The 288358-nt window shown below is 42.5% G+C and overlaps 2 protein-coding genes across 3 annotated transcripts; one reads left to right on the forward strand and one right to left on the reverse strand.

Annotated features, from left to right (window-relative positions):
* The first annotated feature begins 432 nt into the window (after positions 1 to 432).
* On the forward strand, positions 433 to 122846 carry LOC126426766 (zinc finger protein 816-like). 2 transcript variants are annotated; one of them, XM_050088751.1, is made up of 10 exons: positions 433 to 655; positions 982 to 1051; positions 15984 to 16061; positions 24004 to 24072; positions 25023 to 25079; positions 28763 to 28831; positions 30255 to 30311; positions 47374 to 47433; positions 75503 to 75540; positions 120843 to 122846. In XM_050088751.1, exons 1-10 carry the CDS (start codon positions 633 to 635, stop codon positions 121528 to 121530), a joined length of 1209 nt encoding a protein of 402 aa, XP_049944708.1. In that variant the 5' UTR covers positions 433 to 632; the 3' UTR covers positions 121531 to 122846. The 2 variants fall into 2 exon arrangements, with proteins under 2 accessions (XP_049944708.1, XP_049944709.1); XM_050088752.1 differs by having other exon boundaries at positions 631 to 750.
* A 139065-nt stretch (positions 122847 to 261911) lies between these two features.
* Positions 261912 to 264803, reverse strand: LOC126426654 (uncharacterized). Its single transcript, XM_050088540.1, has 3 exons — positions 264241 to 264803; positions 263908 to 264042; positions 261912 to 263502 (listed from the first exon to the last, which is right to left on the reverse strand). Exons 2-3 carry the CDS (start codon positions 264027 to 264029, stop codon positions 261912 to 261914), a joined length of 1713 nt encoding a protein of 570 aa, XP_049944497.1. The 5' UTR covers positions 264030 to 264042; positions 264241 to 264803.
* Between the last annotated feature and the right edge of the window lie 23555 nt (positions 264804 to 288358).

Consider the following 288358-nt stretch of genomic DNA (forward strand, 5'->3'; position numbering starts at 1 on the left):
CGCGTCGGCAAGAACGCGGAAAGCTTAACATTTCCGTGTCACGCGAAGGTACTCCCATCTTTTGCGTTAACATCTGTCGTTCCGTTTTGTGGCGAATCAAAGGGCGTGGACCGCGATCCTTGGTCGAACAGACTGTAGTCTTCAATCTTGATTCCACTGCCCCATGCTTTTGTCTCTGAATTCATTATTCTCGTCGGTATATATATTTTCTTTATGCTTCTGCTACGATTTTTCGGGGTCACCACTATGGGAGCCTTTATATTTTATGAAGTAACAGCTTTTTCATGAGATGAGAAAACATTTTATTTTCCAAGCACATATCAAAAACTAACAAGAATAAACAACTCGTAACCAAGCCGACTACGGCAAAGATAGATATCTATCAGCTGCAGCTTTCACCCGCTGTTTTTGGCGCAGTGGAAAACGACGTCTCCACAATCTCTTTGTATGATTTCAGCAGATTTGTCGTTTGGTATCTGTTTTGGATACTTGTGAACATTATACTTGTAAATGTGATTGTTTCCCTGTTCCTGTTAGTACGGTGTACATTTGATACGCGAAGAAATTTTAGAAGTATACCGTGAAATTTAGACCCGAAAGTGTGGCTAACCTGAAAATGAACTCCTAGGATCATGCCGTACCTGAGTAGCAGAAGGTTCGATATTTAAAAATTGGTTGAGTTCGTGTGGTTTTTTGTTGTTCTGATTTCTTCTACAAGTCTTTGTGTGTTTGTTATTTTCGTGTTTGCGCGTAAGTATAGTTGAGCTGGAATCCTGATTTATGAGAGGCACATTTAAAGATTTCAGCATGTCCAAGTAACAGTGAGATGTAAAAGTTGTATCAGCGTTGTCTTAGGAATCGGTTTCAAGGCGTTGACTAAATCGAGGATTGTTTTGTGAAAATTATACGTCTTTACTTGCAGACGAGGATATCATATTGTAAACCCATTTATAAACTTACACCTGTCTTTTTCTGTTTCAGAATGTTCAACGCGGGTTTGAACGATCATTCAGCTAAAGGCATTATGGGTTATGTGAAACAGGAGGACATGGTATGTTTTCACATCCTTAGTGGCGGGATGAGCTTGTTTAATTAAACTATGTGGCTTAGATATTGAGGTTGTGGGACATTTGTAACTTCCTGAAAATCACATTCAGCATATGAACAGGTGGATTGCTTAGATTGAGAATGGGGACCGCCTTGGTTGTAGCCATTTTCACTTCGTTACCACAAAATGTTTCTTAGCAACGGACCGCACTCCCCTCTGGCGAAGCAATTTGAAAAATCAAGCAGCAAATTTCTTTGTTGTGGTTTAATGGTAGAGTAAACCCCTTTATGCACAGAACGCCACCACTTTCAACACTAATTTTTTATTTTTTTATTCTATGCTTGGGTATAGAGCATTTCATACTTCATTTGTGTTTTAATGAGAAACTTTGGTATAGTTATCCACGTTTAGATCAATACATAGGCTGTATGGATGCCATCAATTGGGGGTGCAATATTTCTTATCTGATAAACGTTTCATAGTCTTACAGTATTTATAATAATGTATTCTTGCTTAATTCATGGGGTATACAGGAATATTAACTGGCTGTCTACAGTTACATTAAATACTCATGCACAATGTAACAGCTGTTTGGATGATGTATTCACATGGTACAGTCAGAATTTCTAGATTTTTGAATGAACCTGTACAGTGGCCTTGTTGCTACTATTTGTTATACACAGAGACCTTTTCTGTATCTTGAAGAGTCCGTATAACTGAAGTATTTGTATTGTAACAAAAATAGGTCACTTTGGGGCATGAAATATTGGAAACTGGTGCAAGGATTCACAGAGCACAATATTCTGTGGATAGTCTTTTTTACCGAAGCCTTTACATTTTCTGTTGAAATCTAGCAGTCTAAATTCAATCCAATACATCATCCTTTGCACTTGTTGTATGATCATTGTGTGCTTTATTGAACTAGAAGCATATAGAATCAGTTTTCTTTTAGATTTAAAGGTATGTTATTTTTTAGTGAGCAGGTGAGGCCATTTTCAGGGCTGCATTAGAATTTTCTGTGAATTGTGTTGGAGCTTTAGCTGTGCTAATTATGTTGCTGTCATCAGAAAACTGTATTCTTTCTCAGCATCTGAACCTTGGGAAATTGGTAACATCCTTGTCCGTGGGACTTTTATGGTATTCATGCATTCTTTGACACAAACTGGGATTTCAGCAACACCAGTTGACCTCGTATTTTTATTTTTTAGTTAGCATATTATTCTTGTCACCCCCCCCCTCCCCCCCACCATCTCTCTCTCTCTCTCTCTCTCTCTCTCTCTCTCTCTCTCTCTCTCTCTCGACAGACTACAACTGAGTTTGGTTGCTGATCCAGGGTGGGTAAGATGTACGTGTCAGAAAATTTGTTTTAATTTCTTAACAATGTTATTGAAGTGCTTATTCACAAAGTTTGCTATTTCTTTTGGATGGTTTGACTGTCTTTGTTTTTAATTTGTTAATTTTTGTTTGCACAATCTTGCCGTTTTCTATGTTCTAATATTGCAGGCTTCTTTACTTTTAGTTTCTGTTATGAATAGTATTGATGGCTTGTAAGGTTTATTAGTGGATAGCAGTAGCTTACTATAAAATCTCCCAAAGATTTCATGAAATTGCAAAAAGGCTGTGTCTGTGAGACTAGTTTTCATGGAAGTGAGGTAACTAAGTGTTTGAGGATTTGTTGATACGTCTACTCATCCATGTATTTCTCTCTGAAGTTGGGATGGAATGCAATGTTTTGAGAAATTTCTCTTCAAATTTTAATTTAAATATGGACAGTAAAACATTTTTTTCTGTTATTTCAACATACACTTCCTCCCACTCTACATATTTCTACATACATTTTTACTTCTAATATCTGATGCAGATGACCTAACAGGCCTAGATTTTGATCATTATATATAATCATTTATTCTTGTCTTTACCTGTTGCTACATTGTCTGTAAGAGTAGATGATTGAACCCCTACCTTTCAAGGAGAATCTACTGTGGAAAGATGCAAATTCATATGAGGTTAAAGCTAAATACAGAATTTCGTTTACTGTCCACCTATGGTCAGTAAGATGTACAATTGAACTGTATGTTTGTATTTGCATTTATCAGCATCTCGTGGATGTTTATTTTGCGACGTAGCTGCTGAACTTGCTTGGCATCTGGACAAAGCATTGACATTGTTAGTCAGTAGTGACGTGTAGCTAGCGTGGCACTAACTCCTGCATCGGGGGAAGGGGTGAGGGGTGTAGAGTCTGGTTTTAGGGAGATTCGGGTATGCACAATGTTGTTGGCTATAATATTACTTGAGACACTCAAAATTGGTAATTAGAGCTTCCCCCTGTACTTTCATGCTTTCCCATTATGGCAATGTATTCTTTATATGCTATGGTTTTCGTTTTATTCCCCATGATTGTTCTCGTTGTTAATGTAAGCATCTTATCGGCAATTTTTAGAACAGCAGTCATCTGTAATTACTGTCATGGTTTGCTTTTATGATGAGATTTAGCAATTAAACACTATCATAGCTCACAACCTGCAGGTGCCATCTGCTGAGGGCCTCATGTTCTGGTCTTAGGGGCCTTGTATGTTTCCATATCCAGTGTGATGCATGCAGCCAGAATATGCACAACATTGTTGGCATGTTTTTGATGTAAAGATTTACTGTAAGCCTGATACTGTTTGGTTTGCATTGGACTGTGCCATACGGCATAATATGGTAATCTGCTGCTTTCTTCTTATTTCTAGTGTAGATTGTCACTTTGGGGACAAAGCAGGTTACACATTTAAAAAAAAACCTTTAGATCATCTAGTGTTTTATTCTATTCTATAGTACTGCACCCAGTGTTTTTAAACCTTTGACAAGGGTATTTACGTACTGGGATATTTTATGCACTGTATCCCAAGTAACCTTTTCTACCAAATGCTAGTAAGTTCTTATATGCCTTCTTGGTAATCCAATCTCACTAAATGGGCTCATACCACTATTATGAAATTTTGTATTTCTTCCGGTTAGGGCAGTCAGAAGGTGCCTAAATAAAGATGAAATGAGTCAGTGGGAAATAATAAAAAATTTGAACACTGCAACTGAGGCTGCTTGTTTCTTCACCTGAAGTACATAGTGTTCACAAATGTACTTCTCGTTGCTGAGCATTATTTTTTATGATTTGATGGAATACTGTTTAACATTTAGTTGTACTTTTTGTGGTGGTCACCTAATTTTTAAGCTTGAGGTAACAAAATCCTTAAGATGGGATGGAACCACTGCTTTTGCCTGCTTGCTACACTGCACATCTCATGTGCTGCTATTTGTTCCTCTTCTGGCGATGCCTCGCCTTCTGTTGCTTCCACTCACTGGCTTGACAAATTGCCGGTACATAACCCTGGGAATTTGTATAGTGCGTTTAAAATAAGTTCCAAATTTTGACCTCTGGCTCACAGGAAGAGACGAGATGCCTTAGCTGAGGTAACACTGATGGCGTGTCTGCTTTCCGTACCGCGCTGCTGTCGGTGTGCTTGCTAATGCACCACTGTTGATAAACAGAACCAAGTGATACACCTATGTTCAACAGCTCTACTGTAGTTGTTCATTTTCACATTGAATTGTTTGGCAGTCATCAGGTGTTGTGGACAAGTGTTTTGTGTTGGTGTTGCATTAGTAATAACAGTGCGGCATGTCTGAATGTGCAATTCTCAATAAGAGAGGTCTTCTAAGAACACGTTCACCGGCTGTGAAAATATTGAACATTGGAAGCGGGATACTGATTCGTGGACAAAGTCATGAATTTGTGTTCTGTGTGCAGTTATTTTGCAGTGTGTGCAGTAGTGGCAGTCTGATTCTGAATGTTACAGAATAGCTGCTACTCTTTACAGTCAGCAATCTAGATTGCTGAGAATTGGGAAGGAGAAGAGAAGGAAAGAAAGGAACATATGAATGACAAAAGAACATCAGCTCATTCTTCACTTGAAACTGCGGCCCAGAAATGAGGTTAAGATATGTGGACAACAAAGATAGGCATGGCGAAGAGTTCTCGGGCTTCCAGCCGGGTGGCAGTGTCTTCAAACTGCGACGTTTCGACGAGTGACATACTCGTCATCTTCTGGCGAAGTGCCGAGACTTTGCGGATGCCGGTCCCTTTATACCTGCGGTGTGCCCCCCCACCACCTGGCCGCGGGAGGCTGGGTCCAGAGGAGCCGGCGGGTGAGGTGGAGGGGGAAGTGGGTGCGCCGTTCGTGTCTCCATCAGAGCATTCTGATCGCGTCTCGTGAGCTGGACGGTTCTTGTTGCGTTCCTGGTGTATTGTGGCTAATGCTGGATTCCAGGCCGCACTCAGTTGATAGCCTTCGTCCCTGTTCACAAGATTCTCGTGGATCCGTATTTCTATTGATTCTTTAATGACCCTATCCCAATAGCTTCCGGCTCGGCACAGCACTCTGGTGTTTTTGAAATCAAAGGTGTGGTTTTCTTTGATGCTATGTTCAGCTATAGCAGATTTCTCTATCTATCCAAGTCGAACACGCCTGATGTGTTCCTCGCACCTTTTAGAGATGCAGCGCTGCGTTTGACCAATATACTGCACGCCACATTTGCAGGCAATGCTGTATATACCAGGTGTGTTTAGTCTGAGTGGGTCTTTAGCTGAGCCCAGCAGCTCTTTCGTCTTCGGCGGTGGTCGGAAGGCGGTATTTATTTTTGATTTGATAGGCATATTAAAGCAGGATGCAATGTGCAGATGTGTGTTTGCTTATCAATACCAGGAGTACCCTACAAATAAGCTTCTTTTCAGCCATGAAGCTGTGGAGCTGTTTGTTAGGAGGAGGTTGTCAGTTTGAAATTATCTTTACGAGCTTGGTTTCTGGAAGAACAAATTTTTGTCTTGAGAATCTATCTACATCCGTACTCTGCAAACCACTGTGAGGTGCATGACAGACGGTACTTGTATAAGTTACTAAGGTTTCTTTCTGTTTCACTCACATATGGAGTGCAGGAAAAATGATTATTTGAATGCCTCTGTGTGTGTGTGTGTGTGTGTGTGTGTGTGTGTGTGTGTGTGTGTGTGTGTGTGTGCAGTAATTATTCTAATCGTCTCCTCACGACCCCTATGTGAACGATATGTGTGGGTTTGCTGTTTATTCCTAGTGTTATCATTTGAAGTTGGTTCTTTAAACTTTGTTGGTAGACTTTTTCGGGCTAGTTTACATCTATCATCAAGCGTCTTCCAGTTCAGTTCCTTCAGCATCCCTGTGACACTGTCCCATGGATCAAACAAACCGGGGACCATTTATGCTGCCCTTCTCTGTATGTGTTTAATATACCCTGTTAGTTCTGATTGGTACAGGTTCCACACACTTGAGCACCATTCTAGAATTGGTCACACAAGTGATTTATAAGCAATCTCCTTTGTAGACTGCCTTGTACTCTACCAATAAACCGAAGTTCACAGCCTGCTTTACCCATGACTGAGCCTATGTGATCATTCCCTTTCATATCCCTACAAAGTGTTACACCCAAGTATTTGTACGAGTTGAGATGGCCGATTCCAACAGTGACTGACTGATATTATAGCCATTGGGTACTAAGTTTCTTTGTTTTGTGAAGTGCAAAATCTTGCATTTAGAGCAAGTTGCCAACCTCTGTAGTGGTGCACATCAAAGGCAAGAAACTGGCATCATTGAGTACTTCCAGATTCCTCAATTATTCTACAATTATGGGCAACAACAACAACCACATCATTATCCCTTTGTGACCTTTCATATTGGTAGAAGATTATTCAGTTCTTTCCTGTTTTGTCTGAATGCCTCCAATCACGAATTCCAATTTTCGCTAATTCCTTTTTGACACATTCCTCCCACCTCAGCTTGCTCTTTAAACCCTTGCGATTCCTTCACACACTGCATTTAATATTGTCTTAATCATTCTATCCTTAGCTCCGAGTACCACTCGTGCCCTTTCCAGTCTTTTAATCTTAGTGCAACTAATAACATCTCGTTCTCCGTATTTGAATCTCCACCACCACACATTTTTTCCACTGGTCCCAGAATTTGTCTCAAGAGCTTTGTTTCAAATATGCCAACTTGCTATTCATCAAATTATGATACTGTCCAGATTACAATACCTGGTCTCACTAAAATCTTAACTAGCATTCCCAAGCAACAACTTGCCTTTCAGATGTTTTCTGAGGGCACGGTAGAAGTTGGATGACATTACCTGTTTTTGGATTTCCGAGCTTGGAATTCGTGATTGGAGGCATTCAGACAAAACAGGAAAGAACTGAATAATCTTCTACCAATATGAAAGGTCACAAAGGGATAATGATGTGGTTGTTGTTGTTGTTGTTGCCCATAATTGTAGAATAATTGAGGAATCTGGAAGTACTCAATGGTGCCAGTTTCTTGCCTTTGATGTGCATCACTACATTTTCAATATCTTGTGCAACTGCACTGCACTTCTTTTGGTATTTACTGAGCACTTCTCGGTTAAGATTAGATTCTTCAGCAGAAGCACTTTTTTTATTTGTTCATCATTTTTGCACCATAAGGCAAATCCCCCCCCCCCTTCCTTCCGCCCCCCCCCCACCCCAAAAAAAAAAAAAAAACAAAAGAGGGAAGCAATTTTTATTTACTAAAAGCTACCATATTTTAATAGTGGTCACCTTCTCGAAGTTTGTGAGTGGTATAAGTTGTTGTTTGTTGTTGTGGTCTTCAGTCCTGAGACTGGTTTGATGCAGCTCTCCATGCTACTCTATCCTGTGCAAGCTTTTTCATCTCCCAGTACCTACTGCAGCCTACATCCTTCTGAATCTGCTTAGTGTATTCATCTCTTGGTCTCCCTCTACGATTTTTACCCTCCACGCTGCCCTCCAATACTAAATTGGTGATCCCTTGATGCCTCAGAACATGTCCTACCAACCGATCCCTTCTTCTGGTCAAGTTGTGCCACAAACTTCTCTTCTCCCCAATCCTATTCAATACTTCCTCATTAGTTATGTGATCTACCCATCTAATCTTCAGCATTCTTCTGTAGCACCACATTTTGAAAGCTTCTATTCTCTTCTTGTCCAAACTATTTATCGTCCATGTTTCACTTCCATACATGGCTACACTCCATACGAATACTTTCAGAAATGACTTCCTGACACTTAAATCAATACTGGATGTTAACAAATTTCTCTTCTTCAGAAACGCTTTCCTTGCCATTGCCAGCCTACATTTTATATCCTCTCTACTTTGACCATCATCAGTTATTTTGCTCCCCAAATAGCAAAACTCCTTTACTACTTTAAGTGCCTCATTTCCTAATCTAATTCCCTCAGCATCACCCAACTTAATTAGACTACATTCCATTATCCTTGTTTTGCTTTTGTTGATGTTCATCTTATATCTTCCTTTCAAGACACTGTCCATTCCATTCAACTGCTCTTCCAAGTCCTTTGCTGTCTCTGACAGAATTACAATGTCATTGGCGAACCTCAAAGTTTTTATTTCTTCTCCATGAATTTTAATACCTACTCTGAATTTTTCTTTTGTTTCCTTTACTGCTTGCTCAATATACAGATTGAACAACATCGGGGAGAGGCTACAACCCTGTCTTACTCCCTTCCCAACCACTGCTTCCCTTTCATGTCCCTCGACTCTTATAACTGCCATCTGGTTTCTGTACAAATTGTAAATAGCCTTTCGCTCCCTGTATTTTACCCCTGCCACCTTTAGAATTTGAAAGAGAGTATTCCAGTCAACATTGTCAAAAGCTTTCTCTAAGTCTACAAATGCTAGAAACGTAGGTTTGCCTTTCCTTAATCTTTCTTCTAAGATAAGTCGTAAGGTCAGTATTGCCTCACGTGTTCCAACATTTCTACGGAATCCAAACTGATCTTCCCCGAGGTTGGCTTCTACTAGTTTTACCATTCGTCTGTAAAGAATTCGTGTTAGTATTTTGCAGCTGTGACTTATTAAGCTGATAGTTCGGTAATTTTCACATCTGTCAACACCTGCTTTCTTTGGGATTGGAATTATTATATTCTTCTTGAAGTCTGAGGGTATTTCGCCTGTTTCATACATCTTGCTCACCAGATGGTAGAGTTTTGTCAGGACTGGCTCTCCCACGGCCGTCAGTAGTTCCAATGGAATATTGTCTACTCCGGGGGCCTTGTTTCGACTCAGGTCTTTCAGTGCTCTGTCAAACTCTTCACGCAATATCATATCTCCCATTTCATCTTCATCTGCATCCTCTTCCATTTCCATAATATTGTCCTCAAGTACACCGCCCTTGTATAGACCCTCTATATACTCCTTCCATCTTTCTGCTTTCCCTTCTTTGCTTAGAACTGGGTTTCCATCTGAGCTCTTGATATTCATACAAGTCGTTCTCTTATCTCCAAAGGTCTCTTTAATTTTCCTGTAGGCGGTATCTATCTTAACCTTAGTGAGATAGGCCTCTACATCCTTACATTTGTCCTCTAGCCATCCCTGCTTAGCCATTTTGCACTTCCTGTCGATCTCATTTTTGAGACGTTTGTATTCTTTTTTGCCTGTTTCACTTATTGCATTTTTATATTTTCTCCTTTCATCAATTAAATTCAATATTTCTTCTGTTACCCAAGGATTTCTACTAGCCCTCGTCTTTTTACCTACTTGATCCTCTGCTGCCTTCACTACTTCATCCCTCAAAGCTACCCATTCTTCTTCTACTGTATTTATTTCCCCTATTCCTGTCAATTGCTCCCTTATGCTCTCCCTGAACCTCTGTACAACCTCTGGTTCTTTTAGTTTATCCAGGTCCCATCTCCTTAAATTCCCACCTTTTTGCAGTTTCTTCAGTTTTAATCTACAGGTCATAACCAATAGATTGTGGTCAGAGTCCACATCTGCCCCTGGAAATGTCTTACAATTTAAAACCTGGTTCCTAAATCTCTGTCTTACCATTATATAATCTATCTGATACCTTTTAGTATCTCCAGGGTTCTTCCATGTATACAACCTTCTTTCATGATTCTTAAACCAAGTGTTAGTTATGATTATGTTGTGCTCTGTGCAAAATTCGACCAGGCGGCTTCCTCTTTCATTTCTGTCCCCCAATCCATATTCACCTACTATGTTTCCTTCTCTCCCATTTCCTACACTCGAATTGCAGTCACCCATGACTATTAAATTTTCGTCTCCCTTCACAATCTGAATAATTTCTTTTATTTCATCATACATTTCTTCAATTTGTTCGTCATCTGCAGAGCTAGTTGGCATATAAACTTGTACTACTGTAGTAGGCGTGGGCTTCGTATCTATCTTGGCCACAATAATGCGTTCACTATGCTGTTTGTAGTAGCTTACCCGCATTCCTATTTTCCTATTCATTATTAAACCTACTCCTGCCTTGCCCCTATTTGATTTTGTGTTTATAACCCTGTAGTCACCTGACCAGAAGTCTTGTTCCTCCTGCCACCGAACTTCACTAATTCCCACTATATCTAACTTCAACCTATCCATTTCCCTTTTTAAATTTTCTAACCTACCTGCCCGATTAAGGGATCTGACATTCCACGCTCCGATCCGTAGAACGCCAGTTTTCTTTCTCCTGATAACGACATCCTCTTGAGTAGTCCCCGCCCGGAGATCCGAATGGGGGACTATTTTACCTCCGGAATATTTTACCCAAGAGGACGCCATCATCATGTAATCATACAGTAAAGCTGCATGCCCTCGGGAAAAATTACGGCTGTAGTTTCCCCTTGCTTTCAGCCGTTCGCAGTACCAGCACAGCAAGGCCGTTTTGGTTATTGTTACAAGGCCAGATCAGTCAATCATCCAGACTGTTGCCCTTGCAACTACTGAAAAGGCTGCTGCCCCTCTTCAGGAACCACACGTTTGTCTGGCCTCTCAACAGATACCCCTCCGTTGTGGTTGACCTACGGTACGGCTATCTGTATCGCTGAGGCACGCAAGCCTCCCCACCAACGGCAAGGTTCATGGGGGGGGGGGGGGGGGGGGGGGGGGGTGTATAAGTTTGCTAGTTAAATTCCCATGTATTGTATGTAACCTTTCTCAGATTAAAGATTTGGCTGGCTGTAGACATTTTAATGCTGCAGCTCCCCATGTCCATTTAGAAATCATTGATACAACATTTGATGCTAATTAAATGTATTTTTAAGCTAGTCATATAGCTATGTATATGTGTATAGTGTGTGTACAATAAGTCCAGTACGGTGCGAGTGGAGGGAAGTGTAGTTGCCAGTGTGTGCTGGGCATGTCAGCAGGTGACTGCAGTATTTATATCTGCATGGATACTCTGCAAATCACATTCAAGTGCCTGGCAGAGGATTCATCGAACCACCTTCACAATTCTCTATTGTTCCAATCTCGTATAGTACGAGCTCTGATTTCCCTTATTTTATCGTGGTGATCGTTTCTCCCTATGTAGATCAGTGTCAACAAAATATTTTTGCATTCGGAGGAGGAAGTTGGAGATTGGAATGTGAGAAGATTCCGTCGCATCGAAAAATGCCTTTCTTTTAATGATTTCCAGACCAAATCCTGTATCATTTCAGTGACACTCTCCCCCATATTTCGCGATAATACAAAACGTGCTGCCTTTCTTTGAACTTTTTCCATGTACTCTGTCAGTACTGTCTGGTAAGCATCCCACACCGTGCAACAGTATTCTGAAAGAGGACAGACAAGTGTAGTGTAGGCAGTCTCCTTGGTAGGGTTGGGTTGTTTGGGGAAGGAGACCAGACAGCGAGGTCATCGGTCTCAGCGGATTAGGGAAGGAAGTCAGCCGTGCCCTTTGAAAGGAACCATCCCAGCATTTGCCCGGAGCGATTTAGGGAAATCACAGAAAACCTAAATCAGGATGGCTTGATGCGGGATTGAACCCTTGTCCTCTCGATGTCTCCTTAGTAGGTCTGCTACATTTTCTAAGTGTCCTGCCAATAAAATGCAGTCTTTGGTTAGTGATCCCCACAATATTTTCTGTGTTTTCCTTCCAATTTAACTTGTTCGTAATTGTAATACCTAGGTATTTAGATGAATTTACGGGTTTTAGATTAGACTGATTTATCGTGTAACCAAAGTTTAACGAGTTCCTTTTAGCACTCATGTCGATGACCTCACACTCTTCGATAGTTGTGACCAACTGGCACTTTCGGACCATTCATATATCTTTTCTAAATATAGTGCCAGGTCTACTTGGCACAGAACCAGGCATGTTCGCTTGATTACGTGAACGGTAAGCCGTGCAAGCCGGCCGATCTCCCATCTTTCTCAAACAATTTTAAAGAAGCTATGTAGTAATAAACTCTTATTCTCGCGCATCTTATGATTTAATTCATCAGCTTTGTGGTGAACCCTGTCTCATTTCTTTAATGGTCACAGTTATTGTGATATTTCGATAGTATGTAAACTAATGCAATAAATTCTTATTTTGTAATGAAAAATAAGTATTGTTATGAATTTGTGTTTGGTACTTGTTAGGTTGCATGTTACTGCATATTAGGTCTAGATTATACATTGAATTATTCTTTAAACTTGAAAGGCTATTGTTGTCTGTTTCCAATCTCGTGAAAATGGAATGTATGTAAAGTGCTTCATCACAGACTCGTGCAGTGGTGAAAAAATTAGAACAAAATATTGATAAATTCCTAATATCTCATAAATGGTTTTTGTAGATGATAGTGGGCAAGGCGAGTGCGTTTCGGCGTATGATTAATATGCGAAACTTCCGTGTCTCTCGTGACATTCGAGTAACTACATATTTTTTCAATGAAATAGCATTATTATTGAGAACCGTCAATAGCTTGTGAAATGAGAACTGCTGTGGTTTTGTACAATATAAATGACACATATTTATTTTTATACTGAGAATGAGCTGTTTCGTAAACTATTGACCTGACTTGGACTCAGTTGTTTGTTTAATAATACACTATTTCAACATTGTCACAGTTTCAACTGCGCTAGATGTTAGAGGGATGAATATTTCTAAACTCCGGTTTGTTTTGACAAAAGAAGCAGATTTAACATGGCAATAAGAGAAGTTATGTATCCCTCAAAACTTGTCACAGTCGTTCATGAATCAGTCTCCTCAACTATCTTCATTCTGTGGATGACAACTTGAGACCAGTCCTGTCATATAACATTCGCAGTGGCATCTTTCGTCAGCATTTCGACCTCAGTGAATGTAAACTTTGTGCTGTTGTTGGCCACATTTTTTGACCTAGTCCCATATATTCTGTCGGATTTAAATGAGCACGATACAGAGGAAGCCTGATTAAACTGTACAGTTTGCCTACAGCTAGTTCGTCGACCTGGTAGTGTGAAGTTTTGGCTTGTACAACACTCCAGGTTCCATGAACGCCACCTTGTAGATGCTAATTTCAACTTTATCTCGTGGAACATTTCTTTGTACCCAGAGCAAAATATCCACTTTCCTCCACAGCATTGTTGGAGATTTACACATCACAACAGAGGGGTCGACAGAAGCGTCCGATCCCACGCGTCGGCTTTGACCCGTGACGTCATGGCGGCGCGGAGTTTGGTTTGTGAGTGTGGCATGTTTGTAGATGTCGTCGTGTTGTGGTTTGTTGTGCTCTCTGGTGGTATGTTCAGGGTTTTCGTTTGTGTGGTGTAATGGGCTCAGTTTGCTTTTGCTCATTATCCAGAATTGTTAGTGTGTCGGCTGTGTTTGTAGTGGAATTTGTTTCAGTGAATTAACGATTTTGTGTGAAGGTTAATTTAGTGTTGTTCGCTGTACATCGTGTGGTAATTTCAGTAGAATTAATAGATTGTTGTTTTTGTTCAGGAATGGATATGACGGATAAAATTAACAGTGCGCAGGTCAAGGGAAGTGTTCGATCCCAATGTGTGGCTGTGTATGTTGATATTGGTATCGGGAGATGTTTTTGAGCTATATAGGCCAAGGGAAGTGTTGGACGCTAATTTATGGGATCAGGAGCTGCTGTTGAGCTATATAGGTCAAGGGAAGTGTCCGATTCCAGATGATATTGTGTTTAGTGGTATTTGGGGAGTTTTGTGAAGTCGGTTTTTTCGTCATTTTGTGTGGTTTTATATGGGGGTGAGTGTCTAAATTTGTTTATATTTAGTTTGCCCCCACCCCAAAAACACCCCATTTTCCGCCCTTGTCCTGTTAGTGTCATTAGGCTTTTTGTGGAAAGTGTGTGTGTTTGTTTTTCTATGTATTTTCGTCCTTATAACGTGTGCATACCGACTTTATGTGCACCATATTGGAATCGTGATTTATGGTCGTTTCCGCCATATTTGTGACGTCATGGGTCAAAGCAGACGGGTGGGATCGGACACTTCCGTATTTCCCAACACAGAATTCCGAGGAATGTTTCGCAGCAGAATATTATCTTCACAGCTGGTGAACATTTTCCTGGAGGACACTTTTATTGCAAATATCATATTCAGATGTACTGAACTGTTGTTATTAATTCAAATCAAATCCAAAACACTTAGTCACAATACCTGATGACAACAGAGCATTCCGATGCCACAAAATGCGGCTTTGAGACCTGGTGAATGTTGATGCATCTAATGCGTGTGGTACAGTTTATTTGTGGTGTGGCAACAGGGGCACATTACCGGCAGAACGACTGGCAGCTTGTTAGGGAAAGCTGGCTCAACATTGCTGTCTCATGGGCAACGGTGTCATGTCCCCCTCCAGGTAGCCAGATGTAAAGAGTCGGAACTAATTTTAAAAGTTCTATAGTTATATAGCACAAGACACAGCAAAGTTATAAAAAAAGCTCTAAAGTAGTTTTACAATGAGAGATATATTTTAATGCTCATCTTATTTTGTGGATGTATTTGTGGCTTCAAATGTTAAATTCTCTAGGGGATGATGTGAAGGTCCAGGTCTATTGAATGCTAGTGAAGATATTTATCCACATTTTATTTCCCATCTAGTCGTGGCAAACAGCGATACCTATGCATCAGCTCTTTGCACATCGCTAACTGGTCTTTCTGCTAGCATCTGCAGGTATCATTTTAATCACTGTCCTCAGTTAAGTTCTTAAAACCTTTCAAATGCATTTTCAATATAAATCCGTTTTCAACATAAAAAGTGACATGTAGAGCACATACCATTCAGAGCATGATGAATCTAACATAAAACTCCACATGTAGACAGAGTATGCCCCATTTCAGCCTGAAATAAAGACTAACTTGCTTTTGGTGCGTATGATAAATGATGTAGTTCAGTATGAAGTTATAGATTGTTCCAGAGCTGGTAATTGGTCAAATTAATTTACATACATAGTTTTGTGCATCCATGAGTGAACAGTTACAAAGAAAACATTCCTCTCGATATAAGAAAATTTGTAAAAATAATTATGTTATTCTACGTAACTTTCAAACAAAGCTTTTGTAAAAATTACTGACAGTGTCCCATCACCAAATTAATACACACTTTGTATTTTCTTCTATATGATTGTTCTTTTTTTTTATGAAAAATTGAGTTTACTTTTGGAAAGATATGACGGTTCTTGATTTAAGGGGTAATAAAATGTTAGAAGAGGTACCGCAACCAAAATATTGTAAAGTGTGAAATACGTACCATTTCTGGTCAAATTGAACAAACGGAACCTATAAAATAATTAATTTCTTTTAAATTTAAAAATAAAAATGTTCCGTGAAGTGTCACAGAAAAATCTGGAAAAGAATGAAATTATAATAAATATTTCCATACAATACACCAATCACATAGGCACCTTTTTGTACCTCAGACTTGAAACTTCAGGTAAAATGTAACTGAAAAAAGTGCAGTCATTAATTCTGTAAAACAGTATCTTAATCTACTGTTCAGCAAATGTCCCTGCAATTGTTTCATTATGACATACTCTTAAATATACCTTGTTGCCAAATGTTTCATCAATATATGATTGCTGTTACTGCTGTGTGTGTATACACACCACAATTACAGGAAAAAATAACTTATTTTCTAGGATACTGGCATTGTGACGGTGAAAAAAGAACTCGGTCTGGAATTTGAAGAACTGGAATTCGAAGATTACAGACCAGAGGTATGTGTTCGCTACATTAGTATTTTAATTTTTCACAAAAGTTGCTGTTTGTTTAATAATCGTATTCAACAGATGTAGGATTATCAGTTTACATATGTAAGGTCTTTAGTGTGTAACTTTTAATGGATGTTTGCAGGGTATGTATTGAATTATTTTTTAACTAAACTATGAGCTCTGTGCTTCTTTCCTATTTCCCTCTGAGAAGAAGGGGAAAAAAAATACACACTATGAAGCAGTTACGCAAATTGGTCACAAACTGATAATTGTAAAGGTATTGATGGAAGATGTAAAACTGTATACTGTGGTTGCCAATGGATGAATGTGTGATACTGCAGCACAGTTTCACCGCCCAACTGGCAAGGATAGTAAACAGGGAACATATTGATACCAAGGCATAAGGACTTCGTGAATTTCATCCTGTGTACTCAGCTGGACAGTAACTATGCCTCACAGACAAGTATGTGAATAATATATGCAGGTGTCAGCCTTTGAGACAGGGCATGTAATTGGCCTCAAAGAACCCAATTGGAGCAATTGTCAAAACACTCAAAATTGAAATTTGAGCAATGCCACTATTCGAACGGTGTTGGCAGAAATGGGTGAATCGTGGCCAAACACAATGTCAAGTTGGAAGCAGTCAACCTAGAGACAACAGAACACAAGAATAGAGCAATCATCAGAGTGGAACTCGAAGTCCCACATCAGTATCATCATCGATTTGATCTCCCCAGGGGGGTTCACTGCTCTTTGTCGTGCTTGTGCTCGGCTACTGAGGGGCCCCACAGCGTTTGCAGCATCTTTTCGCTTCCGTCTATCCTCTTACTATTCCTTTTCCCTTGGGAAACATGTCTGAGGTGTTTTTGGGAATGTGTTCCCCATTTTCAGTAGTAGACATAAGAACAGTTTCACCAGTTTTTCATTCCATTTTTCCTTTCTTCATTTACCTTCTCCTATCCCTCCTCCACTTTAGGTTGTTTTTTTTTTTTTCTCCCTGTGCTCTCCCAAAGGCTGACCCACGCGTCTGAGCCAATCATCTTCAGTCAGTGGCTACGTAACGTAAGTGGAATGAGGCTAATGATTCAAAGACCCTCCCAACTGTTCCACGGTTTCTCGTGGTTTCACCTACTGAAGATCATCAGTCCTTTGCAATGGGAAATAAGTTTCTTAATCAGAAAGGTGTTGATGTAATTGCCAGCCCTGTGAAATCTTGCTCTCGTTTACCGATGGCACTTTGCTTTTGGATACTACTTGTGATTCTCAAGCACAACTACTGCTTGCCACTTTTCCACAGTTATTATGATCATGTTGAGGCCCATAGAACTCTGAATTCTTCCCTTGGTGTATTTTACACTAGACTGCTCGACGGTCTGACTGAGGCACAAATCCAAACGTAACTCTCTGATCAGGTTTTCATTGCCGTCCATGGGGTAATGAAACACGTAGATTCCTCCTTAGTGCCAACCCACACTTCTTCTCACTTTTGATAGAGTGGTGCTTCTGTCCAACATGAAAGCAGGCTACAAAGTTACCACAATCCCACTGTACTTTCCGAACCTGATGCACTGCTACCATTACCATCGTTTCCATCACACTCGAATGTCTCGTTGACACCCGGCCAAATGTGTAACCTGTGGTAGGCATGTTCACGAAGGTGGTTGTCCACCTCCATTTCTGCACATAACTGTAATGACGACCGTGCTGCCTCGTCTCGAGATTGTCCCGCGTATCTCGATGAGCGGGCTGTTCAGGTGATCTGGGTAAAGGAAAAAGTGCCTTACCTGTCACTCGCAAGGACTGGCTAGTTGCAAACCCTGTGTTCTACCATCTGGCACTTACTGTATTGTGCTTTATGGATTTCGGTCCACGGAGGACGTGGCCATGCAGAGGTGCGATCTCAAATTCAGCTCTGACGATGTGAAATTGCGCAGTGTCACACTAGTATCGCTGTCTCCTGTTTCAGTTGTGCAATAAACCACCAAACATTTGCCTCCCAGGATGAAGCCTCCTGCTCCACAACCAACTGGCCAGAAAGGACAGAAGGAATACTCCCTCAAAGACTTCTTACATCCCTCCAGCTAATAAACATCTGAGTCTTCCTCTGTCAAGCCGAAAGGTTCCAAGAAGTCAAACAGTCAAACGGTCTTCTCCTTCTCCGACTCGGAGACCCTCTTTGACGGTGTTGCCACGTGATACCCTCTTTTGGCTGACCTCCCTGCCTCCGGTGTGCGCCGACAACCGTTTCTCTGCCCTCGACTTCGCATATCGACAGAGGGAGAATGCCTACGCCTCTGTAGATCTGATGGAGCAGGATCCTCCAGTCTCCGTGTCATGTAACAGTGTCTTTGAAGGCTGGCACTTGGCAGCTGCCGAGGTGACACTCCTTCATTTTTTCCTTCTTCCCCTTTCCTCATTATGACTCCTTCAATGGAACGTTTGTGGCCTTCAACGAGGATGTACGGCTTCTCTTAGAATTGCAACATCGATTAGTTCTCTGCCTACAGCAAGCAAAATTGTCCCCTCTGAGCTTTCTTTCACATTCCCCCCACCCACTCAGAGGATGGCATTCCACCTCACGGGGAAGTCATACTGCTCATATGGGATGATGTTCATCTCCTAACTGTGGACCTTCAAGCTGTTGCAGTTTGCCTTTTCTTTCCTCACTTGTATCACTTACATCCCTCTGTCATTCGACATTCAGCATGGCAGATTTCCTCCTACTTATTGGACAGTTACCTCACCCCTTTCTGCTGCTTGGTGACTCTAATGTGCACCATCCGCTTCGGGGTTCGCCCGGGACCTGTCAGAAAAGTGCCCTCTTGGCTGACCATTTCAAGCAACTTAACCACCTCTACACAGGAGCACTCACATTCCTTTCAGACTCCACACACCTATTCCCAACTGGATTTATCCTTCTGCACTGCCCAGCTTGCCCATTATCTCGAGTCGTCTGTTGTCTCTGACACATATTAGTGACCATTTCCCGTGTGGTATCCGTTTGCCGACTCCTACCTAACCTATGTGCATACCCAAATGCCAGATTACTAAAGCCGACTGGAGGCTTTGCTCCTCCCTGGCAACCTTCGATGAACAAAATTTCCCCAGTTGCATTGACCAGGTGGAATATCTTGCAAACTTTATTCATACTGCCGCGGAATATTCCGTTCCTCGCACTTCCTCTTTACCACACCGTGTCCCTGTCCGTCGGTGGACTGAGGCGTGCCACAATGCGATACACGTGCGGAGACGTGCTCTCCGTGTTTTTAACCGGCATTCTATGATGGCAAAATGCATTTATTAAAACAGTTTGTGCATAGTGTTGTCGCATTCTTCGGTATAGGAAAAAAGATAAATGAATTTCATCCACTAGTTCTTTCAACGGTTCCACTCCCTCTTCCATCCTATGGACCAACCTCCGACAGCTCCCCGTGACAGAGATCCGTTCCCCAATCTCCGTCCTGATGGTAGCAGATGATCCCATAGTGGACCCTATTGCTATCTCCAATGCCTTGGGCCTCCATTTTGCAGACATTTTGAGATCCTCCCATTATCGCCCTGCCTTTCTCTATCGGAAAAGAGTGGAGGCAGCTCAGGCGATTCGCTACTCTTCTCAGAGTTGTGAGTACTACAATGTCGCCTTTACTATGAGGGACATAGCTCATGCTCTCGCTTCATCCTGATCCTTCGTCCCAGGGATGATGTGTTCACATTCAGATGTTGCAGCACCTTTCTCTTGTGGGCAAGCACTTTCTGTTTCATTCGTACAACTGCATCTGGGCGGAGGCACATTTCCCAGATGTTGGCGTGGAGCCACTGTCGTACATGTTCATGAACCTGGAAAAAGTCAGTCCATAAGTTTTAAGTAAACGCTATGAGCAATATAATAAGAATCAGCTTAATTTTTCAAGGAACTCCTCGACAGAATATGAGGAGTAACACATGAGGAGACTCTTCAGTTTCGATTTGAAAGGGCGTAGATTACTGCTAAGATTTTTGAATTCGAGTGGCAGCTTATTGAAAATGGATGCAGCAGTATACTGCACACCTTTTTGCACAAGAGTTAAGGAAGTCCGATCCAAATGCAGGGTTGATTTCTGCCAAGTATTAACCGAGTGAAAGCTTCTTATTCTTGGGAATAAAGTAATATTGGTAACAAGAAATGACAATAAGGAATATACATGTTGAGAGGCAAATGTCAAAATACCCAGACTCGTGAACAGAGGTCGACAAGAGGTTCGTGAACTCACACCACTTATTGCCCGAACCGCCCGTTTCTGAGCCAAAAATATCCTTATAGAATGGGAAGAGTTATCCCAAAATATAATACCATCCGACATAAGCGAATGAAAATAAACAAAGTAGATGAATTTTCGTGTCGAAGTATCACTCACTTCTGATAGCGTTCAAATAGTAAAAATGGCAGTATTAAGTCTTTGAACAAGATCCTGAATGTGGGCTTTCCACGACAGCTTACTATCTAATTGAACACCTAGAAATTTGAACTGTTCAGTTTCACTAATCTATGCCCTTTCTGTGAAATTAAAATGTCAGGTTTTGTTGAATTGTGTGTTACAAACTGTAAGAAATGAGTCTTACTGTGATTTAACGTTAGTTTATTTTCTACAAGCCATGAACTGAGGTCATGTACTGCACTACTTGAAACCGAGTCAATGTTGCACACAACATCCTTTACTAGTGTCATCAGCAAACAGAAATATTTTAGAGTTACCTGTAACATTAGAGGGCATATCATTTATATAAATAAGGAACAGGAGCGGCCCCAACACTGATCCCTGGGGCTCCCCCCACTTGACAGTACCCCACTCAGACCCCACATCACAGCCGTTATCAACATTGTGAGTAATGACCTTTTGCTATCTGTTGCTAAGGTAAGAGGTGAACCAATTGTGAGCTACTCCCCGTATTCCGTAATGGTCCAAATTATGGAGCAATATTTTGTGATCAACACAATCAAACGCATTAGTTAGATAAAAAATGTGCCAAGTGTTTGAAACCTTTTGTTTAACCCATGCAGTACCTCACAGAGAGAAGAGAATATAGCATTTTCAGTTGTTAAACGACTTCTAAAGCCGAACTGTACATTTGATAGCAAATCGTGTGGTATAAAACGATCAATTATCCTTACATACACTGCCTTTTCAATATCTTTTGCAAACACTGATGGCATAGAAATAGGTCTAAAATTATCTGCGTTACCCCTTTCACCCTTTTTATAAACCGGCTTTACTACTGAGTATTTTAATTGCTCAGGAAACTGACCATTCTTAAAGGAAAAATTACAAATATGGCTAAATACAGGGCTAGTATGTGCAGCACAGTACTTTAATATTCTTCTAGACACTCCATCATAGCCATGAGAGTCCTTAGTTTTCAGTGATTTAATTATTGACTCAATCTCTCTCAGTTGTCTGTATCACACAGGAGTATTTCAGACATCAATCTCGCAATGGCATTTGCCAAGAAAGCTATGATTTCCTGTAGAAACTAAATTTTTATTTAATTCACAAGCAATGCTCAGAAAATGATTGTTAAATATTGTGCATGTATCTGATTTATCAGTAACATAAATATTTTTACTGCGAACTGACTTTATATCGTCGATCTTGTGCTGCTGACCAGACACCTCCTTCACAACTGACCGTGTGGTTTTAATTTTATCCTGTGAATTAGCTATTCTATTTGCATACCACATACGCTTTGCCTTCCTAAGAACATTTTTAAGCACCTTACAATACTGTTTGTAATGGGCTACTGTAGCTTGATTGTGACTGCTTCTGACATTTTGATATAATTCCCGCTTTGTTCTACATGATATCCTTATCCCACTAGTCATCCAACCAGGCTGTCCATTACTGCTAGTACACCGTTTAGAATGTTCTAATGGAAAGCAACTCTCAAAGAGCAAGAGAAATGAGAAATGTGTTAAGGAAAGTATTAATATTTGTCATCTATATTATCGGCACTATAAACATTTTGCCAGTCTTGTTCCTTGACAAGTTTTAAAAAAACTGTCTATTGCTGTTGTATTAACTTTCCTACATAGTTTGTAATTAAATATAACACTGGTTTGAGTATAAAAGCCTTTTAGTGTTAAAATTAGTGCATCATGGTCTGAAAGGCCATTCACACTTTTACTAACAGAATGCCCATCTAGTAATGAAGAATGAATAAAAATATTGTCTATGACAGTGCTACTGTTCCCCTGCACCCTATTTGGAAAACAACACAGTTTGCATCAGATCATATGAATTTAGGAGATCTACCAACATCCTTTTTCTTGCACAATCATATACAAAATTAATATTGACATCACCACTTATAACTACTTTCTGGTACTTCCTACAAAGTGAATCAACAACCCTCTCTAGCTTGAGCAGAAATGCTCTGAAGTTGGAGTTTGGGGACCTATAAACAACAACAATTAGAAGTTTAGTATCACTAAATTCAACTAACGCTGCACAACTTTCAAATATCTGTTCAGTGCAGTGTCGTGATACATCTATGGACTCAAATGAAATACTGTGATGCAAAGTATGCTTCATGCCTGGCTGGTATGGTGGCTCGAGTTTCACAATTTACTAACTACTGCACAGTGTGGGTTTCGAGCGTGTCGTTCTGCAGTTGTGGCAATGTTCAAAGAATTTTGTTATGAAGCAATAAAACCAGGAGTCGTGACATGATGCCCTTTGTAAACAGCTGTGTCAGTCACTCCGTTAATGTGGCAAAAAGTATAATTGCTTCATTTCAAATTGGCTTGCAAAGGCTATGTGATGGAAAAAGGTTAGAATCAATAAAAAAGAAAACTGAAGATATTCAGAAAATGGTTAAGTACATCGATGGAGATGATGCTGAGTTTTTTTAATTTTTATTTTTTTATTTTTTATGAAGAGGTATAGAAATGACCAACTGCAAGTGATAACTTGCCATGACAAATTATGATCATCCAGAACTTTGAATTCTATGAAGCAGCTGTTTTCATGTTCAGTTGAAAATGATTTTCAATTAGTTAGTTAATGAATTTGAGCTTTAGTCCAGAATGTGTAATTTTGAACATAGCCATAAAAGTGCTAAAGTCCCTTGTTGACTGGAGAAAGGAACTATGTTATAAATTTTCAATTTTTTTTCACAAGGTATTTTTAGTAGACATGAAAATTATTTTCATTCACAGTATGTATGAGTAGCGAGCAACAAATGTCAAAAATTTCAGTTCAGTCTGTCAAGTAGTTTAACAGTAACAGTTTCTTGTCCCTCCTGAAAAGTAACAAAAATTTACACAGTTCTTTTTCCCACAAACCAATTCAGTTTATGAAGACATTCTGAATCAAACTGAGGAGAAAGCAACATTACAGCACAATGTGGCCAGAAGAAGCAGTTGGTCACTAAGACACATTCTGAGACACTGAGGAATGCTTAATTTGGTAGTGGAAAGAAGTGCAGGGGTAGAAATTGTAGGAGGAGACTGAGACTGGAATACATTAAGCAGCTTCTAATTGGTGTGGCATACAGGAGTTGTGCAGAGATGGAGAGGCTTGCAAAGGACAGACTGGTGCGAAGAGCTGCATTAAATGCAGACCGAGACTGAAGTATAAGGAGTAAAGCTAACTAGTTACTTCCCAGTAGAGGTGGAGTTTGTTGACAAGCACGTAAATGAGGCTGAAATCACCAATGAGCTTTTGCTCAGTATCATTCCTCATCGTTTATACTCCATGCAGAACAAATTGTGTGTGTGTGTGTGTGTGTGTGTGTGTGTGTGTGTGTGTGTGTGTGTGTGTGTGTGTGTGTTCTGAATGTTAAATTGTTCAAATATACGAATATCAGATCGAATGAACCATTTACCATTGCTTCCACACATAAGGTGTATACTTTCTAGATTTTAGCCAATGTAAGGGGTGAGCCTTTACTAAGGAAAGACATTTTGTTTCAGGAATTTGGGGATAAGGTGATAGAGCTGTTTGGTCTCGATAATGTATCGGCTGATGCAAATAGTCTCAAGGTAAGCTATGTCCCTTCCGGATTTAAACTTCTGTATGTAATATGTAAGAAGCATATTAAGTTGTGAATAGTAGATTGGTTCATTAAGAATTAAATTGGGGAACACTTAAATTTTTATAATTTATGTACAATACATGTACAAAATGTGCATCAAAATACTCGTCAGAGACTTTTCCCGTTATCTGAAGCAGGTTTTCTGCATTTATCTTGGACTTTAAAAGTTTTTGCAACGCAAAGTGGTGAAATTTATAGATCAGGTTAGTGGTGTACGTGAGTATTATGCACAACAGTGTTGTGAGCATTAGCTGAGAGGTGTGATGGGAAGAAGGGGGTGTGTCAGTAGCCAGCTCTGCACGACCAGTGAGGGAACAGTGGGCAGATGTGTTTCCAAACAAGAGACAAAGGAATAGTGGCACATTCTCACATCAATGTAGATGTGAGATCTGCTGTGTATGTGAAAAAAGCAGCTATGCTCTGATTGCACTGTTGACAACCACCTTAGCAATCACGACGTACTCAAAAGAAACAACCAAGTATTCGTGGCTACCAAGTATATAGATTCCAATGCTGCTCATAGAAATAAGTTGCCTCCTTTCTTGCCTCCCTTTGGTTATGTGAAATTGTTGTCCCATTGGGTATGTGAAGCTGACGATTGCTAATTTGTCAGCAGTAAAGAAACACTACTGTGGCTGATTCTGGTGCCGATCTACACTTTAGCCTGAGAACGTTAGTGTGATATTCACATCTGCAGCTTCGCCAACTGGCTACCAAATGCTGCCTTCCAACATAACCTAGACAACCAGTTACGCTAAAGATTGTTCTGTCACCAAAACCGGGACTTGAGGGGTTGATGTCCAATACCACACTCCTGCCATTGATTCTTGTTCAGTTAAAGAAGCTCCCAATCTGTAGAGTCAGTCTTACCATACTCTCTTGTTTTGTTGTTTGCAGATTTCGACACGCCAGAATGATCAAGATTCAGCACAGATAATAATCAAAGAGGAAACTGTAAGTACAGCTGTGTTTTCTCATTGCAGTTTTTTATTTTATGTTCTATTTATTTATGCAGGAGTGGGTTTAATAATGAATAGGAAAATAGGAATGCGGGTAAGCTACTACAAACAGCATAGTGAACGCATTATTGTGGCCAAGATAGATACGAAGCCCACACCTACTACAGTAGTACAAGTTTATATGCCAACAAGCTCTGCAGATGACGAAGAAATTGAAGAAATGTATGATGAAATAAAAGAAATTATTCAGATAGTGAAGGGAGACGAAAATTTAATAGTCATGGGTGACTGGAATTCGAGTGTAGGAAAAGGGAGAGAAGGAAACATAGTAGGTGAATATGGATTGGGGGACAGAAATGAAAGAGGAAGCCGCCTGGTAGAATTTTGCACAGAGCACAACATAATCATAACTAACACTTGGTTTAAGAATCATGAAAGAAGGTTGTATACATGGAAGAACCCTGGAGATACTAAAAGGTATCAGATAGATTATATCGTGGTAAGACAGAGATTTAGGAACCAGGTTTTAAATTGTAAGACATTTCCAGGGGCAGATGTGGACTCTGACCACAATCTATTGGTTATGACCTGTAGATTAAAACTGAAGAAACTGCAAAAAGGTGGGAATGTAAGGAGATGGGACCTGGATAAACTAAAAGAACCAGAGGTTGTACAGAGATTCAGGGAGAGCATAAGGGAGCAATTGACAGGAATGGGGGAAATAAATACAGTAGAAGAATAATGGGTAGCTTTGAGGGATGAAGTAGTGAAGGCAGCAGAGGATCAAGTAGGTAAAAAGACGAGGGCTAGTAGAAATCCTTGGGTAACAGAAGAAATATTGAATTTAATTGATGAAAGGAGAAAATATAAAAATGCAGTAAGTGAAACAGGCAAAAAGGAATACAAACGTCTCAAAAATGAGATCGACAGGAAGTGCAAAATGGCTAAGCAGGGATGGCTAGATGACAAATGTAAGGATGTAGAGGCCTATCTCACTAGGGGTAAGATAGATACCGCCTACAGGAAAATTAAAGAGACCTTTGGAGATAAGAGAACGACTTGTATGAATATCAAGAGTTCAGATGGAAACCCAGTTCTAAGCAAAGAAGGGAAAGCAGAAAGGTGGAAGGAGTATATAGAGGGTCTATACAAGGGCGATGTACTTGAGGACAATATTATGGAAATGGAAGAGGATGTAGATGAAGATGAAATGGGAGATATGATACTGCGTGAAGAGTTTGACAGAGCACTGAAAGACCTGAGTCGAAACAAGGCCCCCGGAGTAGGTGTTGACAGATGTGAAAATTACCGAACTATCAGCTTAATAAGTCACAGCTGCAAAATACTAACACGAATTCTTTACAGACGAATGGAAAAACTAGTAGAAGCCAACCTCGGGGAAGATCAGTTTGGATTCCGTAGAAACACTGGAACACGTGAAGCAATACTGACCTTACGACTTATCTTAGAAGAAAGATTAAGGAAAGGCAAACCTATGTTTCTAGCATTTGTAGACTTAGAGAAAGCTTTTGACAATGTTGAGTGGAATACTCTCTTTCAAATTCTAAAGGTGGCAGGGGTAAAATACAGGGAGCGAAAGGCTATTTACAATTTGTACAGAAACCAGATGGCAGTTATAAGGGTCGAGGGACATGAAAGGGAAGCAGTGGTTGGGAAGGGAGTAAGACAGGGTTGTAGCCTCTCCCCGATGTTGTTCAATGTGTATATTGAGCAAGCAGTAAAGGAAACAAAAGAAAAATTCGGAGTAGGTATTAAAATTCATGGAGAAGAAATAAAAACTTTGAGGTTTGCCGATGACATTGTAATTCTGTCAGAGACAGCAAAGGACTTGGAAGAGCAGTTGAATGGAATGGACAGTGTCTTGAAAGGAGGATATAAGATGAACATCAACAAAAGCAAAACAAGGGTAATGGAATGTAGTCTAATTAAGTCGGGTGATGCTGAGGGAATTAGATTAGGAAATGAGGCACTTAAAGTAGTAAAGGAGTTTTGCTATTTGGGGAGCAAAATAACTGATGATGGTCAAAGTAGAGAGGATATAAAATGTAGGCTGGCAATGGCAAGGAAAGCGTTTCTGAAGAAGAGAAATTTGTTAACATCCAGTATTGATTTAAGTGTCAGGAAGTCATTTCTGAAAGTATTCGTATGGAGTGTAGCCATGTATGGAAGTGAAACATGGACGATAAATAGTTTGGACAAGAAGAGAATAGAAGCTTTTGAAATGTGGTGCTACAGAAGAATGCTGAAGATTAGATGGGTAGATCACATAACTAATGAGGAAGTATTGAATAGGATTGGGGAGAAGAGAAGTTTGTGGCACAACTTGACCGGAAGAAGGGATCGGTTGGTGGGACATGTTCTGAGGCATCAAGGGATCACCAATTTAGTATTGGAGGGCAGCGTGGAGGGTAAAAATCGTAAAGGGAGACCAAGAGATGAATACACTAAGAAGATTCAGAAGGATGTAGGTTGCAGTAGGTACTGGGAGATGAAAAAGCTTGCACAGGATAGAGTAGCATGGAGAGCTGCATCAAACCAGTCTCAGGACTGAAGACCACAACAACAACAACAATTTATTTACTTTCTGTAATTCTGGTCCCTGTGAAGTAATGTAACACAACTGAATACTGTGTGACAAATTTTGTTAAAATGAATTCTATGCACACCTTATATAAAAATGTGAATCTCATTATCAGTATACAACACCATTCATCAAGGGGTGTGGTGTTGGGAACTTAAAAGTGTATTTACAAATTTTCTTGGCATAAAGGTGTATACTTCACTATATATTTATATGTAAAAAGGTAGCAGCACCTGTTGGACAATGCATTCAATTCAGTTATATTCTTTATTCGCCATTAACATTTTATAGAAGAATAGGTTTAGACATTAAATGTACAGTTAACAACTTTACAGTGAGGTTCTTATAGTTCAATTCCTGATCTTTAAGAAATATTGGTAATGTTTATTTTAAATGTTCTGATATCTTGTAAAATGGGTTTTCAGTAACAAGTCGTAATTCAGAAACTTGAAAATATTACATAGCAAGTGCTGAGCAGATATTGGAAGTTTACAAAAAACTTATAAGCATGTTATTTTATGTGAATTTGCAGTGTGTCAATCTGTATTGGGGTATTGAAGTCCAGTTTGTCTTTAGCTCTCTGAAGTTGTATATTTTCTCTGGTGTAAAGTGGTTGCAGCTTTGCAGAACTCATGCAGAAATAAAGAGGCATTATGTGGAACTCCTTTTAGATGGAGGACAAAATGCAAGAAGCGAAGCTAACTGTATATTTCACAGTAGACGAGGCATTTGTTGACAAACGTGTAAATACGGCTGAAATCAGTGATAAGCTTTTGATCGATATCATTATTCAGAAATAACTGCCAACTTAAGGTGTGGTGCTGGGACAAAGTAACTGTGTTAGTTTGTAGTTACTTTTACTATTCCAATATTTGTCTTCTGTGCAAAAACACGTATGTTGCTAGTAATGATTGCAAGTGTGTGTTTAGTGATAAAAATATTAATCAGATGAATGAATAAATGAACTATTTATCATAACTTTCACACGTAAGGTGTGCAGTTTTAAGGTGTGCAATTTGTAGATACTAGCCAATGTCAGGGTTGAGCCTTTACTGAGATAAGACCTTTTGTTTCAGGAATTTGGGGATAAGGTGATAGAGCTTTTGGGTCTGACAAGTGTATCAGCCGATACAAATGGTGCAAAGGTAAGCTATGTCGCTTCCAGATACAGTACTTCTGTATGTAATATACAGGGTGTTCATTTTTACTGAAAACATTGAAATATCTCAAACTAAAAATTAGATCAAAAAAAGCTACAGTTCCAATTTGTTTATCTTGGAGGGTGACTTTCACTGATACTACAATTCCCCCCACACCACCACCACCACCACCACCACCACACATGTGGGTGGGGGGGGGGGGAGAAGTTTTGAAATCTTCAATGGGGACCCCTGTTTTTATTGCAGATTAAGATTTTTACAGCAAAATCTACGTATGTTTCGTCTGAAGCATTTTCTTCGTAATTCCATAGAGGGCAGTGTAATCGGAGGAATAGAAATGGATAAGCAGTCGTAATTTGTGACATGTTACTCAATAGCCTTTTAATATTCAGTGGCACGTGGACCCACCTCTGTGCTGTGAGGGTAGTACATGCCAATATTCAATAACTTCTAATTGGAAATCCCATCTGCAATGTTGTATTCCCTCAACATATCAAACTTTTTTGGATCTGACGTGTAGTTCTCGAGATATTTCATTGTCTTTACTTAAAATGAATGCCCTGTATAAGAAAGTTATTAAGTTGTGCATTGGTTTGGAAGAAGTTATTTAGTGGGCTATTGCCCCATTCATTTTCCATTGTTTACGAATGATATAAGTAAATAATACGCATAAAAGTACCCTTTGGGACTTACCCATTATCTAATATAGGTTATGTCAATTTATCTTGATACTTACTACATGCAGCAGTATTCTCAACACTCGCAGTGTCATATTGGGGTCGTATTGGGGGGGGGGGGGGGGGAGGGGGGGGGGGCTGGGGGAAGTAAAGGAGTTGTGTTAGCTACTGCCTCTGTACCACCACTGAGAGGGCAATGGGCAGACTACATTTTTCCAAGCAAGGTATGGAGGAGTATTGCCATATTCTCACGTCAATAGTGATGTGGAATCCACTACGGAAAAATGATCTGTGCTCCCAGGTCCCATCTTAACAACCGCTTCAGACATTGTGACATACTCTGAAGAAACAACCGAGATTATAGATTTCAAAGCAGCTCGTACAAATATATTATCTTTTCTCACCTCTCGCTGGTTATGTGAAACTATCATCCCATTGGTTACATGCAGCTGTCATGTTGCCAACCTATGAGCAGTAGGGAAACACCGTTGTGAGCAGTGCTGTCTCTGATCTAGACTTTAGCCTGACAACCTTTATAGCTTCACCAACTCGTAACTAACTTATTACGTGCTAACTTAATCCAAACACTCTACACCACAGATCAGGCTGTCATCACAACAGATATTTCCGGGGGGTGGGGACCATTACCACACTCTAGCATTTGCTTACATTTCAGTTAAAGCAGCTGTAATTCTGTAGGAGGCTAATCTACTCATTTGTTTTGTTCACAGGTTCCTACATTTCAGAATGATCATGAATCAGCACAGATAATAATCAAAGAGGAAATTGTAAGTACTTTTGTTTTGTCACTCATTGAAATTTTTTATTTCATTAAAGTCGATTTATTTATTTTCTTAAATTCTACTCGCTGTAATATTCTTCTAACTGTATTTGGTACAGAAAATTTTGCTAAATATTTACAGGCATCTAATTTAAAAAGCCTGCATCTTAATACCAGTGGTCCACTTTGTGTATAGTCATCGGTGGTCTGGAGTTGAAGAACCTCACAGATTTTCGGGCCTTTTTTTATATTTATATTTTTTTAATTTTTTTATTATACAAAAATTTAGTGATAGGACTACTCTTATGCACAGGATTTGTATAGCGGCATGTGATTCCATTGTAGCCAAGTACAAGAGAGGGAGGGTGGGGTAGGGCAATATACTAAAAGTTTAAAACTCAAAACTATTTTTATTATGCATTTTGAATGTGAAGTCGATAACTGATTGGTGGCGGCATCGGAATACTACCCCAGAGAGATCCGTCAGGCATGTGACCTCTTTCAAGTAAACTTCCACGAGGTACATGTGGAAAAGCTGCTTCTGCAAATTTTTTGATGTTGAAGTGCCCCCCAGCAAGACTTCCAGAAGTAACTTCTGCAAATTAGTGGAAGTGTTTTCTTGCTGCAAGTACCTGTCAGTTGCTGGAAGTTTTCTCACGCTTCCAGAAGATTTGAGAGTTCAATATCGGTTTGAACATCTCTGTGTCACAAAGGAGAAAAGCATAAAGTTGGATGGGCCAAAATGAATGTAATATTGAAACCCTGAAGCATACATAATGGCCAGTTCAGCCAATGAAGTGAGAAGTGACTTTGCCATTGCCGATTACTTTTTTTTTAAAAAAAAATACAAGAAGCAGTAGAATAGCAGTACAGGTGTCTTAAAATTTTAGTTGTTGTTGCATTTTTGTGTCCTGTTTTCAATTATTTTATCGTAAAATGGAGAAGAGGTATTTGAAATTTATGTAAGACATTCCCAGAAAGATACTGTAACCTTGCTCTTGTCTACCCATGATTCAACTAACACACTTCAGCAAATATTCCCAAGTTCCTGGAACATAACCTGTGTGAACTTCTGCTGTAACGTGAACACTTCAGCAAATTGTTCACAAGCTGCTTGTGGAAGTTACATGGTAGTGGATACATGCCTCGAATGAAACAGGCTTAAATAGATTAGTTCACTTACACCTTTTCTTAGTAGCATTCAGTTTCATAAAGTGTGTGTTTGCATTTGGAATACCTTTAAATGTCACTGTTACTGCCATGTTGGTGCAATGTGGCTAACACTACGGAATAAATGCAAGATTTAGAAATTTGCTTACAATAAATCCCAAATATAGGGTAATTAATCTGAATTACTTTGAACTTGTAATTGTGAAGCAGTATGTTTTTAAAATGCAAGACTATTAATTGAACAATAAGTATAGCCTCTACCATGAACAGGCATTGGAAAAGATTAGTGATGTATTGCAGTAAGAGGTTATTTTTATGGCAAACCGTATTCAAAGAATAATTTTGACTTTAAAAGGGGTGTAGTTAAAATTAGATTCTTACTAATGCCATTTGGTAATTACTGTGAAAGCAGCAGTGGGCACACGTCATATTTCAACAACAGGTCACATTATCTTCTTTGTGCTCTCATTTCAGAGCTACAACTATGCTCAGCATGCTAGCTGCCACTGGACTTCAGTAAAGGTTGCTGTCAGGCAAAGATAACTTTCAACATTTTATCACACACGCACACGCACAAAACACACAGTGAAGAGAAACACTGTTAGCAAACAGAAAAGTTGAAAGTTGTATTTATGGTTCGAATACTACTACAGAATCCAGGTTTGCAATAACAAATAAGGCTTGAGGTGAGAGAGGATGTGGAGAGAGGAGATGGACAGAGGGGTTCGAGGAAATGGACATACATTAATTTGTGTGTCTAAACATTTATTACAGTAACGTGTAAGAATTTGAAGTACATTTTGAGAATTGTTGTAAGTTTTATACATTATATGTATTTATATAATATATGTATAATATATGTATATATGTATAATATGTATAATATATGTATATGTATAATATATGTATAATATATGTATTTATATAATATATGCATTAAAACCATACATAAATTAAAGTAGTAGATACCTAAAGACACCCATATTAGAATTCAACATATAGTCAAAATTTTGAAGCAGTCATTCCGGAACTTTTGGAGATTCACGGTTTTGAACAAACGAACATTAACATATTTATATATATTAAAAGTTTTGAGAACCAAATATCTTAAGTTAAAACAAAGCACTCATACATAATGTACATAGTAAGGTTCAACAGTTTTCACAAAATTGTCACCTTCACTCCCTGGCTCATTCACAGCTTACAGGCCATTGGTTATGTAATGTGCAACCAACTTAAGTAAAATCCACTAGCCACATGGGAACTGTACCACTATAGCAGTCACGGTACCTGTACGTTACATCCTCTGAACGACAGGCAGTTAGTTTCTATTATTTTTACCAGCAGAGTAGTAGTGCATAAATATTTAGTAAAACAAAACTTCCCGCTCAGTGGAAAAAATGGAGACGGGCATGCTAGTCAAGATTGGAATGACAGTTCTATAAATAAAATATATGGTGCGCAGCACAATTTGAAATCTCAGAAACTGTCAGCAAAATGTAATATACAGTCAGAGTAACAACAACGAGATTCTTCCCTAAAATAGAGCATAGAAAAGAGTATATTAACATTCAGTACCCCAAACTTAACTAATGTCAATACAGTTAGTAGTAGGCATAACCAATATACAGTAAAATGCAAACCCACAAAAATGGTCAATCTGAAAGCCATGTACACAACATACCGACAAGAAGTCATGCAATATAGCTGATGGCCCAATACATATGCTAGCTGCAGTAACATGTGATGTAAACAGCACCACCAACACTGTAATTTCCCTTCCAACACAGCACAGCTCCTACATGTGAAACATTTTGCACCAGGAAATGAGTTGGGAAGCGAAACCTGGATCACCATGACAGGTCAAGACAAATGGTAGTATCCAAAGACGTGGGTACAAAGTTCCTTAAACACAACTTGTAACTTTCAACCCAAATAACATGATACAAAACATTTTTGGCTGCAGACAGTGTAATCTCATTCTGGCAGTGTTGTAACTTAATCCTTTGACTGCTGGAGACGCACCACTTGCTTGGCATGCTGAGGCGCTGCGGCCTGCGGAATAATCTGGCTGCCTGCACTAAGTGCCTGTCCCTCGGACCCCGCTGTCCAACCTGCCCTGTGCTGAACACTTCTGGACTGATTACAATTTGTGCAGAGCCAGCATGAATGTTTGACGACTTTGAGCTGTAATACCTTGGGCAATAGTTTTTGTACAGAAATAAAATTTGGCCATATTGCACAACTTTGTGTTCTCTGAAGAAGAAGAAGAAGAAGAAGAAGAAGAAGAAGAATGAAAAGAATTTCATGAGCCATATTGAGACAGAAAATTGTAGGTAAAATTGGCCAAAAAAATACTTACTGTGTTGGCTACACAAACCGTAGTCAGTCTTTGGCCACACCAATTGGCCTCGTCTAGCGTCCTCGGTCTGTATATTCTTCTTCAGACAGCCCCAGCATACTCGTATCCTCTCTGACCTGATCGATCCATTGGAGTCGTGGTCCTTTGCCTCTAGTATCTTCCTCCACTACCTGCTTGACGATCTGGCCTTCTCGACACGTTAAGTGTCCGTACTACTTAAGTCTTCTTTCTTTGATCACTGCCACAATGTCCATCGATTTGTATACCTCCTGAAATTCACAGTCCTTTATTTTCCTCCAATCATCTCTGTCCTTCACTGGCCCAAAAATCTGTCTGAGGATGGCATTCTCAAATGTCAAGAGTTTTCTTTCCATTGTTTGGACGATGGTCCAGTCCCTGCTCCATGTGAGACTACAGGTTGTATTATTGTCGTGTACATCTCGGTCCTTGAGGACATCGATGAAAGCCGGGACTTTAACAGCTTTCCCAGAGCTAACCTTGACCTGTTTCCTGCTTGTATTTGTGTGGTAATTTCCTGGTCTATCTCATTCCTTTAATTGAGTATAGTCCCAAGATATTGAAAGTCTTTTACCATTTCAAAGATTTTGTCCTCCACCTTCAGGGGGTCTGTCATTTTCTCTCCATTACCAGGTTAAACGGAAGACAGAGAGGCAGTCTCCTTGTTACACTCAAGTCATCACCTTGAACTTTGTTGATATGTTTCTGTTTACTTTCACCATGCATGTTGTCCTCTGGGTGTGTATTTGTGTCAGTTTTATGAGTTTTGTGGGAACTTGAGCCCTTTAGAGTTCTTGCCATATTGCTTGTCTATTCACACTATCACATGCTAATTGGAAGTCTACATAAAAGCAGTGACCATTTTTGCGGAATTACCAGCTCTTTGATAGCACTTGCCGTATTGTATGTAAATGGTTTACAGTTGACTTTCCCTTTCTGAAACTTTCTTGACATGTGGTGTTACTCGCTTCAGTAACAAAATGCTAAAGATCTCATTGGGTCTCCTTTCTTTGATATAGGGCAGATGACAAGACTCCTACCATTCTTCTGGGATCCTTTCCTTCTTCCAAATTAAGTAGATTAAGTGGTATAGACTCGCCAAAAAAATAGTTGCTCGAAAAAATTTCAAAGTTTGGCTTCTTGCATCTCCTGGACTAAAGCTATGACTAACATGAACCTTGGCATGTAGTAACCTAACAACACAAGGTTCTCAAATATAAAGTTTTATTTGCGTAGAACTTTCCAGTACTGAATGAATCGAGCACAAAATTGAAGATTTTTCTAAAAATGTCAGAAATGCGGTATTTTTGTTCTGATTTTGCTAAAAAAAACTATGTTCTATAAAACATTCCAAGTTATATAATTGGAAAAAATATAGGCTCAAAAATCAGCCCCGAAAACAATGTAAACTTCAGATTCGCATATTTATTGGAATGAATGCATGATGAAAATGAAATTTATAGTGCAATAGATTAGTAGCACAAAGATAGGGAATAAAAATTTTTATTTCCCAACTATTTTTCCAATAATCTACAAATAAGTGTAAAAGATGTTGAATTTTATGAAAACGTGAAAACAGGGTATATTTGATACTTCTTTTACAAATACCGGTTTCTATTATTGCTTCAAAGCCAGTCTCATTTGAACAACCTATTTTAAGCCCCCCGCCCTCTCCAGAACAGTGAGTTTGTTTCCAGTATTGGCTAACAACAGAGGAAAAGTAGTAAGAATTAACTTTGACGTGTTATTTCTTGTTGATCGAAGGTGTTTGAAATCAGTTACAGAAAACAGGTTTTATACAAACAGACGGAATGTGATCTATATTTGTACTACGAAGGAGAAAATAATATAACTGTGTATGTTACGTGTTAATAATTTGTGTATCGTATGTAGGTTAATATATGGGTTTTGTTTTACTGGCACAATCTACTCGGTGTAATTAAATTTGCCATAGTATAGATACTTCGCCATCTTAATCACGAGATCAGTTTGTTTGCCAGGAAACTACTACACATGAAGAAGTCAGGCATTGTTTGAATAACACTTAATGGAATGTTGTGAGTTTTGCATTGGTATTTAGTTTCCTGGCACACTTTGTTTCGTGCAAACCACGCATATGCGCATTAGCATACTTTTCTGCGGATGTTCACTCACAGTAATAGCTGGAAAATGTTTTCCAGTGAATCGCAGAGGATTCTCTTCGTAGTAGCTCCTTCCCCTACCAGCTTTTTTTTCTGTTCTTTAGTATATTTTTCTACAGTCTCCGGTACGAGAGAAAGGTGAAAGTCTGTGAGTGCTATTTTTTGCCCTGTTACTGACCGGTGGAGAGTATGAGCCTTTAGAATGCACAAATCCAGAATGTGAAAAAAAATATTTCTTGTGGCATTTCACAGTCTTCTGCACTGATCCCATTGAGCTCAGTAACATGTCACAATGGTCAACTGCACCCATACTCTATTTGTAATCTACGATACGTTGTGGTTTCTTTATATTTTTGGCAGGGTTTCTGTCAGTCTTCTCTGTTTCAACCATTTGTGTTGTGTGACATACGGTCACCATGCATGCCTCTCTCTTATCGCAACACTCAATAGTAAGGATCTTGTCAGTGGACTTACTAAGTGTCTCCTGGTTTTAATTTCTTCTGCAGTTTTGAAATGTTGTGCCTATTATTATGAACAGTGCAACATGCGGCTGCTCCGTGGTTGTGAAGCCGGAGGAAGAGGTCCGAGCTGGAGTATCAGTTATCGACATACAGAATATGACCCTGTTCTAAATGCCGCCCCATAAGAGTTGCCACTACGTCGCCACTTTTCCCAAAATTGTGGAACCCAATTTCTGTTGTGCATGTACATACAATAAAATCCAAAATATGCTCACTCTGACAGTCAGACGGTACAAATGGCTTTATTCCGAATCTGCTTCGCTTGATTGGAATAAATTGCTTAAAAGATAATCATCCTTTGAACAGCAAGAGACTTTCATCTATACAAAGCTTGTGATGGTTACGAAATGAATTATGAAACGTCTTATGAACTTTGTCAACAATCGTCGTAATTTTAAATAGACTGTCACTTCCAGTACTTGCAGGGCTATCACTGAAGTGTAGCATTCTCAGAAGTAGGCAAAAATGGTCTCAGGACATAGTTCCGCTGAAAAATCGTGTGTTCAAAAGTGTGTCGCTGGACCAATAAACACTTAATTTTAACTTCTTAACTTGCGCCATTAGAAGGCAAGTAGCAACAAAAAATAAATTTCCTCAAATCCAGTGTCTTTCCACTCTGACAGTTGAGAATTCACAGATTCCGTATTATTTTCTCTGGTGTAAATGTAAGAGAGATTTGTTGTGTCTGCTATAAATTGCAACATTTCTTCAGTTATGAATATCACAAAAATGAAAGAATGCTGAGGTCAGTATCTAGTTCACATTTTGTCCTGAACTCATCATCAAAGTAATGGTTTAACGGCTGAAAATCAGTTTCTTTCCAGTCAAACGTGTCATTTACGTGTGGTCTTTTCCGAACCGTTTCACTGTCACTTTGATTCCTCGGATTCAGAGAAACTGATGACTGTAATTCTTGCTCTCCCCTCTGATGCAAAGGACTGAGGACTACACCTTCGAGATTCTGTCGAAGACTCATCACTGCTACCAATGTCAGATAATTCATTCACTGTCGCTCATGGTGAGCGTATCCAGGATCTCTCTATCTGTGCAACCACATCAATGTGACATTTCTCCCGTAGAAAACAAGAAAACTGATGAAAATACAGGAAGCGAAGTCAAATTCTGCAAAAAGGGAACACAGCAACATACATGTATGCACTATCGAACCATCCAGTCAGACCACTGAACAGCTACAGGAAGAGCAGGGCGGAAAGACAGTTGTGCGCATTTAAGTGTCTGTCACGCTCAGGTAGCTGTGACTCGGTGTGTCTTTGTCCCTAACGGTGAAACGGCCAGTGGCACGGTACGTGTCAACACATCCTTAGTGCTGTACAGAAACTGAGGGCCGCGCTTAAACACGTCAGGTGCGCCAGGGAACGGTGAGGCATGATGAGTTAAAACGTCCCCAGCAGTTGAAGGGTTAAACTACCGAAGTAGTTGCAACTTAACAGTTGCCAAGGACATAGGTAGTGAACAAAATGGAACATACCAGCTGTGTTTAGTAAATTGCCGAGTGAATTCTCTCGCCCCTCAAACATGTTCCCTCCTAGAAATTCAACTACTAACGGACTATAACTGCCCTCGTAGTTATTTAACAAATTTCTAGGCTATTGGACAACTAAGAGGAAGAAGTTCGTGATTACATCCAGATATGTAGGTGGTTCTTTACTTATACCGTGGGCCTGAAGTCAACCTATGCACCACTCCATAAGATTATAGTGATGTATACTTAACAATTTTCTGGATTTGCAAGTCACTCAATGGAAACAGCTTGTTAACTCTCAAGACAAGTAAAATGTTCCCTAAGCAGTTCATAGCTGTCAGTCTGTCTACCCACAAAGTAAAATTTAATTTGAAAATTACAGTATGAAGGGTCAAATTGATTGACTGACTCACAATAAAACTTCTTTCAAGATACAGTAAACAGTAACTTTGTTAACGTTGAAATACCCACGTGGCATTAATGACAGCAACACACACAATATCTGGAAATTTCACATATCTTGATAATGTGCAAATAATTTGACGAAACTTATTCCACATTTATATAATTACTAGCTGCAGTACCCAGCATTGCTTGGGCTGTTTAATATCGCCACACAAGGTGATTGACCCACGTGCCTTGTTGATAGTTGTAGCAAAGGCAAACTGCATGGGAAACTACAGTTGCTTTAAATAGAAGAGCATATTTGAACCACTGGGTGTCAAAAGAATGCGATGACTGGGTGTATACGACCCGGGACAACCGGGAGATCTGGGAAAAACCTGGGAATTTTTTCATCCGGGAGAAAAGCGGGAAAAACCCGAGAATTGTTTAGAACTCTGAGAATTATTCATTGTATTAGTTTTCAGTTAAATTTTTGTGTTTTTTGACTGGTAAGAACCAATACTCTAACAAAGGATATTACTGTATCCCACTACTGCAGAATGATACTGCAGCAACAAAACATGAATGAGAGAAAGAGAAACGAAAATAAAACGTAAGTTGCAAAGGAAATGCGCCGTGTACAACAACACAACACAGTGCTCATACAAGCGTCTGCCAACAGCGAAGTGTGTCAAAAGCTTTAGGAAGCCTATGCAATGCTTCATAACAACAAATTCCCTCTGATGAGAGTGACGTGACAACTGTTTAAATTAGATTCGTTTGAGCAGTTGCGGGCGGGCTCTTGCGCATGCACAGTTGAGTCTCGTATGAGCAGTACCTTCTCTCGCTTCTGGTTACAGAAGTGTGGCTGGGTGCCACTATCTAATATTGCCTCAGTTCGGAAATATAGTAAATCTGGGGCTGATGCACAGAGCAGTCTGAGTTGTGGTGGAGAGGTGGGTCGTCGCCACGTGACCTGTGTTTACGTTTAGTGATTTTGTTGCTTCCTCTTCGTTTATTGCTCTCACGTTAAATAATAACAAACTGATTTTTGCGGCGGGTAGCTATCAAATGAATTAAAATACGTTGGAATAATTATGGAAGGCAAAATATGTTATTAGTTTTAGATTTTATTTCCACCTTCCTGACAGTCAAGCATTAATTGCCTTGCAGAACAATGAAGTTATTTTTGTCGGTTTTCTAAAGAGATTTGACTTTTTATTAATCTTTTCTACCAGGTAGTCAATTTATTTCAAACAAAGTGTTTAATTACACACTATTGGCTAGTTTCAACTGTTCGCTGCATTTCAAGTGCTCGTATGGCATTATACCATAATATAGAACGAAACATGAGATAATACAGTACTGGTACTCCAAGGAAATTTACATACGAATCTGGACATACGATTGTGCATTTTAAGCCAAATTATGCATTTTAGTATGGTTCACGAATTTCCGATGGTCTTGAAGTATCCTCTGATGTCTTGTTTCTTTTATGACATGATGTGAGATCTTTTAATGTTTTACACGCACGAACATACTGGCTTCCTACGTCATCATAACTGCGCAAGTGCGGTAACACCTAGTATCTGGTGCTCTCTGACAACTACTGAAATGAACCTATTTCTAACAGGTCATGGGAAAATATTGCGAATGGTGGTTTGAAACCAAATTTCCTTTTATGCAAGATGAACTATATGCGAGAGTGTACGATGAATTTCTAAAATCACAAAGCGTTTGACTCACTTAAAAATCAACTCTTTGAGGACAACCATTTAGAAGAATTTCGAGTCCAGAAGATCAAACATTTACGTCGTTATTACAAATTTTACTGGCACATTTGTGTGATCTATCTAAAAGTGTAACACGCACAATAAAAGATTAACATTATATACGGAAACTTAGCTTCTCTTACAGCTTATTAATCTTAGAGACCAATATTATATGTGAATGCTATGTATATTAATTGAAACAATTAACTTTTCTTATTTGTGTGTTCGCACTACTTAAGAGTGATATTGCTATTGGCTGACTACGTCGTGTGTCCTATGCTGTCATCAGCTGGCAAGATCACATGACATGAGCTATGACTGGATTACAAAAGCACGTCGCAATCTCGATTTCAATGCTTTGGAAAGTGACATACGGTATTTGGTGGAATTCAAATTTATACCTCCGTAATACGGAAATATGCAGCGTACAAGTTACTGCACATCAAAGGTTTTTCAGAACATGTTTCCCCCCCCGAGTTTCGTTTCCTAAGTGCCAGGAAATTCCACGTCGGTATATAAAACCATAAACATTCAAAGGACTGATGAGTTTCACAGTGCCAAGGAAGAGTATACTGTCACTTAACACGGTAAAAGTGTATTTTCACCCAGGAGAAAGTGTATTTTTAACCGGGAAATCCCGGGGAATTTTTTTTTTTTTTTTTTTTTTTTTTTTTTTTTCCCCCCCCCCCCTTCCACGTATACACCCTGGATGAATGAATGTGTCTTAACCTGTGGCAGGGTTCCCCCCCCCCCCCCCCCCCCGTACACTTTTTCTTTGGCAGTGTTTAAATAGGCATGAATTGATATCTACCTTAACTAACCTTGTCTTCTTCCAGTACTTGCTTATATAAACAAATCAGCACTTAAAAGTACTAAAAATTTGCATAAAGAAACCAAGGAGACTTCACTGATAGATGGTAAAGCTAATAGTCATGCTTCCTAATGACCAGACTAAGTGATGCTCAAATAAGAAATGGTGATGTAAACTACTTTAAAACATTTGTTTCCAGAGAAAGTGCTCTGTTATCAGTATTTGATAAACTGAAATTTGATGTTTCTGTTAAACTTTGAGAGGAGCAAAATGTTTTGCTGATAGCATTTTTAATTAATTTCTTTGAACAAATTTTTACAGACTTTATATGTAAGGGTTATATGAAAAGGTTGGTCCAGACTAGTTACCAGAAATGATACCGGTATTACCTCAGCATATCACAAAACGCCCAAAGGCTTAAGTGGAAGGACTGGACCGTAGGGCAGAGGAGCATTCACCTTTTATTCTTCACAATATTTATTGAAAGTCAATCAACAGAAATAACAATTATCATAAACTTCAAGTGAGAGAACATTTGTACATGAAGCTCATCAGTTGGCCTTAAATACCAAAGAAAATATAGAAGTTCTGCAAGGTATGTAGGAGAGCTTCTGTGAAGTTTGGAATGTAGGAGACGAGGTAGTTGCGGAATTAAAGCTGTGAGGATGGGTCGTGAGTCGTGCTTGGGTAGCTCAGTTGGTAGAGCACTTGCCTGCAAAAGGCAAAGGTCCTGAGTTCGAGTCTTGGTCCAGAACACAGTTTTAATCGGCTAGGAAGTTTCACAGTCCACTGCAGAGTGAAATTTTCATTCTAGAAGTTTCAAAGCATAACAACTTTTCAAATGCGAAAGGTAATACCATTTTTATAGAAAGTAGAATACACTCGACGCCTAAAGGTCTATTGTAAGTTTACTTACAGGCAGTTTCAAAACCTTGCCCAAATATATTCGTTTAAAAGAAACAGTAACCTTACGTACGAACTCCAAACTAGACAGGCAGTAATTTACATCACACACTACTCTTGCAAATAGTTCCCAGCTCACTGCATCTGCCAAGTGCGGACATGAACGTCCTGCAGAGCAGCCGACACGGGCCACACCTGGCTGTGCCGCGCGGGCCTGGTTTATCGGTCTGACAGAGGGCGCGAAGTACAGTAGATGCATCTGACTTCACTTCCCCCAAATGGTTAACTCGGAGGGCTGTCATTGTGTGCACTTAGACCTTAATGGAACATTCAATTGTGTCAGATGCAAGAACAAGTGCACTACACGCAGGAAGCGGCTACAAGGGTAGCAGAGTACGTGTGGAGTGCACATGTGGGTTTTTTAGGTTAGAGAATTCCCTCCCTAGGCCCGACAAGATGCCTCCTGGGACGTGGCAAGGTAGGAGTAGGCAAAGTGCAACAGGGAATAACAATATTAATGTGCTAATAGTTAACTGCAGGAGCGTCTATAGAAAGGTCCCAGAACTGCTCTCATTAATAAACGGTCACAACGCCCATATAGTACTAGGGACAGAAAGTTGGCTGAAACCAGATGTAAACAGTAATGAAATCCTAAACTCAGACTGGAATGTATACCGCAGAGACAGGCTGGACAGTGAAGGGGGAGGCATGTTTATAGCGATAAGAAGTGCAATAGTATCGAAGGAAATTGACGGAAATCCGAAATGTGAAATAATTTGGGTGAAGGTCACGGTTAAAGCAGACTCAGACATGGTAATTGGATGTCTCTATAGGCCCCCTGGCTCAGCAGCTGTTGTGGCTGAGCACCTGAATGATAATTTGGATAATTTTTCGAGTAGGTTTCCCCCACCACGTTATAGTTCTGGGTGGAGATTTTAATTTGCTGGATATAGACTGGGATACTCTAACTTTCATAACGGGTGGCAGGGACAAAGAATCCAGTGAATTTTTTTAAGTGCTTTATCTGAAAACTACTTTGAGCAGTTAAACAGAGAACCGACTCACGGCGATAACATACTAGACCTTCTAGTGACAAACAGACCCGAACTATTTGAAACAGTTAACGCAGAACAGGGAATCAGCGATCATAAAGCGGTTACTGCATCGATGCTTTCAGCCGTAAATAGAGATATTATGAAAGGTAGGAAGATTTTTCTGTTCAGCAAAAGCGACAAAAAGCAGATTACAGAGTACCTGAACGGCTCAACACAAAAGTTTTGTCTCAAGTACAGATAGTGTTGAGGATCAGTTGACAAAGTTCAAAACCATCGTACAATATGCGTTACATGAGTATGTGCCAAGCAAGATCGTAAGAGATGGAAAAGAGCCACTGTGGTACAACAACCGAGCTAGAAAACTGCTGCGGAAGCAAAGGGAACTTCACAGCAAAAACATAAACATAGCCAAAGCCTTGCAGACAAACAAAAATTATGCGATACGAAATGTAGTGTGAGGAGGGCTATGTGAGAGGCGTTCAATGAATTCGAAAGTAAAGTTGTATGTACTGACTTTGTAGAAAATCCTAAGAAATTTTGATCTTATGTCAAAGTGGTAGGTGGCTCAAAACAAAATGTCCAGACACTCTGTGACCAAAATGGTACTGAAACAGAGGATGACAGACTAAAGGTCAAAATACTAAATGTCTTTTTCCAAAGCTGTTTCACAGAGGAAGACTGCACTGTAGTTCCTTCTCTAGATTGTCGCACAGATGACAAAATGGTAGATATCGAAATAGACGACAGGGGGATAGGGAAACAATTAAAATCGCTCAAAAGAGGAAAGGCCGCTGGACCTGATGGGATACCAGTTCGATTTTACATACAGTACATGAAGGAACTTGCCCCCCTTCTTGCAGCTGTGTACCGTAGGTCTCTAGAGGAGCGTAGCATTCCAAAGGATTGGAAAAGAGCACAGGTCATCCCCGTTTTCAAGAAGGGACGTCGAACAGATGTGCAGAACTATAGACCTATATCTCTAAAGTCGATCAGTTGTAGAATTTTGGAACACGTATTATGTTCGAGTATAATGACTTTTCTGGAGACTAGAAATCTACTCTGTAGGAATCTGCATGGGTTTCGAAAAAGACGGTCATGTGAAACCCAGCTCGCGCTACTCATCCACGAGACTCTGAGGGCCATAGACACGGGTTCCCAGGTAGATGACGTGTTTCTTGACTTCCACAAGGCATTTCATACAGTTCCCCACAGTCGTTTAATGAACAAAGTAAGAGCATATGGACTATCAGACCAATTGTGTGATTGGATTGAAGAGTTCCTAGATAACAGAACGCAGCATGTCATTCTCAACAGAGAGAAGTCTTCTGAAGTAAGAGTGATTTCAGGTGTGTCGCAGGGGAGTGTCATAGGACCATTGCTATTCACAGTATACATAAATGACCTTGTGGATGACATCGGAAGTTCACTGAGGCTTTTTGCAGATGATGCTGTGGTGTATCGAGAGGTTGTAACAATGGAAAATTGTACTGAAATGCAGGAGGATCTGCAGCGAATTGACGCATGGTGCAGGGAATGGCAATTGAATCTCAATGTAGACAAGTGTAATGTGCTGCAAATACATAGAAAGATAGTTCCCTTATCATTTAGCTACAAAATAGCAGGTCAGCAACTGGAAGCAGTTAATTCCATAAATTATCTGGGAGTAAGCATTAGGAGTGATTTAAAATGGAATGATTATATAAAGTTGATCGTGGGTAAATCAGATGCCAGACTGAGATTCATTGGAAGGATCCTAAGGAAATGCAATCCGAAAACAAAGGAAGTAGGTTACAGTATGCTTGTTCGCCCACTGCTCGAATACTGTTCAACAGTGTGGGATCCGTACCAGATAGGGTTGATAGAAGAGATAGAGAAGATCCAACGGAGAGCAGCGCACTTAGTTACAGGATCATTTAGTAATCGCGAAAGCGTTATGGAGATGATAGATAAACTGCAGTGGAAGACTCTGCAGGAGAGACGCTCAGTAGCTCGGTACGGGCTTTTGTTAAAGTTTCTAGAACATACCTTCACCGAGGAGTCGAGCAGTATATTGCTCCCTCCTATGTATATCTCACGGAGAGACCATGAGGCTAAAATCATAGAGATTAGAGCCCACACAGAAGCATACTGACAATCCTTCTTTCCACGAACAATACGAGACTGGAATAGAACGGAGAACCGATAGAGGTACTCAAGGTACCCTCCGCCACACACCGTCAGGTGGCTTGCGGAGTATGGATGTAGATGTAGATGTAGATGTAGATATTTTAGAAGTTTGCAAGACAACAACCATCTGTACCAACAGTTCGACGACGTTTGTAGCAGCACGGACTATCAGCTTGGAGACCGTGGCTGCGGTTACCCTTGACGCTGCATCACAGACAGGAGCTCCTGCGTTGGTGTCTTCAGCGATGAACCTGGGTGCACGAATGGCAAAACGTCATTTTTCCGGATGAATCCAGGTTCTGTTTACAGCATCAGGATGGTTGCATCCGTGTTTGGCGGCATTGCGGGGTATGCACATTGGAAGCGTGTATTTGCCATTGCCAGACTGGCGTATCACCTGGCGTGATGGTACGGGGTGCCATTGGTTACAGGTGTCAGTCACCTCTTGTTCGCATTGACGGCACTTTGAACAGTGGATGTTAAATTTCAGATGCGTTACGACCCGTGGCTCTACCCTTCATTCGATCCCTGCGAAACCCTACATTTCAGCAGGATAATGCACGACTGCACGTTGCAGGTCCAGTACGGGCCTTTCTGGATACACAAAATGTTCGACTGCTGCCCTGGCCAGGACATTCTCCAGATCTCTCACCAATTGAAAACGTCTGGTCAATGGTGGTCAAGCAAATGGCTCGTCACGGTACCCCAGTCACTACTCTTGATGAACTGTGGTATCGTGTTGAAGCTGCACGGGCTGCTGTACCTGTACACTCCATCCAACCTCTGTTTGACTCAATGCCCAGGCGTATCAAGGCCGTTATTACGGGCAGAGGTGGTTGTTCTGGGTACAGATTTCTCAGGATCTATGCACCCGAATTGAGTGAAAATGTAATCACATGTCAGTTCTAGTATAATATATTTGTCCAATGAATACCTGTTTGTCATCTGCATTTCTTCTTGGTGTTGCAATTTTGATGGTCAGTAGTGTATATGAATGCACGATGTCTGTTCTTTTGGGCATGTCTGAAATAACGGACATCACATGGAATCCACACCTGTAATACACATTATGTAAATTAAGGTGGAGGGGGGAGAAAGGAAAGGGCAGGAATTATTGTCAGCTGCACCAATACTTTACGTGAAAGTGGTGGCGACGAGTGAACGTGTGTACCAGACTGTCTCTTGGCCGCTATATCTCCTGCTTACTAGGTAGTCGCATCCAGACACGGTGTCTATCAGAATTGTGTGCACTGTCTCGGCACACCTCGGTGCCGACCCACGTTTCCACAGGATGCCACTTATCCACAGTCCTCTTCAGTGTCCTCCACACTCACTAGTTTGAGATTCCTGCCGAGGTCGAACGGAATTATGCTTCCCCATTGAAGGTGGTGGATTCGTGGCCCGTAGAGGCAAATCGATTATATAAACGCCCGATGTCTGTCCTTTGGACGTGAAAGAACAGACACTGAGCAGAATAAGCAGCCGTGATTTGTATTACCTAAATGGAGGTAGAGAAGAGATCAAGAGTACTTCGATGTCCCACTTGGCTTTCCGTACGGTGTCAGTAGCTTTGTGCGGCACCTGTTGTGATGTGGACTTTTGCCGACTGAATCTGTCTGTGACACTCGCCTGAGAAGTTCCTCCAATGAAATAGTAAAACAAAATGAGAATTTTATCTGCATATTCGTGGACTCTTGCACATTTTCATCTCTTTCAGCACCTTCGCTACTTGTGTCTTTTGGGTGGTGGGATGTTATTTGTTCTAGTTGTGTGTGAATATCGTGATAATTTAGGCTGACACCTTTTAACTCTTGATGTGTGCGTACTTTGAACTAAGTAACTCACAACTTTTATTTAAAATGTCATTGAGAGTGCAAACTATACTTACTATGCTCGTGTCAACCAATTTTTATGGATATATTTTGATACCATTTCCTTTCTTGTCTGAGGGAAGTAGTATAACTCTTCTACTGGTGTGCTAAATTGACAAACGGTTTGCATTTGTAGAGCTGAGGGGAAACACTCCCAGAAAGCAAAATAGTGGTGACACACTGGCGCCATGTGACGTGTACAGCTCGAAAAGTGGGGCCAGACTAATGTTTCGCCAGAATTTTGACACACAATTTAATTAGAATTCTTTGCCAGAAGAAAATTAAACATGAATTTGCATCCAAGGTGCAGAAGTCAGCTTCCATTGAAAGCTGAGAAACCTAGTTTGTGTTTCTCTTGAAGCACCTGAAATTTTGGATGTTGTTAGATGTGTTGAGACATTGTTTGTTGCAGGATTGTGACATTGACAACGGCTCTGTCAAAGACTTGGATTCTCCGCATTTTGCAGATGAGGTGAGTTCTCATTTGAAAGTTACCTGATGACCTCTAACGTATGGCGTTTCTTTTCTATCTGTTGCATGTACTGTAACTGTTTTGGCTTTCTGTGGTTACTGCCACATAACGTTTTGGTCTCATTTTATGTATGGAACTGTAAATAAAAATTATCTAGCCAGCAAAGAACATCAGTAAGAGTTAAGTCATACAAATAACTGATTGTAATAATTGGTGGGGATATAATGTGGAAAAACACATGGGATCCGTCCTAATAAAAGCAGGATCCAGATTTCAGGTCTTCAGTAGGATCCTGATAAAGTGCAACCTTTCTGCAAAGCCGAAGAATTTCAAAATAGAGCAGCAATCCATCATAGAATACAAATATTAAATGTGAATTTCAGACAACAGATGTCGTACCAATGCAGTTAAAGATTTGACACTCCGCCATTTTGTTGTCACCAAGTGTCGGATGCACACGAGTGATAAATTGGAAAAGTGTGTGCATAACCTTGTGTTGTTGTTCTCAATATGTTGAAATTTATTTCAAACAAAGAGCATTCACATACAGCAATAACTTTTTGTTTTCATATGAAGAAAACTGCTGTTGAATCAAACTGATTCCTTCAGAAACTTACGGTAAACATGCTCCATCACAAGATAAGTGTCAGTGATAGTTTCGACATTTCAAAAATGGTGACTCCAGTCTTGCAGACAAAGAATGTGGAAAACCACAAAAAAAAGATGTGGAATTCTGAGCATCGTCGAACGAAGATGATTCACAAACATAGTAACAAGTTGCTGCGCAATTGGGTGTTAGTCGACAAGCTGTTCCCAGTCGGGTACAAGAAATGGGTTGAACAACAGGCAAAAGGAAAAGCGCAAAAACTTGAGTGATTTTGATTGCTCGGTACAAAAGGAAGTCATTTAGGCATTGTATACTTCAGGGGATGAAAAGTGGATTTACAATGAGAATCCCAAGCACAAAAAATTGTGAAGGGAGCACACCGTCCATATCGAACACGGGACTGAATCACTCTGGCAGAAAGACAATGCTTTATCTGTGGAAGCACCAGAGCTGTTAAAACTTCGGGAAACAATAGTTGACTGATTTGAACCATTCGCTGCTTGAAACAAGGACACAGTACCTGAAGAGATAAGTCACTTTTCTTCATGACAGTGCTCGTTCACATATGGGAAAACTCAGCCTGGATGTTCTACACCATGCGGCTTATGGCGTACTCACCAGACTGGGCTCCTTCTGAGTACCACTTGTTTGCATTGACAGGTAACGCACTTGCTGAGCAGTGCTTTGGTTCTTGTGAAGATGTGAAGAAATGGCTCGATGAATGGTTCGCAACAAAAGGGGAAAATTTTTGCTGATGTAGTTTTCACAAATTGCCCGAAAGATGGGAAAAATGTATAACAAATGATGGGGCATACATTGAATAAAGCACTATTTATCAGTCTTCTGAATTTAATATGTATTTTAGACCAAAAAATCTGCATTTCGTACTTGTACACCTGGTAGAGCTTGAGTGTGCTGTCAGTTTAAATTTGGTCCGTTTAGCTTGGTTTGAACTGTAAGGATCTTGGGAAAGACAGGACAAAAAATAGACATTTGCAACAAGAGTTGCCATGATGTGAACATGTATGGCTAAGCCAGTGTTGTTGTGTAATGGTCCTGTCAGATTTCGAAGTTTAGAGTTTGTTGACCTCAGTTGGTGGAAATCGTTCATTATTCTGCTTACCTCAGTCTTCCATGTAGACTGTAATTGTAGATGCAGCAATTGAAGAGATGTTATCCTTATCATGCAGTGTATGTTGGAAGGTAATGGCATAAACTATTTCTACTTTCCTTCAGTAATTTTACTGACACTTCTTGTACATGTTTCATTTGTTCTCAAAATCATTGTAGTATTCTTCATATAACAACTAGTTAAGAATACAGAAGGGCAAAAAATGTACAATGGAATGTTGTCTTTTTTTTTTTTCCAAACTTATTACGGTCATTTATGTTTGCCTCCATTTATTTTTTGGATAATATGCTACTGCAGCATAGGCCAGTGATTCACAGGGCCATCTGCACAGATACTTCTCTACAATTGCTGTCTTAACTTGAAGTACATATCATCCCTTGGGCTGGCCTTGTAATGATCTCTACTTCTATATTTCGTGTGTGTGTGTGTGTGTATGTGTGTGTGTGTGTGTGTGTGTGTGTGTGTGTGTGTTTGGATTACGATCGTCATAAATATATCCTGAACTGTTACTTCTTGACCCAACATTCAGGATAATGGCGTTAAATTTTTCCTTTGTGCTATGGGGTTCTTCACATCTGCAACTTTTCCTGTGTTGGAATCTGTAAAGTTTTCTTGAACTTCAGCTCTCTACTAAAGAATAGAAAGCACCTCTTCATAGGTATTGATATATTGCTCTTTCCATTACAACACGTAATCACTTCTTATAAACTATGTGAACATTAATCGATCTTGACACTTAATCTGTAAGATGTTCACTGTGTACAGCTCGGTACAAAATCTGAAAGCTAATCGTAGACAGTCTCCTGTGATGTCACCACATTGTCACGGTATTCGATGTTCCGTGGCACATAGAGCGTGCCCAAGCCAAGACATGGCAGCACAGAATAAACCACCTAACCAACAGCTACTGCAATGTGCAGAAAATGTGCTATCATTGTCCCACAACAGGAGTCATTTCCAAACGCATCTCTTAACAAATAAAAATACTTCCAAATGTCACAAACACCATTCATCGATTAGGTAAAAAAGGGGTAACACCACTTTCTCAAAGTGATATTACACCCCATATTGCTCCTCTTAGACAAATGATGCCGTCATCATCTTATTACACAAATAAACAAAGAATATTTGTAATTAACAGCTTTGGACAATTACAAACTGAAAAGTACGACCAAGTAGCAGTTCGGTCAATTTGGTTAAGCAGTTGTTCGGTTGACCTATGTTGCGATAATAAATAGGTGCTGTACTGTAAGTCAATTTCCAGCCATTTCCAGTGCTGATAGAGAACTCAGCTTGAACGTTACATGTGGACTACCCACTTATTACTATCTTTTACAGTTAGTTACTGCAGTTTACCTGACATTGAAGTAACCTGATCAAAATTACATAAACAATGTGACAGAGTAGCATACTCATTCAGTATGCATTTAAGATCTTGAGGTAAGATTTGGTCCTCCAAAGTTAGTGGAAAACTATTTTTACATTGTCTGTATTGCTCTATAGTTAAGGACTAGTAACAGAGTAACTGTCAGTTATCTAGATACACTGGATGGATATTCAGTTTCTATAGTTCAATTCTTTTATCTTGGCGGCTCGCGCATGCCCACCCAGACGCGGGAGATTGCTGCTTTGCCAGTTGCACACAACACACACGCCAATAGAAGCAGCGCCATAGCATAGCATAGTTCGCAAGCTTACGTGTAGCGGGGAGCGAGCAGTTCATGAAGTAAAGCCACCACGGCCGCATTAACCCTTTCGCTGCTACAAAGACGTGCTCCCTGCATTCCGCGCTGTGGGCGATTTTGTCACTGCACTGCTCGCCTGTGCAGACACATTGTGTTCAGACTGCTTTGACACTCTTTATCATTCGATTCCACAAAAACTATTTGGCTCAAAAATTAGATTTTTAGCTATCTTCTTGACTGATACCTTCCCCCCATAAATGACTTAATTTTGTTTCGATGTTCAATGCAGTTATTATGCAGCATTAAATATAGTAAACCTTTGCACGAAATTTTGAAGAGTTTGCAGAGGTAAAAGTCCATAGAGTATACTATCCGTATGGTCGATTTTAGTTGCCACAATGTTGAGAATGAAATGTGGACAAGATACCTATATATTTCATTTAATTTAAGTACCACGTAAGTGTCGTATGTAATATTGAGAAATATTCCACCTTTCGCGACTGTAACAAAAGTTTTACTTACACTGGGCACGTTTGGCTTTATTTTAAAGCACTTCAATCAATCAAAAGGAAGTAGACAAAATACATTAAACAAAACTGTGGACTTACAAAAACATTAGGACTTGAATATACCGTCTGTCAGTGAAGTGCTCAGAGCTATGTCAAATATAATTTTGTGTGTGGCACACACAAACAGCATTTATTTACTAAAACACTGATGAGCCAACACAAACATTGAATATTGTGCTACCGCAGCACAAAACTACGAAAGCTGACTTGGCAATGGAGGACACAAAATACAGTCCTCTTATGATGCTTCAAAAGAGAGAAACGCGTCTGGTCTAAAGAGACGCTTATTACAGGTGCAGAAGAGGGATATATTTCAATACCATTGGTAAAACTGCGACTGTGGAACAAAAACAAGAAATAGAACATGAATACCATTGTGTATGTGCCATACCTTTCACCGATGGAAGTGCTTTAAAATAAAGCCAAACGCGCCGTGCGTATATAAAACTTATTACAGTTGCGAAAGACGGAATATTTCTCAATATTACATACGACACCTATGTGGTACTTAAATTAAATGAGATATTGTTATACAGTAAATTTTATATGAAATTTAGGTATCTTGTCCACATTTCATTCTCAACATTGTGGCAACTAAAATCGACCATACGGAAAGTATACGCTATGGACTTTTACCTCTGCAAACTCTTCAAAATTTCGTGCAATGGTTTACTACATTTAATGCTGCACATCAAAACAAATTTAAGTCATTTATGGGGGGAAGGTATCAGGCAAGAAGACGTGTAAAAATCAAATTTTTTGGCCAAATAGTTTTTGTGAAATTGAATGATAAGTGTTTCAAAGCAGTGGGAACACCATGTGTCTGCACAGGCGAGAAGTGCAGTGATGACAAAATCGCGCACAGCGCGGAATGCGGGGAGCACGTGTCTGCAGCAGCGAAAAAGTTAATGAAGAGGCAAAGCACTAGAAATTTGATTCAAACGAATAAAATTCGTGAAGTAAGGCACTCCAATATTGTTTTTAAATAAAGAAAATATTAAGCATCGCACAAGGTTTGAACTCATAACCTTTCACTTGACATCCCAACACCTTAACCGTTCCGCTACCTCACCTCAGCGAACAGTGTAACTCCATAAGGACTCTAACAGCTCACGCAACTACTTATAAACACTGTTGGTATGACTATGAATTACTCACGCTTCGTCGAAGTACAATAGGAAATAAACAATTACCGCTGTTCTTTATTGCGAAAAAGCAGTTCGTGAGATTGAAACAAACACCTTTCCTAGCTATCGCCTGAATTACGAGTCTTATTGCTTGTTTGGTTTAATTAATTAATAGAATATGAAGCAATTGGTATAAAGAATGCTTTTTCCAAACTTTCTATAAAAGAATGCTATCAAGACATTGCTTTTGTTCTATTACTTTATTTATGACCGAACGTTTCTAAAACTGAAGACACTCGTCCATGCTCTGCACTGCAGTCGAGATGTGGCAACGTCGTTCTCTGTTCATTGGCTGACTGTGTTTTGTGACGTCAGATGCGCAGAACGAACCTAAACTCGGCCGCCAAGATATATGACGCGCACTTTAATCAGTCATAAACAGTCCAGTCGCTTTATTGTGACCGACTGTCAGAAGCCTGAATAACCACCTCTTTCAGCAAGGACATGTAGGAAGGGTCTGTGAGGTTCTGGAATGTGTTGAGGGGGATGTGGAGAAGCTGACTCCAGTGTTGTGGCCAGCTGTGACAGCTTTCTCAGTTGACGATCCACGGCTCAAATGGCCCGATTGAGTTGGTCCTACAGATTCTGGATCCTAGTAACTTTCATTATAGGGCAAAATCAGTAATTGTTTCGTAACTTAAATTCTATTGTTGACATATAAACAAATATAAATTCTCTAATAATTGTAAATATTTGGAAGATGAAATGCTATTAATCTTAAAATATCTATTTAGATCTCTTCAAAAACATGTTAGCAAAACCAGCTCTTCATTAATTCCAAACTAATTAACGGTTTTGTCAAAAGTATTGTTTGCATAACTATATTTGTTAATTTTGTGATTTAAGCAAATAATTTGGCCTAAACCTTGTAATAAACGGAGCTGTTAAAAAGACGCAATTTTTTTATGTATTCAGTTAATTTAATGAGTTAAGTTTTAATTGTAACTTCTGTAAATTTATCTTCAAACAATGCGTAGTTTCAGTACCGTTTATTGTGACGATATATAAAGACCCGATTTTTGCCCACGAAACAGTCAGTCCACGGCCGAGAATCGGACTAGTAACCTGTGCTGGTTAGAATAACAACAATGCTTCGACTTAACAGTGTAATAAGTGTTAAACGATTATGCCGTGTGTAAACCAGCGAGTGTCTGCTCCATACGTACCTGATTATTCTTAAAAAACTGTGAACTTTGTGGTTCGGTTATACTGGTCGTAGACGTTTGACAAGAAACATACTGTAGGAGTATGCGGAGTTTCGCCTGCAAACTATTAATGAGGTTTATCGCAAGTTAAACAGTAGTGCACTGGCCGTATAACTGTGTATTATTAGGGAGCTGTGAACAGTGAAATTAAAGTGCTGTAAAACGTAACTGTGCATATGTCAGCTACATCATTTAAAGTAGTCAGTGTCTGAATCCACAACCCATTTTTCAGCCAGTGTAGCAACACAGTACATCGACACTGAGGACAACAAACAACCGCCAACAAAAAAAATTAAAAGCAGGTGGAACTGCCACAGAATGTCAAGATCATCCAGGGAATGCCATGAAAATATTTCCAGATAACACCACTCCTTCCTGTGACTTCGACTCTTCTGATTGTACACCCTAATCACCATCTATCCGATGGAGCATAAAATGCCGATTCATCTGAGGCGGCCACCTCTCACCGCTCGTTGGACATCCAATTGCAGTATTTGTGTGCAATTTCCAGCATTCGTCTCCGATGAACAGAAGTCAACTTGGGTGCACAAACCAGGCACCGACTGTGGAAGCCACTATGCAGCAGTGTTCACTGAACAATTATTTGTACACCTGGGTGGTCATTTGCTCATCGATTCGCCTGTATGTATCTCCACAGCTGTTATTTGCTCCTGTTGTCTGTGGTGCACTACAGTTACCAAATGCCGGTTTTGGAAAGCGCGATTTTGCCATGCACAGTATACTTTAACCGTGGTGGCGTGGAACTGGATTGCAAACTTGGCCATTTTGAAAACGCTTACACTCTTGGCCTGAAAGCAAATGATCATTTGCTCTTGGGCATCAGATTAACTGCTGTGTTTCTGCATTATGACAATTACTGCACTGTTTTCCACATCCCCCGACACACTTTATATACCCTCCACTGCTAGCGCTGTCATCTGCCATCTGTGAGTAGTTCTTGCATGCTGACATTGAATATCGGCAGTGGTCACGTTAATCACTTTACAGGTGCGCCATATTTTCGTAATGAGTGTGGGTGCGAGGCGTACTTCGTACGTGTGTAAAGAATAGCTGCCTTTGTTACTGAGGTAAAAATTTATAAGCAAATCACACTTCAATCTTGGTTTAATTTAACAATGATAAAATAAGCTTACATCATGAGCTAAAGCACTATTTAATCAAACAATAATAAAATAAACTTTAAAAATAGGTTAAGGAAAGGCAAACCTACTTATATAGCATTTATAGATTTAGAGAAAGCTTTTGATAATGTTGACTGTATCACTCTCTTTCAAATTCTAAAGATGGGAGAGTAAAATACAGCGAACGAAAGGCTATTTACATTTTGAACAGCCGTAACATCAGTGGAGTATGAAAGGGAAGCAGTGGTCGAGATGGGAGTGACACAGGGTTGTGGCCTATCCCCAATGTTATTCATTCTGTATTTTGAGCAAGCAGTAAAGGAAAAATTTGGAGTAGGAATTAAAGTTGGGGGAGTAGAAATAAAAACTTTGAGATTTGACAATGACATTGTAATTCTTTCACAGACAGCAAAGGACTTGGAAGAACAGTTGAATGGGTTGGAGAGTATCTTGAAAGGAGGATATAAGATGAACATCAACAAAACGATAATAATGGAATGTAGTCTAAATCTAGTGATTCTGAGGGAATTAGATTAGGAAACGGCACACTTAAGGTAGTAAATGAATTTTGCTATTTGCGAAGCAAAATAATTTGAGGTTCAAAGTAGGGGGGATATAAAATGTAGACTGCGAATTGCAAGAAAAGCATTTTTGAAGAGAAATTTAACATTGAGTATAGATTTGTCAGAAAGTCCTTATTGAGAATATTTGTGTGAAGTGTAGCCATGCATGGAAGTGAAACATGGATGATAAATAGTTTAGATAAGAGGAAAATAGAAGCCTTTGAAATGTGGTGCTACAGAAGAATGCTGAAGATTAGATTGATAGGTCACATAACAAATGAGGAGGTATTGAATAGAATTGGGGAGAACAGGAATTTGTGGCATAACTTGATCAGAAGAAGGGATTGGTTGGTAGGACACGTTCTGAGGCATCAAGGCATGACCAGTTTAGTACTGGAGGGCAGCATGGAGGGTAAAAATCGTAGATGGAGACCAAGAGATGAATACACTAAGCAGATTCAGAAGGATGTAGGTTGTAGTAGTTACTCAGAGATGAAGAGGCTTGCACAGGATAGAGTAGCATGGAGGAGAGCTGCAGCAACCCGATCTTTGGACTGAAGACAACAACAAACAAACAAAATAAACTTTTACTATATCACTCTGTTGGCATGTGCAAGTTCTACCACTCACTGATCCACTCGAAGCATTAAACAGTGCAGTTGCATCAGGTCCCAGCCAACCACTTACTAGATTGCTAATTATCTTGTAGGCAACTGCATCATTATGGGATTGCACTGCTAGCTTGTAATCTAGGTTGTTTTCTCACACAAATTGTAAATTTTTCTTCACCCATCTCACTGTTTATTTTATATTGCCACTGCTGACTTGGAATTCTGACGGAATAACTTTGGGCTCACAAATGTCAAACAAGAACTGAATGGCACAAGAAAATTTATTTCAGTTGGCACACACATAGGTGCATCTGCTTAAGGATCAGTGTTGCTGGGCTGTGTAAAATCCTTCAGTATCATCTTCTGTTATCCATTTAATGTTTAAATTCTTTGGGAAGTGGTAAAAACAGGTTTCTAAACACCAGGAGCATGTACTGGATATTGACATCTGTAATACGTCCTATGTTAATTCGTGGGGCTATAGTATGGTGGAACACAGCAGAACAAAAGGTGCCTGCTAAGGATTTTGGGAAGATGCAGAGACTGGCCTCCTCATCTGTAACAGCTGGAACTCACAGCACACCCATGGCTGGAATGGACACTGTGCCGGCCAGACGTGTCCCTGTTACGCCATCGCCACAGTTGAGGCAGCAGCACTGGCACACAGGCTAAAAACTGAATCTCTCATAAAATAGTGGTAGTGAGAAATAAGGTATGGTCGGGGAAATGTTGGATGACTCTACAGTAACTTCCAGCTGCTTCAATAAATCTTTCTAAGTAACAGTCTAAAGTAGTGTGTAGTGGTGTAGTGAACCATGGTACTACACAGAAGATATTCTGGTTTATTGACTGATGGAAAGCACACTCCGGTGCCAGGGCTGGGATAGGGGGATACAGCCTAGACTGGAGAGAGCAGTCTCTCTAGAGAAGCTGGCCATGGTAGTTCAGGTGGAAATATTTGCTGTCAGCTTGTGTGGAGGAAAATCTACATCTTTTGATCAGAGATTGCTGCAGAATGCCATGCAACCTTGTGAGGCTATGGGAAAACAACAGGGTAAACACTGTGGTGATCCCGGTCACTCGGGAAACAGGAAAGATGATTCAGTTTGTTAGATTGGAACACATCCTAACCTTCACTAAGGCAGCGGTAAAGTAGAAACTACATTAGGAGGCAACATGCGGATTATTGGACTAAGATCCCAAACCAAAAATGTGGAAGCCAATGATGCCGAAACTATGTTTGAAGAGACGTTCTGCAATCCTGAGCTTGAACAGGAGGCAGGTGAATCTTGTGGTAGGACTAAAGACTAGTTGTGGGAAATGAGTGACAGAAATGGGAGCTCCACATGGCCAAGTACTTAAAAAAAGAAAGTAACATTTTTAGTGCATGTTGGGTGAAGCATGAGCCATTTATGTTGGCATAGTTTGTAGGCAGCAGATGGTACAGCAGAAAAACTACAGAAAAATAGTCAGTGTGTCGTTGGGTTGAGTCACTGTGCAGGAACTTTATTTTAATATTTAATTTTTCTGTTCCACTACAAATAACCAAAATTATCCTCAGTGTACTGTATTTAGTAATTCTTTTATAAGGTACGAAAAGGAAAGATGAAGAAAAATTTGACATTGAAAATAAATTAACAGGAGGGGATTGTAAGATGTACACAGGAATTTCGTATTGATTAGCTGCCCCAACAGACGTTGGCCTGTCCAAATTTCAGTGAATTTATTTGCAATCTTTTGTGGATTTGTGAAAAGCTATTGGAAATGTGTAAACAAAATTAAAATGGAGAAAAAATGTATTTTTGAATAATCATTATATCAGTGATTGTCGCCGTGGATACTCATTTTGAGGAGTAGCACATTCAGAAGTATTCCAGTGGAAAATTTGTCATGCAGTTGGAATGTGGTCAATCTGGAACCACACGATTTTGTTTCATTGAAGTCTCGATTGAATTAAGTCAGAATTTAATGTCAAACAAATGATTTATTTTCTTCCATTAAATATGAAGTCGCAATGAATATCACTCAGATTTAGACTGCAAGATCAATGTTAAAATAAACAACTAACACAAAGAAATCTCTTGTTTCGATTGGCTTCCTCTGACGTATCATCCATTGCTGTGCTTATGACACACAAAATTTTTTGTTTTGTTGTCTGCTGTGAAAACAAACAAATCTGATGATTTTCTGGCATTGCAGCAGACAACATATAATTGCCCGTGTGAGAAGTGTGGATTTTCTGGGTTAATGTCGCAAATACTCAATGACTGCCCTTGTGAATAGTTTGTCATTGCGAATGCAAGCTGCTCTGATGAGTTATTTCCATTCCAGGAGTACACCGAACAAAACAAAAAAAGCATCAACCAGGTAAGTCATCGTGTAGCCCATCATCAGTTAAGCTAGTGTGCATACGGAAATTTGTTCAAATTTTCAGACATTCCTTTGCCGTTGTCCCAAATTTTATTACCCTGAAAACTTTTCCAGGATCACTACAAAAAATAAAAAAAGAATTACACATATCCACCATTTGAATTGTGAGTTTTAGCCTTGAGTTCATAGAAGTATCCAATGGAAACAAGCCGTTTCATGTTTTCCTGAATTTTCTGAGCAACTTTTCCAATTTTTCTTTCCCTAAAAACCTTATTGGGCTATTATGAACCCTTTTTCTGCTGTTCTCAATTGATGTGCTTACTGACAAACATTTAATTTTTATTTATGTGGATTATTTTGCAGTTGTTGATTTAGACGTGTTGGGGCAAAACAGGAATTAGTAATTTTCTGAGCATCTTGGGCACTTTATGAATGTGACATACTTACATTTATGGGGTTGATTCAAAACGTTTGTGTAGTAAAACATACTTGGGTTGCATTCATAAAAGATTCTCTCTTATCACACGTTGTCAACGAACCAAGTGTAATGCTTAATTTTGCCAAATCTTGTGATGAGATAAGAACAGATTTGAAGTTTCTTGATCAAAATCTTTACCTGATGATAAAAATACATATCATACAGCACTAGCAGTGTGTGTTTGGGAAAAATTACTTTCGTACTGTACAATGACAAATCTTCATCTTCTTGAAAATTTTCATCATATCATTGTAAATTTTTTGTCCTTGCTGAGAGCCAGTTAACAGAATAAATTTGTTCTCCTGCATGTGGGGGCTTTGTTGTTGTTGATGATGATGATGCTGATGCTGTTGCCTTCAGTCCTGAGACTGGTTTGATGCAGCTCTCCATGCTACTCTATCCTGTGCAAGCTTCTTCATCTCCCAGTACCTACTGCAACCTACATCCTTCTGAATCTGCTTAGTGTATTCATCTCTTGGTCGCCCTTTTCAATTTTTACCCTCCACGCTGCCCTCCAATACTAAATTGGTGATTCCCTGAGGCCTCAGAACGTGTCCTACCAACCGATCCCTTCTTCTGGTCAAGTTGAGTCACAAATTGTTCTCCCCCCCCCTCCCCCCCAATTCTATTCAGTACCTCCAGATTAGTTATGTGATCTACCCATCTAATCTTCAGCATTCTTCTATAGCACCACATTCTGAAAGCTTCTATTCTCTTCTTGTTTAAATTTGTTATTGTCCACGTTTCACTTCCATACATGGCTATTAGAGTGCTGCAACGCTCCATGTTTGACCGGTCACGGCTCGCCTGTTGACGGGGGGACCGAGCCGCTCGTGTCCGGCCCCATACGACTCTGCTCGGTCACGTACTCGCGCCATGTCTGATGTCCGGATTCCGGACACGCGGATAACCGAGCATGACCGGTCACCGCTGACGTCTCACCTCGCCTCGCCACGGCTCACTGCTCTGTACTGTACAAATCCAATGTCTCTCTCTCTCTCTCTCTCTCTCTCTCTCTCTCTCTCTCTCTTTTAATACAAAAGTAACGTTTCCAAGGACGGGTACGTTACACAGCTAAATTCATAGAGCACTTTCTTTTATAATATTTACTCCCGTCTTCCTAGCGTCTGGGAATTTTGTTGTAAATAAAACATTGATCACAAGAGACCAATCTGTGTTAATGTAATGAAATGTAAGCGTCAAATAGTGCACCTGATTATGATTATGCGAATCAGTCCACATATCAGCTGTCGCGGCACATGTTTTATTAATAACTTCCGCAATAACAGAAGGCATTATACTGCTTCGTATTGCATCAGCTTGTTCTTTGACATGTCTGCTTATAGTAGAGGGATGAGGCATGACATCTGCCACGTTAACTTTTCCATAATGCGCACCTAGATGTATTAATTCTTGGCCTAGTTCTCTGAAACCTTCACCGCAAACAGCATTAAAAGGTCTCATATCTTTAGCACACATTGCAACACACTTTGCTGTAATACTATTTTTTATTACTGCCGGTATTCCTGAAGGAGCTGTATCTTTGTGAGGTTTCTTGCAACTGTGTTTCTTTAAAAGAGTGGTTCGCGATTGGAAACACAATAATGTGGAGCAGTTTATGCACGATACGTACCCAGTAGACGCACTGTTTTCGTCTACAACCACCAAAAATATGCTCCGTACTTGGCTTTTTAGACCTTCCCATCTCTTCAACGTGCAAACATTGATTTCAATCTTACGTCTTACTGCACTGGTTTCCTCGCACTGCATGATTACAGAGAGAGAGAGAGAGAGAGAGAGAGAGAGAGAGAGAGAGAGAGAGAGACCAAAAATGAGAAGCCCGTACTGGCTGTGGTCTCACACGGATAATGACACGTGTAATGTGTTTGAAGTTACGTGCTACGCATTCGGTCACAGCTTCTATGCTCGGTCACCAGAACTAGTGCAGGCAGCCTATCCAGTTAGGGTGTGCTCGCCCCATCTCGTATTTTGTGCTCGCGTACTCGGTCATGCAGGACTCTAATGGCTATACTCCATACAAATACTTTCAGAAACAACTTCCTGACACTTAAATCTATACTCGATGTTAACAAATTTCTCTTCTTCAGAAACGCTTTCCTTGCCACTGCCAGTCTACATTTTATATCCTCTCTACTTCGACCATCATCAGTTATTTTGCTCCCAAAACAGCAAAACTCCTTTACTACTTTAAGTGTCTCATTGTCTAATCTAATCCCCTCAGCATCACCTGATTTAATTAGACTACATTCCATTATCCTAGGTTTCTGAACGGTACATTCTGCTGGGTTTTATAAGTTAATAAATTGTGCATCATGGTCTGACAATCCATTTATCACAGGGAAAGCATGTGTGAGTTTTTCATCCTCATGCTGTACAAATACACTATCTACTGTCTTGAGCTATACTTGTAGGAAAGTTGATCACTTATTCTAAATTATATGTCATTAGTAACACTTCTAGTTCACTTTTCCTATCAGAATGCCCAGAAAGTTTACATTGAAATCATCACAGATTAATAACTTCTTTTTGTCTGACAGACAGCATAATATGGAGTCTACTTTTTTATGAATAGCTTCCAATCTTCTAATGGGGACCTGTACACTGTTGCTAATATCAACACTACATTATCTTGCTGTAGTTCACATGGACAAACTTCAAAGTGCTGACCGCCACAAAATTTACTTACTTCTACAGTTTTGTACTTTTATCCATGTTTTGCGTCAATAGCAACTCCTCCTTTATCCTTGCTAGATCTGCAAGTGTAAGACTCTAAATTATACCCGTTTATACTGTCATTTCCATTCCCACAGTTACGTGTTGTTCAGACAAAGTATATAAATGTCATTCTGATTTTTGACATCATCTAAACACACTAACAGCTCATCTACTTTATTTTTTATTCTCCTGATATTTTGATGAAGTGAATTGATACTACCCTTTGCTTTCTCCCTATTTAGAGTACATGGAGCTTCTTTTATTTTATTTTTCTTGACTGTTGTCTCTGTGGACTTTGGCTTTAACCTAAAAACCTGTCTGCCTGGTACCATTAACCACAGGGATCATCCCTTGTGTGACTGTGCCCCCCCTTACTGTATCTGCTAGTAAAGAAGCTAACTTATCTTTCCCCTTCCTATTTAGGTGCAGGCTGCGTGCAGTGTATTTCCACCCACCAATAGAATCAACTGGATCAACCCTTCTGCGAGATTTTGCCGGTATCTGGAGAACCCTGTTCAGCTCAGTGTTGACATGCCTTACAGCAGTGTTTACCCAGGGCCGATCACGGCACTGGAAGACTTCCACAAACCCCGCATTTGTGTGCTCAGTTTCTGCTCCTATTTCGTCCAGGTCACTCGTAATACTATATCTTTGATTCATAGCCAGTAATCAAGTTTCTTAACTATTTGTGTTACATTAGATGGTGAAAAGAATGAAACGTATCTACATTTTCTGTATCTACATGACTAAAGTACATTGCATTTCACATTTACTTACTTGGCACAGGGTTCATAGAACCACCTTCAGATTTCTTTTCCCATTTGCTGTTATAGAGTGGAGCATTCAAAACATAAGGATTTTAAATCCTTCCACGAGAGCTCTGATTTCTCTTACTTTATTCGAATGGCAATTTATCCCTGTATAAATGTGAGTTAACAAAATATTTTCATTTTTGTGGGAGAAAGTTGGTGACTGAAATTTTGTGAGAAAATCTTGCCACAACAAGAAACTTCTTTGCTTGAATGATTGTCATACCAACTGACATATCTGTGATACTCTCTCCTCTACTTTGTGGTAGTAAAGAACAAGCTGCTCTTCTTTGAAATTTCTCAGTGCCCTCATCTACTGAACACACCACATGAACAGCAGTACTCCAGAAGAGGACAGACCAGGGTATTGTAGGCAGTCTCTATATTAGGTTTGTTGTAGCATCATAGTGCCCTGCCAGTGAAATGTCATCCCCACAATTTGTATGTGATGCTCTACCGTATCTTCCTTCGCCGTCGGCGTTGTCGTGGTTACCATGAGACACCGTTATACCAAGAGAAAGGCACGTCGATCTTAGAGCATGAGATATGATGACCTTAAGCCATTGACAACACACAACGGCCACGGTAGCACCTGATTCCAGAATAGCTGCAGTAGTTAAGATCTACGAACTATCCCCTGTTGACCAGGTCCCCAAAACTTAACTCGTAACGAGATCCCTTCAAAGCAAATTGTCATAACGATCGTCTATAAAGGCTTCGTACAACGAGAATAAATGTTACAGTTTATGGAATAATAACAGATACGACCAAACTGTCTTGTCTCTTCTGCTTTATTTAACATAACTTCGTTCACAGTTTCATTTCGCATTCACCACTCATTCACCGAAACCCTTTGATGAACAGTTTTGGTTGCTTAACACCACAAGTCAATGATAATGCTACAGCTTTTCTCCTTTTTATAAATTGAAGCCTGCTCTCCACGATATAATAAAAAAAAAAACGGTCTCAATACCGCGTCCCTCGTGAGATGCGAATAGACTTATCCCGGAATTGACCGCCCTGTAGGTGTACTCAATTTAATGACCACACTTCGCTGTCCGCTATTTCGCGTAACTGAATGTCCATTTGTTAGTCTGATTATACACTGTAGCTATTTAAAATTCGCCCCTATATTTTTCACAACACACAATTAGCACTTCGTTACTTGTTTTCTTTTTTTTCTTCTAAGAGTAAATGGGGAAAAAAAAAGACACCATATCATCGGCTTAGTCGATATAAAGCAAAACACCTTAATATGCCCAATTCTACCTCTTCTTATAGGGTCGGCTACCTTACTCATTAATTTATTACATATTATTTCCAATAACGCTAAACAGGTATCGCCGTTATATTTTAATTGTATTCGAAAGCATGTTACTACTATTACGACCGACCAAATCGTAACAAATTGCGCGGCGTGCATTTTTAACGATAACTTTACGCTATTCAAGTTCCGTTACAGCTGTCTTGACTCGTAATGTTACAATGCTTCCAGTTTAAAGTTGTTTGTAACAGTAATCCTGAGGAATTTACTTAAATCTACAACCATTATATTCTTTATTTACATGTAACTGATTCTTAATGGAATTTCTTTTAGTACTCACATGGAGGACATCAGACTGCTTATATTTAGGGTAATTACTGCTGCGCAATTACTGTTTTTTGCACCATGCTGGTATCTTGTCTAATTCATTTTGCAATTCATGCTGGTTATGTGTCAATAACTTTCTTAGTCAGTTTTTGTAGTCTTTGAACAGTGTTTGATCTAAAACACTACTGTAAATTTGTCAGTGATAGTAATGCATAATTCACTGGATTACTTCTGTTTCCTTTCCTGCTTATTGATGTGACCTGTGTGTCTTTCCAGTGAGCAGGCACACACATTTTGTAGAGCAAGCAGTGGTATCTAACAGCTAAAAATTGACATTGTTTCATCGCCATACTCTGAAAGGGACCTAATTGGATTACACTTTGGAAAAGATTATTTGTGTGTAACTGACTTCGGTTGCTTTGCTTACTGAAGATACGTACTTCTAAAGGAGTTATTTTAGCAGCTGTTCTTGACTTGAATTCTGGAATATATAGTGCTTTGTCTTTGGTGGTGGAATTTCAGGAACCCGTCTTAAGTAATTCCACTTTAGTGATGCTGTCATTGGTAACATTACCGTTACTACTTTGCGGTGAAGGTATCTGTTCCGTCTTGCCATTTGGTATACTTCGTACAGCCAAATCTCATTGGATTTTCTGCCAACTTTCAAAACAAAATTTCGTTGTGGAAACTAACTTGCATTGAAGTTTGTGCTAAGTTTTGAGCTTCTGTAAATAACTATTACTTGTAAAAGCCATCTCTTTGCTTGCCCACGCTCGTATGTGTCTCGTTTGTCATTCCTAATGGTGCCAGGGGTGCCTTATACACTTGGTATTAAAATATGTCATATACATACCAAATGTGGTTAAAATTACTGCAAGTGTTTTGATTACATGCTTGACCCCACAAATTGAAGTGCTAAGTGTATCCCAGCCTCACAGTATTTATTCCTAGGTAGTAAGCCACATGTTTATTTATGTCTTTGTACATACTATGTATTCAATCTGTATATTGAGCAAGCAGTGAAGGAAACAAAAGAAAAATTCGGAGTAGGTATTAAAATCCATGGAGAAGAAATAAAAACTTTGAGGTTCGCTGATGACATTGTAATTCTGTCAGAGACAGCAAAGGACTTGGAAGAGCAGTTGAACGCAATGGATAGTGTCTTGTGTTACAGAAGAATGCTGAAGATTAGATGGGTAGATCACATAACTAATGAGGAGGTGTTGAATAGGATTGGGGAGAAGAGGAGTTTGTGGCACAACTTGACTAGAAGAAGGGATCGGTTGGTAGGACATGTTCTGAGGCATCAAGGGATCACCAATTTAGTACTGGAGGGCAGCGTGGAGGGTAAAAATCGTAGAGGGAGACCAAGAGATGAATACACCAAGCAGATTCAGAAGGATGTAGGTTGCAGTAGGTACTGGAATATGAAGAAGCTTGCACAGGATAGAGTAGCATGGAGAGCTGCATCAAACCAGTCTCAGGACTGAAGACCAAAACAACAACAACATACTATGTAAATCACCATAGTGCCTAGCACAGGGGAATTAGCATGTTACTGCATGTTAGGGTTTAGGCTGTTGCCACGGCATACGAAGCATGAGAGGGATGACTCTCTCTCTCTCTCTCTCTCTCTCTCTCTCTCTCTCTCTCTCTCTCTCTCTCTCTGCTGTGTGCGTGTGCGTGCGCGTGCGGGTGCGGGTGTGGTAAGTAGGGGTTAGGAGTTTGAGGAAGAGTCTAATTTCTTCACATAATACTGGTTCTCAAAATTTTGTTAGTAGCCTTTTACAGTATGATTTGCATCTGTCTTAAAGAACCTGCCATTTCTGTTTCTTCATGTTCTGCATAATGTTTCTCCATGGGTGTAACAAACCTGTGACCATTTGTGTTGCCAGTGTTCGTATATGTTCTGTATCTGCTGTTAGTAGTATCCAACATGGGTCAGACACACTTCAACAGTATTCTGTCCACAGCTCGTGGTCTAGTTTGCATTGCTGCCTCTGGATCACGGGGCCAGAGTTCGATTCCCGGCCTGGTTAGGGATTTTCTCTGCTCAGGGACTGGGTGTTCCTGTTGTTCTCATCATTTCATCTTCGCTATTCGAGACAGTGACTAGATTGGACAAAAATGTGGACTGTTTAAAAATTGAAACTTTGTATGGGTGCTGATAACGCAGTTGAATGCCCCACAAACCAATAATCATAAACAGCATTCTACAGCGGGGCCCTCAAGTGGTTTGTAACCTATTTACTTTGTGGACTGTCTGGTTAACTGCAGGACACTGGGATAATGCAAGGTCTGGTCTTCTGCCTTACATACAACTGAGCTTATGTGATCGATCCATTTCCTATCACTACACGTTCTTACAGGTAGGTGTTTGTATGAGTTGATCAGACTCGTATTGTGATTCAATGATGTAGTCATAGGATTTTACTTTTTTCTTAGTGTGTAATGCATGATTTTACATTATTGAACATTTCAACTGCAATGGCAGTCTTTGCACCATTTCGAAATCCTGTCATGAAATGATTAGATATTTTTGCAGTTATATGCAAATAGTATATCATTAAAGGTAACTGCATCCTGCAAATTGTCTGAGGTTGCTATTATAGTGTCTGGGAAGTCATTAGTTTCAGCACGAATAGCAAGGGTCCCAACACACTTCCTTGCAGCCAGCACTATGTTATTTCTACTTACACCAATGATTCTCCATTTGAGTCGACACACTGTTTCCTCCCTATTGAGAAATCCTCAGTCCTGTAACAAATTGTGTGATACTGCACATGATAGTACTTTCGTGTGCAAAGTGTAGTATAAATTTCTTCACGCTTTCCAGAGCTAAGCTTACATGTCACTCCTTTTTGTTCTGTGCCCTCAGCCCCATTCTTTGGTATGCTAAGCATTTCCTAGTCCCATGCATTCATACCAGCACTCCTATTACCAGGACTTAACATTCAGCACAGCCATCCAAAAAACTGTGGATTCGATACTTAAGATGTTAAAGATCAATTTTTCAAGTACATCGCACTCCACCATTAACAGTATTGTCCAAGTTTTACCTCAACAGTAATTGATGCAAGAATAAGTTGGCTGGGTTTACTGGATTGAGCACAGTTGCACAAGTTAGACAGTACTGGCTATCCCCGTTGTGGGTGGTTAGCTGTGCATTTTATTTCTGAGCCGTTTCCATTACAGAAGTTTGAGTATTGCTCATTGGTGCCTTACCAGGTAAGATTGCTGGTGGAGATAAAAATACAAAAAAGAGTAATAGATCTTTTAAAGGGACACTAGCCAAACACGCTGTAAATCAGAGATTTAGTATTATGTTTCTGATCCTACCTTCTGAGTACTTCAGTAACATATTTCTTTCTCCCACACATTTCTCCAGGAACGATGCTGATGATAAAAATTTGTGAAATTAGAGCTTGTATGAGGTCTTATTGACTGATGCGTTTCCAGTAGACTCTTCTCAAATGGAACAGTCAAGGAGGGTGAAGATGGTATTGGCAAATTAAGTATTCTCTGCCATATTACGTAAGCTATCTTCTGGAGGACAGAGGGTCTGTCGGCTAGGAGTCACCGGGCGTATTTTCTCTGGGGTTTCCGTCAATATTTGCAGTTTTGTTTCTACAGTGTCGTGTAGCTGGAGTAAGCCCGAAGAAATTATTCATTACGTCTTTTCATGTGTCGCCGAGTGTACACGGAAGGCATTGGTCCCTTTCCCTTTACAAACAAAATTATTTTTAAGCCAGGATTTCATGTGCCCAACCAATAGAGCAATCTTAAACGAATCTAGTGTGATATTTGTTTTATCGATATTTACACCACTGGCCATTAAAATTGCTACACCACGAAGATAACGTGCTACAGACGTGAAATTCAACCGACAGGAAGAAGCTGCTCTGATATGCAAATGATTAGCTTTTCAGAGCATTCACACAAGATTGGCGCCGGTGGCAACACCTACAACATGCTGATATGAGGAAAGCTTACAACCGATTTCTCATACACAAACAGCAGTTGACCGGCGTTGCCTGGTGAAATGTTGTTTTGATGTCTCGTGTAAGGAGAAGGAATGCGTACCATCACGTTTCAGACTTTCATAAAGGTCGGATTGTAGCCTATCGCGATTACGGTTAATCGTATCGCAACATTGCTGCTCGCGTTGGTAGAGATCCAATGATGTTAGCAGAATATGGAATCGGTGGGTTCAGGAGGGTAATACGGAACGCCGAGCTGGACCCCAATGGCCTCCATATCACTTGCAGTTGAGATGACAGGCATCTTATCCGCATGGCTGTAACGGATCGTGCAGCCACGTCTCGATCCCTGAGTCGACAGATGGGGACGTTTGTGAGACAACAACCATCTGCACGAACAGTTCGACGACGTCTGCAGCAGCACGGACCATCAGCTCGGAGACCACGGCTGCGGTTACCCTTGACGCTGCATCACAGACAGGAGCGCCTACGATGGTGTACTTGACGACAAACCTGGGTGCACAAATGGCAAAACGTCATTTTTTTCAGATGAATCCAGGTTCTGTTTACAGCATCGTGATGGTTGCATCCGTGTTTGGTGACATCACAGTGAACACACATTGTAAGCGTGTATTCGTCATCGCTATACTGGCGTACCACCCGGCGTTATGGTATGGGGTGCCATTGGTTATACGTCTCGGTCACTTCTTATTTGCATTGACGGCACTTTGAACAGTGGACGTTAAATTTCAGATGTGTTACGACCCGTGGCTCTACCCTCCATTCAATCCCTGCGAAACCTTACATTTCAGCATGATAATGCATGACCGCGTGTTGCAGGTCCTGTACGGGCCTTTCTGGATACAGAAAATGTTAGAGTGCTGCCCTGGGCAGCACATTCTCCAGATCTCTCGCCAGTTGAAAATGCCTGGTCAATGGTAGCCGAGCACTGGCTTGTCACAATACGCCAGTCAGTACTCTTGATGAACTGTGGTATCGTGTTGAAGCTGCAGGTACACTGTATACGCATGTCTGTTTGAAATCAATGCCCAGACGTATCAAGGCCGTTATTACGGCCAGAGGTGGTTATTCTGGGTACTCAGGATTTATGTACCGAAATTGTGTGAAAATGTAATCACATGTCAGTTCTAGTATAATATATTTGTTTAATGAGTACCCGTTTATCATCTGCATTTCTTCTAGGTGTAGCAACTTTAATGGCCAGTAGTGTAGTTACGGAGACAAAAATGGGAAGTATAACGAGTACTCGAGCAGTGACAGCCCCACCCTGGCCTATACTGACTGCTGCCGCCGTGCAGCAGCACTGCCCAGTCGCTACTGCAGCACTGGTTATTCCTCGTGTCTTGCTGTCCCTGTCAGTACGTGTTAATATAACAAAAATTGCGCTAGATTAATTTGAGACTACCCTATTGAATAAACACGTAAAATTCTGCTTTGCAAATTAATTTGTCTAAAATGGAAAAGAAACCGCTGCTTTCCATAGATGCTGGCTGTCACATGTAAGACGTGGTGACCAATACTTGCTTGGCCGATTCCAGCTACACATTGCAAAAATAAAGTTGTGTGTATTTGCTGATATACTAGAGAAAATTTGCACGGTGACTCTTTAAGAGGCAGACCCTGTAGATGCAGGTATCACTAGGTACAAGAAACGGCCTCGTTAATTTCTTGGTATTGCTCCAGTTGTTGGGAATTCAAAGTAGCTATTTGTTCTGAAATATTTGAAGCTGTGTTCTGTCAGTATAGGTCAGCAGGAAATCGTAAAGCTGTCAGTAACGCACGGTAACCAAAAGTCTGTATGTTATTGTCACAGAAAACGACTGATCTTTAAAATGAAGGTACAGATTTGCCAGCCAGTGCACATCTTCAAGAGACAAAAATTTAGTATCCCAAATACACACATAAAAGTACAAGAAACAGTTTTCCTTCAGAACTACTTGTTCCTTCTTTGGGGAGGAGATGGGGATAGGTAGGAGGTGGTTTGAAAAGGAAAGACTGGTGACTCTAGCTTCAGCATGGGGGGGCACAAAGACCACTAATATTTATGCTCTGTTGATGAATTCTGACATTACCACAACACGAAATTGCAATTGTAAATGTATTTTAACTGTGAAATCAGAGTATGATGAAAACAAATAGTGAGAGGTGGGAGAAAAGAAGAAAATTAATCAGGGTTTGGCACTTCACAACCTGTTAATAGTAATATTTAACCGATTGCTTATCATCAAAATTTAAAGATACATCTTAATACTTTCAATCTTAGTTTTTATCTCTTGATTAATACCTCTCGTCAACCATGAAAAATGTTGTTTAGAAGCATAATATTTTGTAAAATAACAATTTTTCAGCTTCTGTCACATTTTCCAACATTTACTTGGACAAAACTTACTGGAAGTTTGCTACCATCGTGAAATGTGCAACCGTAACATCATTTCTGTCCTTCTAATCGCTCATAAAAACCAGAGGTTACATGCTGTGCCACCTTACAGCGAGGCCTTCAGAGGTGATGGTCCAGATTACTGTACACACCAATACCTCTAATACCCAATGGCACATCATCTTGCATTGATGCATGCCTGTATTCATCGTGGCACAGTATCCACAAGTTCATCGAGGCATTGTCGGTGCAGATTGTCCCTCTCCTCAATGGCAATTTGGCATAGATCCCTCAGAGTGGTTGATGGATCACATCATCCGTAAACAGCCCTTTTCAGTCCATGCCAGGCATGTTCAATAGGATTCGTGTCTGGAGAACATGCTGGCCACTCTAGTCAAGTGATGTCGTTATCCTGAAGGAATTCATTCAGAAGATGTACACGATGGGCACGTGAATTGTCGTCCACGAAGACGAATGCCTCGCCAATATGCAGCCGATACGGTTGCACTATCGCTTAGAGGATGGCATTCACATATCCTACAGCCGTTATGGCGCCTTCTGTGACAACCAGCGGAGTACGTCGGTGCCACATAATGCCACCCCAAAACAGGGAACCTCCACCTTGTTGCACTCACTAGACAGTGTGTCTAAGGCGTTCAGCCTGAACGGATTGCCTCCAAACACGTCTCCGATGATTGTCTGGTCGAAGGCATATGCGACGCTCATCAGTGAAGAGAACGTGATGCCAACCTGATCAGTCCATTCGGCATGTTTTTGCCCAACCTGTACAGTGCTACACGGTGCCGTGGTTGCAAAGATGGACCTCGGCACGGACGTCGGGAGTGAAGTTGTGTATCATACAGCCTATTGTGCACAGTTTGAGCCTTAACATGACGTCCTGCGCCTGCACAAAAAGCATAATTCAACGTAGTGGCTTCATTGTCAGGGTTCCTCCGAGCCATAATCCGTAGGTAGCGGTCATCCACTGCAGTACCAGCCCTCGGGCGCCCTGAGCGAGGCATGTCAGTTCCTGTCTCTCAGTCAAAGGGGCTGTGTCTGTGATACAATATCCGTGGTTAAAGTCCAGGAGTTCTGGGAATTGGGGTAATGCAAAACTTTTTTGATGTGTGTATGATCAGTTTTCTCACTCATTTGATGCAACCTCGTCATGTGAGAGTAGCACTTGCACCCGTTGTGTTCAGGTATTTGTTGGATATGCTCAAATATCTACCTTCTGTAGTTTTTACCCTCCACATCTCCCTCTAGTACCACGGAAGATATTCCCTGATGCCTCAATACATTCTATCGTCTTGCAGCTTCTCCTTGTCAGTGTATTCTACACACACCTTTCTCTGCCAGTTTTGTGGAGAGCCTCCTAGTTTCTTATCTTAGGAGTCTGCCTTCATTTTCAGCATTCTCCTGTAACACCACGTCTCAAATTCTATATTCTTTTCTTCCTCACAGTCCACGATTCACTAATGCTGTGCTCCAAATATACATTCTCAGAAATTTCTTTCTGTAATTAAGACCTTTGTTCGATACTTATCGACTCCTAGTGGGAAACCAGTAAACCTCCCCAATTCTTTGAAGTGTCGGACTCCTGTGCAGTAAAACAGTTTCAAACCTGTGATTACTTTACAGATGTATCAGTGTGTTAAAATACTTGATATTACACATGTAAGCAAGGAAAAACTTTAGAAAATGTTTGAAATTATGCTTAAAGTTTGTTGAAAGTTGCTAAGTACTCTTATTAGAAACACTGGATGAGTAATACAGTCAGGATAGTTTACTCTCTCGTTTTTCAGGCATCTTAGTGTTTGATGTCCTGTCTCCTGACCTGTCTCTTACAACAATATAATTTTTCAGATACATTCAGTGATGTGTAGATACTGCCCGCAAAGTGTTCTGCGAATACAGTTAGTAGTAAAGAAGTAATAAATTAAAACTTTGTGCCTGACGTTGAAGTTTTACCGCGAGCCATTTTAAGCAGTAGCTAGTTTCCAAGCATCTCCATGTCTGATGTCATATCTCCTGAATTTCTTAATGATGAATTATGAAAGAATTTTAAATATTTAAATTTGGTCAACAACAATGCAAAATATTGAAAATAAAATTTTTGTTGCACCTGGAAGCCATTAGATCAGCAGCCTGCCTGCAGCTATTACTGGGTTGCAGGTACTAGGATAGTCACTTGGTAGTAAGAGGTAACACAAAAAAAACTAGACTGAGAGTGTGCTATCATTCGTAGTGCAGAGTTCTCCCAACAGACAGGGTTAGTAGAGGCCTTTACAAAATAACTGCACAGACGGCATCAGTGTGTAGCTGAGCGTGTGAGCGTAGTGTTTCTCTGACTTTCGGTGTGCTCTGCTTGTGAAGTTGTTATGGCAACTTTAAGAGAACAGAGTGTGTATGAAATTTTGTTTCCTGCTTTAAAGAAATCGACAACGGAGACTCACCAGACACTTATAGTGGCTTTCCAGGATGATTCTAAGAGCCACATGAACATTTTCAACTGGTTTGGGCACTTTTGACTTGATGAGACGAGTGTTGAAGAGCAAACTCATCCTGGATTTCCTGCAACATAGCCAAATTAGGGGAAATGTTGAAAAAATCTGACAAAAAATCGAGAAGCATTGTTACACGAGTGACCAAATTTCGTCAGACGTGTGTATGGGTTGGATCTTGTGCCAGTGAAATTTGAGTGAAAATTTGCAGAAGAGACGACCTGCCACTAAATTTGCTGCGTGTCTTCTCACACAGGAGCAAAAAACCGTGCACGTGAATGTGTACCAGGACTTGATAAGAGATTGAAAGTGACCCAAACTTTTTGAACAAAGTCTTTACAGGTGAGGGGAGCTGGTGTTACATGTATGACCCAGAAACCTAGCACAGAAACCTAGCAAGCATCAGACCAGTGGAGGACTCCCAGCTCTCCTAGACCAAAAAAGTAACCTGGGCAAGTGAGGTGGAATTTGAAGATGATGATCATTGTACTCCGGGCAGACTGTTAATCATTAGTTTTATTTGGAAGTTTTAAGACATCTGCGAGAGGCTGTGTGGAGGAAATGCTCGAAACATTGGCAGTCAGGTGATTGGTTCGTTTGTCGTGACACTGTTCCCACACACATACCCTTATGAATGACTCACTATTTGGCATTTGATGATGTTGATTTTTGGTTTGTGGGGTGCTCAGCTGCGCGGTCAACAGCGCCTGTACAGAGTCCCAATTTCTAGTCACTCCCTTTGGCATTTGATGGATGGTCTGCCACTCCACCTTCCATATTCCCCACGCCTAGCCCCGTGCAACTTTTTCCAATTCCTGTAAATGAAAAAAATTTAAAAGGGAAGTGTTGCAATGTGGAGGCAGCAAAAACAGCTTCGCAAAGAGTAGTGGACAATGTCAGAGTTGAAGAGTTCCAGGCATGATTCAAGCAGTGGGGAAAAAAGACTTGACAAGTGCATTGCCATCTGATGGAAAGTACTTTGAAGGTGACTGAAGGAATTGTATATAAGTTTATGAATGCATGTTTTATAACAAAAATTCAGTTTCCTTTGGGTCTCCCCCTTGTATACATGTCCTGTTCATGTATTTCTTATGTTCTCCTTGCTTCATCTGTCATGCATTATACTCCTTCCAGAGTACAGTTGGCTTAATTCAAACCTCGATAAACGAAATTTATTGTTAATCGAACTTGTTGTCGCTTCCCTTGAAAAAACTTCAGTAAATCAAACTAATCCTGTGTTCCTTCTGATCCTGTGTAGTAAGTCTCCCCTGACCGGCAGTTGTGGGTGACTTTCCTGAAATCTACTCCTTTCCTTAGACCTCTCCAGTCCTTTTCCTTCACCCTTCTGCCTGAAGGAGCCACTGGCTCCAAAAGTTGACAATTACAACTGTCTTCTGTGTGTGTGTGTGTGTGTGTGTGTGTGTGTGTGTGTGTGTGTGTGTGTCCTGCCACCACTTGGTGAATGGATTTTTTATACATCCAATTAAATTATTTTATCAATAATTGATTGTTTTCATTGTTACAATCCTGTGTTTTGGTGTACTTGAAATGTTGAAGTGACTGTCATGAAAAATGCCCTGCAAATACTCTAATTTGAGATTGGCAGCTGTCTATCACTAGTTAATTCAAACTGTCAATTGTTCAAGTGTTCATCTCTTCGTGACACTCCTGTGCTCTCTCAACACAGCGCAACTTCATACAGCATATAGATCAGTTGTAAAAATGACTTCTTCAAAGTGTTTGACTTTCACAGATAAAGTGGTGGTTATTGAGGCTGTTGATTGAGGAATGACGAAAAAGCATGTAATGGAAATTTTTGGGGCTGCACATTCGGGCTGTCAACAACTCCGAAAGATTACTGAAAACGTATCATAAGCGGTGAGGAAGTGAACCCCGTGAGATAAGTTTTTGTTTCCTGAAGAATCCTTGTGGAAGTGTATTTGTCACTGTAGAGGACAAAAAAAATCTCTTCGAGCTGACGTGCTTGAAAAGCTTCAGTCATTGGCTGTTGGTCTGGGCACTGAAGGCTTAGCTGCTAGTGTGCTATGGCTTACAAAAGACATAAACTTTTTTTTGTGGAGAAAATGACAGTGTTGACACAGTTTGTTCAGCATGGAAAAATGAATGAAATTGACACTTTCTTATGTAATTTCAAAAATGTGTGTCTTTCTTTGAAATGCTAAAACAAATAAAAAAAATTTTGATAAGTTTAATGCTAACCACATTTATAATACTTTTCATGACTCACCTTTTTGTGGATTACTCTTTGCGTATTCTGTGCTCATTGTGTTAGGTTTATTTAACAAATTCTGTAATTCTTTTGCATAAACCTGAACAGAGGAGTGCTGTCATCATTTAGTAGCATTGATATCCTTGCATCGTAAATTTTAATCTCACTTCTAGAACATGGGGGAGAGGCTGCATTCATCTCTTATGTGCTTTAGTGTGATATGCTTGTTGTCTGTCATCATACAACTGAACTAATTTTGGAAATTGTTGCAGGTACCGGGTCCAACACTCAGGAGGTCATCAAGGAGGAGGTAAGTTCTGTGCCCAGCTCTTTTTTTTGTGTGTGGGGGCAGGGGGGGGGGGGGGGCTGATGCAAGCTGTCGAATGTAGACATAGCAGTTTCCCTCCTACATAAAACCTGCTGCTAGGCAGCATCCGTTGTTGTTTTCTACACCCTAGATGCCTGGAATACAACCAAACTAAAGTACAGGGTGGCAATAATCAACCTTTTGCTACTTGACAGGGCCCTTGTAAAATGAATGACTGTAGGGCAATGAAACTTTATGGAAACGTTTGTAAGGACATATAGAAGAGAATTAATGAATAAACCATTGAAAGAAAGATGTTTCAATTTCCACGTGTGAGAAGGTAACTTTCGTCACTTGGTTACCGTGTTTACGTTCCAGTGTACAGACGTTACTCCGTGTGATGACAGTCTACATCCCTGACAACCTGAATGTTTGTACAGATACCATTTCACATGGGCTGTTGACATCTCCCTGGAGCAATTCTCAAATTGCTGGCTAATTGTAACTTTGAAATTGTGTTCTGCAATCCCATTGTAGGAACAGGACCTCCCTGTACTCCTTTAACGCATCGCAACTCTCAAAGAGCAGCAGCACGGTTCTTTTGCTTAAACAGCTTCAAGCATCTAACAAGAAGTCAAGGCACTGACACTAATAACAATGCAAATCCTGTGTTGCACAGTCTGAATGTCATTTATATAAAGTTGGGTATCCATGTGATAAATAGTTTTGTCTACTAGCTCAAGTTTAATAAATTAATACAAATTAAGTTGCTTGGATTTAGAATGCACCCCCCCCCCCCCCTCTCTCTCTCTCTCTCTCTCTCTCTCTCTCTCTCTCTCTCTGTCTGTGTGTGTGTGTGTGTGTGTGTGTGTGTGTGTGTGTGTGTGTGTGTGTGTGTGTGTGGACAATTTTAGTACTCCAGTAGGAATCCCTCGACAGAAGACAGCATTCTTTTCGTGAAATGCTATCAAGAAAATTTAGAGAACTGGCATTTGAAGTTTGCTGCACAATGACTCTACTGCTACCAATGTACATTTCAAGTAAGGACCATGAAGATAAAAAATAAAATAGGGCTCATAAACTTGCATCTAGACATTTACTCTCGCTCTCTTTGCCATAGGAGTTGCAATAAAAGGTAGCCTCTGCCACGAATTATATAGTGGCTTGTGTAGTAGGTATGTAGAGGGAGATGGAAGTGTTGACATGTGGGTGTTTAGAAGAGAGTGTGTGAGCGATGACAGATTGAGCTGAGGTGCTCCTATGCCTGTGCACATTCGGAAACAATTGTGCAACTGTAATCATCTGTATTTCGAGTTTTTGGTGGATATACAAGGTGTACACAAAGACTGGGAACACTTTCAGTTATTTATGGCACAAGAACCAAATGTTGTACAGATATCTGTATATGTCATTTTGAAGAGAAACCCTGAAAGTTTTTTTTCGTGTATACCACCACAGCATAGTTTGGTAATTTGCCGATCGGTGCTAGTCGCAAACGTGGCGAATTTAGGTGCGACGTGAGTTTTCTGTGTGTTGGAGTCTGACAAAAACAAGTGTGCTAAAACTGTTCAATGGATGTTTAGAACTGTGCACAGTAAGAAGCCACCAACAAGGAAGGCCATTTACCACTGGCACAACAAATGGGTTGCTTGTGCCCACCAAAGAGAAGTGGACACCCCAGTGTGAGTGAAGTGAATGTGGAGCACATACGAGAGACATTCGTAAGGAGTCTGAAGAAATAGGTGTGTCGTGCATCCCGTGAACTTGAAATGGCTCCAGTGGCAGTGTGGAAAGTCCTGTGACAGAAGCTGTCTATAAAAAACCATTCAAATTGGAGCTAGTGCTGCATCGACAGATCGGTCGTGCTACAGAAGGGAACAGCTGTTTTACGAAGTGGCCTCCCCGATGACCAGATCCCACTCCGTGTGACTCTTTTTCTGTGAGGACACATTAAAGATCTGGTGTGTGTACCGCCTCCACCACGTGATGTAGCAGAGCTCCGGGAGAGAACACGGGAAGCGACTGCCACAGTCGACAATGCAATGCTGGGAAAGGTATGGCAAGAATTCGATTACCGTATTGTCGTCTGCTGGTTCCCTCGTGGTTCACATATCGAGTGTTTGTAAGAAAACACTTTCAGCATTTCTCTTCAAAATGCACTATGTATGACATCTGTACAATATTTAGTTCATGTGCAATAAATAATTGAAAGTGTTCCCGGACTTTATGTAGCCCCTGTATCTGCAGTTCACTGTGACCTGGTTAATTAGCAAATAGTTTCCCTCAGATCTATTGGATTTAAAGGATGCAACCAGAGATACTCCATTTCAAGAACAAATGTTTTGAGCATATATTTCTCTTCTGTATTCTGACTGAACTGACACTGAAACTTTAGCAGTCGCAATGATTATTTTAAACGAGGGCCACAGAATACCGGAGGGGCCAGAGATGTCATTGAGTGGTAAATAGCTTTGCAGGAACTGAATCTCCTGTTAGCTGCTCGGTCTGTGCTGGAGTATCAGTGGCTTGATAGGAGCTCCACTGTAGCCATGTCTTTCTGATCTGATTGAAAAACATTCTAGATTCTGTTGTTTGTCCGAACTGGAACAACTACCTCTATTAATTAAACCCTTTGCTAAATGAATTTAGGCTGCGTCCTTCACAACATAGGCCCAGAATGAGAAAAGGAGACAGTAGAATTTCGACACAGTCATACAGTATAGAGTGGCCAATATCCATGAAGTACTCTGTTACGGGTGATTTATTGGACACTAAGAGCCTGACGTACCTTTGGTGCTCTGCGCATACCTTGCAAACTGGAGACATCTTCTGCCCGGCGTTGTGGATCAGCCAGCCCTGATAGCCTCTGAAAATGGTGCTGTCTATAGTGGAGGGCAAAAGATAACTTGAAATTTAAAATGAGTATCTGACTTATTTTCAATGAGACTTCCTGCGTATTCTTTGTCCTACTATGTTTAAAATGACAGTTGCAAGTTCTTTTCAGTTTGTCAGCTCTCTTGGAAGATGGCTGATAGCTATACAAGAAACATCGGCTGAAGAAACTAAATTCCTGTGGTTTCACATCCAAAATACGGGGTCAACATTGCTAAAATCAACAAACTGCAGGGACAGATTCCAGACCGGAAAAGGAGGAAAAATTGTTCTACGAACGTGTGTCCGGAAATGCGTTGTTGCCCCAGTGTATGGTGCTGACGAATGAAAGTACCTCTGACAATGTGCCACATGTTCCTTGTGTGTTGCAGGCTGTGTGATTGATGTAGCACGCTGTAAGCAGCAGAATGGTCTGGTATTCATTTTGGGGACAGTCGGAGATGGTGTTTGTGGCTGGCCGAGCAGATGGAAATGGTTGAAAGGCAGCACAGCTATACCGAAGCAGGTACCCTCACAGACACCAGCCACATCACACACTTAAAGTCCTTTCTGGGCATTTGTGTGACCACGGGACCCTTCAGACGAACGTGCAAGGAGGCGGACTTCTAAGAAACCAATAGTCTAATTTTCTAAATGCTTATTACTTTTTGGAGGCCTGGTAACTGTAAAATGGTCCACACAGGAATTTTTTCACTTCATTTCTTCACCATTGAGAACATTTGAATCATTATGGGCAGAGCCCTCCAACCTGGTCGGGATTTTGATGATCTAACACGGCAATTGGAAATAATTTTGTACGGTACCACTCAGGAGGATATCCAACTACTTTTCCAATTATTGACTTCCTCAGTTTGTGAAACTCTTCCTCTTTGAATAAATCGTGCAATTTTTCTGAAATAGTAATCATCTGTTTGTCTGTACATCACATCTGCAGATTTCCATTCCATTTGGATAATTCCTTCATCGTGCATATATTTTTGTCTGAGGCTGTGCTCGAGCGTCGATCTGACACATTGGCAACGTATCAGACAGCGTGCCTCTGACTTGCTTAAATTTCTTCCTCTAAGGCAACCTGGCGAGAACCCCAAACGCTAGAGTGGTATTTGAGAATGAATTGCACAAATGTTCTGTGTATATTCTGCTTGTATTCATTCCACTTCATCTCTCTTTGCAGTATTAAGCTTAGACGTATAATTAGTGTGTGTGTGTGTGTGTGTGTGTGTGTGTGTGTGTGTGTGTGTGTGTCGAGCAGCACACCACTGCAAGTGGAAGCATGTATCCTGTAAATTTTCACTTGTTTATGTAGAATTTGTCAGTTACCACCATAAGCTATGACAACTCACAACAGATCGAATAAAAATTCACTGAACAATTCACCACAGGCTGGCCGCGGTGGCCGAGCAGTTCTAGGCGCTTCAGTCCGGAACCGCACGACTGCTAAGTAGTTCGAAGTTCTAGAGGAGTGATGACCTCAGATGTTAAGTCCCATAGTGCTCAGAGCCATTTGAACCATTTTTGAATTCACCACAATCGCATTCAATGCTCGGAGTGGCAAATACATTAACAGAAGAGTGCTCAGTACACAACTAAACGTGCACTGGCTGTTGGAGAATATGTGATGTCATGTGTGCAGCATGTACTGGTTGTTACCTATCTCGTTTCTTGATAACTGAATGATGTGGAATCTTTCGCGGTATATTGTGGTAGGACCACATTCGCACCACGTGTATGTAATTGATAATAATACGAGTAGTTCCAGCACAATTTCAGCAAGGCTTATTTATTAGTAGCTGCTGAAAGATTACACACTGCAGATCTCGTTTGTCTAGGGGTTTTGTCTGCAAAACATTACTCTAACAAGCATGGCCTGGGTTTTCTTCTTGTTTGAAATAAACACTACCGGATTCGAATTACTTTCGGCTAAAATAATATTTATTCGTACTCTTTGTTTAGTAGCTACAATATTTTCACTTCGAACATTGATACCCTAAAAATGCATTACACTGTACTGGTCACTTAAACACGTCCATCTCCCTCCAATACCGACAAAGAAGTGGCGTGCAAGCCAACATGTGCCCGGAAGTTGCAGACATTCCTGCATTCCAGATTCTTTGGTCTTCTGACCTTAATACACTCCAAAGACACATATAAATAAATACATATAAATATACAACATTTATCATCTCAAACAAATCCATTATTTATCATAAAAGAAAATATTCATAAATAAATAAATTAAATACATTGTATGGCAACATAATGAAGTTATCTTAACTCTTTAGTGTGGGCATCGTACTTTTCACATGAGATAAACTTTATCTCCGACATTTAATTACATTACAATAGCCCACCAGGACTTACAAGTGTACCCTGGTCCACTTGTCAGTCCGATACAGAAATTGCATCATTGTCTTGTATACAACTTTTTATCACAACTGTAGTAAACTGTTTATTCTTTCATCAACCATTGACTTCCTACTTTGTCTCACAACATAGATTACATAAATACATATGTCGATTTGTTGCCCAGAAATTTACTATAAAATAATACTAAAGTTAAAACATTTTCTCATAGTAGAACAAACATAGTACTAACTCCTATATTATCAGTGAGGTTGCAAAAGTATTTCAATTCAACAACACTATTCTCTCATGAGCCTTGTAAATTATGTGATATCAAAAGTAAGAGGCAAAATAAGCCAACAAAGTATCTTTATGGGGTTATACACAGAGCTGAATAAAAACAGTTATGGTGAGCATGATGTAAAACAAAAGCACACTTGCATATACAAGAAAATATATTCTATTAACTATACAATTTTTTTACGCATTATGGTCTATTTAAGTGAATGAACAAGATTTCAAAATTTATGAGATTTGCTATTCTCAAACTGTGAGGGTGGGTGACGTGTCTTGTCTCCTAGCATCATCAGTAAAATAAAATCCCTTATTTATCAAGTTTACACATTTTGCAATTCATTAAATACTGTAAAATTACTTAAAAAAACACATAGGAATCATGAAATCTAATCTTATAATAGAATTATGTGACAACCAGTCTAGATACAACATCGTTTCGCATGACATGAGATGTGTTACATGGCATAGTATGGTGACTGCAAATTTTTTTTTTTTTTTTTTTTTTTTTTACTTCCAGTAAAATTCTTTCCAGATAAAGGCATGTTTGTAGGCTCAGTTTGCTCTTTTCTCAATATAAGGCTTCAAAGAAACAACATTCCTAAGACCAAACAGCTTTCTCGACTTGGGATATACTAATCGGTACGCATTTGGATGGGGGTTCTCAATAATCTCAAATGGCCCAATGTAAATGTCAAAGAACTTCTTGAGTTCCGCTGTTAGCAACTTAGATCGTTCGTGGGATTTCACTAAGACATGGTCACCTACTCTGAATGTGGTAGCCTTTATTTTTCTATTATGTCTGTTTTTCCTAGCTTCACCTAGTTTCTTCATGGTTTTCTTTACAATCTCTTCACGTTCTTTCATTGATATTAAGCTACATTGTGGAAAGTCTATTAATTCAGAAATAAGATTTGCTGGTCTGAGGTGAAACATAATTTCATATGGTGAAAACCCAGTAGAGCTATGCTGCAAGCTGTTCATGATATCCTCGAAGTTGTTTACATGGTCGGACCAACTAGGGTGTTTGTGACTACAATACGTCCTACAAAGTCTCCCTATTTCTCTCATGTACCTTTCTGCTGGGTTTGAAGATGGGTTGTACACGGATATCAAGATATGTTTTGTGTTAGTTTTTTCCATGAATGCTTTCCAGTTTTTTGAAACAAATTGTGAACCATTATCCGATAGTATAGCTTTAGGTTTCCCTACACTCTTGAAGTAATCTCTCTCAATTTTTGCAATGATCTCTTTACTTGTAGCTTTTCGCACAGAATAAAGTTTAATTAGTTTGGAAAATACATCAACCATGACGAATATAAAACAATGGCCACCTTTGCTTTTAGGTAAAGGTCCATAAAAGTCTACAGCTACTAAATCTAATGGTTTATCTGGAATGATGTTCTGCATTTCTCCCTGACATGTTCTGTTGCTTACTTTTACTCTTTGACATTTGTCACATGTTGATATTTCGTTCCTAACCTTCTTTACCATGTTATAAAAGTAGATATTTTCTTGTAACTTTTTTACACATTTCTGTATTCCACAGTGACCATAACTCTCATGGGTGTACTTTATTAATTTGTCTGCCTCACACTCTGGCCAACATAGCTTCCAATTGTCAGAGTCCACATCTGTTCTTCTAAAGAGTGTTCCCTTAAAGACCTTATAGTACTTGTCAAGTTTATCATACCCTCTTTTGCCTAAACAGTCCTTAACCAATTTCCAATTAGGATCGTTATTCTGTCCCCTCCTGATGTTATTGCAAAGTGTCTTTATGAGCTTTTCATCCTGGATTCCCTTCATGTATCTTATTTTAAATTCCTTTTCTTCCTCTTGATCAAACATTTCCTGATCTCCTCCTACTGGTAACCTGGATAAAGCATCAGCTACTACATTTTCTGATCCCTTAATATACACAATTTCGTAATCAAACTGTTGCATGAACATTGCCCACCTGGTTAATCTACTGTGATATAGTCTACACTCCTGCAAGTAACTTAAAGCTTTGTGGTCTGAATAGACTTTTATCTTGTGTCCTAACAGGTATGTTTTAAATTTTGTAAACGCCCAGTGTACTGCGAGTAATTCTTTTTCTGTGACAGTGTACGTTCTCTCATGTTTAAGTAACATTCTGCTGGCAAATGCAATTGTACAATGAAGATTTTCTTCATTCACAATTTTCTCCTGAAATAGTTCTGCTCCTAGTCCATAATCACTACTGTCAGTGTGAAGACAAAATGGCAAACTAAAATCTGGTCTGTGTAAAAGACTGTTCTTACAAAGTTCATTCTTAATTTTATCAAATGCTTTCTGGCACTCTTCAGACCAATTCCATGGAGTATTTTTTCTAAGTAAATTGCTTAAACATGTTACATTAAGGCATTGTCCATTTACATATTTTCGATAGAATCCACAGAGTCCGTAGAAAGACTTTAATTGTTTCCGGTTTCTAGGTGATGGAAAGTTTACGATAGATTTTATTTTCTCCGGATCTGCACTTATCCCTTCCTTAGTAATGACATGACCTAAAAATTTGAGTTCTGACACACCAAATTTACATTTTTCCAGTTTTAATGTCATACCACCTCTTCTGAGTTTCTCACACACCTTTTTCAATAACTTCAAATGATCCTCCCAACTTTGATTTGAAACTAATATATCGTCTACATAAATTGTTAATTCTGACACAACTTCTTGGCCAAGTACATAGTCTAGTGCCCTTATAAATTCGGCGACTGATGAGTTTAATCCGAAAGGCACTACACAATACTGGTAACATCTCCCATTGTATAAGAAAGCAGTGTACTTTCTGGAACTAATTGCAAGAGGTACTTGATGAAAACCTGAAGTTAGGTCAAGGCTTGACATAATTTGGATATTTTTAAATTTATATAACAACTCATCGATGTTCTCTGGGTGGTCAGTTTCTCTGTATAAACATTTGTTTAACTGTCTGGAATCTAGTACTAGTCTGACTTGTCCATTAGGTTTATTTACAGTGACTAAGGGATTATTATAAGGGCTTATACTCCTCTCAATGATTTCACACACTTCCATCTTTTGCAATTCTTTCTCCACTGCTACCCTTTTCGAGATTGGAATACTGTATGGTTTTGTAAAGAAAGGTTCATGTGGCTTCAACTGTAAAGTACATTGCTATCCAATTACTTTACCTGGTATATTGCTAAATACATCACTATATTCCCACAAAAATAATTTCAAATCTTGTTTTTGGTTCTCAGTTAGTTCTCTAGCTTCGGCTACTTTTTTATTTACCAACTTTTCAAACTCTATCTCGTCTGTATCAAAATCTGTGACATGGCTTTCAATGTACTTACCTTCTTTTGTAACTTCAATACTGTTCACAGTCTTACTTATACAAAACAAATTTGATTGAAGTAGTTTCGTAGTGATGACTTCACCACTTGGTAGAGTCATCATTAATTTCTGCCCTGCCCAATCAAATGCTGCACTTACTTTTGTTATCCAAGACATGCCTAGGATAAAATCCTCTGTGAGATCAGGGATGACAAGACACCCATGTGACCATGATACTCCTTCAATTTCAAAAGTAATAAAAGCCTGACTCCTTATTGATTTACTGTGCTTCCCGGTAGCACCTCTTATTTTAATTCCTACCACAGGTAACTCGACATAATCCTTATTAGTTTTCAGTTTTTTACTTAATGATTCTGATATCCCAGATACTTGACTTCCTGTGTCCACTAAACACTTTCCTTTCCATGATCCTATCTGCACATCAATAAACGGACTGCTTACATCAAAGTCAAATTTTTTGTTAATATTCTCATGTAATAAGTCATCTTCAATTTCACTGAATCCATATCCCTTTCCAGTATCCTTACCTGTATCATTACTACCAGAGTTATATGCTGTTATTACCCTAATTGCATTTTCTTTGGCCTGATTACTATTTCTGAATATTTCATTAATCCAACTGCATTCATTTGTGCTATTGTGTGTCTCTCCTTTATATTTCTCTCTTAACATTTGTGCAATGTGATACTTAATTCTATGCCACCAGTCTGGATACAAAGTTTCACATATATCAAGTGTTACCGTTCTGAAATTTTCATCATCCTTAATGGCACTACTGTTAATCCATAAGTTAAACAAAAATTGCTCACTATCTGACATTTCATCATCTACTCCCCTAATGCTGTTAAGATTACCTGCTGTCAATTCCTTCTCATTTTTCTTCCATGTATCAAGATCAAATAACTCATTGGCTGAAATTCTGGCATCCTTATCATTCAAATTGTCAACTGTATTCATGTGTACCTTGCTAATTTCATTACTATCCTCTTTTATATTAGTAATCCCTAAAGCTTCCAACTCCTCACTTACACCAATAAAACATCTACCTTCGCTACTACCCTCAATCTCCTTTTCTTCCCAATCAACATCACAAAAATTATCATCTTTATCCTCTGCACTCTTACCTTCAGTATGCAGATACACATTTAAATCATCCTTACTAGGTGCTCTTTTCATTCCTAGCCCACCAGACTCTTCCATAAGTTCTCTAATTCCTAATACACTTTGATCATTTGAACAACTATTTTCCAGCACGGTGCTCCTCTCAGCCCACTCATAGAATGAATCTAAGTTTACTTCTTCACAGTTTTCTAAGCAATCAGTGTCTTTAAATAACTTACCTTTTGTTTCTGGTTTATTTGTATGACATATATTATTTGTAACCGATACTACATTAATGGGATAACACTTCTCTTTAAAATAATTACTCATTATGTCAGAGGTATCTTTCTGTTTAGTTAGACAGTTTGGGTTGGCCCTTTCCATTTGTGTATAAGTAGCTCCTACCTTGCGGACCGCCAATGGAGCCCTATTCAGTTTTTTAACTCTTGTTCAGTTCTCCCCATACCATTATGACTATTCCACTCCTTTGGTTTATTTCCAAAGTGCCTGTTACCAAATTGATTATGACTATTTCCATATTGACCCTTGTAATGGTAATTGTGTCCTTGTGATCCCTTGAAGTTGTGCTGGTGATTTCTCTGATGAGAATCACTACTTCCAAAACTGTGTGGTTCCTTTTTATCATGTGTGTTTCCCCAATTTGTATGCCCTGTCTTTTGAAAATGGTTTTGACTATGGTGTGGTGGTTTACCTGTTTTCTCAATAATTCTGTCTAGTTTGTCAACATATTTCAAAAACTGATCAATTGTGTCATCTGGGCCATAAGCTAACTCCCACTGTAGTTCACACGGTAGCCTCCTTTTAAGTGCATCAATTTGAGTGAGCTCGTCAAAAGGTTTGCTTAGGTGAGTGAGTTTCCTTAACTGATTTCTGCAAAATTGCTTCATGCTACCAAATTCATGTTTATAAACAGGTCCATTCAAGAATTCGCTTTTTATTCTTGCTTGTTCCGTCTCTGACCAGAATTTACTTAAGAACCTCTCCTCGAATTCTGCAAAAGACATTCCCTCGGTACAATAATGATTAGTCCATGACAATGCTTCACCTTCTAGAAATCTTTTCACAAATTTAATTTTCAAATTATCATTCATATTTGGAAAAAAGTTATCCTTGCAATGCTGCAGGAAATCTACCGGATGCATACTGCTCTCATCTGAAAAGTTTTTTACTGGAATATTGTACCACAAAGTGCCAATATTGTTCGGCAAACTATTCGTGACCATATTGCTACTAACACTTTCAAGTTTCTTAGTGATGTCATGAATACTACTTTCTAAACTCTTGACTTCATTTTTGTTTATCTGATTATTTACATCTATTTTTTTCGGTAATAATTCCTATCTTTTGTTCAAATTTACTTTCTACTTTAACAATTTTATCATCTACAAGAGAAATACGCTCAGATACTGTTTCTTCTACATGTTTGATATCTGAATGCACAACGTTAAACGCATTATGGATTTTCTCTCTACCTGTAGTAACTTCAATTTTCAGATTTTTTACTTTTGCATCTACATTTTTAACTTTTCTCCCGACATAATTGACCTTACCCGTGATCTTAACCATATTACGACTCAAACTGGATATTTTTGCTTCTACTTTTTGAAAGTGATCGTCATTTTTCTTTTCATATTCTTTGAATTGTTTTTCAAATTTATCACTCATGAGCTTAAGAGTCTGGTCTAACTGAGCAGCGTTGTTTTGCTCCATTTGATCCAAACGAATCTCATTAGCATCGAGTCTGTCTTTAATATTTCCTAACCACTGTCTGTTAGTGTCATCAATTGCCTTAAATTTTCCCTCCATATAATTCATTATTTTTGATAGCATGTCTTTAACTTCATTCTGTCTTTCCGTATGAGTTTCAACTTTGTCTACAGGATTCGGACTATTACTGTTGCATTCAGTTTCGTATGATAAATTTACATCTGTACTAGCGTTGGCGACACCGTCGTCAATACTTTCCTCTTTTACAATAGTCATCTTTTTACACAGGAATAAACAAAACACAACAAATTTATCTTTTCTAAAGGATACTAAACTATTTTACTCACAGTTTACTTATTTTCTTATAAGGTCTTCTTTGTTGATTGGTGCGTGATGGAATTCACAACACTGAAACACTACACTTATATGAATATTGCTTTTTTGGTTGCACAACACTTTACACTTTTTTCTTCTTTCGTGATTTATTGCGCCGTTATTCTTGCTCCAGTAACTGCATCCCGTTGTCTTGAAGGTATCAGCATTCGATTTCCTTTGTCTTGAAGGTATCAGCATTCGACTTCCATTAACATTTTCAGCCAGGATGTACGAATTCTGTAGTTTTCTTCGCAATCTCGGTGGTAGTTTATTTCGGTAACATTTTCAATAATCCCGGACGACGCGACCATATTGTACTGGTTGTTACCTATCTCGTTTCTTGATAACTGAATGATGTGGAATCTTTCGCGGTATATTGTGGTAGGACCACATTCGCACCACGTGTATGTAATTGATAATAATACGAGTAGTTCCAGCACAATTTCAGCAAGGCTTATTTATTAGTAGCTGCTGAAAGATTACACACTGCAGATCTCGTTTGTCTAGGGGTTTTGTCTGCAAAACATTACTCTAACAAGCATGGCCTGGGTTTTCTTCTTGTTTGAAATAAACACTACCGGATTCGAATTACTTTCGGCTAAAATAATATTTATTCGTACTCTTTGTTTAGTAGCTACAATATTTTCACTTCGAACATTGATACCCTAAAAATGCATTACACTGTACTGGTCACTTAAACACGTCCATCTCCCTCCAATACCGACAAAGAAGTGGCGTGCAAGCCAACATGTGCCCGGAAGTTGCAGACATTCCTGCATTCCAGATTCTTTGGTCTTCTGACCTTAATACACTCCAAAGACACATATAAATAAATACATATAAATATACAACATTTATCATCTCAAACAAATCCATTATTTATCATAAAAGAAAATATTCATAAATAAATAAATTAAATACATTGTATGGCAACATAATGAAGTTATCTTAACTCTTTAGTGTGGGCATCGTACTTTTCACATGAGATAAACTTTATCTCCGACATTTAATTACATTACAAGCAGCAGCCTAAAATTGACAACCTTTTCCTGTGACTCTGACTATAATATTGTACTTGAACATGAAAGTATTGTGGTGTGTATACGTCTTCATTAAGGTACATTTTTCACATTTAGAGCTAACTGTCATCACACCAAAATGACATTCTATCATAGTCGTCCTCTCTCCTACAGACACCAATAATGGCAGATCATTTATGTGTATAGAGGACAAGAGCGGCCCTATCACACTCCCGTGGGCACTCCTGATGATTTTCTTGCATGTGGTGAACACTCACCGTCAAGGACAATGTACTGAGTTCTGTTACTTAATCTTGGAGCCAGCCAAGTTTCTGAGAACCTGTTTCGTATGCTCAGACCTCCTTTAAGTCTGCAATGTGGCACTGCGTTAGACACTTTAGAGAAATCTAGGAATTTAGAATCTGCCTCTTGCCTGTTGTAGGTGTTTCTCATGAGAGTGCTAGAAAGGGCCAGCTGAGTCCTGCATAAGCAATGCTTTATCTGTGTTGATTAGTGGATAGCTTTCCTACTTGGGACATTTATAACTTTCAAACTTAGACATGTTCAAAAATTTTGCATTGAAGTAATGTTCAGTATATTGGTCAATAATTTTGTGGGTCTGTTCTTCCACCCCTCTCATATACAGCTATCACCTGGACACTCATAAATTGCTCGTGCTTCTGCACTACGCGAGACACCCCTGCACGGGTCTGGGGGTTAGAATAGGCCCGAGGTATTCCTGCCTGTCGTAAGAGGTGACTAAAAGGAGTGTCTCACGTTTCAGCCTTTATGTGATGATGGACCGCTGTAGGGTTTGACCTCCATTCTTTTAAATTTTCCTGAAGAGCTAGCCAATTGGGGAAGGGTGCATCATTCGTGGGTGCATTTTCCTCCATCCACTGTGCAGTATTGTTTTCTGCACTCGTGACGACAATGGACTTGTTTGCACCTGATATCCAGCACAGTGGCCAGACCGTTGTGGTGGGGCTGCAATGTACCCTGTCGGTTGTAGCCCCCTGACAACACAGGGATCTCTCTGCTGATGCCCGAGCTATTAACTCCCCACGTATGCCGAGGGGTAGATGCACGTCTCCCTGGGGCATCGGGACTCGCGGCAGTGGCCCTCCTGCCAGGTGGCCTTCGCTGAGGCTGGGTGGCGCCCGTGGGGACAGCCCCTGGTCGGAGTGGGAGGCATCGGGGTGGATGACACGCCGTGAAGCGTAGTACGTCATCCCTTGCTGATGGTCCACCACCAGCAATCTCTAAGCGGTCGAGGTCTAACTTCAGTGCTAAGAAATACGACCCCAAATCGTTTCCCTCTCTGGCCACATTGTGGGAGGAACGCCAGGCTAAGGCTGGCAGTGAAGCTTATTTGCCCGGATACCTCGTATGTATGAGAGTTGATAGCAAGCTGCACACCAACTTAGAGCAACGAGGTGTTCATTTTGTTTGGCGTGTCCATCAGGATCCGAAGGATAATAAAGTTGCCACCGGTGCCTTTTTCTTGGCCTTAGAGGGTGACACATTACTTGAAAAAGTCAAGGTGATGGTTTACTGCTGTGATGTGAAACTGTATATCCATCCTACAATGTGGTGCTTTAAGTGCTGGAAGTTCAGCCACCATCTTCCCACTGTACTTCCAGCATCACCTGTCACGATTGTGGACATTCTTTACATCCGAATACTCTGTGCCCTGCCTCCCATCTGTGTCAACTGCGGAGAGCACTGTTCCCCGTGCTCGCCGGACAGTAGGATTCTACAGAAAGAAAGGAAAATAATGGAATAAAAGATCGTGGATCGGCTGGCCTACACTGAGGCTGAGAGAAAATATGAAAGGCTGCATCCTGTGCATATGACACTCACTTATGCCTCGGTGACAACAACAGTTCTAGCAGCTATCCGCCATGTACAGACTACACCCTTCCCCTTGATCGTGGTGGACACTCCTATCCCTGTTGCTCTGTGCTCTGCCCCCCCCCCCTCCCCCTCCCCCACTCAACCATCAGGGACATCAGTTCTCACTTCTCAGCCAGTGAAGTGCAAGTCTTCTTCACCACCTCTTGCTAGAAAAGGATCCCTTGGGTCACTCCCTTCCCAGGTTCCTACCAGTGGCAAAGCTTACATCCACCAGTGGCTGAAACACGCACAGGTAGCTGGTTGTAGGGCTTCACAATCCTCTTCAGTCCCCGAGACTGAATCAGTGAAGCCCTCCCAGCCGGAAAAACCTAAGGAGCAGTGAGAGAAACCAAAAAAGAAAAAGACCCCCAAGAACAAACACATTGCGGTGGCAGCCAAACCACCGCTACCTACAAGCTCTGCGTCTGAGGATGAAGTGGAGATTCTGCCGTGCGCCGAGGACCTAGATCTCACTGGGCCCTGAGGCACAGTGGATGTCGATCGCACAGGTACTCAATCGTTGGCAGCAGGTGACATTGAGGTGTAAACTGCCTCATTGAGTGTATCATACCTTTTGTGCCTCACAATAACGTCATCCTCCAGTGGAATTGCTATGGTTATTTCCACCGTCTGGCTGAGCTGCGGCAGTTGTTAAGCCTTACACCTGCTTTCTGCATTGCCGTCCAGAAAACCTGGTCCCAGGCAATGCAGACCCTGCCTTCTGTGGCTATAGGGGATGTTACAAGAAGTGTAGCAAATATAATAGTCAGGTGGAGTTTTCGTCTATGTCCTGAACTCTATATATAGTGAACCTGTGCCCCTTCGCACTCCCTTTGAAGCTGTGGCTGTCAGGATAAGGACAACACAGGAAATAACTGTGTGCAATTATATCTTCCTCCAGATGGTGCAGTTCTCCTGAATGTCTTGGCTACACCTATTCATCAACTCCCTAAACCTTTCCTACTTTTGGGAGATTCTAACGCCCATAACCCCTTGTGGGGTGGCACCATGCTTACTGGCTGAGGTAGAGATGTAGAAACTTTACTGTCTCAACTCGACCTCTGCCTCCTAATTACTGGGGCCCCCACACATTTCAGTGCGGCTCATGGTATTTACTCATCCATTGATTTATCACTTCGCAGCCCGGGACTTCTCCCATCTGTCCACTGGAGAGCCCACGATGACTTGTGTGGTAATGACCACTTCCCCATCTTCCGGTCAAACCTCCGGCATCATGCCATGGACGCCTACCCAGATGGGCTTTAAAGAAGGCAGATTGGGAAGCTTTCACCTCTGCTGTCACCATTGAATCTCCACACGTGGTAGCATCGATGTGGTGGTTGAACTGGTCACTAGAACGATCGTTTGTGTGACAGAAAACGTGGTCCCTTGTTCCTTAGGGTGCCCCAGCAAAAGGCAGTACCTTGGTGGTCGCTGGAAATTGCTTACGCCGTTAATGGGCGTAGGTGAGCTCTACAGCGACATAAGCAGCACCCTTGTCTGGAGCACGTTACAGCTTTTAAACGGCACTGTGCCTGCATTTGCCAGCTTATAAAAAGACGGAAACAGGAGTTGTGGAAAAGGTACGTTTTGACCATCGGGTGCCATACGTCACCTTCCCAAGTCTGGACAAAGATCAGACGTATTTTTGGGTACCAGACCCCAACAGGTTTCCACGGCATTAACATCGATGGCGTGTTATCTACCCACACAAATGCGATTGCCGAGGGCTTTGCCCGAGCCTCTGTGTTGGAGAATTACCCCACAGCCTTTCGAACCCTCAAATGGCCGATGGAAGGGCAAATCCTCTCGTTCACTACACGCCACACTGAACCCTGTAATGCCCATTTAGGGAGCAGGAGCTCCTCAGTACCCTCACACATTGCCCCGACACATCTCCTGGTCCAGATCAGATCCACAGTCAAATAATTAAACATCTCTCTTCCTATTACAAGAGACATCTCCTCACGATCTTCAATCAGATCTGGTGCAATGGCGCCTTTCCATCGCAATGGCGGGAGAGCACTATCATTCCCGTGCTCAGTCCCGGTAAAACCACACTTGATCTGGATAGTTGTCAGCCTGTCAGCCTCACCAACATTCTCTGTAAGCTGCTAGAACATACGGTGTGTCGGCAGTTGGGTCGGGTCCTGGGGAGTTACGTGGCCTACGGGCTCCGTGCCTGGGTGATTTCCGCCTGCTGAGCGGCACCTACAGGGAGCCACACACAAGGTGCAGTCAGCCGCAAAGTCGTGTGCCGTGCACTTCAGTCGGCATTATATCGTTAATCCAGAACCAGACAGTCACTCTAGTGGAGACATATCGATTCTTAGGACTGGTTTTCGACGCTAGATTGATTTGGCTTCCTCACCTTCGTCAGCTTAAAGTGCCCTCCGCTGCCTGAGCAACACCGACTGGGGTTCAGATCGCTCTACGCTGTTGCTGCTATACAGAGCCCTTTTTCAATCCCGCATTGACTATGGGAATGGTTTGGTGTCACCCTCAGCATTGCGTTTACTCGACCCAGTGTACCACCGTGGAGTTCGACTAGTGACAGAAGCTTTTCGGACGAGTCTGGTGATCAGCGTCCTGATGGACGCTCGTGTCCTTCCGTTGAAGGTTAGGCGTGCACAACTGCTAGCCAGTTACGTCACACACTTTCGTAGTTCTCCTGAGCATCCCAATTACCATTTTCTTTTGCCACATACGGGGGTTCATCTCCTGCATCGGTGTCCCATGTCAGGGCTTAAGATTGCAATTTGTGTCCAATCCCTTCTGTCTGAACTGGAGTTCTTCCCTTTACCACCCCTACTCGAGATCCGTTCGTGAAGCCCTTCACGGTGTAAACCTAGGCCAAAGCTTCGTCTGGAACTTTTGCACGGCCGTAAGGACTCGGTTAATCCCACGGCTCTGTGCTGTCGCTTCCTCTCGATTCTTGACATGTCCCGAGCTCTGAAGTTGTTTACACTGGCAGCTCTGTTGGCTTCACCTACGATCAGAGGCCACGTCGAACAGCATTCCTTGCCTGATTGCTGCAGTGTTTCCAGTGCAGAACTGGTGGCTATATCTCGTGCACTCGAGTGCATCCATTCGCGGTCTGGCAAATCGTTTCTTCTGTACTGACTACCTGATCAGCTTACAAGCTATCGAACAGTGCTACTTTTGCCATCTGTCGGTAGGGCCATCCGCGAGTCCATCTGTGCCTGGGACGACCCCGTCGTTCAGTGGTGTTTGTGTGGACCCCGGGACATGTCAGAATCCCAGGCAACGAACTTGCTGACAGGCTGACCAAACAGGCTACGCTGGAACCTCTTCTGGAGATCACCATCTCTGAATCTGACCTGCATTCAGTATTACGCTGCAAGACTTTTCACCTTTGGGAATAACCTTGGTATGCACGACAAACTGCATGTCATTAAGGAGACTACGAATGTGTGGAAGTCTCCCATGTGAGCTTCTCTCAGGGACTCTGTGGTTCCCTGCCGGCTCAACATTGGCCTTACGTGGCTAACACGTTTACCTCCTCCGTCGTGAGGACCCACCTTAGTGTCACTGCGGCTCCCCTATGGCAGTCGTCCATCTCTTGCTGGGTTGCCCAATTTTAGCCGCTCTGTGGCAGACTTTTAACCTTTGCAGTACCCTACCTTTGGTGTTGGGCAACAATGGCGCAACAGCAGATTTAGTTTCACATTTTATTCGTGAGGGGGGGGGGGGGGAGGGGGGTTTATCATACCATTTCAGGGTGTCTCTTTGGCATTCTCTCCAGGGCCTCCACCCTTCCTCCGGTTTAACTCTGTTACCCTTTCTTTGCATTTGTTTGTTCTGGTGTTCGTCTTTTCTCTTCATGTGTTCATCTTGCCTTGTCTTTTGGGGTGGACAGTTCAGTGTGTTGCAGAGTGGCTGGCACATCCTCTTTTATTCTTGTGATCAGCCAGCCCGGACCTTGTGCTCAATGGTTTTAATACCTTCTTCTACTTTCGCTTCTGGTGTACATTTTTCCTGTTTTTTGTTCGTTCCATTCATTTTCTTTTTAGGTGTGGTTCCACATTCCTTTTCCCCCTTTTACTTTCCCAAACGTACTTTGGGTGTTGCTTTACCATAAGCCTTCTTTGCACCAGGGAATAGGGACTGATGACCCTGTAGTTTGTTCCCTTTATACCTCAAACAAACAAACCAATGAACCAACCAGCTATGCGAGAGATTTTCAATAGATGCAAGCTAAGCATGTGGCCATTTGGATTTTGCAACTACTTGTTTTTGCCTGCTTTTCAATGACGGGTATACTTCCTTCTCTGTCCTCCGTATAGGAGTTTGTGAGGTTGTCAGTTGTATATCTATATGATCCTCTATGTAAATGACAAATGCAAAGTTTTAAACTTAAACCTGTCCTGTCCTGCTACACCATACTGGTCCAAGAGTAAAAAGAAACCTAAGATTTTGTTTAGTAGCGTATTTTCTGGGATACTTGGCCAACATGTAATTGTGGAAGTTGTATGTTTTGTGCAGCAATATTTTTCTGTTTGTTGTGATGTATATTATGTCTATGACTTTTTTGGAAACACCGTTTTTGACTCATCGAAGTTCTGGACTCGGCCAGTTAGTGGCTGTGGTTTTGGACTTGTAGTGAAAGAATTTGGGGAAGCAAGGTGAATCCAGTTTGGATGTGGACGGTTATCAAGGTGGTAACTGGATGACGGTGAGGTGTGTGCTAATAAACAGTTACAGGTCTGAGCAGATGTAGATATCCTCAGTAATACTGACTTTGCATATAAAAGTCTGAGCCGATGAGGATATCTGCAGTTCCCCAATAGTGTTTACTACTTTGTGTGCAGTCTCCATATTTAGATTTTAATCAAGAAGCAATCGATAATAGTGATTTTGGATGAATTACCTCAACATTGGCTCGAATGCACTGTATCCTGGGGAGTGTAGATTTGTTGTAAATGTCTGCAGTGTCATTCCGATCCCCCTGATTTTCTGTGCACTTACAAATACGTTCCATTCCGGTTGTACTAGCAACTGCACTACATCTGGATATTCCTGTTTTGTGCATATTAATGTAGGTCACTTAAATAATTACTGAAAACAGGCGTTCAGTGAGAAAAAGGCTTCTCTAGAACCCTCCATCAATTTAAATGATCGCTTTACGGTCTGACAATTGTTTATCACTACAGTGTAATGTTCAGTGTAAAATCAGTTAATTTATCTGTGTTCCTTTTAACTTTGTATAAAAATGTGGTCCATTTTCAGTCCACTGAGAGGTGTGATTTCAACAAATGAAAATTCAGGCCACATACTAGTTTACGATCAGAGCTCCAGCATACTGAACACGTTAAAGTAGTTTACCAGATTGTAATATCGACCATTGTGGATAGGAAGGATGGAGATAAGGAGAGCGTTTTTATTACCTACACAGATTTCTGTTGACTGTGAAGAATGGCTGCTGTAGGAGGAAATGAATAAAGGAAAGCTGGTACTTCCGGAGTGCTGTACCGTCACCTCGGCGTGAGGGCGGACAGCGAGGCTGTTAGTCTGAAATGAGACCTTCGTAGAGGTCAGATGGAGGGCGGTAGTGGGAATGGATAGAAGGTGTTGAGAGAAGAGTGTTTTGTGGGCACGATTTCTGGAAGTGTGGGTGACACGTAGGTGACAGTGGCTTCAATTAGGAGCTGTCAGGGTTTCACCTGTAGTGATGGGTTAACAGATGCACGTTTTTAAACAATTTCCTTATATCAGACACACACTTGTATTTGTGTAAAACTGTTTCAGTGCCACATGGAAGCTTTGCATGAATGTGCTTTTGAACATAGTATCACAACCAGCCAACTTCTTTATTCCATTATCAGAAGAAAGCTGCTACCTCATTGGGAAACCACTGTTCAACAACCATTGTGAGGTTGTCGTTACACTGCTGACCACTTAAACGCTTCCTCAAGTGCTGGATGGCAGAGCGGGGCTATACAGGAGGTGATAAAGCTGGTACCAACTGTTTAGTGGAGGTTTCACGAAATGAGGTGTAGTAGTAGTTTTAATTATCGCATCAGAAAAATTGAGTTAGTCATGAGACACATTAAGGGTGTCAGTTGCTCTCTACATATTCATTTTTGATGAACACATTTTTCCTCGTCACGGATGACTTGGAGACCCCAGTTATAGGAGTCTGCATTTTACTATTAGGGAAACATTCCTCCCCAAAAGCCACGTAATCACGATTCTGGAAATCCGTGTTGTGCAATGGCTTTTTGCCTGAGGTGCTGTGTCAGGAGAATGTGTGAGATGAGACAAAATTTGATTGCCCAAACAAGCAACCTGTGAGACTGTGTGTGTTGCAGAATTAGTCATTTTCCTGTAATGCATTGTCGTGATAGCCTCCCGTAACCTCGTGACGAGATTTTGATAGTACGCTCCTGCGACAGTTTGCCCCGTATGGGAATGATCTGTTAGCCCCGCACAGCGACACACCCGGCATCACTGTGTCGTGTGACACTTTGGTGTCGATCTTCCCCGGTGTGGTGAATTCGCACATTTCCACTGCTTCCTCTGCCCATTGGTCTCTGGCTCACATTAGTGTAGCCACAACTAGTCCACGATTATCAGGCAGCAGAGGATGTAATCGCTTTTCTGTCAGTACCTCGGCGGTGGGTTTTTTGAATGTGTGCGAGCATTAATGGAACTCGGCTTACGCCAACATTCGTAACGTACAAAATGTCGTGCAACAAACTGTCCTCTGTCTGATTTTTCAGTTTCTCAACTATCCCCCTTGATTTATGGTATGCTAGTCTGAGTACTGTGCCTCCACTTCTGTTGGGGCTTCTGGTTCTTCACAGTAAAATGGTCTGCCACTTCATTCTTAGTCGTTCAGACTTATTTGAACTCCTCGGAAGCATCCCCATCACCTAACCACTGCACAGTTAATGTAAACTTGTGACAACTTGGCACGGGTTGTTGCAGCATTGTCCCCCTTCAGATGCAGATAATGAATTACTGCACGATATCCCCTACTATCGATGGGCTGTGGCATTTTGCTTTGGCTTGTTCAGCGGCATGCTACAGTAGTGTGGTGTGGGATGCTGGTGCATACGAGGACTGTGCATATCCACAAGCACCATCCCCAGCCTTCCCCAAATCTAGTACACATTATTTTGGGCTTACATTGCTTGCCTGAACTCTGCTTTCCTTGGTGATATGAAATGCCTCCATTCTGTGGATTGTTGTTTAGATTCTAATGTAACAGGAGCCGTTCATGTTTCATCTCCAGCGACAGTGTGGCTAAAAAATTCTTCTTTTGAGGTATTTTGAAGCATTGGATGCTCAGCACTTTATAAGTCAAATTTGAGCACAGCTTCCAGTAGTTTGTGTTTTGTAATAATTTATCTGTCTCTTATAACATAGTCAGTAACGGTTCTAGATCTTCTGTACTAGCCATACCTAGTTATTTTATGGCCATCTTGTATCTTGAAGAAGGTATTTTATACCATCGGTTTATTTTTGGCACAAAGTCTGACATTCTCGCGTCAAACATTCTTTTTCCCATCTGAAAGGTGCATTACATTTTCATAGTCTGATGTGCATACTCCAGCTCGCGCAGTTATGTCCCGTATTATATGAATTTGTGGCATCTGTTCTTTCAAATGTGTCTGGAAGAACAGACACCATGCGGAATCCGCAGCTGTGAAACCTTCTTAAAAAAAAACACCACCTCTTTCTTGCTACAATCACACCCTCTACTGCGGCATATACGGGGTGCTTCAAAAATGACCGGTATATTTGAAATGGCAATAAAAACTAAACGAGCAGCGATAGAAATACACCGTTTGTTGCAATATGCTTGGGACAACAGTACATTTTCAGGCGGACAAACTTTCGAAATTACAGTAGTTACAATTTTCAACAACAGATGGCGCTGCAAGTGATGTGAAAGATATAGAAGACAACGCAGTCTGTGGGTGCGCCATTCTGTACATCGTCTTTCTGCTGTAAGCGTGTGCTGTTCACAATGTGCAAGTGTGCTGTAGACAACATGGTTTATTCCTTAGAACAGAGGATTTTTCTGGTGTTGGAATTCCACCGCCTAGAACACAGTGTTGTTGCAACAAGACGAAGTTTTCAACGGAGGTTTAATGTAACCAAAGGACCGAAAAGCGATACAATAAAGGATCTGTTTGAAAAATTTCAACGGACTGGGAACGTGACAGATGAACGTGCTGGAAAGGTAGGGCGACCGCATATGGCAACCACAGAGGGCAACGCGCAGCTAGTGCAGCAGGTGATCCAACAGCGGCCTCGGGTTTCCGTTCGCCGTGTTGCAGCTGTGGTCCAAATGACGCCAACGTCCACGTATCGTCTCGTGCGCCAGAGTTTTCACCTCTATCCGTACAAAATTCAAACGGGGCAACCCCTCAGCGCCGCTACCATTGCTGCACGAGAGACATTCGCTAACGATATAGTGCACAGGATTGATGACGGCGATATGCATGTGGGCAGCATTTTGTTTACTGACGAAGCTTATTTTTACCGGGACGGCTTCGTCAATAAACAGAACTGGCGCATATGGGGAACCGAAAAGCCCCATGTTGCAGTCCCATCGTCCCTGCATCCTCAAAAAGTACTGGTCTGGGCCGCCATTTCTTCCAAAGGAATCATTGGCCCATTTTTCAGATCCGAAACGATTATTGCATCACGCTATCTGGACATTCTTCGTGAATTTGTGGCGGTACAAACTGCCTTAGACGACACTGCGAACACCTCGTGGTTTATGCAAGATGGTGCCCGGCCACATCGCACGGCCGACGTCTTTAATTTCCTGAATGAATATTTCGATGATCGTGTGATTGCTTTGGGCTATCCGAAACATACAGGAGGCGGCGTGGATTGGCCTCCCTATTCGCCAGACATGAACCCCTGTGGCTTCTTTCTGTGGGGGCACTTGAAAGACCAGGTGTACCGCCAGAATCCAGACACAATTGAACAGCTGAAGCAGTACATCTTATCTGCATGTGAAGCCATTCCGCCAGACACGTTGTCAAAGGTTTCGGGTAATTTCATTCAGAGACGACGCCATATTATTGCTACGCATGGTGGATATGTGGAAAATATCGTACTATAGAGTTTCCCAGACCGCAGCACCATCTGTTGTTGAAAATTGTAACTACTGTAATTTCGAAAGTTTGTCTGCCTGAAAATGTACTGTTGTCCCAAGCATATTGCAACAAACGGTGTATTTCTATCGCTGCTCGTTTAGTTTTTATTGCCGTTTCAAATATACCGGTCATTTTTGAAACACCCTGTAAGTGGATTACTGTGAGATTATCACCTAATTGCACTCTGGCTGTGAGGAGTCTTCCATTTATGTATGCAGTGTCTGTTACGGTTTCAGTATATTCGTGCAGCACAAAACGAACTCCATTCTTAGCTTTCTTTTCCTTACCAGGCCTGTATAGGTTGTAACCATTCCGCAGGTACTTTGATTTCACCCCTTCCATTTTGTCCTCTTACTCCTAATAAATTTTTCTTTCTCCCATCCATTAAGTTAATTAATTCTTCACACTTGCCACTGAATGTAATTGTATTCAGGAATCCTACATTTTTTGGTTTCTTGATAAGGCCCCTTCCGGTCACGTGGTAAATATCACCAGGGAGAGAAAGACAGCAATAGAAGTGACCAAGAGATTGCACTGTCATGGCTGATTGTCCTCTAGTCAGTGAAAATGTCCATACAATCATTGATCTTCTGTACCATGATCTAAAAACAGATCTATTCATTAACAAGGGTTAATTCCTTGTCAGTTTTATAAATATTTTTCAACACAGTTTATTTGGCCACCCTGTAAAATCACTGGATACAGCCGAAACCCTCAAAATATTGTCTCGTCAGGTATTAAATAAATGTCGGAGGCAGTGAAAGGACAGGTACCTTTGGTACCTTTAATAACGTTTAGACTACTGGTAGCTTCAGCCACATTGAAACAAAAAGCAGTTCCTAAACTAAATTTCAGTCCAGAATGAAATTGCAGTCCAACATTCTAATTTTGCACAAGATTATTTCTTTTGGATCGGTTTCTCTTGCTGACCCTGCCTCCATCTGTATACACGATACAGGCACCTTCCTTTTTATTGAATGTAACTTCAAAAATATATAATCTTGGGCCATCAGACTTCAACCAAAATTATAATCTAAAATGTTTTCCTAACACATTTTTGCCACTCGGTTGTATAAAATAAGTTTATAGCATCTTTGTTTACAAAGCTTTACTGTATGGTTAAATGATGATGGCGTCCTCTTGGGTAAAGTATTCCGGAGGTAAAATAGTCCGCCATTCGGATCTCCGGGTGGGGACTACTCAAGAGGACGTCGTTATCAGGAGAAAGAAAACTGGCGTTCTACGGATTGGAGCGTAGAATGTCAGACCCCTTAATCAGGCAGATAGGTTAGAAAATTTAAAAAGGGAAATGGATAGGTTAAAGTTAGATATAGTGGGAATTAGTGAAGTTCGGTGGCAGGAGGAACAAGACTTTTGGTCAGGTGATTACAGGGTTATGAATACAAAATCAAAAGGGTAATGCAGCAGTAGGCTTAATAATGAATAAAAAAACAGGAGTGCAGGTAAGCTACTACAAACAGCATAGTGAGCGGATTATTGTGGCCAAGACACACAAAGCCCACGCGTACTACAGTAGTACAAGCTTATATGTCAACTAGCTCTGCGGATGATGAAGAAATTGATGAAATGTATGATGAGATAAAAGAAATTATTCAGGTAGTGAAGGGAGACGAAAATTTAATAGTCATGGGTGACTGGAATTCCAGAGTAGGAAAAGGGAGAGAAGGAAACATAGTAGGTGAATATGGATTGGGGGAAAGAAATATGCACAGAGCATAACTTAATCATAGCCAACACTTGGTTCAAGAATCATAAAAGAAGGTTGTATACATGGAAGAATCCTGGAGATACTAAAAGGTATCAGATAGATTATATCATGGTAAGACAGAGATTTAGGAACCAGGTTTTAAATTGTAAGACATTTCCAGGGGCGATGTGGACTCTGCCCACAATCTATTGGTTATGAACTGTAGATTAAAACTGAAGAAACTGCAAAAAGGTGGGAATTTAAGTAGATGGGACCTGGATAAACTGAAAGAACCAGAGGTTGTACAGAGTTTCAGGAAGAGCATAAGGGGACAATTGACAGGACTGGGGGAAAGAAATACAGTAGAAGAAGAATGGGTAGGTCTGAGGGATGAAGTAGTGAAGGCAGCAGAGGATAAAGTAGGTAAAAAGACGAGGGCTGCTAGAAATTCTTGGGTAACAGAAGAAATATTGAATTTAATTGATGAAAGGAGAAAATATAAAAATGCAGTAAATGAAGCAGGCAAAAAGGAATACAAACTTATCAAAAATGAGATCGACAGGAAGTGCAAAATGGCTTAGCAGGGGTGGCTACAAGACGAAAGTAAGGATGTAGAGGCTTATCTCACTAGGGGTAAGATAGATACTACCTACAGGAAAATTAAGGAGACCTTCGGAGAAAAGAGAACCACTTGTATGAATATCAAGAGCTCAGATGAAAACCCAGTTCTAAGCAAAGAAGGGAAAGCAGAAAGGTGGAAGCAGTATATAGAGGGTCTATACAAGGGCGATGTACTTGAGGACAATATTATGGAAATGGAAGAGGATGTAGATGAAGATGAAATGGGAGATACGATACTGCGTGAAGAGTTTGCCAGAGCACTGAAAGACGCAAGTCGAAACAAGGCCCCAGGAGTAGACAACATTCCATTAGAACTACTGACGGCCTTGGGAGAGCCGGTCCTGACAAAACTCTACCATCCGGTGAGCAAGATGTATGAGACAGGCGAAATACCCACAGACTTCAAGAAGAATATAATAATTCCAATCCCAAAGAAAGCAGGTGTTGACAGATGTGAAAATTACCGAAATACTAGTTTAATAAGCCACGGCTGCAAAATAGTAACACGAATTCTTTACAGACAGAATGGAAAAACTGGTAGAAGCCAACCTCGGGGAAGATCAGTTTGGATTCCGTAGAAATGTTGGAACACGTGAGGCAATACTGACCTTAGGAATTATCTCAGGAGAAAGATTAAGGAAAGGCAAACCTACGTTTCTAGCATTTGTAGATTAGAAAAATCATTTGACAATGTTGACTGGAATACTCTCTTTCAATTTCTGAAAAATACAGGGAGTGAAAGGCTATTTCCAATTTGTGCAGGAACCAGATGGCAGTTATGAGTCGAGGGACATGAAAGGGAGGCAGTGTTTGGGAAGGGAGTGAGACAGGGTTGTAGCCTCTCCCCCGATGCTATTCAATCTGTATATTGAGCAAGCAGTAAAGGAAACAAAAGGAAAAATTCGGAGTAGGTATTAAAATTCATGGAGAAGAAATAAAAACTTTGAGGTTCGTCGATGACATTGTAATTCTGTCAGACAGCAAAGAACTTGGAAGAGCAGTTGAATGAAATGGACAGTGTCTTGAAAGGAGAATATAAGATGAACATAAACAAAAACGAAACGAGGATAATGGAATGTAGTAGATTTAAGTCGGGTGATGCTGAGAGAATTAGATTAGACAATGAGACACTTAAAACAGTAAAATAGTTTTGCTATTTGGGGAGCAAAATAACTGATGATGGTCAAAGTAGAGCGGATATAAAATGTAGACTGGCAATGGCAAGGAAAGCGTTTCCGAAGAAGAGAAATTTGTTAGCATCAAGTGTAAATCTAAATTTCAGGAAGTCGTTTCTGAAAGATTTTGTATGGGGTGTAGCCATGTACGGAAGTGAAACATGGGCGATAAATAGCTTGGACGAGAAGAGAATAGAAGCTTTCGAAGTGTGGTGCTACAGAAGAATGCTGAAGATTATATGGGTAGATCACATAACTAATGAGGAGGTATTGAGTAGAATTGGTGAGAAGAGGAGTTTGTGGCACAACTTGACTAGAAGAAGGGACTGGTTGGTAGGACATGTTCTGAGGCATCAAGGGATCACAAATTTAGCATTGGAGGGCAGTGTGGAGGGTAAAAATCGTAGAGGGAGACAAAGAAATGAATTCACTAAGCAGATTCAGAAGGATGTAGGTTGCAGAAGGTACTGGGAGATGAAGCTTGCATAGGATAGGGTTGCATGGAGAGCTGCATCAAACCAGTCTCTGGACTGAAGACCACAACAACAACAACAACAACAACAACATCTTCTACTACTACTATTACTACTACTACTACTACTTTTGTACAAGAAGCGGCTGTAAATAAAAAGGTTGTTGTTTGTATACAGAGGGGTCCAGATAAAGTAGACACTCTTTGACAGTTAATATCTTAGGAACATGACATATTATTGCAATTTTGTGCTGTAACATAGTGTATAGTTTCCTCATCAGAAGGTGGCATGGGTCTTCCAGCAGATGACATTGTAGCAATGAATGAAGTAAGATTGTCATTTGAGCAAGACAAGGTCGTATTGAAGTGGTACTAGAAGCACGAAAACGTAATGGAAGTATGACAGTGGCAAAATGTGTGCGGCCACCATCATGTACAACAATTTATCGTATTTGTGATAAATTTGGAGCCAACGGTAGTCTTTATGATGTGCATAAGGAAAGGTGTGGCTGACCAAAAACATAAACAAGTCCAGCTTCCAGTGCTGCTGTGTTGCAAAATTTTATTAGGTCACCTCAGAAATCTGTAAAGCAGGGCGCACATGAAAGTGGGTTAAGCCAATCAAGTGTACAATGAATTCTGAAGGCTTCAAAGTGGAAAGTGTACATTCCAAGATTGCTGAATGCTATGAACGAGGATGACCCAGATTGAGGGATAGAGTACTGAGAGTGGTTTGAAGGCTTGCTTTGTGAGCGTGAACAGTCTGCAGGGATGGCTATCTGGTCTGACGGGGCACAATTTAAGCTGAACGGCACTGAAAGCAGCCACAACTGCATGTACTGGGCTCCTGAAAACGTTCTTGTTCACGTGGACAAACAAGTCAATCAATTGTGTGTTAATGTATGGTGTGGTCTGTCATTGCGCAGTTTGATTTTCTCTTGTTGCTTTCAAGGTACCATAAATGTTGAGGTGTATCTTCATATTTTGCAAACACAGATTTTACCTGCCAGCCGAGAGGTGTTTGAAAACATAAGATTTATGTAAAGCAAGATAGTGCTCTGCCTAACTACCCCAGAGACATCAGAACTCACGTGGATGTAAATCTACCTGGATGATAGATCGTCAAAGAGGAGTTGTTCAGTATCCACTGTGGTCTCCAGACGTTACACCTTTGACTTCTACCTGTGGGGGACCTAGAAAAATGAAGGTTTCAACAAAGCCAGTTACACTGAACGAGCTGTGAGAAACTATTGAGGCATCCAGTGTGGCTGTCACACCAGCAAAACTGACAGCAGCAGTTTGGCCACCAGTTCAGCAGCATTAACATTGTTTGCCTGCTAATGGGGTTCACTTTAAACATACAAAATAACCTCCCCCCCCCCCCCCCCCCCATGCAAGAATTGTAATAGTACACTACGTGATCAAAAGTATCCGGACACCTGGCTGAAAATGACTTAAAATGAAAAAAAAAAGTTCTTGACGCCCTCCATCGGTGATGCTGGAATTTTCAATATGGTGTTGGCCCACAGTTAGCCTCGATGACAGCTTCCGCTCTTGCAGGCATATGTTCAATCAGGTGCTGGAAGGTTTCTTGGGGAATGTCAGCCCATTCTTCACAGAGTGCTGCACTGAGGAGAGGTATCGATGTTGGTCGGTGAGGCCTAGTACGGTTTCGGCGTTCCGAAACATCTCAAAGATGTTCTGTAGGATTTAGCTCAGGACTCTGTGCACGCCAGTCCATTAAAGAGATGTTATTGTTGTGTAACCACTCTGCCGCAGGCCGTGAATTATGAACAGGTGCTCGATTGTGTTGAAAGATGCGGTGGCCATCCCCGACTTGCTCTTCAACCGTGGAAAGCAAGAAGGTGCTTAAAGCATCAGTGTAGGCCTGCACTGTGGTAGTGCCATGGAAAACAACAAGGGGTACAAGCCCCCTCCATGAAAAACACGACCACACCATAACACCATCGCCTCGGAGTTTTACTGTTGGCACTACACACGGTGGCAGATGACTTTCACCGAGCATTCACCATAGCCATACCCTGCCATTGGATCACCACATTGTGTACCATGATTCGTCACTCCACACAACGTTTTTCCACTGTTCAATTGTCCAATGTGTATGCTCCTTACACCATGCGAGGCGTCATTTGGCATTTACCAGCGTGATGTGTGGCTTATGACCAGCTGCTCGGCCATGAAACCAAAGTTTTCTCCCCTTCTGCTTAACTGGCATAGCACTTGAAGAGGATCCTGATGCAATTCGGAATTCCTGTGTGATGTTCTGGATAGATGTCTGCCTATTACACATTACGACCCTCTTCAACTGTCGGCGGTCTCTGTCAGTCAACAGACGAGGTCGGCCTGCACGCTTTTGTACTGTGTGTGTCCCTTCACATTTCCACTTCACTATGAAGTCGGAAACAGTGGACCTAGTGATGTTTAGGAGTGTGGGAATCTCACATACAGATGTACGACACAAGTGACATCCAATCACGTGTCCACGTTCGAAGTGTGTGATTCTGTGGAGCGCCCCATTCTGCTCTCACGATATGTAATGACTACTGAGGTCGCTGATATGGATTACTCCTGGCAGTAGGTGGCAGCCCAATGCGCCTAATATGAAAAATGTGTGTTTTTCGGGTGTCTGGACACTTTTGATCACATAGTGTATGTCCTTTTGATCTGCTAATATTGACTGTCAACCAGTGTCTGTTTTTTTCTGACCCCTCTGTATATGTAGCATGTTGTTCCCATAGTACTGATAAACACAGATTGAATTTTTAAAACATAGAATTGGCGAAGTGTCATTGTTTCCTTGTCAGTAGTTAATGGTTTTCTGTGAGTGCATTGTAGGTGATCTGTAACCACTGTGTAAACAGTGATAAAAGAAGTAGCAAACTTGTTACTTGCCTATTGGTTGCATTTAACTGCTTCCCTGATGCCTATGAGTCTCTGACACACATCATACAAGCACCTAAGACCAGTTGGGCTGACAAATTAAGTAAATATTGATTAACCCCTACTTATAATGTTCCTATGTGAGTATATTCTGTAGATTGTGTAGAGCAAGATTGTCAGGCTTGACTTCATTGGTTGGATACTGGGAGTATACTGATGACTAAACAATGGAGCAGCCCATTTTAGACTACTGCTCAAGAGTGGAGGACCTGTACCAAATGGGACTAAAAGTTAGTCCCATATATACCAAATGGGACTAAAGTCTTTTCCCCCAACATTTGAGGCTTTAATGAAACAAATTGGTTACACGTGTATCACTCAAAGTATTTTCCATCGCTGGCCACTACTTTCTCCCATCTTTTGGGGAGTGTACGAATCCTGCTAGAAAAAATTGTTCATCTTTTGAAGCGATCCACGAATCGGTCCAATTTGTGACTACTTCGTGAGATCGGAAGTGTTGGTCAGCCAGGCCATGCGCTATTGATCTAAACAGGTGATAGTCAGAGGGAGCAATGTGTGGAGAATACGGCGGGTGGGGTAGGACTATTTTAACGTTTCCAACTACGTTTTGACCTCTTTCGCAATGTGAGGCTGAGTGTTGTCATGCTGCAAAATCAGTTTATCGTGCCTCTCGCTGTATTGCGGCCATTTGTGTTTTAATGCTCTGCTCAAACGCATTAATTGCGTTCGATAACGAGCACTTGTGATTGTTTCACTCAGTTTTAACACCTCATAGTACAGAACGCCGAGCTGGTCCCACCAAATGCAGAGCACGATCTTGGAGCCGTGAATATCCGGTTTGGACGCCGACGTGGAAGCATGGCCGGGATATCCCCATGATTTTTTGCATTTAGGGTTACCGTAATGAACCCGTTTTTCATCCCCGGTAACAATGTGATGCAGAAATCCCTTCCGTTTTTGCTCTGAAGCAACTGTTCACAAACACACAAATGCCGTTCAACTTCTCTTGGTTTCAGCTCACACGGGTCCCAAGTCCTTCTTTCTGAATCATGCCCGTAGCCTTGAGACGTTTTGAAATGGCTCGCTGTGTCACTCCCACTAATCGTGCCAATTCTTCTTGAGTTTGACGCGAGTCTTCTGTCAATAATGTCTCCAATTCTGCATCTTCGAACACATTCTCTCTTCCACCACCATGCCGGTCTAAGACATTAAAATCACCGTTCTTGAAGTGTTGAAACTACCCAAGACACATTCTTTCACTAATAGCGTTCTTAACATACGTATCTGAGAGTATTCAATGAGACTCAGCAGCTGTTTTCTTCATACTGAAACAAAACAGTAACACCTCCCGCAAATTACGAGAATTAGGCCCGTAAACTGACATCTGCAGTCAAGAACAACTTTATGATGCAGACACAAATCAACTAATGTTTGAATGAGGTTATGTCGACCGAGGTCCAAGCTAACTGCCTGACGTCTGCGATCCGTTTCTTTCGACCGCTACGTTGTCGCCACCTATCGGCAAACGGCGGAAGCAAAGTTGTACACCTTGTAGAAATATACACCTCCATACATCTTGCTCCTATTGGCCTGTTAAAAGATAAAACAATTCCAGTGCGCAAAAAGGAATTTAATTAGTCATTCTCTTGGTATATGTGAATGTCATAGAGACCTTGATACTCACTATAGTCTACAGTGGTTTGCAGAGAGTGATTCGGTCGCGTGGACTCGGATTTCCGGTCGATAGAAAACTGTCACATCATAGTACTGGGCGCGAAGGTTTATTATATGATGCTTGATTCTGTACTATTAGAATGATTATTTGTTTACAATAACAGGGTGTATACGAACCGGGACATCTGGGAAAAACCCGGGAATTTTTTCATCCGAGAGAGAACGGGAAAAACCCGGGAATTTTTTTAGAATTCCGCGACTTTTTTAGAATTCCGGGATTTTTTGTTTTATTTTTCGGTTAAATTTTTGTTATTTTTACTGGTAAGAAATATTCAAACAAAGGATAGTACTTTACCGCACTGCTGCAGAATAATACTGCAGCAATAAAACATGAACGAGAGAAAAAAACTAAAATAAAAATTAAGGTGCAAAGGAAATGTGCCATGTACAACAACAAAACACAGTGCTCACACGAGCATCTGCCAGCAGCAAAATGTGTCAAAGGCTTTAGGAAGACTATGCAATGCTTCATAACAACAAATTGCCTCCGATGAGCGTGACGTCATCACTGTTTACATTTTATTCGTGTGAGCAGTTGCGTGCGGGCCCATGCGCATGCGCAGTCGAGTCGCGTATGTGTAGTACCTTCTCCCACTTCTGTCTACAAAAGTGCGGCTGTTATTAGCTGTATAAGCAGTAGCAAGATGCTACTCGGAAAAATTTTACTGTCGCGCGCAAGCTGCCATATTCGCTGGGAGCGAACCGGGGTATCTGCCCCGGGCGGCAATTTCAGTCAAACATTAATCGTCTTGCAGAACAATGAAGGTATTTTTGTCGGCTTGCTAAAGAAATGTTTTTTTTTAATCTTTTCCCCTGAGGCAGTATATTTGTACGAAATGTTTAATTCCACACTATTGGCTAGTTTCAACTGTTCTCTGCATTTCGGAAGAGCATGTTTTCGTCTTCTTGCAAGTATGGCATTATGTCATAACCCAGAATGAAATAATACAGTACTGGTACTCCAAGAAAATTTACAACCGAATATGGACGTACGAATGTGCACTTTAAACTGAATTATGGCCGTTATTATGGTCCACGAAGTTCCGATGCTCTGATGTCTTGTTTCTTTTATGACGTAACGTAAGATCTTTTAATGTTTTACACGTACGAACATACGGGCTTCTTGCGTCATCGTAGCTGCGCAAACGGTGTGAGACCTGTTATCTGGCGCCCTGGGGCAACTGCTGAAACGGACCTCTTTCTAACAGGTCGCGGGAAAATATCGCGAATGATTGATTGAAATGCGTTACTTTCAAAGTAAATTTCCTTTTACCCAAGATGAGCTATGTGCGATGAATTTCTTTAATCACAGAACGTTTGACTCTCATTTAAGTCAACTCTTTAAGGATGACGATTTAGAAAAATTTCTAGCCCAAAAGATCAGACATTTATGTCGTTGTTAAAAATTTTAGTGGCACATTCGTGTGATGTATCTTAAAAGTGTAACACGCGCAAAGATGATCAACGCTATACCTGAAAGTTTAGCTTCTGTTGCAGCTTATTAGTCGTTGATACCAATATTGTATGTGAAAGCTTTGCTTTTCTTGTAGCAACACTATGTATATTAATTTAAACCATTAACTTTTCCTATTTGTGTGTACGCGCTACTTAACAGTGGTAATGCTATTAGCTGACGGCATGACGTGTCCTATGGTTTGAATATCCGCTGTATCGTCTGGCGAGATCACGTGACGTGAGGTACGACTGGCTTACAAAAGCACGTTTCAATCTCGACAAATTGATAAGTTTTACAGTTCCGAGGAGAAGTATACTGTTACTTAACACGGAAAAAGTGTATTTTCACCCGGGGGAAAGTGTATTTAAAACCGGGGAATCCGGGATTTTCTTTTCCTTGTCCACGTATACACCCTGAACAGGCGCGGCTCGTGGTTTCTATACTGGGGAAGGCTGCGGCATTTATCAATGGTTACGTTACATATTAGTCTGACATAAACAACTAAGAATTCAGGGGGAGGGGGGTGGGCAGATCACTCTCTACCCATAATTTTACGTACTGTGTCTTCTATAATCAGGTATTAATTTATTAAATATCATTAGAAGCTAACTTCGAGTTAAAATCTTTGGTTAGTGTTTTTATACGTCATCATTACATTTTCTGACACTTTGCAGCAAATCTTTAATGCGATGAATGTTAACTTTGCGGCTGCTTAATATTTTTGGTGTTTTCAGTTCTAAATTTAAGGCGTTTATTGTAGTTTACCTCCAAAGCTCGAAGTTAAATGTTTTTCGCTGGAATTATGTTTTTTCACCTTTGCGTGAAAATTCTATAAGTGAGTGATTCCAGTTCCAGTCCAGGCACTATCAGTACTATTTGTACGAAGACAGGTGAAACAGAAAAATGCATTTTTCACTTCACAACCACTCAGCTGCATCGTACATTGTTCTATTAAAACTGCGTTTGTATCCTTGCCTAGATTTGCACTGTTTCTGTTCTTCATTGATCGTTAGATCGGGTCTGGGTGCACCAAGTTCTTTCACTTGCATCCTATGGCCGTGTTCCAAGTTTTTACCTATTAAATTGCACACTGAATCCATATTGCGCTGGTTTGACACTCGCGGATATTAACAAGCAAGTAAAACTCACTAAAATCTTGCAAAATACACTCCGAAAAAGAAACTTGCTAATATCACACGATATCAACAAAAGCAGTCAGCATCAGCAAGCAAGGAAGGTAAAGTCACGTGACAAATTTCGCGAGCTTTGTCCTCTAATCACTTATGAAACTCGCTAGATGGCAGTACTGATGTTACGGTTAGAGAGCCTGTAGTTACGGTCGTCTAGTGCACTCTGGGGGGATATTTGCAAACTTTTTGTAAATGTGGATAAAATAGCCAATGGTAGAAACAAAACTATGTAAAACATTATCAAAACAATAATACTAAACGTAGATTAATGACGCATCGAAGCGTAGTAGAGATGTGCAGAGACAGAGATTGGATAGCGAAGTTTCGGCCACTCTGCATTCCTTTATTACGTAGATGGTGGAACGTGAAAAACGTGTGGTGGTTGGCTGCGTTCACACTGCCGGCCGGGCCGAGCCGAGCCTGACCGGGCCGCCGCACGCTTCGATATCAAACACATGTTTTGAATTGCGGTGTTCACACTGGCGGCCGGGCCTCGCCGACACGGCGTGAGCCTCCAGGAGCCGAGCAGACGACATTCCGAGTGTTTAATATTGCCGGCGCGAGCCGACCGCAGGCGCGAGCCTGTGGAGCGGCACTACAGCTTCTGCAGTACACGCATCACACGTCCCCCTTCTGCTTTCATCACAAGTGTGACTGCACACGTATTTTATTTTAAAGTGTTACCTCACATTTCACAATCCGTGAGGAGAAATTACGTTTATTATAATGATACATGCGAAATTACTTTTATTTCATTTATTTAATCTACCGTATTTACATGCATTTACAACAATAGCTTGCCAGCGATCGCGGCATTGCCGCCACTGAATAGTTCGCATTTACTTGTAAACGGAGACAGATATGAGTGTCACTGAGGGACGGAAATGTGTCCCTACCAGATGATAATGCATTGTAAAGTCATGCTGTGGCAGTTCCTTATCAGTGGAAATAGAACCACTGAGTCAAAGCGCATTATCTCAAAACTCTTCGCCTATCAAACTGTCTATCTCACAAGGTAATGAAAAGAATTCTGTGAGGTCATCAGTGGATCTACATGATGAATCATCACCACTGCCAAGCGCTGCATCATGAAGAAAAAAGAAGAAAAATGTTGGAAAATTCTGAAGGAGTATTTCTGCGATTCTTCGTTGAAGGCACAGCAAGACATTACCCAAAATGACGAAGCTAATTACTTCCTAATGATTCTCAGGAGTCCCATAAACTCTCTTCCCCTCAGAGGAAAGCGTTTGTGAAATTTAAAATACAAAAGCATGACTACAATTAACTGGAGGTAGTGAATGCTGTACAAAGTTCTACTGCAAACCAAAAAGTGTGTACTAACGAATCTTACCTTATCGTTATACACAATTTTTCTTCTGCTGTTATACTTCTGCGAAAATTTGTGTTCTGTTTAGAAATTTTGTCTTGAATGTTCTGCAGCACATACTGAAATGTACTATGATTCATTCTGTAATTTGAATATAATTTTTCAGGATAGTTTTTAAGTTCTTCATGTTGTTGTTGTTGTTGTGGTCTTCAGTCCTGAGACTGGTTTGATGCAGCTCTCCATGCTACTCTATCCTGTGCAAGCTTTTTCATCTCCCAGTACCTACTGCAACCTACATCCTTCTGAATCTGCTTAGTGTATTCATCTCTTGGTCTCCCTCTACGACTTTTACCCTCCACGCTGCCCTCCAATACTAAATTGGTGATCCCTTGATGCCTCAGAACATGTCCTACCAACCGATCCCTTCTTCTGGTCAAGTTGTGCCACAAACTTCTCTTCTCCCCAATCCTATTCAATACTTCCTCATTAGTTATGTGATCTACCCATCTAATCTTCAGCATTCTTCTGTAGCACCACATTTCGAAAGCTTCTATTCTCTTCTTGTCCAAACTATTTATCGTCCATGTTTCACTTCCGTACATGGCTACACTCCATACGAATACTTCCAGAAATGACTTCCTGACACTTAAATCAATACTGGATGTTAACAAATTTCTCTTCTTCAGAAACGCTTTCCTTGCCATTGCCAGCCTACATTTTATATCCTCTCTACTTCGACCATCATCAGTTATTTTGCTCCCCAAATAGCAAAACTCCTTTACTACTTTAAGTGCCTCATTTCCTAATCTAATTCCCTCCGCATCACCCGACTTAATTAGACTACATTCCATTATCCTTGTTTTGCTTTTGTTGATGTTCATCTTACATCCTCCCTTCAAGACACTGTCCATTCCATTCAACTGCTCTTCCAAGTCCTTTGCTGTCTCTGACAGAATTACAATGTCATCGGCGAACCTCAAAGTTTTTATTTCTTCTCCATGAATTTTAATACCTACTCCGAATTTTTCTTTTGTTTCCTTCACAGCTTGCTCAATATACAGATTGAACAACATCGGGGAGAGGCTACAACCCTGTCTTACTCCCTTCCCAACCACTGCTTCCCTTTCATGTCCCTCGACTCTTATAACCGCCATCTGGCTTCTGTACAAATTGTAAATAGCCTTTCGCTCCCTGTATTTTACCCCTGCCACCTTTAGAATTTGAAAGAGAGTATTCCAGTCAACATTGTCAAAAGCTTTCTCTATGTCTACAAATGCTAGAAACGTAGGTTTGCCTTTCCTTAATCTTTCTTCTAAGATAAGTCGTAAGGTCAGTATTGCCTCACGTGTTCCAGTGTTTCTACGGAATCCAAACTGATCTTCCCCGAGGTTGGCTTCTACTAGTTTTTCCATTCGTCTGTAAAGAATTCGTGTTAGTATTTTGCAGCTGTGACTTATTAAGCTGATAGTTCGGTAATTTTCACATCTGTCAACACCTGCTTTCTTTGGGATTGGAATCATTATATTCTTCTTGAAGTCTGAGGGTATTTCGCCTGTTTCATACATCTTGCTCACCAGATGGTAGAGTTTTATCAGGACTGGCTCTCCCACGGCCGTCAGTAGTTCCAATGGAATATTGTCTACTCCGGGGGCCTTGTTTCGACTCAGGTCTTTCAGTGCTCTGTCAAACTCTTCACGCAGTATCGCATCTCCCATTTCATCTTCATCTACATCCTCTTCCATTTCCATAATATTGTCCCCAAATACATCGCCCTTGTATAGACCCTCTATATACTCCTTCCACCTTTCTGCTTTCCCTTCTTTGCTTAGAACTGGGTTTCCATCTGAGCTCTTGATGTTCATACAAGTGGGTCTCTTATTTCCAAAGGTCTCTTTAATTTTCCTGTAGGCTGTATCTATCTTACCCCTAGTGAGATAGGCCTCTACATCCTTACATTTGTCCTCTAGCCATCCCTGCTTAGCCATTTTGCACTTCCTGTCGATCTCATTTTTGAGACATTTGTATTCCTTTTTGCCTGTTTCACTTACTGCATTTTTATATTTTCTCCTTTCATCAAGTAAATTCAATATTTCTTCTGTTACCCAAGGATTTCTACTAGCCCTCGTCTTTTTACCTACTTGATCCTCTGCTGCCTTCACTACTTCATCCCTCAAAGCTACCCATTCTTCTTCTACTGTATTTATTTCCCCCATTCCTGTCAATTGCTCCCTTATGCTCTCCCTGAAACTCTGTACAACCTCTGGTTCTTTTAGTTTATCCAGGTCCCATCTCCTTAAACTCCCACCTTTTTGCAGTTTCTTCAGTTTTAATCTACAGGTCATAACCAATAGATTGTGGTCAGAGTCCACATCTGCCCCTGGAAATGTCTTACAATTTAAAACCTGGTTCCTAAATCTCTGTCTTACCATTATATAATCTATCTGATACCTTTTAGTATCTCCAGGGTTCTTCCATGTATACAACCTTCTTTCATGATTCTTAAACCAAGTGTTAGTTATGATTATGTTGTGCTCTGTGCAACATTCGACCAGGCGGCTTCCTCTTTCATTTCTGTCCCCCAATCCATATTCAACTACTATGTTTCCTTCTCTCCCTTTTCCTACACTCGAATTCCAGTCACCCATGACTATTAAATTTTCGTCTCCCTTCACTATCTGAATAATTTCTTTTATTTCATCATACATTTCTTCAATTTCTTCGTCATCTGCAGAGCTAGTTGGCATATAAACTTGTACTACTGTAGTAGGTGTGGGCTTCGTATCTATCTTGGCCACAACATTGCGTTCACTATGCTGTTTGTAGTAGCTTACCCGCATTCCTATTTTCCTATTCATTATTAAACCTACTCCTGCATTACCCCTATTTGATTTTGTATTTATAGCCCTGTAGTCACCTGACCAGAAGTCTTGTTCCTCCTGCCACCGAACTTCACTAATTCCCACTATATCTAACTTCAACCTATCCATTTCCCTTTTTAAATTTTCTAACCTACCTGCCCGATTAAGGGATTTGACATTCCACGCTCCGATCCGTAGAACGCCAGTTTTCTTTCTCAAGATAAAGAAAAAAACTCTCCTAAATGTCAGTCGCTATTTATGGGATGAATCCATAACCTCCTAGTTCTTCTGTACTTCAAAACTCGACGAGTTACTGCAGAGTCAAAACAATACCAATAAAAGAGTGAAGACATTGTTCTACACGACAGCACAGAGTAGCTAAAGGCGAGCAACTGTTGACTGCAGCTGCGTTTTCTATTGACTTGCTTGTCAGTTGTCGAAGGGTGGGGATCTTTTTAAATTTATTTATTTGGCCTCCCGCCAGCCATTTAGCCAAAGAGTGGGGATTACCTTGACAGTGCAGCGCAGCCCGCCAAGGAAGAAAAAAAAAAATGAAGAACAATGAAACGCACATCTGTGCCGATCTATAGTAGTTTCATTAACTCTCCATTATTTTTTCTGCCAAAGTAGACAACGAGACTACAGAATTTCGCTTCAGTTATCTTTTAGTTCGAAATACGAAATGTACATCATACTAATTGTAGGATGGTGATGACAAATAATTGTTTGTCTTTTGTGATGCAACGTGTGGCCAATTATAAAAGCATAGCAGGCGATTGTCCAGTAGCCGAGGGAAAAATTCTTATACATTTGGATTTATCTAGAGAATGAGACCATTAAAATAATAAGAGGGGCCGGCACTAGGTCTGCGCTGATCACTAGTAATTAGTTTTTTTTCTGTGCTGCATTATATATGACTACACTAAACCAAGCTGTAACCGCGCGAACTCCGTGGCTTGCGGACGCGGCACTGACGCCACTGAATAGCTCGCATTACTTGAGACCAGATACAGATATCAGTATCATTATAATTTCAAAAACTTTTTGGTACTTTTAGCTACATTTCATTCCCAACAATGTATGGTCTAAAACGGATCTAACAGTAAGCTACCCGCTACATAACTTTTTCACTACAAGATTTGTAAATCAAGTGCACAACGTTGACAAATAGCATCATTTCACAATGACTGTTAAGAAATATGGAAAGATAAATGATTCAATACGAAGCTAAGATGTTGCACTACCACGTGTACAAAAATCAGATTTTTTAGCCGCATACTTTCTTCAAAATCGGTTGGGAAGCGCTACGAAACTAAGAAATCACGCGAAACGAAAAGTAGACTTTTTCTTTTTCCACGACGTAAGTAACGCTTTTAAGGAGAAAATAAGTTCATAAAACGATGTGGCGAAGTCTTATATACCGCTAAGAATTTTTAAAACGTGAAAATCGGAGAAGTGGATTTTCCCCCATTTCGCCGTCCCGGCTCGGCGCGGCGCGCAATGTGAATGCACTACTCGTCGGCCTGAGCTGGCTAGGCACGAGCCGAGCCAGTACGCGTCAGCCCGGCCCGGCCCGGCCGGCAGTGTGAACGCAGCCATTGGCTGCAAGCTCTGAGCCAGGGGGGCGCAGAAAGCTATGCGCAGAAAGCAACGTGTTTTCTCAGTTGTGCGCATGACGTCACGGTGGAAGCAGCACTGCCAAACAGTACACAGTTCATATTGTGAGTGATTGTTTTTCTTGTGTTTTGTGTTTGAAGGAGTATTTTGATTGAGTTCTTTGTTCTGAGGTACTCAGTCAACAGCGGAAACATTCGGAATTCGGGAGTGTTAACGGTTTTTGCTGTAATTGATATTTGATTCGGAACTGAAATAGTTAGCGATAGTGGACAGCGGGATCAACATTGTGTTCGCCAGCTCTACAGTTTATGGTTCGTCCTGTGAAATTCTTATTGGAGAATCTACAAGTGAGTGAGAAAATTAATTTTTAAAATACCAGGCTGTGCTGTTACGGGCTGTTTTTCCTACAACCGGGGCACAAAGGGAACTGACGTAATGTATCACAGTTTCCCGCGTAATGAAACATTACAAAAACTATGGTTGTCGAAATGTTAAGGCAGTGTAAATGTTGCGCTTGCACGAATATGTTCTCGCCATTTCGCATAAACAGATTACTTAAGGTATTTACAGTCTGAATTGCTTAATTTGCCCCGAAAAAGAATGCTCAGTCCAGATGCAGTTCCTTCGTGCAATTTGCCGTGCAGTAGTGAGACTGTCAATGTGTCACCCGCAACAAGAAGACAGAACCAAACGGTATAAGGAACGAGAACTACATAAGAGATCTCTGGAAAAGCTGTCACCAAATAAGAAACATCAAAATAAGAGCACATGTACAGATGACATTTTTTTTTTTTCAGACACAGATCAAGTTACTTCGATGAATACTATAGCGGCTTTAGAACGCTGTTCTTACAAACAAGTGTGTGCAACTTCGAGCTCTTAATTAAATTTATTTCAGTGCGATTAAATGAATAGTTTCTGACATCTTCAACTTTTGTGGTCCTGTCCTCCTCAGTTGCGCGTAATACTACGGTATATTGATAAGTTTCACTTATGGACCGTCTGATTGAACATATGCCTGCAAAACTAACACACAGAGTTGCAAACATCCTAAAGAGACAGGGCTTCAAAATAGCATATAAGCCTGGGCAAACCCTTCAATCGCACCTAAGCCAGCCAGCTACCAAGAGGGACAAATTCCAACAATCAGGAATATATAAACTTGAATGTCAAAGTTGTGATGCAGTATACATAGGCATGACATGCAGGAATTTTGAAACAAGATACAAAGAACATATCAGATGTTGGAAGAATGAAACAAACCATTCCACATTTGCAGAGCATTTAAAACACTACAACCATCATCCTACAAACATGGAACAAGAAATGAAAATAATGAGAATAAGCAACCATGACAAACATCTTACACAAACACAAGAAAACTTCCACATCCAGAAAGCCATAGCAGAAAACAAACATGTGATAAATGAACAAACACACATCAGCACAGGCTCCCTACTACACTTAATAAAGGAAATGATAACATAAAAAAAATACATATATAACACCAAAATACACACACACACACACACACACACACACACACACACACACACACACAAATGCATACACGAACAGACCACAGATACTTCAATAGTTACACTCATAAGTTTGGCAGTAATATTCGATCTTTGGCAAAAACATTTGACAGTCGGCAACAGAAACCAAAACATTGCATTAAAACAAGCGTTCAGTGCATAGTGCTGTGGAATGTGGAAAAAACAGCAAATTGGCGCTCATAGGAAGAAGAACAACACCAAAAATGCAACAGGAGCGTAATATGTAAGAAACTGTCTACGCAACCTGTAAGTATAGTTCAAAACATTACTACTTAATAGGAAATACCAACCACCAGAACTGTTTATAACCTATAGGCACAATGACAAAAATGTAAATAAACTAGCTAACATATGTATATATTCCAGGCCACTGATGATGCCTTGCAGAAAATAAAGGCGAAACGCGTATGGCACTAAAATTGTGTTTTATTCAGTTGCTGTCAGACGGTCCATAAGTGAAACTTATCAGTATACCGTAGAATAGTTTCTGATTTATCTGAGCCGAGGTTTCGAATTTCAAGTTTGTGTCAGTGTGGTTGTGACCTGATATTTTACCGATGTGTGAGGCATAAGCTGCGAAAGAATATAACTCATCAGTTTTAACTGTAATATTTTAGCAGCAGAAAAGCAGTTTAGACATCTCAATTGTGGTATAAACAAAATCTTCCGCCAAAAACTTGACGAAAACACGCATGCCGTGTCGTCTGCTTGTGAGCGCTTGCTTCCACGCTGACGTCACTAGGCCAGCCAATAGCAGAGCAGAGCGCTTACTGCCCAACCTTATTATTTAGTAACCGTGCTCTGAGCCTTCGGGTCGCCCATAAAGAGGAGTACTATGTAGAAGCCACGCCCCCATACCGCAACTACATGCAGCTTACGGACGTTCCAAGGCGCAGCCTAAATACTGCTAACCGTTCGGAAAAGATCTATCGATACAAACAGTTCCAAAAACGTTGACCGTCGTTATTTTAATCGGAATGGGAAATGTGCGAAATTCGTCCTGATAATTTAAATTATGTAATATGTTCTTGCGAAATATACTTTAACATACACTGCTGGCCACCGTAAATGCAACACCAAGAAAGACAAGAGGTAGCACAACAAAATTTATTTTGTAGACAACATGTTGACCAAGTATCAAATGATTACGTTTACAGACGTCTGTGACATGTGGTTCCTGCCAGAATCAGAAGCCAGAGTAGCCGCCATTGTTGGAGATCACCGCTGCCACACGTCTCGGCATTGAGTCAAAGAGACGTTGGATGTGTTCCTGGGGTACAGCAGCCCAAGCAGCTTCCACACGTTGCCAAAGATCATCTGGCGTGGCAGCTGGGGATGTAATCTGGGTCACTCGTTGAGCAACCGTGGACCACATGTTTTCTATCGGCGAAAGATCCGGAGAGCGAGCCGGCCAGGGAAGCAATTCAATCTGGTTATTGACGAAAAACCTTTGGACAATGCGTGCCACGTGTGGTCGCGCATTATCCTGTTGAAATATGGCTGTGGCCGAGCCCTGAAGGTAAGGAAGGACAACTGGCTCCAGCACCTCGGATATGTAGCGCCGGCTATTTAAAGTACCGGCAATGCGTACTAGAGGCGTGCGAGAGTAATATCCAATACCGCCCCATACCATAATACCCGGTGTCCAGCATCCTCTCACCACGGTGTCTCCACACTCGAATCCGACCATCGTGGTGCTGCAGACAGAAGCGTGCCTCGTCAGTAAAGACAACGTCATTCCATTCTGCCGTCCACATCCGTCTGTCATCACACCATTGGCGACGGAGACGTCTGTGGTTCTGCGTCAATGGTAGACGAAGCAATGGACGTCTTGCGGACGGACCACTCTGCTGTAAACGGCGCCGAATGGTACGCGCAGACACTGGATGATGCGTTACAGACGCAATGTGCTGTGCTACGGTTCGGGATGTCACTGAGCGATCCGTCAGTGCCATGCGCACAATTTGCCCATCAGCACGTGCAGTGGTGCACCGAGGTGAATGCGAGCGACCACGTCGGTCCGTCGTACCCTCCTGCATCCAACGGTCACATATCCGCATTACAGTTGTTTGGTTTCGTCCAACGCGACTAGCGATTTCTCTGTATGATGATCCACAATCTCGGTAAGCCACTATCCTTCCTCTGTCGAACTCGGATACTTGATCAAACGATGTTCGCTGTTGTCTACGAGGCATAACTGATCGTCTTGTGAAACAACGACAAGGTAAAAACACGTGCCGAACGTACACTCGTCGAAATCGCCAAGCCTTAAATGGCGCTATGAGGTGGCGCCACACGCGCGCGTGATGTGCGTCTGCGCTGAAATTCTAATCAGTTGCACATCTCATCGCTGCAAACCCATGGTGTAAATTTCACTTGATTCGGATGCTTCCTTCAGGGTGTTGCATTTACGGTGGCCAACAGTGTATATTATGGGGCGACTCCGCCTCAGAGCCTTTAATTACGAGCCGCGCCTGACCCTGAATAAGAGGCAAGCACTGTGTTAAACAATTTCCTCTCTGTTTTTATTTCACAGGTGTCAACGGTTTTCTCTAGATGACCTGTCGGAAAGCTCCACCGACGAAGCTGCAGTGTGCAAATTCAGAAAGAAGGTGCGGGTACGAAATTCTTCTCACGACGGGAGAAGAAGAAGAAGAAGAAGATCGGACCGCGGCACTGTCTGTGGTAAATCCTTCGAGCTGTACTGCGATATATGCGGCAGAGGTTTCAGTCGGATCGGATATTTGAGGCGGCACGCGGCTACGCATTCCGAATGGAAGAGGTACTCCTGCGGCCAGTGCGGGAGGTCTTTCGGGCGCTCCGACAACTTGAGGGAGCACGAGCGGCTGCACGGGGGGGAGAGCTACGGCTGCGACGTGTGCGGCAGCGTGTTCTCGCAGCCGAGCCAGCTGAAGCGGCACGCGCGCCTGCACACGGGGGAGCGGCGCTTCCGCTGCGACGTCTGCGGCAAGGCGTTCCGCGAGCGCCGCTACCTGAGGGACCACCTGCGCGTCCACACGGGCGAGCGGCCGTTCGCCTGCCACGTGTGCGGTAAGTCGTTCACGCAGGCGGCGCACATGCGGGTGCACGCGCGCCTCCACACCGGCGAGAGGCGCCACGGCTGCGACGTCTGCGGCAAGCTGTTCTTCCGCCGCACGCACCTCAAGCTGCACGCGCGCGTGCATACGGGGCTCCGGCAGAGGCGGAGGAAGGCACGACGCTAGAGAGGTGGATAATTACAGAAAATCGTAAGGTACCGTCCTCTGCTGCTTGTTCAGAAGATCCGAACATGTCGGTAAAGAAAAGGGTGTTACAAACTTCTGAATATTTCTAAAGTGTTTCTACGTTGCTGAGAGACTTTTGTAACGTGGCTGACTGTTTGGATTTTGTGTGCGAGATTTTGTTGTGAAGTGCGTGTTTTTTATACTGCATAGTATGTGGTTGAACGTAGTGTACCTATTGACAGGAATACTATCACTTCAAAAACTCCTTGTGTCTGGAGGTGTTTTTTCATAATTTGGACCGGTAGCAATGTAAAGGCTTTGCCCAGTAGCTGATGGTAGTATAGTATATATTTTGATTTTCATTACATTCGTGTTATTAAAATTGTGTTGTGCAAAGCCCAAGCAACAAGGTCCAACGGTTAAATATTTGGAAAGGGCATGTCATTTGAAAAGTTGTAAAACAGTTATTTACTATTAAGTGGAACTAGTCCCAGAATTTACAGTGATGATAAAAATATATTGGTCAAAGTGGCGGGATTCCACAACCTCAGATTGCCAATCGATGTGTGATTTAACTCACTCGATTGGCTTTGGTAATTTGCCACTCTAGAGGGTGTTGAGCGGTGGTGTGAATGACAGTGTGGTTGCAGAACAAAACATAAAATAGTATGTTTATTACAATTAATAAGGGTTTTATTACAAGAAACTATAATTTTTCTATTTTCAGAGTGTTGGCTGTCATTGTAGCTTATTGAGAAATGCATGTGATGAGGTGGTTGTGAATAAGCCGTGCTGCTTAAACGGCAACAGAAGTTTTGTCCACCAACTTTGGGAGGGATATCGTGGTTGCACAATTTCAACAGAGACATATGCTACAGTGTGTATCTATGTGATGTAGTAGATTTGTACTGTTTTTCAAAGATTATTTTTCCCACTGGGCATTGTTTCATTGCGGACCAAGACTATTCTTCATTCTAACTTCCAAAATTAGGACAAAAAAAATGTATTTGTAGTAGTTGGTTTTGGAGCTGTGACTAATTTACATTTCTAACATACACAGCAGCATAGCTTTCTCTGAGAGTCTTGGGTTTTATTTAAGCCTTAAAGCCAGTAGTTTCCATGCTCGCACATAGTATTTTTCAAAGCTGGGTGGTATTTGAATTCAGTGTTTCACTTAACTTGCTCTAGTGCCGAAATCATTTGCAGAAAATTAATGAAATTTTTGCTAATTGTTAACAGTATAGGCGAGAGTGCCCAATTATCGGTTACTTTTCTTTACGATTATATTTGACATACTTTATTTCATGCTATTTTAAAATAAAATACACTTTTGCATGCCACAAGCATCCCAATAAAATATATCTTATAAAGGTTTTCATTACTGATATTATTTTGGTCACAAACTGTAAATTATCTGACTTACGAGCAATTTGGTGTTTTTAAATTTGTGTTCCTATTATCTGATAATAGTCAGGATTAAGTACACTTCGATATAAGAACAAATACTTTTAATAAATAACACACAAGAACCTTATTTAAACAACATAGAGATGTTATTCATTTGTTTACCATGCAGTACTTGCTTAATTTATTACAACAATCACATACAAATGTTTTCCATCCCTTCTTGGCAACGCCAGAACACAATTCGTGTGCCCAACGAAGATATTTTGTGCAACGGATCCACTGTTCACTACTTGGGTCTAATTTGTAAGTTGTTGTTGTTGTGGTCTTCAGTCCTGAGACTGGTTTGATGCAGCTCTCCATGCTACTCTATCCTGTGCAAGCCTTTTCATCTCCCAGTACCTACTGCAACCTCATCCTTCTGAATCTGCTTAGTGTATTCATCTCTTGGTCTCCCTCTACGATTTTTACCCTCCACGCTGCCCTCCAATACTAAATTGGTGATCCCTTGATGCCTCAGAACATGTCCTACCAACCGATCCCTTCTTCTGGTCAAGTTGTGCCACAAACTTCTCTTCTCCCCAATCCTATTCAATACTTCCTCATTAATTATGTGATCTACCCATCTAATCTTCAGCATTCTTCTGTAGCACCACATTTCGAAAGCTTCTATTCTCTTCTTGTCCAAACTATTTATCGTCCATGTTTCACTTGCATACATGGCTACACTCCATACGAATACTTTCAGAAATGACTTCCTGACACTTAAATCAATACTGGATGTTAACAAATTTCTCTTCTTCAGAAACGCTTTCCTTGCCATTGCCAGCCTACATTTTATATCCTCTCTACTTCGACCATCATCAGTTATTTTGCTCCCCAAATTGCAAAACTCCTTTACTACTTTAATTGCCTCATTTCCTAATCTAATTCCCTCAGCATCACCCGACTTAAATAGACTACATTCCATTATCCTTGTTTTGCTTTTGTTGATGTTCATCTTATATCCTCCTTTCAAGACACTGTCCATTCCATTCAACTGCTCTTCCAAGTCCTTTGCTGTCTCTGACAGAATTACAATGTCATCGGCGAACCTCAAAGTTTTTATTTCTTCCCCATGAATTTTAATACCTACTCCGAATTTTTCTTTTGTTTCCTTTACTGCTTGCTCAGTATACAGATTGAACAACATCGGGGAGAGGCTACAACCCTGTCTTACTCCCTTCCCAACCACTGCTTCCCTTTCGTGTCCCTCGACTCTTATAACTGCCATCTGGTTTCTGTACAAATTGTAAATAGCCTTTCGCTCCCTGTATTTTACCCCCGCCACCCTTAGAATTTGAAAGAAAGAGAGTATTCCAGTCAACATTGTCAAAAGCTTTCTCTAAGTCTACAAATGCTAGAAACGTAGGTTTGCCTTTCCTTAATCTTTCTTCTAAGATAAGTCGTAAGGTCAGTATTGCCTCACGTGTTCCAGTGTTTATACGGAATCCAAACTGATCTTCCCCGAGGTTGGCTTCTACTAGTTTTTCCATTCGTCTGTAAAGAATTCGTGTTAGTATTTTGCAGCTGTGACTTATTAAGCTGATAGTTCGGTAATTTTCACATCTGTCAACACCTGCTTTCTTTGGGATTGGAATTATTATATTCTTCTTGAAGTCTGAGGGTATTTCGCCTGTTTCATACATCTTGCTCACCAGATGGTAGAGTTTTGTCAGGACTGGCTCTCCCGCGGCCGTCAGTAGTTCCAATGGAATATTGTCTACTCCGGGGGCCTTGTTTCGACTCAGGTCTTTCAGTGCTCTCTCAAACTCTTCACGCAGTATCATATCTCCCATTTCATCTTCATCTACATCCTCTTCCATTTCCATATTATTGTCCTCAAGTACATTGCCCTTGTGTAGACCCTCTATATACTCCTTCCACCTTTCTGCTTTTCCTTCTTTGCTTAGAACTGGGTTTCCATCTGAGCTCTTGATATTCATACAAGTCGTTCTCTTATCTCCAAAGGTCTCTTTAATTTTCCTGTAGGCAGTATCTATCTTACCCCTAGTGAGATAGGCCTCTACATCCTTACATTTGTCCTCTAGCCATCCCTGCTTAGCCATTTTGCACTTCCTGTCGATCTCATTTTTGAGACGTTTGTATTCCTTTTTGCCTGTTTCACTTACTGCATTTTTATATTTTCTCCTTTCATCAATTAAATTCAATATTTCTTCTGTTACCCAAGGATTTCTACTAGCCCTCGTCTTTTTACCTAATTGATCCTCTGCTGCCTTCACTACTTCATCCCTCAAAGCTACCCATTCTTCTTCTACTGTATTTATTTCCCCCATTCCTGTCAATTGCTCCCTTATACTCTCCCTGAATCTCTGTACAACCTCTGGTTCTTTTAGTTTATCCAGGTCCCATCTCCTTAAATTCCTACCTTTTTGCAGTTTCTTCAGTTTTAATCTACAGGTCATAACCAATAGATTGTGGTCAGAGTCCACATCTGCCCCTGGAAATGTCTTACAATTTAAAACCTGGTTCCTAAATCTCTGTCTTACCATTATATAATCTATCTGATACCTTTTAGTATCTCCAGGGTTCTTCCATGTATACAACCTTCTTTCATGATTCTTAAACCAAGTGTTAGTTATGATTATGTTGTGCTCTGTGCAAAATTCTACCAGGCGGCTTCCTCTTTCATTTCTGTCCCCCAATCCATATTCACCTACTATGTTTCCTTCTCTCCCTTTTCCTACACTCGAATTCCAGTCACCCATGACTATTAAATTTTCGTCTCCCTTCACAATCTGAATAATTTCTTTTATTTCATCATACATTTCTTCAATTTCTTCGTCATCTGCAGAGCTAGTTGGCATATAAACTTGTACTACTGTAGTAGGTGTGGGCTTCGTATCTATCTTGGCCACAATAATGCGTTCACTATGCTGTTTGTAGTAGCTTACCCGCATTCCTATTTTCCTATTCATTATTAAACCTACTCCTGCATTACCCCTATTTGATTTTGTGTTTATAACCCTGTAGTCACCTGACCAGAAGTCTTGTTCCTCCTGCCACCGAACTTCACTAATTCCCACTATATCTAACTTCAACCTATCCATTTCCCTTTTTAAATTTTCTAACCTACCTGCCCGATTAAGGGATCTGACATTCCACGCTCCGATCCGTAGAACGCCAGTTTTCTTTCTCCTGATAACGACATCCTCTTGAGTAGTCCCCGCCCGGAGATCCGAATGGGGGACTATTTTACCTCCGGAATATTTTACCCAAGAGGACGCCATCATCATGTAATCATACAGTAAAGCTGCATGCCCTCGGGAAAAATTACGGCTGTAGTTTCCCCTTGCTTTCAGCCGTTCGCAGTACCAGCACAGCAAGGCCGTTTTGGTTATTGTTACAAGGCCAGATCAGTCAATCATCCAGACTGTTGCCCTTGCAACTACTGAAAAGGCTGCTGCCCCTCTTCAGGAACCACACGTTTGTCTGGCCTCTTAACAGATACCCCTCCGTTGTGGTTGCACCTACGGTACGGCTATCTGTATCGCTGAGGCACGCAAGCCTCCCCACCAACGGCAAGGTCCATGGTTCATGGGGGGAAGTGTAAGTGTGATTGCAATATAGGCACTCCTCGTCCACACTGTCTTCGTCATCAGTGGAGACGAGAGGAACACAACCGTCCTCAGACGAGGAGGAAGATGAGTAACGCTGCCCTTTGTTTCCTTATTTCTGTCTTGTTGCAAGTGGTGTTGATCTGCAGCAGTTCACCTTTCCAAAGATAAACATTCTGACAGGGCTCTGGCTAATATTGCGTTTGATGGACCTGGTTTAGGTCTAGGCTTATCTGTTGGGCCTTGCAATTGCAACTTTCCTTAAAGTGATTTCTTGAAAGGCGAGCTAGTGATTGTAGCGGCTTTACCAGTGGGACCTGCTGTTGCATTCGTTTGGCTGACTGTTGGAGGCAGACACACATGAAAAGGTGAAACAATTTTTTTCGTTTGGCTGGGCTCCAAAAGTTCAGGATCATGGCCCATCACCCAACTGGATAAAGTCCATCGATCTAGGTGTCGAATACTAATATCTGTGTTCGTGGATCACGGATCCCTCACAGCATTCAAATGAAACACGGTCACTTGTGTAAAGTAATGGTAATGATTTTATTAGATTAAAAATGTAGTTATACACAGTTCACATACTCAAAAATAGTTGCCAAAATTGTTGACACATTTATCCCATTGTGACACTGGCTGGTCGATTCCATCCTTCAAGAAGTTAGTAGGTTGCTGTTGGATCCAGGCCTGGACCCAGTCACACACTTTGTCATCCATTGAGAATCGATGTCCGCAAATAGCTTGTTTTAGAGGTTCAGACACGTGAAAGTCGTACAGTGAAAGGTCGGGACTGTACGATGGATGTTGCAGCAGTTTCCCACTGAAACTGTTGTGATGTCCAGGACAAGCATCGTCTTCCGGTGACTCACGCCCCCTCAAGGGATCATTTGCGCCATTCCACAACACTTGAACAACACGGACTGTACTCACCGGTTCAAATGGCTCTGAGCACTATGGGACTCAACTTCTGTGGTCATCAGTCGCCTAGAACTTAGAACTGATTAAACCTAACTAACCTAAGGACATCACACACATCCATGCCCGAGGCAGGATTCGAACCTGCGACGTACTCACCGTACACAGCCTTCGTCTGTCGATACATTTCACCACCTCCAACTCCCTCTGCTGCCACAAATCGAATCGCTCCTCGTCGTTCCTGCTATTTGTCTGCACGTTTGGTAGTGGCCGATTACCCGTGTGACCACCTTCTCTTCGGCGTGAAACCACTCTGGCGCTATGCGACATCAAACAGTGTGCACGCCTCAGTCTTTCTGCCAATAGATGACGCCACCGTACCCACAGTTATGTGGTGCCACCTTACGTGTAAAGCAAAGGTAGACACACTGACCAGGTATCATTTGAATGAACCTCATATTTCCCTCTTATCTTGACGCTCACCACTACAAGTAAGTGTCTCCTTACATTTCAAACAACCACACTTTTCGATGCATGCTTGTGCTAAGTAGCCAGCAAAATAAACTACTGAACACCATTCAGAGGAAAGGTCTTGCTGTGAGGAAGAAAAATAATTGCCATCCATAGAGGAACCAGGGGTGTTCGGGATTCCAATGTCTCCAGAGCTCTCCGACAGCTGAAGTTAATCACCTGTTACATCTACATGGAAACTCTGCAAATCACATTTAAGTGCCTGGCAGAGGGTAACACAGTTGTTCAATAACAGCCCAAATCACGTGGGGCAATAGCGTGTTGTCAGCATCATTCTCACTATTTGAAGCGTCAGAAGGTTTCATTAGCCAGTTAACAGTGCTTGTTCGGATCAAGCACCTTATTGTTCTGGCTGTTGGATTGCGGTTGTGGCCTCCTTTCTGACGGTACACAGAAAATAAATTTTCAAGAGCATCTTGATTCAATCTGCCAGTCAGTAAAAATTTAATGCCGACAGTTTGTTCCTCAAGAAAAAAACTGAGCAATAGCATACAGTCTGAATTAAACCCATAATGCATGGTGGTATTATTATTTTGTGTGTCTGTCAATTTTATTTATGGTACTTAAGACATCCTTTGCATTCTGTAGCATTTCCATTACTACTGGGCATTGTTCTGATAATGCACACCTATATGGAGTAGAGGAAAATGCTGTCCTGCTATTCAAAATGTCAAACAAATTGTTCATAAAGTCTATAAAAGCAGCTGTGTTCTCTGCTGTACCATTCTGCAATTCTTTAGTCACTACGCAAGTTCTGGTAGCTGCAGCAAAAGAATGGCTGAGGACCTGGACTGCCATTTTGACATTCATTTTCTGGAATGAATCAGGTTGCAAATGACTGTCGGTGAGCTTTAACAACATTCTGCTTTCTTTGTCCTCCGTATCGATGTCGTATGTTTTCCTGACGTCTTCGAATGAAACACCGCCATTGTTGAAAATGTACTCGCCACTAAGCAGATTGTTTCGTATGCTTTTGAATAAATGTGGGACATCGTAAATATAAAAGTCTCTGTCCATTTGCAATGAAGTAACATCTTTCAGGCGTAACCTGTAAATGCTTCACAACACTTACTAGCTCTCTGATCACAAACTACTAATTTTGGTTCTAGGTTTGCATTTTGCAATAAAATAATTAGTTGCTGTAAGAGACCCAACAAAATCTGAATGTTTTACTCCTGAATTAGACAAAAAAATATGAAATGGGCAGTTTCCAGTTACTGTAGAGGCCTCTAATCATAAAAACAAGTGCCTAATTTGCAGGAAGTGATTTCCTTCCCCTGTCATCCAACTCTTCGAGACCACCTACTAAATCGAGATCTTTTGCATATTCCAGATGACACATCATCAAAAGATACTACACATGCCTTTTCTAAATAGGTTTGTGCCTCAAATTTCTTGCTAAGTTGACTAAAAAGGTTTTTGTTAAACCCTGATAGAAATTTTGTGGCGCCAACCCATCGTCTAATAGTGGACAGTCCATGTAATAAGATAGCCAATTTTCACAAAAATTTATATGCTGCAGTAGATTTGTGAAACAACATTGGAGAGATTTTTCTCAATAGAAGACCACGGACGTTTTTTGCTCTTATGCTGAATTGCGGCCAGTGCCCTGGAGTAATCAGATGGGAAACAAACTGCTGAGCACATGTGCAATATTATTTGAGCTCCTACAATGCAACAATCTACGCTCAACTATTGACAAGTAGGAAGTTTTGTTTTTCAATGATATGTTCATATTATGGATTTTCTATTTCATTTTTTTGCTTTCTAGGAGTATCATCACATATCATACAGAGTTTTCTTTTAACTTGTCTAGCAGGCATTTTTATGATTTCTTTCAGGTCTGGAAATGGTTCACACTTTTATGGTGTTCCATTTGTTTCTGCCAGAAGGTAACTAGCTGCACTGTGTGTTCTCCTTGGAATATTTACTTTCGTATCATAAGTTCCCCCACATACTTCGGAAGAATCAGTATAAGATGTAAATTTTAAAGGAACTGTTCTGTGTAGAAGTTGTTGTTTCATGCTGTTCAGCAGTTTGACATTGCCTGTAACAATAACTATCAATTAGAAAATTACAATATATGTATATACCGTTAACACATTTAGTAGCTCAGTCTACATTAGCTCGATAGAAAGGAATCTTTCATTAAGTATTTGCTTAGAGAGCTGTTTGTTTGCAACCTTTTTTGGACTTTAAATAATATGATTAATTCTGGGGATGTGGTCTTACAGCAAGGATGTTTTAAGCCTGGCCAACACTGTGTGAACTAAATCAGGGAAAGACGAACTTCAGCAAATGACATTGTTGTGTTTAGTTCACAAACTTCACTACCTGTCCACTGTGCCTCTGAAGTTCCTGCAAAAGTTACATACACACGATTTCTAATCTCTTCGTCTGCGTGACATTACTTGCTTCGTAATTGAAACAAACCTTGTCTATAATGTTGTTTCCTCTTTAGTGCTTACCTTTTTCACTGTGAGAAACAATTTAGTAGCGAAAGCATAACCTCAGTGTTTGCAAGTGTCTGCGAGCTTTCAAAAAAAATGTGACTCTCGGACTAAGTGTCGCTGGTTTTGTTGTCTAGCGGCTGGGATACGTAGTTGCTGCATTGAAAGCCAAATACTGCCGAGTCTACAATATGAATATACACACGAATCGAATGGTCGAAGGTTCCTACCACTCGGCAATTGCAAATTTTCAGTGTAACATAGGAATTTATAAATGAAAGATTGCAATTAAATAAAATCTGCAGGTACTATTTTTAATGACTTTAAATGATGAGTACGACAGTAGAAGCACTTTGACAATGTGGTGTATTTCTGCAAAACACTTATGCGTGTCGATGGTCCAGCAATTAAATAAAATATAAGTTGAATAACAGGGAAACAATAGATTCCTACTTCACGTAATTAGTTACGAACAACAACATAGCTCGCGAGATATTCACTTCTAAACGCATACTACGTCTTCAATGCAGAATCCGTGGAAATCTCACAAGTGCACGAGTCGGCACTAGGAAATATTTCTATCTCCGGCGACCGTGTGCAAACTGCTCGACGCTCTCCAAGTATTGCCTGCAGCCATCCATCACACATTTCCATCCAGCACTCTCGTGTCCTGTGCGACCCGATACTCCTCCCCCACTGCCACAAAGTCTCTCCATTGACTTCGGCAGTCGCCTATCATAGTAAGGAGTACTGTGACTGGCTAGAGCGCTCCCGCCATGTCTCCAAGCCGATGCACACTCACGAACATATTGAGACCCATATGAAATACTGGATTTACATTTAAACAACTTGAAATTAAATAAATATTCCTACGGCTGGACCATAAATATGCTCCAACACACATTATTAAATACATAAATAAATTGAACAAACATATATCAAAGGAATAGAACAAAAGGTATGCCGGTAGCCTAATGTGTATGTGCTTTCTAAAACACCGTAAATATTTGACCAATTTCTTAATGAATAGTATATGTCAGACATAAACAAAGACATAGACGAATAAATACATTTACAAACGTGCTGCTACCATTTTTTCGTGTAACTGTGGAGTACTTATGGCCTGACGCGATCAGTAGTAATGGGCCACTTTGACCTCCAATAACTCGTGTGCTATTGAAGTTACATGCCTGTAATTCATACCAATTTAGGTTTACACTAATAGCTTTCTAAAGACATGTCGATTGACAAAATCGGATGAACCGTTTAGATTTTGGCAACTTGATGCTCAATGTTACTTGTATAATTTAGAGTCACATAGTGAACTTTAAACTAATAAAGATATTGAAAATCTGATTACACCCTCACAATTGTTGTGCAGATAATGGTAATGTTCATGTTTTTTTTTTAAGGTATCACGATTCCTCTGGCTATTTAATTTCTACGTGAACTGTGAAATGTCTGCCCTCAAAGTCCGCCATCTTTGGCGCTCCTGGCATACAAATCTCCTTCATCGACACAAAGGACAGTCCTCGACACAGCGTCAACGTGGAATTCCCAGCCACGGGGTCGGCCTGGACCGTGCGCTGGGGCTACCCCTCTCGCTCCACTCAATGTTCGACACCTCGGCGGGGTTGCTGACGAGCCCCGGCTTGCGGAGTGGCCACTCCAACTCCGAACTTAGAATATTTTCAGGGCGCCACAACTTGCTCGTTACCTCACAGTGAGTTCCAAAATCTGTTTATTGCAAACAGGTCCACAATACTAACACATCTTGGTGCTCGGTCGAGAGCAGCGACTGGGCTGCAGAGTCCAAGTCCGGTACGGTAAACAGTCGTAGCACAGTGTAGTGTCGTCCCTGTGTGCGACGTCGACGTAGCAAGTAGGTAGCCCGACACGAGACTGCCAGGCATGGCCTTTCTGTTTGTTCTCTTGTACTGAAGTGCCACTGGGCTGTGCCCGTCTGACTTCTAGGAATGCGCTAGCGGGTTCGTGAAGATGATGGTTTGGTTTGTGTGTGTGTTTTTGTGTAAATGTTTGTTTTGTGTGTATGTTTGTGTGTTTTAAATGTCCCTAAAGTGGCGCGTAACAGTTTGTTTAGGTCTTTTATGCTGAAGGTCTGGATGTTCGCAGCCTAAATTTCGAATGAGGAGGTGGGGTGATGCTTGTGTCCTCTCATAAAGTTTGGCAGATTTTTCCTTTATGAGGGAATAGATGGTGGGGTGATCTAAGAATTCTCTGATTTGTGTGTTGCGGACGTATCTGTCGGCACCTGTGATTACACGGAAGGTTTTATTTTGTAGCAGTTGTAGCCTTGCGAGTAAAGTGTCTGACACCATTGACCACACTTTCGAGACATACGAGATGACCGGAAGCATGAGTTGGCACCAGAGAAGCATTTTGCATTTTGAGGTGATTCGAACTCCCCTCAGAAGGGGGTACAGTTGGGACAGGAGTGCGCACCCTTTGTTTGCCGCTTTATTGATGTGTTGTCTCCATGTGAGGCGGTTGTCTTGTCGATCTCCGTCCCGAGGTAGGTAATGCAATTTCGCCAGGCTAGGTCCGGACCACCAATTGTTAGTTGTTGGTCTGGGAGTTTTAGCCCGCTTGTGAAGTATATCGCTTGGGTTTTTCTCGGATTTACTTAAAATTTCCACAAATTGCACCACTGCGTTACGGAGTCGAGGTGGGCTTGCGGCTTTAGCCGTACGAAATCGAGGTTGCGGCTACTCCTGTAGATAGCTGTGTCGTCAGCGTAGAGAGCGATCACTCCGCCGACCTGCTCAGGTATGTCGTTAGTGTAAATTGAATACGGGACGGGACCTAAAACCGAACCTTGCAGAACTCTGGCCGCAATAGGTCACATCTGGCTCGATCTTGTCCCATTTCTTACAATGAAGTGACGCTCCGCAAGAAATGAGTCGATGATCTTTATGAGATGTTCTGGGCACCCTATGTGATCTGGTTTGTATATTAGGCCATCGTGCCAGACGCGGTCAAATGCTTTCTCTGTATCCAGGAATACTGCTCCTGTGGATTCTCTCTTTGCCCTGGCCAGACAAACGTGCTGTACCAAGTGCAGGCATTGCTGGACTGCAGAGTCCACAGCGCGGAATTAAAGTTGTTCGGGCAACAGGATGTTGTTGTCAGTAAGGAATTGCTGGAGGGGTGTGAGGATTAGCAGCTCAAGGATTTTACTCGTGCCAGTGAGTAAGGAAATTGGTCTGTAGTTTTCGGGTAGGAGATGGTTTTTATTAGGTTTGGGGAGGGGTGACTACAAGTTTTCCAAACCGAGGGGAAGTAGGTGAATTTTAGGCAAGCATTGAAGACGCTCGCCAGGAATGTTATGGCGGGAGGTGTAAGGTGTTTCAGGAGTGGGGTGCGGATGCGGTCAGGGCCAGGAGCCTCGTGGTTTCCCTGTCGCTTGATGAGTGCACTTATTACCGGCTCGTTAATGGGCACAAATTCTGTGTTTGGGCGCGAATTTCTTATCTGAGTCACTCGTCCGATGACTATTCTTTCCTGCCTGTCACTCTCGTCATCGTCGATGACGTGAGTTCGCAATTGTGACTTCAGTGACTGTGCCTTATCTCGGTCTTCGTACACTAGACCGTTCTCGCCGTGGAGTGGCCTATTCTCTCTGGTGGGGGCTTTCCGCTGCCGGGCTACCTGCCAGATCTTGCGTTTATTTCTGTCTGTTTCGGCGGTTTGCAACATTTCCTCCCAGCAGCGGCTCCTGTAGTCGGAGTTTCACCCGGTGCTCGAGCCTCCGCAGCAGGCGGCGGTCGGCAGGGTCGCGGTGGCGCTGCCAATGCTTACGCAGCCTGCGTTTGGCGACTGTGAGGTCCCAGATGCCAGGGGGCAGGTCCCTGGCGCCTGGCTCTGTGGTGAGCCTGACGCTCGTAGTGCGAGCACAGGTGTGGAGGACGTCTGTGAAGTTCACTATCGGGTCGTCTATTTCTTCTGTCGTCTCCATCTGCAGGATTTCCTCCACGTGCTCACCCACCAGGCATTTATATCTGTCCCAGTTTGTTATAACTTCTGTTTTTGCCATCCTCCCGGCATCGTCTTCGACACTCGCTATGTCCAGAACGACCGGATTATGATCGGAGTTCAGCTCGTGGTGCACAGTGACTGTTGCATCGAGAGCGAAGTTTTTTACGACAAAAATATCCGGGATGTCCGGATTTTTTGTCGTCTCTACGGGGATATGCGTAGGCTCGTCGGGTGCGATGACGCTGAGGCGGCACGCCCCACGACGAGTCTATACAACCTCACGCCACTTCTCTTCTCGGCCCTATGCTTCGAATTGAGGTCCCCTCCCACAGTTACACGAACGCCAGTACCTAGCAGAGCCCGAAGGTCCTGTTGCAGTATAGTGGTGGCTGGGGAGTGGTACGCAGATATTACTGTATACAGGGTGTTACAACAAGGTACGGCCAGACTTTCAGGAAACATTCCTCACACACGAGGAAAGAAAAGATGTTATGTGGACATGTGTCCGGAAACGCTTACTTTCCATGTTAGAGCTCATTTTATTACTTCTCTTCAAATCACATTAATCACGGAATGGAAACACACAGCAACAGAACGTACCAGCGTGACTTCAAACACTTTGTTACAGGAATGTTCAAAATGTCCTCTGTTAGCGAGGATACGTGCATCCACCCTCCGTCGCACGGAATCCCTGATGCGCTGGTGCAGCCCTGGAGAATGGCGTATTGTATCACAGCCGTCCGCAATACGAGCACGAAGACTCTCTACATTTGGTACCGGGGTTGCGTAGACAAGAGCTTTCAAATGCCCCCATAAATGATAGTCGAGAGGGTTGAGGTCAGGAGAGCGTGGAGGCCACGGAATTGGTCCGCCTCTACCAATCCATCGGTCACCGAATCTGTTGTTGAGAAGCGTACGAACACTTCGGCTGAAATGTGCAGGAGCTCCATCGTGCACGAACCACATGTTGTGTCGTACTTGTAAAGGCGCATGTTCTAGCAGCACAGGTAGAGTATCCCGTATGAAATCGTGATAACGTGCTCCATTGAGCGTAGGTGGAAGAACATGGGGCCCAATCGGGACATCACCGACAATGCCTGCCCTAACGTTCACAGAAAATCTGTGTCGCTGACATGATTGCACAATTGGGTGCGGATTCTCGTCAGCCCACACGTGTCGATTGTGAAAATTTACAATTTGATCACGTCGGAATGAAGCCTCATCCGTAAAGATAAGAATTGCACTGAAATGAGGATTGACACATTGTCTGATGAACCATTCGCAGAAGTGTACCCGTGGAGGCCAATCAGCTGCTGATAGTGCCTGCACACGCTGTACACGGTACGGAAACAACTGCTTCTCCCGTAGCACTCTCCATACAGTGACGTGGTCAACGTTACCTTGTACAGCAGCAACTTCTCTGACGATGACATTAGGGTTATCGTCAACTGCACGAAGAATTGCCTCGTCCATTGCAGGTGTCCTTGTCGTTCTAGATCTTCCCCAGTCACGAGTCATAGGCTGGAATGTTCCGTACTCCCTAAGATGCCGGTCAATTGCTTCGAACGTCTTCCTGTCGGGACACCTTCGTTCTGGAAATCTGTCTCGATACAAACATACCGCGCCACGGCTATTGCCCCGTGCTAATCCGTACATCAAATGGGCATCTGCCAACTCCGCATTTGTAAACATTGCACTGACTGCAAAACCACGTTCGTGATGAACACTGACCTGTTGATGCTACTACTGATGTGCTTGATGCTAGTACTGTAGAGCAATGAGTCGCATGTCAACACAAGCACTGAAGTCAACATTACTTCCCTTCAGTTGGGCCAACTGGCGGTGAATCGAGGAAGTACAGTACATACTGACGAAACTAAAACGAGCTCTAACATTGAAATTAAGCATTTCCGGACACATGTCCAGATAACATATTTTCTTTCTTTGCGTGTGAGGAATGTTTCCTGAAAGTTTGGCCGTACCTTTTTGGAACACGCTGTATGTGGAGTTCATAATTTTGATTTCTATACCGGCCGCATCGATGCTGCGTGTCTGGGGTAAATCCACAGTGCGGAAGTACCGTCTGTCTTTCACGAGGACCGCCACGTACGCGGCCTACGCGGTCGATTCTACGTATGGCACAGTTACAGACGGAGAAGCGGTCCTTGGGCTTAAGGTGGGTCTCTGTCAGGCACACAATATCGATGTCATGCCGGTCGAGAAATTCTTCTAGGATTTGCTTCTGCGGTTTTACGCCATTTGCGTTAAGGTTTAATATTTTTACAGGGTGAGGCAGTGAAACGGCACGATTTTGTAAAACCACCAAAGATTTATTTACAAGTAAAATCATAATAGTTGAACATGGATCTCAAGTACAAGAGTGGAAATTAAAGATTTAACTTAAAAACAATAATTTTTTAAATATGGTGTCAGTGAGGTGTCGTCCTTGGTTTTGCACACATTGTCTAAGCCTGAGATGAAATTGTCCCATGACGTTTCGTAGCATCTGTACTGGAATGTTGTTAATTTCCTGTCGAATTCGCTCCTTCAGGTCTTCTTCTGTTCTTGGTGGATTTTCCTGGAAGACTTTGCACTTGAGGTAGCCCCAAAGAAAAAATGTCTGGTGCCGTCAGATCTGGTGAACGGGCAGGCCAGGGGAAATCGCCATTCCTGCTGATTAGACGTCGTGGAAATGCAAGTCTGAGCAATTCCATTGAGACATTAGCAGTATGGCTTGTTGCACCATCTTGCTGGAAGAGTGTTTCAGCATCTGGATCATGTCGATCAATTCCAGGCAGACCAAAAATGGTCAACATGTCAGCATAACGTCCAGAGGTTACCGTCACTGTGTTGCCATCTTCATCTTCAAAAAAAATAGGGCCCCACGATTCCACGAGATGACATTGCGCACCAGACTGTTACTTTTTCAGAATGGAGAGGTTTTTCATGAAGTTCGTGCGGGTTATCTGAGGACCAATATCTGAAGTTTTGCTTATTTACGTACCCACTAAGATGAAAGTGGGCTTCATCACTCATCCATAAGTTATGCACTCTTTCTTCATTTCGTTCAATAACGTTAAGCATTGACTGGCAAAAGCGTATACGGTTATTGTAGTCATTAGGTTTAAGGGCTTGCACTACCTGAATTTTGTATGGATGATAGTGAAGGTCACTCTTCAAAATCCGTCTTACTGATCGATTGCTGAGACCAAGTTCTGCGCTGTGCCGTCTCGCGGATTTTCGCGGACTTCGTCCCAACGCTTCGCGCACACGATTAATGTTCTCGGGTGTCCGGATTGTTTTTGTGCTGCCGCCTCTTTTCTTTGTTGTGCTAGCAGTAGCTTCAAAGGTTTTAACCCAAAGGAGAATGGCTTTCCTTGATGGCACGGGAGCCCGTGGCGGCAGGTTGAATTCACGACGAAAGGCGCGTTGAGCACCAACCACACTATCCGCGTTTTTGTAATATGCCTTTACGGCATATGCACGTTGCGCACTCGACCAACGCTCCATGGCTACTGAAACTTCACCACTCTAGACGCCCAAGGTCACTTCCCCCACTCTCGCAACCCCCCTCCGCGCCCGACAACCACTATCGAAATCGTGCCGTTTCACTGCCTCACCCTGTATTTTCTGGATCCATTAAAAGAATCAAATAGTGACATAGCTCCCTCAGCGAGGGCCACGAATTTGCTGAGGCCTTCAGGCGCCGCCCGCACGCGCGCCACGGTGTCCCTAACTGGTTATAACGTTTGCCAGGCTGAAGCCCGCAAACAGCTGAGGCCGGTATTACACTATCAAATTTCTTTGTCAAAGATTTGATCAAAGATGTGATCCAATATTCCGTCCAATATATTTGACAAAGATCTTTGACGTAGCGCTAGAAGGTGTATTACACTGTCATCAAATTTTTCGTCAAAGTTCAAAATGGCTGACAACAACTTGTTATTTAACCGCAGCAGTTCTACGTACTCCAATTGCATTGTGTGCACATGCGGAAAAGAAGTGGGGGGGGGGGGGGGGAAATGGAACCATACATACGACGTTGACAGTCTTAAAAGTCCTGGGATTACAACTTGATAATAAATTTAGTTGGGAGGAGCACACCACAGAACTGCAGAAACGCCTTAACAAATCTGTATTTGCGATTCGAGTGTTAGCAGACATAGGCAACATAAACATCAAACAGCTTGCATACTTTCATTCCATAATGTCATATGGGATAATATTTTGGGGGTAAATCTTGAAGTCAAACAAAAGTTTTCAAGGTCCGAAAGCGTGTAATACGTATTATTTGTGGAGTAAATTCACGGACCTCCTGCAGAAACCTCTTCAAAGAACTGGGTATACTAACTACTGCCTCTCAGTATATTTACTTCTTAATGAAATTTGTCGTAAATAATATATCTCTTTTTCCAACAAACAACTCAGTTCATACATACAATACCAGGAACAAAAATTATCTGCACAAGGACTTAAAAGCACTTACTTTAGTTCAAAAAGGGGTCCACTACTCAGGAACACTCATCTCCAATAATTTGCCAGCAAACATACAAAATTTAGTTACAAATAAAGATCAGTTTAAAAGGAGCCTGAAAGACTTACTACTGGCCAACTCCTTCTACTCAATTGGCGAAATTTTTATAGAAACAAATGATGTATTGTATTTATTCATACTATTAGTATTGTTATTTCAGCTTAAAAAAAAATCGACATGTTCCACATCCATAAGGATCTCCTCAGCACGGATCTATGGAACGAAAAACTAATCTAATCGACGACACGATAAAAGCATTCAACAAAACTTGTTACGTGAGCTTACAGTGGAAGACGTCAAGTGGTGCATCAATTACTTAAGAATGGATGAGCATACATTTCTGTATGTGCGCAATGAAGTGTATCCTCATATCGCAAAGCACAATATTCACTTAAGAACTGCTACATCTGCAGAAGGCAGGCTCACTGTAACACTCCGATTCCTTGCTACAGGAGAGGGTTATGTTATGTTAGGTTAGGTCAGGTGAGGTCTCCAATCTTCTTAATTTATTTTTGTATTCAGGGTGCCTCACGTTGTAAAGCGCCTCATCAGCTTCAGACATCTCTATTAATTTTGTAGTTGTCGGCACACACCAATTGTATTTACCGGCAATGGTTATAAAAACACTACGGACGACAGAACGCTGCAGCGATGCTAGCGCTCCATGTGGTAACATGTCACATTGCAGTGAACAGAAGACAAGCGGTTTCTTTGATCAAATATACAGCGAGGCCCTAGATTTGATCAAATATTGGACGACATTTGACAAAGTCCCTATTACACTATCAAATATCTTTGACAAAGATATTGGACAAAGAAATTTGATAGTGTAATACCGGCCTGACGCAGCTCGTCTACAGTTCCGAGCGGCGTCCCTGGCCAAGGTTGCTACATAGAAGGTTGGGCCAATGTGTTCGGCAGCGATCGGGCGCTTCCGTGTGACGTCACTGTCGAGAAGCGTCAGCAGCGCGAGACGTTCGCATACGGCACTAGTGCGCTTAAACTAACATTAATTTACGAAAAGTGAAGGGCGATATAATGAATTATGGATTCGATCGAAGCTTACCAATACAGGGACTGAATGTTAATACCTGCTACGACTGTGAAACTCTTATATTGTCTCTCTGGTAATGACAAAAGTAAAACTACAGATTTGTGGCTCCCCCTCAATTTATATTCTATTACTCAATATTTTTTGTTAGATCACAACAATGTGGTTGCTTCAGTCCCTTTTTATATATTTTACAATTTTTAATAGTACTGGAAACACAACAATTACAAGAGCTTTCAGTTCACTAAACACATTTTGTGCATCACAGTCGGCAATAGTGTGTACCATCTTTTTCATGCAGGTATTAAGCAGCAACCGTACGTCTAGTTAGTTGAGACATTACTACACATAATGATACAGAAGCCCGGTTTAATAAACTCACATTCAAAAATTTTAAGAATAATTTGATTACCTTAATCAGATCTGGAGGGGACTGCAGAAGCTCTCCAGCTGTGTGCTGCTTTCTGCTGCTGCTGTTTGGCCCTCTGTGCCTTTGCAGATGCGTTGAAGTGCCTTATCCGGATGAAGGTTCTGGTTTTAGCGTACACTGTGATGACCTCTTGAGCAATAGTTGGAAACTTCCCAATTAAAAGTCTCGTCAGGTTTCTGATCACATTGCCGTCTTTACACAGACTGCTGCCATGAGAAAAAGCACCTCTAACTGCTTAACAACACCAAACCACTCATCTGAAGGGATGATTAAGCCACCACGAGACAGTTTCTCAATCCACCCAGAACTTGCACGGTCTTTCGACACTTAGGGTGTCTTACCACTACGATGACCAAGTGATTTGTCAATGGAGACGCACCTGGAGGCAATATATCCAGCGATGTAGCGGAGACCTTCTAGAGAACACTCTGAATCTTCTATCAAAGGTGGAACAATTAAGTCATGTAGTGTAATGTCCCTCATTTGTTGGTCACCTATCATGGACAACGCTTCCTCAATGCCCGGCACAAGCCCTGTAAACAGGTTGGAAGTCAAATAATTTGTATCAGTTTCCGCTGAGACTGGACAAGAACTGCGTAACTGAATGTCAGCAATACTTTTGTTCATAACTAAAATACGTAAACGGCTTTTAAATTCCACTGGTAAGGGATGATAATAGGCTCTGCCAATTGCTCTAATCTGGGAAAATAAGTTTTCAAGGCAGTCTTGGTTGAACCTTGAGGTCAATACATACTTCAAACCGTAACCATGTTTTAAATCCGAAAAACAACCCAGCAGTGACCGAATCGAGGTGAGTAATCCCTTTTGGAAAGGAAGTAAAGTTTTATGATTTCCCACTCTCATTTTTTCACAGACGCAGTAGAATCTGCGAAGAACTTCCTCCTGCGTCTCCTTACACAATCCAAAAGCACTTGAAATTGGTCGTTTGCCGACAGGTACCCTCGAATTCATAACATCAAAAGTGTCGTTCACCAATTTGAAGAATTCTGCCGTGTCTTTTTCTTCAGGCATTACAAAAGGAATTGCTTCTGATACAGTGTTGGAAAAGAGTTGGCAGGCAAGATGAACGCGCTGTCGATCTCTTCCACACACTGTCAGACGATGAGCACTAAGCTCAGGACACAGTTTCAGTTCTCCATTATCTTTCGACAATAGCTGCTCGATTACGCGCTTTGCTATCGTTCTTCCGTCACTTAATGAGAAACCATCATCTAAAAGGTTGTTTCTGAGAAGTTTCACCATATGTGGTACGTCAGCAAATACCCAAACACGTTTAGTTTCATCATCTGGGTTGGTGAAGCACGTGTTTGTGTAGTCGATGTGGAATTCCATCCACACTTTCCCATTTTTACCCCACAAATCAGATACTATACCAACTACGACAAATCCCACTTTCTGTGTCTCTCTGACGATATTGATCAGTGAATCCCGATTCATCGTAGTATCAAAGTTATAATGTACGGGCTGCTTCCAGGTTCCACACAAACCACGTGCCATAACAACCTGTACCTGGCTATGTGGTCCGTATATGGTGTCAGTTTCTTGGTCGTAGCATATGCGACTGTCCACATTCATTACGTCAAAGCTTAACACACACAGCTTCTCTGCTTGACTTAATTTTGTTGCTTGCTTATTCATTAAGTACAATACGTCACTCAAAATTCCGGGAACACAACAAAAAGAATTGGATATCCATCGTTTTAACGTAGAAAATCCAGGTAATGGTATTCCCATTATATTGCTTAAATAAATGTGTGTTTTTCTGGACAGAGAGCGCAGAAACAAGGCTTCGCTTATATCTTCCTGGGTCAAATGGGTGCTCTTCTTTGACTTTGGAAGACATTCAATTTGTGCGTTCGTAAACACTTTTTTTAAAACTTGGTGTACCTTAGTTGTCACTTTAGTACTTCGTTGATACTGAAGGCTTTGGCATATCTTTCTGTCTGCTTAATGCATGAGCCAGTAATTTGTTTCTCGTTCTCAGTGTGTTGTTTCCAGCTATCAAACGCTTATTTTTTTTCTGTCTGTAGCGATAATTCCTTATGAAGCCTCTTCATTTCATCCTCGATGCGGCCTTTTTCAGTTTCTGTGCTTTCATCCACTTTTTTTTTCTGCGGTGACAGTGAAGCTGGTCTGTTAAGTGCACGTTTACGTGTTTAACTATCTTTCCTTCTGTCATTTCTTTTTTGGACAGAAAACGAAGCAGCAGCAGCAGCTGCAAATGTGGCTTTAATGAGGTGCAATGAAGGAACTGCAGTTGACACGAGCTGTATGCGTGTGGGGCAGTGGCTGTAGTTCGCCGGGTGATCGCCCTCACACAGCGCGCACTTTGCTGGGGTGCATTTAGCGCATTTTGGTGGGTGGTGGCACTGTACAGGGCCTTCAGGCTGTCGGTACTTTTCAATAGTGACCTTGCAGTTCACGAAAAGCTCGGTCCTGAGGAGCTCTGTTCTTCTCGTCTGGGTGAAGGATCACCTTAAATTGCGCTCGCTTTTTGCGTCCCTCGCCGGGGTTGTTGGGGCAGAGACGCGTGTCTCTTGCTTTACTTCAATAACTCTGAATTTGCGCTCAATGAGCAACTGTTTTGTTTCGGCGGAATCGGTGTCTCGCGGGAGACCCTCGATTACCGCCTTTTCTGTGGTCGGATAGTATGGAAGGGGATTTTCTTCTGAGTGAAGTAATCCACTAGAAATCTGTAGTCAGGGGCTGTCGATGGCTGAAACTTTACTGACGACCCTCTACACGAGGTGTTCAGTGCCCCTTTTAAGTGTGGGGCGACCTCTTTGATAATTTTCATTGCCCCATTTGGAATGGTCGCAGTGATAGGAGGCACTTTTCCGCTTCTCTGTTTCTGTTGCGCTTGTGTGCCGGAGGTCGAGGGACAGACAGGCGGCGGAAGCGATCGGGGGGGAGCTGTTCGAAGTGGGGATGTCGGTGACAACGGTTTCGCCCCCTACTTCCGTGTCATCCCTGTCTGGGTTCTCGGGTTCCTCAGCGAGCCGGCTCGGGGCCGGACGCTTGGGTGCTGGCATTACGTCCGTCTCTCGAATGCGTGATACCTGTAGTGGGTTGGCCGCGGGTACCCAGTCACTGGGGCTTTGGGCTTACCCGATATGTCTGTTGTAGCGCCGAGGGGCACTGGTTGATCGCTCGTTGGCACCGTTAGGTTTCCCCGAGCAGTGCCAGCCCTAACATTGACTACGCGCGGCCCTGGCGTAGGAATTTCCCTACTCTTGGGGGAGCAGGGAGGATGCCCTGCGGCAGTGTCTGAACGGATCACGACGGAGGCAGATCAGACGACGACTGAGCGAGAAAACCACGGCCCTCGCCGCCACCGCAGTAGACCGGCAGCAGCTGCACGACAAACTCAAAGGAACCAGGCCCGTTGTCACCACACGACAATAATGCGGCGCAATCGCAAAGCGTGCGCACCCACACACACGACAGTTTTGCTTGCGTTACGCATGCGCAATGCACACGACAATTTTGCTCGGCTACGGCAAGCGTAGCGTGCTCGAAGAGTCGACCAGCAGGGTCCGGCTGCAGAGCGTCCACACTCGACCGGTCCTCCCCCTCGAATCGCTGCCAGGGCGTGTGCAGTTCAATGGCGAGGACCTCTTCTTGACAGTCCTTGGTGATGTATGGAGTACTAGCATTTCTGCTTCGCCCCCTCACTGAAATTTATAGGAACAAAATACAAACATAGACATGAACGAGACATTGGCTGAATTTTTAACTGCAAAATTGATTCCTTCGGCTGCTGTTGGTGTACATAGCGGTTTTCCAAACTATATTTTTTTAATTATTTTTTATATGTATTTTTTTCCCCACACACACATTCAGACACCAAGTACGCCAGGCCATATAGTGGTGGCCAGTCGATGAACTCGGTGTCCCAGTTGATGAATCAGTCGGTTCAGTGATTCTTCTGTCTTGCAGTAGAAGGCCCCTGCAGCCTGTTTGAACCGCTCTCGTAGTGGGACGACGTCTGCCATCTCGTGGAGCTGTACTGCTGGGAATCGGTTGTCCAGGTGCAGCGCTCGTTTCAGGGCGCGGTTCTGGACTGCCTGTAATCTCTTCAGGTATTTTTGGGCTGCATTACCCCACACTGGTGCAGCATACTCCAGGATTGGCCGCACCAGGGTGAGATAAAGGATGACGCCCAGCCTTGGTGGTAATGTTGATGTGGGATTGAGCACTCGATACAGTGCCTGTAGTCTGTTGAGTGCCCTTGTCCTGATGTCTTCAACGTGTGGGCGCCATGTCGGGCACCTGTCTAGCGTTACTCCCAGGTACTTGGCCGTCTGCGTCCAGGATACGGGTGTGCCTCGTATGATGACTTCTTGGTCGTTTGGCGGTATGGGCCGCCTGCAGATTGCGAGGGCCTGGGTCTTCGAGGCGTTGAAAGACAGGCGCCACTTTGTCGCCCACACGGTTAGCTCATTTCATGCTCCTTGGAGCCTTTCCTGGAAGTGTGTCGCGCTCCTGCTTCTTGAGTACAGGGCCGTGACGTCGGCGTACAGGGCGAGGTGTACCCTGTTTATCGGCGGTAGGTCAGCTGTGTATAATATGTACAGCAGCAGTCCGAGGACGCTGCCTTGTGGAACTCCGGCATAGATTCTTCTGACGGTCGAGTTGCCATCTAGTGTCCGGACATGGAATGTTCTACTGTTGATGTGGGACCGTAGCAGCCGTACGTGCGACACGGGCACCCCCAGATCAAGTAGTTTGAATTGGAGGCCCCTATGCCACACACAGTCGAATGCTTTTGAGACGTCGAGGAAGATCGCAGCGAAGTATTCTCGGCGCTCTACGGCATCCGGTGCCTCCTCGACGACTCGGAGCAGCTGGTGTGTAGTGGAGTGGCTGCTGCAGAAACCAAATTGTTCATCCGGCAGTATTCTCTCGTCGCTGACGTGTCGCAGCATAAATCCTTTCAAATACCTTTGAAACTGCCGGTAGTAGGCTGATTGGCCTATAACTATTTGGTGGTTTGGGGTCTTCACGGGATTCGGTATCGGCACTACTTCTGCATGCTTCCAGGCTATGGGGTATTGCTCGATACTCAGGATGTTGTTGAATGTTTTGGTTACCATGGGGGCCGCTGCAGGCGGTAGTTTTAGCAGGAGGCTGTTCGTCAGCATATCTGGTCCGCCTTCTTTCTTCGGGTTTAGTATTGCAATTTGTGCTGCTACCTCTTCTGTCGTAATCGGTTCGATTACGTTGTCTTGGTCTTGGTGTTCCAGGAATCTGGGGAGTGTTTCTTCCACCATTTCAGTGTGTTGCTGGTCCACGGGATCTTCGATTGGTTGAAAGTTTCTGTCGAAGATGTCCGCCAGGGCGTTTGCCTTGTCGTTGGGTGAACAGGCTACGTCGTTCCCCACGTGTAGTAGGGGTATTCTTTGACCTTGCCCCAGCAGGTGTTTGGTGGTTTTCCAGACTGACTGGTCATTGAGATTGAGTGCTTCTACTTTGCTTGCCCAGGACTGGATTTGGTGCACCTCAACGTCAGCTTTTATCTCTCTCTGCATTCTGTTGGCTTCTCTTTCCGTAGCTGGATTTCTCGTGTCCTGCCATTCCCTGAGGCATCTATTTTTCCTCCTGATGAGGTATCTTATTTCTTGCAGTAGTGGTTTGGCATGGTTTCTGGGCTGCGTTTGTCTCATGGTGGCGGCTTCGATCGTGTCGATGGCTTTGGTTACTATGTGCAGAAGTGTCGTGTCCACTCCTACGCCGTCTGGGTCTGGGATAGCTTCCAGTTTGTCGGCTAGTAGTTCTTGGTAGGCTTCCCAGTTTACTCCCCTGAGGTCCATCTTTGATTCCTCTCTTGGTGTGGCTTCCATCTCGAGGTCAAAGATTACTGGAATGTGATCAGAGGACAGTACACGTCTTGTGCTGGCTGTTACCGTTTAGGGGAGTCCTTTGACCACTGCGATGTCTAGGACATCTTCTCTTCTGTTTGTGGGGTAGATGGTGGCTGTGTGTGGCGCAACTATGATTGCATGGTTACGCTCCGCTGCCCTCAGAAGATGACGTCCGCTTAAGTTGATTAGCCTGCTGTTCCATGCAGTGTACTTTGCATTATAATCTCCCCTAGGAAGAGGTTGCCTGGCATGGAGAGCAGTAGGTCAATGTCTTGTGGTTGTAGCTGGCCTTGTGGGGGCCTGTATACTGCTGCAAATGTTATTGGTCCTTTGCTGGTTTTTACCTCGACCCCCGTGGCTTCCATGGTTTGCAGTGCAGGTAGTTGTAGTTGGTGGTGTTGGAGGTGTGCACGGATGTAGACCGCTGTACCACCTCCTGCTGTAAGCCGATCGTTCCTGTAGCTTCTGTAATTCGCTGCCCTGACATTGACTCCCGGTTGTAAGTGAGTCTCTGTTACAAGGCAGACGTCAATTCCTTATTCTTGCAGGAAGTCACGGAATTCACTCGCTTGTTGTCGGATTCCGTTGGCGTTCCACAAGCATACTCTTAATCCTTGTGGTCTAGTGCCCATGTTGGTTCCTTGGGTTGGTCTGTGGGAATGCCTGCATGGCAGCTTGGATTGCAGCGCTTATCTGCTGTGGAATATATTTCACAATGGCCTCCATTGCGGTTGTCATAGCCACTTGCACGACTTCCAGAAAAGCGGCTGTATTGTCCTGGTTGCAGTGGTTGGTACTGGGTGTGTTGGTTTGTTAGGTGCCCATCTTCTTTTTCGGACTGCTAGTGATGGGCGCCGCCTCACGATGGCGGTGTGGCTCGCATTCGTTTGGGATGCTTGGTCCTTGATGGCGATGCTATCTTTGTTTGTCAGAGTCGGCGGCGGTGCTGCCATGGGTGTGGTGTTGGCAGTGGTTGTCCTTGTCGTTGCTGGTGCGCCTTCCACAGCTTCAGTGAGGGTGGTTGTCGGTCTGGCAGCTGCTACGGGTCTGTTTGCGGCCTGCTGGAGACTGTTGTGTGTACCCCTGCCGTGTTGCCGCGTTGCGGTTGGCTGCAGGTGCCTGTTGCCGTGCTTTGTATGCCTTTACAGCCTCACATCCCAGGTAGTTCCCAGTAGAGATGGGCAAACTGTTTCGAAACAAATGAAACAATACAATGTAATGTTTCGATACGCTGTTTCGAAACAGTGAAACAGTTTTTGTTTTGTAATCTAATGAACCTACACATTTTATCATCTTGAATGTCTACTGTATAAGTATGTCCATATAAACACAAATGAGGTGCGAGAGCGCTAATCATGTCGCAGAAAGTATGAAACTATCACTTGGGCGTCTTGGCAGTTTCGTATTTCTGCAGCAAATGCGCTGCTTTCGTGTCGTGTGACTTTCATACTTTTCAATTGGCTGAGGACAGCCATAGCTGAAGACAGAAGAACCACCACGAACGGAACTGGAAGTCGGAGCAAACTGCAGAAACAACGGATATGCTACTGGGATTCCCACATTCCGTTAGTATGGGTAATATACCCATCCTGCTAGTTTCCATGCACACAAAGGGAATCATTGTGGATAATAGGCACAGTGACTATAGACTCACAAATAACGCCAAATAATTCGAATAAATAACAAAATATAACAGAAAAAAATTGACTTTCAAGGTGTTTAGAACCGTTACTATAAATTCACCATGCTTCCCGTTCACCATTACACTGTCAGTGATATGTCAAACAGATTGCCTGCAATTATACCTACATCAAATTTGTGTATATGTCTAATAACTGTCACTCCACGCCTTTTTGTATTCAAAATGTTGTATGCTTAGTTGCGTTTATTAATATGATTACTGTACATGAACAGAGAAGCGTATGTTATAAAAAAAGTAATTTAACTGAATCATTTTCTAATATTTATTATTTAGAATGTGAATAGCATGCGTTGTTTTATTGTTTGGTTAGTGTTTATAAAGCAGATGTTTCGCCATTTCGGAATAGGACAGTCAGCTAGAAACGAAGCTTTATTTTCGGATATCTTAAGCTTCATGCTATTGCCTGTCAAAAAGACTTCGACACTCTTCAAAGTGTTTCACGAAGTGTTATGCTGTGTTTCAGTACCTGTGCCGAGCCCGAATCTCGTCCGACACAGAGCGGAATGAAACATCACTGTTTCGATACAATTAGTCCGATCCAAGCACAGGTGGACTGAAACAACCTTATTTTGAAACAACGATACAGTTTCTGTGTCTGGCTCGAGACCGAATCTGGGCCGGTTATCCGAGACGGGGCAGAATGAAACACCACTGTTTCGAAACATTGAACCACATCCGTTCCGAAACACTGAAACAGTTCCACGTATCGATACACTGTATCGAAACATAGAAACAGTGGCCAAGTCTAGTTCCCAGGGTGTTGCTGGGAACATCTGGCACATGTGGGTGGAGCGTTCTTGTCCTTTGTGCAGTTTTCCGTGGCGTGGTTTCCTGCACATCGCACGCACTTGGTCTGCATCTTGCAGTTTCTCGCTATGTGGTCTATCCCTTGGCAGTTATAATATAGCCTTGGGCCTCGTTTTCCTCTGGGTTTTTTGAGAGTGACATCCACGTCCCTAATAGAGGCGATTTCCCTGATTCTCCTGTTCTCAGGGGTATCTGCTGCTATTATTTGGAAGAGTGGAGTATCTTTTTTGGTTTTTGGCGACTTGACTTTGGTCACCGACCTGGGCGTGATTTTTAGCTTCTTTAGCTCCGCTTGTAGGTTTTCTACGGTAAAACTGTAAGGGAGCCCTCTCGTGACTAGATTGATCGTTTTCAGGGTTCAGTAGAGTAGGTGAAGTATTCTAGCTTTTTCTCCTTCAATTCTCCTCTGACACGAGTGAAATCGTCTAGCGTTCTGGCATGGAGGCGATATGTCATTGCCTGCTACTTTCAACGGGATTGGTTCGTTGGTGAGTTCCTGGATCGCCTCATGTAGCTCAATGTACGGCTTCTCGTACGTGATCGTGATGGGAGGAGGCTTCCTGGACTTGGTGGGTGCGCTTGCAGCCGGCGGCGTGTTGCCGTTCGTCTGCTCGCTGGTGTCCAGTGGCTGGAAGACATTCCTTAGTGGGGGCGGGTCGGCGGTCGTGACGCGCCAGGGTGGCGCCGTGCTGGTGGCCCTAGTGAAGCCCTCGGAGTCGGTTGTCCCCTTGGCTCTCTTGTAATTGCCCACTGGTTTGTTTTCCATCGCTGGGGCGGCGGGCGGAGTCTCGTTGTTCTTCCTTTTTCGTGATTCCGTCTCGATGTCCATTGGTGTTGCGGCTGGCTGGCTGGCTGGCTGGCGATGGCGGCTGCAGGCTGCTTGTCCATGCTGGTGGTCGCCCCGTCGTCGGCTTGCTGCTGCTGCTTCTTCTTCTTCTTCTTCTTCTTCTTCTTCTTCTTCTGCAGTAAGCGCCAGGTTGGGGTAGATCCCCAAGGCGTACCTGAAGCAGTTCTGTGATTCTACTTCTTCTGCCGCGGCAGCTTCCTGTAGAACACTGAGGAGTTCTCTCTGGTCTTCTAGACAGTCATCAGGAGAAGGTGAGGGAGGTTATAGTGTATCCCTGTCCACGGTGGCGTGTAGAAGTGGGGGCTACAGAAAATAGAGGTATCTGGCCTAGTGACCGCGGGCTGGTCCCACACGAAGGGGGCCCCGGATCACGTCGTTCCGTAGGTGCTCTGCGAATTGTTGCTGAACAATTCCCAGATCAACCACGTAGGAAGAAGTTGCAGCAAGCTGCAGGACCTGCGAGTCCAAAGACTCTTACACGACACAGTTTTGCTTTACACAAAGGTTGTGTGGTGTATGCTGCATGTTCTTCAACGCCGACTTCTTCTTCTTAGTCTTCCTCTTCTTCTCGGCGTTCTTCGTAGAGATGAGAGCTGGGGGAGGCAGCTTGCCACCGAAGTGGCTGCTTCGGCCTCTCGTCAGCGTCAGAGCTGTAGCGTGTGCGCTAATGTATGGAACAAGGGGAGTGTGTTCCACTTGGTTATGGTATAGGTTTTAATAGCCTAGCGCTATTTTTCCTACATTATGTTTGTTAAAGTTATGGGATAGGCTTGCGAGTTTCTAGGCTGTCCTGCACGGGGACAATTGTTGATAGGGTTGCTGCATCACTATTACCGGCGCAGCAGGTCTGGCCAGCGTAATGACGCCCGCCAGTGTGGTCGGCTGCCGAGTCCTCTGACCAGCTGGTTGGTCGACCTCTCGGCTTTCTCGTAGAATGTTGTCGCTGCGTCCTTAAACCTCTGGCGTAGGGGCTGGACGGCAGCGACGCGGTGAAGCTCCTCGGTGGGGAAGTCCTTGGGCAGGTGAAGTGCCAGTCGTAGCGCCCTGTTTTGAATCGTCTGCAGGCGCTTCAGATTTGTATCGGCCGTGTTTCCCCACACGACCGCTGCGTATTCCAGCAGCGGTCGTATGGCGGCCTTGTACAGCGTAAGACCGACGTCTTCTGGCAGCGTTGACGTGGGGTTGAGCACAGGGTAGAGCAGCCTCAACCCACCCAGTGCGTTGCCCCTGATGTTTTCAACGTGTTGCCGCCATGTGAGCCGCCGATCTAATGTGACGCCTAGGTATTTGGCTGTGTCGTTCCATTCGACTGGCACTCCACACACCGATACTGTTGGCGCGTCGTGGCGGAAGGGGCGACTTGCTGTAATAATCGCCTGACTCTTCTCGCCGTTGTAGGCGAGGCGCCACTTCTTTGCCCACTCGGTGAGCTCGTCGGTGGCCGGCTGTAGACGCCGCTGCAAGACGTCGACGCTCCAGCTGCTGCTGTAGATCGCCGTGTCGTCAGCATAGAGTGCCGTCTGGACGCGGTTCGTGCGTGGCACGGCGGCGGAGCTATGACCGAGCCTTGACGTACACCCGCAAGTATTCGGCGCTCCGTGGAAATTCCACTGGCTGCGCGGACGGGAAACGTCCTTTCCTGCAGATAGCCCTGCAGGAGCCTCACGTGCGACACAGGTACCCCCTGCACAAGAAGCTTGTACAGGAGGCCGTCATGCCACAAGGAGTCAAAGGCACGTGACACGTCCAGCAGGAGAGCGCCGAAATACTTACGTCGGTCAATGGCTCCGAACGCTTCCTCCGTCAGGTGCAGCAGCTGGTGCGTCGTCGCGTGTTCCCGACGGAACCCGAATAGCTCGTCGGGGAGAAGTCCTTCGGCGTTTACGTGGGCAAGCAGGCGGACCAGGTAGAGCCTTTCGAATACCTTTGATGTTGCTGGCAGGAGGCCGATGTCTGAGCTGTAGCGGCAGGCGGCGCGCTACTTGTATCGTCGGTTGCGCCCCGGCCGCGGACCGTGGCTCGTAGAGTGAACGCCGAGTGGTGGGGGAGTAGCCCGGCCAATCGGAGCGCGGCACGTCTATGTAGGCCGAGCTAGGAGAGCTGAGAGAGTACAGACGTCTTCTCGCATCGAATCCGAGACTCGGAACTGCCGGCAAGCGCTGCCCCCCTTTTTTGCACTTTTCATTCCCTTCTCAGATGGAGAAGGGCGGGCTGTTATAGAGCGTGCGTTGGGCTCTTTTCAGCCATGGGGGTTAAAGTTGTTCTGTTTTGGCACTGTTTATAATTTTTTGCTGGGGTGCAAGGAAGGGGGGATTTCCCCCAATTGGGAATTTATTTGCAGGAGTTTGTAGCGGCCAAGGAAAACCTGCAAAACCCGGCCAGAACTGCTTGTTATGCTCTCCGAGTTGCCAGTGTCGTTGGCGCTGGCGTTCACGGTTGGCAAGGGCGGCCTCGCGTTGTCTTTCGTGTTCTGCCTCTCGCTCTCTTCCGTATTTTTCTTCTCGCACATAGCTTCTTATGAGCTCCTTGCTTACCAAGTAGCTCGTTTGATGCTCACTGCGGTCGTCAATGTCCGGGTTGGTGACGTCCAGGATCTCTCTGTCCACAAGGTAGTGGCTGTGATTCACAAACTCTTTGGTTTGGACACCTGAGTCCTGACGTGCTCCCTTGCCTTCTAATGTGGCCTGTGCGGCCCGACTTATCGTCATCTCCTTCGGCCAGGCCGTTTGTGTGGCCTGGTCGTCTTTATGCAGCTCATCCGTCTGCAGCGCCTGCGTCTCCTTGGTGGTGTCGCGGCGGAGGGATTCACGGAGGGTGAGGCAGGCGGCCTCCATCTCTGCATGGAGAACCATGCGGAATCGTGTTTCCGCCTCCCGGAGGGCCGACTCGATGTCGGGACCAGCTGTGGCCGCCGTCTTCCCACTCGCTGCGTCGTGCCGCCGCCCCCCTCCACCGCCCTTGCCGCAGGCGGCGGGGGAAGGCGGCCGCACATGAGCGGTGGCCGTCGTCGAATCTCCTCCGGGTGCCGCCGTTGTTCCCGCGGCGTTGCCTCCTCCTCTCGCTGTTTCCTCCGTCCCTCTGTTGTTCGCCGCGGCTGCAGAACGTTGCCGTCTTCTTCTCCTGCGGCGTCGCCTCTTTGCTTGCGGCGCCGTCTCCTTTGCAGTGGCGGGATTTCGGCCGTTGAAGGCCTGACTTCCTCGCCAGTTGCGACGTGCTCACCGCCGCAGCGGGCGCACGTCGGTTTGACGTCATTGGTGCTGGTACAGGTGCGGGTGTCATGGTGACGTCCGCACTTGACGCCCCTGGCGGCGTTGCGGCAGTGCTTTGCCACATGTCCTTCCTCCTGGCACTTGAAGCACTGTGGCTTCGTGTCCAGGTGGGGGGGAGTCTCCGGCTGCACGTGGAAGCCCAAAAGCTTCCGGATGTCGAGAATGCCCCCGCCGCTGGTGTGGCGACAATAAACAGAGGCGGTTTCTTCCTATTGGTTTTGTTGTGCAACCTGACGGTTGCCTCAACAAAACCTTGGCGGCGCAGTCCTTCTTTCACCGCTCGCACCGTGAGGATCCAAGGCAGTCCCCTCAGGAGCGCCTTGGTGACTTCTTTGCGACGAGTCTTTTGACCCATCGCACCTCTTTCCGGGGCGTCCACCGTGAGAGCGGCCACAAGGGCCTTCAGGGCCCTGTAGTCGCTCCAGCCAGCGGCCTGGAGCTTGATGGTGGCGTCGGAGTCAACGGACTCAGCGACGACCTCCTTGTCGCAGCTCTGCCCCATCTCATGATAGAGTTCCACCCACTCGACCTCCCTTGCACTTGATGTACAGGGCGGGAGCGGGGGAAAGTGCTTCTTCTGTCGCCGAATCGCCGCCTCTCGCGACATCACGTCCCACGCTGCTCATCTTAACCGTACTGCGCGCTAGGGTTTGACAATTTGCTTTTTTGCCCTTAAAACAGCAACACGACAATTTGCCACCCGCGCGCAGTACGATCTCCTCGCTGACTCTCCCGCAGTAGCAGAGCGCCGCGTGCTTCAGTGACCTGCGCGCTACGGCTGCCACAACTCGGCGCAAGCGCTGCCCTATATATATGCGGCTATATAGGGCGAGTGGCGGAGGAATATGCCCGCCGTAACAGAGTCCGCTTGTCGTGTCCTGTTAAGATTGGCGGCGCGGCCTCACGTAACTGTCTCTCGGGATGACGCCGGCCGAGGTTGCCACGGCAGTGCGGAGGCACTCAATGTGTGTGAGGCCCGCGTCTCAGCTGCACAGCTGTGCAGAGCTGCGAATAAGCGGGGCGTGCCGGCTGTTGGCTGTATGACGTAAAGACCGCGGCCACGGTGTGGGCATTGACTGTACCACAGAATGCTCATTCTGTAGTGTTAAATTCCGTTCAGCACCGCGAGAAAATAACATCCAGTCTTGTTCGGTACGCATTCGGTGGTGCTCGTCAGGGTTCAGCTGGTTGTCGGTTTTTGAGCAAAGCATCAAAGGAAGTTCGCCACGTCTCCCCTTTGGCACTATCAGCACAGAGAGTATTCGTCTACGTGCGAACTCCTTTATGTTGCTGCTAGTAATTTTCCTCGTCGAGTGTAATGAGGAACCAGCGAAAGGTGCCAACTGGCATGTGTGCAAAATTTTGGAATAAATCTAAAGAAGGCTGGAGATACAATTCAGTGTTACGTGCACTGGCACTACTTCCATCCGTTTCACATCTACGTACAAATTAAGCCACCAACATACGCATTTTCCTACGCCACTTTACTTGCTTTGTCAAAACGAGCAGGCAAAATAATCACATCTCAATACCAAAGATCTAAATCGTAGCTGTAACTAGAGGTCTGTGCAGACAAGGAAAATGCCGTCCGTATGCGCACCGCACCCACAAGACCATTATCCATATCTGCCAAGTTGTGTATCCGCATTCTCAGGTATTAACGTTTTGTAAAGTAGTTCAACCCGCCACTGCTCTAACAAGGTGTGCCTGGCCTGAATTTTTGTCTGCTGATGTCCGCTCTCGGTTGTGTTGCGAATCAAGGCTGGACATATTTAAGTGACACTCATTTCGGATTTAAATTCTTTTACTTTGCCTGTAACTTATTGTAAATTATATAAGACTGCCAGAAAACGTACTTGTTCCTTATTTTTAAGTAGGAAGGTACTGGAAGAGAAGACATTTTGTACCTGATGAATTTTTAATTGTTGTTGAAATGGGGCTACAAACGCGGTAACATGCAAGTGAAAGTGTGTTTTTGATACCGTCAACTTGGAAGAAGAGCCACAGACGGCAAACCATAATTATGTTAAAAAATTATTTTGTACAGTTTAAAGATAGCCCACGGATATCCGCAACAGAGGTACATTTTATCTGCAACACAATTATTACTGGAGAAATCTGCATCTGCGCAAACATGTTGCTATAAGTAGTGTTGTTTTCGAGTGAAAGCTGCGTCACGATTGTTGCCGCATAGACTAAAATAAATAAATAAAGATGGGCAGCGCCTATAGTTTGCATGCTATGCTTGTTCTCTTAGGCCCGTTTCACACTGGGACACTGGTGATGGTCGCCAGTGACGGTCACAGGTAATTGCTGTGAACTCTCCAGGATCACTGATGTCAGACACCGCAGTATACCGTCTCCCTTACTCCTCTCACTTTTTTTACTACTGGAGTTAATTTTATTCGGCTTGTGGTTTTATTTATTTAGATATGATTATACAAGGTTATTACAAATAATTGAAGCGATTTCACGGCTCTACAGTAACTTTATTATTTGAGATATTTTCACAATGCTTTGCACACACATACAAAAACTCAAAAAAATTTTGTAGGCATTCACAAATGTTCGATATGTGCCCCTTTAGTGATTCGGCAGACATCAAGCCGATAATCAAGTTCCTCCCACACTCGGCGCAGCATGTCCCCATCAATGACTTCGAAAGCATCGTTGATGCGAGCTCGCAGTTCTGGCACGTTTCTTGGTAGAGGAGGTTTAAACACTGAATCTTTCACATAACCCCACAGAAAGAAATAGCACGGGGTTAAGTCGGGAGAGCGTGGAGGCCATGACACGAATTGCTGATCGTGATCTCCACCACGACCGATCCATTGGTTTTCCAATCTCCTGTTTAAGAAATGCCCAAAAATCGTAATGGAAGTGCGGTGGAGCACCATCCTGTTGAAAGATGAAGTCGGCGCTGTCGGTCTCCAGTTGTGGCATGAGCCAATTTTCCAGCATGTCCAGATACACATGTCCTGTAACGTTTTTTTCGCAGAAGAAAAAGGGGCCGTAAGCTTTAAACCGTGAGATTGCACAAAACACGTTAACTTTTGGTGAATTGCGAATTTGCTGCACAAATGCGTGAGGATTCTCTACCGCCCAGATTCGCACATTGTGTCTGTTCACTTCACCATTAAGAAAGAATGTTTTCATTACTGAAAACAAGTTTCGCACTGAACGCATCGTCTTCCGTGAGCTGTTCCAACCGCGCCGAAAATTCAGAGCGTTTGACTTTGTCATCGGGTGTCAGGGCTTGTAGCAATTGTAAACGGTAAGGCTTCTGCTTTAGCCTTTTCCGTAAGATTTTCCAAACCGTCGGCTGTGGTACGTTTAGCTCCCTGCTTGCTTTTATAGTCGACTTCCGCGGGCTACGCGTGAAACTTGCCCGCACGCGTTCAACCGTTTCTTCGCTCACTGCAGGCCGATCTGTTGATTTCCCCTTACAGAGGCATCCAGAAGCTTTAAACTGCGCATACCATCGCCGAATGGAGTTAGCAGTTGGTGGATCTTTGTTGAACTTCGTCCTGAAGTGTCGTTGCACTGTTATGACTGACTGATGTGAGTGCATTTCAAGCACGACATACGCTTTCTCGGCTTCTGTCGCCATTTTGTCTCACTGCGCTCTCGAGTGCTCTGGCGGCAGAAACGTGAAGTGCGGCTTCAGCCGAATAAAACTTTGAGTTTTTCTACGTATCTGTAGTGTGTCGTGACCATATGTCAATGAATGGAGCTACAGTGAATTTATGAAATCGCTTCAATCATTTGTAATAGCCCTATATATGTGTAGCAGCAAGTAATTGGTACATGGTAACTAGTAACTTTACTTTGCGATATTAAAGTTTGGATTTGCAATGTTCAGACTGATATAAAACTCAAACTCAGAGCTGATGGTAGTACACAAAATTATTTGTAACACGTTTCTATGGTTTTGATTCAATGTTATTACACTGTCTGTACTAGGTAATTCTTTATAAAAGCTAGTAACTTTGAGTAATGTTGAGTAAATATTTCACTTTGGCTCTATGAGTCACACTAGCACACATATGTTAAGTTCAGACATGGAGTGGGAGAGGGAATAAACACTTTTTATCATAAATGTGGCACACCATGGATCAAATTATTGCTTTTCCACATCTGCTCTGAATAATCATGTAGGAAACATTCACTTGCTACTGTAACGTAATCAAGAAAGAAAGAAAACTGTATCTGAACTCACTACCTTGCATCGTATTCAGAAAAGTCAGTAATGAAATTCTAATGATCGTCACAGCACTGAATGTTGGTTACATTATGCAGTGGATTTTTGAATACTGTTAATTAGAACATGCTCGCGGCTAGCCCGCGTTCTCTTAATCTCGGGGAAAAAATGTAAAATATTGCTTTAGTTTCACAGAGCAGACCTTGTCACAAAATGTGAAAATGATTATTTTTGTGATCGCATAGAACATGTCGCACAGTACCTTCCAAATCAAACTGAGAAAGGCACTGAATAATATAATATAGTCTGCCGGCACTGCTGGAAGCTGTAAGGAAATGTTAAATATTATTATGTTACCTCGCGTTACCGACGAGACAACTGCGATGCTTGAAATAAATATTTTTTAAATGTGCCGCGTTTGCGGCCGTTGCCCTCTCAGATTGGTACAACGGCTTCCGCTAAATTAAATGCTGAAAATGTCTAAATTATTTGCGGGACGAATGGCTGACAACTTTACAAATTATTTTAAAAACATATTGCTCAAACTCTATATATCCAAACAAAAATGCATTTATTTTACACACCTTTTTACAACAACTCGCCTAATGGCGGATCTCAAGCTTCATGAACAAAAGACTCACGACCAGCATATACATTTGCTTAACGAAACCCAAAGAAAACAGAGCAATTATTACAGTGCTTTTTACTATTTATACATGTACTGAATTGTCCTTTTTATCTGAGGCGCAGATCATAATCTCTAATTCATTTAAAAAGAAGACTGTCAAAGATAATAATATGTCATGGATTCAAAGTTAAAAATTGCATAAAACGTCAAATAATTATGAATGTTCTACATACACACAAAATATATTCGTGAAATGTTTACGCAGTCTTGCTTTATTGCTTCATTCGGTCATGTTTATTCGTGTTTAAATTAATTCTCTTTCGCCGTGTGCGTGGCACCATATCGATACATGTTCACCGGTGTTACACACACGGAAAAAATTCTGTCACACGCTTTTTATGACGATTGGCCAGGAGACGCTACAGCAGGTATTGCCAACTGATTAGTTTTATATACTAATTCCATGTGATCTGATGGTATACAGTGTGTTACAGATGTCGTAAAATATCAGTTAACATTAACATATATTAGCATATAGTATCCTAATGTATTATATTGCAAAGATTGGTTAAGTTTACTTCACTCCATTGCTCAATGTTTTCAGTTTAACATAAATAACAAGATTACTGTTCTAGGTGTTCATTTATAGAGTAAAAACAGTCACACAACAAATATGACTTCACAGCTTTGCCAAATTTTATGTTGTCTTCGATGGACTTAATACTACTGGGAAGCATGTTGAACAATTGGAGGCCCATGTGGAAAGCTCCCTTTTTACACAGTTGAGTGTTTGTACGTAAAACATGCAGGTTTGCGTTTTTCCTGGTGCTGTGTTCATGTATTTCATTATTATTTACGACTCTGAAGTCAGTTGGCACTATGTGGTTTCTGAACAATTTTAGAGTCTCGAGAATGTATAGGTAAGGCAGTGTAAGGATTTCCAACTTTCTGAAGATGAGTTTGCAGGAGTCTCTGGGTTTGCTCCCAGAAATAATCCTAATTGCTCTGTTTTGGATTTTGAATGTGCTCAGGGCAGTTGGAGAATTTCCCTAGAATATCACACCATATTTTAGGTGGGCTTGTATGTAAGCATAGTACGCACTGGTTACTGTTTTCAAGCTAGCACATGATTTCAGTACAGTCAGTGCATAACAGCCAGTACTAATTCTGGCATTTACCTTTCCTGTATGTGTATTCCATTTAAAGTTGGTGAAATGGACTTCAGCGAGGAGAAACCTTTGTTAGTACTTCTAAGCAGCAGGAGCAGGAGGGGGAGAATGAAGACAAAACGTTCATTACACATACATCCACCGTTTTATACTCTTTGCCCTTTTGGAGGAAAGTATTTAGACATTATCAAACGTGTTCAACTATAAACTGTCCAGAACAAGACGGTACATAAAGTGTAGGTTGGAATTCTTGCAAACAAGTGGCGCGTTTTCCATAGACAACTCCATGTTAACTTAGATTTAACAGTGCCTATTGTAAAGACATGTTGTCTCCTCCATAACTTTGTGCATGGTTGCAGTGGAATAGAGTTTGAGGATACATTAACTATTCGGGGATTGCAGGACTTGTCACCTAGCTTAGTTGGTTGGTTGTTTTGGGGAAGGAGACCAGACAGCAAGGTCATCGGTCTCATCGGAATAGGGAAGGACGGGGAAGGAAGTCGGCCGTGCCCTTTGAAAGGAACCATCCTGGCATTTGCCTGGAGTGACCTAGCTTAGTCTGTGGAGGAAGTATTGCGAACAGTGTCAGAGATGACTTTCTAAACTACTTTGTTAGACCTGAAGGTGAAGTGCCTTGGCAGCTACAAAAAATCTAATTGCCAGAAATGTTATGTGAACGTTAATGCAGTTAAGCTTCATTGTTGTACCTGACATTGTATTGGTGATGTGCATTGTGCAATTATTACTGTGTTAACTGTGACAAGTCATAGTGTTGCATTCAGTGAACTGATTGGAACTTACAATTAACATTATAAAGTTTCAGGGACTTGTACCTCAGTAATATTATGATAAATAAATAAAATTAATGAGCCACATATGCGTAAACAATTGTAGTTAAGAATAATATTTTAAGTGTATTTTTCAGATCATTAAGATGACAATAAGACACACCCTTAATTTTGTTATGAAAATTTTGAAATATAAGTATTTTTTTAGATTTTCTCTTCATTCGCCCTGTAGGGGTGAGTTCATGGTTTCCACGTTCATCCATTTTGTCCCTTCTTATCGCATTAAGATCGCATAACGGTACACTTAATACTGGTAAACGCAAAAGAAAAGGGATGACGGATGCAAATATGCTTGAAGGTTACTGCCCTCCTAGTCTCGTACAGGGGTAGCAACAAAATTTCGCTAGTCTTTCATGGTCCGAAAAATAAGGTATTAAATTTGAAAAGAGAACATACAACTTACCAATTTCTTTTTCATCCATGCTCTTCTCATTGAAATCAGGCACAAACTTCATTATAATTTCTTTCCGCGCATTCGTTTTCACAACTTTGTTGCTAGAGTCATCTTTTGACATCCCAAATAGCAGAATGACTTTCTACTTCACTTACAAAATCTTCCATGTTAATCAAATATAAACTCATGGCTACAATGTGTAAAGTAAAAAAAAAAGGTAATATGAATGTTTCGCGTCACTGACCCACAAATGACTGCCTGTCTGTTGGCAAACCTGCTGCACTGTTCTGTGACCTGTGCCCCAGTGTGAACACAGTGACGTCATGCGTCACATGTGGCGAGGGTGAGACACTGCTGTGTCACAGTGGCGCAGTGAGGCAGTGTAGGTCCCAGTGTGAATGCTCCAGTTCAAACGAATGTACGTCTATCGGTGACCATCACTGGTGTCCTAGTGTGAAACGGGCCTTATCTTCTGCTCCCTTCATTCCAGTGTAAACACTCGTTGGCAGCAAACACTGGCGAATTATTTATGAATATTCGTTTGCAGCAGTGTAAACGAGGTTTTACACTCGTTCACTCTAGCATATACCAGGATTTAGATGATGGCTATTATTCATTTATTTCACTGTGGCAATTTCAGCTTGGAGCCATTTTATAGTAACAAGAGAAAGGTCTTGTAAAGTCGTGCTTCTTAAGTTGTTTACCAAATGTTATGACACTGTGCTTTACATTTTGTTATCGATTTCTTATATTGATTTCAGTTTTCACATTGCACACAAAAATGCTTCTACTGCCAAAATCACAATACTAAAGGGAATAAACAGTTATAGAAAAGGTCAAATTGCAGCAATGATTTCATTTAAAAAATATATCGTATGATTCTTATACAGGAAGGACTGCCACGTTATATCTGAATACATATGCACAAAATTTAGATAGAATCAAATGCTTAGGGTTCTTTATTAATTCTTACTTGCAACTAATTTATTAATTTACTTAAATTTAAAATCTTCTTCCATAACCTTTCTCTATCTTTGATGGGAAATCTGAACATTTTTAGTTCAGGATTTGTACGTCTGATCCTTCCACAGCTGATGTACTCGCAGGCACTCGGCATGACGACTCGATCCACTAGCTACGATATGTCAGAAACAGCTGTACTTCAGACACCAGACGGTGGAAAGAGACAGGGAACGTTAGCGACAGCCCCGGACATTGCACGAGCCCTGCCCGTTTACCCCCCCCGCTCCACACCAACCATTTACGTAAAGAGACCAGCGGCTCCACGTATTCGGACGAGGTTGCCACATATTTCACAGAATGGAGTGCCATATACTGTTTGGTGTCACAAGTAAGGCTGTGACGCTGTCGCCGCCTGGTGGCCATTCCCTTACAAGGGTCGCCTCTTAGACCAAGCGATTGGGCAATCTGTTAATTACGTGATCCGGGGTGTTATCCCAGTGACAATAGAGATCAAAAGGATTTCTCATCAGTTTTATTGCTGACTTGAAATAGGAGTCATTCATTTGAGCTTGTCTACATATCTACGTTGCAGTTGATGAAAGAGAATGTCACTGTGTGGTAGGATCTTATTGAGAAACTCAAGCCAAAAGAGAAATTTTTGGTCATTGTGAAAGTTTCTGTAGTCAGCTGCTTTCCTGGTTGTTGCATAATCATTGCTATCACAATCCTCAATGATCCTGAGACACAGAGCTATTTTACTTTTATACTTAAATGTGGTGTTCACACATCGTCACATTTTAAAATTCCATCTAGAGTCACCATTTCATGGAATATGTTTCTTGACAACGTTATCCAAAATGGCAGTTCTTTTCACTGACTGCCATTAACATCTACATCTATACCCTTCAAACCACCGTGAGGGGCATGTCAGAGGGTACATCCCATTAGGGTTTCTTCCTGTTCTATTCATGTATGGAGTGTGGGAAGGACGACTGTTTGAATGCCTCTGTGCATGCAGTAATTATTCCAATCTTATTCTCACGATCCCTATGTGAACGATATGTAGAGAATTGTCGTATATCCGTAGAGTAATCATTTAAACCCTGTTTTCGAAACTTTGTCTATAGACTTTCTTGGGATAGCTGTCTTTAAGTATTCGCCAATTCAGTTCCTCCAGTGTCTCCTTGACACATTCCCATGGATTAAAAAATCAGTGACCATTAATGCTGCCCTGCTCTGTACACGTTCAGTACCCCCGTTAGTCCTATCTGGGGCGGGTCCCATACACGTAGCTCGCACAAGTGACTGGTGAGCAGTCTCCTTTGTAGACTGATTGCACTTCCCCATTATTCTACCAACAAACCGCAGTCTACCACCCGCTTAACCACGACTGAACCTACGTGATCATTCCATTTCGTATCTCTACAAAGTGTTAAACCCAGGTGTATGTATGAATTCTTTAATTCCGACACTGACTCACTGATACTATATTCATAGAATACTACATTTTTTCATTTTATGTAGTGCAAAATTTTGCATTTTTAAACATTTAGTGCAAGTTGCCACCACATTGCAATCTTATCGAGATCTCACTGAATATTTATGCAGCTTCTCTCAGATTGTACTTCATTATAGATAATGGCATCATCTGCAAAAACCTGATTTTACTATTAATATTGCCTGCAAGGTCATTAATATACAATATGAACGGCAAGGGCCCCAACACACTTCCCTGGGACACACGCAAAGTTACCAGAGTTACTTCTACATCTGACCGTGACTCTTCACGATAACATGCTGTGTCCTCCCTACCAAAATGTCCTCAATTCAGTTACAAATTACAGTGACTGTACTTTTGACAGTAAGTGTAAGTGCGGTACTAAGTCACATGCTTTCCAGAAATCAAGAAGCACTGCAAAAACTTGATCCAAAGCTTTCAGTATGTCGTGTGAGAAAAGTGAGAGTTGTGTTTCACACGATAAATGTTCTCGAAATCCATGCTGGTTGGCATTGAGTAGGTCATTCTGTTCAAAATACCTCATTACGTTTGAGCTTAGAATACGTTCTAAGATTGTGCAACAAATGTGTGTCAAGGATATTGGACAATAATTCTGTAGATCAGTTTTACTAACCTTCTTGTAGACAGGTGTGACCTGTGCCTTTTTTCCACGTCAGGCTTGCGTAATCCTTCTGGCGTACGAAGGTGGGGCTCCACGGGGACGTTGAAGCCCCTCTGCACGATGGCATGTCACTTGCCCCAGGACCTGTGCGTTCGGTAGCAATGCTGAAGAACGTGGCTGGCGGTCTCCGCAGCCTGGCAGCCCGCACGACATCTGGTGTCCGCCTCCCGCCCCGTCTGCGCCGCGCCTGTGTCAGGAAGGCATTGCTGCGGCCGCAGAGGGAGTTGATATAGTGACGCCCAGATAGCAGCCGACTGGTGTCGGCGACGCGCTGATGCTGCCCTCGGACGGTGGCGTACGAAGACAGTGCCGCTACATCGATGGCGACGTGTAGCCTCGGCGGCTCACATTTCTCCGACCTGCATTGACGTTTTCATGGGTGACCCTCCCACATCGGGTGCTGCTCCAGCACCACGATCTCGCTCTGCACCTTGTCCAGGCCTGTACCATCGATAGCTGACCCCATCTTCCGTAGCGCCTGGACACGGGAGCGCTGGAGGGTTGGCTCCATCTGGCGGCAAGATGGAACGCTGAGACCCCCCTGTGCAACAGGAGAGTGGAAGTAGCCCAGTGGAGTGTCCGCCGGAAGGCAGAACCATCTCCTGACTGCAGCCCTGATGGTGATGTCTGCCGACTTCAGGGCATCCACGCGGGTGTGGCTAAGGGCCAGCCCATGGTACAGGCCAGGAAAAGTACATTGACGAGGCGTAGAGGTGGTGCTGCGGCTTGAGCGGAGCTAGGGAGATGACATCCAACTGTTCCCCCAGGTGGCGTCGAAGGTGCAGCGACCAGAGGTCGAGAACTGCAGCCTCAGGTACCGGAAGGTCTCACCCACGCACGGTGGTGCTGCCAGCCTTGAAGGTGACGTCACCGTCCGCCTTCTTCTTCTTCTTCTTGTGACCGGACGTGACCGAGGTGAAGGTGCAACACTTCTGGGCACTGATGTGCAACCCCAGATGTGCAAGAGCTCCCATGGCTGCATCGATGAGGGACTGCAGGCCCCTCGGTGTCGACGTGAACAGCGGAATGTCAGCTGCAAAGGCCGCAATGTTGACTCTGCAGCTGAGAATCAGAGCTCTGATGTGAGAGGGAAGCTGTCCTAAAACAAAGTCCATGAAATTGAACAGGATGGAGAGAGAGGATCACCCTGTACGATGCCCCGTGACGGTTTCACGGACACGCCCACACTGGTGCCGCCCACTATCACTCTTGCACTACCCTCGTAGCATTGCTCGACATATTCTATAAAGCCATCTGGTAGGCCATGCGCCCTCAGCAGAGGGCGGCACGATCCACCGAGTCGAACGCCTTAGGAACTTCGATCGACGCGACAAACACAGAGTGGCAGGAGCAGATTGCATTGGTGAGAGCTGTGTCCAGGATGAAGGTATTCTCCATCATCCCATCCCGAGGGATGAATGGACACTGATGTTTGTCCACTGCACATGCACGCATCAGACACAAGGCGAGAACTTTGTGGAAGGTTTGTGACAGCACCGAGCAAACAGTGATGGGACAAAAGTCAGCGGGGGATGTTGGTGCAGCTGTTTTGGGGAGAAGGGACGAGCACGCGAGGAAGTCACTCGGAAAGGGCCCTGGCCGGAAGGAAGAGGTTAAGAAGTTTCACGAGGACCTCATGCGGCAGGTGCCGCAGCTCTGCGGGAGTCGGGTCGTCAATACCCGCTGCCAAGCCACTGGGCGGCGAGGTGGCCACGACCTCCTCGACGGTGACCTGCCCCCACAAACGCTCGAGAGCGACAGGCTCCGAGTGCAGCAGGAGGCGGCCACGGATGAAGCTCGCGGTGGAGATGGGCTTCTTAGTGAAGCGGTCTGCCCAGAAGTCCAGCAGGCAGGGGATGTCTGGTGCCGGCTGCAGTATGGTGCCACCCAAAAGGCCACGCATGCAGCGCACGCGAGACCATCGGAAGGCATCTTGTGTCTTAGTGTATTCCGATCGGCGCTGTTTGCGCCTCTGCTGCGGCGGCCCTGCAGGTGGCTGCTCAGGTGGCTGGCGCACCTTCTGCTTCCTGTCCTCCTCCTCCTCTCTGGATCCGACGGACGCAAGGGCATCCGGGAGCATGTGTAGGATGATGTCAGGCTGCGTCCCCGGCCCCAGACCAATGGTACAATCGAGGGCCGAGAAACGCTGGGCGGAGGTGGGTAGCCCTGCTAGGTGCTCCCAGATGGCGGCATCATTCGGCCCCTCTGGCGGCGGCTCGGTGTTGTCAGCTGCGAAGTCCCCTGCTGTGTCAACGGCTGGCGCAGCATTGTCCCCCGCGTCGGGCGGTGACCTCTCCGCTCGCCGGCAGGACGGCAATTTCTGTAATTGTTAGAACCTTCCCACAGATTTTCGTTTCCTAAGACAGCATCCATATTACTTTCCAATTTCCCTATTTTCCTTGCTGACTTTATTACTCATCCCGTCATGTCCTTATCTGGCCCTGTTTAAAGAATTACCGCCCCCCCCCCCCCTCCCTGTGGACCTTAAGAGAGGCATCAATTAGCTTTTTGACTGTCTACCCTGTCCATATGTATCTGGCATTCCCTCTATTCTCACACCTTCTCTGTCACTCCTCCTCTGATCGAAATTGTCTCTTCTCCCCCCAAAATTTCTGTTATATCTTTGTGGCCTGCTTCTCCAATCTTTATCCTGATATTTCTGATAACTTATATCCTCTCTACACCTGTTATGATTATTACTGTACTCATAATTGATACTGTTTCCCCTTTCATGATACCTTCCACTCTCCCTCTGTTCCGTGTATTTAGGTCTGTAATATATTATCCACAAAATTAAGAAATTCTTCCACTGAATCTGTTGCACTGTGAATCAACTCCCATTACAAATGCTCTGGTAATCTTCTCTTTAGCTTTGATATTTCTGTTAATACACCCAGAGGCCTATCCAGATGATTTAATTCATTCAGTTCTCTAACTCAGAACTGTGTAATACTTTCCTTTTCACTCTTGTAACTGGGTCCATTCAAAAAAATCATTTTGCAATCTTAATTGTTTTGCCTGGCCCAAGTATTTGTTCAAGAACATGTTTTGAAAGGTTTTAAAATCGCAAAATTCTTTAGTATTTTGGTTAGCCCATGTTTTAGGTCCCCCTTCCAACTGGCTCTTAACGTATTAAATTTTTGCCTGCTCACTCATCCCTGTCACAAAGTTATCCTTACACGAAGCTAAAAAGTCAACTGCATGGTGTTTATTGTCCCCACTAAAAGGTTTAGATTCAAATCCATGGCCCATAGGATTTCCCACAACAAATTTCCATTCGCTGCTGCTACAGTATTAACTGTTTCCCTCAATACATTTATTTCTCCTTCAAATTCCTCCTATTTACAGTAATCCCCTTATGGCAATACAGCACTCCTATCTTAATGAATTAAATGTCGGCCTCTGTTTCTGAAATAACGTGCATTTCTGTTCCTGAATCTGCCCCATAAGATCACTTTGCACGGTGTCCACCTTGGCTACTAGTCCCTTTTCAACCTCAATAACACTGTGTGATTCCCTCAACAATTTCAACTGTGTTTTCGACTTTATCTGTAATTTGAGTGAATTTGAGATCTAGCTGATCAAATTTTTCACTCACTGTCTTTATTTTATCACTAAGCCTTAATACCATATCCTCTGTTTTTGGATCCATTCGTTTTTATATTCCCTATTTTTGAATATATTTCTCCTAATTTACTACTAACTTTTACAAGAAGTGCAGTCAGGTCACTTCCTGATATCCAACCTATTTCTTTTGGCATGCTAGGGCTACTACAGTTACTCCTAACATGCACTGATTCGCCTTCACTCTCATCGGCCATGGCTAATGAAAGAGCACAATTTTACAGTGTAGCTGCTGGCTGTACTTATCTTTTATATCCTCATGTGACACGACATCTGCAGTCAGCGGCAGCAGCGCAGCTACGCAATGAATCGTAGTCAGTGGCGTGGACACGCAGCAAACTCGATCGAGAGCGAGAAGACGTAGCGTGGGCCCCTGGCAGCATGTAGACGTTGTTGGTGGTGGCGTTGATCCTCGGCAGCACGTGGATACAGCTTCATCAGCTGCTTTACCCACGGCAAAACGTGGACGCGGCACACAAGATTGCGTGTGTTTTGCGCCCGTGGCAGCGCACGGCCGGCTCACCAGGCTGTGCACATCACTTCATCACAATCGTGGTGGCCTTATATTGGCGTAACCAAGCGGCAGTGCGTATCTTGTCCAGCACAGACATGCTGTACTGCTCATGCACCAATTTAGCTCACAGCCTCCACACTAACTGTTCAAAAGCCTAAACATCAGACGGACACCTGATCCCGAAATATTACGGAATAGAATGAAAACAAAAAGTCCAATCCTGGATGGGCCCCAATTGCAACTGTACTCGGGCTCATTCACTACCTATTTTACACATGGATCATCAGCAAAGGGGGTTGGTAGTGAACGGTTGCATTTGCACCCCTAATACTGAGTCATATATTGGCTAGCCTTTGAACAGCAGTGAATTGAATACACAGTTGTCTATACCATGACCTTGCGCAAAAGCAAAATGAGGTACACTATACAAGTTCAGATTGAAACTTATTTATTAAAAAACACTTCTAACTTTGTGGCCATGCATATTAAAGTTCACAAATAAATCTGATCTGGATAAATGATAATCAGTGCAGTTCGTACACGTGGTTTATTGTCTTGCAACTACACACTTTCACGTTGTTTCTTCACAGTTTATTCGCATACACTGGCATCCATGCCTACACTCGCGGCGCTTTGCTGCTCCGAACTTCCACAACAACGGACAACGACCAAAAACCCTACTTCAGCATCTTCTGTATCCTGGGCCTTACAGCCTCTTTATCAGCTATTGCTATAGGATAAGGTTTGGCCCTTATTACTTCATGTGACAATACCCTCAAAACATAATTGAAATCTACAACTTTTCCAGGTCTGTCAGAGAACACATCCTTATGTTTACACAATAAATGTGTATGCTGCACCTTTTGTTCTTCATTTAAATATCCCATTTCATTTACTTGGTCATATATCTGCTGTTTGGTACACATTTCATCACCTACCTCATCTATCCTTTGTAAATGAGTCATTGTCTCATACCCTTTTTTAATTCCCCCATAAATTTTAATCTTCGTCTGTTTCCACCAGCATCCAATTCTACCACTCTGTCCTTTACAAAAATGCTATAATCATATTTGTACAGAAAGTCCATGCCCAAAATTACATACAGTGCCAAATCCTTCACCACAAAGCAATTAATAGCAAAACAATATTCACTACTCTTAAGTTCCAGTGATACTTCTGTTGATGGTCTTACTACATGTCCCAATTGATTTCTTAATTTTGGCTCCTGTAACTGGTAGTTCTATTAATCTGAAACATTTAATTTGCTGCCAGAAAGATTCAGAAATTGCAGATAAACTTGAGCCCGAGTACACTTGCAATAGGATTTAGTTCTACAGCACTGTGTATGTAGGCCGTTTGCAGTTCCAAATCAGATAGGTTCCAGTATGCGTCAACTATGACTTGCCTTTGCTCTTGTGGGATATTTTCATTGAACTTAGAATGACAGTTGCGGTTGTACTCGCGGACGTCCTTAGATGCATGATATTTTGATTTGTGGTCATGATAAGCCTTGCTGGAGTTTTCGTAACTTCTGGATTTGTTCTCGCTTCCGGAGTCCCGCTCTCCGAACTCGTTTTCTTCCAGGTTGCATCGGTGGTGGTATTGCATCGTCTGGTAAATCCTTGATAATTCCTCCAGCCACTTCAGCTTCTGGTATGCCATCTAAAAGGGAAAATAGGAGAATAGAAAAGTGAGTTACGTTTAGAGTAAGAAGTCTGGGTTAGGAGGCAAGGAGTTACATTAATTTAGAATAGCGCTGTGAATAAACCAAAATATGCTGGTATAGTAAAATAAATTTTCGTTATGAATTTTTCATATGAAATTCTTATAAATAACCACTCAATATTGGGGTACCACTTTCATCACTTCCACTTGTGGTTTCATCATCACTTCTGGGAACGAAATTGGGATCTGCGGGGGGAGGAAAGTTAGAGTTCGGACTCTTACGCTAGAGGTCTCGGGTTCGATTCCTTCTCCGGCACTTTTTTCTTCTTCTGTTTCATTTTCTTTTGTTATTCCATCAATTATTCAGAAAGTTTCCCAAGCCTACATTATCTTTAACAAATTAGTTACATTATTGAATAAAAATTTTCTTTCTGTCCAACAACACAATTCATGGCGGTGGGTTTTCCATTTTTCATTGTAAAGTACATGAGAAACATTGGGTTTTTAATCAGAATAACAAAGTCGATTGGGAAACATTCAATTTTTATACGTGTAATAATTACAAACAAGAACCGCAGTGGTAATTATCGTAAAAACAAACAAAGCTATAATTTTTGCGACATCTTACGCAACATACAAAAGTGGATTTTTTACAGTCACAGGGCGTTTGCAATAAATCTGTACAAAAACATGCCCCATTAACATTTACGAAAATGTTTAGAGTTTCTGATAATTTTGAGGCAAACCAGGCATATTGAATCATTTTGATTTTATCCATACTGGATGAGAGGTCGTGGTTGTGAATGTCAATGTTAAAAAAATATATCGGCTCAACCACTTGTTTATAGTGTAAAACACTAAGATTGACGCGTTTCGGAAGTGAAGCTTCCATAATCAGAATAATAAAAAGTAAAAGAACCTGTTAAAACTCGCTAAAAATGGGACATGCACCAGGCACGATAAAATTGATAATAAAATTAAAACATCGTGGCTACTTCCCTTGTTGCAGCCGTGTCTTCAAAGGTGCATCTCCACATAGTCAAAATATAAAAAACTCTAAAATGGTGTCGCCTATGGTGTCCAACATCTAACCACACGTCTCTCTCCTCTATCGTCGTAAACCGCCCGTGCGTCTTCGTTGATACCACACACCACGTAGCCAAACACGACACTGAAACGCGAGTGAGCTCACGCGCAAGTAAACAAGGAAGTCACAGAGATGTCTATACAAACAGATAACGTATACATGTCCCTAGGACCTCATGAAATGATGGTATCCTACCAATTGCTAAAAATGTAGTTACTGAAAGAAACCAGTCAAATGTTGAAAAAGTTATTTGTACCAGTTAGCTGTTCAGTGTGTTCTGATAATAAACGCTATGTATCGTAATTTCCAGCTGTTCTAGTAGATCCAGCTAACTGGTGAGTGGTATCAACGAAGACGCACGGGCGGTTTACGACGATAGAGGAGAGCCATGTGGTTAGATGATGTACACCATACGCGACACCATTTTAGAGTTTTTTATATTTTGACGACTATGTGGAGATGCACCTTGGAAGACACGGCTGCAACAAGGGAAGTAGCCACGATGTTTTAATTTTATTATCAATTTTATTGTGCCTGATGCATGTTCCATTTTAGCGAGTTTTAACAGGTTCTTTTACTTTTTATTATTCTGATGATGGAAGAAGCTTGACTTCCGAAACGCGTCAATCTTAGTGTTTTACACTATAAACAAGTGGTTGAGCCGATATATATATATTTTTTTAACATGTTGAATCATGTCTCGGAATATTGGTGACGATAATTGATGGTGAATTATAGAATGAATTTTAATACGATCTTCCCGGGAATTAATTTCACGATTCTCTTGTAACAATGCGCTGCAATTTTGCAAGCGCTTTACGAAATTTTTAACTTGCCTGTAAAAGTAAACATCACAAGGTTGCACCAAAGAAGTGCATTTTGGAGGTATGACTTTTACAGACCAAGTTGGCATATTTTCGCCATCTTGAAAAATTGCATCATATATCTGCGGATTCGTCTGACCTCCCCAAGACTCAATGAGAAGTAAATATTTATTCTCACCGACGTAAGATTTTAAACATTTCCGGAGAAAATCCATGTATAAAACTGTTGTTAATTTTCCGGACTTCGATGATGTTACGATGTCGTTAGTATATGTATTGGCATAGCCATCTATTAATTTGTGAATACGAGGTCCGAAATGACCGGTCGCTTCTTGTAAGCATATGAAGACATGTGGGAGCAGTTTTCCGGATAATGTTATTGAATATTGTGCGGTGTACGAATGCGTCATCACTTTATTCAAATCCGACTTTTTCACGATAACTGTTTTACTCCCTTTTTCAGTGAGAGTCCTGTTGAAAACAGATTGCTATTGGCATCCTGAAACAATAGTATTTTTAATATTAAACAATATTCGAATGTGTGTGTAAATCTTTTTCTATAATTAAATCTGAATTGATATATTTTACATCGGTAAAAATATTTTGTACGCAGAAAACATGTATTTACCTGTTTGTTCAGTATTTATCACATACTCCTCGTGGTACTGAGGGATGAAACGGCGCGTCTGCGACGAAAGGTCTCCGCAGACGCTTAAATGTCGTCCATAGACGCCGCTTCTTTTTTCGAAACCAGTTTCGTGATCTTGCGCAGTGAAATTCTGTGCTTCTCTTTAAATGCCGTGACCCATCGATCAGACGCCTCGAATTTGAAATCGACGAATTGTGCAGCCGCTGTCTTGCTTCCACAAAACGGTCGTAGGTCCACGAATGTATCGCCTCAAATTTATCCATTCGCGTACCACCACTTTTAATACATTTCTCCCATTGTGAAAGATATTCTTTTCTCTTCAATTGGCGGCATCTTTTTGTAGGCAATGGGAATCTTGTCACTTTTAAATCTTTTCGGTGACTGTTTATATTCGTCTGGAGACGAATCACTTTGTGGCACTTCGAACTGTTCGTCGTCCTGCTGACATTCTTCGCAATCCGCATGAGCGTGAATTAATTCCTCTTCAGTTACGAATGTTTTTTCACCCAAAAGTTCCAGTGTATTATTATAGAGTTCTCCGGCCAATAACATAACATCGTGAGAGATTTCTTCCGAAGATGTCGATGCAATTAAATTATTTTCCGCCAACAATTTTTCATAATACACCACTGCGTCTATCAATCGTAATTTTGATAGATCACTATGAATCGATTATTCAGGAATTTCTTCTCCTATTCCAGATGAGCCAGCAACTTCTTCAGTCGACATGTTTAACCTCGATTCGGAATAACACGTTAAAATTTGAAACAGGCACGTCTGTTCACGACGAAATCGAAAATCAAACTGCCGTTTACTCCTCACGGTTCGCGCACTGTCCTATGCGCAGATGACTGCTATAATCCCAAGGGGACCCTTACAAAGCCCCTTTAAACCTTGAAACCCCATAAAACGAAATAGAACAACGAGCACGAATATTTTGCAGTGAATTAAAAACTTTACGCTCTTGAGCTAAAATAATCTTTTAAAAATAATGTAGGTTTGAGAAACTTTTTGAATAATTGGTGGAATACGGTAACAAAAGAAAATGAAACAGAAGAAAAAAAAAAGTGTCAATGAGATCAAACCTTTTTTTTTACGTTTATAAACTTATATTCACAAAATAACAATTTTCGTTTTACTTGTTCTGATAAGACAACCTGTTCTGTGGTTTTATTTTTCTGTTATTGCCCAGGTAATTATTTCCTTTGGTCTTCTATATTTTTCGAGTGTCTGTCGGACTGAGTTCGTTATTAGTTTCTTACACTGTTTATTATTTCAGTTTAGTGTTTTCAGTGTCTTGATACACTACATTTGAACATGTGGCAGAAGGAATTTGGAAGAAAGCTTTGATTGCAAGATCTAGTTAGTTACACAGAATGATTGATAATTAAAATTACTTTAAGGATTTTTTTTTGCTTATTACTAGTTGGGTTGTTGTATAGAGTTTTGGATGTTTCTATCCATTTTAAAATAATGTTGTATTTTTACTATTTTCTTATCAAATCTAGTGTTGGAAAGCAAAAATTGGAGGCATTTTACGTTGGGCTTTGAAAACCAGACCGTAGTGGAACTTACACTAGACATGAAATGAACTTGGCAGAAATATGAACGAATGTATCAACTGTCAGCCGTTATTTGGTGAGCAAAGTGGTATCCAAAGGAATAACTATCTTAACATAGAAAACAAACCATGATTTAAAAAATGAACACTACCATTATAGCGAATTATTGAAACCATTTTGTCAGATTGAGCGAGGAGCAATACACTAGGAAGCAGTCGACGGGTGGAATCGTAGAGCTAGCTGACAGCCGGTCTAGTTAGCAGACAGGGTGGTGAGCGAGAGTAAAGGAGACTGAAAGGAGGGAAGAAAACTATTCATGGTGGAAGGAAAGACACATATATATATATATATATATATATATATATATATATATATATATATATATATATATATATATAATATATAAGCACGTGAAACACTAATTTGTTGCATTGATACAACTATAATCATATTGAGGTACTCACTGTTGGGCACACTCTCGACTACACACGAGGAAGGTAGAAAACACTGGAAGTAATGGTTACACTGGCACGATATGGGAAACTTGTACGTGTTATAGCACTTTCCACTGTCACTTTTTTTAGCGACACACACTATTGGCGCTTTTGGGATGTGGGAGGGCGTCGGTGACGGCGACAAGGGCTTGGGGGGGGGGGGGGGGAGACGGTACGTCACGTGGGAGCAGACAGGGCGTACCTGAAGCCGGCGGTCAGCGGGATCTCCTGGAAGTTGTGGAATGTGTCGCGGTATTTGGCGTGTTGTTTTGCCTTCTTGTGCTCTTCCCACAAGTCCGTGAGGAACAGCACGCTGTCTGACTGCCTTTTGGCAGTGACTGCGTGTGCAGTCGTGGCGAGTATCCACACCGTGGCCGTGCGTTTTGGTCTTGGAAACGGTTTCGCATCAGGGACGGTGAGTGCCGTGACTTGGATGTTACGTTGGTCGCTTCTGTTTATGTGGGCTATCATTTTTTTTTTATTGTCTCTGCAAGATCCGCTCGCTTCTAAACTGATACTGTTATTACTCAGCTTAGCTGCGAGTCTGTAGAGGGTGGTATGTGTGACGTACAGTATGACTGGTCAGCATTTCCGCCAGGAATTTGCGAGTGTAAGTCGGACCTTACTCGATCCGCGTCGGTGGGTCGTGTCGTCGAATTTCCTCCTACCTGTGCAGCTCTCGTAAATGTCGTCCCGTGCAGATTCTTCACTGGCGCATTGGATGTCTCTGTCGGTGGAAGCTAATTATCTGAAATTGCTGTCGATCAACTTTGGGGCATCTACTTACTCGAAATTAACATTCAGAATGCCGTAATATCACTTTTATTCCTATTAGATCAATAATAAACACTCGTGTCACAAACTACTCGTAACCGAGAGCACCGCTACCATCGAACTAGACAGGAAGAGCTCTTAACGTCGACAGTTCGTACTTAGTAAGATATGCATTTGTTAATGAACGGGTGTGAATTTTGACGAGGCAATATTATGATAACCAGTTTTAAATATCCAGAGGCTCTTCCTAGTATTCATGTTGTCATGAATGACTTTAGTTATTAAATATAGATAAACAAAATCGGTGACTTTGGTTCCAAGATGGCGGTACTTCCCGTCACGTATATTTGCCAGGCTGACGCTTGTTGCTACGGTCCAGCGCCGAGCCCCACCCTGCTACGCGCGACATATGGTCGCGTCGTCAACTAGCCAGCCAGCGGCTACGAACTACAGCACTTCCTAACTATCGTGAATACATCAATGAGAGACAATAATTTATCAAAACTGGTAAAAATGTCTTCCTCACGTAATAGGCACTTTACATCTCCCATATATTGCTGCTTGCCATGCATAGGAATCGACGTTCTACGGCGTGCTTTTCGTTGCAGGTTTCGCAGTTCGGCGATTCTTTTATACGGATTAGGGCCAGCCTCTCGTTGGTCGGTATGGTGGTGTGCACTACTTTGTACCAAGTAGATCTGGCGTGCTCCGGTATTGCTTGTTCCGAGATGTTTTTCCAGACGACTGGCCAATCGTGGTCTGGAGATTTTATCTCGATCCTTGTTTTGTGTGTTTGCCCCCTTAGTGCGCCGTCCTTACTTGCGGGTTTGTTACGGTGGGCAGTGCGTAGCTGCTGTCGAGAATCAGTTGCCGGATGCGCCGCATGTTGAACGGTGTGTGTGTGTGTGTCTGCTGTCTACCGGCGCTTCCTCTGATCGTGGCCTGCAGGTGTTTATTAGGCAAGCCGTGATGCTGTCTCTGTTCCTGCTCTCCATTCGGATTGCTCTGTGGAGCAACAGCGCAGCACACTTTCTTGACGTCCACCAACCCTTCGGTTGCTGTTGGTGCTGAAGTTAATTTTTACTTCTGTGTTTTTGAATACTCTTGCTAATTTGTCAGATACTATTCCAAGGTATGGCATTTTTACATATTTGACTACTGGGGTACTGTCAGTTGTGAGTGTAGTTTGATGTTAGTTCAGTTTATTTTTTATCTGTTGTGACATCGTATTAATTAGAGAACGGTCATTTCCATTGTTTATTGAAGTATGTTATTGTTTCTATTTCTTGCTGGAGTTCTGTATGTTGAGGTGGAAATTTGTGTGCTCTGTACAACATTGATCTATAAGCAGCTTTTTTGTGGGAGGAGGGATGTGTTGAGTTTGGTATTGTGGTGTCAGTACCAGTAGGTTTTCTGTAAACATTGAAAGCTAACTTTCGGTTCTCTTTCGATATTTTTATGTCAAGAAAAGGCATGGTATTGTCTTCTGCTTGTTCGAGGGTGAATTGAATATTTTTATGTTGGCTATTGAATCTGTTGAAGAGGTTTGTCACTTCATCTTCTGTGCCATCAAATAGAATGAGGGTGTCATCTACATATCTCTTACAGAATTTAACTTTGCTTGTGATGTTATCATTTAGTGTTAGAATTTTATTTTCTATATGGCTGACAAATATTTCAGCTAAAAGGCCACTGAGAGGGCTTCCCATTGCTAGTCCTTGGTCCTGCTTGTAAATTTTATTGTTAAAAGAGAAGTAATTATGTGAGAGCACTAGATTAAGTACATCTACAAGTTCGATGATTCTGATTTGCTCATTGTCTTGTTTCTCAATAGGAACAGAACATGTTCGAAACATGTTGCATTATGTTAGAGTAAGCATAAAATAAAATAAAAAGTGACTGGTAGCAGAAACTTGAAATAAATAATTATCCCACACAGTCACGATCCACAAACAGCCATTATGGCTGAAAATAAAAATCAGATAGTTACAAAATAGCGTAATTGTCATTGTATTACGTAGCCAGCGTGCCGATGCGTTTCCACAGACATTTCATACACCATACTAGAGAGTATTACTCCAACAAACAACGACTTATTAACTACAAAGCGAGTGCGGCGCTGTCAGTCGTTTTTATTGACCTGAAGTGTTCGCAAAGTGATGATAGTCATGTTAAATGGACTCATGTAAGGGGGCAATACCGTTACCACCTTACAATATTCAGTTTGCAAAGTGATAGTCTTACCTTTTTACTGCTCGAACTGTAAAACTGTCTTTCTACTAAAATGTTATGGAGTAATCTTTTCAAAGAGCAGAGGTCCTGCCTTGTAGTTTGTTACATATATTTTAGCTCCATGTGCAGTGGTGTCTGAGCATAAAGTTTTAAATCGTGTGAGGGAAGTTCGAAGTTTTCCTTGTGATGCGTACCATAGTTGTGGTTAAAGCAGAACCTTTCAAGTGGTTATTGTTAATCACGGATTTTTGGTCATAAAAAAGGTCATTTTAGGTGCCTGAAATAGGTTCTTAAATGACCTCATTTAGGCCATATAAAAGCTAAAATACACTAGAAAGTATTATACAGAAAGACTAAACATGGTGTAAAGTACGCAGTGTTGACTTATGAGCAAATTTCTATTCATTTACAATAAGAAAAACGAAAAATGCACCAGCGCACAACATAGAAAACATTACTCAACATTAATGTTCAAATTGTACACCAAACCTTCATAATTTTTCGTAGATAAAAATACAGTGCATAACAGAAGCCATATGTTGAAATACATATAATATACAGAGTGTTACAAAAAAGGTACGGCCAAACTTTCAGGAAACATTCCTCACACACAAAGAAAGAAAATATGTTATGTGGACATGTGTCTGGAAGCGCTTACTTTCCATGTTAGAGCTTATTTCATTACTTCTCTTCAAATCACATTAATCATGGAATCGAAACACACAGCAACAGAACGTACCAGCTTGACTTCAAACACTTTGTTACAGGAAATGTTCAAAATGTCCTCCGTTAGCGAGGATACGTGCATCCACCCTCTGTCGCATGGAATCCCCGATGCGCTGATGCAGCCCTGGAGAATGGCGTATTGTATCACAGCCGTCCACAATACGAGCACGAAGAGTCTCTACATTTGGTACCGGGGTTGCGTAGACAAGAGCTTTCAAATGCCCCCATAAATGAAAGTCAAGAGGGTTGAGGTCAGGAAAGCGTGGAGGCCACGGAATTGGTCCACCTCTACCAATCCGTCGGTCACCGAATCTGTTGTTGAGAAGCGTACGAACACTTTGACTGAAATGTGCAGGAGCTCCATCGTGCACGAACCACATGTTGTGTCGTGCTTGTAAAGGCACATGTTCTAGCAGCACAGGTAGAGTATCCCGTATGAAATCGTGATAACGTGCTCCATTGAGCGTAGGTGGAAGAACATGGGGCCCAATCGAGACATCACCGACAATGCCTGCCCTAACGTTCACAGAAAATCTGTGTTGATGACGTGATTGCACAATTGGGTGCGGATTCTCGTCAGCCCACACGTGTTGATTGTGAAAATTTACAATTTGATCACGTCGGAATGAAGCCTCATCCGTAAAGAGAACATTTGCACTGACATGAGGATTGACACATTGTCGGATGAACCGTTCGCAGAAGTGTACCCGTAGAGGCCAATCAGCTGCTGACAGTGCCTGCACACGCTGTACACGGTACGGAAACAACTGGTTCTCCCGTAGCACTCTCCATACAGTGACGTGGTCAACGTTACCTTGTACAGCAGCAACTTCTTCTGACGCTGACATTAGGGTTATCATCAACTACACGAAGAATTGCCTCGTCCATTGCAGGTGTCCTCGTCGTTCTAGGTCTTCCACAGTCGCGAGTCATACGCTGGAATGTTCCGTGCTCCCTAAGACGCCGATCAATTGCTCCGATCGTCTTCCTGTCGGGACACCTTCGTTCTGCAAATCTGTCTCGGTACAAACGTACCGCGCGATGGCTATTGCCCCGTGCTAATCCATACATAAAAGGGGCATCTGCCAACCCCTCATTTGTAAACATTGCACTGATTGTAAAACCACGTTCGTGATGAACACTGACCTGTTGATGCTACGTACTGATGTGCTCGATGCTAGTACTGTAGAGCAATGAGTCGCATGTCAACACAAGCACCGAAGTCAACATTACCTTCCTTCAATGGGGCCAACTGGCGGTGAATCGAGGAAGTACAGTACATACTGACGAAACTAAAATGAGCTCTAACATGGAAATTAAGCGTTTCCGGACACATGTCCACATAACATCTTTTCTTTATTTGTGTGTGAGGAATTTTTTTCTGAAAGTTTGGCCGTACCTTTTTGTAACACCCTGTATAATTTAACAAACACTGAATAAACATTCAGATCATAGTTGGCTTCACAGTAAAGGACTAAATTTGTTATAGGTTTTCCAGAGAAAACTGGCACTTGTCAGTCAGTATTAATTTATGTACCGAGAAAGAACGTTCATCACCGGCACATATTGGACTGGAATATTCCGTGGAACTTTATTTACGCTGAGTATGGATGCTACCCCGTACAGCTCCTTCAGGCCAGTATTCTGCTGTGAAATCTGCTGCAGTTTTGCCTGTACTTTTTCTCCCACTTCGCCTGGTGCTTCATTAATGTTCTTTCTTCACTTCCTCCAGCAAAGCAGTGTTCTTGTAGATTTTTTATTTTCGAGTCAGAAACATACAAATTTACAGTAGCCATACACATCAAAATATACGAGTATATTATTAACAACGATTGTTCCCCTTTAGGCGAGCGATTGAACTTGAATTCATAATTTCATCTTCGGATGTTTTTCTTCTTTGCTTCCCGAAACCTCCTCATCCTCTCAGAATGCTCCTTCTTCCGTTCCTCTGTCCATTTTTTACCAGGCTGACGCGATGTTCTTTCCCCAAACTTCACACTTGTGATTTTATGCCGGCACTCGGTGCGATCTTCGAGATTTTTTATGTTGATCTGCTGTAGATCCCTGTGGACTTTTCAGCCATTCTGTGCCACATTTACTCCTTATTATAATATTGAATAATTTCTTTGCTGTTCTGGAGTCTTCCATCCTGTAGATGTGTGTATAAAATTTGGCTCGCCGCTTTCTGATTTCATCTGTTACTATGTTTATTTTCTGGTTGCCTTTCCATATATTGGGTTTTTTCATAAGATATCTGTAGTCCGGTTTTTTGTGAAATTTCATGTAGCTTTTCCACTGCGTGAATCGCTTCTGTTCTGTTATTGGTGATAATTGCAATATCGTCAGCGAAAGCAAGGCACTTGACTTTAATTCGGTTCTCTTTCTTGATCCCAATTTGGATACCCTTTACGTGAGGTTCCCATTCCCTGATTCTTTTCTAGAACAATATTGAAAAGGATTGGGGATAGTCCGTCCCCCTGTCGGACTCCAGATTGATTTCGAAGGCTTCTGATACTTCGCCCATGAATTTCACTTTGGCCGTTGTTCCTGTAAGTGTCTGTTCTGTGATTTTTCGTGTCTTTCGGTCGATCCCAAATTCTTCCATGATTTTAAACAGGGTTCCACGGTCCACTGAATTATATGCTTTCCTGAAGTCGATGAATGTAACTATTGTGTTTCTGCATTTCCTCATTTGTAATATTGTCTTTAAGCACCAGATCTGTTCCGCACATGAGCGTCCTTTTCTGAATCCGGCCTGGTATTCACCAATTAGTGTATCTGCTTGGGATTCTGTCCTGTTTAAAAGCGCTTTAGAAAGGATTTTATAAGCGACTGGGAGCAGGGAAATTCCTCTGTAGTTGTTCATGTCTGTCTTGTCGCCCTTTTTGTGTAGCGGGTGAATTAGAGCGCATTTCCAGTCCTCTGGTGCTCCGTTATCCATATGTCTGACATTATATGGTGTAATTTCTGCATAAGTATAAGATCGTTTAGTTTCCAGAACTCAGGCAATGATCCCATCTTCTCCTGGTGCTTTGTTATTTTTTAACTGCTTGACTGTCTCCATAATTTCTTCAAGATCCGGGGCATGTGAGTCTGGGTGTGTGAATACTGGAGAAGACAAGTTTTTCTTGGGGTGGTTCGCAGTTGAGGAGGGAACTAAAATATTGGGCTAAGATTTTGCAGTTATTTTTCGTGTTGGTTTCCAAAGAGCCATCGGGTCTAGGCGCTTGGTATCCCTGTAAGTTTTCTCTGAAAGTCTTATAAAAATTTCTTGTATTATTTTTGATGAAATCCTGCTGGATTTCAGAGTGTCTGTTGTTGTCATATCCCCGTTTTTCTTTTCTAATTATTTTTTAGGTCTGTTTTTTGGGTTTTAAGAAAGTTCTCCCAGTTTTCTTCAATTTTGTGACTGCTAAATTTTTTTCATGCGGTTATTCGGTTGTCGACTGCCTCATCACAGGTTGCATTTCACCAGCGATGTTTCCTGTTGCGAGGGGGTTGTCCTAATTTGAGGGTTTCCTGAATTTTCTCTGCTAGTTTCTTCCAGTCTGTTGATTTTTCCTGATTAATTTGCATGATGATTTTTTCTTTGTTGAGTTGCAGATATTCCGGATCTGGTTTGGTACTTTTGGGTGGCCTTTTTAGCATTCTGTTGGGTTGGAATTTTGTTTTTATTTGGAGAAGATGATGATCTGATTCAAAGACACCTTTGCGGGTTCTGATGTTTTGAATTTCTTTTATGTTTTCTTTGGAAATTGCGACATGGTCTGTTTGGTATTCACCCTGTCTAACACTGGGTGATCTCCATGTGGTTAGTTTATGTGCAGGTTTTTGAAATTGGGTACTCATTATTGTAAGTCCAAAGTTTCTGCAGAAGTCGATTAGTTTTTCACCATTCTTGTTGGTACGTTTGTCTTTGGTGTGGGGTCCAGTGGTATCTCTGAATTTTTTTTTCCTTCCCTAATTGTGCGTTAAAATCGCCTACTAAGATTTTCACATGGTGCCTAGGTACTTTATTTGTTGTTTCTTCTAGTGTTTCCCAGAATGTGTCCACTGTTTCAGGGTAGATTTTATTGTGGTGATTTGTGGGGGCGTGCACATTGATCAGTGTGTATGCTTTATTAGCTGATTTTACAGATAACAGGGAGACTCTTTCATTGGGAGACGTGAAGTCAATAACTGAGACGAGTACGGAAGTGTGTACGGCGAATCCTGTTCCGAAAAGTGGTAGTTTGTCTTTTACTTTTACGGCAGGTTTGCCCTTGTAGATCCTGTAATTCTCTGTGTTAAAGTGTCCTTCATCTGTGAATCTTGTATCTTACAGTGCAGTGATTTTCAGGTTTAATTTTCCCATTGCGTTGGTTAGTTGCTTTAATTTGCCTGTTTTAGTGAGGGTGTTCACATTAATTGTACCAATAAAATTTTTACGTTTCGTTTTGAGAGTGTGAGGAGTTTTAGAGAAGCTCCGATTCTTCTCCGCATGGTGTCCCTGATCCCCCAGAATCCGATGATCAGGTGAATCCAGTCTATCGACTGGTGCATGAGGTAGTGACTCGGTGGTCGTCTTTTCCATCATGCGTTCAAGTTGAAGTTTAGTTTTTGTGGTGATCTCTGTTGAGACCACAGGTATACGACTCGATTTTTGAGTTCGAGAAGATTTTGTGCAGCCGCCTCAACTAGAGGAACAGACGCTGGCCACTGGCTAATATATATATATATATATATATATATATATATATATATATATATATATATATGCCCAGTACTTTGCAACCTCCAAGGCGCTTGGAGTGGTTTGCAGAAGATCAATCTTCGTGCAGGATGTAGGGCACAAAAGGCACTGGAGCATGTGGCTTGTGGTTTGTTCTTGTCCACAATCACAGGACGTATCTTCTGTTATGAAGCCCCATCTCTTCAGGCTGTCTCTGGATCGTCCAACTCCTGATCGCAATCTGTTTAAAGATTTCCACACCAGGCAGCTCTCGTTGTGTCCAGGTGGTAGTTCTTCAGCTTCTGGCGTTTGCAGGTGAGGCGTCGACTTCTTCCATAACTCCAGCCTTAACTTCTCTGCTGAAATGGTGAGCTTCTCGGATGTCCTCAGGAAATTCTTTGGCGAGCTCAGCCGTTGCTGTGGTGGATTATGTCCGTGCAGTGGATGGCCACTGTTCTGTTCCACTTTCAGTCTCTCCTTGTTGGCAGCCACTGCTCTGCTGGAGCTTTTCCAGCCAGGTGGTAGAGCTTATCAGTTGGGGTAGGTCTTAAGGGGAGTTGGAATGCCCTATCTCGCCAATGTTAAATTTGCTAACTTTGTGTACCTTTTTCTTTGGAACTATTATCTTCAGAACTTTGAAATTCTGGCAGAGGTTTTCAGCATATATTGTGAGCCCACTGAACTAGAACCAATGTTTTCTTTTTGTTGGTATAGTATTTATGAATTTTTTACCATTAAGCCATTTTTTATTGGAAAAAGTATAACATAAACTTCCCTAGTTCAGAGAATAAGCCAGTTCTTGTCATGATTCTAGTTCAGTGGCCTCTTTGAACTGTTTTGCAGCATTTCTGAAAATTTGAATGTTGTTGGTTGAGTGGTTTATGAGATAAAGGTACATGTAACACTAAAAATGTCAAATGCCAGAAAATGCGATTAAAGTAATTTATTATGAAAATTCACAAATACCTTTTATTCTATTATCAAAAGTGTCCAGCAGAGTAATCAGGGTCATCTTCTAGTTCTTCTTCTTCACCTAGAAGCTTTCTTCTCCTTGCTGCCCTTGCTTTTTTTGTATTAAATTCAGCTGCATACTGAGCCTTCCTTACTCGCACGCTGTCCAGGAGCTGAAGACCTCTGATGGTGTTGATACCAGGAGCAATGCCGAGCCTTGCCATGACCTTTAGCCTACCCATATGACCATCATTGAATGAAATAACAGCATCACTGACTCCCCATTTCAATGTTTTTATCCCAACAAATACATTCTTAGGTACACGAGTCCAAATGAGGTTGTTGAACGACTCGTTTTGATTCTGGGTACAACCATGAAGACATTTTCGCAGAAGATCAGGATGCCCCAAATCTCTATATATTGGTTTAATTACTTCCATAACAGCCAATGGAATATAATTTTTATGGTGATAAGGATCCCCAGTAGCTTGAGATTTTCTATAATTGCACCATGACTGAGGACCATCTGGACAAGCAAAATGTTGAGGATTATCATCAGTTGATGATCGATGTAAATATGTGGCCCATACAGCTTGTCTCATTTCCTGCAAATTATTTGCATTATTTCTTATTGCCATACCATAGTATTGTTGTAATTCATTTATAATTTTATCTGACAGGCGACCTCTAATGGTTTTACCATCTGACAAAATTTTGTCCTTCAGATTCTGTTTCAGTTTCCTTAGACGAGTGCCCATTCGTTTCTGAACATGACCGACACATTCTAGTTTAGTTATTGTCTTATTGACATATGGCATGGATTCTGTAACACTTTTGTATGCCTTGGAGTCCCCATCTCCAAGGAATTTTGTGTAAAATACTCCCCGTTCTTTTTCTGATCTGCTAAACATTTTCACAGCAGCGGCAGCCTCCATGCCTCCACTCGTACCTTCATAATTCTTGCTACATATGTGAGCTGCTTCTATCTTACCAGATGCACAATGGTAACAATGTTTAGTGAGCACTTCATAGTCCAAAACTTTACCGCTGTCCACACTAGTAACAGTAGCAACAGCATTTTTGGATGTGTGACCCCTTTTCTGCCAGGTTCCATCAAAAGCAACAGGGATATCTGGGTTTCCTTCATTTATATATTTTGCTTCACTGGCAGCAGCTTTCATTGATAAATCTGCTACAGACTGAACAGCATCTCCTATCACTTCAGTGTAATTGTCAATTTTAGCAGGTGGAGGTGGAAGATTCATTATGGCACAAAATGTTTGAGCAGCAGTATGTCCTTTACCAATTGCTCTCATTGCATACATTAGCCTGATATTACTCTCAAACAAATTGCTACTGCATGTTTTAGAGCTCCAAAAACAGGTCTCATTTTCACAACTGGCACAAACTATAGCAATTTTGCAGGAAAGTCCTATAGATTTTGTTATGTTCATATCAAAAGAACCTCCACAAAGATTACAACACAAACATTTCTTCATAAACTCAGTAAAAACAGGAAAGTCGACTAAAACATATTGTTCATTAGAAGCTTCATCTGTAATTTCACTTGCACAGTTTGATAACTTCTTTTTTGATGCACTGGTGGGCGTGTCTCCTTCACACATCTCAGCTGTACAAACGTCAGAACTTTCACCAGCATCAACAGGTGCTGAAGCAGAATCACTTGAACAAACGTTATTTGTAAATCTATTACCGCGAAACTTTCGCTTTTTAAATAATGATGCACTCCTAGGCATCGTAGAAACTACGCACTCACCACTGAAAGTCAAAACAAGACAGATAACAAACTCCAAATGAGCGACAAACTAAACTCGAGGCTCAAAACAAACACTCACAGATCAAAAACTGAACAATAAACACAGCTAGTCGTAAAAACAATGGTACCTATGGAAGGATCAAAGATTCTACAACTGAAGAGTGAAATCCACAGCCTTCTATATGTAATGTTTTCGGAAATGCGAAGATTTAAATGTGTACAAATCACAAGATGGGTAACTTTGCTGGGCGCACATGTAATTTTGAAAAATTAAATAAAAATACTTCCAATTGGAATTTCTTAACAAATTTTGCACCATTTTAAGCAGAAAATTTCAAATTAAGTTATAAGGTTAAAAACTGAAAATGTGAATTTTTTCCATTTTCCGGCATTCCAACTCCCCTTAAGCAACCTGTGATCGACCTGCAGGTTTCGTTGAGAGCAGTGTCTACTTGTCTGGGATGAGGTGACCTGCAGCAGACTGGGGAAGCATATTCGGCAGTAGAAAAGCACAGTGCCATTGCAGAACAGCGAATAGTTTGTGGATGTGACACCCACTTTGTCCCCGCTAGTTTGCGAATTAGGTTGTTTCGAGCGGAGATTTTCATTTTGGTGTTCTTGCAGTGAGTTTTGAATGTCAGAGTTCTATCGAGAGTGACTCCCAAGTATTTAGGTGCTTGATGATGCTGGAGTTGGATGCCTGACCATGCATTATGTAGCTCACGATTAGCTTCTCTGTTCCTTAAATGAAATGCACTCACTTGTGTCTTCGAGGGGTTTGGTCTGAGTTGGTTCCGATTGTAGTAGCTTGACAGTGTTCTAAGTGCTGTTGTCAGGTTTCTTTCCCCTCTTTCAAGGCATGAGCTCTGCACATAGCAAGGACTGGGTCGTCTGCATATAAGAATCTCCTTGTGCCTGGGGTCAATGGCTGCTAGTAGGTATGAATGTTGAAGAAAAGTGGAGCCAAGACGCTTCGCTGAGGTAGACCATTGAATAACTTGGCTGTAAGGAAATTGTTGACAGTATTTCAATAACATTGCGTTGTATGGCCTTTTGCCATGTATCTTAGACTGTGAAATCACATATTTCATAGTTGGTTTCATTTGACTGGTAAGTATTTACGACGCAAGACCAATATTGTTGTTTTAATACGTGCACGTAGTATTATGGAAATGTATTGAAGTCTTCTGGAAGACTAATTCGGGACCAGTGACCATTGCTGTTCGGTCCTTTTTTATTTTAAGGTTCCTGCACAATGGCAGGTACTTCCGGAAACTGACACTGACTTTCTCTGCAGAATTAATAATAAACTGCAGAGGTGCTATGTGCCTCTCCAGTACCTCAAGTCCTGCATTGGACTTAACACTCTGTACCATTTCAGACAGTTTTGCCACTAAAGATGCTTTTCTGTCCTCCAAATCACTTGCGTCAGCTGTCTTTTTAGTCCGTGCTGGACTAGACAACTGCTGCACAAGTGGTGATGCTGCAGCACGTGGAATAATAGCGGCTGCTTCACTATTTGTCCTGGAAGTTTGAGTTGTAGTTTCCATTTGTTTAATAACTCGACATACCAAATAAACATGTATACACATGTTCCACAAAATGCTAGAGTCCGCACAAGTGCAACTGAACGCATCTATACAATGGTCACAGTCCTTGCACCGTAAACCACAACTGCGCGAGTCTTAAGTTTTTTGACACCGAATAAAATTCGGTGTTGCTGCATGACATGACATTCCACAACTCTGTACTAACAGTTACTACTAGTTTTTCAGACAGAGGCGATGACTCGTTGTGACGTACCCTCAGAACTGAGAGCTTCTTTGTCAGTTTACCTCTGTAGACAGCTATGAGGCGATCACGCATCCTAAAATTGAGGAATCTCATAAGGGCATGGATCTCTTTATCTAAACGCTTTACTTTCTTCCCTTTCAAATATATGTGTTTCAAATTTGTGTAGATTTTCCAGTGCCATTTTTGTGTTGGTTCGTGCATTCAGTCGGTAACAATACGCCCACCGATCGGGCTGACTTAAAAAATTTCTCAAAATATACAGCAAAGCTGTGGGTTTCCCTCTCTGAGCGTAATTCCTCTCCCAGATTGCGTCTCATAATTTCGAAAGTTCTACTTTCTCTTTCGAACATTAACGTTTTAATTTTCTTGTATGTTGCAATCTGATTTTCCTGGCCTTCGATTTTGTTAATATGCTGCCTCCACGCTCTGTCAACGTGCCAGCTGGCTAGCTCCGGGACCACACACAGGAATCCAAGCATTGAAGAAACAATCGTCCACGTCCGTCATGAACCACTTCGGGTTTATGGATTCCTCACTTAATGCACTTACTGTGGTGCGAAAACAAATTTGCATGGCTACTGTGTCTCCTCTGCTAGATATCATGAAGGCACATGGAAAGCCTTTCCGTAAATCGTCCAACACTAATAAAGTATACAGCTGGAAATTGTAGCTGTTTGTACCATATGTACCGTCAACACAAATCACATCGTTGCCGTATTTTTTCAGTAACTCAATTTGACTGTCATTTGACAAAAATCAAACAAAAATCATTTTTGTCAAGCTGAAGGAACAAAATTTGAATTGGTTTCCGTATGTGCCACCCATGAATCTACACTAATGCAGTCTCCGCTATTCAGCACACCGTCATTGTACAAATTGTACATCTGAATGATGTTGTTCAGATCTTTCCGTGTAGTTAAGTCTCTCCTGCACAATGTACCTTCAATACTAGCCCCTATCTCGTCGAGAATGTCTTCTAGTGGTACCCCCATTGCAATCTTAGAAGCAAATTCTTTCTTTTCTTGTCAGCGACTGCCTGCCAACCTCTCTTTCATGCCCTACACGAGTTTTCTGTAAATTTACAATAATCTCCCCACTGGTTAATGTCTGTGTCATTATTGCTGCTGGACAATAAGCATCAGTTTTAATGGAGCCTCGGACCTTTACCGCACGAACACCTTGGCTCTTTGATGTGAAAACATCACTCCGGTGGCAACAGTATTCATTTATTATAATGTCCTGTTGATTAGTTTTTTGACCACGTTGCTAAGTAAACTTGGAATTAGTTTCCTTTTCAATTTCTGTCTTCCACTGTTCGAACGTTGCACTACTACTAAATTTTGAAGTCTTCATTTCCATGGGAAAACCATGTTGCAAAAAATGTTCTGGAGCACCCTACTTATCGATTTTGCACTCACAAACTGGGCATGTATATTTGCAGGTTTCGTTCTCATGGACCTTAACATGCATATTTAAATAATGTGAATCCCGAAAACGTTGCAAACACACAACACATTGGTAACGAGATGGTGTTTCGTGGACCCATTTGACATGGGACGCACGTGCTTGAAGGCTGGTAAAACTCTATTCACATAGTCATCTATCGTTTAAGCCTGTAGTTGAGCGTGACCCGAGACAGCTGGACTCGCAAAGGATCATGGTAGCTTGACGCTAGAGCCATCTATCGGTAGGTCCGGTAGTTGAGTATCCCTCATTTCGCTAGCTTTAGACGCCTGTGAGCGTGCCGGCCAAAGATCGTATCATTGAGTGTCCGCCAGAGATCACTGGTGTCCGCCATACCTGACTTTGGCAAAAAAGCGAAGTGTAAAAACACGGAAGGAAATGTTTTTCGTTCTGCGCCCTCATAAGTCTTTTATATTGGATGTTCTAGATATCTACATATCAACATAATGAATTGTTTCTAATCTAGCGAGAAAAAACAGTGACAGGTCTGCTATGAAATTCGTAAATTCGAGTGTGTTTTGGAAGTTTGACAAGCTAACCTATAAATTGTTTACTATTAATTTTGTGAGTGCTTTACTTATTTGCCCGTTTTAAAACACTAAGATTCAGTGGAGGTCAACAGATTACCTTACTTGCCAAAACTTTTAACTACAGGTATAATTCGGAAAATAAAGTGTGGAAAACAGTGAAGACGTCTCTTGAAAGAAGTTGACATCGTTTGCTTAGGGGTATCTTTACTGACAACAGAAATTAAAACTGAACTGTTAAAGTATTACTTACGTATAAACGGAAAAAATTGATATTTTTCTTTATCTGAAGTGATGCATTACCGATCTGCATGTATGCTGACACTGTAATTGCAACATTCACTTACGAATTTGGCTCTCTCTTTGATGAGAAATTTAAATGCCATGATTTTATTAACGCCTGTATGTGGCATGGTGTGTTTTAACTGAGTGATAAGGTAGAAGCACCAGTTTTTGACAGTGCTTCAGTCTTTGATACGAGACTAGAAATACATTTAAATGAGACAAACACAAAGGTCAACGTTAAGGCTCCTCTTAAATGCATGACTTGACTTGTATCATTTGGAAGTTAAGTCTAGTAATATTATATTGAACTGATCCATGATGATGTAGGAAGGGAAGGATGTTGTTGAAAATAACATCGATCACAGCTGTCAATTTTAAGGTTGGGGTGTCTTAAAACTGTAATTTTCTTAGTCTGACACCCAAACAATGACTGGTACCATGGTTTTATTTTAAAATTGAATTCAAAACATGTCAGTGAGCAAAATTACACTATGAATTACTACCATGGAATTTTATTTCTGTGAATCTGTATTCCAGTCTTTGACATGGTGTCAATCACTGGAATGACTGGTTGTCAGTATAGGGCCCAAGCAAAAAACAAAACTGAAAGCGAAAGCTGCAGAAGCTGGCCAGACAGGCACCCCAATGGCTGCTACAATCTGTGAGAGACAAGGGTGACATCATATTGCAAATTTAGTGTAAGAAGTTCCATATTGTCTGAATTTGTCCTATACTGACAGGACATTCTAGTCCAGTCGATTTTCTTCTCTGCAAAAGTACACTAGCCAATAGCAGTGGCACAAAGGTTGTGCCAAATTACAAACTATCCGGTAACAACAGAAGTATTGCTGGACAATGTACAGTAAATAATATCAATAATATAAATAAATAAAATAATATAAATAACATAAATAATATAAAATAAACAGCCGACCTGTTGTAATGGATAAAGAAATTCTTTACCTAGGTTTCGACAAATATAAATTTGTCCTCTTTAGAAGGTAACCTAAGGGCAATTAACATCATAGCTTACATTAGAAAAGTATGAAACTTATAAGCCAAGAATAAATTTTAAGACAAATTAGAGAGCTCTTGCATTACAGAAGTATGATAGCGACGAGTGATACTTACAATTTTACATTAGTAGGGACTAATGTACCACCGCCTTTTTTACAATTGTCGCCATAGATCCATGTGTCAAAACTAAAATACAGCCCTAGAATTAGGGTTTGTCACGTTAATATAAAATAGCTCATGGATCTTGCAGAGCTCACAGCCGACTGAGTGTGATCGGCGAGCGTAGTTACTCTGAAAGCAGGGCAGGTGGCGCTCGTGCCGAGAAACATGTGCCAATCGGCGTAAAAAGGCAACGTGTAGATTATCAGTATTAATAACGTCCTTAGGTAGAGTAACAATACAAAAGGGAAGGAAATTAACACTCCCGTTATAACAGTATGGGAGCATTGGTACAAATAATGTACTCGTAGATATACCTCAAAAAAGGTAGGCGGCTCTTACGCCCAGTGGCACATACAGCCAAAATATACAAAAAATTACATTACTATATTAGTGAAGCCCACAAACGGTATACATGTCAGAACTTTAAAATTGACAATAATGGCTCTTGTCTAGAAAGGATTACGACCACTGGTACACAATCCTGTTAATACACATTCACAGGAAAAACAAAATTTTAGAGCCTGGCAAAATCACATAAGGGCCGATGTAGTAGCAAAGATACATCGTGACAAAACCACCATTACGGAATGGGTAGTGAACTGAGGCTAACTTAATCATATGACACATGTCCAAGATACAATAAACATTGTATTTTTCCACAGGATGAGGAAAGTGGCTTTTAAAATCACCCTTGGAAAAATTTAAAGTGCAGCCAAGCCATCACATGTAACACACCAAAACCTAATACCAGAACTATGCTGCCTCTCTAAAGGAGATTTTATTAGTGTGGCCTGACTATTTGCCTGTACACCGTTGATAAAGAAATATGCAATCGGGCATTTAAATTTGCCTTTAATAGAGAAGCATGAAAACCAGAGTCTCAGATGCCTCTATTACTTCTTTTGACTGAGGCACTTCCCCACCAAAGTCTAAAAAACCTATGTATTGCTTAGTTCCTTGGTCCCAAACTACTTGCTTCGTAATATCCACATTGTCTACAATTAGACATGATCGCTGAACTGGTCCCTTACCATTGGGTTCAAATCAATGTACTTAAAAACATCTTTTAAGAAGCCAATTTCACAGTCTACACTGGTCACCCATTTGGAAATCAATGATTTATGGGGCAGAGGCATTAATTTTTGCAGGTATTCATATGCCGCTGGTGAATAAAAGTACACAGCCATCGCAAACATTTTCACATTTGTTGTGTATCTAATACCCTTTGACGAGAGAGAGTTGTTCACTAAATTGCATACTAATTCCACTTGTGTTCCTTTCTGATTATTGAGGAAGTTACGTACCTTCTCCTCCAATGAACTTATGTCATCCATGGAAAACACTTTCTTCTCTCTTCTTCGAAGTTTTTCACGGACACACTTCAGTTTACCTTTTAATTCGTGCACAATGTCTGAGAAAAAATCGCAAGTTTCGGTCGCCTTGTCTTCCATTTCTACTTTCGACTGTATACCACAATCAATTACTGATGAACCAACTGCACTCTGAAATAAAGAAATAATTTCGTTACATATGATTGAAATAACTCAAGGCTTGATGAAAAAATATTATAAGAAAACTTTGGGGGTGTGAAAACATCCTTATACTAACGTTTTCGACACAATTCGCAGCTTCTGCATTGGACAAATGGGACATGATTTTCACAGAAGAATTCTCATTGACAACATTCTTCACGCAATCAGTAGCTTCTGCAGTGGGCAAATCGAGCACGAATTCCATGACAGAACGCTAAAAACAAAAATATGGACCTGTATTACAACATCGCTTAGACCTGTGTAGCCCATTTGTGTCCGTACGAAATAAATTCACAAAAGCAAAAAGCAAGGAAATTAATTAACTACCTCAAATGGAGAAGCATCGCTGTCACTCAAAATCCTAACAACATGTCGTTGTGGCCGTTTATTTGGTGGCATCAAATGTGTCGGAAAGTCAAAAACTGATGGCACTGCTTTGGGTTTGAGACGTTTCTTCCACGTTTCTTGTCGGAAATGGTTTCCACAAAGAAAACTGCAAGACATAGGATTAAAACCTTCCCGCTTAACGGAAGTAATCCACTTCTTTAGCAGCTCTGGGTGCTTTAGAGGAAACCTGTTCAAAAACATCGAATTAGCAAACGCACTAACTCTGTATTTTTATCGTCTTGCATCGGTAGTCCTATTACCTGTGAAATGGTAAGTCACTTTCCTTACTCCGTCGCTTGGTACAATTGAAAGCGGAACAAGTAATCGCCATTTCGATAATCATTAATTCCTTATACACCGTACAGACCGAGAGAAACTTCTTGCCAAATTCGAATATGGCGGACAATACAGACGACAGTAATCAGCTGGCACGCGGAATCTCTCTGCTCTGAGACCAGAGTTCTACATCCAGTTAGTATAGAGATAACTGGTTCTGGGTCTTGTAACTTCCAGATTTCCGCGATGATGCCATCTTCCGCTGGTGCTTTACGATTCTCGAGTGACTTGATTATTTCTTTAACTTCTTCTAGAGCTGGAGGTTCACTGTCTGGATTCTACGTGCTCGTTTCTGTCATCAGTTCTTCCATAAGGGGGTCCATGTTGAGGAGTTTTTCTAAGTACTTTGCCAGAATGTCAAAATTATTTTTGGTATTGGTTTCTAGGGTTCCATCGTCTGAATCGCAAGGTGGGTGGTTAATATCCATTCTCATTTTCTCTGAACGTTCTGTAGAACTTTCTTGTATTGTTCTTCATGAAGTTCGATTCCATCTCCGTCAGTCGCCGTTTATCATACTGTCGTTTTTCACTGCGAATGATTTTGCTTGATTGTTTCTGTGTTTTCAGGGGATTTCTGGGGATTTATGGCTACTAAATTTTTTCCGTGCACTGATTCGTTGGTCAACAGCTTGGTCACATGTGTGGTTCCACCAACGGTGTTTCCTTATGTGTGGTGCTTGTCCTGGTTTCATGGCCTCTCGGATTCTTTCTGAAAGTTGTGTCCAGTCTGTCGTTTTCTCCATTTTAATATTGTCTAATATTTGTGTCTGGTTTAAGGTAAGGTATTTTGGATCTGGTCTAACAATTTTGTTCTGGTGCTTTTTCTTGGACAAAAGACGAATCCTGATCTGTAGAAGGTGGTGGTCTGAGTCGAAGTAACCTTTACGTGTGTGTCTATGTTCAAAATTTCTTTCTTTCCTTTTTTTCCTGCTATTACGTGGTCGACTTGTAGTTCATGCTTTCCGCTGGGGAATTTGCACATGGTAAATTTCCGTGTTGGTTTCTTGAATTTTGTTGACATAATGGCAGGGTCGTGGCTTTTGCAAAAGTCTGTCAGGTGCTTTTCATTTCTGTTTGCGTCCTTGTGTGGAGTACGTCTTCCTGTGGTATGTCTGTATTCCTTTTCTTTCCCGAGTTTAGCTTTGAAGTCTCCCAGCATTATTTTGACTCTATCTGCAGGAATTTTCCTGATAGTTTCTTCCACTTACGTCCAGAAGTCGTCAATTTCGTCTGGGTTTTTCCTGTTGTAGTCATTAGTAGGTGCAAGTGTGTTGATTGTTGTGTAGGATTTGTTTGGCTGATTTCACTGTGGTGGTGCCGATTCTTTCGTTTGGTGACGAAAAGTCGATTATGCTGTCCGTGATGGACCTGTGTACTGCAAATCCTGTGCCGAAAAGCCGCGGGTTTTTCAGTTGTTCGATGGTTTTCCTTCGTACACTCTAAAGTTCTGCGTGTTGAAATGATCGTCTGTGAATCGTGTTTCTTGCGTCATCGTCATCAGTGTTCTGCCAAAAGGCACGCTTTCACATGGCAGTTCTCCATGCTGTCCGGTCTTCTGCCATCCTCTTCAGGTCTGCATAATTTTCTCTTCCTTTATGTCGTCTGTCAACTTTTATCTCCTCCTTCCTCTGTTTTCTCCCACAAACCAGTCCTTGCTAAGCATCTGCACTCTTTCTGTTGCATGCCTCCTTCTCTATGGCAATTAGAGTTTTCACGTACTTGTCTAATGGTAGAGTGTCCTATTTTAATATTGGACAGTCTGCGTCTTGTACTGCTGACCATAGTCTTTGTTTTTGCTGTGTTTATTTGCATCTCATATTCCACACAAGCTTCATTCAGATCTTTCAGCACTTTGTGCCAGTAATACCATGTCATCAGAAAATATTATACACTCTATTCTCTTCCCACCGATACGTATTCCTTTTTTTTCAATCCAAGCCTTTCGCAATAATCTCTTCAAGATATGCGTTAAACAACAGTGGGGAAAGGCAACCACCTTGTTTGACACCTCGTCCAATGCTGCTTCCTTCTGACATTTCATTTCCAGTCCTTATCCTCACTTTCTGGTGTGAATATAGATACTGTATCAGTCGTCTCTCTTTCCAATCGACTCCTTTTCTCTTCAAAATATCCATCAGCTTGTTCCACTTAACTCTGTCAAACGCCTTTTCTAAATCTATAAAAACAGTTATGATTTCTCTACCTTGCAAGGTACGGGGGTTTTATTGTAAAATTATCGATGTATTGAAAAATATCTACTGGTAGTCTTAGTCTACCTTGAGTTGCTATCTGACATAAGTTGGCTCTGTTTAAACGCGCGGTTATGCCCCCAGTATTGTTTGTATCGAAATTATCATTACACTCTAATTATCAAACAAAATACGGTGTTTGCTAGCCACATTAAGGCCAAAGGATACAACACAGTAATCATAGCATCTTCCCCCCATGTAAAAATGCAGTATATTTTCTGGATGGATGTTCTAACGGAATCAGGTGAAAACCGGCTGTTAAATCAAGACTTGACATGTACTTTATGTACTCAAACTTATGTAACAATTCATCTATATTTTCTGGATGATCAGTTTCGGAAAGGCTTGAATTTATTTTTAGAGCTTGTTGGAAGTGTACAGTTTCGCCAAGACGAGAATAGTATTGTGCTAACCGTTTTTTTTTTTTTATTCGTGTCAGAAGCACCATAGATACAGGAATATAAAAAAAATGAATAGCACGCAGAAAAAAAAATTACAGGCATCTGAAAATATATATGAAATATATATACAAATATGTGTGCACAGAAACAAAATGTTATAGGCATTTGGCCCATAAGCGGGCTACGTCGACAGCATTTGGGGTTCCCAACATCAGATCCTCTAAAGGGCAGTGTGAAGGACATTCAGGGCAGTTATACACTCCTGGAAATTGAAATAAGAACACCGTGAATTCATTGTCCCAGGAAGGGGAAACTTTGACACATTCCTGGGATCAGATACATCACATGATCACACTGACAGAACCACAGGCACATAGACACAGGCAACAGAGCATGCACAATGTCGGCACTAGTACAGTGTATATCCACCTTTCGCAGCAATGCAGGCTGCTATTCTCCCATGGAGACGATCGTAGAGATGCTAGATGTAGTCCTGTGGAACGGCTTGCCATGCCATTTCCACCTGGCGCCTCAGTTGGACCAGCGTTCGTGCTGGACGTGCAGGCCGCGTGAGACGACGCTTCATCCAGTCCCAAACATGCTCAATGGGAGACAGATCCGGAGATCTTGCTGGCCAGGGTAGTTGACTTACACCTTCTAGAGCACGTTGGGTGGCACGGGATACATGCGGACGTGCATTGTCCTGTTGGAACAGCAAGTTCCCTTGCCGTTCTAGGAATGGTAGAACGATGGGTTCGATGACGGTTTGGATGTACCGTGCACTATTCAGTGTCCCCTCGACGATCACCAGTGGTGTACGGCCAGTGTAGGAGATCGCTCCCCACACCATGATGCCGGGTGTTGGCCCTGTGTGCCTCGGTCGTATGCAGTCCTGATTGTGGCGCTCACCTGCACGGCACCAAACACGCATACGACCATCATTGGCACCAAGGCAGAAGCGACTCTCATCGCTGAAGACGACACGTCTCCATTCGTCCCTCCATTCACGCCTGTCGCGACACCACTGGAGGCGGGCTGCACGATGTTGGGGCGTGAGCGGAAGACGGCCTAACGGTGTGCGGGACCGTAGCCCAGCTTCGTGGAGACGGTTGCGAATGGTCCTCGCCGATACCCCAGGAGCAACAGTGTCCCTAATTTGCTGGGAAGTGGCGGTGCGGTCCCCTACGGCACTGCGTAGGATCCTACGGTCTTGGCGTGCATCCGTGCGTCGCTGCGGTCCGGTCCCAGGTCGACGGGCACGTGCACCTTCCGCCGACCACTGGTGACAACATCGATGTACTGTGGAGACCTCACGCCCCACGTGTTGAGCAATTCGGCGGTACGTCCACCCGGCCTCCCGCATGCCCACTATACGCCCTCGCTCAAAGTCCGTCAACTGCACATACGTTTCACGTCCACGCTGTCGCGGCACGCTACCAGTGTTAAAGACTACGATGGAGCTCCGTATGCCACGGCAAGCTGGCTGACACTGACGGCGGCGGTGCACAAATGCTGCGCAGCTAGCGCCATTCGACGGCCAACACCGCGGTTCCTGGTGTGTCCGCTGTGCCGTGCGTGTGATCATTGCTAGTACAGCCCTCTCGCAGTGTCCGGAGCAAGTATGGTGGGTCTGACACACCGGTGTCAATGTGTTCTTTTTTCCATTTCCAGGAGTGTACATGTACTGGGTCGTCTGCACCTCTCCACAGTCGCAGAGATTAGATGTAGTAGAATATCCCCACTTCAGAAGGTTACCTCTTGACCGTGTAGTGTTGGTGGGTAGCCTGTTCAGTGATCTCCAGACCACCCAGTCCTCGTCGTAACCTGGTGCCAATTCTTCCTTTGGTTCCATCCAGTGCCCTTCTCCCGACCGCTTCCATCTCTCCACCCTAGATCCAGGTTGGTCGCTAAAATCTTCGGTTGCTCTGAGAAAACTGCGTCTAGATTTCAAGCGTTTGGTGGCTGGCTGAGTTTTGTGGAGGGGGTGGCTCTCTGCCATCTCAGCCCTCGCTCTTTCACTATAGGCTGCCGCTTCTCTTCGCACTGCAGGAGGTGTAATCTCAGCAAGATGGTAGAGCTTGTCTGTTGGCGTCGGTTTCAGACATCCAGTGACGAGCCTGCAGGTCTCGTTCAGAGCAATGTCGATCTGTTTAGCGTGGGTAGAGTTGTACCAGACACTGCTTGCATATTCGCCTGCTGGGAAGCAAACTGCTAGTGCTGTGGTCCTCACTACCTCTGGCTCTGCGCCCCAGGAGGAGTTCGTTATTTTCCGAAGAATATTATTTCTGCCGCTCACCTTCATTTTGGTGTTAATACAGTGCCGTTTATACGTCAGAGCCCTGTCTAGGGTTACTCCTAGGTATTTGGGGTTAACGCAGTGTTCGAGGAGTGTGTCCTTCCAGAAGACACGCAGCTTACGGAATGCCTGCTTGTTACGGAGATGGAAGGCACAAACTTGTGTTTTGCTAGGGTTCGGCTTGAGTTGATTGTCGGCGTAGTACTGACAGAGCATGTCTAGCGCATCCGTGAGCTTTGTCTCGACATCCTCAAAGGAGACACCCTGTACGGCCATAGCACGGTCATCGGCGTAGATATAGTTTTCCGTACCAGCTGGCAGTGGTTGATCGTTGGTGTACATGTTAAAAAGCAAGGGTGCCAGTACGCTGCCCTGAGGGAGACCATTTTTCTGGGCCCGCCACCTGCTATGCATCCCTTGGAATTCCACAGAGAACCTACGGTTCTCTAACAGACTTCTAACTGTGGATGTGAATTTAAAGTCCCTGGTAATAGCATACAGCTTCTTCATTAGCAGACGTAAGTTGACGGTGTCATATGCGGCTGTCAAGTCTATAAAGGCGACACCGGCTATTTTCCGGTTCTCATAGCCGTCTTCAATCAGCTGCGTGAGGTTAATTACCTGAGATGTAGTGCTTTTCCCTGGGCGGAAACCTGGTTGTTGGGGGATTAGGTAGGGTTCTATGGCACTGGAGAGGCGATCCTGGAGTATTCTTCCAAAGATTTTAAAGATATGGCAGAGAAGTGATACGGGTCGGAAATTTCTGGGGTCATCAGCATTTTTGCCTGGTTTTAAAATGGCAATAACTTTAGCCTTCCTCCAGATTGTGGGAATCTGACCTGTTTCCATGCAATTGTTAAACAGTTTCAGTAGCCATTGTTTAACGTTGGGACCAAAGCGTTTAATCTGTTCAACAAAAATCCCGGGGCCTTCCTTAGCTTGCATTTCGCTATGGCTTTGTCCAGATCTGCCATTGTGAGAGGGGTAGCCAGAGTTCAATTTTCTTGGTGTTCAATCCTGTCTATTTTGGTCTCCGACTTCCTGATTTTGGTGTCTGGTTTCCCATTCTTGAGAAGCTGGTGGGCTATTTGGTCGGCTGTGACGGGAGCATGTCCTGGAGAGAAAGTCGGGTCATTGTTGAGACGTTTAAGGAGTGTCCAGGCTTTCTGACTGCTCCTTTGCATGTCCAGTACCTCTATTGTCCTCAGCCATTTCTCTCTCCTGGTTTTAGCTAGTGACTCGGTTAGCTGCTCGCCCGCAGTGATAGTTTCCGCGGATAGAGGGTTCACGTCAAACAGTGTCAGGTATTGCTGCAACTGAAATTCTGGCGTAAGGCCTTCAACATAATTGCTTCTGCGTCCTCTAGGGATCGGTTGCTTGGAACACCACTGCACAGCCTTCACGAAGTTGTCATAGAATCTTGGTTCATATCCAGAAGCAACATGCTAACCGTTGAAGTGCTGATACAACTTACGCGGGGTGGGAGAAAGCAGCACATATACCGCCGTTAGTTACATTTTCGTCTTGTGCCATGAATTTCGCAACAAATTACAAAACTCAAAATACCAAGACAACGAGACCGACACCACCAAAAGGTACCATTTCTTTTTTACCATCACTCTACGTGTTTTGTGTCCGACAACTGGAAGACGCCGCTTATATCTGTGCGCTAGAACTTTCAGATGACTCCCCGACGGCAACAATTAATTCGGAAACGCTATCTTCCAATATGGATTCGTTCTTCCACGCGGCCGGCCGTGGTGGCCGAGCGGTTCTAGGCGCTTCAGTCTGGAACCGCGCGACCGCTACGGTCACAGGTTCGAATCCTGCCTCGGGCATGGATGTGTGTGATGTCCTTAGGTTAGTTAGGTTTAAGTAGTTCTAAGTTCTAGGGGACTGATGACCTCGGAAGTTAAGTCCCATAGTGCTCAGAGCCATTTTTCTTCCATGTCTCCTGAATGACAGCTTTTGTGTGTACTACAATATTACTCCTGCTTTCCACTGTTACTTTAGAAACAGCTTCATGTAAAAGTCTGTCCACTTCTAAAAGCCTGTATGTCTTATATGAAGTCTTCGCGGGTTGTCAGCCGAGTAGCATCGTCGTCTCGTACCATCGTTTCGATGGAATGCGTCTCCATGATCTTCAGGCGAAGTGTCGGGATATCGACTACTGCATTTGCGCTTTCCTCACTGTCGAGGAGAGTATACGTGGTGGAGGGTGTTGTCCTTCGGGACATTTCCTCCTCTTTGTTAGTGTGTTTAGTCTTTGCTTTGTGGTATGTCTTGTTTACGGGGTGCAGTGAGTTTGTTATTGCTGTGCGGCCGTTATGGCTGTCTTAAAAGGAGACGGCACGACCGTGGGGTCGGAGATTTGTCCGAAATTTTGTGTGGTGGAGGAGGACCTCTAACACCTCGCGTGGTTAAAATATTAGGACGCACTACCCGGAAAATCCCGGGAAAAGTCGATCCAAAGTTTCTTAGGTGCCGTATGAGTATAAAATGTTAGTTAATTGCCGAGGCGCTGTCTGGCCTAGATGTTTAGAGCTTGGACTGTTACGCCAGAGGTCTCGGGTGCGATTCCTCCTCCGGCACCTTTTTCTTCTGTTTCATTTTCTTTTGTTTTTACACCAATTATTCAGAAAGTTTCCCATACCTACAGTGTCTTTAACACATCAGTTACATCATTGAATAAAAATTATTTTCTTCTTGTCCAACAACACAATTCATGGCGGTGGGTTTTTCATTTTTCATTGTAAAGTATATGAGGATGAACATTGGGTTTTTAATTAGAATAACAAACTCGATTGGGAAACATTCAATTTTTATACATATAATAATTATAAACAAGAAATGCAGTGGTAATTATCGTAAAAACAAAGCAATAGTTTTTGCGACATCTTGCGCAACATATGAAAGCGGATTTTTTACTATCACAGGGCGTTTGTAATAAATCTGTGCAAAACCATGCCCCATTAACATATACGAAAATGTTTTTTGAGTTTCTGATAATTTTGAGGCAAACCAGGAATATTGAATCATGTCTCGGAATATTGGTGACGATAATTGATGGTGAATTATAGAATGAATTATTGTACAGTCTTCCCGGGAATTAATTTCACGATTCTCCTGTAACAATGTGCTGCGATTTTGCAAGCAACAGAAGAAAAAAAAAAGTGCCAGAGGAGGAATCGAACACGAGACCTCTGGCATAAGCGTCCGAACGCTAAGCATGTAGACCAAACGGCGGCTCAGCAATGGACTAACATTTTATACTCACACGACACCTAAAAAACTTTGGATCGATTTTTCTCGGGATTTTCCTAGTAGTGCGTCCTACTATTTTAACCACGTGAGGTGTTAGGGGTCCTCTTTCACCACACAAAATTGCGGACAAATGCCCAACCCCTACGGTCGTGCCATCTCCTTGTTAGTTTGCAAGGATGCTTTTTGGTCGTTTGTGTCTGTCATGTGTGGTGTCGTATTGTTCTTGGTTTTTTTTGAGTTGGTTGTCTCATCTGGCCGTGTTCGCGTAAAAGCTTTCGGCCAGCTCTTGGAAACGCTCGTGGAGCTTCGGTATGCTGGCTGCGTATTGTAAGTCAGCAGTTGGGAAGCGGAAGGGTAGGTGTAGTCCCCTTTTTAGCGCTCGATTCTGGACTGACTGGAGTTTGCGGATGTGCCAGTGTGGCACGTATCCCCAGACAGGAGAGGCATACTCCATTAGAGGTCGTATTAGGGAGCAGTAAGTTCTTACTCCTGTATTGGCTGATAGGGTGCTGTGGGTATTTAGGACAGGATACAGCATTTGCATCCTACCACTGGCTTTACGGCAGTCCTCGATATGAGCCCTCCTGGTGACGAGAATGACTCCAAGATACCTGGCGGTTCGTCGCCATGGAAGTTCTTGGCCGTTCAGCTTGAGAAGGAGCGGCTGTCGGGCGGGAGCCCGTTTGCCTAGTCTACGAGTGATCATTATGGCTTGTGTTCTCCCTTCATTGAGTGTGATGCGCCATTTTTTAGCCCAGCGGCCGGTCTCGTCCAGCGCTGTTTGTAATCTTCGCTTAACCCTGTCCCTGTTCGGGTTGCGCGTGAAGAACGCTGCGTCGTCGGCACGCTGGGCAGTGTGCACCAGCGGTACGGTCGGGAGATCGGCAGTGTACAGGTTGTACAGCACCGGGCCCAGTACCAACCTCTGGGGCACACCAGCCCTCATGCGCCGCGTTGTGGAGAGCGACGACTCGATCCTAACGGAGAAAGTCCTTTGGGAGACATAGCTCGCGAGTAGCTTGACTGTCGGACCTGGGAAGCCTTGGGAGAATAGCTTATAGAGGAGCCCGGTATGTCAGACAGAGTCAAAGGCAGCGGCCACGTCAAGTAGCACTACCCCGCAGTAAATTTTGCGATTGAAGCTTTCGGTAGCTGCTTCGACGACCCTCATTATTTGCTGGGGCGCGGAGTGTTGCTGCCGGAAACCGTTCTGAGTGTCAGGCAGGATTTGTCGTCTTGTGATGTGGTCGAGAATGGGGATTAGTAGCAGGCGTTTGTAAATTTTGCTGGGGGTTGCAAAAGGCTGATTGGTCGATGGTTCTGCGGGATAACCGGGTCTTTACCGGGTTTCGCGATCGCAACGACTTCTGCGTGTTTCCAGCACCTTGGAAACTCAATGTTAAAAAACATATCGGCTCAACCACTTGTTTATAGTGTAAAACACTAAGATTGACGCGTTTCGGAAGTGAAGCTTCCATAATCAGAATAATAAAAAGTAAAAGAACCTGTTAAAACTCGCTAAAAATGGGACATGCACCAGGCACGATAAAATTGATAATAAAATTAAAACATCGTGGCTACTTCCTTTGTTGCAGCCGTGTCTTCAAAGGTGCATCTCCACATAGTCGTCAAAATATAAAAAACTCTAAAATGGTGTCGCCTATGCTGTTCAACATCTAACCACATGGCTCTCTCCTCTATCGTCGTAAACCGCCCGTGCGTCTTCGTTGATATCACACACCACGTAGCCAAACACGACACTGAAACGCGAGTGAGCTCACGCGCAAGTAAACAAGGAAGTCACAGAGATGTCTATACAAACAGATAACGTATACATGTTCCAAGGAACTCATGAAATGATGGTATCCTGCCAATTGCTAAAAATGTAGTTACTAAAAGAAACCAGTCAAATGTTTGAAAAAATTATTTGTACCAGTTAGCTGTTCAGTGTGTTCTCATAATAAACGCTATGTATCGTAATTTCCAGCTGTTCTAGTAGATCCAGCGTTTTGCCTTTGTCCTATCTATGTAAAGTAACGAGATCCTGATCTATTCCCAACATGGGGTGTCCCGTTTCCCAAATACGCGTGGCTACAGCTGTTTTCGAAATTATTAAGCCGGAAAGCATCGCTATGTTCTTTGTAACGTACTTTAAAGGACCTACCAGTTTGGCCTACATAACTTGCTTGCCTTGCACGTGTTACACTGAATTTTATAGACCCCAGCTCTCTCATATTTATCGCTTTCCTGCTGTAAATTATTTCTTAGTTTAAACCGCAGCGTATTACTGGTCTGAAAAGCGGTATCAACTTTAAAAGGTTTGAAAATGTTACCCACTTTTTGCGAAATATCGCCGAAATATGGTATTGTGACTCCCGTAATATTATTTGCGGCATTCTTCCTTGCATTCGCGCGCTGTTTGTGTCGTATTAATTTATTGACAACGTTTTGGTGACATCCGTTAGCTCTGGCTGGTTGTTTCACGATGTTCAGCTCAGTCATTCTGTCTTCCTCATTCATAGGGGCTCCAAAGGCTCTGTCTATCAAAGATCTAAAAGCAGAAAGTTTCTGGCTATTAGGATGGCAGGAAGTATTTTGTATCAACACATCAGTTGTGGTTGGTTTCCTAAATATTTTAAAACCATGCCTACCATTTTGTTTCCTAATGCTTAGGTCCAGAAATTGCAGTTCACCATTTTTCTTCTTCCACGGTGAATTCAATTTTACCGTGTAACTCGTTAAATTTATTTACTATTTCTTAACTTCTTTTTCTTGTCCATCAATAAGAAGCAGCGTATCATCTACATAGCGTTTGTAATATACAACTTTATCCACGGAATGTTGCGGGTGAACGAGGAGTCGTTTTTCCAAATGATTTATAAAGATGTCTGCTATGGTTCGAGATATAGTGGAACCCATAGCCAGTCCATCTTATTGCATATAAAATTTATTGTTAAAAGAGAAATAATTATGGTTTATAATTTATAAAAAACAGCTACCAGCCACATGTATGGTTTAAAAAGGTTTATTATCTTCGGACCATGACCGATTCGGATTTTTCTTTACAAATCCATCTTCAGATGGCAGTTACAAGCATTCTTAGTTGGACCTAGTTTTGTTTTTGTTATTCGTTTGCTGCACTGGGAAAGAAAAGAAATATTTTTGTTGTCATATCGGTAATGGTATTTTTTCGAAAGATTTACTTCTTTTAAAAAATCTAATTGCTCATGAGATAGTTTTTTGTTTTAAACTTAGTAAACGTGCAGGATAGTGTACTTACGAGCTATGTAGTTCTGCCTGACGAAATATTCGTGCGTTTATGTTTTCGAAAGCAAGCTTAATACACTTTTCAATATGCACTATGTGAGTGCTATTCCAGTCAATGGACGTCACTTCCAACCTCATCATCTTAATTACACACGCAGCACACACGAATAACGTTTACAAAACGTGGCCCAGCTTCATATTACAAACGAGAACAATATTTGCAAAGAGCTTGCAGTCATAACGATGTTAACTTACAGATGCTGTATAGTCGATATGGGTAATGCAATCGTGGATGAGGTGGAAGTGGTTTCCGTCCTCTCTCCACGTGACAATTTCTCCAGGGTACTTAGTTGTGAACTCAAGCAATCGTTGATGGAGCTCGTCAGATTCGTCCTTTGTTCGGGTGACAATGACATCACTGTTGTACCAACGGCTTGAGACTTCACATAATCTAATAAACTGTCCAAACCATAAAAAACATTTTGAGGAAGTGATTTCGAATGTTATCAAAAAGTTCAGAATCATGCTGAAGTATTTTGCTGAAAGTCCATCTTCTGTTGCCAGTGATGATTGGATAGTTGTTATCAGGTAAATGAGCTGACGGAGGGATGGTGGTTTGTTCAAGGCAGCTTCCATCATCGAGTGTATCAATGTGACAACTTCCCGTATGTTCTCCATCATTAAAAGGCTGCAAATAAATTGTGGAAAATCATTTCATGATCATCTTCTGAATTGGATACTGCACCTAGAGAACCTCCATTACGTACACTACGGAACAATGGCGTTTTGGCACATAATGCACACCAAAAGTTAAATTTCTTTACAAGTGGTGGTGCAAATACACCTTCATATAATTCAGTTGGCATTATAATTAAAGCCAAAGAATCGATATTAAACATTGTACGTATTAATTCTCTAGGCTTAGTTTCCAACAATTTATGCAGACATGGTTCACAAATATTGATCTGTTTGAAATTATCTGTTGGTATATATAATTTAATACGATAATATTCAACATGAACTTTAAATGTGCTATTAAACCAATTAAATGGTTGCATATCTGCCATAGCTAAATGACATATTATTGACCAGTTCATTGGTCTGTTCAATCTAAATTTCCTTCCAAAAATAGTGGCATCAACTACAATTTCACATATCATATGCACATTTACACTACTTTCAAAAATATAATTGTTTGGTAATCTATATTGAGATAATTGATACTTAATTTTCCCATTTCGGAAATGTAATATAATATCTTGTAATATAGTGTTTGGAAGATGCAATTGCAAACAATCTAATGCATTCTGTAAGTGTACAATCACAATCATTCTACATAAATTATATAATGAAGCCATTGTTCCGTAGTGTACTTACAAACAATTCTTCCAATGTACAATCCCTTGAGCTAGTAGCAACTGGTTGTATATCAGTCGAAGACATTGTGCAGTACACCGATTTAGTGTCCCTTATATACAAGTCGCGGCGCTAATGGCTGCAAAGATAAAAGCTTTTCCTGACGTCAACTTTTGGCTGGCGTGGGTGCTTGCCGAGGTAGTGTCTAAAGACAACCATCTTACAGTGACAGCCATGGCCGGCACGGCGACCTTGGGACCCAGTGACCCGGCGGCCTCGAAACGAAACGGCACGTAAGTGCCATGTTTCATGCGCGAGTCGTTGCAGCTGGCGACCGGCTCTGTTTGAGTTCCGCGAGTGCCAGTCTGCATGTTTAGCGTTCAGGTCACCGCCAATGAAGAGTGTTCCTCTGATTTGACCTAGGGCTGCTATGTCGTCCTCTTCCAGAGTGGGAGGGAGGGGATATGCTGCAACGACTGTGAGGGGGCCCTGTGACAGCTGGCACTCTCTCTTGCCACCGTTTCTATTTGCCTAGTTGCTGGTGGGTGAACCTGATGGTGGGGAATTTCGCGTTTGACGTATGTTGCTACCCCGCCTCCAGCGGTGGGCCGATCGGTCGTGTAGCAGTTGTAATTAGGTACCGGTACCCTTACACCCGGTGTTAGGTGTGTCTCGGCCACCATACGTACGTCTATGTTTTCATCGCGTAGGAACTCTCGGAACTCGTTGTTTTGTCCGACGATGCCGTTTGCGTTGAAGACGCACATTCTTACAAGGGGAGGCCGCCAATTGTGAAATTCAGATTCAATTCATACTGCGCATGATAAAAGCTCATGGCCAGAGGTGTAATGTGGCAAAGCACCAATATGCACTTCTCAGCCGTTGTCGAGAAAATGGACAGTTAAAAGAAACCGTTGCGGTGAAATACTCTACGATTAATAATTTTCTACAGCGTCGTGGCGCAGCGGTAAGCGTTGGGGTTTGCAATCCAAAGGTCGCCAGATCGAATCTCGCGCTATGCAACTTTTCTTATTATTTGTTTTTTGTAATTGATATATATATATATATATATATATATATATATATATTCTCGGCAATCAGTTGCAAGAATTATGCATATAATAAGTTGTTGAAAGTCGTTTGCCGTGGAAAAACTGGCGACTTCGAACATCATTATGTTTTCCGCAAACAAAGTTGTATTTCACAAATGTTATTAATTGTCTTCATAGTGTTAACCACGTACAGTTAACGGAAGACGTAGAAACGATATTCCGAAACGAATACGTATAGCGTAAGTCAAACGTTCGAATTAGAATAGAAACCCCCACGAACACAAATTTGCTGTGGCAGGTATGAAATATAAGCTCCGTTACTCGCTCGTTACACTTGAAGGACGGATGTTGAATGGCCCGAAACGAGCCGCCGCATAAAAGTGTAGTTGCGTGCTAACTTCGAAAGAAGGTAGATGCGGTCCCTAGCGCAACTTATAACATCGTCGAAAATCAGTGCGGACGTGAGAGCTTTGGTACACCCTGTTAAACAAACGGAAAAATGGAGGCGGTACAATTGGAGAGCGATCCACCTTCACCAAAATGCATTAGCAATTCATTAATAGTTTATATATATATATATATATATATATATATATATATATATATATATATATATATATATATATTTGAATTACGAAAAACTAATAATAAAAAAAATGTTGCATGGCGTGAGATTCGATCCGGCGACCTTCCGATTACAAACCCGAGCGCTTACCGCTGCGCCACGACGCTGTATAAAATTACACTGGGCAAAAAAAAAAGATTTTTTTAAAAAAGTCTAGGGTTTTCCCGCTGAATTAGACTAATTTTGATGCCCTGAGTCCGAAAATGACCTTGGTTTTGTTCTGTCAGATCAGGATTTTTTGCTACAGAAATTTTTAAAAATCGATTTTTCGTAAAAAAACAAATTTCTTTGTATCATCTGCTGAGAAACCCCGGAAGATTTTTTCCGTTTTCCTCAAGAAATAAACGTCAACGTATGCAAATTCATTAAGTTTTTATTTACTCCATCAAATTAAATAAGCATATTTATCATAATATTAGTATAACAATGAGCGTTACGTGACACAAAAGTTCAGAGTTCACGGCATGAATCGGCGTTTCTTCGATTCCCGTTTGTGAGCAGCTGCTGGGTTGTCTGTCTTCAGCATCCAGCAGTAGTCCGCCATCATGACTGCGTCCCACCTCCCCTGGTACCTATCCTCCATTTGGCGCATGTCCTGATGGAACCTTTCTCCCTGCTCGTCGCTCATCGCCCCCAAGGTTTTCAGGAAACTTCTCCATGTGTGAGTACAGGAAGTGCATCTTTATACTCATCAAACAGCCGAGCTTTTGAAAGGCCTCTGTCATGCTGCTGATGAGTCTGGCGTGGTTTGCTGCCTTCGTGTTCCCCAGGAAGTTGTTCACCACCTGCACAAACGATTTCCACGCGGCGCACTCTAACGTGTTCATGGAGTTTCCGAACTCTGTGTCCTTTATGAGCTGCCGTATCTGTGGCCCATCGAAAATGCCGGCCTTCAGCTTCTCAATGGTCAGTCGCGGAAAGGCTCGGCACAGGTAGTGGAAGCACCTCCCATCCTTGTCCAGAGCACGCGTGAACTGTTTCATTAACCCAAGCTTGATGTGTAGCGGTGGGATCAATATCTTCTCCCGGTCAACAAGAGGTTCGTTTATGATGTTTCTCGCACCAGGTACTAACTGCTCTCGTGGCGGCCACACTTTCTTTACATAGTGCTGGGCTCTGTCTCGACTGTCCCACGTACATATAAAGCATGGGTATTTCGTGAACCCGGACTGCTGACCAAGTAGAAAGTTCACCATCTTTAAGTCGACGCAGATGATCCATTGGTGCTGCTCATATTGGATTTTGTCGAGCACGTACTTCACTGCTTCATATTTCTCTACGAGAGTTGTGGAGTGAGCAAGAGGGATTGAGGCGAACTCGTTCCCGTTGTGGAGGAGCGCACACTTCAAAGAGCGCTTGCAGCTGTCAATAAAGAGTCGCCAATCTCTCGGATCGTATGTAGGAGCCCCGAGTTTAACAAGAAGACCGGCGACATCTCGGCAGTACACTAGGTCTTCCTCCTGGCAGAAGTAGCCCATGTAGTCCTCATGCCTTCTACGAAAGAAAGTGATACGCGCGTCCTCGCCAAGTAGATTTTTCTCTTTGAGTCTGGAGGCCAACAGCTCGGATGAAGTCTTCGACAAGCTGAGATCCCGAACAAGATCATTAAGCTCACATTGTAAAAAGAGCTGCCGACCATCTTGTGCTTCATACTCCTCGTCTGCTATATATCCTCCCTCGTCTGCAGTGGTGGCCTCGTCGTCGATGTTAGGAAGCTCTGTGAACGCTGGTACAGGAATTTCTTCGCAGTGAGCAACTGGACGGCGGGCAGATGGAAGGTCGGGGTACTGGAGGCTGTGCCGATTCTTCCGGTTGATGCCAGTAGTATTGATGGTGCAGAAGTAACAATCCGATGCATGGTCAAAGGGCTCCCTCCAAACCATCGGAATCCCAAACTTCAGTGAAGTTTTCGTGCCCTTCGTCCACCGCCGCAGGTATTCCACGCACTTCTTGCAGACCGTGTGCGGTGCCCCGGGCTTATCTTGGTCACCCAGCTTGACTTGAAAGTAAGCCTGGTAGGCGTTCTTCACAAACCCCGTGATGTTCTTCCTGTCCACTGAAAGCGTGTATTCTCCGCAGATGTAGCAGAAAACGTCTGGATTATTCTTGCATGAACGTCGCGCAGAAGCCATATCAATCTGAAATAGTAATAGAAATATGCAGTTGACTGTCAGACAATAAAAATTAGACTAAATTTTATACTATAGTAAGAAAAAAAGGCATCTATTGGAATGATTAACTGTTACAATCTTAAAGGCTTCTTTTGTTTTCATATGTCCTGAATAATCCCCTTAAAACCCCTAATATTAGCATATTGAAGCCTATAAAAAGGCTTACATTTCAGGGAAAAATGATCATGTAGGCCTATGGCTGTATCTCAAAAAGTTGACCTGATAGAGCAAAATCAATGTGATATTCGGACTCAGAACACCAAAATTAGTCTAAATCAGCTGAGAAACCCATGACGTTTTTTTTGGTTGTTGCACAGTGTTATTAACCGTAGAGGGCATTTCACCGCAACGGTTTATTTTAACTGTCGATTTTCTCGACAACGGCTGAGAAGTGCATCTTGGTGCTTTGCCACATTACACCTCTGGCCATGAGCTTTTATTATGCGCAGTATGAATCGAATCTGAATTTCGCAATTGGCGGCCTCCCCTTGTTAGTCCTCGGATGTGGGGTCGTCTATCCATCACTGGGAGGAGGACTTCTCTGCTGTAGTCGCATTGTTATGCGACCCTTGAAGTACCAACTTTATGGCGGTGAGTATTTGGGCGATCTGTTGCCTGATTTCGTTGAGCAGTTGCGTTAGGAGGCCTAACGTTTGCTCCACGACTCCTGTGGACCGTAGGGCATTTGCACTCTCTTCAGAAGTGCTGGGCTGAGGCTACTGGCTGCAGACTGGACTTGGAGGGGAGGAGCCTTCCCTGGGCGTTTCTCCGTTAGCGGTGAACGGCTGCTGGGCTAGGTGTGGTGTGGGGTTTGTTTGTTGACTCCTGTCAGTGCCTACGACACTCGCGTAGCTTGCTCCACCTCGCGATATCGATCGAGTTGTCGGTCGTGTTTGTCGCGGTTGTTGGTTCGTCGGCGCTCCCGAGATAGTAGGACCGGCGCCGCGGTTGGTGTTTTGTGTGGCGGAGGTCTTGGTGCCCTGCGCGCGTAGCCTGTATTCTTTTTGCACTCGGCAACCTCGGTACAAGGCGCCGTGGCGAGATTCTCCGCATAGGGCGCACTTGCTCTCGGAGGTGGGGTGCCCTTCTGCTCGTTTCGTGCACCGAGTTGGCTTGTCGCAGTGCTTGGCAACGTGCCCTAGTCCTTGGCAGTTGTAGCACTGCACGTTGCCGCTTTTCCTGCGTAATGGTTCTATAATCACTGGCACTGACAGGACGTGAGTGATTTGCTTTTGCCTGTTTTGGGGAGTGTCGGGCAAGTTGGCTTGATACAGTGACCACTTGTTACCACTGTAGGCTTCTTTCATACGAGTGACGCTGTTTACTTCATAACCCTGTCTCTGCAGGTCTTTCTTAATGGCGTCAGTGCCAACTTTACGTGGTAAGTCTCTGATTACAAGTTTCATTAGGCTTTGCCTGGCTATGGGGAAAGTGTAGTGGGGGACTTTGTGTTCAGTGAGCAGGCGGTGTAGTCGTCCAGCTCCCTCAACATTAGCTTGATTTTGTCCCCTCCGGCGGACTTTGCAGTAAGCTGCTTCTCGCCGAGGCAGTTGCTAATGAGGGAGTGTAGCTCCTCATAATTTTTCTTAAATTCTGCGACTATGGGAGGGAGTCTATGTCTGGGTGCGGGGGTGTGTTGTGGCGCATCGCTGCTCGCGGGTACCGCTTCGTCCTCGTCAGACAGCGGTAAGAATTTATTGCTTGTGGAAGCAATACCTCTCACTTGCTGGGGCGCGGGTAGGCGGGCGGTTTTCCGTGCTTTTTGGAAGCCTTCCCCGTCGGTGCCGGGTATTTGCGGCTCGGTTGTGTCTGCGGAAGTGGTATCTCGGGATTCGTCAATGACGAGGGGGCAGTCTGACTCGTCTCCGCTCCCTGAGGGGGAGGGAGTACGTGACTTGGTGGTGGGCGGTTGGTTGGATGCAGTTTTCTTTGGCTGCTTGCGCTTGACGGTAGTTCTTTTGTGCTTTTTGGCACTTTTCACTACGTGCTTTATACGCTTAGCTGGAGCTGAGGGCTCTTTAGCATGTTGCGTCTTGTTTTGAGCAGGAGGAGGGGGTTTAGGAACTGTCTTTTTGCGTTGGGCTTGGGGAGGATGCTGACAGGTAGGCGTTTTCCCTGTGCAGGGGTAAGATGCTGCACCAGCGCTTGTGCCTGCTCTGTGCTTATCGTGTGGCCATTGACATCCTACCGCTGGTAGGTTGGACAGATGTGCTTCTCTCTGTTGTGTACTCTCCGTTAGGCTGTCGTACGCGAGTAAAGGAGGCAAAGTCGAGGGCTGCCATGGGACTACCAGTCGCCGCCTTCGTTGCCGTCAACGTTACGTATCCGTTGGCAGAACTTGGTCCTGACTGACTACCAGGCGTGTGACACTGGCCAGAGACCAGGCCCTGACCTGTAATAGCCCTATCACTCTGAGGAGCAGAACTGTTCTCTGCGGCAGCTGAGGCTCTCGAGCCGACCGGAAAAGCGGCCGGCGGCAACAAAGAGACGGCATCGATGCCGCCAGCAGCGGGCTGCTGGGGCCCCAAGGCGTCACCGCAGCTATAGATTCGCTCAACAGCGGCAATTTGCTGCGAGTACTCGTCTACGCCTTAATAAAGGCGCATCCCAAAAACACCCCTGGTTTGTCACCCGTACAAGCGGGGGCCTAAGGCTTCGCATCACAGACTGACGGAGACTAGGTCAACGCCTGACTGCCCTCACTCACTCACTCACTCACTTTTCCTTACGAGCGGTCCTATGCTCGTGGTATGGCAGGGTGAGCGTCTAGCGCTATTCCTGCAGATCATGACTCTCATACTCGGACCAGCCTGTCGGGTGCATTGCATCCCTTGACTGTTAAGAGGTTTTTTTTTTTTGCTCGCAACAGGTCAGGCCAACGTGTAGTCGGCCTGCGGTGGATATTGTGGCCAAGTGCCTGTATGAGCCTGTTCTGTGACCGATCGGTCTCTTGGCAAAACAGTCTTGCCGATCCTTGAGCAGCGGGGTCCCGGTCTGCTCATGTAATTGGGCGGATGGGTAACGCCGTGGCAGCCGGAGGGCGAACCGAAGTGCCCGGTTCGGCACCCTCTGGAGTTCGGCAATATGTGTCTCGGCTGCATTGCCCCACACCACGGCTCCATACTCCAGCACTGGACGGACCAATGCCAGGTATAGGGTGATGCCTGGCGACGGCGAAGTGCCGAGGTTGAGTTGAGGGTACAGGGCCCATAGACGTCCTATAGCTCTACCCTTTATGTCCTGAACTTGGGGACGCCACGTCAGCCTCTGATCGAGGGTAACCCCGAGGTACTTGGCGATCTTGCACCACGGGACGGGGCCTCCCGCGATCGTGACCGGCTCAAGATCAGGTGGGAGCAGTCGTTTTGTAAATATGACTGCTTGGCTTTTCGCGGCATTGAATTTGAGCCGCCGTTTTGTGGACCACCTTTCAAGCTCTTCGCACCCAAGCTGGAGTCGGCGCCTCATTTCAAGAACATTCATGCTGTGGACGAGTAGCGCCGTATCGTCGGCATATAGCGCCAGCGCCACTTGCGCCACTCACAGAGCGTCAGCAGTGTAGAGGGAGTACAGCAGGGGTCCGAGTATGGACCCCTGCGGCACTCCAGCCCGAATTGGGCGTTGGGTGGACACTCCGTCGTCCAGGCGCACGTGGAAAGTGCTGTTTTCTAGATAAGATTTCAGCAACACCCCAGTGGCGTCGGGACCCCGTGCACAAAAAGTTTGTTCACGAGGCCGTAATGCCACACCAAGTCAAATGTCCCGGGTTTCCAGGGCTCGCATGGCCTCTTCCACGAGTCGTAAGAGTTGGTGCACGATGGAGTGGCCCTTGCGAAAACCGAATTGTTCGTCTGGAATCAGATGTTCAGCTTCCACGTGCCTGAGGAGCCGCTTTGCGTATAGCCGCTCGAAGACCTTAGACAGTGTGGGCAGAAGGCTCACAGGACGGTAGGATGCCGCCTGTCTGGGTGTCCTCCTTTGCCTTGGGGATTGCTACCACTTGCGCACGTTTCCACGCGGAAGGGTAGATCCCCATACGCAGGATCGTGTTCAAGTTGCCTGTCAAGTTCTGGTGGGCCCCTGCTGGAAGTTCGCGCAAGAGGATGCCGACGATGCCGTCATCCCCTCCCGCCTTTTTGGGGCTGAGTGTCCGCAGCTGCGCGGCCACTTCTTCCAGCGATACCGGTTCTATTTCGTCTCCCTCTTCCCTGGCTGCCAGGAAGGTGGGTAGTTGTGTTTGGACTAGGCGGACGTGTTCCACATCCACAACGTCTTCCATAGGGGTGAAAGACGCCCCGAAATGGTCAGCCAACACGTTCGCCTTTTCATCCGGATGGCTGATAACGTCTTGTCCTACCTGGATAGGTGGGACACGTCGCCGACATCTCAGAAACTACTTCGCAATGCGCTATGCGCTGCCGTCCGCAGGGTCTAGCGTTGCCACTAGGTCTGCCAATTCCCTGTTGCGGTGAGCCTCAACCGCTGCCTTTCTCACAGCGCATTTGGTTTAGGCGGGCTTTGGTGCGAGGCTGACGTGTCAGTTGCCATTCACGGAAGAGTCTGTTTTTCTCCCTGATTTCTGGCGGGAGGCAAGGGGGTCCTGAGGAGCTCTTGGATGAGGTATTGCAGGGCAGCGTCAGTGCCGACTGCAGTAGGATCTGTACGTCTACCAAGAGAGCGAGGACCACCTCTTGGTAGCGCTCTCTGTTCAGGCGCCTAAAGCTTGGGCGGTGCAGTGGAAGTGCAGCACCGACGATGTCCCCCTCGTAGATCACTGGCACGCGATCAGAAGACTGCACAGCGTGTCGAGGCGGAGATGTCGCCCAGTACCCTCGACAAGGGCAATGTCCAGCACATCTGACATCAGACCTCGGCGAGCAGGGAATATTGTGTGCTCATACGGCCCCAGCGCTATGGCACCATTCCTCTGGGGAGGCTGGAGAAGGTGACGGCCACTGGCATTCGTGAGGCGGGAGTTCCATTCCGAGTGCTTCGCATTGAAGTCACCCGCAATGTAAACCCGCCCACAGACTGTCAGTAGTGCGTCGACATCCTGGTCGGAGAGAACCGCAAGTGGGTTCTCATAGGCCGCTATAAAGGTTATCTGACCTACTGGTGTGGACACACTGACCGCCGTAGCTTCCGCGGCTACGAGGTCAGGGAGGTGGACAGAGTGGTGCTTCAGAGTGCGCCGTACGTAGACGGCCGTCCCGCCTCCAGGAGTCGGCCTATCAAACCGATAGCAGGTGTAATTTGCTGCCCAGACTTGAACGCCAGACTTAAGGTGAGTTTCACAGACGAGACAGGTGTCAATTGCCTCTTCCTGTAGGAAGTCGCGAAACTCACCTTGCTGCCTCACCAGACCGTTTGCGTTAAAGCCGCAAACTGATACGCCTCGTATGTGGGGGATTATCCATTGTGGTTCGGTTTTTGGACCGTGTCTGCCTGGAGGGCCGCCGTGACTGCCTGGACAAGTATGGGCAGTTGTTGCAACATTGAGGTTAATGAATGCAGAAATGCATTCAGCTGGGTCGTGTCCACTCCAGAATTTATGGGGGGCTCCGGGACAGCCCTCGGGGTAGATGCAGCCGCCGGTGTCGGTGTGGCACGTGCCACGGTCCGCCCACCTGTGCGTCTACGTGCGTGGCTCGGGAGGGAGGGATGGGGAGGGGGCGTTCTGAGCCCCGGCTGCTACCTCGGGCGTCCGCTGGGGACGGTTTGGGGCCACCCGTGTCAGGTGGCAGAGGGTTTGTTACCTCAGGCGCTTTTGTCGGGTTGGGGGGTGATCGCTGCTGCCGCTGGTGGGCTGCAGCATAACTTGTCCCCCCTTGGACTGGGCGTGACGCCGCTCTCCGGCCGCGACCGCCACGACTTGTTTTCCTAAAGAGATTGCAGCCCCTCTAGCTGGCTACACGAGGTTTGCTGCAATTGCAGCACTTAGGTGGCTCTTCTTTCGTCTTCTTGCACTCCCCGCTTTGATGCGATCCCACGCATTTCACACAGCGGGCCGGCACCGTGCAGAAGTGAGCCATGTGGTCCCACCTTTGCCTCGAGCGGCTCTACTTCGTCGTTTACCCTCGCTACAATTTTAGTTGGAAAATCTTGCGCGCCTCGACGCTATCGACCTGAACGACAAGGAACAGTGGCATGTCCCTCCGCGTCCTGTGCGATTTCGTGAGGGCCCGACTGCCGCTCAGCGAGTGTCGGGATATCGCCGCTTGCATCTTTGTACCCTGACCTTGAAGGTGACTAATGGTGAAGTTTTTGTCCTCAGACATTTACTTCAGTTGGAACTGAGTGGTTTTTTTTGTGTCTTTACTCTTTGGTTTGTCTTGTGCGGTTATGTGCGTGTTTGATACCTTCAGCTTCTGCTGCCTGATTTATGGCGATATGTGGGTGATGATGTTGGTGATTTGATGGGGGTGACAGAGGGTGATGTGATGGTGGGCGATTATGTGTCTAGTCAGTGAATATTGACCTAGGGACCTAGGTCTTTTTTGACGATTGATGGTTGGGTCATATTGACCCAGTGAATTAATGAGGGGTTTTGTAGACCTGCTAGCTGTTTCATAGAAAGCTTTAGCTAGGTCAACAAAACGTTTTTGTAGTGGCATTACGTCCGCAGCTGCGTGTAGATCGTCTGTGGGGAATCGGGATGGGAGGTGTAAGGCTCGTTTGAGGAATCTATTTTGTACTCTTTGAAGTTTGAAGATGTGCGTCTCGGCCGCATAACCCCATACTGGGCACGCGTATTCCATTATGGGGCGTATGAGGGAGCAGTAGACGCGTACTCCTATGTGTGCTGTTAGCCCGCTACCTGTGTTTAGGACCGGGTATAATACGCTCAAGCGAGCGCTGGTTCGGCGGCGCAGGTCGTCGATATGCGCCAGCCATGTTAGCCTCTTATCTAGGGTCACCCCTAGATGTTTTACGGTGTTGCGCCAGGGCAGTTCTTGGCCGTTTAGTCTTAGGTTTAGGGGTAGTCGCCTGCGAGGTTCTCGCGGTCCTAATCGGCGCGTGATCATCATTGCCTGGGTTTTGCCTCCGTTAATTGTGATGCGCCACCTTTTAGACCATTCCTCTGTGGCGTTGAGGACTCTTTGGAGTCGTCTTGTGACCAGATCCCTGTTTGAGTTGCAGGTGAAAAACGCAGTGTCATCTGCATATTGTGCAGTGTGCACCAGGGGTGAGGTGGGTGTGTCTGCCGCGTACAGGCTGTACAGGGCAGGCCCTAACACCGATCCCTGGGGCACCCCTGCACGTATGCGTCTTTTTGTCGACAGGGAATTGTCAACAGGGAATTGTCAACCCTGACGGAAAATGTCCTATTCGAGAGATAGCTTTTGAGTAGCTTTACTATCGTCCCAGGGAAGCCTTGTGTGTATAATTTGTACAATAGCCCATTGTGCCATACAGAATCGAAGGCTTCTGCGGCTGAAGGCCTCGGTGGCTGCCTCAACGACTCTCATGATATGTAGGGGGGCCGGCGTGTTTCTGCCTGAATCCGAACTGGAAGTCAGGCAGAACATGCTGTCTGGAGATGTGTTGCTCAATAGGTGTGACTAGGAGGCGCTCGTAGATTTTACTGAGAGTGGGCAGAAGACTAATCGGTCTGTAGGGCTGTGGGAGTAATGGGTCGTTACCGGGTTTAGCTATTGCGACCACCTCCGCGTGTTTCCAACATGCTGGAAACTCGCGGGATCGAGTAATCTCATTGAAGACATTCGCGACGTGTGTGATTGCTAATGGCGGGAGGTGCTTCACTAACTGGTTTGTGAGCCGTTCGTGGCCTGGGGCCTTCTTGTTGGGCAGGAACCTAATGACTTTTGCCACGTCTTCTGGAGTGAAAAGTGGAGTCATATTCAGCTGCAAGGAATACTGCAAGCTGCTGACGGACTGTGTTTTCGTGGTCCTCGTCGTGCGCCTCTGCTGGTTGAAACTGTTGTTCGAACGAGTCGGCGAGCGCATTGGCCTTGTCGCCAGGACTGAAGACTAGGCTTCCACGCTCGCCGTGCAGAGGTGGCATACGAGCGCGTGTTCGTGTAAATTGTTTGGTGGCTTGCCATAGGCTGTTGTCGTCTACTTTGAGGGCTGATAGGCGGGCAGACCATTGCTGGTTGCGGCGCTCATTGAGTGCTACTCTCTGTAGACGGTTGAGCAGCCCCCTAGTTGCCGGGTTTCTTGTTATGTTCCATTCTTTTGCGACCCTGTTTTTGTGCCTAATTTGCGCAAGCAGGTGCTCCGGGAGTTGTATTCGAGGAGGCGGGCCTTCCCGCTGCCGGGCTGTGGCCTCCTCAACAGCCTGCAGCATCGTGTTGGTGAGGTCTCGAAGCGCCTGTTCTGCTGTACCTGCAGTTGGAGGCGGGGCGCGAGCAATTTCAGAAGCGACGTCTTCCTGAAAGTGCTCCCAGTTCGTGTGCTTACACGACGACACCTGGCGTTGTGGGAGAGCTACCCTTTCTCCCACGTCGACCTCGAATATAACTGGGTTGTGATTGTTCTCGCGGTCACGACGCCTGTTATTCTCCTTGTGAGAGCTATGTCGAGGACGTCTGGCCGGCCTCCGTTTTTAGGAAAGTGGGTCGGCTCTTCTTGGCTCCAGACGTCGAGCTGGTGGTCTCGCGCGAGTCGTTGCAGTTAACGACCGGCTCTGGTCGTGACTCTAGAATGCCAGTCTGCGTGTTTTGCATTGAGGTCTCCTCCTATTAGGAGCTTGCCTCTGATTTATGCAAGTGCGGGAATGTCGTCCTCATCTAAATTTGGGGTCGGTTGGCGGTAAGCTGAAAGACTGTGAGGGGACCTGTAACTGTGCCTATTTCCACAGCTACCGTTACGAACGAGCGGGTAGATGGGGGAATATCTGGTGGTGGGGGATCCCTCTCTTTACGTATATGGCCACCCCGCCTCCTGCGGTTGGCCTGTCACATCTGTAACTGTTATACACTCCTGGAAATTGAAATAAGAACACCGTGAATTCATTGTCCCAGGAAGGGGAAACTTTATTGACACATTCCTGGGGTCAGATACATCACATGATCACACTGACAGAACCACAGGCACATAGACACAGGCAACAGAGCATGCACAATGTCGGCACTAGTACAGTCTATATCCACCTTTCGCAGCAATGCAGGCTGCTATTCTCCCATGGAGACGATCGTAGAGATGCTGGATGTAGTCCTGTGGAACGGCTTGCCATGCCATTTCCACCTGGCGCCTCAGTTGGACCAGCGTTCGTGCTGGACGTGCAGACCGCGTGAGACGACGCTTCATCCAGTCCCAAACATGCTCAATGGGGGACAGATCCGGAGATCTTGCTGGCCAGGGTAGTTGACTTACACCTTCTAGAGCACGTTGGGTGGCACGGGATACATGCGGACGTGCATTGTCCTGTTGGAACAGCAAGTTCCCTTGCCGGTCTAGGAATGGTAGAACGATGGGTTCGATGACGGTTTGGATGTACCGTGCACTATTCAGTGTCCCCTCGACGATCACCAGTGGTGTACGGCCAGTGTAGGAGATCGCTCCCCACACCATGATGCCGGGTGTTGGCCCTGTGTGCCTCGGTCGTATGCAGTCCTGATTGTGGCGCTCACCTGCACGGCGCCAAACACGCATACGACCATCATTGGCACCAAGGCAGAAGCGACTCTCATCGCTGAAGACGACACGTCTCCATTCGTCCCTCCATTCACGTCTGTCGCGACACCACTGGAGGCGGGCTGCACGATGTTGGGGCGTGAGCGGAAGACGGCCTAACGGTGTGCGGGACCGTAGCCCAGCTTCATGGAGACGGTTGCGAATGGTCCTCGCCGATACCCCAGGAGCAACAGTGTCCCTAATTTGCTGGGAAGTGGCGGTGCGGTCCCCTACGGCACTGCGTAGGATCCTACGGTCTTGGCGTGCATCCGTGCGTCGCTGCGGTCCGGTCCCAGGTCGACGGGCACGTGCACCTTCCGCCGACCACTGGCGACAACATCGATGTACTGTGGAGACCTCACGCCCCACGTGTTGAGCAATTCGGCGGTACGTCCACCCGGCCTCCCGCATGCCCACTATACGCCCTCGCTCAAAGTCCGTCAACTGCACATACGGTTCACGTCCACGCTGTCGCGGCATGCTACCAGTGTTAAAGACTGCGATGGAGCTCCGTATGCCACGGCAAACTGGCTGACACTGACGGCGGCGGTGCACAAATGCTGCGCAGCTAGCGCCATTCGACGGCCAACACCGCGGTTCCTGCTGTGTAAGCTGTGCCGTGCGTATGATCATTGCCTGTACAGCCCTCTCGCAATGTCCGGAGCAAGTATGGTGGGGTCTGACACACCGGTGTCAATGTGTTCTTTTTTCCATTTGCAGGAGTGTAGTTTGGGACTGCCACTTTTACTCCCGGTTTTAGGTGTGTTTCGGACATCATGCAAACGTAGATATTAAGCTCCTTCATGAGCTCTCGGAACTCCATGACTCGGTTGAAGATGCCGTCTGCGTTAAAGACGCACGTTTTCAGACCTTGAATGTGGGGGCGTCTGTCCATGTTTGGCTGTTGTTGTTGCTTGGGAAGTCGCTGAGGGTTGCGACTGCTTGACTGCTGCTTGTAGGGCGGCGAGGACCTGTGCGTTTTGCTGCTGAATTTCCCGCAGCATCTGCGCGTCTGTGGAAGGCGAGGGGGCAGCCTCGCTCAGACTTTGAGTGACAGGATGTCTGCCGTCGGTCTGCCGGCCTGCGCCCTCTGCCTGCCGCAGACTGGTCTTAGGGACAGGGGTTACGACTTCCCTAGAGCATTCTCGGTCGTTAGGGATCTGGTCAGGGTGAGGAGTGTCCCGGGATGTTTCCGGGGAGCGTCGGCCGCAAGATTCCGGTCCCACCTCGGCCGGCAGAGGGGCGCTTGTGCGCGCCTCAGTGTCGGCCGTGATGTTTGCGAACGTCGCGGCAGCCGTCAGCTCCCGGGATTTGCCTCTGTAGGCCGGCCTGTCTCGTCTTGTTGGGATTTCAGGTCGGCTGGGGGGCTTACCCTGGGGTTTGTTTGGAGGTGCATTTGTGCCTCGGTAGCGTTGGGCGTAGTTCTTATGGACCCTGCAGCCCAGGTAGCTGGCGGTGTGCCCTTCGCCGCATAGCGCACATTTTATTCTCGGGTAATCTATTTTCATTTGGCAGGTCCTGGAGTCACGTCCCTCCGCACACTTCCTGCATCGTACAGGCATGTCGCAGTGGGAGGCTACACGTCCCAGTCCCTGACACATAAAACATTGTTGTGACCGATTTTTCTTTTTTAATAACTCGATGGTTACTGGTATTTGCAGGACACTCGTCATAGGCTTTTTGTTTTGCGGTGCGTCTGGCATGATGGCGAGGTATAGGGGCCACTTGTTGTCAAAACCAGGTGGTTTCATTTCTGTGACCGTCTTAACGTCGAATTTTTGACGGATCAGGTCTTCTTTGATTGCTGAGAGCGATAGTTTGCACGGTAGGCCGCGGATAACTATGTTTAAGTTCCTGATCCTTTCAGTCGGGAATGTGTAGTGCGGTATTTTCTTGTCGCTTAGGACTTCCTTTACCGCCTTGTATTCTTCTATGGAGTGGAGGGTGAGCTTTATTTTGTCGCCCCCTGCCGGTTTGGCTTTGAACCTATTGCCTACTGAGCTCTTCACTAAATCATAGAGCTCTTTATAATCCCTATCAAATTCAGCGACGATTGGGGAGAGATATACTCGTTTCTGCGAGCCCACTGGTTGTTGAGGTGGCGCATAGTTCGTCGTGGGTTCGTCGGCAATGGCAGAAAAGCGGTTTGATGTTGGTGCCGCCTCCGTGGCTGGCGGGGGTGTGGGTTGGCGGATAGTTTTTCTGGCTAGTTGAAAACCGTCGCCTTCGCCGCTAGTCGCGGTTTCCCCGATCTCATTTCCGTGCTCCTGCCTGGATTCGTCGATAACTAGAGGGCTATCTGAGTCAGAATCGTGTTCCTCTGTTTGCTTGTTTTCAGCTTCCGGAGGTTGGCTGGAAACCTTGAGTCTCTTTAAGAGGTTTTTGCGCCTGCCTCTGTTCTTTTTCTTGGTCCTAATAAACTTGACTTTAGGGGACGTTGTGTGGGTGGATTTGAAGTTGGGAGTGGTTTTACGGGTTGGTTTAGGTTGGGCTTTGGAGGAAGATTTGGGAAGGATTTTTACAGGGAGACGATTCTCCTTTTCACACCTGCGGGACGCAAGATAAGGGATGAGGTTATCCTTCGTGTTCTCTATGAGTAGTCTGTCTATGTCTGGGTTGGGGGAGTTAGTGACACGGCTCGTACTAACGATGAAAGACGTAGTACTAGTGCGTTCCGTGATGGTGTTATGCGCCCTATTATCCTCGTTGGGGATGGAAGTGAAGGCAAAGTCAAGGGCTGCCTTGGGTATGCCAGTCGCCGCCTTCGTTGCCGACACAGTTAGGTTTCCGGCGGCTGTACTTGGCCCTAACAAACTGGCAGGCGCGGGACACTGTGCAGGTCAGGGCTTGGTGACTGGCCAGAGTCCCTAACTCTCGGAGGAGCAGAGCATGGCTCTGCGGCAGCAGAAGTACCCGAACCGCCCGGAAAAGCGACCCGCGACATCGAGGAGACGACATCGACGCCGCCAACAGCAAGCTACTGGGTCCACGAATCGTCACCGCATCTCGAAACCGCACACGACAATTTGCTCATCCTTCACCTTGACCGTGTTGCGCTTCGTTGTGTGCACCCGTCAATGCTTTAATAAAAGCGAAGCCGAAGTCGCACCTGGTTTGTCACCCGTACAAGCGGGGGCCTATGGCTGACAGTAAGCGAGTAAGAGGAGCAAGCTCAACCCTTGACTGCCACTCAGCGAGTAGTCGGGATATCGTTGCTGCTGTCATCTTGTACTTTCCCCTCTTTGGGGAAGTGTGAGGTGGGAGTTTGTAGCCTTTCGGCTTTTACTCCCCTGTGAATGTGTGTGTGTGATTTTTCTATAGTTTTTTGGTGTCTGTGATTTTGTGATGATTGTTCTGTCTGTGTCTGGTACTTGGCTGAGGTAGGCGAGATGATTGGTGTTACATGGGAAGGAGATTGGTTGTTGGGATTTTCTCTTCTACTTAATCGTCGAAGATCGTCATAGGGCGCTTGTGCTTATCGCGGGACATGTCATACCGACCTAGGGAGTGGATTAGAGCGTTTCCTGAACTGGAAGAACCTTCATAGAAAGCCCTTGCCAGATCTTGGAAGCGCTCTCTCAAGAAAGGGGATTTCGGCTGCGGCGTGCAGGTCATCTATGGGGAATCCAATGGGTAAGTGCAATGCCCTCCTGAGGGCGCGGTTCTGCAGCCTCTGGAGTTTGTCCAGGTGCTGCTTTGCCGCGTATCCCCAGACAGGGCACGCATATTCCAAGACTGGCCGGATCAGGGCCAGGTACACGTTTACTGCTACTGGGCATGGAAGGGAGCTGGTTGAGTTCAGGATAGGGTATAGGATGGACATTCTGGCGCAGACCTTCCTATGGACCTCGTCTAACCTTGCTTCGCGTAATCATCTACGTCACAAAACAATTACCCTACGCAGAACATACACAGTCTACTTTAATCCTAATACACCACATGCAATAAATTAAACACAACAACAGCAACACCAACCACAATAAAATAATCCAGTTATTACAACGCCGTTGTGCACAATATCAGTGAGGGCGGAACTCACTTTTACAACACCAATCCTGAAAGGAAAGAGAAATCATTTATTAATACAGGCGCCACTGAAGTATTTGAAGCAACTAGTTCTGTTCCACACCTTTACATATTTGATTACGCACTCTTAGATCTGTTCGTCCTTACACAAAATATAACAAGATTCCTATTTTTGATCAATCCTGGACCAGGGTCACCACGTGCAACATACGGGGTGTTTTATTGTAAAATTATCGATATAATGAAAAATATCTACTGCTAGTCTTGGTCAACCTTGAGTTGCTATCTGTCATGTTGGCTCTGTTTAAACGCGCGGTTATACCCCCAGTATTGTTTGCATCTAAATTATCACTACACTCTACTTATTAAACAAAAATGTGGTGATTAGCATATGATACCAAATTCAGATTTATTCAGAAAACAGGATGAGCAATATTTTTAGCGTAACGTGATAATCCAATACACTCGCTAACCTAATTAGCCTATCATTGGCAGAATGTGTCCTCTTTTCCTAACTCCTTAAGTCAACACTGAATCCGCAAGTGACTTAGAGAGCGCCAGTCAAAGGGCTAGTGGAATACGAACTCGTGTAGAATTACAATGCCCTTCTCTGGCTGATGATCACCGTAATTCTCCGTGATGATTACGACGTGGACGTGGTTTGCGTCTGTAAACTCCTGTACGTCAGTGATCAATTACGGAGTCCGTCACTAGTCAATACTCGAGCTACGTGCACATATGCCAAGAGTAGTTGGTCGACTCACGTGCGCGGCAGCTAATGCACACTTCAGATTGCATATGAACACCACAAGTTAGTACGTAATCTGTTTCTCTTCTCAGAGGAACAGATAATGCTACGTGTGTGGAGTCGTGTGCTCTACACTGTTTAGACTTGGAGAGTAACCACTGGGCTCAATGCCGGTAATTTCTCCAACCTAATTCTCTCCAAGCAGGGCAGCCACACACCGCGACTGCTCTGGTCCAGTCCCGACCCCTGAGTCCTTCTCCAGATCTTTGCAAACTTGGCCGATCTTCGCTGCATGGACCCGTGCCTGTTGGTAGCCAATCACGACACAGACTTCCATGTATCCTTGCACGTTTGTACCCAACCACGACACAGAATTCTCCCGCAGTTACTGTTGCCAAGCTTTTAATATGTATCTCTATGAGTTCTGCGACAATCCCGTCACAGTCTAACGCAAATTTTCCACTATGGCGCGAAATCTTCTTTCTCTCTCGCATACAACTCCTTCTCACTTCTTGTTGTGATGGCCCAGCCTCTCCCAACGTCTTTCGTGGCCTTTTTTTGTGTGTCACAGTGTTGAAGAACAGGCCTATCGGCTTCCCCGATTTTCCGTGTATTTGTGTCTGTGTTTGTATACAGGTTGTGCTGCTGGGGCACCATTTATTAACTTTACACTTTGGGGTCAGAATTGTGATTTGTTGAACCTAAAAGTTCACTAAACTGCTGCCCTTGGTGGGGTACTGTGTCTTGTGAGAAGGCTTGGTTTTTGTTGGTCCTGGTCCCCGCTTCTCGGGGGGTCCCCGCTTCTCGGGGGGTCCCCGCTTCTCGGGGGGGTCCCCGCTTCTCGGGGGGGGGTCCCCGCTTCTCGGGGGGGGTCCCCGCTTCTCGGGGGGGTCCCCGCTTCTCGGGGGGGGGTCCCCGCTTCTCGGGGGGGGGGGGGGGGGGGGTCCATGTCGTTGCTGCATATGCGTTGTCACTAGGTTGTCTCTTACTACACATTTTATTTGAATCGGTCTAAAGTTATTTGTTCCTATGCATGGTTCTCCTAAAGTTTGTTCTGGTTTGGGTATGAATTGGGGTATGAATATGTCTTATCAGGAAATTTCAGGTTTGTTCTCGTGGTGGATGTTATTCTATGCTCTGGCTGAGAGTTGAAGGGTGTATTTCCTGACCGGGTTTTAGGTTTCTGGATGCCTACTTCTGCTAGATGCCAGCAACCGTTTCTTATATTGTCTATTTTTTGAAACACTTTAGTTGTTTGTTTCTTGATTGTTTGGTCGTGTGTGTCCATTTCCAGTTGTTCATGGAGATGAGTGATTTCGGTCCAATAGGGTGCTCTTAGAATCCACCTGAGCACCTTATTTTGCACCACCTGCAGTTCATGTCGTCTTGTTTGGCATGCCACTACTCATGATGAGCATCCATAAGTCACGGTGGGCAGCACCGTTGTCTTGTAGAGTATACGTTTTGTTTCGATTTTGATATTTTTCTTTCGAATAGTGGGTATAGGGCCTTGGCTAGGTTCAGGGCTTTTATTTTCTTCTCTCTGATGTGGTGGTATAACAGTTTTTCGTCTAACGTTACGCCAAGGTACTTGACCTCATCCCTCCAGGGAAGTTCCTGGGCGTTGAGCCGTAGGTGATTTTGTAGTACAGGTCGCTTCTGGGTGAAGTAGATGGTGGTCGTTTTCCGGCGTTTAGCTGTAGTTTGTGCACCCAGCTTGCCAATGGATACGTCATTTTGATGTTCGCCTGTGTAGAACGCCGTGTCGTCAGCAAATTGTGCTATGTGGACCCCTGCCTCCAAGGGAATGTCGTTGGCGTAAATGTTGAATAATGTTGGCGAAAGCACAGACCCTTGGGGGATGCCCGCTTTCAGCTGGCGACAAGAGGAAATTCACCATCCACCTCAACCACGAAGTGTCTATCGTTTAGGTAGCTGTCAAGTAGCTTGGCATAGACGTCTGGGATGGATGTTTGTTGGAGGATCTGCCGAATCAAGTTGTCATGCCACACCTTGTCGAAGGTTTTCTCTCAGTCTAAGAACACAGCTGCAGTAGACTTCTCTAGGTTAATATTGGATGCAGTGTGTTGAGTGACACGAAGCACTTGGAGCTCTGCTGACACCTGAAGTGCCGGCCGACAAAGTGGTCCGGCCGTGTTCCTGCCTCTGCGGCCATCGCATTAGTTTGACATGACACACACACCTTCCTTTTCTGTGTTCATTCACTACTACCGCAGGGCCAATTATCTCGTTTTGTTAAATGGCTATCTCTGTGTATTCGGTGCATTAGTACTGATTTAGCATCATGTAAGGTGCAAAATCTGCTACCTTACAACCTTTTTCCACATACAGGGTGTCCAGAAAAGGGCTCACTGATTTCAAAATTAAATATCTCGAAAACGAAGATCGATAGAGGAATGCAGTAAACGGTATGTTTATTGTGAAAGCTGTAAGAAGTTTATACAGCAGTTTGAAATAATAGTTACAAAAGCTGCTAACAGATGGCGCTGTACGATGTACAGCTCATATCAGCATACATAAGTGAAATAATCGTATGAAAACAATCTTTGCAAACAATCACTATCAGTTTTATAGCCATCTCACAAGAATCTGCGATTACTGTGAGATTGTCCTCAAAGGCAAAGTAGGGGATTTGTAAGTTTGTTTGTTTGTTGTTCCTAATGAAATTGGTTTCCAGCAATTTTCTTAAAGTTTCTTTTCCCAGTCGTCCATGACTCTATCTAAAACTACATTGAACAACAAAGGCGATAACCCATCACCTTGCCTAACCCCAGTTTTTATCTCGAATGGTTTTGAAAATTTTCACATAAATTTCACTTTGGATGTTGTATTTGTTAATTTAATTTTTATGATATAAAAATATCGCATATATTTTATACATAATTCAGTTGCAGCTGGTAACCCAGGAAGCCCTGAGGTGCACAGAGTCCTATATTGCAGTCTTTGCACCACCATCTGCTTTCTTTTCTTATCAACTTGCCGGTCTCTTTCTTCCCTTTGTCGGAGCAAACTTTGCAATAACGCGTAGTATTCACTTTGTTGGCAGTGGGAGGTACTTTTTCAGGAAAGTGCCACCAAAATTTCTGCCCAGGCTAGTGCCTGGTGTTAGTTCTAAAGATCGAAAGTCTCCTTTTGCTACCAATTTCAAGCTAACTTTTTTGTGAAGCCCACAAGAGAGATTTTCTGTTTACTGACGTCTTTGTACAAAATAAAACTGCCCACGACAGTCATTACTAAAAGATGAAAGAAAAGTTTTTTCCACCACGTCATTGTTTTTCGTGCTAATGGGTTGTAACTGTATGGCAAATCCACACGATCTACAGCAGTCTCGTTCATATTGTAGTCAGTTACAACGTCTGGTTTCATTACCTTTTGAACGTACTGATGCTAGCCTGATGTTTTGTGGATAGACAGTATACATCACACTTACTTTTCCATTTTAGCGCTAGAATGTTCCCATTCCTTAAAAATATCATTTCATTTTGCTTCAGTTTCTTTGTTTTGAAGCTTTTTGGTAAGTCTTTTCTGTTTTGCAACAGCTAATGTATTTTTCTCCCACATCATCTTCAGTAAAGGGACACCAGTGTAATATCTGTCCATGTAAATACAGTGGCCTTTGCCATAATATGGAGAGCAGAGTCTGTACACTAACAGAGGAATACAGTTTTCAATCCTCCCTGCTGATCCTGTGTAAACATAACAGTTCAGGACGTAGCCTGTTGCAGCACCACAAAATGCATAATGCTTCATGCCACATTTATTTGGTTTATTTTTCATGTGAACCCTAAAGCCAACACGCCCATCATTTGGACAAATAGCTTCATTATAGTCAAATTTTCATATGACATGAAACTTGATCTACATCTGTCAACAAAAAGGACGAACACAGGTCTAATTTTGTGTGTACGTTGAGTTGTCATTGCGTGCAGCATGAACATAAAGCCCCTAATGCATAGACCTATGCACCAGCGCCCCAAACGGGCATATCTGTAACTATGTGCTGGTTCACATAGGCCTATTACACCATCCACGCGGGATATACACGGCGCACACGCACAGTAGGCGGTAATAACGCGGGAAACACAAACAGAACACTCGTAAAGTCTTTCGTTTTACCGCGCGAAACACAAGGGGCGTCTTGGGACATATTGAACCGTCATCCGTTCAAAATATTTATGAGAACTCAAGGTTCCTATTTAATAGGAAACTTTTATCATTATTTATTAAGTGATTGTTATTCTCTTACGTAGGTTACTACTGTTCTGAATTGCAGACTCAACAGTTTTTTATATTACGACACTTTGTTACACAGTTGTAAGTGTATATAAATTTACATTTATACACCAGTTTGCACATGGAGGACCCACTTATTTTTGGAGCTATTGCTCTGGCAGTGACAGTAAATCATCTTATTAGGGCACAACGGCGACGAAGACGAGAAGCCAGACGCTGTTGAGTTCGACCGCGGCTGAAGAGGAGGAACGAACGTAGGGGATTATATTCACTACTTACGAAAGAACTAAGGCCCAAAGATCCGCAAGAATTTCGGAACTTCGTGAGGATAGACTTGGCCTGTTTCGAGAAGCTGCCGTTTATGATAGAAGACGGATTTAGCAAGTGTGACACAGTCATGAGGGAGGCTATGTCACGTTCTCGAAAGTAAGAATGAAATCATATGTTTATACGTTTTGTGATCATACCAGCGTAGATCACTGATAAAATACCAGTAAACGCCCTGTTACGTTGCAGGCTGGTTGTAACCTTAAGTTTCCTGGCGAATCTTAAAGAGTGTGGCTTTTAGCCACAGATTAGCATAGCCCACCATTCCAAAAGTTGTGGATGTGTGGACTGCAATTTGCAGCACTTGAAAGGACCAATACTTAAAGTTCTACTTGTGTTATTTTTCAAAGTTTTGAATATACGGTATATAAATGCTACTCAGAGTTTTTCAGTCCTCGTATATCGCACTGGGCGAAACTGCACGGACTTTGTCGCCTGTCACTGCCAGTTTCTCCTCCTGGCATGCTGAAATAAACAAGAGAAGCAATCGAAACAAACATGAACTTTCGTAAGCTAAGGCATTACGACAAAAATAAAAAATCACCGTGTGGTGTTATATGCGTATTACTCAGAAAGAAACGATTGCCGACGTGTCGTATTAACATTCAGCGAATCACACATACACTTTTCCTCGCTGTATGCTTGAATTAAGACGCTAACGCCTCTTTGCTCCATTTCATTTCTATAATACGAAGGAATCAATAGAAATAATGCTTTCACAAACAGCTAGTACAAAAGAGTCTACCGTCAAAAAAATTTCTTTGGATTTATGAAAACCTGCATACTGGAAAAAAACTCGGAAAATCCCCAACACGAAAATCTGAAATGAGCTACTAGTCACCAAGCTGTAAGCAAATACAGCAGAAGACACAGCGGTGACCCCTTCTGCGCATGCCTTTGGCCGTTGTGGAGGGGAGACTGCAAATTCCGTGTGAAACCTGAGGTGCAAGACTCAAGTTTCACACGGAATTTGCAGTCTCCCCTCCACAACGGCCAAAGGCCGGTCACGTGATTCCACCTCCACACGGACAGGAGGCGGGTCGTAGAGAGCCTGTATAGGGAGAGAGTGGCCAACCGGACGATACGGCGGCCATTTTTCTGCCAAACTGCGGGCGGGACATTTGAATGGCCAGTAGTGGAGTACGCACTCACCGAATCAAAAGCACAAGACAATATGGCGAAATCATTCGTTAAATGCCTTTCGTTACAGCTATAATATACTCACAATAGCCTACTACGTACAGCACAGGAAAATTTGATACAGGGGCTGTAAAAATTATTCGTTACTTGCATTTATCTCCTTTAGAGTTCGTTTACTAGACATATTGTAATGAAAGTAACGTACATAAAAAAAATAGTGTATAGCATTTGTTTTGTATCGGAAGTGCATAACGCTAAATATTTAACGTACCTGTATTACGTCAGATGAATGGAAGTCGTAAGCAGTTGTTTACTTCTGGCATGCAAAAAGTGTGGCCATATTAGTACTTCTTGTCATGTCTTCAAACTTTTTGCATATCACAAGTAAACAACTGCTTACAACTTTCTTTCATATATATGGAATAGCTCTCGTAGATAACAAACGAAAAAGATTACAAAAATCAGGTAATGTTAAATGTAGGCTACTGTAATAACGACCAAATATAACAAGAAAACTACTGGATCCCTTCTGCCCCACAGTAAGTAGGCCTATTAAAAACTGTCTTCAAGAGTACCTACAATTATTTACTACGAATAATGTTTCAGCAACCACGACAACTGCGGAAAACGTGCTTGTAACTTGCCTGCGTCAACAGTCGGGCAATAATACTGAAACCAAAATAATGCCTAGTGTCTGCAGAATGAATTACAGATGTCAAAAAGAATACTGTACAATTACTAACGTGTTTACTTCAAACATGTAGGCCTGCCCTCCCCTAAAGAAATTTCATTACCAACAATGACACGTCTATTAACAGCATCTTGCAATGCAAACTGATTTGTTTTATTATTACAACGTCCAATGTGGCCAACATTTAAACCAAGTGAAATTATACAATCAAAAAACCAATTTTTGCCACTATTTGGTGGACCAACAATACATAATGTGTTTAATTTTTTATTTGGTACATATACACTTGTACCTTCAAATTCTTGCCATTGATACAATCCGTTTTTATTGAACCAAGATACAAGATTTGTTAAAAATTTAGTAACCTCGTCAGTATCATCTGCACATTGAAACAATAAAAGTTTATTTAGCCAAGCAAGAGAATCCTGAAGAGTATAATAGTAGTCCCAAACATTTGTGGAATGAGAATAAAAAATATTATCTTCTGAACCAGAACACAATAAATTTTCTATACCATGTAAATCCAATTCATTTATGGTTTTTTTATACAATTCTAAACCCATATCGAAAAATCGTTTGAATTTAGGGTCAATCAAATTAATAAAATATGGATGACCAGATGGTATTACATTCACTAAATTTTCTGGTGGTATGCAATTGTATGACATTAATATGGAAAGTACCTTTTTTGCCGTCGTTTCAGGGTTGCACCTTTGGTAGTCAGAGATTGGCTTGCACTTTGTATGAGGCCATTTACGTGAGCCATCTCTGGTGAGTTCTTGTTGCAACTGATCATTAATTCGAGGGTTTTCCCTTTCCAATACTGAGAGGGATCCCTCGATGAAACTGACCCATTGTACAATTTCAAATTCACCAGGCACTCTCTTATGGGTTCCTCTAATCCAAACTTGTCCCCGACTTGGCCTTTTTTGCAAGAAGAAATATATGAGAATATTGAACCAGTCGAGGTCGGACATAGCTGTGATTGCTCTCCTTCGTCGTGGACATTTCTTAATTCTGGTGGCAATAAATGGGTCAACCCTAAATCGGCATCTACATCGTCTAGAGGAGTATGTGCAATCGTGGACGAGGTGGATGTGGTCGTCATCATGTTTCCATATGATAATTTCTCCAGGGTAGACTGATGCGATAGAAGCAATTCGTCTACTAAATTCATCAATGTCGTTCGGTCCTCTGATGACAATGACATCAGTGTAATACCATCGTTCTGAGATTTCAGATATTCGCAAAAGTTCTGGCAACCAAACGATAATTGTGAACAGGAATTTTCGAATTTCGTCAAACAATTCAAAATGGTGAATATGTATGTCCCTAAGGGTCCATCGGTTGCTCCCAACTGGCAGTGTAATCTCGTAGCAATCCAAATGAAGATTTTCAGGGTTGGATTCGTCAGGTGAGCTTGAACCAGCGTGAAGATGGACTGAAAGATCTCCGTCAGCGTCTCCATTAGAGGTCTGCAAGTAATAAACCAGGTAAATCATCATCGTCGTCTTCGGAATCAGATACTTGGCCTAATGAGCCACCACAACGTACACTTCTGAATAAAGGACTATTGGCACAGAACATGCACCAATGGCTATATTGCTTAATTTGTGGAGGACAAATTACACCATTTGAAAAATATGGTGGCTTTGTAACCATATTAATTTTCATATCAATTAGAAGTGGTTGTAGTAGCGGATTTTGCCAGGAATCTGATAATGTATATAAGCAATTTTCACAAATGGTAAATACGAATTGCTTATAAGTAATTTCATAAAAAAACATTTTAATTTTAAATCGACTTTGCCAGAATGTAGTAGTATCGAAGAAAGACATTGTGGTTAAAGCGAGTGTTTCCCATGGAACAGGAATTCCAGCTCTTATTTTGGAAGCTGCTTCTATTGCATCATTGACAATTTCGTTAATCATTGGGACATTTTCACTTCTATCAAAAATATAGCATTCTGGCAGTCTATATGAATTCAGCATGAAATTGAATTTTGAATATCACAAAACGCTTCATTATTTCAACTCGTATTTAAGATCGCAAACGCTAATTACGTACGGAGAACGATATACAACTAAATAGAACATGCATGCACAACACATAACAAGTCTCTCAATAATTCAAATACCTTTTAATCGTTTCCAAAAGTCCTCTGAACTTCAATTCAACTCAAAAGCGCGGCGAACATAGGAAGCGTGAGAGACGCTTGCCCGAAAAATGGCGCCAAAGCTAATCAACCAATCACGGGCAACTTCACCTATGGCCACTCTCTCTGTATACAGGCTCTCTATAGCGGGGCGTGACTGCCAGCGCTCCTGGTTTTACTTGAGTGTACTATGTTGCCTTTCCTGCCCAGGCACCCCACAACCGCACGAGTGGTCGACTGTGAAGAGCGGACAAATTGAATAGCTGGCCGGCGGCCATTAGAGTGGTAAACTGACGCGCGGAGTTCGAATGTTTATACATTGCTTTTGGTTATAAAATGCCTTCCCTTGAGTTAGGTCACAAACATAATGCCTCATTTAAATATGTTACTACAATATACTTTTTAATTTATGAACAAACAGCAACTAGTCACAGTTTATGAATTTATCTTACGTACTACATGGAATCTGCCGCAGCTAAAAGTTATGTACTGGACCCCTAGCATTTTATGTAATTAGTTTACGATAGATGTACGCAAAATGCATCAAAATACTCGAAAATTTGCCCACTATGTTAATAGATATTTTCTGACGCTACCTTGCTTTAGATTTTATGGCGAGAAGTGTGTTATATATGGCATAGTGCTTTGGCAACTCATGACCTAATTATCAAGTTTCAACCTAACCTAGACCATCAAAACACCACTGATCAGCCAGCTACAACAAACAAGATTTCAGGCAGGCATCCAGTATCGCACTAGTCACAATATTTACTTTCGAAGATATATATATTCGTTTAGTCGGTTCCAACTCTTTGTGACCCCATGAACCAAATCACGCCACTTTTTGCTGTCTTGGACTTTCTCCCATAGACCTTCCAGGTTGGAACACATTGCTTCTGTGATGCCATTGATCTATCTCATCCTCTGACGTCCTCTTCTTCTAGTTCCTTCAATCTTCCCCAGCATTAATGTTTTTTCCAGCGAGACATGCCTTTGCATTGTGTGTCGAAAATAGGTCAGCTTTTGTTTTAACATTAGACCTTCCAGGGAGAAATCTGGTTTTATTTGCTCCAATATTGATCTGTTGGTTCTCTTTGCAGTCCATGGAACTCTTAAGAAGTTCCTCCAACACCACAATTTGAAGGAGTCAATTCTTCGCTGTTCAGCATTTCTGGTGGGGCGGGTCTCACATCCATACATCACAACTGGAAAGACCATAGCCCTCACAATACGGATCTTTGTTGCTAGTGTCATATCTCTAGACATTATAACCTCGTCAAGGTTTGACATCGCCTGTCTACTGAGCAACAGGCGTCTCCGGATTTCATGGCTGCAATCGCCATCAGCAGATATCTGGGAACCGAGATAACTGAATGTGGTCACTACCTCCATGGTTTCTCCTGCTATATCCCATGAATTGGTAGGTGTAGTTGCCATAATTTTCGTTTTCTTCACATTCAGCCTAAGACCGGCCTTCTCACTGTCTGCCAACAGGATCGTATCATCCGTGTACCTGAGGTTGTTTACATTTATTCCAGCTATTTTAAATCCTGTTTGTCCTTCATCTAGCCTCGCATTCCTCATAACATGTGCTGCATACAGATTGAATAAGTACGGTGACAGTATGCAGCCTTGCTGGACCCCTTTCTGAATCTCTATCCATTTCGTTGTTCCATACATAGTTCTCACCGTGGCTTCTTGGTCAAGGTATAAACTCCGTATCAGATGAATGAGGTGATCTGGTACACTCATGTTTTTCAGTACGTTCCGTAATTTGTTGTGATCAACGCAGTCAAAGGCTTTGGCGTAGTCAATAAAGCAGAGGTACATATCTCTCTGGAATTCTCTTGCTTTTTCCATAATCCACCGAATGTTAACAATTTGATTTCTAGTTCCTCTTCCTTTCCTAAATCCAGCTTCGAAGATGTACACTTCAGTTCAAATGTGTGGTTTTTTCATCAGTTTCTGAGCAACTTCATAGCTCCACAGAATGAAACATGTGAAATAAACAAACTGCCAAAAATAAGTTACTGTTCAAAAATGTAAAAGCAGTAACCTATCACTTCTGTAAATGTAAGTCCCTGATCTAATCTAGAGTTACAGCATGTTGAGTAATTTACACCTTTGTTATACATAAACATATTTTCCCCTCTATGAAGGTTAGACTTACAGCACACAAGCAATATTTACTTTCTACTGTCCCTGAAAAATAGTAATACCAACCTCCTTATGAAGGCTATCCAATTTTAGCGTATGAAAAATTTTCATTTCTTAACTGCATGATAACATCACACTTAGCTAGGTAAAAGAAAGGTCATCCACAATGGTAGTCAAACAGTAGTTGATAGTTTTACAGAAAAAGTGACTGCTCTGAATAATGAATCAAAGTTCAACCAGCAAAAAATTAACCCAGCTGTTATTGCTACTAAGTTATAACCAGCAAAGTTTTATTGTACTTTTCAGTCAAAAGTTTGTAATATAGTTCAGACAAATGCAGCAAGCTCTTTCATGAAACTTCAAGATTTTTTATTCAAAGATTACAAATGAAAAGCATTCTGATTTTAAACCACTTTATTATTGATTAAGGAAACATTTATTAAAGTGTTGCCTTAGGATTTCTTTGTGAAGAGTAAAATTGTAACTACCTGCTATATGATGCAATCTGATTTTCATATAATATGAAATTATGGCCCTTAATAGTAGTACAATATGATTTTCTGGCAGTAAATTGGTAAATTGTCTCTGGCATGGACATTTAATTCTTCAAATACACTGAAGTACTATAGATTATCCAGTACTTTAATTTCCACTACAAGTTTAATATTGCCTCTAGGTGGCTTTCCTCCATTTACAGCTTGTATTTCTCTTAAAATAATTTCGCACTGAGAACATAGTATTACAACACTATGTGAAGGTATTGTCAAACCTCCAATATTTTTCCTTCTTAAAAACTTGTTATACATTAAATCATTGTAGTTCCAAAAAGGGAAGAAATACATGTTGAACACACAAGATTTTTCAAATGCTGCACAACATGGCTAGCTATGTACACTACAATATTTTCTGAATATGCTGTCAGGATGGAGGGTGACTGAATATAGTCATGGTCTGGTACGTGAGACCAATTTTCATTCAAGTCAGATACAAGGCCTATATCAATATCATTCACTCGACTTTTTGAAAATATAATGGGATCATACCACATTTCTTGAAACATATCCTTTTTCCAAGACAATAATGGAGTTCCCGTGCTTTTACATTTTATCTCATTCCTCACTAATAGTTGCCTGTAAGCAGAACAGAACTGCAAAGCAGAAGGATTATTATTCCAACCAAACCTACCTCATATCGTGCAGAAAAACATCTCTACATGATCTTGGCTGAATTTACATTAACAAATATTTGAGGTAATCAGTCTCAACAAGATCAATAAACAGCCCCCTAATACTGTGGATGATGCATAAGAATCCTATTATTGGAGTTTTATGCTGTGTCTTACAGATCTCTTTTCCAGTAATGTCTTTCAAACCCAGTAAATAAGATTCTGCCTTTGATAGAAATGGCTCCTAGATGGGTTTGTTTGAGACCTGTAAAGCAGATTTGTAATCAACTGCTAATGGACTTTTGCAATTGCAAATGTCAAATAGCCTATCAAACGTTTCACAAAAATCTGCTGTACATTTAGCATCTTCAAAGTTATCAAGTTGTAGGTCTTCACTTAAGTACCTTAGGCTTTTACAAAGTGAGGAACTAAGCACTTGTACAGCTAATTTTACTTTCATCTTTTGTCTCTGAAATGTAACATGATTTCTTTTCAATCTGTTACCCAAAACTAAGCCCTCCTGACACTGTAATTTCTCTAATGCGACTATGTGTTCCCACTTGATGACATTTCCATGCACATCTATCATCACTTTCGTATCTGAAAATAAATTTCTTACTGATTTTAACATATGACAGGCATCAAGCAGTATAAATACTTTTTTGGCAGTACTGGGATGCAAAAAGTAAGGCTGCAAATGGTTAACATTTATAATTGCTACTAGTTTTGTGTCAAGTGTCAAGTTAGTGTTAGACCAACAAATCTGAGGCACACACACTTCACATTAACTTCGTGCAAGAGTCTGAGTGCATTCTGCACCACACCAAACTTTTCTTCAGTGGACGTGCTATTAACTAAAAAATATGCAATTGGGATTTTCCAATTAGTGTTTACACCCACAACAAGAAGCACTAATGCTTCTTTGGCTTCCAGTTTTTCAGAGTATTCATTGTGTTCTTGCCAGAAAACATTCTCCTAAATAATTCTACAGAGACATCGAAAAAAGTCTCCGCAATTAGGCCAGCAGTTCTCTCGCTGATGAAGTTTTTGGCTCGTTAATCAGTCACAAGATCCTTTAAACACTTTATTTTCTCTTCGTGTCTTTCACATTTCACTTTCTTTGCATAGGGGAGAGTGGTGAGACTTGATCCCTTTTTTACATTTTATTTTTTAAAGCGGTAGGTATAAAGCACATTCATACAAAGAAAAAACAAGTATACTTCTTGAGAAAGTCAATAACAGTTGCCTGTGTTTGTCTATAATTTCATCATGTTAAATACTTCAAACATACAAATCATTGAATATTAAAGCCCTCAAATTTGACACTATTAAAAATGAAACTGGTAACTCTGTCATTCTCTGAATAAAATGCTGGAGATGGAATAACTCGTACAATTTGGTACCTTTCAATGTCACACACGTCTTCAGTTTCTGGCCACTTGAACCGTTGGCCCTCTGTCTTTCTTGCACATTTTATAGTGAAACTCTCTTCGTCAGGAACATTGACAATCTCTCCCACATAATGTTTTTCAGTTTTCTTTGTTTGGAAGGTAGCAATGATCCATTTTCCAGTGCCTGGTTCATCATTCAAAATTTCGTCAGAATCACTGTTACTCAAACTCTCCAAGTCATTATCAAACTCACATGGAGACATTTCTTCACTTTCAGAAATTTCTACTTTCGGCTTATTCGTTTGTTTCTCGTTTTCAAAGTTCAGCCTCTTAGCTCTTCCCACAGGTTTCAATCTTCGTGCATTTCTTGCTCTGAATTCTTCCTCAAGTGTATCTTTTACCGGAGTGCTCATTTCCTTCCTCGTCTAGTTGTAGTGTGAGCTGCTGCCTTAGGGTGTGGTCTGATATCTTCAAAGGATCTGTATCCAATAGGGCTAGGTCTAATTCCGGAAGATGGTGTTGATACTGAAACAAACTCTTTTGGAGAATCACAGACTTCCACAGATTGTAAGTGGTCTGTTGCATATGCAGGCAAAAATTAATCATCTGTAAATATATCAGAGTTAAATGGCCATATGCCTGAAAACCACTGATCACGTTGCTAGGTGTAAAAGCTTTAGGGAAAGCTCTACCAAAAATCTCGGAGATACCATAGATAGAGATAGTTTTCCCTGGATACACTGTCGTCCAGTCTCCTGCAGCAGAATTGTGATATGCCTTCAGTGGACCATACACTGACCTATCAAGGGGCTGCATTTTATGGGATGTATGGGGAGGAATTGTCAAAAGAGTAATTCCATTTTCTTTTGCAAAATGTAAGGATTCCAAACTAATATGACTATCATGATTGTCCATGATGATAAGTGCTTTGTGTTGAGCACTGCATTTTACATATTTATGACAATGTTTTAAAAACAAAACAAAATTATTATAAGCTGTCATTCAACCGCTGGAATGAGTGGAACCACTGGTTCCAGGAGCAGCTCCATGCAGCATCCTATCTTGCCAGTTCACATGTGGAAAGATCATGAAAGTTGGGATGTGGCCTCCTATATTTATTTAATCGTGTCTGAGCTACATCTGTAATTAATTAATACGCTATATATACTAGATTACAAATACAAGTAAATGATAGTCATTCATTCATATATACATTCATGATCTTCACATATTGTAAGTCGTCATTATTGTCTAAAGCAAGGCTCATATCTCTCTCCAGCTCCTATAGCATTTATTGCACAACATGCTGTCACAAGTTCACCTCTCTCAGCAGAAGTCACATTTCCTACCTGTTTCTCCCCTCTTACAGCCACTATTTTTCCTGGTTTGTGGACTGTAGTAAGACCCGTTTCGTCTATGTTCCAAATAGATTCTGGTCCAGGAACTTCTGTAGTGATAATCTGGTGAAGATTATCAAAAAACTGTCTAACATTGTGATTATTAAAGCTGCTTCCTCTGCTTATACTGGTCCCTTGTGGTGTACGAAGAGAGAGTTCAGGATGCCTTCTCTGAAACCTCTGAACCAGTCATTTCCAGCTTTGCCCTCTTTCTTCCAATTTTAAGGAATTTTCTTTTCTCTCTTTTTTTTTCAAGTATTCACATAAAGAATTTTCCTCCTCAGTTGAAAACACCTGAGACTTGTTGTATGTAGAAGATTAAGAAATTTCAGTATCTTGACTTAACTGCTTCCTAACATAACGTTTTAAGGTTATTAGTGGGACTTGAAATTCCTTTGATACTCCTCGGAAACATTTCCCCAAGGCACGCTATTACTGAAAGTTCCATACTTCTAGTCAATTTTTTTCCTAGCTTTGACTCCCTCTTTCCTTTTATATGTAAGACCCATAGTTCTGCAATATAAAGCAAAATTATGATACTTTTTGTTTTAATTTATTAGACCTAAGTTTCATTTTCACCCATATTGTATAATTCGGTGCATTATATTACAATAAAATGTCTATATAATATCATTTGTTGGGTGTTGTATGTTTTACAGTAATGTGATACCAGGAAAACAATTAAATCTTTGGGAAACATTTGAACAGGCACACTTGATCCCTGGATTAAGTATCACCAAGTTCTTGAGGATCAAGTCTCTCCATAAGACACAAGTAAACAAAATTGCTTCTGAATGCTCCCTAACGTACAATTAGCATTTATTTTCAGTTATACTTTATGCCTTAAAGTATGAACTTTTATAGGAAACAGTTACCAGCATTATTTCTTACAGAATTAATATGTTAAAATAATTGGATTCACTTACCAAAATAAAAGTTAATTCGGTGAAAAATCCTTCTTTCCCTCTTACTGGACAGCTACAACAGTTAAACTCACAGATGCAAATTAGAACAATGGAAAGTGGATGGCAAGAAACACTGATGCCAACAAAAAAAAATAATTCCCCAAAGTGGCCAAAGTAATGGGAGGAACAAGTCTCCCCACTGATAAAGTCCCACCACCCTCCCCTACAATTTTTTTCGTATGCTTCTAATCACACAATCCTTCTTTTCTATTATTTCACTACACTGTGTTTTGTATGTCCTTGGACTTTTTTGCAGTGAATAAATGTGATGGTTGTTAACAATGCCAGTACTTGTTGTGGGTTCTACTTCCATTTTTGTTCAGCTATGGCAGTGGAACTAGCTGCTTTAGTAGAAATTTTCGAGGTACGTGGTGTATTTGTGTAAAACAGAAATATTTATCAACATTACTAAAATAGTGTTTTGTTCTTCAGTCTTATGATAATTAGTTAGTTGCTTGTTACATGATTTAAACACAATAAACACTATGATAAGCACAGTATAAGGGTTATACTACACTTACGATTATAACTTCAACTATATGCTGAGTATTTACAGAAAAAAAGCACATTTCAAAACACACACACACACACACACACACACACACACACACACACACACACACACACACACACACACACACACACTCACACTTTTTTGTTCAGAACTATACTACAACTAGCTTATGAAGATAAGCTATTTGGTAATACGTTTACTTTGAAGCACACTGTTACACTTAGTAGGCTATGGATCATATTGTATCCAACTATTTTACAGATTTCTCAGACAGTGAATTGATGATACTGTGCCTAAATTGTGTTTTCCTTATTCTGTTGAATTTCCACTTGTCCCATAAAATGCATGAAAAAATAAAACTCAACAACTGTTCCATCGATAGAGGTTGTGAAATCAGATTACAATTACACACATGTGGTTACATTTTATAACGATAAAAAGCCTACTAACTCAAATTTCGTGTTGCTTACTACTCAACCTCTTTAAAACTTTTATAGTTGAAATAAAATACGGTTCACAAAGAAAAATTTACCTACTGCTGTATATGGTTTGGAAAACAAAAGATGGATGGAACAACAGCATCTTTCAGCTTTCTGCGATTTACGTAATTTGCAAGGAACATATAAAATGGTATTCTGTCGGTCGGAAATCTTGCCTCCTGACAGTGTGTAACCATTTTTGTAACAGCTGTGGTTTTGAAAAAGGCAACCTGCAAATAGATGCACAGACATTATGCTAATACCATGTTACAAAAACATTTATTAAAGAAGTGCACTGACATACAAAACAACTTAAAATATCCACATATATGTAAAATGTAATATTCGTTCCTTTCTCGAATTTATTTGTACAATTAATCGCTGCACAACTCTTCACCATTGTACTACTTTTGATTGGAACGTACAGACAGTAGAATTCCGAGTAACAAGTACTGTATGTACGCCCCAACAAATATACAACGTTGAATCAGGGTCTTCATAAACAACAATACTACACAACACATCAGACTACAACCACCATAATGGCGTCCAGCCGAAGGTTCAAATTATCCCGCGACTGCAGCGCCATCAGTGAGTCTAGTTATCTTTTACAAGGTCTTTGTTCCCGCCAGAAAACACACACACACACACACACACACTCTCTCTCTCTCTCTCTCTCTCTCTCTCTCTCTCTCCTGCTTTGTGTCTGTAAGCAAAACCAGCAAAGTGCACTACAGCCAGATTGCACAGATTCTTTTCAGGTTTTTACTAAGAGTTGTTTAAAAACGTACAGCCCAAAAAGAGCCTAGAAGATTAAGTGACTTAACAAAAGTTTGCACTCTTTCTGTTTTGTTTCTCAAAATAAATATTTTCTTATTAACTTTCGTGTGTGGCGAACATGAGTTTCTACTGTGATGTTTTTATTGCTCAAAATAAAATGTCTGTGACAAAATTGCCGAAGGAGTCTGCCTTAATTTCATGTACGGCAATTAAAAAGGCTTAAATTCGTGAAATTTCCACTTCAACGTGCTGTAACGAGTTGGCTATTTCTTTGTACATAAATGTTTAGCAGATACAAACAGTTCATTGTTCGTTTAGTTTCTTTATTAAAGTTGCTGTTGCTGGTGTTCTTGTGAGATTTTATTCTGCATACTTCAAGCATTATGTTCATAATATATCCGTGAATTAGGCTGATATAACATTTAATGCATAGTTTGGCAATACATGGATATAACTTTTCGGAGTCTTACAGTCGGCTGAAGAATGAGTTTCCAACATTTTGTCTATTTGCTGCTCAAATAGGATACAATAATTACTGAACGGTCAGTATTTTCCATACAGTCGTCCTCAGCAAACTGCTGAATCGGTTTAAAGCTTTGTAGGGTCAGTTGGGGTAAAACGGGTATAAAACTAACCCACTTTTAGCTTTGTCATCTCGTCGTAAAGTCTTTTGAATTTTTATCTTTTTTTTTTAATGGATCCACTTATTGCGAATTTTTAAAATAATGTAGTCCATGTTACTGGTTAATTAACCATATACTAATTGGATGGCTACCACTTTTATTTTATACCTATTTTACCCCAAGAATGGGGGAAAAGGGCATAGTATCTCTTTTAAATAATAAACTTACTTTTACCAAGTGGTAAATCTGTTTCACCCTTCTATATGTGTAATGAAGGTATAATAAGAAATAAATATACTGGGTGATCAAAAAGTCAGTATAAATTTGAAAACTGAATAAATCACGGAATAACGTAGATAGAGAGGTACAAATTGACACACGTGCTTGGAATGAGATGGGGTCTTATTAGAACAAAAAAAGTTCACAAAATGTCCGACAGATGGCGCTGGACAGCAAAACGTCAGTGACTGTCAATGACAATCGTGTATAAAAGGAGCTGTAATGAGAGAGAGAATCAAATTCTCCAGCAGTCGCAGCATGTTGACGTTACCTGAAAAGGCACTTTTAGTGAAGCTGTATTATCAGAATGGGGAATGTGCTAGTTCAGCTTTACGATCCTATCGCCATAGGTAGGCGATTCAAATGGGTAAAGGTCCGATGACAAATGCAGCTGCGAGAATGATTTCGGAGTTCGAAGCCACGGGTTGTTTAGACAATAGACCCTGTAGTGGCCGACCGAGCGCAAGGCGTAATGCTGCTGAGACAGTTCAGGAAGAAATGGAGACTGTAGCGGGTTCGTCTATGACGGGGAAGTCGGCACACGTGAAGTTGCACGTCGCACCGGCATTCCATACACTACTGTTTGGTTGGCACTGAGGCGTACCCTCCGATGCTATCTGTACAAAATCCATCGGCATCATGAACTGTTACCTGGCGATTTAGTGAAGCGGAGTGCATTTGCGGTGTGGGCGTTTAAAAAGATGGCGGAAGATGACGATTGGTTGAGTAACATGTTGTGGACCGACGAAGCTCATCTCACGCTCCAAGGGTGTGTCAACGACCACAACTGCAGAATTTGGGCTACCGAAAATCCTAGAGCTGCCGTGGAAACTCCATTGCACGACGAGAAAGTCACAGTATGGGTTGGATTTACCACATCTACCGTTATTGGGCCTTTTTTCTTCGAGGAAATGCGTGATTCTGGTTTTGTAACTGCTACCGTGACGGGTGAGAGGTACGCCGATATGTTACAGAATCGCATCATCCCCAGCCTGGCTGACAAACACCTGCTGGAACGTACGATGTTTATGCAGGATGGCGCTCCACCCCATATTGATAGACGCGTGAAAGATCTCTTGCGCGCGTCGTTTGGTGATGGTCGTGTGCTCAGCCGCCACTTTCGTCACGCTTTGCCTCCCAGGTTTCCAGACCTCAGTCCGTGCGATTATTGGCTTTGGGGTTACCTGAAGTCGCAAGTGTATCGTGATCGACCGACATCTGTAGGGATGCTGAAAGACAACATCCGACCCCAATGCCTCACCATAATTTCGGACATGCTTTACAGTGCTGTTCACAATATTATTCCTCGACTACAGCTATTGTTGAGGAATGATGGACATATTGAGCTTTTCCTGTAAAGAACATCATCTTTGCTTTGTCTTACTTTGTTATGCTAATTATTGCTATTCTCATCAGATGAAGCGCCATCTGTCGGACATATTTGAACTTTTGTATTTTTTTGGTCATTCCAAGCATGTGTGTCAAATTGTACCTCTCTGTCTACATTATTCCGTGATTTATTCAGTTTTCAAATTTATACTGACTTTTTGTTCACCTGGTACATAGGACATACTTTTGAAAATTATTCATATTTATTATACTATGAAATTTGCAAATAAAAACAATGTCCGATTTCTCTAAACAGTCATTCTCATGAAAACACTTCACACAAACTTGAAAAATCTTCCATTGAAGGTTAGGCACAGGAAATATTTCTGCAATTTGACCCACATCAACCCATTCAGTGTCATCATTTTCTGGAAAAATATAACGTTCACCAAAAATTTAATAGAATAACGTTCTTTATTGGGAATGTCTTGAGCTGTTGTTTGTCCCCTGTAGTCTTTTAATATCTTCACATTCACTCTGGTATTGGACACATACCCATGACCCTACTTTCACTTCACTGACTGATCTAGAAACGTTAGGCCTTTACATGTTCAGCTTCGTTTTGACTTTTGTTAAAAAGTTTCTTGGCAGTCTTGGAAACTCTTTATTTGAACAGATTTATCTGTCTCTTGTTTGACTTTTGTACCCAAAACTGTAGGATTATTGGTCACATTGGGATTTCTTTTCTTTTCTCTTCTTTTTCTTTTAATCTTTGTACAACTTCTTCTTTGGTCAGGACTTCGTCATAACGCCCTTGAACTCTTCTTCTCTTTCCTTTAGAATTTGTCAATGCAGCTTTAACTTCTGAAGACTGTTTTGGTGATATTGTATCCAAAATAGCCTGCCACAGTTTCTTCGTTGGTGAAGGAATAATTTCACCTTGTCCTACTCCAGAACATGTTGATGGATCTAATGTAATTAGAGTGGGAATTTCAGCTGATGGCCCAGGTACAGTTAACAATTGTTGTGAACTGTTAGGTTGCACTTACAATCCTTCTGCTCTCACACTGGTTGATTCACTAGCATCTTGCATGAAATTTGTAGGCTTAGGCTTGACAATATTTACATGGGACTGTACTTCACAAGTGGTAGGCCTGGCTGGTTGGACCGAAACAAACGTGTTTTGTAAAACTGATTTATCTACAAGAAAGATACCAGAGCCTTTAGAGACACCAATGATATGATATGTTCAGGTTTAAATGAGCTTGCTAAAAGTTTGTTCAAAAGGCTAGGAAAAATAGCTTTGTCTACATTTTTGAGACGAGATTCACAGTACTATGTCTTTAAAATATCGCGCAATGCACTTTTCATTGGACCAAATACACCGACATCCAAAGGTTGTAGTGCATGAGAGGTATTTGGTGGTAGACATAAAAGAATAATTTCATTTTCTTTTGCTGTGTGGGTTACATTGTAAATGAGATGACTTCCATGGCCATCAAAGAGTATGAGAACAGGCTTTTCAAGGTTATTTTATTTGTCTGGTAAAAGCATTGAGCCATTTTTCAAAAATATAGTCCTGCATCCAACCTGACACAGTTACTCCATACAGTGCACCTTTTGGTCCTCCTTGTACCCATGTGTCCTGCAATTCTCCTCGCCCTTTAAAAACAACACAAGGGAGATATCGTTCACCTGATGCCCTACCTACAAATAAAACACTTTACTGAAGTGTTCCAGCACCTCCTGATCTTGAATGAGTTACCCTTGCACTTTTAGGGACAAACACCTTACCTTCAGTGGGATCTGTGCCCAAGCCAGTTTCATCCAGGTTGAATATCCTTTCTGGGTGGTTTTCTAAATTTTTATCACTTAAAATTTGTTTATTCAATTTAAAAAACTCATCTACTACAAAACTGGACAGCCCTTCGGGCCTTGCTCTTGTCAATAGTTCAGGTTTTCTCCTAGAGAGTTCTCCTTGCCACCTTTTTTCAAAACCTGTCATAAAATCGTAGCCAGGTATATCGTCTTCGAATGGTGTTTTCCTCCCCACTGATTGTATGTAACTACGGACCATGAATTGTTAAGTCTTTCCTGTCTAAGGGATACCTACACTTTGCAGTAAACACTAGCACTTCTACTATATACTTTTCCTCTTCTTTTGATAAAACTGTTGTTTTCCCAGAACCTTGAACTTTTGGAGGATTTTCGCACTGTATTAAGAAAAGTTATTAAAGAGTCCAGAAGTATGTGGATTAAGTCTGAGATTAGTACCTCTAATAATAAAATTAAAACAATTTGGAATATTGTTAAAAGGAAACAGGGCAACCAAGAGGACAGGCAGACTGTATTTCCATCAAACACAATGAAAATTTTGTTAACAAAAAGTCAGAAGTAGAAAATATTTTTAATAATCATTTTTTGTGTGTTTTAGAGAAAATATGATAGAACTATTAAATAGGAAATGCAAGGCTTTTGTATGGAGTAGCACGCTTTGATAGAATATTCAAAATTTCTGTGTGTGTGCATTTTTTCTTTTCACTACCTTCTTTCTTCTTCCAATTGATGTAGATTGAATCAGAATGCGTTTTCTCATATTATATCTCGCTTTGCCTGAAACAATTACAAAAGATAACTTGAAGAAGTAAGCAATTATACTCTCTCTGTAAATGTGAAGTACATTTGTGCAGCACGTACCTTCACCAAGCGTCAACAACATGGAAGCGCAGGCAGATGGAGTTCTCTTCTTTTCAACTTCGAAGAGGAAAGCCTCAAACTCTTAGTCATCTCTTCCGGTGACCTATTTGATAGCTCTGTGAGATGAGCTACTGCTCTATTTAATAGATCCACATTTTTTTTGGGGGAAATGTTTTGACGTGTGTGTTGTCTGGTATTTCTTCTTCAGCATCACGTTTTTCTTCTTGTGCATCCGTTTGCTCCACATCAGCATCATGTCTCACTTCTTCTGTATTATCTACATTCTCTCTTTCTTCCTCTGTATCAATGTGCTCCACATCAGCATCATTTAATGTTACAGTATTTTGGGGTCCATGAAGAGGCTCGAGCCAATTTTTTGGGGGGAGGGGGGGGGGCTGCTTGCCCATCGCTATAAAATAATACTTGAGACGAATTTCTTCACTGTTTATAGCCTTGTCACCCATTTCTGATGGATAAACAATACTATCGCAATCAATATGTTTGCATCTCTTGCCTGTATTGCCCTCAAGACAATTACAAGTAAGCACAGCCATGTTGACTACATAGTAGTGGTTCTCTGTACTCTCACTTACAACCAACAGAAAGCCTTCCTGAATCACCATTATTTTACTCAGAATTTCCAGTGTAGGTACCCTAAGGCTGCGTTCACACTGCCGGCCGGGCCGAGCCGAGCCTGGCCGGGCCGCCGCCCGCTTCGATATCAAACACATGGTTTTGAATTGCGGTGTTCACAGTGGCGGCCGGGCCGCGCCGACACGGCGTGAGCCTCCCGGAGCCGAGCCGACGACATTCGGAGTGTTTAATATTGGCGGCGCGAGCCGACCGCAGGCGCGAGCCTGTGGAGCAGCACTACAGCTTCTGCAGTACACGCATCACACGTCTCCCTTCTGCTTTCTTCACAAGTGTGACTGCACACGTCTTTTATTTTAAGGTGTTACACCACATTTCACAATCAGTGAGGAAAAATTACGTTTATTATGATGATACATGCGAAATTACTTTTATTTCATTTATTTAATCTACCGTATTTACATGCATTTACAACAATAGCTTGCCAGCGATGGCGGCATTGCCGCCACTGAATAGTTCGCTTTTACTTGTAAACGGAGGCAGATATGAGTGTCACTGAGGGACGGAAATGTGTCCCTACCAGATGACAATGCATTGTAAAGTCATGTTGTGGCACGTTACTATAAGCTGTTGTCTGTGACATCTTTTTGCGATGTTCTTACTTTAATGAATGCAGAATAACGTATACATGACATTAACTTGTGTCCATCAATTTGGTATCAGAAATTCGGCTAGTATGACAGTAATGATGCAGTTTCCAGATTATGGAACGAAGTAACCAAGGAGTGTGTTTCAGATAGTACGCACAAATATAAATTATTTTCCTTTATAATTTTATTTGTTTTATTTACAGTGAAATGAGATACAAAAAAATACAGTAAATAGCTAAGTACTTTCAATTCCAAAATTTATTTGAGAGGTTTTTTTTAATTATTTTAAGTTGCATTTTTAACGAAATATTCAACAAAAGTCTGGAGAGACGTCTACAGACGTTACAGTAACCTCTGGCGTGCCACAGGGGAGTGTTATGGGACCATTGCTTTTCACAATATATATAAATGACCTAGTAGATAGTGTCGGAAGTTCCATGCGGCTTTTCGCGGATGATGCTGTAGTATACAGAGAAGTTGCTGCATTAGAAAATTGTAGCGAAATACAGGAAGATCTGCAGCGGATAGGCACTTGGTGCAGGGAGTGGCAACTGACCCTTAACATAGACAAATGTAATGTATTGCGAATACATCGAAAGAAGGATCCTTTATTGTACGATTATATGATAGCGGGACAAACACTGGTAGCAGTTACTTCTGTAAAATATCTGGGAGTGTGCGTACGGAACGATTTGAAGTGGAATGATCATATAAAATTAATTGTTGGTAAGGCGGGTACCAGGTTGAGATTCATTGGGAGAGTGCTTAGAAAATGTAGTCCATCAACAAAGGAGGTGGCTTACAAAACACTCGTTCGACCTATACTTGAGTATTGCTCATCAGTGTGGGATCCGTACCAGGTCGGGTTGACGGAGGAGATAGAGAAGATCCAAAGAAGAGCGGCGCGTTTCGTCACCGGGTTATTTGGTAACCGTGATAGCGTTACGGAGATGTTTAATAAACTCAAGTGGCAGACTCTGCAAGAGAGGCGCTCTGCATCGCGGTGTAGCTTGCTCGCCAGGTTTCGAGAGGGTGCGTTTCTGGATGAGGTATCGAATATATTGCTTCCCCCTACTTATACCTCCCGAGGAGATCACGAATGTAAAATTAGAGAGATTAGAGCGCGCACGGAGGCTTTCAGACAGTCGTTCTTCCCGCGAACCATACGCGACTGGAACAGGAAAGGGAGGTAATGACAGTGGCACGTAAAGTGCCCTCCGCCACACACCGTTGGGTGGCTTGCGGAGTATCAATGTAGATGTAGATGTAGATGTAAAAGTGTTCCTGACAGTTTTCGAACGTAATGTGGAATTTCTGTTGAATGTGGCACGAGCTGTCTGCATATCAGCATTGTTACAAAATTTTTCAGCTTCAACATTGCATCCTTCTCTGTCAATGACAATATTATGAAGTAGACAAATGCACTTGACTATGTGATCAGCTACGTCAACGGATGTTTCAGTTTCCTTCCTCAGCAGTCTCCATTTATTGGTCATTATACCAAATGCACATTCAACAACTTTTCTTGCTCTGGAATGCATATCATTGTATAGAATCTTCTCGTTGTCCAAATTTCTGCGAGGAAAAGGTCTCATCAAATTCTCTAATAAGGGGTAAGCTTCATCTCCCAAAATGACGTACGGTAGTTCCTGACACATTCCTTCAAGTCTTGTTGGTGGCGGTAATAACAGCTCCCCATTTGTGAGTTTCTTATATAACATACTTTCTTTAAACACGCCTGCATCAGACTGTTTACCGTAGGCACCAACATCCACAGCTATAAATTTGTAATTTGCATCAGTAACTGCTTGGAGTACAATCGAATAATACTGTTTGTAATTGTAAAACACGCTGCCAGAAAGTTTAGGACATTGGACACGTATGTGCTTCCCGTCTATTACATCGAACACAGTTTGGAAATCCCCATCTCGTATGCATTTCACTGGCAATTTCTTTAAATCGAGAAACAGTTGGCGTTGCTAAATTAATGGGAGCAAGTGACTCCCATATGGCCATACAAACGTCTTTCACCACCACTGATACAGTGGACACTCCTAATCGGAATGACGATGCTAATGCATGAAAGGAGATGCCAGTGGACAGATACCTGAGAAAAAAAATCGTAAAATGTGTTACTCAAGTGTGGTGTTGGGCGAAGTTTTTACAGTTTTGTTTGCACAGTAGATATTTACTTAGTCCATGTCATTTCATAGTTGTACAACAATAAATAATTAAAGAGACATTTTCTTGCACCCTTCTACATTCTTTCAATTAAAATAATGAAATCGAAATGCAAAGATCTGAGAGACAGTTACAGAGAATAACTTGTATAACTTGGCAAAATAAGGTCATGTGATCCAGGGAATAGAATATTAAAATGCAATTCCACTCGGGCTTTGTTCTGACATATGATTTTCCTAAGTTCCAAGAGCTATGCACAGTTCCTTACCAGTGGAAATAGAACCACTGAGTCAAAGGGCATATCAGTCTGTCTATCTTACAAGGTAATCAAAAGAATTCTGTGAGGTCATCAGTGGCTCCACATGATGAACTATCACCACTGCATCATGAAGAAAAAAGAAGAAAATAGTTGGAAGATTCTGAAGGAGTGTATCTGCGATTCTTCGTTGAAGGCACAGCAAGACATTACCCAAAATGACGAAGCTAATTACTTACTAATGATTCTCAGGAGTCCCATAAACTCTCTTCCCCTCAGACGTAACCGTTTGTGAAATTTAAAATACAAAAGCATGACTACAATTAATTGGAGGTAGTGAATGCTGCACAAAGTTCTACTGCAAACCAAAAAGTGTGTACTAACGAATCTTACCTTATCGTTATACACAATTTCTCTTTTGCTGTTATACTTCTGCGAAAGTTTGTGTTCTGTTTCGAAATTTTGTCTTGAATGTTCTGCAGCACATACTGAAATGTATTATGATTCATTCTGTAATATGAATAAAATTTTTCAGGATAGTTTTTAAGTTCTTCATGTAAAGAAAAAAACTCTCCTAAATGTCTGTCGCTATTTATGGGATGAATCCATAACCTCTTAGTTCTTATGTACTTCAAAACTCGACGGGTTACTGCAGAGTCAAAACAATACCGATAAAAGAGTGAAGACATTGTTCTACACGACAGCACAGACTAGCTAAAGGCGAGCAGCTGTTGACTGCAGCTGCGTTTTCTACTGACTTGCTTGTGAGCTGTCGAAGGATGGGGATTTTTTTTAATTTATTTGGCATTCGGCAACTAACAGCCATTTAGCCAAAGAGTGGGGATTACCTTGACGGTGCAACGCAGCCCGCCAAGGAAGGAAAAAAACAATGAAGAACAATGAAACGCACATCTGTGTCGATCTGCAGTAGTTTCATTAACTGTCCATTATTTTTTTCTGTCAAAGTAGACAAAGAGACTACAGAATTGCGCTTCAGTTTCTGCAGTAAACGTATCACAAATCTCCAGTTTGTTTTTGTGATTAGTTTTACACCAAATTTTATCAGACCTATGTCATTGACACTTCTACCTGTACGTGTACTAAACCGAGCCGTAACCGCGCGAACTCCGTGGCTTGCTGACGCGGCACTGACGCCTCTGAATATCTCGCATTACTTGTAACCAGAGACAGATATAAGTATCATTATCATTTCAAAAACTTTTTGGTACTTTTAGCTACATTTCATTCCCAACAATGTATGGTCTAAAACGGATCTAACAGTAAGCTACCCGCTACATAACTTTTTCATTGCAAGATATGTAAATCAAGTGCACAACGTTGACAAATAGCATCATTTCACAATGACTGTTAAGAAATATGGAAAGATAAATGATTCAATACGAAGCTAAGATGTTATACTACCACGTGTACAAGAATCAGATTCTTTAGCCGCATACTTTCTTCAAAATCGGTTGGGAAGCGCTACGAAACTAAGAAATCACGCGAAACGAAAAGTAGACTTTTTCTTTTTCCACGACGTAAGTAACGCTTTTAAGGAAAAAATAAGTTCATAAAACGATGTGGCGCAGTCTTATATACCGCTAAGAATTTTTAAAACATGAAAATCGGAGAAGTGGATTTTTCCCCCATTTCGCCGTCCCGGCTCGGCGCGGCGCGCAATGTGAATGCACTACTCGTCGGCCTGAGCTGGCTAGGCACGAGCCGAGCCAGTACGCGTCAGCCCGGCCCGGCCGGCAGTGTGAACGCTAATGGTCCCGTGGAAAGATTTCAGGCTTACTCTGTTAGCATCATCAAGCAGCTTCATCTCAAAATAAGAATTCACACTTGTGAGTATGGTGTCAACCATCTGCACTACATTTACCACTTTTGTTTTCTCAAAAATGTAGTCTTTCAAAATCCTCATGAACGCTTCACTGAAGTTATTAGTGTGGTGCCCCTGTATCAAAATATGCGTTCGATAAGGAAGTGCCCAATACCTATCTAAGTATGTTTGATAACTGATGTGTTTCTCACATATATTTGCTTTAGCTACATTATAACTATCTGTAACTTCATCTTTGGTTTTTGAATACATGATTTTTTTAAAGCCTTTAAAGTACTGCATTTGCTTGTCCTACAGTATTCCATGTTTGGTTTTTATAAGCCACCGCCACACTGCCTGCATCACATGGAAAATGCACAATAAGATTGTTGAACGGGGAAATGATCTTATAATGGCATTTTGTTCCGATTTGCAGTCATCAGTCAAAAAGACATGTGGTCCGTCAATGTTCCCCCCCAAAATATCTTTTCCTACTATCTCTTTTAATATTTGGAAGCCTATTTGCAAAACTTCACAGCTTTCTGGTGAAGTTACTATAATTCCCTGTGGTAAACCTCCATATGCACTGGGTGTGAGTAACACAAAAACTCTACTACCATTGTGGTCTAAAGATCCCATCGAATCAATGAAGACCATTTCTGGTGCCATCTCTTTACACATATGTACTTTCTTCATCAACGGTGAGCAAATGCTGAAAATAAAATACATTAACATTAATATTGACAGATTGCAAAACTCTGCAGATAGCATAAGCCTATATCCAAATCAACATATTTAAAGGGGAAGCTAAATGAGCCTAAAATAAGGATATGTGCAGATTGGAGGAATGGATAATGGCAGCTATGCTATGTGTGTACAGACAAAAATTTCTAAAAGGGTGTGGAAGTATTAAGGAACAACTACAACGGGAGTTAGGGGATTACCGGGGAGGTTTCAGACCATGGATAAGCTGTGCAGAGCAGATCACTGGTTTCAAAACTTTAGTGGGATACTACGAGGGCCGTTCAGAAAGTAACCTCCGGTTGATTTAAAAAAACACACCAAGTTAAATAAAAATATTTTAATATACACATCTTACAACTACATCTTTGCACTATTTTTCTACATAGTCTCCATAGCGATTGAGGCACTTATCGTATCTCTTCACAAGCTTTGAAATTCCTTCTGCATAAAAATCACCCGCTTGTGCCTGGAGCCAGCCTGTGACCGCATCTTTGAGCTCTTCGTCGTCATCAAACCGCTGTGACCCGAGCCATTTCTTGAAATGCATGAAGAGGTGATAATCACTTGGCGCCAGGTCTGGGCTGTAAGGTGGATGGTTGATAACGTCCCACTTGAAGGACTCAAGAAGGGCCGTTGTTCCGCGAGCAGAGTGAGGACGGGCGTTATCGTGCGAAAAAACGATACCGGAAGTCAGCATACCACGGCGTTTGTTCTGTATAGCCCGTCGTAACTTTTTTATTGTTTCACAGTACACGTCTTGATTAATGGTCGTACCACGTTCCATGAATTCAAACAACAACACTCCTTTGGCATCCCAAAACACCGTTGCCATCAGTTTTCTGGCAGAAAAATCTTGCGAGGCTTTTCTTGGTTTGGTAGGCGAATTTGAATGTGCCCACATCTTTGATTGTTCTTTTGTCTCAGGGTTCACGTACTTAATCCAGGTTTCGTCACCGGTCACGATTCTGTTTAACAATGGTTCTCCTTCGTCCTCATAACGTGACAGAAAGTCTAATGCAGAGGCCATTCTTTGAGTTTTGTGGTGGTCGGTAAGAATTTTGGGCACCCATCGTGCACAGAACTTACCGTAACCCAATCTTGCTGTCACTATCTCGTACAAGAGAGTCTTAGAAATCTGTGGAAAACCAGTAGACAACTCCGACATTGAGAAACGTCGATTTTCACGAACTTTTGCATCAACTGTCTGAACGAGTTCGTCAGTCACCAATGATGGTATACCACTCCTCTCTTCATCATGAACGTTTTCTCGTCCACTTTTAAATAAACGTACCCATTCACGGACAACTCCTTCACTCATAATTCTTGGTCCGTACACGGCACAAAGCTCCCGATGAATAGCTGCTGCAGAATATCCTTTGGCTGCAAAAAACCTTATGACAGCACGCACTTCACATTTGGCGGGGTTTTCTATTGCAGCACACATTTCAAACTGCCACAAAAACTAAACTAGCGCAGGTACGGAGTTCACTCGACCACGGCTTGATGCCGACTGACCTGATGAGTGCGTGAACGCACAGATGGCGTCGCTACTCCCCCCACAACCCGCACTGTGACCAATCGGAGGTTACTTTCTGAACCGCCCTCGTATATGAAACTGAAGAAACCTCAGGCAATAACATTGGAAGACTTTGTGTCTGTCTCCATAGATGTTCAGTATTAACAATTAAAGGAATCTCAGACTACATACAAAACTAATTAAACTAATATCATTTACTCTAAGAAACATCAAAAGTAAACTTTACAGAAGAGATTAATGAACTGTGCACTGGAATATAAAGTGTGAGAATGGTACGAACATAACCCAAACAATATTAAGTACTCCAGAATGATTCTCATTCTGGAGACATCCCCTAGGCTGATGCTAAGCCATGTCTCCGCAGTATCCTTTCTTTCAGGCGTGCTAGTTCTGCAGGTTCGCAGGAGAGCTTCTGTAAAGTTTGGAAGGTAGGAGGCAAGGTACTGGCAGAAGTAAAGCTGTGAGGATGGGGCGTGAGTCGTGCTTGGGTAGCTCAGTTGGTAGAGCACTGGCCTGCGAAAGGCAAATGTCCCGAGTTCGAGTCTCGGTCGGGCACACAGTTTTAATCTGCCAGGAAGGTTTTTAATATTAAGTATTGCAAATGGGTCATTCCACACCAAGTGGACCAATGATCCCCACTGTATCATTTCAAAATGTAAAGCAATTTCATGGGAGGTTTCCACAATGTCTTGGGTGGAATTTACGACGTGCAAGGAATAACTTTTATGAAAGGTTCTGGTAAGTTACATGCTCATGCTTTTGTATAATGAAAGAACATTTTGTACTGAGGAAGAATAGTTTAGTGATTAGATTTCTAAATACATCTGGTGACTGCTGCACTTCCTCAAAAATGGCAGAAAATTCATTGTGCTACTTGGAGAGTCCATAACAGCCATAAATCATACCTCTATGCATGCATCTGCAAAACTGATGATTATGTGTAGAGGTTTTTTGAGTCCATGTTGTTTAATCATTCTGATCTTGCTGTATCTAAGAAGGGTATTCTTTAAGCTTCGGGAGCTATAAAGTTTATAATTTTAGACCCAATGCGTGCTTCTGGATGTAATGATCCCAAAAAGATTTTTCTTGGCATTATTGATAACATAGCCAAAACATTTCTACCACTGTTGAACAAATATAATTAATTTTCTTTAAATTGCAACTTCCCCGCTGGTGTCCATTTTGTGATTAACTGGCTCTCAGAATGTCTCCGTGATAAGTGGAGCGAGGGGTTGTGGATAGAATCTGTGAGTGGTCTGTTACCGGTATAAATAATGAAAGCCCAAACTTCAATGTTGTCACAAAACCGATGGATAGCCTCATACCTAGTGAGGAGCTTTGTTGCAAATGCTAATCACTTGCCTTTGTGAGATGGATAATTTTTGTGAAAAGAAGTGAAGGGACTGAGAATGTTACCAATGTGTTGTTGAAGGACAGCACCAATGCAAGGGTCACTAGCTTTGGACGTGATGGACAGGTGAGCATGACACGGGATGTGTTAATGTGACAGCATTAGCCGATACCTGTTTGGGGGCAGAAAAGGACTGGTGCACGAGTTTTGTCCACACAACTTTCTTCTTCCCTGCGGTGTATTTTCCTGCAAAAGTGTCTGTAAGGGGTGTCTGAATACCCGATGCCGGGGGGATGTGCTCATGATGGAAGTTGCACAACCCAAGAAAATGGTGTTGCACAATCCGAGATTTCTCATGGTTGATTTCCACATCGTGCAAATCTAAAGCTGTGTGCACCACAGTCAAGTGTTTATTGTGCTCCTTGGGAGAGGTTAAGAAAATCGGGATATAATCTAGGTATGCATAGCTAAAAGGCACTTTGAGAAGAATGGAGTTAATGAACCTTAGAATAGGTATACTCATGGGTGGTAGCCAGTAGAAAATGACTGTCAAACTGGCAATGAATTTCCCAAGATTATTGACAGACAGTTCACTTTTGGGTTTGTTGTCAATAGAGCAGTCTTTCTACCAAACCTCCATAAAGTCTGAAAGCTGGTAAGAATTTATAAGCTGTATCGCATTACATTTCTCTTTGAGATTGCAATCTGTACCATCCATCACCAAAATTGTTTATCAGTTTTGTTTGTATGCTTCATTTATTCAATAGTAAAGAAATTCCTTAATTTCTTTGAATAATGTTTAAGAACTACTGAACTCTGTAAATTATATTTTAATGAAAATTGTTTATATATGAAAAAACACTGACAGATGGGACATGTTGCTTGCAATGAATGGTGCAATTTATATGAGACAGTTAAGTTAAAACCTATCCCCTAAAGCATCAAAGCAGATCATGTCCTTTCTGCTTTACTATCTTTGAAGAATGTTAAGAAAATGGATGACAAAGGGAGATCAAAGTAATATCATAATCGTCTGAAATCTGATGAGGTCAATGAAGTAATAGGAGGAGGACAGAAAGGAAGAAAGCAACAAGTATTAAGGAAAAACAGGCTCTCTTAAGGAAACATGTAGCTTTGAAAATGGAAAAACAAGAAAAAAAGGCTAAGAAAGCAAAAATGCTGGTTGGAAAAGAGAGAGAAGTCCACTGGAAGTAGTACCTCATTCACTTCAAGTTTAGGATCCCATAAGTGTCTTCAAAGGCTGGGAAAGGCTGTATAAATGGATATAAGCACAGTTGTCAATGATACTCACAAAAAGAGAATAATTCTTAACAAGTACACTGCAATCACAGGCCAGAAATAGCAGCTACACTGTTTTCAGAGCCAACTGTCAAAGAAATTAAAAACAGTATGTCCAGGATCACTGAAGAAATAAAACAGATGATTTGTGATTTTTTTTTTCTTTAATGTTATTTTACAATCAGCAGGAAAGCGAGACGCGAGGTCTGCTAAGAACTACTGTACAGGTAACATCAAGTTCACCACAAGGGCTATATGATGCTTACTGTTAATAGAGGCATATGAAGTCTTTAAACGATAAACTGGAAATGTCATAAAGGGTACCAACTTTGTCCCGTGTACGTTCTGCCTGTTTCAGATACTCCACATAACGAGTGTGTTTGCCAACCATGCTAACTTTAATTACCTGTTGGTGTAAGTAGTGTGTGCTTAAGCTTTCCTAATACTAGCTAACACTTGTTTCCTCTAATTTCTTGTGACATGGAGAAAGTGTCCTGTATCTTAGGAGACTGCGATACTTGCGGTGAAATCTGTGATCTTTTCAGTTTCTTCCTGAAGGGAAGGTGTTGACAAGAATCAGTTTGTCAAATCAAAGAGGGAAAATAAAAACCTAGTCCTTTTAAACGTAAGTGGCACTCTACATGAATTGATCTCTGAAAATGAAGATTAGGTTCCAGTATTCCAAAAATTTCTCTTATAAACAATGTTCAAGCTGCTGAATTAAGAAAAAAAACTTAATACCAGTGAAATACAATGTGTTCTGCTGATAGATTCTGCAGAAAACTACTCACTTTCCCAGGGCAAAATACAATCAGCATATTGCTGTTACACACAAGTGAGTATCTTCAACACAAACTGAAAGATAAACTACCAGAACAGTGAAACAATCTTTGTCTCCTTTGATGGAGCACTGCTTCCCAATTTAAAAATAAATTCATCTGGAGCCCATTACAATATTCTAAAGATGACACTTGGAATTACTGAAGACTGGGATACTACCCCCCCTTCCTCCCCCCCCCCCTGGTCTGCTTTGACCAACGTCATAACGTCATCAACAGCATGACGAAACCACCTTTATCGATCACAACAACATTCCCACGAATCGTGTACATGCAAACAGCACGCAAATTATTGTGAAATACACAGAAGTGAAACTAGTGGGACAACTGCGGAAATCAGGGGGTTTTGCTTGGTCGCGGACACCACAATCTAACCAAAAACTACAAATCTTAGCACAATGTGAGATGCAAATCCTCAACAAAACCCACCAGTACCCCAAACTACAATAGAATTATACAGGGTGATTCAAAAATGCATGTAAATATTTCAAGGGTGTATTTGTGAGGTAAATATAAGACAAAAATGTTCTATACAATTTTTTCCATACTTGGCTTATTACAGAGTTATGAACAAAACAGGATAAGACATTCAATACAACGTAAGGTATTTAATTCCCAGAGTTCACAGTTTAATTACAGTGCATTTGGACTAACAACGCAAACTGATAAATAAACGTGACGTAACAAACTGAAACAATTCCTCGCGAACACTGTATTAATTTAGGTCCTGTTGATTGAACTACAGCAATGCACAATAACTAAGGAAAATTGAAGCATTTTACAGACTGTACTGTACTGTACTGTATTTGCACAAATCTTAATGCAATGCATGTTCAAAATGCTGTCCCTGAACTTGCAGACAGACCCGTGCTCGTCGCATCGATGATCTCTGCACATTACACAGTCCGTTCAACTCTCCACGAATAATTTCACAACCACCTTCAATTCTTTGTTGTAGCACTTCTCTGTTCGGTACTGCAGAAGAATACACCAATGTCTTTAGTCGGCCCCATAAATAAAAGTCTAAAGGGTTCAGGTCAGGTGATCTGGCTGGCCAAGCAATTGGTCCTCCGCGACCTATCCATCGATGTGGATACGCAGAATTGAGGTACGCCCTTACGTTGCGGCTGTAATGGGCGGGAGCACCATCGTGCATAAACCACATGGTGGCTCGTGTTGCAAGAGGGACATCCTGTAACAATCCAGGCAATTCTCCCTCCAAAAATTCGCAGTACGCGTGCCCATTCAGCCTTGGAGGCAGAACATGAGGTCCGAGTAAGTAATTCCCCACAATACCACACCAAATGTTTATGGAGAATTGATGTTGATATCCACGCACAATTCTCGCGCCAGGATTCTCGACAGCCCACTGGTGCATATTATGCGAATTGATTACACCCGCACGAGTAAACATGGCCTCATCTGTGAATAATATCCGCCGAATGAACATTGGATCATTCAAATGACGCTCTTGTAACCACTGGCAGAATTGCTGACGGCGAGGATAGTCTTCAGGTGTCAATTCGTGCACTTTTTGCACGTGAAATGGATGCAACTGTTGTCTCCGAAGCAGCCGCCATACAGTAGATTGTGGAAGTCGTACAGCTGCACTAATTTGTCTCGTACTGATAGATGGATCTTGGTCTACCAGGTCCAAAACATGTTCCTCGACGTTCACTGCATGCTCAAGTGGTCGACCTGAATGTGGCCCAGGACGAATGCCATACTCCCGCATACGTCTGTCCACAGATACAAACGTCTGATGACTTGGTAACCGTCTTCCTGGAAACAGCTCACTGTACCTTCGTCTTGCTGCAAGTGCATTTCCATCTGCTGCACCATACACAAGGTGCATATCAGCATACTCACTGTTTGAGTACATCATGTGCACAAAACCTTTAGCCTTCCGACGATGAATGAACGACAGGACGTACTTTTCCGTTACCAACAACATCAGCGCCATCTTCCGTACAGTAGGAGTAAACATCACGTGCAAACAAAAACAAACACTATTCATGCAGTTTCGAATCAACTGTTGGGAGATACATATGTGAATTACGTATCAGAATATGGCATCCTGCTGCTTGCACTGCCGTCGTTTTGATACGGACATGACTTTCGTATTTAACGATAACTCTGGAATTAAACGTTTATGGAAAAACATTTATAGAACATTTTTGTCTTATATTTACCTCACAAATACACCCTTAAAATATTTACATGCATTTTTGAATCACCCTGTATAGGTCAATTGAAATCCAGGGTACCAGAAACCTAGCTCCCTCTCTAAAACCTCCAACCCCCCACCACCCAACCCAACTGCAATGGCCAATACTCGAAGAATTATATCAACCCAACACCAAAAAATTAACATTACTGGTATCTTAAACTCCAGTGCACAAACACAGGTAAACTGAATACCAGAAACATCCTCCCTCCCTCCCTCAAAACAACTGAAATAGCAAGTAAAATAGCAAGGAGAGTCTGGTTATGGTGTCAACAGCTTTTACACGACTTGCAGAAATTCATAACAGCATGATTAATCACGGAATGCAGTGATGACATAAACTACAATCCTTAGGTACACAACCAATTAGAAACATTTCAAATATGATTAGGAATCAGCATTAGTTACATTTGAAGAATGTATTAATGGTTCAGACAAAGAATATTGTTTAAAAGCAATAGAAGAAGAGATCTTGTTGTTATGTTTTTTACCACCAAAAATCAATTGTTACTTCATTTAGTAACACATCATGCAAGATAGCCACAATCTCAACAAGGATATAGATCTTTAAAGGGAAAGAGAAAAATTTCCATGTGTGAAAGTTGAAATGAAATGAAATGGCATGTGACGAGGGCCTCCCGTCGTGTAGACCGCTCGCCTGGTGCAAGTCTTTCAATTTGACGCCACTTTGGCGACTTGGGCGTCGATGAGGATGAAATGATGTAAAAATCATTTCTCTATGGGAAGCTATATGAAGAGATTAACACTTTAAATTTCCATATCATGAAGCCATAAGAAGTCTTTTGTATTTGTCATGTAAAACGAGACCAGATCTTGGATTTACAGTCAATTATAAGGGCCCCTTCACAGAAGACCCCTTAGAAAAGGGTTTACCACACTGTAAAAAGACCTCAGATACCTACTAAATTCCAAAAATTGTGGCCTTTTATGTAATAAAAAAGCAGGTGATACTGTTCATCTACGTGTCTGTTGTGATGCTGACAATACCCAAGATTTAATAGACAGGAAGAGTAAAAGTGCATACGTTGTTCTTTATATTAGTGCTCCGATCATTTGAAGTTCCAAGAAGCAAAGTGTGGCAACAGCAACTTGATCAACTTAAGCAGAATACATTTCGGCAGTAGAATGTATCTGAGAAATCAAACACAAGACCCTATTACAAAAGTTAATCAGAAGCAGAGTTACAAAAGTTAATCAGAAACAGAGTGAAGATCATTGTTCATGTAGATAATCATGGTATTATTCAAATGATCAAATCAGGATAGTTAGTTAGACAAAGGAAACATGTGAAATTTCACAATGTTAGTGAATAGTACAGAGAAAGTTTGAGATAAAGTATTGTTGTACAGAGGTATGATTACAAAAATACTAACCAAAGCTCTTCCGAGACCAAAGTTTGAGAAATTTGAAAATGCTAATTTGAAGCGATTACCATAACTCATTGGTCCCAAAAAAAATATTAAGTGGCAACAGTTTATTGTGTGATTGAACAAAATTGGGAAAGGGGAGATATTGAAAGTGTTAAACAGGTAAAATACTATGCCTACTGTGTGCATTTTTAAGGGTTGGCAATCATAAAAAAAGATGTGCTAAAAATATCTACGAGTTGTGTATAGTAGGTTGTTACAGAACATATAAAATTCGGTAGTGTAAAATGTGTGTGTCTCTTATTACATTCACAATGAAGTGAAAATAATATAGCAAGCCACTGCAGAACTGCCATAGTCTCAGGATGAATAACATCCTATGTCTATTAATTATGTGGATGCAGTTGACACTTGCCACACAGTGAGTACTCCACTAGCAATTCTCGGAGATTTGCCGTTCCAGGCTTGTATGAAATACCAAAAGGGGTTCATTGCGTTATGTGAGGTGGAATGCATTTGCAGCTCAATTCATCTTCAACCCAACTAATACAGCTGATATTTAGAGAATACCGTAAAATGGGGTTACTTTGTGACAAGTTTTGCATGTTTTCACTCGTACACTGATCAATTTTTAACATAAACTGAAACGGATGGCATCATAAGATAGCTACAACCTTCCTTTACAAGATTATGTCTTCAAAAAATTTGTATCTTTTTTTATGAACGACTATATAAAGGGAAAACTCTGTCACAAAGTCACCCCACCCTGTGGGGTGACTTTGTGACAACATTGTTTTTGGGTTACAAAGTATGGGAAAAAAATAATGTCACAATTTTGACCAATCAAAAAGTATATTTAATCAATGTACATGTGTTTGATGCTTTGGTAGAGCTACATCATTTTTACAAGTGATGAAAAAGGAGCTCCCTAATGTAGATTTTTCACCTCAAAGAACCCTCGCTTTCCTACCGGTCTTGGGGGGTCGATAGTGTACAAAACTTCTTCTTTGGAGTACAGAATAGCATCTTCTTTAGTAGGCCACTTCCAGAACATCTTGGTCCTCTCCATAACGCTGACAATGTAGCCCTCTTGTTTTTCTTCAGTCACCCTTCCTGGAAAAAGTTTCCCTTCAAAGTTCACCACTACAAAATCATCCACTTTGAAAACGTTTTTTTTTCAGGAGCCATGCTGTCGATTCCGAAGACGTCTTTATCATTTGGAATCACTTTTGTGGGAGACATTTCAGGTTCTGAATACTCCAAACAGCTGAAAGATTCATCCAGCACGTCGGGGTCACTGGGATCTTCATCCGTCCAGTTCCTCTCTCTGCTGTTGTCTTCATCTGAAGAGCTTTCTCCAGACATCTCACCTGCCAGTACAGCCTTTTCCTTGGATCCGCTGGGTCTGGAGGAAGTGTTGGCTTTTGTGTTCTTCCCTTTCGGCTGTTCCGCCCTACTGGCTTCGATTTCGGCACTGGAGATACTTCTGCCTGCTGGAACAGTGAGCCTTCTCCTTCTCTTGGGGGCCCGGCATCCTGTAACCTCTTCTCTCTTCTTCTGCAGTTCTTCTATGAAGATCTCACCAACCACTCCTGATAAGGACTGTAGGCTCTCTTCCAAGACGGCCTTCGGGAGTCTTTGGAGGACTTCCATTTTGTCAAGCGGAAAAATCCCAGTCTTCCTAAATCCTGACTGGAGATTTTTTATGATGTTCTCCTGCAGCTTGTCCATCATTTTCTTTAACAGACCAGGCAGTTCATCTTTTGGAACTGATGTGCACCGGCTACCAGATGTCGATTGCTTCCAATCTGACAAAATTTCACACCAAATCAGTTTTAGAACTCTGAATATGGCAACATCTAGCGGTTGCAGTAGATATGTTGCATTTGGTGGGAGTGCGATAAATTTTATCCCATACTTTTCGCAGAGTCTAATAACCTCTAGGTTAATATGCGAACTCAAATTATCGCCAATAAGAACTTTTTGGCCATCTTGTTGTTTCAGTATGGGGAGCATAAGATTGATGAACCAGTCCTCAAACACTTGGTGATCAAACCATCCAGATTTAGTACGATTGTAGCGGGCTCCTTCAGGTCCATTTTCGGTCCAGGTCGACCACATGTTCTCGGCCTTGTAATTTACGTATAGTGGAGCCAACTGTCCTGCGGCGTTCCCACAGACCATAATCGAAGTACACGCTTTGGAACAATTTTGTATCCGCTCTGGATATTTTGCTCCTCTTCTGACCAACACTTTTTTGCTTCCCGGATCGTCCTGGACGTTCGTTTCGTCGTAATTCCAAATTTTTTCTGGCGGAATACCCTCTAACTCCTTCTCTAAATGCTCAAAATATGAGTCAATCACTTCAGTATCAGTCACAGCTCTTGCATATGTGATATTTTTGGCGACACGTTCGGAGAGAACATACTTATGCCGCTTCATAAATGACATGGCCCACTCTCTCCCAGGAAAGTTTCCATTTCCAAACACAGGAACTTTTCTTCCGGTTCGATCTAGATATGATTTGACGACACAGCGCAAATCAAGTAATGTCATTGGGAAACCATAAGATGCCATTGCAATGGAATGAGCAACGAATGTATCCTCTTCTTCTTTTGTAAAAATAGGTTGACCCCCATGCTGTCTTTTAGGTTTGACTGTCTCTGAGTTTGAGGTGGTCGAACGTTTTATCTCTTTGGTTTTGTTCCACAATGTGTTTCGATGAATATTGAACCTAAAAGCAGAGAAAAAGAACGTATAAAACATATATACCAGTATGGTATAATTCAGAAAAAAATACCATACCTTTTAAAAGATGTTTAATAGAAAAAATGCCAAAAATATCAGAATTTTACGAAGGTAGGTTTAAAATTTGCATAAATGCTTCCTTTACAAATGCCAGAAGTTGCAAATTGGTGCAAAAACCCGTTTTATGACAGTAAAGTTTGTAACAAAATAAAGGAATGTAGGTAACTTCCTGGTGTACATAGCTGTATTTTGCTCCCTATTCAAGCAGAAGAATTCGCTTAAAAACGCCAAACAGGTGGTCATCTAAACGTCTATTTTAGCCTTACAGTATCCAATAAAACGTTTACTTCCTGTGTGACAGTGTATGAAAAATTAAAGAACTGCCACTAACCTTTCAGATGCTGCTCGCAGGGTCATTTTCTTTGTTAAAACCAATTTAACGGCTTTATCTAACGTCTCTGGAGAGTAATTTCTATAGGCTCTTGCACCCAACTTCCTTTTATAAGACCTCATCTTCTTTTCAGTGCTTGAAAGACAAAAAAACGTGATAAAATATAACCTAAAACCATGGTGGGGTGACTTTGTGACAAGTTGGGGTGTCACAAAGTCGCCACACAAAGTGCGTGCATTTCAGTTTTTGTCTCATATGTTCAACAAACATGGCTTGATTTAATCGATATTCTACAATAATTTGCCCAACATATTAACAAACAAATGTACATACCTGTTTTAGTTGCGTCCTTAACATAAACGTTTTCACAATATAAAGTTTCCCTCGTTTTACGAAAACGTAAATAACAGCGTTTCTAAGCAACGGCGTCGGAAGGAACTATGCGTGTGCAGAAGCTTCACCCTGCTGCCGCTACGTGGCGTGGCATGTCTGACAAACGAAATGCGTGGTTCAGCTCTTTCCTGAGACGAGCGGTCGCGGCGCGAGATTTAAAATACGAAAACTCGATCCCTTGTCACAAAGTCACCCCACCAGTCACAAAGTCGCCCCATTTTACGGTACCAGTAACTTAGGCCTACTTAAGTTACAAAGTAGAATAAATTGAAGATGCATAAGTAAACAATACCAAGTAAAGGGGCTTTAAATGCTGCAGTATAGAGGAAAATACAACCAGTAAGAACAACAATTGGGTAGAAATATCTTTCTCTGGACATCTGATGAACAGGAAACACAATTAGTAGGACAATAATAGAGAAACTGTGGAATAGTAAGAGCAACATTAAATAGATTACAGAATTTCAGGAAGATTTAAGGCAATTCCAATTACATAACATGGTTTAAAAAAAACACTGACAACGCCACAGTACTGCAAAAAACTCGAGGGAATATTGGACACAACAAAAAAAACATAATCGGAATGATTAAGCTGAATGTCAGTCTTAATACATTGAAGTGCGCTAGCAAGTGAATGACCCTTTTGAAACAGAGATATCAATGTTTCCTGAACTTCACGAGACGGCTTTCTATATTTCAATGAAGCAGCACTGTCAATGCTGTGATTATGGTTCAGTGTCAGTTTCACTTCACATGGCATTCGTCTATAAATAATAATATATAAAGTTTCCTCGATACTTATAGGAGGGAGTGCACAACATGAATTTTTATCATCATTTTCGATGGGCAGGTGGTGAGGATGCACTGCAGTCTCATGAACTGTTTTGGAAACTGTGTTATGATGGCAGAACATCAACTGCCTCAAAATGAGGTGTTTAGTTGACTGTGTTTCAGATGACCTGATACTGTAAGTTGTTTTAGTTTTCTCATAAAGTAGTGTCAACCACTCTTTAAATTCATCTCTTGATGTCGCAGCCATTAGGAATTGTATGCTTTCCACTTGTGGCACATCACAGGCACTTTTCTGAATTTGCAGCACATTCGTTCTCCATTGTGGAAGACTATTCTGTTGAGGAAAATTCATTGGTTTATTACTACGATGCCAAACACAAGATTCGTAAGAGAACGATAGTACAACTAGTTCTAAATACTTACAGCCCCAATGCTGTCAGCCTGTCATCAAAAGATGGCAACTCAGTACACTCAAGTAAAACCAGGAGCCCTGGCAGTCACACCGCGCCTCCTGTCCTTGTGGAGGTGGAATCACCTGACCGACCTGTGGCCGTTGTGGAGGGGAGACTGCAAATTCCGTGTGAGTCTTGCGCGCCGGGATAGAGAGCAGTTCTCAACGGCCCTCAATCCGCGCATGCGCACTAGGGCAGGCAAACCTCAGTTTGCAAGACTCGAGTTGAGAACTGCTCTCTATCGTCGCGCGCGGTTAATGTCTCCGCTAATTTTCGTTGTTTCACCCGTTCTACCGCTAGATGTGTTACTTTTACTTGTTTTAGGTTTAAAAAGAATCTGTCTACTTCACTGACCATTATGTTTATTTTTCATTGTATAGCTACACAAAGACACACATCGTCAAAGACCTAGTTTCTGGTACTTGTCTCTCCAAAGACTCTAGAGCAGAAGTGCTGCCAACTTTTGTGTGCCACTTAATTAAATACAAACACACATAACTGTAAGAAGTTGGCTGTCGTGCGAGACCAGTACCGTTCGCGCGGTGAATCGTCGTGTCGTAGCCGCTTAAGCCCGTATTACACGATGTGCGTAAACCGTACAGCTATGCACCAACGCCCCTAACGTGCATACCTGTAACTACAGACTGGTTCAATTCCGACCTATTACACCATCCACGCGGGATATACCTAGTGCGCATGCGCAGCTGCAGACAGTACACGCGAAAAGAAAATAGATGTCTTATGTCGTGACGCCTTGTAAAGTCGTTCGTTCTACCACGCGCAACTCAAGGGCGTCATACGTTCAAATTATTTGTGAACTCAAGGTTCCTATTTATAAAGAAATTGTTTTCTATCATTATATATTAAGTAATAGTTTTTCTCTGATGTAGGTTAGTACTGTTCTGAATTACAGACGCAACAGTTTTATATTACAACACTTTATTACACAGGTTATGTATATCGAAATTTACATTTATACAGCATATTGCACATGGAGGATCCACTTGTTTTTGGCGCTATTGCCCTGGCAGTGACGGTAAATCTTCGGATTAGGGCAGAACGGCGACGAAAACGAAAAGTCAAACGTTGTTGGGTTTCGACCCTGGCTGACTAGAAGGGTGGAAGGCGGGGAAATATATTCACTGTTAATGAAAGGACTGAGGCCCGAAGATCCGCAAGAATTTCGGAACTTCGTTAGGATGGACATGGCCTGTTTCGAGAAGCTGCTGTCTGTGATAGAAGATGGAAACAGAAAGTGTGACACAGTCATGAGGGAGGCTGGCTATCTCACCTTCTAGAGAGTAAGAATTAATTGGTTATGTTTTTTGGTCACACCAGCCTAGATTACTAATAAAAGACCGGTGAACGCCCTGTTATGTTGCTGGCTGTTTGTAACATTACGTTTCCTGGCGAATGGGGAATCCTTTAAGAGTCTGGCTTTTAGCCACAGAATAGCACAGCCCACCATTTCAAAAGTTGTTGTGGATGTATGCACTGCAATTTGCAACACGTTAGATGACTAATACTTAGGTGACCTTGTGTTATTTTTCAAAGATTGGACTATACTCAGAATTTTGCAGTCCTCGTCTGTCGCAGTGGGGCAAACTGCGAGGACTTTCACTGCCAGTAACTCATTTCTAGCATGTTGAAATCAAGCAAGAGGTGCAATTAAATCAAACCTGAACTTTCATAAACTAAGGCATTACGATACAAATCGAAAATCACCGTATAACGTTATAAGCATAATCCTCCGAAAGAAACGATTTCCGACTACCTTATTATGATACAGTGGGTCATACATACACCTTTCCTCGCTGTATGCCTGCTTTCAGACCCTCAATTCCTCTCTGCTCCATTTCATTTCTAGAATACGAAGCTGTCAGTAGAAAAAAAATCCTTTCACGAACAGCTAGTATATAAGAGTCTACTGCGAAAAAAAGTTTCTTTTCTGCATTTGTGAAACCTGTTTACTGAAAAAAAAAATATGCAGAAGATCCCCCAACGCGAAAAATCCCAAACACGAACGTCTGAAATTAGCCACTAGACGCCTAACAATAACCAAACAACAAGCAGAAAGCACCGTGTTACAGCCTTCTGTGCATGCGCGGATTGATGGCAGTTTAGAACTGCTCTCTATTCCTGCGTGCAGATAATGTCTGTTAATGTCCGTAGTTTCGCCCGTTCATCGCTAGATGGCTGTAGCGATAGACGAGTATCGTTCGCGACGGATCGTCGTGTAGTACCGGCTTTAGGTAGTTCTGCCCCTAAGCCATTTATATTCCAGTGCATCAATAGATCATTTTTGTTTGTGGTTATTTGACGTGCATCCTTTATTGGGTACCAAAACTTTTTCTTTTCAGTTTGAGTCTTTTCTTTGTCACTCCTGTCAAAATGAATTAGTTTCCCTTGCTTCTTAGGATTTTACACACGTCTATGGACATTTTACTAAGGTTCACAGAGCCTAATCTATTAAAGTGCAGGCCGTCTTTTCCCAGACACTTATCCTTTAAGAACTTGTTTGGGTTAATGAATGCTGCACAAAGTCTGCTGCACTGTTCCCTAATGCTGGTTTTTATCCTGTTGATGTAAGCATCACTTACCGATCTTCGGTGAATAATTCCACTAATTACCAGCCTGGATGTTGGGTGTACAGTTTTCGCCGATCTAATCAGATTCCGTGTTTAATTCACGATTAATGCTAACTGCGTTTGCTGCTTGAAAACGGCCGAACTAGAGCACGTGGTGCATTCCGAATCAAACTGTTGTGCTGCTTTGTAGAAAGCGCACGAAAGAACAGATACTCTTGCAGAAATTATAGCTCATTAAACAAGCCAAATGTTAAAAGAAAGTCTATTGCGGTGCCGTGGTGGACCAGAAGGGTCATTGATTACCAAACACGTGGCACAAAATCGACACACAAAGGCAAAAGCAACTTCCACAAAATATAAGGTTAAAAATCATACTCGCTTGGATACAGAACGGTTGAAGTGATCCTAACCAGCTTTTCCTAATCAGATTTATCGTTTGAAACTCTACTTCATCGTTGTTCAAAATGAATAAAGTAACTTCCATACTTTCAACTCAAACACCCAAAAACACCTATTTAAAGCAATATAATTATGGCACATTCGGAAAAATAACTCGCTTCACACGCTTCAGTTAAGCTGATGTTCTTAAGTATTTGAACAGTTAAACACAACGAAGTCCTAACTCAACCTGCTTCCTATCACCTGAACCCCCCCCCCCCCCACCACCACCCCCCTTAAGAGATACGATCCGTACTCATCAAGGGTTCACCGAAGAGTCGAAGAGTGCTCCTTTCTGTTTCGAGATTACCTAGCTCCCCGTGCAGCGGAAGCTACCAGAGGGTCAGCCCTCCGTCACCAACCTCACACACAAAAACAGCCTTCAACTAAGATGGGTAAATCTCTCTGTTCAGGTATTGGAAACCTAAGTCGGTCATCCTGTGCTCTCCTTCGAACGAGAAGCAACATAGTCTGCTCCCAGCAGACGATGACCAACTCAGCGTTTCCCACAAAATAAAGCCGAAGCCCCACATTAGGCCCTATTTGAGTGTTCTGTCTTCCTAGAAGAGTTCATGAATTGAGCTAAAATCAGGTACTAAAGTGAAAAAGTTGTACCGAATTCGACAAGCGTCTTATGAAACAACTTCACAGAGACGTTTCAAATGTATATGAACTTTCACTTAAGAAACATGTTTTTATTAATAAAAATCGGTGCTGTAATAAGACACTATACAATTCGTTCTATTGTTTATCCTCTCGCATCAATTTCTGCTGCTTTCTTTTCAGTATGTCTATCTAGTATAATTGTAAGCTTATTTGCCCGTCGCTCACATAGAAGACCGCAAACACTCTTTCCTTCCCGTCTGGACAAGCTGTGCAGTGACCAGAGTACATGTGAACCTTACTGGGACAGGGTAAATGCTAGCTACAGTGAAGTCGGTAATTCGATCGTAATATTGGCATTTTAATTTGATATCCCCCACAACTGACAGAATTTACAAAAAAAGAAAAATGTGAATTTCTTTGTCCACCCACACACTCCTGAGAATGGCACGTCAACAATTTGTAATTAGCCCCCCCCCCCCATTACCGGCAGCTGCATTGATAAATACTCGGCACCTCCCAAAGATAACTACCAGATCAAGAATATCAGGTAAGTTGTTGGAAGTGGTTAAGCGTTGGTGAAAATTGTGCTACAAAGCCGTCTTTATTCACAGAAATACAGTGAATAACACAAGGTAATAAAACACTCTTAAGCTATTGCGCCTTGCTCCCCGGGAGGAGCTCACAAGGGCGCCGGTTACCGGTGTTTGTGTAACCGCTTTTACCTTAATATTAAACACAGTATAAACAATTAAAATACAAGAAATGAATAAAGAACGGAATTGCTCCCGATATTGAAGCCCCGGGAGTCGGGGCAAACTAACCTAAATATAACCGACTAACTAGCCTACGCCCTCCCTGTACTTCGGCCTTGTCGACGTCATATTTTCGAACAAGCCGAAGATCCACGTCGTTCCACAGAGCAGCCGCGTGCTAATGGTGCTGATCTCCCGCCTGCGGAAGCCAAGTTGTAGGAGCTGGCGGTCTGATGTAGGTGCCCAAGTCCCCCTCCAGTTCAGGGTCACTGTTCCAAACTGTATGCTGCTGGCTGCGGGTCGGAGAGCGCCGACGGCACGCCGCACCGACGGGACGTCGTATTTCGCCGCCTTCTGCCGGTGACACCAGTCGGTGTCGAGATGGTCGCCGACAATTTGCGCATCGATGACATGCGCCACGCCGTCCTTAGACGCCACGACGTCGGGCTTGCGGACTCCGTCTGTTGTCCGGAGGTGTGGCTCGACAGACACGTCGAACCCTCGTTGAGCCAGCCCGCGCCAACCGCGTCGTGTCGCCGCACCCGGGCTCGGCTGGTGAGCCCGCAGCTCTGGACGACGTGGATCGCGGTCTCGACGGCGTTGCACCTCGCGCGACACATCTTCTCCCTGTCTCGGCCGCGACTCCTGCGCGCCTTGGATGGTATTGCGTCAATGCGCGTGCGGATGCACGCGACGTAGTCACAGCCAGCCAGGAAGCGACTGGTGTCCTCGACCCAGCTGTGTTGGCCTGATGTCCTGGCTGACGACGAGAGAGCTGCCCCGTCGAAGGAAATATGCAGGCGCGCCGCCCACATCTCACCAACTTTTGCAGCCGTTGGCAGCAGATGGCCCTCCCACGTGAGGCGTCGTTCAAGCGCCGCCACTTCGTGTCGTGCCTCCCCCAAGTCTGCGTCGGTGGTGGAGGTCTCGAGCTGTAACAGGGTGAGGAGCCCGCCCCGCCTCAGGGTTGGCCCTATCCAGCGGGCTGATGGAATCCCGAGGCCCCCATGGGCAATTGGAGCGTGAAAGTAGCCCAAGGGGGTATCGGCTGGGAGGCGGAACCATCTCCTCACCGCAGCCCGAACGCAATTGTCCGTGGCCTTGAGCGCACCGATGCGGGTGCGACTCAGTGCTAGGCCATGGTACAGGCCCGGGAGAAGAACCTCACGAAGTGCAAAGAGCCGCTGCTGCGGCTTCAGCGGCGCCCGCGTGATGATCGACAGCTGCTCCTCGATGTGGTGCCTCGGATGGAAGAGGCACCGCCCAGAGGAGGAGAACTGCAGTCCAAGGTAGCGGAAGGTCTCACCCACTCCCAACGCCGGCATGGTGGTTTCGCCGGCTGTGAAGGTGACGCTCGCATCCACTTTCACTTTCTTCTCGCGGCCGGACGCCACGAGTGCGAGGGTGAGACACTTCCGCGGGTTAACCCGCAGCCCCAGTTGGTCGAGGGCTGCCACTGCTGCGTTGATAAGGGACTGCAGGCCCCCCCTCGTGGAGGCGAAGAGCAGGATGTCGTCCGCGAAGGCCGCCGCGTTGGTCTGGCGGCCCAATACCTTGACACCTATGTGTGAGGGCAGCTGTTCTAGAACACAGTCAACAGCGAAATTAAAAAGGAGAGGGGACAAAGGATCTCCTTGCCGAACACCTCTTGCTGGCCGCACGGCCGGGGACTCGTCGCCACCCCCCCGCAATTACCGTCGTGCTGTCCGCATAGCAGCCCTCGACGTAGTCAATGAATTCGTCCGGCAGACCATGGGCTTTAAGCACAGGGCGTAAGGCCGCATGGTCCAACGAATCGAACGCCTTGGACACATCGAGGGATGCCATGAACACAGAGCGACAGCGGCGGACGGCGCCGACGAGCACCCGGTCGAGCAGGAAAGTGTTCTCCAGCATCCCATCCCTTGGGATGAAAGCCCGCTGACGTTCGTCCACAGCACACATCTGCATAAGGCGAGTCGCCAGAACCTTATGGAAGGTTCTGGCTAACAACGAGCAGACGGTGATGGGCCGAAAGTCAGCGGGGGATGCTGGGGCGGCTGTCTTAGGGAGCAGGGAGGACCTGGCTCGGAGGAGGGAAGGGGGAAGCTTGCGGGTAAGCAGGAAAAGGTTTAGGAGTTTGGTGGTGACCTCCGCCGGAAGGCGGCGCAGCTGCACCGGTCAGGGCCGGCAACGGAGCCTCTGGGCGGCAAGGCGGCCGCAACCTCTTCTGCAGTGATCGGCCTTCACAGGCGCTCAAAGTCAACAGACTCCGAGCGCGGGAGAAGCCGGTCGGGAATGGAGCCAGCGGTGGAAGGTGGCTCTGTCGTAAAGAGGCTGCGCCAGAAGTCCACCAACCCAGGGATGTTCGTGCACTGCCACAGTTCAGAAACCCTGTGTCCCCAGTTATCGGTGTTACATTTCTTGCGCTCTCTTGTGATTGCACCGCGTTCCCAGTTATCTGCGTGCGAAGATTTTCGCGTTCTTTCTGCACGATCTGTGCGACCTTTCCGTCGATGGACTTTTCCATCTGCACCACTCTCTCTTCAACTACTTCTTCGACATTAATCTGTAATGACTTTCCCGCAACTTTCTCCAGTTTGTCCAGGTGATGTTTCAGTTTAGGCAGTTCCTTTTTTCCGACAGAGGTCGCCGTCTTAGTTTGCTCGCGAACAATCCGTTTCGCACCGCGTGCGTCACGTCTCACCGGAACTGCGTCCATTTTAACTTCGCCTAACTCCTTCTTAGTTTCTTGCGCGAAGGAAAGAATTTTTGTTTCCAAACCTGTAGGCATCCTATCTAACTTCTCATCGGTGTTTCTGCTTTGTGCGTCTAAATTTTCCTTGATATCTTTATTGTTTTCATCCATCTTCCTTACCAATTGCGCGAACGACCATTCAATCTGTTGTCACAGTTCGTCCAGGACTTCGGGGTCTCTGGGAGTGCCTAGCTTTCTCTACCCGGTGATCGTTATGGTTAGATTCGTGTCCGGTTCGTCTTCTTACGGTGCTAGCCCGACTTGCCCCAAACGCCGAAGGCCCACTGCAGCAACGTCTGGTTGGTATCGGACTGTTATTCTCCTGCCGGTTCAAATTAATTATACTACCACGGTACTCGAATTCAACTTCAGATTCCGAGTTGTCTCCTTCGCCACTAGTATAACCATAACCTCTGCTACCAAAGGTTCCCGTGTTGGATCGCTCTGCCTGCATTTGCTCGTGCTCAAACCGAACCTCGTGAACTTCTGCGGCTACCAACATTCTATTTTCCTTACTGTGGCCTTCCATATTTCTCTCACGAGCCTGCGTTCGCTCTTCCGCCTTGGCCTGGCTACGCGTCCTCGTTTACTAACGATTATTACAGCCAAAATAACAATTAACTACACAAAAATGCAGCACATAAAACACACATGAAATCACAAAAGAATTCAAATAAAACTTACAGCAAAAGACAAGAAGAAGAGAAAAAAAATTTTTTTTCGACGATTTAGCGAAAACTACACTTATGCACGATATAGGAAGCCCATGATATGTGCGATTTCTGTGTCACTGTCCCACCCATATTTCAACATAGTCGTAGGTTACTCTCTCGCGGCAATACATATACAAGACCATACAAACTACATGATATATCAAATATCCTGAAAAACAAAAAAAATAAATAAAAAATCACAACGATTCAGCAACAACACAAGAAATCGTTTATCTTATATCGCACAATTGCTGCGTCAAACCTTCTGCCTTATTTAGTAGCGAGAGTTTCCAACACCACAACCAATAGCTGAAATTATGGTCGCCTTTAACAAAAATTTAGAAAATCCGATTACGTCACAAAAATGCCTATTTATGAACAATCCTGGCAGCGGTCGCCATGTGTAAGCTTATTTGTCAGTCGCTGACATAGAAGACCACAAACCTTATTTTCTTCCCGTCTGGACAATCTGTGCAGTGACTAGAGTACATGTAAAGCTTACTGGGACAGGGTAAATGCTAGCTACAGTGAAGTAGATAATTCGATTGTAATATTGGCATTTTAATTTGATATCCCCCACAACTGACACAATGTACAAAAAAAAAAATGTAACTTTCTTTGTCCACCCACACATTCCTGAGAATGCCACATTAAGAATTTGCAATTGCGGCAGCTGCGTTGATAAATACTCGGCACCTCGCAAGGATAACTACCAGATCAAGAATATTAGACAAGTTGTTGGAAGTGGTTAAGCGTCGGTGAAAATCTCGCTTCTGAGCACACAAAGAGCTCTAACCGCAGAATTCTACATGGAACACCCGTTGGTGCAGTGCTGCGATACAGACCGTATATCTCCCTTCGAAGACGATGGCCAAGACGCTCGATGGCTGTAGGCAAAGTGCTCTCTCCCCCCAATTCTCCCGTCTCCCACGCATACGAAAACGCGGCGGACGAATACTCAATTTCGGCCAATGTCGAACGCTCTCTCATCGCCGAAATCCCTCCAACGGCATTTCTTAGATCTAGCCAATGTACGAGTAGGTCATAAGGCCCCTAGGCAAACGAAATTCCCGTCTTGGCCACGTGTTGCCCAGCACAGGTGGCTCCGTATGCCAGGCTACCCCCCAAAGGCTCCGTATTGTCCCGCGTTTCCGGTGGCCGCTACCTGCCGCCCACGGCGGCCCGGCGAGCTACGGCCAGCTGCAGACTTTACATTCCACAATTCCCAACTTCCGACACTTTTCACCAACGCTTTAAGTTAGTGGCTCAATCATGCAGACACGCAGGGAATATTGCTCGAGATTGCCTCACATTTATCATAATTCAATAGTCATGATCTGATGCCCTTGCCAGCCCCTTTATTATTAATACTAATGTTGGTAAGCTAACGTGTAAGTGCCCATGTCATGGCACCTTACATAATAGCACCAGCCTTTGCAGCTCTGAATTGGACAAAGTAACTGTCTCATCGGTTTCCATACTCAATCTCCGCCGTTTAGACACACTCTCATGCCCCAAAACAGGCGATTGAGCAGGTATGATGACTTCGGGGCCCATGAGATCCGTATGGTCGGCTGCAACAATTTGTGGTAGCTGCAAAATTGATTCTGGTTCGTAGAATGTACAGTTTGTATCAGTTACTCCCTGGTGAAGAGATGATAGAGGTGGAACCACCTACTTCACAAGCTCCCAATAAAAAATAAAAAATAAAGTAATAGTAGTGCGTGTCATGATTCAGTTTCTAGTTAGTATATATAGCAAGCAGGTCTACGCGGAAATATGGGAGGGGTTTGCTCAATTTCATGCGTAGTACGCTGTGATACTTTTACAGAAATGTGGTCATATTTTAGACGAATTTTAACAGACATTGTTTCGTTTTCATACGTTAAAAATAAGTATTTTTCTGAATCACAAAGCATTAAGAATCACAATTACAAAGCATTAAGCGCATAATAAAAAAAAATCGGAAAGTATGACACTTATCAGGAACTCTGTGAATAGTTGGGTTGCAGTCATCTCCGTCCAAAAACTTCAAAAATGTCTGTTCCCAATTTTTCAGGGAAATCTTAATGTTTCCCGCCTTATTTAAATCCGTCTTGGCCTCGATACGGGATTTCGTAGTGTGCAGTTCCTTCATAATCTGCCCCTCTGTAATTTCTTTCCCAAAGCTTACCCTGTAACCGTGTTGTATTTCTTTAATACAATCTGCCTGCTCTCTTCTCGTGACCGGAGTTGGCGATTTGCTGATGACTGCTGGATAGTCTTTTATAATGTTCACGAAGGCTAATTCTGAATCTTCCATTTCGGCAAAGAAATAACCTGAGAAAAACTTTCGGTATCACAAAACACATGCAAACGAAACAAACTGAGAACCAAAGATGTTGGATTTTAATGTCTTTGCTGAGATCTTACTCAGTAAGGCGTGGGGGAGGGGGGGGGGGGAGAGAAAGTATCCTCGGGTCAGAGATTATGCTTCCTAGTTTTTATTTATACGAAACTGAGAACTTTCTTTGAGAATGTTCTTTTTCTCTGAGTATCAGCTCTGGAGAATGTTCTCGTCTTTATTCATACGACCCCTTGACAAAGCGTCTCGAACGATTACAGAAGTCGATCCACGTCGAGTGTGCATACGTCAATTTGACGCCACGTCTGACTCTACCGGTGTGCATGCAGACTCACCCGTGGTAATACACTGTCATCTTATTATTTTTTTTTTTCGTCAAACTTCAAGATGGCTGACAACAGCAACTTGTTATTAACTGCGGCAGTTGGATGTACCACAGTTCCACAATTGCATTGCACTGTGTGCACATGCGGAAGCATTGGGGGGGGGGGGGGGGGGGGGAAGGAAACGTAACTGGGTGGAGGGTTTTACGACGAGACGATAAAAGCATTCAACAAAACTTTGTACGTGAGCTTGTAGTGGAGGACGTCAAGTCGCGGAGGAAAGTGAGGTACGTTGAAACACAAAAATTAAAAGGACTCTACATTCGTAAGTAACCCCTGTACAGTTCTGCTATCACTATTTTTTTAGTATAATTATAATAATAATATAAATTGTAAATTCAATGATTTATGGAATTAGATGTAAATTTTGCCTGGTTTTCGAAAATTCTTTCAAAATATGAAAGATGTACAATGTCTCATGCTGCTACGTTGAGACAATATGGGAAAGAACGAGACACTGAACAATTAGATTTAAACCTTTTTTTTCTTAAAAGACATCATAGTTGCCGTTGACTGTATGAAATATTTATTATTACGATTGCAATTTCGGCCTTAGGTTCATTTTCAAGTAACACTGCAAAAGTTACCTAAAGACAAAAAACACAAAACTGCAGCACAGGGTGTATGTACATAATTAAACAAACATTTCATTAAGATAGTAGCGTAATTACAAAAATTGGTGAGAAATGTACATAACTTACATTCTGTCAGTAGATAAGACCAAGGTTACTACATTATAAGTTTCGGCAGTAAGCGCTCTACTCTGCCATTGGCTGGCCTAGTGACGTCAGCGTGGAAGCAAGCGCTCACAAGCAGACGACACGGCATGCGTGTTTACGTCAAGTTTTGCGTGTTTACGTCAAGTTTTGCGTGTTTACGTCAAGTTTTGACGGAAGATTTTGTTTATACCAGAATTGAGATGTCTTAACTGCTTTTCTGCTGCTAAAATATTACAGTTCAAACTGATGAGTTATATTCTTTTGCAGCCTATGCCTTACACTTCGGTAAAGTGTCAGATCACAACCACACTGACACAAACTTGAAATTCGAAACCTCGGCTCAAATAAATAAGAAACTATTCATTTAATCGCATTGAAATGAATTTACTTAAGAGCATAATTACTTTAAATTAGCATTATATAAAGAAAAAAAACAAGTTTACTCACCATTTCTCCCCTGCAAATATACAAAAGCATTCGTAACATGTCTTGTAACACCATGACAATTTAGGGAGAAGTTTACAAACAGAATATCACACGCAACGACACTCTATATCCAATTGTTCTGTAAAAATTTACGTACCTAAATACACAATTTTTATTTGCAATACAGTTCAATTGATTACTTTAATGACATATGCCATTTTCTCCTTTTTTTCTCTGATCTGCCTGAGATATTCTTACTGTCTTTTGATGAAACCCAGCGCACACGAATAAATGTTGGAGTTCTAGCATGTATTTTAATTATTTCTTTGTGTATATTGGGGAACCGCTCACCAAGTGCTGCACACAGCTTACTAATTATGCCTCTTTCTGTAGACAAACTTTCACTGCCATGGAGCTGAGTAAAAGTCCGCTCGAATTGGCTTATTGTCTCAAGCCAAGTTTCTGACGGCACAAGTAAGCTTCCCTTAGAAATCGTACACAGCCAGCTGACTGGTTTTTCCCCCGGGACCGACATTAGCTCTTCAGTGGGTGTGGCTAATGTTCTGTCGTACTGCCTGCCCCGATGAGCTATATATCTGGCCAGGTACTGAAATCCCTCCACGCTACAGTCCGAACCCACGGATGCTGAGGAACTATCATAATTTTCTGCTGTCAGTTCTATCCCCTCAATTTCTTTCTGCCCTTCAATCATCGACAGTGCTTTAGACATATCAGGAAGAACACTGCTGCAGTAACAAATGTTCCTTCTTCACCGGGTTCAACAAAAGAAGCATTAGACAGAGGAATATCGGAAGCATTTGCACTTAATAATAGTAGCCTGATTCGGTTTTTTATGTCTATCAGAGTTGGTTATAAAAATGTCCCAGGCCCCTTACAAGAGGGAAGTAGTTTTCGAGACAGTCCTGCTTCAGCCCGGGAGTAAGTATGTATTTGACATCGTATTCTCTTAAGTCACTGAACAGACCTAAAATTTACCGAATACACTTCATGAAACCTTTCTGAAAGGGTAACAAATGCCTTGATGATCCAACGTGCATCCTCTCACAGCAGTTGTAGAACTTGCATAGACATTGTTCTTGTGCTTCAAAATGAATTCCGAATCCACATGCCAGTGATTCCTTACTTTCGGAGGTCCTTGAATTGAGGACATATAAAGTATCATCGACCAGCTGTATGAAGTCACAAGCATGTCCTCCTCCTGGCATTAAATACCGAACGGCCTGTGAAGTTGTGTGAGACAGCAATTTGGCTGCTAAACGCACTCTCTGTCGGTCTCTTCCCTTAACAGTGATGTGTTGCTGGGTTAACTTTGGCCACATTTTCATTTCCACACTGTCTAAAGCCAGAAGTCTCTGAAACACGGATTTCGTGAATGACTTATTTTCTACAATAATGCCTTCATCCAACAAATGATTCCGTAACAGCTTAAGCAAATGTGGGACATCAGCGAACACCCACACACGTTTCCGTGTGTCGCTAGGATGAGGGAAACAACTGTTTATGTACGTCAAGCCAAGCTCATTCCAAACGCAAGCGTTTTTTGTTCTCATGTCTGCTACACAAGCTACAACCTTATACGAATCACTGTCTAAGGCGACAATAATTTCATTCAAGAGGGCAGCTGTCATGCGAATATCAAAATCAAAATAAACAGGTTGTTTCCAACTTGCAAACAGTCCACACACCATGACAACTGAAACATTACTGTGGGGTCCTAACACCTTGTCCTCTTGTTGATCATAGCAAATCCTACTGTCGATGTTCATTTCGTCGAAGGACAAAACGCAAACACGTTGCATGTCAGTGAATGTTTGAGCCTGCATTTTCATCATAATCGAAACATCTTTCAAAATGCCAGGACTGCAACTAAAAGAGCGGTTTATCCAGGCCCTCAACGTCGACACAGCTGGTAGAGGATACCCGATTTCTTTCCTCCGAAAATTATAACATTTGCGAGATACAGCACGGAGAGTAATAGATTTACAAAAGTCTTCATTACTCCATCTAACCCTTTTTTTGAGTCACTTAATAAACTTTTTATTTGATTGGGTGAAAATATTTTTCCCAGCACATGAGTAATTACCTTAGACACAAGAACCTCCTTATTAATTTCTTCCTCGTACATAAGTCGTCGCATTCTAGAGAGCGGATTCCGAAGATCTTTATTCGTCGCTCGAAGTTGCACAGACTTGAAACTTTCCTGGCAGATTAAAACTGTGTGCCGGACCGAGACTCGAACTCGGGACCTTTGCCTTTCGTGGGCAAGTGCTCTACCAACTGAGCTACCGAAGCACGACTCACGCCCGGTACTCACAGCTTTACTTCCGCCAGTACCTCGTCTCCTACCTTCCAAACTTTACAGAAGCTCTCCTGCGAACCTGGCAAAAGTAAAGCTGTGAGGACCGGGTGCGAGTCGTGCTTCGGTAGCTCAGATGGTAGAGCATTTGCCCGCGAAAGGCAAAGGTCCCGAGTTCGAGTCTCGGTCCGGCACACAGTTTTAATCTGCCAGGAAAGTTTCATATCAGCGCACACTCCGCTGCAGAGTGAAAATATCATTCTTGCACACTCTTGTTTGTAAGAACAGCGTGCCTTCTTTCTAATGCCGCTATAGTATTCATCAAAGTAACTTTACCTGTGTCTTTAAAAAAAACTGTCATCTGTACATGTGCTCTTATTTTGATGATTCTTATTTGTGGACAGCTTTTCCAGAGATCTTTTATGTAGTTCTCGTTCCTTATACCGTTTGGTTCTGTCTTCTGTTGCGGGTGACACATTGACAGTTGCATTACTGCACGGCAAATTGCACGAAGGAACTGCATCTGGACTGAGCACTCTTTTTCGGGGCAAATTAAGCAATTCAGACTGTAAATTCCTTAAGTAATCTGTTTATGCGAAATGGTGAGAGCATGTTCGCGCATGTGTATCATTTACACTGTCTTTCCTACAACATTTCGACAGCCATAGTTTTTGTAATGTTTCACTACGCGGGAAACTGTGATACGTTACGTCAGTTGCCTTTGTGTTCCGGATGTAGGAAAAACAGCCCGTAACAGCACAGCCTGGCATTGTAAAAATTACTTTTCTCACTCACTTGTGGATTCTCCAGTAAGAATTTCACAGGACAAACCATAAACTATAGAGCTGGCGAACACAATGTTGATCCCGCTGTCCACTATCGCTAACTATATCGGTTCCGAATCAAATATAAATTACAGCAAAACCGTTACACTCCCGAATTCCGAATGTTTCCGCTGTTGACTGAGTACCTCAGATGAAAGAACTCAATCAAAATACTCCTCCAAACACAACACAACAAAAACAATCACGCACAATACGAACTGTGACACAGCTGCTTCCACCGTGACGTCATGTGCACAACTGAGAAAACACGTTGATTTCTGCGCATCGCTTTCTGAGCTGTACGTTGTTTTGAAGCCAGTGGGCGGGGCCTGCCGCCATCTTGGATCGCCCACAATATTAACAGACGAGTGTTAATACTTGCTTCTTCTCCGTTATTTCTGTCGCGTGCAGGCGATATTTGTTTGAGTGAACAACACAGCATAAGGAACGCAACTTCAAACGTTTTTTCTGGTCTTAAATGCGTATTCGATACAGTAATATGACACGAAAATATGACGCTTCTGCCTCAGTACTGTAATTCCTTTTTGTTTATACACTTCGAATAACCGAGAAGAGAAGTATGTGCTATGAAAAGCGTGCTTTCGTAATCCATTTCTATTCACTTTCGTTGTGTTTGTGTGGATTATTGATAAAGCCAGAACTCCAAAAGCAATGATTGATATTTTAGAGGCACCGATTTGTATTCGTTGCATTTCCAAGTCAAATGTAAATTTTAAATATCCAAGTTTGCAAGAAACTTACCTTATTTCCTTTGGTGTCCCATAGATGTATGCAGGGTTGATATACATAAGCCAGCTTCCACGTCAACAAAGTGAAAGATTCATTAAATTATGACGGAAAAGAACTGAATTTAAGATTGTCAGGCCTATTGTAGTTTACACATCTGCTTTGTTTTTAAATTGCACCTACCAAGGAAGATTTAATTAACTACATGTAGATACATTACTTTCATATTAAATTATTTCATTTTAAAACATTAGTCCCCGTTTCCAGGATATTTCTTGCCATGACTTTTCAGTTACTTGGGTGTAACCAAACAATGAAAAACAAGTGTATTGCTCACCTCCTTCCAGTTAATTTTAAATTTCATTTTGAGGGTTTTAGAGTACTCACAGTTACAGCAAATAAGTCGGTAACAATACGGGAGATGTTACAGTTGAAACGATTTGACTTTTATCGTTCAAATTATTGTTGTTTATAGACCAATCGACAATAATGATTGTCAAATGCAAGAGCGTGGTTCTACCTACAAAACGGCTATAGCACTTCTTTCTGGAAAGCATATTTTACATTATACAAATTAAAAAAAGAAAATATCCGTTTTGTTTCAACCGTCCCCATACCAGGGGCGATTGAAACAGTGATTGGGGTCAGTTGAAACACATGCAAATAACACACAATATAGATTAATATTGCAACTTGTTTTATTTAAAAGTAGGCTTATTCTAGTGATATGCAGAATTATGGCACTATATGATAAAATTAATCAGTCTTCAGGGTTTTAATACCCATAAAGACATTTCCAAATAACATTTGACAAGTAATGAACATTACGAAAAAACTAAAAGGAAACATTTCTTCAAACAAATAAACTTACAGAATAAAATTTTTGCTTGGGCTCAATCTGAATCTTCAGAATCACAATTGTGGCAAACATAGCTAAGTTCACCTTCTGTGAATTCTTCGTGAGCCCACTGTTTACAAGTAATACACTGAATCCACTTTTCTCCGGGTCTGCTCTCTGAATATGGCGATAAGCAAACAATACAGTAGCAGTCTTCCTCTTCTGATGACACTTCCTGCCGAGTATTATTTTTTCTTCGTTTTGAAATTTTTTTTATCTTCCATCCAATCTTTTCTTCACTTGCTTAGTTTTTCCCCGTTTCAATCTTGCTTCATGTTCTATTCTTATCTCCTCGTTCTCTAGGGTGTCAGTGTAAATTGTTGACTTTCTAGTTTTTCGGCCTATTACATTTCCGCGGGGGTGCTTTCGGTAAAGGCCGTACTGCTTCCGGTGTAAATACAATAGCATCGTTAGAGATTGCTTGTGTGCTTGTAGAGGGTCTCCGTGAAGTTTCCTGATTGATAGGCCTAATGCTGCTGCACCGTGTAGGTGTTTCAGGTCTATTCGAAGTTTCTTGACGTTCATCAACGTTTTCTTGCTGGGTTGATGGAACTGGTGAGCTATTAATAGCCTGTTGTCGAACTGTTGTCTCTGCTACTAGGCCTAGTTCCTCAGTTAAAAGAGAAGGCGACAGGCCTAATGGTGGTGTTTCATCTTCAGGTGGATTTTCATTAATTACAGAAACAACTGCAGACTCAGCTGTATTTCCAAAATTGGGTCTATCCGTTACAAATGCAGGAGCAAAATCGAGCTCACTAAACAGCTGCCGGTTATATGGGTAAATTCCCGTTTTGCGAAAGCCGGCTCGAATGTTGGAAGATGTCAGAGCGAGGGGGCATAGCAGACGCTACAATCCCCGGAATGTCGTAGATTGACATTGTTTTTCCTGGATGGTTTCGCATCCACGCATCACAGGTCGAGTTTACAGGCTTCTTGAAAGGGCAGACCGATCGAGTGGCTGGAGTTTGTGAGAACAGTGGGGAGGGAAATACAGTAAGACAATGCCATTTTTCTTGCAAAAATACAGTGCCTCAAATATGAATGTGTGAGGAGTGGTTATTATAAGTATGAGTAACACTTAGAGACGGAGATACAGTCGCGTGCTTCTTGAAGTGTTCCAGGAAATTCGTATATGATTCATCCTGCATCCAACCAGAGGGATTTGCAATTCCAGCAGACCCTACTGGCCCACCCCTAACAAAATGGTCTTGGTAACGCACTCGTCTAAAAACGAAGAATGGAGGAATAACATTGTCAATGGCGTTAGCTGCAAAGTTTACTGCCACTAGACTACCCCTTTCAGCTGAAGTTACTGAACCTACTTGACGAGCGCCGCGTCTGGCTACAACTCTGTCTGGTTATGCCTGTTTCATCGGTGTTATATATGTCTTGGGGTTCAAAGTTATGACGGTCCATGACAATGGCCAAATTGTCATAGAAAGCGTCGACGTTAGTTTTATTAAAGCTAGTCGCCCTCGATAGGCTCGTAGCTTGCGCAGCACGTACGAACAGTTCAGGGTTTCTTCTCATAAACATCCGAAACCATTCCTCACCAGCCATTTCGTTGTCATCCCAAGTTGGAGGTCGTGATAAATTACACTTAATTGTAAGTTCATAAGCCAATTTTCTCACCTCTTTTCTAGACAGACCAAAATATATGTATGTCAACTTTTTTTTGCATGTAATGCATCTGTTGCACATTTTGCAGAGTGTTTCTGGCGTGTCAGTAGATACCTTTTGGCAATTGCCTTTATCAGCAGCAGTAAATGATTATCTAATGGGTGGTGATTCTTCATGTGTTCTGTTAAGTCAGTGAATATTGGTTTGTACAGAAATGTTCTGACTATTTCTGACACACACTTAGAAGATATGTGTCTCTCGGACTTCCCAATCTCCAGCAGTGTATTTTATAAATGTCTTTTCTGCAGAAAGGAAATGTCAACATCATCATTTGATGGTGAAATTAAACCACCTCTACTCTTCATATGTATAAGGGAATATAAAGTATGACTGCCATCACCTCACAACGCAGATAAGCATTGTTCACACTGGACTGTACTTTCTAAGTGACAAACGACAAACCTAACAATGTAAACTAAAATATGAGCGGCCACTTCAGAGAGAAACACACCAGCTTCAACGTATTCATGGTCACGAGTCACTAAATAGCTGTCCATGTCTACTAGCTGTTAGCGAGTTGTGGTGAGATTTATGTGTTCTGCAATACTCTGGCCACAGTAAGTCCAAATATAGACATCTTCAAGTGCCATACAACTGCCTGCCTCAGACTCGCGAATCTCATTGTGCACTAATAGCCTTTTATTGGCAGACATGAACTGACGTGCAGTTGGGTTATTGCTCCACCCACCACGACTACGAATGGCACTGAAAAACATTTCTAAGTGGTCTTGAGAGCACTTGTAAATTGGTAGGAATTTCAGCAAAGGCGCAGAAGATTGAGGCTCAACTAACTTTGCATGCAAGTGTAAAACACTGCGTGTACAAATAATAAAGCCAACAAATCCCGTCTTCCCGTTGAAGTCCACAAGTTTTGTCTTATGAGGTAGCGGAGACACTGAAAGTGCTTTTGATGTACTTCTCTGCATCCAACAAAAATCCTTCCACAACTCTAAAGTTATGAACTGTCAGAGGCTTCTTCCACTGATTCTGGATTAGGCTCCTTGAATTCAGCGCATCAAAATGGTTATTGAATGTGCGGATAAATTTTATAGTTGCAGATGCATCGTCATATCACAACAATGCTGCATTGCATGTGCCACAGAGTTGCTGAGCATCTAGATTTATATGGTTGCATGTAATGCGGTTGCCTAAATGAAGTCCTTTTACTTGTACTTTATGAAGCGGTTCACAAAGGTACCAGGAAATTACACCACTTTTCTCATACCAGAAATGTTTCTTCTTTCCTAAGGAATTTCTCAGTAATTTCAGTATCTGTGGAGGATCTAGCATAAATGCCACCTCACAAGTGGTACCTTCAACGATAAATGTTGTCTTTAAATTATCAAGGACAAGATTGCATCCCAAGTATTTTTTGGCGCGGATAGATTTGTGGCATAACCATCCCAAGACAGAGACACCACCGAACACTATTGGCACTATCAAGGCTAATGGATTGTTGAACTATTTGAGCTTTCTGCTCTCCCGTTATCCGACAAGTGAAAAAGTACGCTACTGGTAGCTTCTAAGAGGCATTAATAGCGCACAATGTCTCTTTTAGCTACAGCTTCCATGGCTATGGAAGGCCCCATATCAACATAGCCATAGTACTGACTGCCATCAAACTCAATGTGTTGCCTAATTGCAATCTCATCAACCAATAGGCTGCAGAGAATACTCTTAACTGATCCTGTATGAAATGCTTTAGATCTAATTATGGCAAAAGCTGCGGAAGTAAATCCAGGTGCCCCACCCACACACTGTTAGCACCTTGATAATGTTCTAGAATGTGGCAGACATGTATTAAAAGTATTTCTGACGTACTTATATGCTCTTGGAGACTAAAAGTGTAAGGTTAACGCAAATGATCGTAGTTGGAGTCTGTATGTTCTAGGCACACTCTGACAGTTAGCTTTTTCAGTTTGCCGTTGCAACAACTCCTGCATTCCAGGAAAACTTTCCGGGACAGTAAGGCCACTTTCATCAATAAGATTATTTTTCCGAAGTTCATTAATAACACTGTTCAAAGATGTTACTTTCCTTTTTAGACGTCGTTTTGACTGCTCAAGAAATTTTTTTTCTTGTGTTCTTCATTTTTTGATGACAAAAAACTCACATCCCTCTTGTGGTGTGTGGTTTTTTTTACCACAACTGATGCTTCATCAATCTTTTTCCTTTGCTCTCGAGAATTGCGATCATCAAAGCGAAGGCACCTGATCAAGGTTTTAAACTGTCTTAGGCTCATAACCAGGTCAAATTTTTCAATTCCATCTTTTTCATGACCACAAAGCTCTTATAAACTTTGACGATTGGCCTTATAGGCTCCTGCAAGGTACAGTAAACCAATAAACGCCCGAACTTCAGTCGTATCTGTTGACGTAATGTCTCTCGCTCGAGCAAAATTCCCCTTGATGCTCTCGATATACTGACTGGTGTATTTCACCATCATTTCATGCATGGCATCAGTGAAAAAGTGATTCCAACACTCCGCTGTAGTTTTTGCCCGTCTAGCTGCTACTACGACTCCTGGAAGGTGAGTGATAATATTTTCTGGTCTTCTGCGCCTTCCCTATTCCGTGGCTTCTTGGTCCATGTGGTCTTCTTACCCTTCCCTAATAGCGCCTTTTGTTCTTCAGTATCACAAGCCTCTTCATCGCCAGGATTGTCAGTAAACTCTTGCGCAGAAGCCGTATCATCTTTCCTGTCTTCAACCCCGTCTTCTGACGCTTTCTTCACGTAAATCTTCTGTTAGCATTGGATCTTCATCATTATCAGCTTCAAAAGTCTTATTACCTCCTCGACATCTTTCTCGTTACTTAGATCGAACGTTCTCTTCGCCGTGTTGTCCAAAAACCTGGAACAGAGGACAAACGAAATAAATTAGTTTCGCCATAACGAGTTCAGTCGCAAATGCAAATTTCGCACACCTCATGGAACACCATTGTTATCTAGAAATACGACAAAATAAACTCATGAAATATAACGAATAAAGATGAATGCAAGAAAAAAATTGGAAATACGAACTTCAGAAAGTGTGATGTCTTCGGTCGCCATGTGCTTTTTTGGCCACTTTCTCTGGCTCCGGCTCCCGTGACGACATAGCGACAACAATGATGGGAGGTCGGTCAGACCTTCCCGAACCAGGAGGGTACTGGGGAGGGGGCGCCACTGTTCATCTGGAAGGCCACTTTCATCAATAAGATTATTTTTTTCTAAGTTTATTAATAACACTGTTCAAAGATGTTACCTTCGTTTTTAGACGTCGTTTTGACTGCTGAAGAAATTTTATTTATTTATTTTCTTGTGTTCTTCATTTCTTGATGAGAAATTCACATTGCTCTTGAGTAGCTGTGCTTTTTGCGCACAGGTGCGACTGGCGGAGGGTTAAAATCCTGACTAATGTTTGAAATGTAGTGTTACTGCCTCGCTGTGTTGGTTCTCCAGCGACTCGGTTAGTTTCCTCAACGCTGTTACAATCACAAGATGCCAACTACCATGATAACATAGGTACATTATTGAATTCGACATTGACACGCCAGTCGGCATCTTGTAGTTATAAAAGCGGAGAGGAAACAAAGCAAGCTGCTGGACAACCATCACAGAGAGGCAATAATAACCCAGATCTTTTCATCCTTTGGTTTTTTTTAAATAGCTATATATTTTTTATGATTTCATGTGAACAGTTAAAAAGCTTGATCTCGGTAAAGTGAAAGGGGCTCAAGCGCAAATTATCCTCTGCGTATGAGCAGCAAAACTGATGCAAGATATCACGGTATGTCTTACTTAAAATCAGCTATTTTTACATTAATCTTGCCTCCCTCGCCCCAAAACATATGCTATATTCGTCACTGACTGTGCAACAGCACACTCAGTATCGTACGAAAGCTATCCCATTTATGTTCAAATGCAAGCCATAAATCACAGTAAAATTACGTAATTTCTCCTCGACTGTGAGCCGGAAATCACACTAAAATTAGGTCAATTCTTTTCCAACGCATGTTGATGTGTAACTAAAATGAACTCGTTTTCGATATTAATTCTGACATTAAGAACACAGGCTAATGACATCAAAAACTCGTATGTGTCCGACAGTGCAATATGTTAAAGTAGCAAGTTACATATCATTGGCACAACGAATGAAATTTACATAATATATGTAGATGTACGGGGTGGGGGCATTGAATTTATCGTACAAGATGTCAAAACTCGTCAAGACAACTCAGCTTATATGCGAAACTATTTATGATAGATTAGAAATCGGAAAGTTAGAAATCATGATTATATTACTGACAAAATAGCATAGTCAGTTTACCACAAGAATCAAATGCGTATTGTCATAAAATAGTGCCCTCCTTCCATAAAAGCAGATAAATATGCCTAAATTATTTTGAGAATTAACTGTGCTATTATTTTTTAAAAGTCCTTCGTTCACACAGTTACTGTGTGCAAATGACGCTTTCCAAGTGGCGGAACTAATAAAAATATCTTCACTCGGAAAAGGCAATAGGAAAGGAAATTAGAGTAGCACTAGCCTAAATGATCACTACACAAATATTATAAACTTCACCGAAAATTTCATTTTTAATGTCAAAGGTGAATTCCGGCCACTTTTGGAGAACGTTACGACTGACCGAGGATTTAAAGT

The sequence above is a fragment of the Schistocerca serialis genome, chromosome 11 (assembly GCF_023864345.2).
Source record: "Schistocerca serialis cubense isolate TAMUIC-IGC-003099 chromosome 11, iqSchSeri2.2, whole genome shotgun sequence".
Classification (NCBI taxonomy): domain Eukaryota; kingdom Metazoa; phylum Arthropoda; class Insecta; order Orthoptera; family Acrididae; genus Schistocerca; species Schistocerca serialis.

Coding starts and splice junctions, on each gene's coding strand:
- LOC126426654 (XM_050088540.1), bottom strand. CDS start 264,029: ATGAGGTCTTATAAAAGGAAGTTGGGTGCAAGAGCCTATAGAAATTAC. Junction 263,503..263,907: donor CTGCGAGCAGCATCTGAAAG/GTTAGTGGCAGT, acceptor CTCTGCTTTTAG/GTTCAATATTCATCGAAACA.
- LOC126426766 (XM_050088751.1), top strand. CDS start 633: ATGCCGTACCTGAGTAGCAGAAG. Junction 656..981: donor CCGTACCTGAGTAGCAGAAG/GTTCGATATTTA, acceptor TTTCTGTTTCAG/AATGTTCAACGCGGGTTTGA. Junction 25,080..28,762: donor TAATAATCAAAGAGGAAACT/GTAAGTACAGCT, acceptor CTTTTGTTTCAG/GAATTTGGGGATAAGGTGAT.